The sequence below is a fragment of the Argiope bruennichi genome, chromosome X2 (assembly GCF_947563725.1).
Source record: "Argiope bruennichi chromosome X2, qqArgBrue1.1, whole genome shotgun sequence".
In the NCBI taxonomy this organism is placed as follows: Eukaryota; Metazoa; Arthropoda; class Arachnida; order Araneae; family Araneidae; genus Argiope; species Argiope bruennichi.
The window spans coordinates 15,712,470-16,000,827 of record NC_079163.1 but is presented as its reverse complement, the minus strand read 5'-3'; the positions used below and the strand labels follow the sequence as shown (position 1 = coordinate 16,000,827).

The 288,358-nt window shown below is 29.5% G+C and overlaps 3 protein-coding genes across 9 annotated transcripts; all 3 read left to right on the top strand.

Annotated features, from left to right (window-relative positions):
- Positions 1–75,121: 75,121 nt before the first annotated feature.
- Positions 75,122–109,509, top strand: LOC129960599 (2-acylglycerol O-acyltransferase 2-like). Of its 3 annotated transcripts, none has more exons than XM_056074103.1 (5): positions 75,122–75,206; positions 91,318–91,811; positions 95,553–95,727; positions 101,749–101,948; positions 108,051–109,509. In XM_056074103.1, the coding sequence occupies exons 2-5, from the start codon at positions 91,325–91,327 to the stop codon at positions 108,197–108,199; spliced, it is 1,011 nt and encodes a 336-aa protein (XP_055930078.1). In that variant the 5' UTR covers positions 75,122–75,206; positions 91,318–91,324; the 3' UTR covers positions 108,200–109,509. The 3 variants fall into 3 exon arrangements, with proteins under 3 accessions (XP_055930078.1, XP_055930077.1, XP_055930079.1); XM_056074102.1 differs by lacking the exon at positions 75,122–75,206 and adding an exon at positions 86,749–86,891; XM_056074104.1 differs by lacking the exon at positions 75,122–75,206 and adding an exon at positions 86,814–86,836.
- A 35,877-nt stretch (positions 109,510–145,386) lies between these two features.
- Positions 145,387–256,814, top strand: LOC129960852 (protein croquemort-like). 4 transcript variants are annotated; one of them, XM_056074548.1, is made up of 15 exons: positions 145,387–145,544; positions 174,937–175,063; positions 199,673–199,833; positions 213,048–213,189; positions 219,010–219,210; positions 221,212–221,303; positions 223,276–223,322; positions 225,043–225,112; positions 226,554–226,729; positions 237,587–237,705; positions 241,681–241,754; positions 247,500–247,554; positions 251,265–251,420; positions 253,958–254,029; positions 256,603–256,814. In XM_056074548.1, the coding sequence occupies exons 2-15, from the start codon at positions 174,944–174,946 to the stop codon at positions 256,639–256,641; spliced, it is 1,524 nt and encodes a 507-aa protein (XP_055930523.1). In that variant the 5' UTR covers positions 145,387–145,544; positions 174,937–174,943; the 3' UTR covers positions 256,642–256,814. The 4 variants fall into 4 exon arrangements, with proteins under 4 accessions (XP_055930523.1, XP_055930522.1, XP_055930524.1 ...); XM_056074547.1 differs by lacking the exon at positions 145,387–145,544 and adding an exon at positions 163,039–163,181; XM_056074549.1 differs by lacking the exon at positions 145,387–145,544 and adding an exon at positions 163,039–163,181 and having other exon boundaries at positions 253,958–254,036.
- An 18,784-nt stretch (positions 256,815–275,598) lies between these two features.
- Positions 275,599–282,358, top strand: LOC129960332 (cytoplasmic protein NCK1-like). 2 transcript variants are annotated; one of them, XM_056073704.1, is made up of 4 exons: positions 275,599–275,769; positions 278,531–278,634; positions 278,785–279,824; positions 281,858–282,358. In XM_056073704.1, exons 2-4 carry the CDS (start codon positions 278,622–278,624, stop codon positions 282,059–282,061), a joined length of 1,257 nt encoding a protein of 418 aa, XP_055929679.1. In that variant the 5' UTR covers positions 275,599–275,769; positions 278,531–278,621; the 3' UTR covers positions 282,062–282,358. The 2 variants fall into 2 exon arrangements, with proteins under 2 accessions (XP_055929679.1, XP_055929678.1); XM_056073703.1 differs by lacking the exon at positions 278,531–278,634.
- The last annotated feature ends 6,000 nt before the right edge of the window (positions 282,359–288,358 follow it).

The following is a 288,358-nucleotide window of genomic DNA, read 5'->3' as shown; positions in this document are numbered from 1 at the left end:
AGACATTTGTACCTCTTGTGGTCTGAATATTCCACCTTCTTCTTAACAATCTGTTTTGTTCGAGACAGAAGAGACTTCTTGTCAGTGGTGTAATACATACACAGTAAAACCTATTTTTGTGCGGTCCTTTTTTAAGCGATTTCATTTTTGTGCCATTTTTTATCCGGTATATGAATTTCAACGGCGTTTGAACCACTGTAATGTTTTCTACCAGTGTACATATACATGTACATGTACACTGATCATATATGCTACATAGATCATATATGCATATTTTCTATCACTGTACATATACATATATATGATAGAAAATACATATACATGATAGAAATACATATACATATAGATGGACACTTCAAGACGCTCTGTTCATTTGTTTTAAACAGTCTCCTGACAATGCACATTCAATTAACAATTCGACGCATTAGAAGCATACGCTTCGTATTCAGAGTTTAATCCATTATTCAAGTGATAAAGGATTCATTTTTATAGTGAGATTAAAGGTAAATAAATTACTTTTGTTTCTATTTGTATATAGTTTTTATGATGTTTATTTTATTTTTAGGCATAAGTAATCCCTTAAAAAAAAAGACAATTCCATTAGAAACAAAAATTAAGTTTTGTTCGACAGATGAGACTTCTTGTCAGTGGTGTAATACCTATTACAGTAAAACCTGCTTTTTTCTGCGGTCCCTTTTTATGCGATTTTACCTTTGAGCGATTTTTTTTATGCCGTATATGAATTTCAACGCCGTTGGCACCACTGTAATGTTTTATATCAGTGTACATATACAAGTACACTTCAAGACCCTCTGCTCATTTGTTTTAAACAGTCTCCCGACACATGCAATTATTTTCGCTCGACTCACTAGCAGCATACGCTACGTATTCCGAGTTTTATCCACGATTCACGCGATTAAGGAGGCATTTTATAGCGAGATTAAAGGTAAATAAATTACTTTTGTTTCTATTTGTATATAGTTTTTAAAATTTTTATTTTATTTTTAAACATAACTACTCCCTTAAAATGAATAATTGTAGCCAAAAAAAAAAAATGAAAAGAAAGACAATTCCATTAGAAAACAAAAATTCTAATATTAAATAGACTAGCAGACCATTTGCGTTTTGGATTACGACGAGTAGCAGTGAATTATGTAATGTGAATTTTGAAAATTTTTCCATGTGTACAGTGAGAAATTAAATGTTTTAAAAATGTTTCCATGTGTAATTTAATTATTTATTTTGTTTGTATGCACTTTCTCGTGTATTTCGTAAATAATTGACGTATTTTCTAAGAGGCACTTTTTATAGGCAATCCCCTTCTGCCGCAAAAAAAAAAAAAAAAAACATTTGTAGTATGGCTCACAAAATTATTTACTATATGTAAGTATTTATAAAATTTGCGAATATTTTTTTTGCGGTTTCTTTTATGCGGCTCCTATCTACCGCATAAAAGCAGGTTTTACTGTATATTTTTTCTTTTAATTTCCCCGCATATGAAAAAAGTGTATTATTATCATCGACAAAACATACGACTTCGAAATTTTGATGAATCCCCACATTTTACACATTTTGAGTCCAAAAAAAGCAGCTTTTAATTATATGATGAAAACGACATACAGTTAATACGCAGTAAGACAACTGGATGAAATTTTGCATGTGATCTTTACATTTAAACTGTATATTTGTATCAAATTTTATTCAAAATCTGTTCTCGGGGAATGTGTCTGTATTCCCATCCACGTGTATGTGAACTCAATAACCCCCAAAAGGACCAAATCTATAGAAGATTTGATTATATGTCGGTATGTTTATTCGTGTATTTATGAACACGAAAATGCAAAATGGCAATAAGCTACTTAAATGAAATTCGGCTTGCAGTCACGACATAAAATCTGCAGATATAAATAGTAATATTTAATTCATAGCATATTAATAATAATACAAAAGCGAAACAAAATGGATAAAGCTTTCATTTCAGCAATTTCATCAAAAATATTAATATGAAAATTCGCCAGTAAATTTGTCCAAAATTATTCTAAATGATTAAGTGTATAAAATACAGTTTTATATGTAAAAATTTGCTATCAAAAATTTAGCATTTATTTTTAATAGAGACTATTTCATATTTTTAATAATAATCCAATTATTTGTAGTGTCCAAGTATTTTTAGGGCATATGTGTAGGCTTGGTTAAACACAGTGAAAGTATTACATTTATTTTATATACGTTGCGATAAATGTAATAAATTTATAAATGTAGTAATTTACCATAATATACGCTTGTTTCTGATCTACAGGTGTTTGATGTTTGATGTAGGACTGGACTGGCCAACTTTAGGGAAGATACAGAGAACTCATGTCTGACTTCTGAATGCTACAAATTCTTAGCCGATTTTGAGCTTTTTCAACATATTCGCCTTAGGAAAATATACCCACAACCTATTAATTTATAATTTTTTATGTTTATATTTAATTTTATAACTTTAACGAGCAATTCTTGTATATATATATAAATTAATTCTTTCGTGTATCTCGGAAACGACTCTTAACGATTTGGATCAAATTCTATATTTCGATAAGGTTTTGTTTTTTAAGTTTATCTCTACAGGTGTTTTTCCCGAAGAACAGCGATTTTACACACATAACTTTTTTAAAACTAACTATTTTATTAAGTATATTCAGCTTCCGCTTCGAAGTGAGCAGTAAAGTGATTCGAGCAACATTAATAATGCGTATGTTGCGGGTCTGCGATTCGAGTCTCCTTTTTACTTTTTTTTTTTATTTATGTATTTAAATTGAATATTTTTTATTTTTAAGTTTATATATATAGGTGCCTTTCCTGAAAAAATGATTTTGCACACAGACACACAAAAAGCATTTTTTATAATTAACTATTAGAGCCTTTTTTTAACTGCTCTCATACCGACTATATCATATAGCGCCATCTCGGACCCGATTTCACCATGGTAAAATGGAGTGAAAGCTCGAAAATATAAATAATGATAGATAAACTGTAAAATGAATACTATAACATAGCAGATTGTTTCAAATAAAATGCTAAACTAAATGCATTCATGATTTTTTTTTATTTAAATGACCCGTGCATACGTATGTAAGATTGAAAAATGCTCATATGTAATCAGTATGTGATTCGTATTGTAATGATTCAGCTTCTTCCCTGGGTGACCACTGTGACATTCCTTTTTTCCACACTCGATAATTTACATTCCGGGCCATTCTTCATCAACGAAACTCCCACAGTGTTAAGTGCCTCCAGATTGCCAAATGGAAGACCCTCCTTTTAAGTACGGTCGTCTGGCCAATTAGTGCTAATCCAGATAAGGAACCACACGTGCGTTTCCCAGGGAAATAAATCGTGTCTTCGAAAGGCGAGAGTGTCAAACACTCCAGATGTCCAGATGTCCTTCATTTTTCCCATTGTGGAGGGTGGATCATCAATGGACATTTCCCACGGGTGACCAGAGACGATTCAGGTTGTTCTGAACGGTGATTGGGTAACAGGGAGTGGACAGGAAAGGTGGAGTCTGAGAGAAAGATAAAAGGTGAGATTTTTCGGAAGAAGAGGAGAGAGGAGCTTGGTATGAAGTGGACTTCAGAGAAAAATTCAACCCGAAGGAAATTCGGTGGATTCCTCGAGCTAACCCTGCAGTAGCCTGAGACGCCAACCGCCTGTTAGCTGTTCTTGTGAAGGCGTTTTCTCCGTTCTTGTGAAGGCGTTCGAGGAACTATTCTTGTTTAAATTTCGTGCTATAAATAGCATCATTCATTTAACCTAGATGAGAAAGAGTTGTTTTTATGTAATAAAGCTGTAAATAAAGAATTTGATCATAACGCTACCTGTTATTGGATCGAGACTTTACAGTATCTAAATATTTTCTCAGAAAAAACAGAATTTTACCAAAAAAAAAACTGTTTAGGGAAGCTTAGTTTTCCATATTAATACTTAACACATACAAAATACTAAGTGGTTCAACCTCATTGCTGATATAATTGAAAATAAATTTTCACCCATATTAAGTTTAAATCCATTTAGTAAAGTATTAGAAAAGTATTTTTATACAAACAACGGATGAAACTAGAAAATTTATGTATCTAAATATTTTCTCCGAAAAAACAAGATTTTACAAAAAAAAAAAAAAAAAATGCTGAGGGAAACTTAGTTTTCCATATTAATACTTAACACATACAAAATACTAAGTGGTTCAACCCCATTGCTGATATAAATGAGGATCAATTTTTACCCATATTAAGTCTAAATCCATTTAGTAAAGTATTAGAAAAGTATTTTAATAGAAACAACCAATGAAACTAGAAAATTTATATGCCAATGAATGCAAATGGATTGTAATGATGTAGTTTAAAATGATAAGCCAAGCAGTCGCTCACTAAATTTGGATTTAATATCCATTCAAACTGCAAAATCTTTCTTTGCCATCCTTCCAGATATCGAGAAATTCCAAGACAACCGATGATATATATTTGAAAGTGCATTTGAATGTTTTCCGAACGCAATGGGAATTTCGAACGAATGTCGGCCAAGATTCCAGTAAGTGTTCCGAAATGCCTTGACAGTCAAGTTGGCACTTTTTTCTCTGTGGCTAAAAGAAGTTCGATAAAATATGTGAAACGTAAAGTTGGAAGATTTATTGACAGTCGGCGCGTTGGATACGATTTCAGGAGCAAAGGAGAATGTATCTTGAGCCACATGCCTTTAAATTTTGTGGCTTTCTTTCTAACAAATGATCTTTTTTTCTTGCTCCCATTTTTCCCGCAATTCTTTTTTTTTTTTTCGTTCACCTAGAGTAATAAGCAAGACAGGGAGGTTTCTGCATAATGTTCTCGTAACTTTCTCGCAGTCGATAAAAATACTGGAGAGCAAACTAAGAATAAACTTCTTCTCGCAGCTTGTTATTTTAGATAACTCCACATGGGTGAGGGAGCGTGCCGAAAAACCTGTTGGCAGGAGGAATTTTCCTCTTTTTTTCCCCAAGAATTGAGAAGGCCATTTCGAGATTATTTCTCGCACTTGCAGGTTTTCGGAAAGGTTTTGTGAGAGAACTAAAAACTTTTCTTGGCTTCTTCTGGGCTGTCCAGAAACATTTCTAACGTCTTTTTCTGGACACGTTTCTTATTGAATAAAAGTAAGAAAAAAATAGAGATGGAATGGGACTTTTTTAACTAAAAATAACAAAATCAACCAGCTGTGCCTCAAGAATTCTAAGAAAACATGCATTTTTAGAAAGGAATGAGTAAATATGAGGAATTCCTACATGAAATAAAAATTTTCACAAGCGCATTCAGCTCCTGTAGACAATTTATTACACCAAAAAATTTAATTGAAACAGTTTTTAAAAACACGCTTTTATTAGTGTAGGTTTTTATTAGTTTTTCCCTTTAAATCTTTGAATTCATAATTCATTACATGGAATATTATGGAATCATAAACTAAATTTTTATCAAATTCATTGCCTCTAGTAGCACACCTATATTGTACAATATTATATCATACTAAACGATATTCGTTTCGTAATATTGTGTATATTACGAATATCGTAACAATATTCGTAATATTGTGAATATTAAATGATAAAATATAATGTCGCCAAATATTGTACAATATTGTGAAAGAGGATGTGTTACCAGGGCCCTGATGATGGTGGCAAACGTGCAGATCCAAACTTTAATTAAATTAATCGATTACTTGATAATCAAATTTTGAAATGATCAATATAAACTTTGACATAAAAAACTCTTAAGTGTACAAAATCTGAAAATTTTAGCATAAAAGGAAGTGCAGGAAAAATTGATTATAGAATTTGAAATTGCAAACACGAAACAAGTCGTGTAAAAGTGTGTAATCAAGTAAAAGAGTATAATAATGAAATACCCAAGGCATAAAAAAATTTAACAAATAAATACTTTTATTCACATAAACAAAGATTTTATGCCATCCAAATAAAATAAACATTTTTGCATATGTCAAATAGCGTTTGTGTGTGAAACATATTCTATGCAAGAAATTTTTCAAAAATAATTATTAATAAAGGAAGAATTTTTAAAAAAAATGCTTTCATTCAAGAAAAAGTTGAAAAATATTTATAGAAGGGTCGTTAATCTCAGTGTCGTTAAAATCATAAGTCGTTAGTGCTGAGAAAAATACTAAAATTGAATCTTAAATCCTAATCTGTTTTATAATACGTTTTAATTTCAGTTGTTTGCTTAGAAATTTTCTTTCTTATGGTATTCGTCGTGGTTGTCTTACTATTTTTAGTCTTCGGGCTTTTAGGGTCTTTTTCACCTCCAGTTTTCTGTAAAAATAGTTATTTTCTGCTTTCAAGTAGAATATTAAAAACAGATTTTTATAAAAAAAAATACTAAAAATTATTTTAACTTTTTAGTATTTAATAACTTTCCTAATTCATTATTATTACAGTTATTATATTCAAGGAAATCTATAATAAATTTATCCTCCTCTTATTTGGAACTCAAAGTCTAACAGTGCTGAAGTTTGGAGAATGGATTTCTGGCATAGGTGTTATATTTACGATTTGATCAATGTTAACTTTTCCAAGGTTCTTCCAGAAATAATGCTTTTATTCTTCCAAATTCGAGTGTTGAATTGCCTAATCTAAACTCAAATAGATTCTAAATCAAGGAAATTACTATAAACAAGAAAAAATGAAAGCATTTCAAATTTCAGATTAATAGGAATAAAGGCATTTATGTGGTGAGAAAATCTCGTGATAAAATTAACTGCATTTGCTATCTAATATCTATCTATAAGGTGTTTTATTTTTCACTGAGTTATGCCATTTCATCCTTTTTCAATTATAGGAAAGGGAATTGATACAAAGTACATGCGATGTGCCATGTGAACATAACTATGTATATTGTTAACTAAACAATTAAAATTACAATACATCAAAGATAACTATAGAGTGTCTAATAATTATATACTATAAAATGTAATATATTTTTTATGAAAGATTTTGCAACATTTATAGAAGACATCGTATAAATTTCAATAAAAAAAAGCTTATAAAAACACAGTTTTACTAATGCATTAAATTATAGAATTTTTTATTTTAATTATTTTCTACTTAATAAATAAATATCTATTATTTTTAAAACTCTGTACCAGTTACGCTACTATTTAATTCATTATAGATCCAAAATTTGATTTAATGAATGATCCACTCTTAATTAAATTCTAAGAATCTTAAAAACCATCGAGTGACACCATCGAGAATACACAAAGTGTTCAAAATGTGAGATCTCTATTATATGAGAAAGTGTATGAAATATTAATCGCAGAATTCCATTTTTACGGACATGAAACAACTCGAGTTAAATAAAAAGTGTTTAAAAATAATATCAAGCGTCTGAACAGCATCATAAAAATTGACGACCACTTCAAGGCAAAAAACAAGGTTTAAGGCACTTTATAAAAAAGTAACAAGGCAACTCAAATTACTAACTGGAAAGGAAACTTAATAAACTCTTCGTCCGCCAATCAAAAGTAAAAGTTCAGACGGAGATGAGCCTCGCTGTAGAGGTGGCTCCATTTTATTGACAGGGATGTCTCAGTCATCCTTCACCTTGGACTTCAATGGGAGTTGACTTGATTTGATTTGTTAGATTAACGTCCCGTTTTTGAATTTGCACTTAAGGTTTCTTAAACTTTTCTTTGACTGCCATTTTTCAACAAAGGGACAAAAGTCTTGACCCACTTTCGTCCGAAACATTTTTTTTTTCCGACATCAAATATACACGGGGATAAGAAAGGCAGGGAAAATGCAATTACAAATAAATTTTAAGAAAATTAATTCTTTAATTTCATAGATTCGAATGAAATTTTCGAATCCAATATAGTATTTATAATTGTTTTCATAAAGAAATATTTATGAATTTAACAGATGTTTAAAATGCTAAAAATTTAATGACAAGTTTTTAAACTGCATCAAAATTCAGTAGTTTGCTTGTGTTTACAGCTTAGTAATCTATGAAGTCTACTAGTCTATGAAGTAATCTATGAAGTCTAGTATATGAAGCCTACTAGTTTATGAAGTAATCTATGAAGTCTAGTATATGAAGTCTACTAGTCTATGAAGTAATCTATGAAGTTTAGCCTACGAAGTCTATTAGTCTATGGAGTAATCTATGAAGTCTAGTCTATGAAATCTACTAGTCTATGAAGTAATCTATGAAGTCTAGTCTATGTCATCTAGTCTGTAGCAAAAATATTTGCACTAAGTATATTTCTGTAAATTATGCAATAATACTGAGATGTTTATAAAAAGACCATCTTGATAAAGTAAATTTCTTCTCATTCATTTTTCTGTTTCGCCTTTCTATTTTTATACGAGATGTCATTAGAAAATAACCGGACTTATGACATATTTTTTTTTCCGATTATTACTTTCTCGTATACGTAATATAGAAATATAGAGAAAATATAGAAATGATCAACAAATTCGTCCGAGATTTTGACGTATCACCACATCTTAGACCACCCTGAGTTCAAAAAACATATTTTTAGAAAATGTCCGTCTGTCGGTTTCAAAGATAACTGAAAAACGACTTGAACTAGACGGTTGAAATTCGGTATGCGGTTTTTGCACCATATTGACAAATTTCTGTCAAATTTTGAGTAGAATCTTTTTAGAGGAGTCCGTCTGTCCGGTTATTCAAATATAAATTAACTACAAAATGAAGATAGATAGATAGATAGGATTCGGTACATAGATTTAATATTTATAGTGTAAGAGTTTTCAAATTTTGAGCCAAATTCAACTACGGGTAGCCTGTCTGTCGGACTGTACTTTCAGAAATAAGTAAACGCGATAATTCAAAAACGCAATGACTTAAACAATTTACAATAATGCAGTAACACGAAGAAATGAATAACAACATGCAGAGCGTGTATAGCTTCCGACGACAGGTTTTTCGAACACCTATTTCAAATACTTCAAAGGTCTGTTATTGATTCTACGCCTTACCTGCCTTTGTCGTACTGTCACGCTGCATTTGTTTTGTGTCGTTATATTATGGTGAATTTAAATTACGTTATATCTATTATCGTGTGTATCCTTTTCAATTCATTGACAAAGATCCTTTCTAGTGGATGTGATTTGCTTTTGAGATCGATTGTTTTATTGTAAAAACAGCACGTTTACGTATACTAGTCTATCCAAAAAGTTTGTAAAAGACATTTTGAGACACTATTTGAAGACAGGAGATGCATATTCTGCATGAATGCATTATTGTTCATTCCGTGATATATATATATATATATATATATATATATATATATATATATATATATATATATATATATATATATATATATATATATATATATATCGCATGCGATTCTATATATATATATATATAGAATCGCATGCAAATAATTATAACAATGCTTCAAGAACCGAAGGAACAGGAAGGCATTTCGGAAAATCTGATATCAAAAGCGTCAGAATAGTCGGAAATTTAATATATCTTTCTTGTCTAAAAAAATTTTGCCCTCATTTAATTACTCAAGGTTTTCTTGAATTTATTTATTTATTAGAGAAACTGAAAAGGTCCTTAGTTATGAACAGTTTTATATTACTTATTTCCGATGCATATTAAAGAACCGAGTTAAGATTTAAAAGGAAATCGGAGAAAACGGCATGTATCGGATGCACTGAAATACCAAATTAAACCAAATCTTGCAATTTTTAAATATGCAGTCAATTTTCAAGAAAATAATTAATAAGATGTTCGACTGCTTTAATCCGAAGAAATGAATCATATTAAGTATAATAGTATATTGGGGATATACACTCATTACTTTTGCATTGAGGTTTAGCATGGCTCTGAATATTTTCCGGAATAATCAAGTTTTCATTACTAACATTCACCGGAGTTTTAGTATTAGCATCATTTATTGAAGCACTTTATTAAAAAAAAAATCGCAGATGAAAGAATAAAGCTCTGTAACTCGAATAAGGCCGCGGCGGCCTGGTGGTAAGGTCTCGGCTTTGAAACCAGAGGGCTTCAGTTTCGAGACTCTGCTCCGCCGTAGAACCGTCGTGTAAGCGGGCCCGGTGAGCGCTGAATCCGTCAGGATCAAAAGTCTTCCCACTGGTGGAAGCTTGGAGAGGGAGGATGACAGCTCAGGTGTCATCTTCGTCACCTGACAGTGGTTCAAAATTACGAGGTCGGTCCCAAAACAGCCCTATTGTTGCTTTATAAACGGGACTCTAATATAACAAAACTAAACCAGACTTTTAGTATTAGCATCATTTATTGAAGCACTTGATTAAAAAAAATTAACGAATTAAGCTCTGTAGCATTAATAAATAATGGAGGAGCTTTGTCTTATATGAAGACATCAACATTTTTTTTGAAGGAAATATTTCAGTGGTTAAATTCAACGCAACAGAAACAGTGAAAGATTCATCTATTTTATTTTCCCTTACTGCAAATACAATAATCTATACTTATATAAAGTTCAATGTGTGTGTGTGTGTATTGGCGCTCTACAGGCCAGACCATTTGACCTACAGCTGCCAAATTTGGTACATGTATACCTTGGAGGTCGGGAATGTGCACCTGGGGTTCCTTTTTTTTTGAATTTTTAATTAGAATTTTAATTATTAATTAAAAACTAACTTTCCCGCCAAAAAAAATCTTTTCATTTTCCCCACCGCCAAATGAGTCAGGCTTCAGTTTTTTCCCCCCAACAGTAATGAGGTTAGGCTTAACATTTTTCGACGGATTATTTCAAATGATTCTGTTTATTTTCTTAATGTTTGATGCATTTAAAATTAAAGATTGTTAATTAATCGATCTTCCAGATTCATTCTGAAGTACTTTTGAATTAAAATAAAACAGAATAAAGGAAATAAAAAAATTTATAATCTGCATAGCGTTACCCCAACTGATGTAGAAAAATTCACGCATTTGCGTTACCATAACTGGCGTTGAAAATTCACACATACGCATTGTGTTCTGATTGTTTGCATCTATTTTCAACGGATGCAATCAATAAATTATTTTTAGGTTAGTTGTTTGCTTTTAAATTGTATTATTCAATTAAATTGTATTTATGTTAGTTATATATATATTATTTTGTATATGCTTATAGTTTTAAGTATATCGAATTTTAAGTAGTTTTTTTTTTAGCCTGTTTTCGACCGATTATTTCAAACGATTCTGTTTATTTTTTTAGTGTTTGATGCATTTAAAACTAAACATTGTTAATTAATCGATCTGTTCATGATGAATCTGAGAAAATTTTGTTGAAAACTTCTTGAGATATTATATAAATTAAGAAAGATATTCTTTAGTGCCCATAAAGTTTAAACGCTCAGTGACTCTGTTTTCAGTAATCATATGAAAAAAAAATTCCTTGTTTCAGTAAAATATATTATTATATTAATTGCAGATTCATCCTTTCCACTTTAATTTAAAGCATAAATTCTACGGGAGCTAACAGAAAACTAGAGAGAACATATTACGTTATGACTGAAGGCCTTTATAATATTATGAGTAAATTATATGACTATCAAAATTTGAAGTTTTAAAATATTTTGATAAAGAAGCAATTAAAGTAGAAATTGCATAAAATATTTAATTATTAAAATTTTAACAAACATTAAAATTGGCGAACCGAGCTGGTCGCCAAAGGCGACTAGTATTTAATAAATAATAACACAGAATCCATGTATGTGCTCAACTTATAAGAAGTAAAAGTTTCTACAGAAAATAATTCGTGCATTGTCCTATCTGATGACATCAACATTTTTTTTTTTTTTGAAGGAAATATTTCAGTGGTTAAATTTAACTCAACTGCAGCAGTGAAACATTCATCTGTTTTATTTTTTCTTACTGCAAACACAATAATATTTAGTAAATAATAGAACAGAATCCTTCGGATGTATTCAGCTTATAAGAAGTAAAAGTTTCTAATGAAAATAATTCCATTTGCAAATAGCTAGTTCCCTAAGTATAATGTGCATAGCATCGTCAGGAAACTAACGGGGTTTATATTACATTCTTCCCCTACTATAAACCTGACCGAGTATCTGCATACTGATTCCTTGTGCAACGAACAATTCAAAGAATGTCTGTTGCCAGTGGATTTTAAGCAAGTTTAACTTCAACAAACGAAATTATGGACTTCCCATTGGAATATCTGACCTTTAAGCGTAAACCAAAGGCTATAAAGGTACACATTTTCATTTGTATTGTTTTCATACACATCGCTATCAGATTTATGTTCATTAATGTTCAAATCAGATTCTAATTAAAATTTAACCATTCTAATTAAAATTTAACCTTCGAAATATCCATATTCTCTGCACGTTAAGTGTTAATTACAGAAATGACATTATATACCCATTCAGAAGTAATTTATAATTAAGTATTTAGTGTTATTTTCAGAAGTAAAATAAAATTCATTTTGAGTTCTAGCTTAAACATTTTTGTACTTTTATTTAATTTTATTTCTTTCATGCTTTAAAGGAATGCTGGAAACTTGTAATTAGGGGTTTTTCCCCCATTTCTTGATGGGCCAGGATTTTGAAATTTTGTGCATGCATATGTTACCGATGGCAATATACTATTTTAATATATTCAGAAATTAACTATTAGTTACTCGGCTAATTTAATTGAATGCTAATTTCATACGAGTGACACTATCTGATAGCGATTTTAAGAAAATATGATTTCAATATTCCATAAAATTCATAATTATGGATTACTAATTTAAAATTAAGAAATAGGAAATAATTATAATATTCTGCTTTTTAATACAGGAATGAAAACTGGTTTTTAACAACTTTTTACGTTTATTTTAAACATATTTTGATTTATGTACTGAAAAGTTCATTTATTTTATTATTTTCTTCTTTTTAGTTATTAATCTATGTTCTTTATTCACTGCCAAAATTCTTACTGAATTCTGTAATCAATAGTTTTTCTAATTCGTCTGAAAAGGCCATCTCCAATTCGGAAACTATATTCCCTTAAATTATTTTTATTAACTGATAATTAAATTCTGAAGAGTTAGAAACAGTGTATTTTTATCAAGAATGCACAAGTAAACAGAATTTGAAAGCTGTTGTGCTCCAGGAAGTGAATGAAAAATCGAAATTCTATCAAGCAAACATGAATCAAATCAAGTTGAATAAAAGTATATGAAAAGCATTGCAAATTTTATATATATTTAGTTTGCTATTATCTGATATAAAAAGGAATTTTAAAATGTGGGATATATCTATCATTTATTATAAAGCTAAATAAGGAAAATCTCAACCCCTCTTCCTAATTTCATGGCGATTATTTAGCTGTAGTGTTATCCCGGTTTAATGTAACGCTAGGGCTAGTTTGAGGTCGGTCTCGTACTTTTTAACCCTGTCCTGATGACGAGGATGGCGTCTGAGCTGGTACCTTCTTCTCCAAGCTTCCGCACTAAACCAACGAAAGGGCGTTTCGCTGCCATGGACTTTGCGTGATGCGGAGCCGCTTATTCGGTAGAATACAGTCTTGAACCTGGAACTGTATGACTCCAAAGCCGAGACCTTTCCAATAGGATACCTCTGCTTCTAATGTTATAGTGAATAATATAGTAATTGAAGGAAAATACAATACCTTTACGAGTTCTTGTATTTTAATCCTTTCTAGAGCCGTGGGAAGTATGCTTCCCACCAAATTTATCAATCTTTGTATGAAATTATATAGGTTGGCATAAGTTCTGACAAATTTTTTTAGTAAGTCAGAAACTTAGATGCTTCAGTTCTTTATCTCAGACAAAATGACGTGTCTTGATTTGCTACTTAATTATTAATTAACCAAATTAATTAATTAATCAAATTAAATTTATCTAATAAGCTAAATGAATCCCTTTTCTTATTCTAATTTCAAGCCTAAAAATATTTTAACATAATATGACTAGAAAAAAGGAAAATTTTCATTTTATAATATTAAAGTGAACTCTGTACAAAATGGCACTTCTATAACATTTTTTTCGTTGAGACACTGTTAAAGAATAGGGAAAAATCATCGATCAGCCTACATCCTGAACACTGTTTCTCATGCCCTTTTACTCTTTCATGGCATCTCCGAAAACCCTCATCTTAGCTAGAAAGACTTTGATACAAAACAGTCCTTAATAACTCATCTTCCAAAAAAAAAAGAATCATAAACATGATTAAAATCCTAATTGATCCTGGAAAATTATTGCAATTAGATTAACCCTATCAATTTATCCGTGAATTATTTAATACTCCTCACAATTTATTCTTAATATATCCATAAGCCACCTCAAATACCTAATTTTATAATTGTTTTATTCTTTCACTCATACTGGATATTATCACGCTTATTCATCGAGTTTTGATCGTCGAGATCATCGAGAACTCCAAATATTTTTCATTCTAGTTATGGTATATGTTTTCATATTTTGTCATTTGTATGTTTCTTTCTAATTGATTACAATGTAATTTTCTTTTATTTTTTTTCCTTTAAATAAAGTAAACTTACATCTATCCCAAATCAGAAAGGGGCCACATGAACTCTAGAAATGGAGGTGTGGTGTTGTGTGGTGTTAAGTTTTAAGGAACACTGTTTCACTGAAACGTGGTTCGAGAATATGAAATTCCAAACAATTCTCTGAATCTAAAAATTCTTAAGATTAATATGTATAGCTATGGCGATGTAAAATTATACCCGAGCAGCATAGAACATAATAAGAGATTTCAAAAATACATATATATTATTTTAAAAGTTAGAAAATCTCTGAATAGCGTGCGATGAAGTAATCTTTTTTCTCATACCATATTCTATATGTGTTATGCAGTGTTTGTATTTAAAAGAATGTATGCGTGCGATGAATGAATGTTTGTATTTAATTGTATCAACTATAAAATAAGAATCTGAAATGAAAGTTTGTTGATGAAATATTAAGTATACAACACGAAGTAATATCGCAAAAAAATTATACCATGAAGATTTTTGTTTTAAGAAATATCTTCAGTTAATGAAGCTTCTAGAAATGACAAAAAAAAAATCATTCTTTCATACCTATTAATGTGATACACTTTTGGCAAAAACTTGCTTGACAAGGATGTTTCTCTGAATTATAAAATTATATTTTTCTTAATTTTTTTGGCACTTTTTTTTTCATACTTCTTCTTTGTAGGAGCCAAAGAACCTTGTTTTACGGTGGTTACTATACTGAAATTCCTAGTACTTAATCGAATTGTTTGAATTTTCTGAACTATAGTTTAATTCTTATTTTTAATTTTTCAAAAGAACAAAATATGCTTTTAAATATCTTCGCAGTTATATCAAATTATCGCCTACAAAGAAATCAAACTTACATCACATAAAACTTTTTACCGTAACAGCTGCAGCCACTAGCAACACATGATACTTTGTTTTGATCTGTGACTGGAGTTCCGCCAGCTGATCACATGCAACAATTTGATAGAAAATATAAGTTACCTATATCTTTTACCTCATTTTTTTGTTACTAAATTTGACATACGGCATTTTGATGTTACAGTGACGATATAACAAAAGTTGCATCTGATTTATTACTTTTTCCTCATACATTTTTTTACGTTGTTTCATTATTTATTATGATATAATCGCAAAATTATAATAATTCTGATATATGAAATTATTCTAGAAAATCTGTTTTTAACGGAAAAATTGATCATTTACATCAGCAACTATATTAAATGGGACAATTGATCTGAATTTTTACTTAAAAAGAAAAATAAATTTCAATATGTTTAGAAGTTTGAAAAACTGTTAACCTTGAGTAATAATTCCTTGAATTATAACTTCTTTATTCCTTCTAAAAAATTGAAACAATTCATGTTTAAAATTTACAAAAAAATAAAACCAATAATTCAATCCTTTAAAGAAACAGACTTTGATGTCAAATGTTAAACCACTCCACAAGGTAATGTATTCTTTCCAAGGTTACGGTAATGTATTCTTTATTCTTTCCAAGAGATTGAAACAATTCATACTGAATATTTACAAAAAAATAAAGTCGAAAATTCAATCCTTTATATTAACAGAATTTGATTACCAAATGTTACACCCCTCTACAAAACGATGCTTTTTTTTAAAGAACAAATAAAAGTGTTTAAACGAGAAAAAAATTTATCTAAATTATTAAAGCGTAAAAAAAGGCCCATACACTTCTGCCTTATCAATTCACATTTTGACAATCACAAGGAGAAAAGATGTTGCTCCAAAGCTTTTAACGGTGTATAAAAACATTTTATGTCTTAGTTATGCCTCAATATATCATCCATTTAAGTTTCCTCAAACCTTGTTCACATGAGTAATTAATCGGATTCTCTACTCTGCTTTTTAAATATACGCTCGTATAATTCGATTTCCAAGCCTGTTAGTAGACTTGAGTAATTTAATTTTTAAAGCTGCTTTCAGCCTGATGAGGTGTATTCCTTGCTACGCCTCATCCCCGCTTTCCCAGCATAAACTTAAGTGGGAGGGGGAAAAATTGCTATTCCAATAACAGCGCTTCTGTTTCAAGCGACTTGTCATTTTGAGTAGCTGTTCGATTTCGTGACATTTCGCGAAAAGGAAAGTTGTAGCGACATCTGGTGAGTGTAATGTTAACTTTTTGCTCCGTCTCTTGTTAATGTTAGGTAATGGCGTAGCTGTGAATTCTTTAAGTCGGACTCATAGTAAAATTTGATTGTTTCTTTACAACCAAAAGGGACTGGCCAGTATGACTTATTCTAGCTCCAGAATAAAAATTTTAAACTATGTACAGCGAAAAATTTTTATATATATATATATATATATATATATATATATATATATTCTTTTGCAGTTTGAAAGAATAGGAATAAAGTCAAGACCTGTATTTGAAATATAGAGCAGGTCCTGCCTTAGTGGTGCTGGACACATTTGAATTTCTGTAGAATCATAAAAATACTAAATAAATTTGATAAAAGCAGTTTTTGAAAACACAGTTTTATTAGCGTCTTAAAAAGTAGAATTTTTCATCATTTTAATGATTCAATAGAAAAGAGTTAAAGTTCATTTTTTTCAGACACTTCAAATTGCTATAATTAAAAAAAATTATAAACTCGATTTTCAAAAAAAAAAAAAAAAATTACTTTGAGATTCAACTGAAGCCGAAATTTTGTTGATTATTATGCCCGTGACATTTAAGACGAAAAAAATATTCATATTTCTGTTTCAACATTTGTAGAATATATATATATATATATATATTATTTCCGCTTAAACATCCATTGGAGTATTTATATTTATTTGTACATATCTGTGGAACTTTCTTAGATCTATTAAAACGAATAATGTTTTTATAAGGTAACGATTAATGCAACAAATGCAATTTAAAGTGATGAAAATCAGTGGAATTTGGCTTAGATGAGTCACTGTAAGATTCGATTTATCCAAAAATTTGAATTTAGAAAAACATTATTTAAAAGTGAATACCGAAACAGTAAGAAATTAATTTTAAACTAAAAAAAAAATGCAAAAAAAAAATTTCATCCTAAATATTTAAGAGTTTTAATAAATATTTCATGTAGAATAAATAAAAATTCTGAAGTTTAAATAAAATGATTGTATGTACCATTAAAATTTTTAATAATTTTTCAAAATACTTTTAATAAACGTACTTATTTAATAATTAAAATTAAATTTAGAAAAATTTCCGAAAAATGAGAAAATTTTCATTATTTTTTTTATCAAATTCATTATACAGCAGTTAAACTTTTGAGTAAATTAAGAGAATTATAAAGTTATTTTTTCGTGATAATCGAATACACATTTTATGGATGGATTTAAATAGTGAAAGCAATACATAAATATATAAAAACAAATTCCAATTTCTATTTGTAAATTCTAACCAATCAAAACAAATACGAAGTACAAAAGATTTTCAACATATTTTAATGTTAATATTAAATGCAAGGGATCACGGGAAAAAAATCAAATTTCAAATGAATTTAACCAATTTAAAAATTACCGATTAACTACGACCAATTTAAACATTTTTGAATTAGCTAAGTTTCATTATAATAATGAAAATTTATCTCACAAGTTCAAAGGAGATTTAATGTAAAAATCGCAAAAATAAAAAAAAATAGCAGAAATACACTACAAAATCTCTTTGACTAGCATTTCAAGGGACGAATACAAAATGATATGCTACCGAGAATGACTTGTTGTCGTATCTTAGATCAAAATGCTATAAACTAATTAAATGAGTCGCAGTGTTACAAATATATATTTTAAAGCTATTTTATAATAACTTCAGTATATTATAATATTTTTACTTTAGTCAATGTTTATAAATTTTAAAACATTTTTAAAATTTCAACTTAATTAAATAACATGCGAAGATAATTATAGCAGTATTAATATAATTTCGCTTCATAATTTATTTATATATACACTAGTTGATACATCCAGTATTGCTAGAGATTAAAATCCTTTCATGTGCAATATTTTTAACATAAAAACTACTTTGTATAAAATATTGTAATATCCAAAACCCTTTTTACGACATGTGTATTGAAACAAAGAAGAAATTTTAAAATATTGTGGTAGAAAATTCAGTCTTTTCTTTGCCTAGCAAAAGAATAACTATAAATTTTCTTATTTCAAAATCATCTGTGCTAAATTTTCTGGAGAATTAAGAATAGTTGAAAAAAATTGCACAAAAAGGAATTTAGTATCGTTGAAAAGGATAAATTTTTAATTTTAAAATGGTGCATTTTTTTTTTCCTTTTTTTTAAGCATAATCTCCTCCGAAGTTTCTGTGGAAAAAAGGCTAAACATTAGTTAATTTCCCATAGCCTGAAGCCGCTACTGTCTTTGAACATCTGCTTCATTTGCTCACAAAAGATTTACTTTTCTTGCCTCCGTTTCAGCTATTGTCTTATGCTTGGTTTTAGGCATTATTTAATCGCTAATTTAAAACAACTGAAAGCATAGTGAAGAGATAAGTATAAAACTAAGACAAAAATTTAAGACAATAGTAGTATGGTTATTCAAAGTTAATATAAATTTTAGTGTGTTTTAATTTTTTAAAAATAATAATTGAAATAAATATTGTTCAGACATAAAATTGATGTCATTGTAATGATAAAATGTTGAATGTTAAGATGGTTTAAAAATATTCCTTCTAAAATAATTTTCCTTGATGTTATTGTAGAAAAAAAAAGGCAAAATTTTGGCTAATTTTCCAATTAATTGAATATTCAATTAGTTTTTGATTGAAGATTTGAAAAGTTGACAGTATTCGTTCTCTTATAATAAATAATAAGTGGTTAAATTCGGCCTACTTGTTTAGGAGGAAATGTAAAATATGCATACATATGTATATACATAACCAAAATGATTTTTATTTATATGATGATATATATGTTATTTATTTGGAGGTTGTTTCATCATTATATATTTTCTCCCGGGGAACTAAAATTTTCTAAATGACAAATATAAGTAAGCAGATTCTCGCTTCCCTGGAGGATCCCATAATGGCGTTGTTGTTTGGTTAACGGGCCCATCGTGATGACGAGACTTATCTTCTACGGAAGAGATCTCCGCGTAAGGTCCTACACCATAATGGAGGCTCTGTTGTCTGGTCATACCCGTATTAATCATTATCTGAGACGGCAGGTCATTCAGTAAACTCATATGCTGTTATTACATCCAATATCAAAATGTAATTTTCATTATTAAATGTTATCAATTTTGGGAGCAGTTTATTACAGCAAACAGAAATTAAAATGACCAGATCCAAGATAGTACTTCCTTTTAATTTCTTTTAGTTTTTGTTAGTTTTGATTATCATTACGTTTGATTTTGATCAATGGTGTCTTTATGACTTAAAATTTTTTCTCTTATTTTTAATGCGACGTGCTATTGAATGCCTGCGAGGTTATCAAGAATTTTTCTGACATTGAAATGGATAGGAAGGAATTTAGACCCAAGGCAAATCGACGTACTAACGAGTGCCGTATGTAGCGTGTAGTTGAATTCTTGCAAGTGGGAAAGAACTGATAATTACTTTCACAGTGGCTATCGCTCGTGAAGATGGGCTCTGGTTGACTAATGATCCAAAGTAGTTGGTGACGCACTTAATTCTTGTATTTTTTTAAATGCTTTCGAACTAAAATGGGCAATTGGAGTTAACTTCTCATTTCATTTCAGGACAAGAACTTTAACGTGCCGAAGAATTTTCAGCCGCGAAATTTCCCGAGTTAAACTCGGCCTTCTAAATACAAATGTTGAACTCATACTTTAAAAGTATAACTAATAATCCTGTAAATGGAGTGTTAATAAATGTTTTCTCTTGATTAACAAGGCCAAGCGCATTCTACATATACTTACCACGTTAAGTGAAAACACTACACGTAATAAAGAGAACACTACATGTAATAAAAAGAATTCTACTCGTAATAAAGAGAACACTACATGTAATAAAAAGAATTCTACACGTAATAAAGAGAACACTACATGTAATAAAAAGAATTCTACTCGTAATAAAGAGAACACTACATGTAATAAAAAGAATTCTACACGTAATAAAGAGAACACTACAAATAATTTCAAGAGATTTCCACAGAATTATTTCGAAATGCTCAGTCTCAGAAGCATAAAATTTTTATTAGAAGCTGAAAAAGTAGCGTGTTAAGTATTTGAAATGAATTCGTCAATTCAATCTCATTATAAAGTTAGCTGTATACTCGTATAATAAAATAGTTACCTTCCAATTAGCAACTGTTACTTTAAGTTAAAAAAATAAGTAAAAATAAGTTTGAAATTATTTTTCACATTCTAGTGTATTGGAAATATGTTGTAGATGTTCTTTTTAATTAATAACTCCCCGTAACACATGGAATATTTTAACCAAATCAAATGACTTATATGTTTCTTACAGAAGTATTTTCAATAAATACTGTTGGCTGTATTTTACATTATCATCATTTTTATCGGATTATTTCTCTAATGAAAAGATTCACATATTTTCACAAAAAAAATTTCACCTTTCATATATTCACAATCTAGAAAAAACAAGATTCACATTTTATATATTCACAATCTGTAAAAAACAATATTCACATATTATTGACATGTCTTTATTGATTGGAGGCAATGACCGTGACATCATTCTGACGCGATAAGCACAACCACTAACACTAACATTGTACTGCACTTTATCTTACGATTTACTGTGACTTCATTTCTTTCTGCCAAATGCAATATGGATTCCAAAATTAGATTAACGAGGCACATTTGATATGTATCTCATGAACATGAATTGAGTATGTTGATTGATATAGAAATTTTCGACAGGGAATTTGGACAAAGCCATTTAAAAGATACACGAAAAGGTTGAGCAGAATGAAGACTGGGAATGTCTTCCATGTGTATATTTATTTTTTTCTAAATTAAAGCTATATAATACAGAATCAGTATCATTCTAATTAGTGATTTTGTCTATCGAAACTTTTTCAGCGGATATTTGTTTATAAAGGAAGAAATACTAGAACAAGCAAATCTGATTTCTTCTAATCAAACCATATATCGTTCTTCTAATCAAACCATATAATTTATTGGCATAAAAGAATTATTTCATCGATTATACAGACCTTAATTGAAAATAGCCCTATCAGAAGAGGATCCAAATCTTGAAGAGGATTCTCTCTATTTCTCAAAACTATTCTTGCTAATTATCACAGTTCTATATTAAAAGAAGAGAGAATATCTCCAGAGTTGAAATAGCTTGACATAATTCTTACTTGCTGATAATTAGTGGTATGCTGCTAAGAGTATATATTATCTCCTGATTTCTAGAAGCATTCATAAAATCTATAGTTCGCTCTTACATATAATATATTATAGTATTTATCTATAATGTAATCTCTAGCAGAGAACTTCATAGATATATTTTCTGTGAGCCTTTTGAGATCGTATAGATATGTTTTAGATCGCCATCTTCTTTTAAATTTATCAGTAAAGGAAATAAAGAAAATAAAAATTAATTTAGAATTTACCATATAACCATTTTAAATTTAGATTTTTTTAATAATTTTTTTTCCTTTGAGGAAAGGGAAACGAATGAAGCTTTCTCTCGTCAAATACAGTTTTAGAAACTGAACTCTGGAATCATCTTCGAGAATTCTTAATTTTCTAAATATTATTTTGCTCCTTTTTATTTTTAAAACAAATTTGGTGTTTCGTGTTTGGATTAGAAAAGAAATTATGATAGTGATAGAATCTAATAAAAACAGTTAATAAAATCTCTAGCAGAGGAATTCGTAGATATATTTTCTATAAGCCCCTCGAGATCGTATGGACAAGTTTTAGAGCGCCATCTTTTTTTAGATTTCTCAGTAAAGAAAGTAAAAGAAATAAAAATTAGTTTAGAATTTGCCATATAACCATTTTAAGTTTAGCTTCTTTTAATGATTTTTTCTCCTTTCACGAAAACGAAATTATTAAAGAAGTTTTTCTCACCAAATACAGTTTCAGAAACTGAACTCTAGAATGAAAATTTATAATTATCTCAATATTATTTCATGCCTTGTAATTTTTTAAAACAAATTTTATGATTGGTGTTTGAATTATAAAAGAAATAATAACAGTGGTAGAATTTAATCAAAACAGTTTATAAAAACAAAATCTTATTAGTATACTAAAAAAGCAAAATTTGTCTTTTAAGTTGTAATAATTTTTCTTTTTTGTTTTGAATTTATAATTTAAAATTATAAACACATTTTTCAAAAATTTGAGGTATTTCTTAAATAGTTTACTATAATTAGCTGTTAACTTTTTTCCGACAGAACTTAAAATATAAATGTGTACTGCAATTACACAGTTACAAAGTAAGCCTTATTCAAACGAAATCAAATAAAAATAGACGGAATAATTAACGGAAATCACAACTCACACAAAAACGAAAGCAAATAAAATTTGGAGAGATTTTGATGCTAAATTAATTGTCTTTATGAGTCTAGAATCCCTTTGTTTTTAATGGAGAAAAGGAGTGATTAAGACAAAAAAAAAATCTTCACTGAAAAAAAACCCAGTTAATAATTAGAAGTAAAAAATTTTCCCTGTTGTATCCAAGTACAAAGAATTATACGGCTCCTTTTCATAGAGTTAATATAGGAATCGAATTAAATTATGTTTGTTAATTTTTGTATCAAGTTCTATGTTTGAATAATTAGATTTTAATATTAGTTACTGTTAGTGCGATTTTAAATATAGAACTGATATTTTGCATTTAATTTTATGCGGTAGCAAGTAATTCAGTATTTAATTCAATAATAATTATTTCATTTGAGAATGTACATGAAATAAATTATTAACTTTCTTTTAAGGTGAATTAAAGATTACAAATTTCTTTTCAGGAAATTTTCGGCACATCTCATGCAGTTTTGAGTAATTTGAAATTCAACGTATAAATCGTTAGAGGAAGTAGGAACTACAAAATAACATGAGAAAGTATGACTGGAAATATCAACCTGACAAGCTAGAGGGCCCACTGTAGTTGAGTTGAAGTACTAATCATTTAAAATTTCGATTGTGCGGGTAAAACATCCAACAAATTAAAAATGCTGAAATTTCGAAAATTCGGCCTTCTTTGTAAAAATCTCCAATCACTGAAACTGTTTATGGAATGCTGAAATAGTGAACATTCGGCCTTCTTTGTAAGAATTACCATCATCACTGAAAATGTTTATGGAATGTTGAAATGCCGAACATTCGGTCTTCTTTGTAAGAATCTCCAACATCAGTGCAAATGTTTATGAAATGTTGAACATTTTCTAAATTCATTCGCAGTGAAAGATTGGAGCAGTAAGTTGTTGTGCAACAGTTCAAGCGTAAATTATCGTCAAATGAAGGGTTTTTTCCGTTATTGGATTCTCATTCCAATATCTTCTTATATCTTTTAGCTCATTCGATTAGGCTTCCCCATGTGTTATTTTACTTTCAATCTCACCTAGCAGTTCTTATTTCAAAGATTGAATTATACTATAAAGAGTGTAAAAAATTATCCAAAGAGAATAGTAAATGTTTTGTATTTCTTTAACAAAATGCAAACATTCTTTTGGCCAAAAAATGTGCAACTATTAACTAAATGCTTTATTCTCTAATGATATTAAATTTTCTTTTAATGCAGACATTAGTACCACAAATAAAATCTTTTCATTTATAATATAAAGTTTCAATTTTATTCGAGACTTTTGATGTAAGGATTATATGTATATTGTTTATGCATAACTATAACTATATATGTATAACTATATTGTTTATTTTTTATTATAAAATATAATTGTTATAACTGAAAAAAACAATGAATAAACTTTACTGTATCATTTTTAAAATACTACTCTTGTTTATAGATATTAAATTAAAACTCACAATAAAAGTGTCTTTTTTTTTTATCAAATATCGCATGTCAAGTGATTGTAATCAAAATCCTCAACTTTCCGGACTCTAAAGAGAAACTCGAAAACATTAAATGTCGTGTGAGTGTTGCCAAACGTTTATGTAGATGAAAACTTAGGAATTTATTATTTAAGTACCTATTGTTATAAAATGCATTTAAATAGTTTTAATTAAAGTGGAAAATGTACTCAATGCATTAGCTTCCCAGACTGTTATAAAAAGTATTTTGTTGCCATTGAAATTTCAATTGAAAATCACGGCTAAATATGAAAGTGCCTTGCAGTCAAACAACATTATTGTAATCAAACTGAGGTCATAGCTCATCTAGGAAGTTCAGCGGTAGCAAATAAAATTCAATTTTAATTTTACATAGCAATAATTTTGTAATTTTAAATACAAAAAGTAACATATTTGCATAAAATTGCGTAAAAATTATACACTTAAAACAACAGACTTAAAATAACTTCGACAGTAATAAATACTAAAAAGATAGATTTATGGTTAAACTTTTCTTTCACTTCCAGTTTAATAGAGAATTAAAAAAAATGCTTTATAATCAGCATAACAACCAAATATTTTTTTTATTTATTGTCAAATTAAAGAATCATTGAACATTACAATAAAATAAATGAGAAAAAAAGACTAATTAGAAAAATGGTAATTAAAACGAAATCCCATTGTATGTAAATCTTATCAAATATGATCTGCCGATTATCTGTATACTGCATAAAAACAAAATCATACAAAATATTTGGCTCAGTTCAATATCAATACTTATACACAAGCAGTGTGATCGTTCTACATATCAAATTCTACATTTGTCCAAGGTCGTTGGCATACAAGCGATAAGAAATAGAAGGAAAGGTTCATTCAAAAAAAATTTTGTAATAAAAAAATAAGGAACGGAGAGTTGAGAATTTTTGTGTTTGTAATTCTATGTCCATAATAAAAAATTAATAGACAAAAAAATTGAATTTGTGTTTTATAGTATGATTCATTGTAAAAAAAGATAATGGTCACAAAATGGAATGTGTGTTTTATAGTATAATCCATTGTAAGAAAGTTAATGGATACAGAAATCATCCTTTTTGTTTTTTGTAGAATAATCTACGACTAGAAGATAATGGAAATAGAGTTCAGCATTTTTGTCTTTGAAGGCATAATCTGTGAAGGGAAAGATAAAGTATTTTGTAATCAGCACTTTTGTTATTTATAGTATAATCTCTGACGAAAAAGATAATGGATTTAGAGTTCAGTATTTTGATGTTTTATAGTATAATCCCAATGCTTTATCTGCTATGCACACGAGAAACTTCTACCACAAGTTGAGAAGCCCTCGAGTTATCATTTAAATTAAGAATAAAATCAATAAATAAGGAAAGTAAATTCTACAAATAAATTAAAATCGAATATTTTAACTTTCTTCAATGACTGAAATTAACAAAAAGTAATTAACAACTTTCCGGGACATTTTTTCTTCAAAAAAAGCTTGGATCATTCTGCTCTTAAAAAAAGGTTCCACGTGTTCACTCCTAAAAGCTCGCTACTTTCTCTTGATAAATTAGGCTATGAGTAATTGAATCAGCCAATGACTGAAATGAATAAAGAGAAATGAAAACACGCCGCAAACTGTTTCAAATCAGTTTGGAATTTTTTTTTTAGATAGTTTCATTGATTAATGATATGAACCTCTGTCTGCTTTTTTATGAGAGATGCGCCGTATGCTCTTTGAGAATTCAGAATATGTTCTCTGCTAAGCTCCAGTCTTCTTCCTTTGAGTAAATTGAGCAAAGCGTTATTGAATTAACCATGAAAAATAAGGAATGGCATGGGTTAGTACATAAAAGCTCTCAAGCCGGATGTTTCGAGCAGTGTGTCATTGGTTGCTAATAGCAAAACTTCTCTTTACATTACTCATTTTTTATTTTTATTTTTATTTACATTTTCTTTCTCAGCGAGATATTTTATAAGGATAATTTCTTTTTAATAGGAGAAGTCTTAATACCCATTCCAAGGTCCTATCAAGTTCAGAATTTTTGCTTCATATAATTAATTGCTTTGCATTTGTAATAAATTAATTGCACTAAATGTTCCTTTTTTTCAATGACATTAATCTTTTTCAACTTAAAGAATGCATAAGAAAGCTTAGTAAAATCGGTGATATGATTTTGGTTTTATTGTCGACTGTTAGATCAGCGGTGTTAAGAAATAATTATTAAAAACAGAAAGAGTAAAAAATATATATAAACCGATTATGAATTCTTATATGAAAAGAAATGGATGATTCATTTATGGATGCTAATTCCCATTTTTCATTTATAAGGTTATTCAGTCCAATAATCAGCAGTGATTAATGTTAAAATTATTCTTTATATCAGTTACATAAATACTCAGTCGAATCATGTAATTGTAGCCATTTCTTATTTTCAACGCGAAAATAGCCAAGCCATTGTTCAAAGGCACCGGTGATAAACAACATTAATGCTTATAAAGCGTGGCTGTAGGCATTAGAAAAACAATGCACAGCCGCTGTCTACAATAATTGGAACGCTTCTACGAATTAGATGTGATGATAATTGACTTCTTGATCAAGGTTTACAGTTGTTCGTGAACTGTGCATATGTGCTGCCGTTATACAAGCGCATCGAGTGCAGAAAAATAATACCATTATGAATAAGTGATGTGGAAAGTAAAGAGAACGACGAATCATAGATTAGAAAGATGAGAAGCTGTTGCTACTATATGATCGGGCCGAATGACTCGCTGCATAGGAGCACCTGATAATCAAAGGACTACCGGACGGTGTCCTGGCGTAGAGGTAGCGCGTTTTCCCCGTGAACTGAGCACCTTGGGTTCGACTCCTGGTTCGGGTATGAATGTTCTACCTCTATGTTCTATCTGTGAGATGTGTGAAAATGACCCCAGTGTAAAAAAGGGTTGTGCAAGCGAATGTGTGTGGCATCTTCATATCAGCTAGAAGTCAGGCTTTTGCCCCAAGGTACTCAGGGGTCTTTACCCTCAGAAGCTACTGCAGCCGCCTTTCCACTGTAAAGCTGACACTACATCATCATCTTCATAGGACAACCAGGTAAGTGCCAAAAATAGAATTTCCTTGATCAAATTCTGGAACAGACGACTACCATAACTCTTATATTAAATACCATTCAACATTGAGGCAGTTGCTGGTAGCAGCATAACACTAGCAGTAGATTTTTGATTATTACCAGTAGATAGCTATTTATGATGAATCATGTATTCTGCTCAATCAGGCAGTGGTGTAACAAATAAAGAAACATTGAAAAAAACACGTTGCAACTATCAGTGGACAACTGCATATTGTGAAGACCACTGTCTGATCTAGGGAATATTTTCGTGGCATACTCTGAGTGAACTCATTACGGTAATGACACTACGAACCAATTTAATTGTGCATCAATTCTTAAAAACCAGCTATGCTTGCATGTAGATGTTTTATTCTTGTACTATGGTATCTTCCAGTAAGACAATGTGATGTGAAACAATTAAAATTGTGCATAAGACATTGGAAGAACGTAATGGCGACTTCACGCTTCCTGATTCCTTTGACTTAAACCCATTTGATAATCAGCATAACCACCTCGACGTATTGCTCACTCTCTAAATTACTCATCGCATGCTTTCCAGTTTCATCCTGACTACATCTTAGTTTCCTATGAACATATTCCAGCAACTTATTAAATCCCTTCTGGCTAGAAGCTCAGCTGAGAATTATCATGGGTGATAGCTGGTGGTCACATTAATGTGAGTCGGTTATATATTTCGATATGTTACCTCTAAATTTAAAATTAGAAGCAGTTGACTTTTTTTTTTGGCAGAAAGTGAGTTTTTTATGCAAAATGTAATATTTTTTTTTTGTAAATGCTCGTGATGTAAATTTAAAAAATACAATAAAATATTTCAATGTTTTTACATTTCAATTTTCATGTTTTAAAATTAAATGTATTATATGTTCCATTCAGTGCTCCTTAGTTTTTAAGCATTGTAATCTCTTGCAATTTTTTCATCACTTAGTATTAAAATAAGAACTGAAGAATAATGCAATTACTGATGGTGAAATTTGCTTTATGATGTTTTGCTTCACAGAACTTTAAAATAATACTTTTCTCATGTTGGTAGATATTTCAAGCATTAATAACTCTAAGATTCCAAGTTTTAGCTCGATACAATGGTGTGGCGTTGACAAATGGGAAACAATATATTTTTTAAACCCTCGGTCACCTTTGGTTTAATTTAATATAACTTTAATAATTATTAAAATTATTTTTATGGAGTCTCACCAACATAGGCTAAAGAGAATCAGTATCCCATGGCTTATCTTACTGAACCACTGGTTTGTTATTACTTCTGAAATTCCTAATCTCATCCAAACATTTCAGAACAATCTAATGAGTAAAAGGATTCGATATTAGTATCTTTGTTTGTTAAGTTTCCAGCATCTAAGTATAAAAAAGAAAAATAGTTCATGCTAATGAGATTTTTATGTATACTACACTCCAGGTTAATCAGTTAAAGATATAATTTTTAGTACTAAAACATTCAATCCTCTTTGGAAAATAAAGTTATCAAATGAGTCAGGATTATAAATATAACCATCACAAATTGAGAAAAAGTTATCATCGTTTATTTCAATTAAGTTTAAGCTGCGCCTTTTTTGTGACGTCTTCATCCAAAAAAAAATGTATCCAATAATTACGCCAAATTTAAATGCTCCAGCAAAATATCCCAAAATTAAGCACTTAAATAATATACCTATTTCAAACTAAGCACTTGCTTAAATGGCAAAACTTAATGCTCGATTTGCTTTTCCAGTTCCAGGAAAAAAGAAAGAAAAAAAAAAAAACAGCCTATTCCATTCCATCAGCAAAAAGAAAACGAGTAATTTAATGCGTTTTTCTTTCTTTTTTATGGCAAACTTTAAATCTACGATAATACGTTTCGATTAAAGGTAAAAAGTTGTAACTTCTTTCAAAACATTTCGGGGATGAATCATCCACTTCTCAATTTCTTCCCTAAACATCCCGCAGATTGCCACCACGTGCAATAACACCAGAAGATACATTCATTTTCGACGCTAGGAGAAAGGACAGGCAGAGATACATGACAGTGTTTTTTGGCCGATAGAAAACAGCATGTGTGCTCCTATTTTAAATACTCCCCCGAACTATTTTGGCGGCCTGCCCTATCTGCCTTATTTTAGTGTCTCCCGAAGGAAGGGTATAAAAATAGTTCTGCACCCAAACACTTGGAGGGAGAGGGGCGGAAAAACGAGTGTCTTTCCTGACAGCGGTCCAAGATTTTAATTTTACTTTAAAGGAAATTTAATAAGCCATCGAGAGAGCGGTGAGTTTTTCAGTGTTTTAAAATGTATAACAATATCACTCATGATTTCAGTATCGCTTTCCTTTTTGGCTAGATGTTGAATGGATTGAGTCGGATGCTGTTGCTTTTTCGGCGACATTACCCTTCGCTGACTTTTGATTCTTCGACACTTGATGGATTCTGCCTTTGTCTGAAGAGTTTGACTCGCTGTGTTGGAGAACAGTTTGACCTATTTTTAAAAGAAAAATGATTGTTGAATTAAAACATTAAGTAAATATAAAACATTTCACTCATAAAGCTTTACCCCTATATTGCTCAGTACTTCCTATTTGTTCCTCTCACATATTTTTTTAAAATTTAATTTAGAAAAATTTACGAATTTATTAATAAAATTATTTGCTTAATGCATTTTTACACGTTTTGATTTAACTTGATTTGTTTTATGTTTGTAAAAATGGATTGTGTAATCGGTATTCCACTCGCTTCTTGATGTGTTGGAATTTTTATACTTAATATAATTTCATTCTCTATAACAATACGCTTTTTAATTTTTTCAGAACTTAATAATTATTAATCGATTAATTTACTTAAACTTTAATTGCATACATTGAACATTACTTGGTGGGGAATTTGAAAAAAGAAATAGTATTTCAAGATTACTTAACATTTATAATTATGAAATAAAAAATAGTTTAACATGTATGATCATGAATTAAAAAGTAACTTAACATTTATAGTTAAGAATTAAAAAAGTAAAGTTTGAAAAGAAAAAGTGATTAAAATTAACTATTATGATTAACTATTTTTAGCAAACTAATGAAATGGTTTTTTAAAAATAATTTTCATTTAAATTATTTAGTTGGAAAAAAATTATTTTATTTTAAAAAATATATTATTTTCCTTATCCGTTTCATACATTCATTTAAATAAATTAAAACAACTATTGATGTTAAATTAAAAAGATTGCAGCATAGTGTTTAAAAATTGACTGAATTTTCATTATTTGTCCAAGTTATATTTTTACAAATTCTGTTTAGTACCTAATATATTTTTTTAATTTCACTTGAATTTTGTTCGGTTATCACATGCAAGAAAACGAATTCAATTTCAATAAATAAAAATTTAAAAAATAACTACTTTTTTGTTTTATTCAATGCGTTTCTTTTATAAGCAAAAGATTTTTATTTATAAATTCACCACAAAGAATTAATTTAAACATGCACTCAATTTAAACTAAAGTTGATGAAAAACAAAACAATTCTTCTGAGAAAAGCTATTTAAAAAATCATATAATATTATAAAGTAGCTAGTATTTTTTTTAAGTTTATAATTGTTATATTCTGCAAACCATAATTTGCATAAAGAAAGATGCAATGCAATCCATTCATTTTGATTGCTGCTAGAATTTTTATTATGAAGATTTTAAACTCTTTTTTACAGTTTAAAAACAGTATATTTTAATTCCCTCTTTACCATTAAATCTAAGTGAGACAAAAAAACTGGAAAAAAGACTGGAAATGAAACTACTGTTTCAGCAAAATAAGTTTCATGTTATTTAATAAATTAAAAGAAAACAACTAGCAAATTAAATCTGTCCCTAAAGGATAATCTTGGAATCTTCATTAATCTTCTTCGGATTAAAATTTATGCTCTCTCTTTCTAAATATTTTCATTACAAAAAAAAAATAATAAGTAACAACCGAAACACCAAAAATTTTAAAAATTATACTCGCATATAAAAAAGGGAAAAACACATAAAATTTTACTGTTCTTAGAAATGAATAAAAAAGGCTTCAGAAAGGAAATGCATTTAATTTTAAGAAAATCAATGACGAAAATGAAATGTATAATGCAAAATAATATTAACTGTTTTTCTTCTAAAAAAACAAAAAAAATTATTAAAACTGTCATAATGAATACGCATTCGATAAAAGAACTGAAAACTGAAATTAACTATTCATTATGAGAAAATATTATCAACTTATTCTTTAAGAACTTGTAAAAGGATACTAAGCTAGTTTCAAGATTCAATAAATTCTTGTTTGTTTCTTATGGCACTTGCCACTGACAAGCCCACTGTTACGAAGACAGCGATTTAAGCCTGAGGGGGACGTCTCTTATTTTTTATAGCAGCGCCAACTAGGGCCAAGAGTACGACTTTGCCACTCACGCATCACTCATTCGCTTGCACAACCCCTTTTTACAGGAGGGCACATTCACACATCTCACAGATAGAACAACAGAAGAACAACCATGCCCAAACCGGGACTCGAACCCGGGACGCCCAGATCACGGGGAAGACGCGCTATCCCTATGCCAGGACGCCGGCCAATAAATTCTTCGTGGATCTTACATTTACAAAATAAAAAGTTCAGTATACGTACTTCATCATTTGGTTATAAATCTCTGGCAAACTAGAGTGATGAGAGCGGCAAAAGGCACAATTTCAACCGGGCATATAATAACAAGAGCGTGATCCGTAGTAGTACTAAATTACATTGTATGGTAAAAGCTGGAAATTATGTGATTTAGCTTACTTTATTAGTCCAGCTTGACTAGAGATAGTTGCAACTTCGGGACAGAGTTCCGTGGTTGGAAGACTAATTCTACCAGAAATCAATCATGGATGTGAGCTCGGTACATGTTTAATCGTTCGAGGAATGTCAAGCGTCCTTATATTGGTTTTGATTTGGAGTTTTCGACGAATGCGGTAGAATTTCAGGTATCTATATCCCTAGCCCCAATTTCTTGTTACACCATTGTCTGCAGGTTACTTTACTTTCAACTTTATAAATTCTCCAAAGTTTGAAACTTTGTTCTCACCCAAGTCATTTCTTTCATGTTAAATCAATCATATTTCTGTAAAAGTAGGTAAGATATGATTCGCCGAAATTCTAACATTTTCCTCCTTTCTGTCCGGAACAATGCAGTAAATTACATTAATGTCATGCGATTATTGTAAGTTAAATGAGATAAGACTTTTCGTGAGATGAATGTAGTCACTAGTCTTCTTTTAACTGTTAATAGTTACTTGTGTGCTTTCTAAGCAATTCCTATAATTAACTTATGTATCTAGCCCATATTAGTTAAAATAAGTAATCAATCTTATTTTTTTATGGGAATAGAAAATATATACCTACCTTTGTTTTATTTGTTTCTATTTTATAACACCGCATTCAATTTTGCAATTTTTGTTGTCGCTGCACCATTCGATGATAAACTTTTCTGTCAAACATTTGTTCAAATGGAAATTGATAAAGTCCTATTATAACATCATACAGGGCGATTCAAAATTCAACATGTAATCTTTTAGAACATATATAAAAAAAAAATGCAAAATCCCATAGGAAAGAGTGACCGGAAACGTCAATGTAAAAACTCGAAGCTGATTGATGAGCTCCTGATTTATTTACTATGGATTTCCTATTGTAGAGAAGAATCAAAGCCTTTACATACAAAACACTTAACAAACAACTGCTTTTCAAGTCTCCATCATCGTTGCAAACGTCTGCCAAATGTGAGGTATTTTCGAAAGAGTTCGCCAGTCCATGCATGCCACTGAGAAGCGTGAGCAATTGCTGAGCATATACGTACAGTCCAAGTGTATAGTAAAGCTGAAAAAAGTATAGATGAATATAGTATAGCTGAAATTTATTACCTTACTGACTTGTCATTCCAGTAACTTCATATAATCTCAAGTTCTTCCAGATGGTATTAATGGTCGTGCATTCTTATGTGAGACTAGCTTATTTATGTACGTTTTACTTCACCTGTTTGTTCTTGAGTTTTTAATCACCCTGTTGTGAAGTTAAAAACCAGCATCATGAAAACTCTAACATTACGGGTTTTCATTTTTCGCTCTGATATTCCTGATGATCTCATGTCTTATATATCTGGAGCAAACAATTTTATGCTTTTTTATGTCATTTATAATATGCAAACAGATCATCATGAGAAATTCTTTTAATGTAACAAAATGAACCAAAACACTGAAAACTCCGTATCATTTTGAAATCTACAACCTTAGGAAGTTATATGGCTATCCCTGAACTGTTGAAAAGCTAACAGATCGCATACCACTTCAACCAACCATTCAGTGAAATAAATCCGACTTTTAACTGCCGTTTACCCTCCTCTTTCTGGTAAGGATTAAATTTCCTCTCCAGTTTGATACAGATTCTGTGTAACACTTCAAAACTGGAAACCAAATAAAGTATATGAATTCCACCTTTTTCCAGGTTCGTATTTATCCCACCAAGACTTTTTCTTCTTATTTATTTAGTTTCGATTTGTTCGTCAGGGAGGCTTTTCTACGTGATACCTCAGATTCCTGGAGGATTTATTTCAAGTGGAATTTGTCTCTGGGATTGTTTGTTCAAGGTCGCCAGAAGTAATGTGTAAGGGGAGGGGGCAGCTTGAAATACACCCCCCCTCGCTGGATCCTCAGCTACTTTGAGCAACAACTAGGCTGTAAGGGTTTGCCTCTTGATCTCTCAGATAGACTTTTCTTCGGTCTCTTCTTCCATGCTCTTTTTTTATAAAGCTGTAAATAACTTTTAACTTTTTTGTAAACGAAGTGTATAAAAAGAAAATATTGCAATCGTTAAAAACAACCTGCCACAATTTGGTGATGAATCTCCGCGTTTTATATCCTCCGGGAAAAATATTTTAATAATTATATGTGTATATTAATGAACATTATAATTCCAAAGTTTAGTTACATTAACGTCTCGTTTTAAAGCAACAATAGGTCTAATTTGGGACGGACCTCGTCATTTTGAACCACGGTCAGATGACAAGGACGACACCTGAGCATTTCTTAAATGGAGGAATAGTGAGTATGTTTGAAATGTTGCCTAACATTGAAAATAACCTTTACTGAAACATTTTAAAAGTCGATTTTACCATTCCCAGTGTTATGATTAATAAAGAACTTTCAAATCGATTAGAATAGTCAATGGTGGATTTAGATATTTTGCGGAGCATTGCACATTATGAGGTCTTTCTTTTAACAAATGGATCCATTTGTTTTACATTTGAAAACATTTATAACATGTTAAAGATTAATATTTTATATTTCATTATTTTTGTGAAAATGTTTTTGTTTTGTTGTCTGAAAATGTTGTCTGCTATGGCTCCAGACTGACTGGTACTCACGTGTTTTTTTTGTTTTTTTTATCATATTAATGAAACAGATTCGGTGCTTGTAAATATTCTGCTAACAAAGTGAACGTGAAATATACAAGAACATGACCAGTTATATTTGATAAAGTATTAATTATGATCCTAATTTTTTATGATTTACAGAATTTGTATTTTTTGTAAATTCATTTATTTGTCAACTGGGAAAGTAACGTTTATCAAGTGACCTATTGTGGTCTCCTCTAAACCCGGCAGCCCTAGGCAGTTGCCTACTTGGAAATCCACCATTCAGAACAATCGCCAAAGATGAAAGAAATCTCGGCTCTCTTCTTCCCATAACGATCATTTTCCCCGTGAGGAATGGGCTCAAATTTGCTCAAATCATTGTTTAACATGTAGGCTGCTGCCGACACCATTTGACTAGAGCTAATGATTCACACCAACTAATTAATGAATCGATTCTTTCTCTACAACAGTTAAGATGTAGCAGAGAAAAGATCATTTAATTAGACAAGCAATGGCGTAACAAGGATAAGTGACCCAAGGGGCGCAATCTCACCTCTTCACCCTGAGTCGTCGTCAAAGAGGTCGGTGCTACTACGTTCAGTGGTGGCGGGGAGGTCGGTTGTACACAAGAAGAAGTCATCGTCAAAGGCCAAGCAAGCGTGAATATCGGGCATGGCGTAGTTTTATTTTTTCTTACATATAGGCTTTAAAAAGTGACATAATCTCACTAAGATTTGCCAGGTCTCAAGGCATGAATATCCCCTGAAAATATCTGTGTTCTTCAAGTTCATAAAAGAACTGTTTCGCGTCAGTACTTCACCAGTTTAAGTAAGCAAAACTTATTTTTCGCGAAAGTGTCCGTCATCAGTAGCCTTTCAGAATTTTACATGATTGAAAAAAAAATCATTGCTATGGTTATCGATGTAGTTAGTCTTTATCGATTGCGAATTTATTTCATTGATGTTATAACCGATGTAATAAATTGTGATAGAGTGCAATGTTTCTTTGAAACTGCAAATTAGTGGTTAATGCGAAAATTTAGTGCGAAAAGCTTGGAAAGAGAGACTCTAACTCACGTGCTGTCCTCCTCATGTGACCGCAGTTCAAAATTATGAGGTTCACTATAAAATCGAGCCAATGCTATTTGAAAACGATATGTTAATGCAGTTAAACTAAACTAAACACAATTTTTTTTCCAGTTCATTCAAGATTGAGGTTTGCCAGATTGTACACCTTGTAAACTTTGAATGGATATTTCCCCCTTTTTTTCAATTTTTTTATTGAATAATAAAGACGGTTAAATCTATGGATGTTTTTATTTCAAGCTTCAAAACTAATGTTGGTAAATAAAAATCATAATACATTGACCTTCAGTTTGACCAACTATCTTCAGTGTAGGAACTGGATGCTGTTCGTAAGTCAATTTTTTCAATTTATTTACATTTTTTAAAAAACACTTACGTTAACAGTTAAAATATATTCATTTATGTAAAGCAAAAATGCTTACATTATGAGATTTCCTTCCAAACAAATAAACAGAAAAAGAATTATATTCTTCTTCTACGTTATCAGGCAGAAGATTCCTTTTTAACAGCTTTTAAAACTTCTTTGTTAAACCACATGATAATTGACTCAGATATAACAGTGACGTAGAAAATGAGACGGATGTCGTGAGAAAGCATTCAGAGCTTATATAGTTTCGAGAAAAGGGTATTGCCGAAGTATAGCTGAGTTTTAAATGCGTGATTTTTACGTAATATTGCAATTTAAAGTTGGATACTTAAAGTAACAGAAATTAGATTTTGAGAAGCGCTGGAAAGCTAGATGACAGTGTAAAGCCAAAGTTAAAGCGCATTTTTAAGTTCGATTTTAAGGGGTTAGAAAGGAATTAATTTACAGAAATCCAATAATTTGAAATTATTACATATACGCACAAAAAAGCTGTTTACAATTGATAACATTCGTGCACATCGTCGTAAGTTTTAAATTCACAACATAAGTAAACATGAAGATTATTTCGAGCACTTTTTAATACAAAAGCTTGTTGAGAGTAAAAATCCTTTATCTATCTATTGACACGATGAACATATTCAAATGTGATGTCTTTTTTTGGTAGTCGATGAGAAAGAAGGGTCATTTAAACAAACAGGTGAAGTGAACGAATCTGATGCGTTTTTTCTTCTGAAAGCGATCTCTCAAGGTAATTTTGCATGTAGTAATTTTACAGCAAAGAAAGTGCCTTTTATCACTCCATATTCTAACACCATGTTCAAACTATTTCAAAAGTATTTTTTTTATTATTATTTTCTAACGACAGTATTAGAGCTCGAATTTTTTTTTCTAGAAGTACTCTAAGTATCCTTTTACGAGCTTCTAAAGTAAATTCTTAAGTATCAATGTGACACATTGTCAAATCTCAATAGACAATGTTCCAATATAAAAAATATACCAAATCTATTTCGTCAAGGGATGAAAATAAGCAACATCCCACATGTCTTCGCACATTTAAACTATTGTTCGAAAGGGAATACATTAATTTCCTTAAAATCCCCTCCTTCCAAAAAATGCAATTCAAACAAAAAAAAAACATATCTCGATAGACTGGTTGATCCACACTAACAAGATAATAACAAAAGCCAAAATGAATAATTTGTACAGATATCCCTCATATATAGTTAAATGGATTACTTTATAAATCAGATAATCAAACAATCGTAGAGTCCCCCCCCCTTTTTTTTTATTAAAAAAAAGAAAATTGGTGAAAGTTGATGATGTATAAGTGAATTTAATTCAAAAATAAAAAGAAAAAAACGTGATTGAATCAAACTAAATAATTATTTATTTAAAAACGGGAATTTTATTTGAAAATTATCAAACCATCCATTGCATGTGCATCAACTTTAAAATGAATGTGAAATATATAAATCAAAAGAACTATTCATCGTTCCTCAAATTCAGGTTTATACGTAGTTGCACATATACGAGCAAGTAAAACAAACTTGGTCCAGAGTGAAAACTAAAATGCTTTGCGATAAGATTGAAACTTATCTTTACAATGAAGCTGTAAAAAAAAAAAAAAAAAAAAAAAAAAAAAACCATCTTTGACCTTAATTAAAAATTAATAAAACTGACATTCCATTCTTCTATGACTAAAACTGACAGTGTTATGAAGATTTGAATAGAATTATTTTAGGCAATATTAAAACAATTTAATGGTTGCATCGAGAAAGATTCACAGATCAATGAACATGAGTGTGCGAGCGGCCATAGATTGTCTTTGAATTATTGAAATGTGCATGGAGCATATATCTACATAAACTGGTACATTTTTCGGCAGTTATAAATGCTTGCGCTACCATAATAACTCGTAATGGAAGAGAATATCATTCAGAAAATTGAAGCGGGACTGGCGATTGATTGTTGAAGAGATCGTTTTAACTCTAACTAAAAAGTATTTTAAGTGAGGAGAAAAAAAAAGGCAGATATAAATTTTACTAAGAAGTAAAAATTCTCGTGAAGCAAGGGGGTATCTCGAATACTTATTATTTATATTACATTGTTTCTTGCAAAAGAAACTAGTCATTAACTTTAATCAGCAGTTGATAGTCACCGTTATTGACATGATACGACGAGTCTTAAGTGTGTTGTTGAGGGTGTATACATTGTAGACACACGCAACAACACACCAAAGAGTCGCAAAAAAAAACCAAGGACTTGCAACAACACGCCTGGACCAAAGTTCGCATTTTAGTCATCCTGTGGCGGCAACTTCATAAGCCAGATAACAACCTCCGGAGAGGAATGTGCACTTTTGTCTAGTGGCTTTGTTACTCGGCTATGAACCCTAACGTTGCGAGTTTGAACTTGAAACTTCACATTGGTGACCCTGGTTCTGGTTCCTCCATCTACCGGTAGCAACCACTCTCATAAGCTCGTCGTCGAACGCTATAACGCTTGGCGCGATAATTACGTTCGGCGCTATCCATAAGTTGTCGATAAACTCCACTGACTCACTCGTGGGGTACTATTGTGGCGGTAACTTCATAAGCCAGATAACAAACTCCGGAAAGGAGTGTACACCTTTGTCTAGGTTTTTTTGTTGGCTTTGTTACTAGGCTATGAACCCTAATGTTGCGAGTTCGAACCTCAAACTTGCACAATCCTATTGAGTCCGAAATTTAATACAAATAAACAGTTTGGATGTTAAGGTAACAGATCATCTTGCAATTTGCGTTTTGAGTTAATTGTTGAATTGCCATGTTCCATATTAAGTTACCATGTTAATTGTTGAGTTACCATACCAAGTGAATAGACAAACAACACAAATACATGGAATTCGTTTAAACTTTGAAACAGCTATGATGATAAAAACCATTTGTTCAAATTTAATCCATCTAACCTTTAGCATATTTTAATTAAAATGCTCGCAGACATACGACAGTGCAGACAAACGTACTTTTAAGTTGAGGATTCTTTTAATACTTGATTGAAATCTGTAGCTTTGATGAAATGAGCATAAATCAAATTTCAGCCTTCTAGCTCTTCTGCATATTTTTAGTTATCACGCTTATAGATAGACAGGCAGGCATATTTTTCAAACTCAGGAACGGCGAAAATGTGGAGGTTCATTGAAATCTAGAGATCGTATTTTTTCGACAAGCACAAAAATTAACTTTGAATAATTTCTTTCTTTAGTTTTCTTAACTCTATTTCCACTATACCTGTTCGTATGAAATCAAATTTCGCACACATGATAAACCAAACGCCAAAACTTAATGGTCGAATCCATTGCACAACTTGAAAAAAGGAAAAAAATGAGACGTCACAGCAGAGTGTAAAATAATATAGTGTTAAATATTAAATGACACGAACAGCTAAGTTTGACATATGACAGCAACGACACATGAATCAATTCCTTTAACACTATTCTTAAATTAATTATATAACATTATTTTGATCTTAAATTATTCATATTTCATGCTGAGAGAAATTATTTACCTTTGTACAGACAGCTTCATGTAATTTTGCATAATCCTTTTTCCTTGAACGTGATTGATGTGTACCTGCTAAATAATGCAATATCAGATTAGCTTTTCCTTGTTCATTAATATGCATTAGGAAATCATTGTTGTTACGATATAAAGGCTGAATTTAGGATTATCAGAAAATTTGACGGTTTTGGGACTTTCTAATTCCACTTATTTTGAATTAATGAGCAAAGATGACACTGCTTTCAAACTGGTTCAAGAGTTTCAATCCGATTAAGAATTACAATTTTTTCGATCGTTGAAATCAATAAAAATTTGCTGAAAATCTATTAAAAAATCTATAAAAAATTCTTTCAATGTATGAATTCAAAATAACAATCTCAGTTTTTTTTTTTAACTCTTCGAAAAAACTCTTTGAGAAAATCTTTTATGAAGTTGTACATCTTTTTAAAGTAGTTAAAATTCTGCCAAAATCTGTCAACAAAAGCTTATTTCTTAAAATTCAATGACTGTTCTACTCAGAAAACTACTTACTACTTAACAAATGTTTATTTGCATCAAAGATGGTTATATCAAAAAACACCTAGACACTAACACTGTTTTTTCTGTGTTCAACTGTCATTTTTAACAGGAAACGTACTACCATTTGAATTGCACAGATTTTTCTAACAGTTTTGAAAATAGACATTTCATGAATTAACCATATTTGCCAAAGTATCATGAAATCAAGTTTCATAGAAATGTTAGGAAGAACTATGTGCCCTGGTTACAGCTAGGAAAATATGGCATATGCTGTCAGCAGGGAACAAGATAGCATCTGTAGCAGTTTTCCTATACTCGAGCATCAATTTGAGAGACCAATCTGTCTGATAACGTACTCAAATTTTCTAGCTGACTGAGTTCTATGACATCTAATTCATGGATATAATTCATCTTTGGATCAATTTTGAACGCATCTGGCACAATTAACAGTAAAATTGTCCGATTCGCGAATGCCGCTGAGGTAAAAATCTGATAAACACAATGAGATGCATTTCCTGTCACAGACAACTCTTTCAAATAAATAAATGTTGTCGAAAATTAATCTGCAGCATCAAATGTTTCCTGTTTTTGAAAAAATTGTTAGTGGTTTAGATTTTTATATGTTGATAATTCGATTGGGATAGAAATGCCTTTAGTAAGCATAGAATATCCGGGAACTGGGAATTGCATGTTCCTTATAGACGTCATATCGTATAATCTATATTTACGACAGGTGTCATGAAATCCAAGAATGCTGCCTAAAGTTCATGTTTCTAATCAAAATTTGTGGGTTTTTTTTTTTTCTTTTTTTTTTCCCCGAATTGAACTAAATTGAACCAAATTTCTAAAAAATTATCTCGTATTGGCGTTCTCTCCCGGTTAAAGTACACGCCGTTTATTCAATGAATTACTCTTTTTCTTTCAATATGATGCATGTGTCTCTTATATAATAATCATTAACAAACAGATATGTATTCTCGTTAAAAGACAGAGTACTGTGATGCATGCACTCTTTGTGCAATACGTTTCCATTTGAACCACAGGCTATTTGCGACTGTTGGAATCGTGTCTGTCTTTTAACATGGTAAGACAATTATTTTACTATACATCTTCTTAGAATTTTGTTTTCCTGTGAACAAGATAACTGAACAAAAAACTATACAATTGACACTTGTTTATGTGTGACTGCGACATTAAGACGAGCTTTCTCCCCTCGATATTCTTGGATGCTTAAACAATATAGCAACTACTTTTTAGTTTTTATTGTAAGAATATGCATTAAAAGAATATATCGGGAGAAGAGGAGAACAAGGAGACAAAACCTCGAAGGTCAGGACAAAATCCGTTAGCGGAAATGTCTCCCCTACCCCGATCATGGTATGTGACATACATAATATAGCGTGTTTTGTGTTTCAAAATATGTTGAATAAAGTCGAGTACAAAGTATGGGTATCTTCCTTTCCATCGATTGGTTGAAAAATTCTAATACAAATTTACAATTTCGGTCGCAAAACCACATACGAAATTTCATTCATCCAAGTAGTTCCATTATAAGTTAATTACAAATGATCCAATCTGAAAATAAATTGGTTTTAGATAATTTTCAAGACGAATTAAAATCTCCTTTCTTATGATAAAGCACAGAAGATTAATTGTTGGGGATATTTATCACCAAGAACTAGGCGAAAAATTTGCACAAATGCTGCCTTTATGTATATATTCTCAAATAGAGTTAAAAATAGAGATTCTTTCAAAATTATTTCCTTTTTCGTTTGTAATATAAGCCCCGAGAAATTTGCCGCTTTGTTTTCATCTGACCATCAAGAAATTTGGTGAATTTCTCTAGATATTTTGAAATGTCCTCTTCCAGTACTTCTTAAGATAACACAATGCTATGTCCGAAAGATTTGCTAAGAAAAAAATACCGCCTGTTTTAATTTCATGCTAACTTCCAGAGAACATTTGCTACACAAACTCCTCGTATCTTAGTGCAACCTGCTTGAGAAACACTTTTTTTGCCTGCCCCAACTAATGTTGAGTAGACTGCATGGAAAAACTTGATGTATCCGCTCAAGGACCACTTTTTATGGCTTCTTGTAAAACAATCAATATTGGTTATAAAGAAGCCACAGTGGGAATGATAGTCCAATTAATTTATGCTACTTTACAGATACTATTGGTTGGTTGGTTTGCCGTATTTTAATGATACTAGAACCAAACAAGACTACATTGCACCAGTACAGATACTTCAAAGGATCAACCTAGAAAAAGTGGTCTATTATATCAATGACGGTTCAGCAGCTCCTTAAAAAAATTGAATATAAACTTTCAAAGGTCTGGGCTTAAATGGAATTCTACCTCAAAACTGAAGTCAATTGCAATTGCTACAAATATGACAACTGCTGGATGACCTGTGCCATCCCAACGCTTCTAGCACGTTTTGCCTCTATATCCATCATAAGGATCAAAGTGGCCTAGTGGTAAGGTTTACGCTTCGAGATCCGATAATTCCAGGCTCAAGACCTAATTCTTCCGAACAATCTCAGTGTAAGCGGATCTTGTTGCACATTAAATCGGTCGGAATCTTACGTCTTCCCATTGGAACGATTCGGTAAGTTTGAGGAGGGGATGCCTTGTCATCTGACCACAACTCAGAAACATGAGGTTCGTCCCAAGCTAGCCCTCTTGTTGCTTTGAAACCGGGCGTAATCATTACTAAACAAAACAAAACGATTATAACACGATGAATGATTTCAAGCATACGGAATCATCATCTCAATGCGTCATAGAATTTTGACCTAGATTGAAAACTGATGATTGAAACTATGACAAATAAATATTTTAAACTTAGACTGAAAAGTAAGATGTCAAAGAAATAAAGAATGTTATTTTAAACCTAAAAGTTTACACCTTAAATTTGTCCACTCTTTTAACTAATAAACTTGAAATTATTACTTTAATTTAGAATTAATTTTCTGTTTGACAGAATATGGTTCCTTTAGATAATTAAAGCAATTATAAACAACATCCTTTGAAACAGGATGTATAGCTCAAAGTGTTTTCGCCTGCTGTTTGGTGGCTATAAAAGTCTGCGAGTAAGAAAAGCGAGCTATTCGACGATAGCAGGGAGTTTATGCATCAAATGTTTCTCAGACAAACAACAAAATATGTAGAACAGTAATTTTTATTGAGCTTTTGTTTAAGAACTTAGATTCTATGTTATCTCAAGGAGTGATTAAAAACACAAAATAGCTAGAATCCTTGATGGGGAGACAAGCAACATAAAACATGTTCTGGAATTTAAATTGTGAAGGAAAAAAAAAAGATTTATGCAAATTAAAAAAAAAAGTATTTTTCCTCTTGTTATCCTTAGATTTAAAGCCATGGTAATAAAATGTAAATAAAAGTTGTGTTTTTGAAAACTTTTTGACTCCATTTTAATAACACATGTGTGCAACTAATAATCCGGTATGCTCTACTGGAAAAGGAAGTCATATCACTTACTCTCCGATCCGCCTTGAAGGCACACAGAAAAAAAACTGAATGACCGGACCGCCGCTACAGCAACACTGGAGGGAACTGTGGTTGAGTCCTAAGGTCTATCCCAGACCAAGGTATAATCCTTCCCTAATTAAGTACATTCCGTCATCGATGGGAGGAGCCAGACCCTCACCTTTTCGTGCACCCTCCAGGGTGGCGAGAACCACTCACCATGCCGGAAGTTTCTCATCCTCATTTCGAGGTGTCCCCCGGAGGCACTACGAGAAAAGGAAATCAGTTTTTCGGGATCAGTTTTTTAACATTCTTATAATGTTGGTTAATATTTGAACAAAATGATTCGTGTTATTCAGACTGATGCTTGCAAATACTTTATTTATCTACATGATTTTATGCATGCTTTGTTTATATGCATGATTTTCTTTAAAATCATTTTCCACCCTAGAAATTCTCTTACCAATTTTAACAAATACTTCACAGAATGTTTTCTATTTAATTTTGTATGCAAATGTTTTATTTGAAGTGGTGCAAGCAAATATTTATTTCACTCATCTTTTGGAGAACCAAAATGCATGAGCTCGCTTAAGAGTTGTTTTTTTACTTTTGAATCTTTTTGCTATGGTTCACATAATTATAAACCTTCATATAATCTTGGTTTTTACTCCTGCTAGTGCAAATCTGATCATTTATTACACTGAGAAAGAATTTAAAATATTATATCAAATAATCATGCTGAAATTCCAGCGCCTAAAAACTTAAATTAGCTGAAAAGGATTACTCTCAAAATCATTGATTCTAGTAAGTAATAGAGTTAATAAAGCATTCCGTTTGAACTTGAATATATATCTCTTTACAAGCCCGAAGGTATTTCACCCATTCTATTATAGTAACCTCTCTTCAATACTAATTTAATTCCATCAGAAAATTATATAAGACAGGCTTAGTCTATTTCCAAATTGGGCAACTCGTAATTAAACAGAATGAGGCATGAGAGTATCCGCCTCTAATTAGTAAATAGTAAAGGTGAACTGATGAATCAGAACAGCCTATTCTATTAGAAACTTTTTAAACTATGTCAGCTCGTGAAATCTTTTCTGTTAAAAGAATACATGTTTGATTCAGGATAAAATGAACAAAGTTAGATAATTTGTTTATCAAAAATGAAAAGAATAGTTATTGTACACTTTTATTTAAATTAATTTGCATCATGATAATAAAGATAGAATTCTGTTAACGACTTTTTCTTCGCTGTACACTAGAATTTTGCACTAGAATGCTTAAAGCAATTGTACAATTCCATTCTCAGCAAAAGAGTCCATGTAGTAATGAGATTGAGGTAATATGTAGAGATGGAAATGAGATGAAGCTAGTTGATATTTAGAACAATGAAATATACATTAAACATTAAAAAGAACGTTAATAAAACATGTATTTAAAAGCGATTTTTACTAAATTTACTTAATGCAATTATTTAAAATAGAAGATGTTTAGAATTAAAGCTCCCCTGTTCAGAGAACTGAACAAGAAAAATACCTTACGATTATAAAAAATTTCACATCTCAGTGGTATGCCATTCAGAACATGAAAATTATTAATATTTGAGGGAATTGAATGAAAAACGCTTCATATTTAACCATACTGTACCAAATAATTGCTTTGAAAGTTTGAAGGAAAAAATGACGCAAGAAAAGAAGAAAAACATAAACAGAAAAGAAACGTGATAAAAAATGCAACTTTTAACCTTTGGACTTTTCATCTTATGTTTATCAATATTACTGAATTTTGAATGTTTACTATTTATTCAGAATATCTTGCATAATTAATCATTTTTAATATCAAATCAATAGGAACTGCTACTATATATTTTTGATGTTTATGCCAAGGAACTATCACTATCATATATTTGCTTAATTTGTTTCTGTATTATTAAATGTATACGTCTGATATTTTATATTCTAATAAAGGCTAATTTTTTTTTCTATGCTGTGCTTTGAATAGAGATATTTTGATTCTAACCACCTGATATTTTAAGAATTCCTTAAAATATCAGCAATAATCAAGGAATAAAAACAGTTTTAACGATCATTTCTGTTTCCTGCTATTGAAATACTCCAATGGAAGTATCTGGTATTAAAATTAAATTTTCGCGATCCTACAATTAAATAACATATCTTCGTATTGGGTAGCGACTTATAATCTAAACAGTTTTGCTCTACTGAATTCCCGCAGTTATTTCCTATTCATAACAAACTTTTTTAGTAATCATTATTAATTAATTAATCTAACAGCAGTATCTAAAAGTGTATCGTAAGTTAGTTGAAAAATGCAGGAATTTATAAAAACCATCGTCGCTTTGTAATATGCCGTATTAGAAACTATCAGGAGCATCGTCGCTTTACAATATGCCGCTTTAGAAACTATAAGGTGCATTGTTAAATAACTACGCTCTGTGCAATAAGCCGAATTTTTCAGCTACATAATGGCATTAATATTGATTTTATATTATTCATCTTTATAAATGACTACAAAAATTTTCTAATTATAATTATAAGGGGAACTAAGGGAAATGAAATTTAATTTCTAAGTTTTCAACATCGAATTTATCATTATTCGGTAAACAGAATTTAATCACAAGATAAAATTAATACACATTTTATAAACATAATTATAAAATGTCGGGGAGCAAATAATGTGAGAAACGCTCTTATATTTCATTTTCAGAAGGTCATATAAGAGTTTCGGAAAGATGTTATTGAGATTCTATTTATTCACAACATATTTTCGAACCGAATAATATACTCAAGAATTCTTAACAGACTTCATGCAATTGAAAGCGAATACAACCCTTTTCTAACTAAACATGAATCGTGAAGTATGATATTTTGATTAATAGCTCGAGAAATTAGAGATAAGTCGTTTAAAATGCCACAAAGTATAGTTACGAAAGACGCTAAGACTAGTTCCCTATTCATTTGCTCATTATTTCAATGTATTCATTATTCAAAAGGTATTTCCATCGAATTCTGAGATTAAATGTTCTTAACTTTATCCCTTTCATAACATGCATATCAAGTTCTTTATGAGGAGCTAAAATAGTTTGATATTGATAAAGCATGCACATTTTCAAAGGAAAGTATTTCGAAATAATTTCTGAAATATGTAAATTAAGTAAATATTTGCTTCCAGTTTTAGTTATAAATCGGTTTTTGATATATAAAGAGCTGAAAGAATTCAGTCACTTCTGAAATACGAATTACACAAATAAAATGGTAATTTTAATTATTTTATCAAAAGTTTTTCCTGCATTAGTTAGTTTTTAAAGTTTATCCTAAATTTTATACGCAGAATCCCATAATTAATCGTCCATTCATTTTCATATTAAAAATTTTTATTCCTTATTGACGAAAATGAATTATTTTTTTATAAATTAAATGCAGTGGAACCTCGCTTAGCAGACATAATTCGTTCCTGAATCTAACCTGTGATGCGAAACATTACACGTTACATAGAAATGCATATAGAATGAGAAAGTGCGTCACATTATGAAAAATACACTCAAACAAATTTAAAATAATGTAATTCAGTATTTATGATGCATACTTTTTTATAAGAAAGTTATCTAAAAACATTTGTTTTTGGCTAAATTTCAAAATGCGGCGAAAATGAGATATAGCATTACCGTCAAATGAATTTATAGCGAGCATAGCTTCTACCCTATATTTGTGGATGCTTTTCAACGTACGATGCACTCATTTCCCATGCTTTCAATATCTGCCTCTTTCACTGCAATGTTATTGTTCTGTTGAGTTTATCATTTCCTCCTCCGCAGCTTTCTGCTGTGACGCAGAATGCAGCTCCATAAGTTTTTCGGTAGTTCTGGCTGTACTCTTCCACCAACTTGTCGATATCGTTACTATATATCCCTTGTCGCATAATCTTGGTCAGAGGCACAATCTCGTCGATTAAGGCTTCCACAGGCATTTTCTCAAATCCCTCGGAGTAGCGTTCGGCAGCGCTATCCGGTTGAAGCTTCATCCATGTAGAAATAATGGTTATCGTGAAACAATACTGATACAGGTTGATCCAGCATACTACGTCATGCTGTCTCCTCGGCCCTCGTTCTGAGAAATATCGTTAAACAATCGTTAAAAATCGTTAAACAATCACTTTTTTATATTTTGTTTTGCAAGTTATGCGAATTACTTGTTATAGGTGGTTCTCATAAATGAAAGTAACGTTAGTCAAACCTCGTAAGCGATGTTTGACTAAATTTTCTTCTCGTATTACAATGTGAAGAAATAACACTTACCAAAGTGCCTTGTTTTTTTTTTTTTTTTTTTTTTTTTTTTTTTTTTGACGAATGTTTTACAGTTTTTACTTTGATCACTAAAGTATAAATAAACGGAGTTGTGGTTTCTTTTTTTTTTAAAACGACTCCAAATTCAGTCAAATTCTACCGCATAAAAGCAATTTATATAAACTTATGTGAATATTTGTTAATAATCAAATACAAGTTAACCTAATAACAAGATCTCGTAATTGCCACAAAAGAAGTTAATTAAATCTTTTGTGTTTTGAAAAAAACTAATCCTAAAATTCACCGAAAAATTTCACCCAAAAAATTCCATAAGCAGTGAATTAAAAATTAAATAATAAGAAGCTCAAAAAATATTTATATCATACTGCGATTAACGACAGAGAGAGCATTACAACAGCATGAATCTGGGTATAAAAATCATATTATCATGAATAATTGAAACGAATGTTCAAAATATTTAATGAGAAACTTTTCACTGTAGGCCAGGATAGCCTGGTTGGTAGGGCTTTGGATTCGTATCCCTCGGATTGCGAGTTCAAACCTCGCCCGCCAAAGACTCTCCGCGCGGGCGCGAGTGTGGTGGCTGGCGCACGTATAAGTCTGTCGTGGTTACAAAGTCCTCCATGACGCGAGTAATACCACTGGGTGTAATGGATGAGAGGTGATCGGTCTCTGATTAAGGTCTAAATTACGATCTGAGGCTCGGCTTCTAAAGTCAATGACAAGGGCCGTTAGAAACAGCAACATTTTTTCTATAGAAAAAAAATGAAATTTCTCTTAAAATTTATTGATTTTTCTTATAGATAAAAAAACATTTCTTCAGTGTTCTGCACACCATTATATTAGATAATATTTATATTATATTTTCTAAATGCTAAGGAACTCAGAACTTCTTTTAATAAACTTCATTGCCCAAAGTTCAAAGAAACGAAAAGAAATGCTAGCTTCTTAAGAATACTAACTACAGAATAAGATTAATTTTATTACATGTATATATGTTAGGTGTGCTTTTTCGTATGAGCAACAAAAAAGCTGATTTGAACAAGTATCATCTCTTGGCTTCTTCATTACTGCTGTTAATTGAAATAAGTTTTTAAAAATTTTAATTTAAATATTTAGAGATCATACAACTTTCTTATATATTTATTTCACTGTTCTTCATATAATTAAAAAAATTAAAAAGCACATAAAAGGAGAAATAAAGCGTTTCGTGTAGAAATGTGTTTATACAGCCTCTTTCATCAAACAAAGGGAGTTTTCTCCCCTCCGTATTTTCATATATGAGAGTAAGCCATTTTGTATTGGTTATCTTTGTCCTAATCGCTTGCAGGTTGACTCTATGGCTTTATGTACTCGTTTGCTGCTAGATGGTCCCCTGTTCTTCGTTTACGGCTGTTTCAACAACCTCAGTTTGTTTTGCACTATTGTGAAGTAATCGCCATTCTCTATTTGCACTAAAGAAGATTTGTATTGCGTGTCTTGCAACTTGTATGTACAAGACACGGAATAGAAGCTAAAATCCATTGAAGACTTTCAGCACACTAAGAAGATATTGTTTTATTACAACGAAGTGTTTATCAGTGGGTTAAACGGTTCAAGAGCAATGAACAAGCATAAAAGACGAGAAAAGAGAAAGATATGAGCATGTCCATGCCCTGATTGTCAATAACTGACGGCTGACTATGGTTGAAGTGGCAAACTATGAGCACACAGGTGATGAATATTGTGAAATTAAAATTATGAGTAACAAATTCAATTTCTATAAAGTCTGTGAGCAATGAGATCTCAATAAAAAAAATCAGTCTTGCGACAATTTGTCAGCACCTAAAGTGAAGTTAGTTTGAAATGAATCATGACTGGAGAGGTATCATGGATTCATCAATTCGCATTGAATGGAAACACCCTGAATATTCAGTCAAAAAGAAATTCAAGAGCCAAGCCACTGCAAGAAAAGTGATGATAGCAGCTTTCTGGGATTCACAAGGAGTAATTCTCGTACATTACTTAGAAAAGGGGTTAATATTAAACAGTGATATATTGTGCACGAAGTTGAAACCAACAATTCTAAGCAAAGGCTAAGATCAATCATCGGAAGGCACTCATTCAAAATGCTTTTATTCAACTTCGAGTATTTCATATCTGTAAGAATGGAGTTTTGCAATCGTTTTTTCACTCACTTTCTCAGGTGCTGGAGTTTTGAAATTCTACACAGTCACTGGTTCTCAATGATAATAGAACATTTTATAATTCTAAAGCTCCTAATTACCAATTAATATATTTATTTAACTAAAAATTTATTTTGTAGATGTGGCGATATCTAGTAATTAATTTGAGAAAGATTGATTTCTAGATTTCATGGTATTTGTATTCTGAAATATATTAAAAACTGTAAAATAGAAAATAAAAAATATTTTGAATGGCTTTTTATTAGTGTAGTAAAAATTAGGAATTTTTTTTTCTTTTATAAAGAATCAATCAGATTTATAAAAAAAAATAGATGCGAGACAATGGTCAGAAAGAAATTCTTAGATATTCATTGAATATAAATGTGACTGAAATTTCAATTTATTTAGAATTTTTTATCATAAATTTTGCGCTTTACTATTGTTGACAAATAATATATTTTTTTTCCTTTTCAATGCACAGATAAAAGCATTTTTTTAAAAAAGTTTCTATAGATTTTTCTTAATGCGACAAATGTCTGCATATTATTATACACACTGTTCGAATTCTTCAAAATCTGCATTTCAAGTTGATAGGGCATCTTGCATCAATTCCCAATCTAGTTCCGGTCATATTACCATCTGTCTGTTTTACTTGAAGTGACTTCGATTTGGGCCGGGGTCAGTAGGTAAAGACGACTGTCTAAACATGGCTTGCTGTTCAATCGAAAACTATTTTTCATAAAATATAAGAAGGCTTGTCCCATATTGGATCCAGTGCATTGAAAATCAGAATGACTGTATGAAAAAAGCATGTCATTGAAGATTTTGTGCAGTTGTTGTAATAATGAGTTATAAAAATTGAGTACAGATATTTGTCGACTTACTTTTGTACTAAGACAATATGGTAAGTTTAATGCTTAGTGGTACAATGCAGAAAATTGGATCTACTTTTCGTGGTGAAAGTTTTGCTTTGGTTTCATTCTGAATTATCGTGTTCGCATGGGCATGGATGAACGAACAGAGTAACAACACAGACGGATTGTGTCCGAAATTCAATAGAACCTTGTGATTTTGCTGTAACGGCAACATACAAAATTCACACTTCTAGCTACACTCATGTCCAAAATTAAGGTCACAAGAATGTTTTTCAAAGTAATTCTAAATGGCTACCAGTAAAATTTAAACAAATTATATTTTGTATATTGTGAAGGACCGCTAACACGATATTAACCTTGTTTGTGGGAAAAAATGTTGTTTAGCATTTGTTTTGGGGGAACTACTGAAATTAGACCGCTTAGGCATCTGGGATTTTTGCCTGCAATTTTGTGAATATTGCATTAAAACAAAAAATTTAACCTGTTTCCAGTGAGAATGAGTTCTCATAATCGTTTGGACGATGTCTTGAGATGAAGAACCGTTGGTAGGCTTGAAGCTGGACAGCTCAAGACGTAGGTGGCTCGATGGTTACAAGTGGCACCGAAAGTGGTATCCAGGTTGTGGAATCAATTCCAAACAAGTGGTACTGTAACCAGGAAGGCCGGCCAAGGCCATCACAGAGCAAAGACGCCTGCACAGGATCGCTATTTGACATTAAGCGCGCGACGGCATAGGCTGACAACGGTTCCTCGACTTGCTCGTGACCTTGCTGCTGCGTCTGGAATAAGAATTTCCAGACAAAAAGTATACAGACGTCTAGCAGAGAGGGCTCTTTATGCCCGGCGACCAGTTGAGTGTGTTCCTTTGACTGCATCCAACAGAAAAGCACGACTGTCGTGGTGCCTAACATAGCAGTCTTGGGCACAAAAGAATGGGGGCGTGTTCTTTTCAACAATGAGTTTAGATTTACCCCACAGAGAGACACTCGTCGAATCTTCATCTGGAGAGAGCGAGGAGCTCACTATCATCCCTCCTACGTAAAAGAAATCCACAGATTTGGTGGCAGAGGAATCCTTATCTGGGATGACACAATGTTGGGCAGTCGTACAACACTGCACGTCTTCAATGCGGGTACTGTCAAGGCACATCGCTATGGGGATGATATTCTTGAAGCCTATGTAAGGTTGTTCCGGGGTGCTTTTGGCCCAAACTTCATGTTTATGGATGAAAACGCGCTTCCACACAGAGCCCATATCGTTGATGATTTTCTTGAGGAAGAGGATATTCGACGTATGGACTGGCCCTCGAGGATTCCGGATCATAATCTTATTGAACATGTTTGGGATGGTCTCGGAAGAGCCATTGCACAGCGTAACCCCTCTCCTAATACCCTCAAAGAGTTAAAAGCCGCCCTTTTGGAAGAAGGGGCTTTGTTGCTCCAAGCATTTATTGACACCCTCATAAACAGTATGAAAGCTCGTTGTGAAGCCAGTATAGCAGTGCACGGTGGTCACATTCCATATTAGATAAGTTTTTCCGAGATAAATGCTTTATCTCTGATTCATAATGTAACACTTTTTGATATATCCTGTTTCTTAATTCCCAATTAAAATCTTTTCCATGTTGTTATGTGTCTATGTTCTTTCTTCCATTGTAGTGTACCTCTGTGCCAAATTTCATGGCAACACAATGGATAGTTTTTCATTTTTCGCAGATTTTATGTTTGTGACCTTAATTTTGGACATGAGTGTAGTTGCACTTTTGAGTTACTGTATTTACATGGGCAAGGATGGATGAATAGACTGACTTAATGGTGACGGATTATGTCCAAAATTCAATAGAATTCTGTGATTTTGGTGTTAATGCCACATACTAAGTTCATATTATTGGCTAGTTGCGTTTTCGAGTTACCGTATTTACATGGGCAAGTATGGAGGAATATGAACTTACTTAATGGTGAAGGATTATGTCTAAAATTCAATAGAACTCTGTGATTTTGGAGTAAAGGCCACATACTAAATTCATACTTCTAACTAGTTGCACTTTTGAGTTACCGTATTCACATGGCCAAGGATGGAAGAATAGACGGACTTAACGCGGATGGATTATGTCCCAAACTCAATAGAATTCTGTGATTTTGGTGTTAATGCCACATGCTAAGTTTACTTCTGGCTAGTTGCGTTTTTGAGATACCGTATTTACATGGGCAAAGATGGATGAATAGACTGACTTAACTGTGACGGATTATGTCCAAAATTCAATAGAAACTCTGTGATTTTGGACTAAAGGCCACATACTAAATTCATACTTCTAACTAGTTGCAACTTTGAATTATCGTGTTCACACACAGATAGACATTATTCCAAAATAGTATTATTTTAGACTCGGGAGTTTGATCTGATCTTAATTATGCAGTTCATCAAAATTTCGAAATGGGATTTTTTAACGATTACAATGTTTTCTCACTTATTACATCATGCTTCGTATTTGAGAAAGTTGGTAAAAAAAAAGTTAAATATTTTTTAAATCTTAACCTTTTAAATCTGATTAAACAAGAAATCATTCCAGCTAAAAATATTAACAGCAATATTATATCCCTTTCTTCCTATTTTGTCCAAAAACTATTTTTTGTAAAGAACAATATATCCACAAATCCATGTAATCCCTTTATACTAAAGGACATACTATAACAGCAAAATATGATTTTACTTATCTACAAGTAACAAAAACAAAAAATATTCGTTCATTTTTAGAAACCTTTTAGCGCTATAAGAGAATGTTTTTGGATTGTTTATTATACCAGGTAATCCACGTGTTTACATTAGTTGAAAGAAGAAATGACTGTTTTCTTCTAGGTGACATGCATTTGCTCTCGCAACAAATACCATTGTTTGAACACTATAAATGCCTTACTTATTTAAAGACATTTAAGCCTTTCCTGCAAGAAAAAAAAATTACCGCCACGAATGAATGAAAAGAAAATACCGAGTGAGAAAAATACGATTTTCTGTTTTGTCGTCTTGTAAATAATGACTAGCTTTGAGAGAGAAAGTTGCTAGTCCCATTCTAGCCTTTTGTATCAGGTTTGGTTATAAACGACTGGACGCATTAACCAAGCTGGCTCTTTTCATCGCCATTCTGATATGCTTTATTTATTTATATATTATCTTTACTAGGCATTGCGAAATCTAAGCGCATTCAAGAAGGAATGTTTTTTTCTTATAAGAAAGATATCAGGTTTTTGAAATTCTTGTGGATCAGAAATTGTTTTAGAAACCATTTTTTATTTTCTGAGGAGTACTTATTATTTTAACAGCAAAAACTAAAAATCTTGTTTCAGGAATATTTAGAGAAATTTTTACATATTTAAATAATTCTTACCATATTTTGTCCTTTTCTGAAATGCTTGTGAATCAGAAATTGTTTTAGAGACCATTTTTTACTTTTCTGAAAAACACTTGAAACTAAAAAGCTTATTTCAAGAATGAAGTATAACAAAAGTTTTACATATTTAAATAATTCTTACCATATTTCGTCAGAGTTCTTACCATATTTCGTCAGAGTTCTTACGATATTTCATCAGAGTCTGAAAATTTTCTGAAATGCTTACAAGCATTTTCAGAATCATCATGACTTTTCAGCATCAGAAAATGTTTTAGAAACCATTTCTTACCTTTCTGAAAAACACTTAAAATATTTTAACTGCAAAAACTAAAAATATTATTTCAGAAATTAAATTTAACAAAAGTTTTACATATTTAAATAAGTCTTACCATATTTCGTCAGAGTATGAAAATTTTCTCAAATACTTGTGGATCAGAAATGGTTTTAGAAACCATTTCTTACTTTTCTGAAGAGCATTTAAAATATTTTAAGTGCAATAATTAAAAATATTATTTCAGGAATTAAGGTGAATTAAAGTTCTACGTATTTAAATAATTTTAACCATATTTTGTAAGAGTCTGAACATTTTTAACAGTGAGATATTTAAATCTTTTATTCTACAATTAGAGCAACCGAAATCATCATTTTAGCAATTTCATATCTTGATGAAATTTTTAAAAGCTATTAAAGTGTTTTAGTCGTATTTTTATTAATTTTTTAAAGTGGATTACACAGACCTACTCATTAGTTAATGACTACATTTGTTTTGAGATTCTGATTATGAAATACCGACATAAGTCAAAACTCTTCAATAGAAGAATTAATATAATTAAAAATTAATCCATAAGAAAAAAGTATTTTTGAATCTAATGGATCATAATTCTAATTCATACATCTTCTGATAGCCGCAAGACATAACACATTGTTTAATGTAATAAAGTTAGAATTAGCATTGTTTGTAGTAGTTGTAAAAAATGTGTTTGTATAAAATGATCCCGTGCTCGGTTTGGTTATATTAACGTCCCGTTTGAAGCAACACTAGGGCTATTTTGGGACGAACCTCGTAATCTTGAACCGCGGTCAGATGACGAGGACGACACCTGAGCTGGCAGCCCCCTCTCCACACCACACCAGCGGGAGGACGTTTGGTCATGACGGATTTATCGTGCAACAGACCCCCTTACACGAAGGTTCTTCGTTGGAATGGGGTCACGAACCTGAAACCCTCCGGTTCCGACACCGAGACCTTACCACCAGGCCACCGCAGCCCTGTGATCCCGTCCAGTTTTTGTATGAAATATTGTGATTAGCTTATCGATCGAAATAACGAAAAAAAAGTAAACAACTTATGACCTTAAGTTATTATTATTATTTATTTGCAGTACTAAAACAATTCTTTTTATTTTCTGACAAATATTTTTTTTTATGTTTAATGAAAGGTTGATTTAGTTTTCAAGTGATATCAGATTTCTTTAAAATTGACTTAATTCCTATTTTCTTGATAATAAACGATTAATATTCTTTTATGATCATTAATTTCTTTCTAATGAAACCTGGTTCATGTAATTAAAAAGAGATACTTATTACGTAAGGTAACCATTCTTATTGCGGTGAAATTGCTAATTTTTAAACTATTAAAGACAGACATTTAATTCCTGCTGGAAAAATACTTTAAATTATGAAAGGAATTGGATTTTAGATTGTTTGAGTTAAAAAATGTATTTCTATAAAAGTTAAGAATTCTGACTTATTATATAGTCATATTTTGGGGGAAAAACCCTTCGTTGTTCTATGACTAAAACTAACCGAATTAGAGCTATTTAATCTAAACAAGATTCGCATGCAAGTTTGTTTAAAGAAACAGTTTGAAAACGCAAAATGTTTGGATGCAATTAAAAGTGTCATCTTTATTTTTTATTAGTTTATATATTCAGTAGAAAAGGATGAAATATGCTATAAATATGTTATTTATACAAATAGAAATATAATACTAGCGAAACCCAGTTACATCAATACGATTTTCATAAAAGATTTCATTGAGAAACTAAAGGAAAGCTAGAAAAACGAAGAAAAAGGTCGCTTCACGTTAAGACTTTACCTGGAAAAATGCAGAAGTATTGATAATAAATATCTCTCACTAGTTATCATCAACCGGGGGCTCCATACTATCTGTGAAGGTTTAGCCTTCGAAATTGTAATTGCCGTAAAGGATATCAAAAGATTGTATTATTCATTTTACGAGTATTTATTTTAAGCTTGCTCTTACCTCATCCGAAGAGAAGGATGAAGATAATCTAAATCTCGCGAAGTAATCATATCGAAAAGAAGTTCAGCAGCCAGCGATTACCAGGAATCAAGTCTACTTCAACCTATCAGAAATATTTGAATCCAATAACTACATACAGTACACTCCCGATTATCCGCGGAATTGGGTGGCGTGGCCGCCGCGGATAACAAAAATCGCGGATTATCCGAAAAAAACTAAAAACGGGTATAGCAAAAAAAGAAAACAGTCATTCCAACTTTGAAAAAATCGTTTTATGTACAATAAAACGTAAAATAAACAGCAGTATGTTTAACTAACGCTTAATATTTTAGTATATCACTCAAAACTAACCTAAATTGCATTTTGTTAATGAAAACAGAAAAGTGCTTTGCACTTACGACAGGCGTCAAGGATACACAGAAAAATTAATACATATGTACTGTTTTAATACTGTAATGTATTATGTAATTACAAAAGCATAACTGTAAAACTGCACCTTTTTGAAAAAATCAGTAAAAGAAAAAAAAACTTTGTGCGGCAGGCGCGGATAATCCGCACCGCGAATAACCCGCCGCGAGTCTACTGTATTTGTTTCTCCCTTCAGGACAATATAACCTTTTTGTGTTGAATATTTAGTTTCACTTTCAGATTCTCCAAGTATCATAAAAGTATGCTTCAAAATTCTTCATTTCTAGCCTAGAATATGTCTTCCATTTCAGAACTAAAAAAATTGAATTTTTTTTTATCCCTTTAAAGTGTGCTGTATAACAAAAAATTTGTTCATATTTATATATACATATACATATATATAATGTAAAACACATATTTTAAGCAGTTTCGTGGCCGAAGAGAGAAAACACTTTGAAAATTTTAAAAACTTCGCTTTTATTCCATCCCAGGTGGCATAATTTATGTGCAAGAAGCGAGGACAAACTGACGTCCGTTCACAAGCGATACAAGATCAGAAGAGAGCGAAAAGATAATAATATTTATCCCGATTATTTTATACTATGAGATTCTGATAGGGATTCTTTTAACGTGTGTTTCAGGTAAGGGGGAAATAGGTATATTTTAAAAGAATTCGCTTAGCTTGACAGATTTTTATCCCGTCACTCGGAGCATAAAAACAGCTGATTTAAGCATTTTTGCAGAGCTCAGTATAGTATTAATTAAATAAAAAAGATGGAATTGGATCAGGAAATAACAGAACATTTTAGAGTGAAGGTAATATGGGCTAAATTAACATAAAAATTAAGAAATTAATTAGGATTTAGTTTAGATTTAGAGATATCATTACATATATATCCTTTACGTTCTCATGTTTCTGTATCCAGCTCAGATTATTATTTTGTGCCTTGCTCAACGCTAGATGTTTTGTATGCATTTTTTTTTTCTTTTTTTTTTTACATTTGCAACTTTTTCTGTATTTATCCAAAAACTGTTAATTATTGTTTATTGTTCTATCTGTAAGGATCCAATTCAGTTGTACTATAGTTTTGATTTTTTACATATGTTTTCATTTAGATATCGAGTCAGATTAATTATTTATCGCTCCCTTTTTTTATATGTCATGTTTTTTCTGTATATTTTCAAAATAATTTATTTCTATTTGTATGCAAACATCCAGATAGATTTTATTATGGTCTTAGTGTACATTAGTATCTATTTTTCTCTTTTTTTTACATTTAGCACTTCCCTTCTTCTTCAGCCTTCTCGTGTTCAGACCACTTATGTCGACCCTTTGGTTCAACTGGATACCAGCATTAATTGGAAAACCTTTTCCAGATTCTCAAATTGGCCTTAAAAGGTGTAAGGCCTTTTGTGGAACACACCCATCAACTTTATAATTTCACTATTTAAGTAAAAATATCACCCATTTCAAATCCTTAATAACTTTTTGTAACAACTATCTTACAAAAAAATATCAAGAAATTATTTGTATCTTTTATTCCTTATTCGTTTATGAGATGAGAAACCATATTTATCTGTTATTTGTATCCTTTATTCTTTATTCGTTCAAGAGATGACGAAAGAAGGATCATTAATAATACAGTCAAAATGCATACTTTCCTATATATCAATTAAATTAAATTTATTTTTAAAAATTTAAGACGCGATAATCATTTCTTGAAAAGGCAAATGTATGGCAAATCTTTACAAAAAGAAAAAAAAAAAAAAAAAGAAAAAAAAAAGAAGAAGAAGAAAAAAAAAGAAAGGTACAAATCTTCCATTTTTATCTATCCATTTTTACAAATTCAAGATTACTTATCAAAATTAATACCTTTCTATTAATACTCTAACTGATATATCATTTCTCTTTCAGATATAAAGAGATAGTATGACAGCTGCATCGATTGAAAGAGTTTTAGAAACTAGCATCTAAAATATCACTTTTTAAAATTACCTTGCATGTCTTTGATATTTTATACTTGAACAGCAAATTCATTATTCGTTGAACGAATTATTGCTATCAAAAATGGTGCTGCAATTTTGTTGCCTGTCATAATTTAAAATAATCTTTTTCTACCGATTAATTTGTTAGCCTTCTTTAACCCTAGAGGACTACATTAATACTGCCTTAATATTGAAAAATTGAGATATTTTTTTGAAATCTGTGGTACACTGTACCGAAATTATCATCGCTTATTATAAACCAGATTTATTTGTTTTTAAACCGAAGAATTGCCATATAACATTATTTGGAACATTTTACGTAGAATCATATTCTATGAAATACAACACGTAATCACTGTAAGTTGCTGCATTTTACTGGAATCTCATGCACGTAAATGCAGCTGCGTTTCAGAAAAAAGTCTAAAATGCGATAAAAACACAGCGCACAGAAAGATTTTCTCCATAAAAAAGACAGAAGTTGAGAAAAAAGTTTTGAAAGACACGAACCTACCGTCTCTATCTCTCCCCGTCCACGAATTCAAAATTATTACTAAAAGTTATGCTTTGCCTCTAATGCTGCAGCTGATGTGTCATTCCTCCTTCGCAAATAAAGAAACTGTATGACGGCTGTGAAGATGAAACGCTCACGGCGCTATTTAAAGTGCTGACTGCCGAAGGGGGGGGGGCGACTTTCTTTCGGAAAAAGAAGAAGACACGCACCATAACGAGATGGTTAATGTCAAGAAGTAGTGTTAGCATCGAGAGTGACACTTCCTTCCCTAACTGTTTCGAGCTGCCTTCTTTTTTTTATTTGGAGGCAGCGCTTTTTATAATGGCGGAGGCCTGCAGTTGGATATGTGGGAATGTTAAACGACTCCGGCGAGCGATTAATCTTACGAGAAAGCTCAAACAATGGAGGGAACTTTCGTTTTAAAAGAAAATCTTCTCCCCCCCCCCTTTGAGTTTGCAAAAGCGGTAGAAGGAAGTTTTCTTGGGTTATCTATAAAATCTCGTTTTCTAAAACCATTTTCTTTACTCGTGATTGTATCCATCATCATCCATTTATCAAATTTACGGAATGAATTCTCAATAAAATGGCACTTTAGAAATATCGTGACGGGAAAGGTTTCGGAAACTATTTCTTAGCAAAGGGTGAAAGGAAATGCGCTAGATATAGCAGAAAAGAAATGCGCTATATATAGCTGCCCGGAATGAATGATTGAAAGATGTCTAATTTTCTCTTTGAGTTTTAAAGATTCGCTGGAGTTAAAACTGATTTGGTATGATTCTAACCTTTAAAGCTGTTAGATCATTATTTGAGTATTTAATAAAAGAAGATTTTAGCTGGTTTTGGGGGGAGGGGAGGGTAGATTCGATATGATTTTGTTGATTGGAGATTTTTTGAGGGCTATCATTCTTTGAATGGTTGAAAGAATTATGTCCAAAGCTGCAGAGGCCATTATCATGCAACTCATTCAAAAATAGATAGTAAGCCTTGAGCTCTCGTTTCGAAGGCCGATGAAACACATTTTCGCAAAATGATGTACATTCATTTTGAGCTCGAGGACCAAGCGCCCTTCTGCTGAAGTGGATAGAAGAGAAGAGAGGAGACAGACTTAACCATTATCTTCGTCATCTGACCATGATTCAAAATTATGAAACCCATCCCAAAATAGCCCATGTGATACTTCCAAAAAGAATGCTAATATAATCATACTCAACTTTGAGTATTTGATCAACATCACTTATCAAAACTACACAACTCATTTCTAGGGGCAGATCTCGAGTGAAACAACATACATCAAAAGTACCCCCACCCCATAAAGCATATGGACAACCTCGAGCAGGACAGATTTCACAACAAGATTAGGCCACTGCTTAGAGCTAAGAGGCTGAGAGGGGGTTACTTGCAGGTCGATTAATACATTTTATTTTCCTTCTTGGTAAATACATTAGTTGGTAAAAAATAAAGAATTATGTTAATGATAAAATATAAGGATAATAATAAAATTTTATCAAGAACAATTAGTCAGTCTTTTATATGTTTCGTTATATTATTGTAGACTTTAAAAAAATAATAAAACCAAAAGTCTGCTTCAGTAAAATTGTGTAGAAACGTGCATACTATTCAGTTTGGATTCAAAATAGATAATTAAAAAAATAATTCTTGTTACATGGTAAATAAAATAAAATAATTTACCTAAATTAAATTATTAAGATGTTACACTGAATATGAACTAAATGGACTATCTTATTAAACCAGCGGGAGTGCCTCACCGGCACTTTCTCGCATACTTTCCAAAAAATATCTTATCCTTTTTGTTTATCCAATCTTATCCTTTATCCTTTTATAAAAATATCTTATCCTTAAATTTGTTGAACTTGGGTAAGTCCGCTAATGCCTTGCATTGCATTCGAAATATAGAAATTTGACTTGAATCTAACATTTTTACTGAATCTGTCGTATGAACATGTATTTTAGGCGCCATTTTTCAAGCCTATTGACACCAAAATTTGTCACGGAACTATAATTATACTCACAAGATTACATACCGAATTTCATTGAATGAAGTCATAGCATTTGTAAGTTAATGCGTTTATACGCAGGCAAAATTGCAGACTGACAGATGGTCAACCTTTTGATGGATTTGTTTCAAAATTTGATAAGAATCTACATTTAAATGCTGAATTTGCGTATCAAATTTTATCAGTCTAACTTTTTCCAATTTGTAGTTATCAAATTCAAGTGTAATCGAACAGCCAGACCGAACACACTTCTTTGAACGGATTTCGATTAAAATTTGATGGAAATCTCCAAATTGGATCTAAATTCCATATACCAAATTTCATCCATCTTGTTCAAAGCATTTGTGTTCACATCACACGAAATACCAAAAATGTGTTTTTTGAACCTCGAGTTTGCAACTCTTTCTCTATACTTCACATACGAGAAAGTAAAAAGGAGATTCATAGTGTGAACTACCTAATACAAAAAACCACAAAATACCTAAATCTGCTCCTGTTCTCGAAAGAGATAATACTTTGCAATCCAAATTCATATTTCATATCAGCGAGATAATGTTCGAACCTCGGCAGACGTTGAGAATGTTTCCCCTGTGATTATAACTAAATTGCAGATTGAAAATTGAAATTCAGGCTTTCAATATTCCGGCTTAGAAACCCATATACAGCCGCGGGACTCTATGATAACCTTGTATAATAGTATTGCTGTCAAACCAACTACGAATATTCTGTACAACTCTTAATTATTTATTATAATGAGATGTCAAATAATCCACTCTTAGGGCTGAAATACCACACTGCACCATTGTCTTGATATTTGTTTTCCCAGTAGATTTAAGGTCTACAAGACAACCGATATTTTCCGACTTTTCCTATGGTAGCTCGAAGTGAAATATTTCGTCTTTGTGACAAGAATATAGAAAGTTATTTTAAAAAATTTTTATCTGGTTGAAAGAAAATAATTTGCACTCAGAAATGAACTGATAAATACAGGAAATATTTTAAGGAAACTAAATTTGAAGAAGATTAATAGATTTTAATGAAATCTGTAAGGATCAGACAAGACTAATCAATAGAAATCTCTGTTCAAATAAAGCCAGAACTTTAATGGCGATTTGCTCTCTACGGGACAATAAAATTATTGTAACCATTTATTGTAATATTCAGTGAATATTTGAAATGAATTTTTCGAAACACATTCTAATGCTATCACAAGTCATCTCGTCAACTCAAAATTCAATTTTTCTTATTTCCTTAACTGTGTGTTCTATAAAATTTTCAAAGAAAAAATGACGGAAAATGAAATATGAAAAATATTTCATCATTCAACTAAAAAAGAAAGAATTAAGTACTAAGCAAATACGTTAGAAATATCTTTGTATCAATCATATTATATAACACCTGGCTTTATCAGGATCAATTACTTTTGTTATTACTGCGTGTTTTAATATATTATTCATAGGTATATATTAATGCAAGAGGAAATGATCAATCAAAAGCAAATAAAACAAAGGTAGTTCAGTTTATTGAAATAAAAATACAATCTAATTAGTCAGTAAAATAATTTTATATCTAATTAATTAGATAAATGTGTATGACTTTTTTTTATTTGCTGACTAATGATATAATTTTTTACCCGTTTCAGATCGTCTCTAGAGTTATGTCCAGAATCTTTTTTTATCAACATCAAGCATTTCTCAAAATGGCAATCCAATGTGTGTTATGGTATTACGAATGATCTTAAAATATTGTTGCCTTCCTTTTTTTATATGTTCATATAAAAAAAATATAACATATTTTCGTTTTGTATAATTTTAAATGTTTAATTTATTTTAGAAAAAAAACCGAGTGAAATAATGCATTCTACTATCTTTAAGTTCTTTTTTTTTTTTTTTTTTTTTTTTTACAGTTTGTATGGTAGCAATGAAATGTTTGTATGGTAGAAAAATGATAGCAATATAGTATAAGAAAATATCCCAAATGGCACACAATATGATAAAATTTGCAAAATTAATATGCCAAAACATGTTTTACAATGTTGAGGTATTGATTTTCAGTATTATTTCATAATATTTTATAATATTGCACAATTTTTATAGAACGGTAAAACACTGTACAATATTCTTAGATTATTGACAAAAATGATATAAAATTAAAAAATTGATCCAAATAAATCTCCGAAAGTCTGTTAACCTTCTAAAAAACTCTTTCCAAGGAATTAATTAAATTTATTAACAAATCCTTAGTTGGAGTATGGAACACTGTTCAAATTTTCTCTTAGGTTGTAATCTAATGAAACATAGCAGCTCTGTGTAAGTTTTAACTGTTAAGTGGCTTACCAACTCTTAAATTTTGTATTTGCTTTCACCAAGTGAAAGTTTATTGAAGCAGATGTGCAGGTAAAGTAAAATTAATGTTTTCCAACAAAGTACAACATACCCAGGTTTTGAAAATCACAGTTGCAGAAATAGAACCAGTTATTATAGGAAATGATCACTTGCCTCGTTTCTAGTATGGCATTATACAGAGACAGCTATTTGCCTGCTAAGACAACTATTTGCCAGCGAAAGACGATTATATTTCATATTAAGTCTTTCTAGGTTCGAAGTCGAATGTGCGCGATGCAGATAAACACTTCTCTTTGTGATTGTTTCTTTATTCCTCAGAGTTAATAATAAACAGAGTAGTCAGAAAAATTCCTCAATGGAATAAATATTTCTGAGAAAAAAAATATCGTCAAGATTCTGTTTTTTAGATGTTGCGTCAATTAGGTCTGTCTTTTAGTCGATTTGACCAAATGCTCTCAGCTGGGCTTATTTACTCTCCAGTAGTGGTTTTTGCCACAGGGAAAGTGGCGATCGCCTCTTGTCACAAAACCTTGGATGGGGGGGCGGGTTCAAAATCTTGTCGACGTACATTGTTGTAAGGATGATGAATATTTGGGCAATTATTATTCTGTACGCAGTATCATAAAGTGATGAATGAGATGCTTACTGATAGAGATGATTGATGGGTGTAATTCAATTATCCATATGAACTTAACGGCGGATTGGATCAGAAATTCAATCCATAAAAAATCCTAATCGATCTGTGCAATCCGGTTAATGTCGTGAACAGGAACCCATAGTTACTTGGAGATTCAACACACAGCCTGTGTTTATATACTTTTCAAGAGGAACCGTTCACGTTGTCTGTACACAATCCAAATGCAACAAAATCTCCACCCTCAGTCCGAAGCGAAAAAGGGATAATACACTAGTGACCTAGTGACATAGGAGCATAACACTAGTCTCAGAGGACAAAATGAAGATTAGTACATTTATACCATTTTTCAAAACCATATATGATGAAAGGGTAAAAAATTAATACCATGTACGGACGCTATTAAGACTTACTGTACAACTCATGAGGACAAGATAAGAAAATATTACCTTATACCCCAGGCACCACTTACTCTCGCTACGCCATTGTAACAGATACTCTTCGGAACACGATTAGAAAGAGAGGTGGCCCTAGGTCACGGAAATAAAATATTTAAAATAGGGAGAAAGGAATTTCACTCTGTAAATCAGTCCGTTGGGGAATTATGAATTCCGTTAGTGAGGAGAAATGTTAAAGAAACGGGTATTCATTTTCCTCTTCGAATCATGATGTCTCTGTAATCATTCGAAACCGCAGATTAATGTAATTCGCATTATAGCTTGGAAAAGGTTCCAAGTAAACGATGGTTGGAAGTATCGAGTTGTATCTATGATACTCGATTTTTATATTCATGGTTTCTAATACCGTGACTTTCTATAAAAGAAAGTTTTACTACAGGCTCCATCTGTCGATAGGATATAAAACTAAAAGCGCAATTTTTAAAGAAAGTATTAAAAAAATAAAATAAAAATATTTTCTATTTAAACATTTCCTGTACATTCAATAATTTTTTTTCAAAATTTTTTTTAAAAAAAAGAGAATGAAATAACAGTTATTTGAACCAGATACTTAAAAAAGCGACAATAAGAATATTTACACAAAAATTCATGCATTATGCATGCCTGCTAAGCTGGAGACGAATTTTCGACAATGGATAGAGGAAGCATTTCAAAACAAATTTATGCCTCTGTTCTTATATTGTCTAAATGTGCCACTTCTACTCTCGGTTCAATTCAGTAGCGTAATTCGGAAGAGGCACGTATGTCGAATGCAGCAGGACCATTAACAGAGGAAACAAAATTGAGTTTAAAAATGCAAGATTCTTTCTTGTATAAGAAATATAATGAGAACGTTTTACAGATCAAAAGAATTTAGCCTGGAGGTTAAATAAAGGTCAAAGGTCGAAAAACCGATTTCTAGAGATATGTAGGTTTGCAGGCTCAATGAACGCAATAACTCGAAAACGCAACATTAGGGAATGGAATTTGGTTTATAACTGCAACACTGAAACTGCAAACTTTTGGAGGAAGTTTGGCAATAGAAAAGCATTTCTTCTTCCGTGTGAATGTAAGCAACATCAAAATGCAAAGGGTTGCATGCATGATTAAATTTGACTTACGATTTAATCATCAGAATTGTAGATCTATATCTGATTTTAGTTCAAACCCATAAAAGGTTTATTGTCTCTCGAATCTGTTCAGGTCTATATAAACTCTATAACTCAAAAATGCAACAAGTAAGATAAATCAAATTTCATTTGTAGTCTTCTCATCAAAATTGTGAATCTGCATCAAATTTTATTTTTAATTATAAGAAAGGCTAACTGTCCAAAATGCTATAGTTGCTTTCTAGTTGATGACATTATAAGGTAAAAAATATGTAACAAAGTGTCAGTAACCACAACCACAAATTGGCTACTCCGACCAACCGGAAGGCACACGGAAAAATCTGAATAACCGGACCGCCGCAACAGCAACACTGGTGGGAATTGTGGTTGAGTCCTAAGGGCCATCACCGGCACGGTACAATCCTTCCTAAGGAAGTACATCCCATCATCGATGAGAGGAGACAGACCCCTACATTTTTGTGTGCCCACCAGGTGGCGAGAACCATCCACCATGCCGGAAGTTTCTCAGCCTCAATTACGAGCCCCCCCCCCTTGGGACCAAGGTGTCAATATACATGAGATACGAGAGTAGAACACTTTCTGACCTTTTTTCCCCTCTCTAAATCCTTAAAATCTTATATAAGGCTCTGATGCCCACCAAATTGTCTCAAATTAAGAGATGTCCCGCCAATTCTGGCAACAGAGAGAGATCAATGATCGATTCTGTTAGATTTACAGATGAAAAATCACTCCATTAATAGATGTATATAAAGTTATTGAAATTACAAACATAGAAAAGAATCTGTTGCTGTTGTGCAAAATTTTATACCACGATTATCAAATCAAGAAAACAGTATTAATCTTGTATTATAGTCAAGTGAATTGATCAACTAAAATCAACTAGTTTAACCAGAATAATGGATTAGACTCTGAAGAGATGTTTATTGCCTGTCAGATTGAAAATCTGGCGAGAAGGGCTTGCCTTGGTAAAGGAATTCAATTTCTTAAGTATAAAAAAAAAAAATTGGTGACCAAAATTGTTATCACATTTCCTAAAGGTGGTGCTGAGGTCAAATAAATAGTGTATCATTTTGTTCTTAATTATGCATAAATATTCGGAACATCATTTGCAGAAATGTATATTATTTTCGACAAATTGCCTCTTACTGTTATTTCCCGTTCATTCCAATTTATGTAGCATCTGTAGTAATCGTATACGTTAAAATAATTCTTAGTATTTGATTTTTCAAAATGCTTACAAAATATTTAAATTTTTCCATATTGCTCAGAAAAATATTTTTTAAACTTTCAGTTATTTGACAAAACAATTTCTTCTAATAGCATGAATTTAGCTTATAATGGAAAATATGACTATCCTAAAAATGACAGAACCTCTCAAACCCCTCTAAAAAATTGCTGTGAAATGTATCAGAAAACTAACTAGATGACACTGACAATTTTTCCCTAACTCGTACAGCCGTTGATGCAGAAGCTTTTGGTTCGTACTGCCATCTAGGGGAAATATTAGAAACTAACAAGCCCTTAATTTTCTAATAGATGAAATCACATTGCTTGCTTTCTACTTAGCTCTGTCCCTAATCGAGTTTAGATCTCATTTGAATAAAAATGTTTTAAAAATTGTTAAAAAAAATATTTTTAAAAAATCTAATTCTAAAGAAATAAAAACAAACATCACTCTATCGCTTTCAGATAATATACAAAAGTTATAAAAAATACAATATTATTCCTTATTTCTACATTCTCGTCTTTAAATTTTATAGTCGTGTATAATCCTTTTTGTTAATTTTCTCTAATTAAATTTAGGAATAGTTAATTTAAATGGTTTTTATTGATTTATGCATTCTCTCAGTTTATACCACTATTCCTCTGGTTCCTCGAAATGTACAAAATAAAAATAATATAATGAAAAACTGCTTAATACAGACGAGACGCAAATTAAAATTCTAAAACAGTACACTTGGAAAAAAGAAAATCATATTTTAAGTAACTTATCGAGAGCTAATATAATTTAAACTTATTATAATCAGGACTTCAAAAAATCCTAATATAACAGATTTCAAACTGTTTTAAAAACATTCGATAGATAATATCATTAAAGCAAATTAAATTGAAATAATGGAAATAGTGAACTCTAGTTATTTAAAAGGTGGTTAAGGTATTCGAATAGCCATATCCATTAATAAAAGTCATAAATTTCATTGTTAAGCTTTAGGAAAAGTTTCTGCAGTACCGAAAATATCGGATTCGTTCAAGCATTTGCTTTCTTCGTAAAATACATTCAAAAAATAAGTAAAAACAATTATAGACAATGACATGCAGGGTTCTTAACTAGATTTTTTTTCTGTTGTTGTTGAATTGCTTGCTTTTATTTTGTCTTTTCTCTCTTAACAGATAATACCGAACTGAAACATCAAAAATATACATATTCAATATATTATTGCTTCTTCAATAGTATTTGCGAAATATCCATTAAACAACTTCCCAATAAAACTAAAAATTTCATCACTGATTAATAAAATAATTAGAATATATATATAAAAAAACTTATAACAATGAAAAAAGAAACAGTTTTCAGGAAAATTCAATAAATCATAATTCTTTTTTTTTTTTTCTGAATGCAATATAAATTACAGAATCTCATTTTGGCTCTTTTCTTAACATCATTTGGTTGTTCTTAAACCATAAAATCATTTCTTCCAAAGCAACAAATGTTACAGAAACTAGTACAATTTCAGAGACCAAAAATATTTAATCAATTTTAAAGAAATTTCCTTTGTGTTTTCAAATCGCCGTTTTCTTTACAAGATAAATTTGTAAAACTTTGATGCAACTAATTCCTTCTTGCTAATTTCTTAATCCAAAAATATGAATTCTATCTACTTTTAGAAAATATGCCTTTTTTTTTCTTTTGAGGTTGGCAGAACGGAAATGTATCGGACTGTGATATACAATATGACAAGTTACATAATTGACCCGGGCATTCACACAGAGCATATGATAAGGAATCGATAAACTAACAAACAAATAACAGCAGCAGATAAGGTCATCTTATATGACATTATATTTTTTTCTCCCTCTGAAAATGCTTGAAAGACTGCGGTATTTTGCGGTACCTCTTATCAGTCATTTTAAGGTAAGACAAACATTTTAATTGTAAAATTTCATTTTGAAATGCTACAGATCATAATTATATTAGCTTAAAGAGCATAAGAAGAAATTGATTATAATTTGAAAGCATCTGGCAACTCTTATATTATCTGCATACAGGGTGATTCTAAAATTTTGACCCAAATTTTAAGAGAAAGGCAGGCTGAAAGTTGAATAATGATATGATAGACTCAACTTTGTCGAAAAGACTACTAATGTTCATTTTTAAAAAGAAAAACAAAGATGTTTAAAATTCTCTTATTTAAGCCAAGGAACAAATGCTGATGAATTATTATCCTCCAAAAATAGGACATTATTGGAACCAAATTGAAAGGCCAAAACCAAATGAATTGATGATGCCTGCTTTTTGCGCCAATAAGTTCTTTTCAATCATGCTTATCTCCTTCCCTTATTAGAGGTAAAATTCCTCTTAAAAATAATTTTTAAAAAAACCTGGTTAGATTTTAAATAATACTAATAGCTTTAGCAAGGATGAATTTTCTACTCCAGCTGAAAGGCTTACGTCCAATTTAATAACTAATACTGAAACAACTGAAATCATCTAATATAATGAAAATTTATCTGATGAATACTAATGATGAGGGAGACACTTTTCTATCTTCCAAGCAAAAACATTCATCTTAAAAGCTAAAGAAAACGGATAGTAACAGTCTTGATTTAAAACTCATAAATGAAAAATTCGATGAAATAAAAGCCAAAATTGAAAGATTTCACATTAAGCCTTTATTTACCGATGGTACTTAAAAATACCATTTAAATCTGTCTGATATCTCTGCAGCGTGCCTATTTTTTCTCATGGTATTCATAAAATCAAGAAGAATGCAGCTTAAATAGCAAACATTAGATATAAGCTAAGGTGAGAAATAAAAAAAATATTTAATTATTATTCTTAAATTAATTGTTAGTTTAATTAATAAATTTTTTCCCTCTTTTCTAGTCACATTCTACTCCAAGATTTAACTAACTGTGAAAAAATAAAGAGGAAAAATTGATGGTAAGCTAATTCGGTAAATAAAAGGTTAAGTTATTGACAGATTCTTATGAATCTCTCCAAAGTCTCATGCAGTTTTTTATCAAATAATTAATTAATTAAATCATTGAGCATTTCGTCATTATTCCTAAAACTTTTGTTGGTAAGCTTTCTGAGGCCATGGTGACTTGATGCTTAGGTCTCGGCTTCGGGGACGGAGGGATTCAGGTTCGACACCCAATTCCGCCGAAGAACCGTCGTGCCAACGGGTCTGGTGCATCTTAAATCTGTCCGGGTCAAACGTCCTTCTGCCGATGTGGTATGGGAGTTTGGAGAGGGGGTGCCAGCTGAGGGGTCATCTTCTTCAAAATTGCTAGCTCCGTCCCAAATTAGCCCTAGTATTGCTTTAAAACGGGACGTTAATATACCTAAACTAAAAGCTAGGATTTTCTTTGAGACAGTTTTCGAAGAAAATTTAATTTGTAAAAAAATTCTTGTTGGGAAAGTCATCCAACTCATATAATTTAGGATTAAGTGCTCTCTTTTTCTATTCCAGATAGCGTTACGAAGAAACAAGCAAAGTAAAAAAAAAAGAAAAAAAAACCCCACTCAATAATTGTTATTTCTAATGCTCAAAACTTAAAGATTCCAATGTCGAATTGAAAGAATTATTTTCTCAGTTTCGACTTATGAGGCAATAGTTCGGGATATATATCTTCTTTATAACAAATCGGTGTTTAAAATGTGCAGGTGAACACAGTTAAACAGAATACTCAGCCATCTCAGAAATTGCTGAACCAATATTTCTTATAAAAAAATAAAACCAGTCACCTTGCTTTTCTTCGAAAGACGTTTGAGAAATTTCCTTCAGTTAATCCGTGTATTTGCCATAACTTGGAAATTTATAATCCGTTACTTAAAGAAATTAATTCAGCAGCTGCTGATTTTATGAGACAAAGGACTTAATGATGACAAATGATTTTATGAAAGCTCAAATGACTTAATATTCATAATGTTAGAATTTAATAATATTGTATCACTTATTAGAATCCTCTGTCATTATTGACACAATGACTATATTTTTTATTGTACTTTGGCACCAAAAAAAAATCTAACTAAATTAAATAATGATCGTCAAAAAATGGACAACTGACATGTTAAACTAATTTAGTTTGCCCATAAAGCACTGGGAGCAAAGTACCAGACTTACAACAGTCCGATCTGAATTTCGACTTTCACTGTGCATCCTTTGCCCGTCCCACTTCAACGAAGCACACACAAGTTAAGCAACAAGGACTACATTAGTGGCGCCATCCACGATGGACTAGAATTTTGGATTCTGATCTACATATTTGGTCCGTAGTTGTTTGTATCTAAATGACAAACGAACGGAGTTCATGACTTTTCATGAAACGTGCGACGCCTCTCCTGTTACACAAGCGGAGAGAAATTTCTCATCTCTTTATACGTATTAGGTGCTCGCATGTATTTTAATCAGTGACATCTATTGGTAAACATGCGAAGTATCTATATAAACAACAATGTCTATATAAACGTTTTGGGTTTTGCCAACTTACTATTACTTTATTGTTATCATTTTGAAAGTTTTCCATTTAGTATTATTGAGTTATTCAGAGTAGAAAGACCTCAATCATGGAACGCTCTAAATTGCATTTCTGACATATGTTGCTTTTGTTTGTTTGTTTGATTTGAAGAAATCTGCTTCCGAAGCCCATCAGACACTTTTAGAAACTTATGGTAATGCTGCTCCGTTATATCCCAATTGTCGACTTTGGTTTCAACGATTTAAGAGAGATTTCGATGTCACTGACAAAGAATGGCCTGGAGGACCAAAAAAATTCAAAGAATCAATTGCAAGACTTAGCGGACAAAAAACGGAAAAAGTTGTAGAACATTATGGAAAATATTTTTATTGATATATATTGTACCCATTTTTCTCAATAAATGCCTTTTTAAAGTGGAAAAAATGATCAAATTACATGCAAGCACCTAATAAAATTAAAACTCTATTTCCTTTACTTTAAACTCTTTTTTTAACTTTATTATGAATTTAAATCTTGTTTTTCTATTTCTTTTATTCAAAAAGAAAATTCCTGATAATAATTTCTACTTATTTCCTGAAAAAAAGCAGGTATGTTTTGTTAATTGGGTTGGTTAACTGAGATTGCGTGGTTAATTATATAACTGAGAGTCAAATTCAGTTTTTCGTTGTGAAAGACAATCCTGCTACCATAAATGAAACATCGCCCAGTTCGAATACATGCAGGAAACTGAATATCTGGACTATCATATACAGCCCTACAAGTTCTGACGTAAGAATCATTCAAAATAGACGCCATTACAAGCGTCATCATTGGACGCTGACTTCAGTACAAACGTCTCATCAGTCCAATCACAAGGAAGTTCGACTTATCCTCAGTGACAGAGCTTTTAGAAAGCCATTATTATCCCACAAAAAGAATAAGGAATTTTCTTATTTAGACAGCAGCTTCTCATAATCTTGATCGAAAAGCCGTCTTGTGAAAAAGAAAAACCGGGTAAGTAATGTTTGTGTGTAAAGTTTCTGCATGTAGGTATATTTCTCATCCTTCTGATTGATTCAGTCGCAAATTTAATTCAGGGCTAAGATTTTGATACGAGAACCACATACAAAATTTCTTCTATCCAGCCCTCTGAATTTTTGAGTTATCATGTAGGGTTTATACAAAAACAGACTTTTTTGGAAAGCAGGTTATCAAGTTCAATATTTCTAAAAAACCGGTTTTAGCCGGTTTTCGAATTTTTGTCAAAAAAAAAAAAATAGAATAGAGGAAAATATTTTATTTAATTTATATAAAATAACAAAAAACGAAATCAATGTAAAAGTCAGAATATATTTTTAAAAATTAAGAATTACATATACATATTACTTACACAAATTAATGAAAATTGAAACAAAAATTTCAAATAATATTCATATTATTTTCATTAATTTTAATTTCTCCTAAGAAAATAGGATTTTAAAAAACATAAAATATCCACTGAACGGTGGCTAAGTCTTGTTCTTATTTTGGACATAACATTGCCTGAAATTGAAAATACTCGTTCACTAGCTATTAAGCTTGGTTTTATAGTTTTCAGGGAATCAAACAACAAATCTAATTTTTTTGTTCTTTTATTCGTCTATTCGTTTTTTGTTCTTTTATTCGTTTTATTTTTTTTATTCAAGCTAAGTTTTTTGACTCAAATAATGAAAATTCAGCTTTCAGTGTCTTTGGATTTTTAAGTTTTTCTTCAGGATCTTCAAGAAATTTTTGAATTGATTTATTTTTCCATGGCTTCTTTTAAAACAGCATTACTCTGATGAGTAGTTTCTTCGATTTGCTCTTCATCATACTGGTTTCTACACAAGAATTCGGAAATATTCTAGACAGTATCTTTCCAGATAACTCAATAATTTCGGTTTTTAAAGCTAAAAAATGTACACTAGATTTCTTCACTGAACTGGAAATGTGCAAATACAGCAGAAGAGTTGCTAATTCTACTTCTTTCTTGAATTCGTTTTCCTAAAGCATATAATAATTTCAAACTTATTTCAGTGTTTAAATTTTTTTTAGTTCATTTGACAGAAATTCAGATATACTTTTTCTTGTTAATAAATTAGTGTCTCGTCGCCTGAGCCTTCAGTTGTTAGACAAATCGGTCCCAACCGATAAAATTCAGAATATTTGTTTGTTTAATATTATTATTATTATTGTTATGAAGAGGGAGAGAAATATCCTGATGTTCAGAAAAAACCCGTTTTCTTAATTTAAAAACCTATTTTCAAATGTGACAAATTTACTTTAAAAAACCGGTTTTTTAAAACCGGGTTTGAAAAACCGTCAAACCCTATTATCATGGTCATGTATACGCACATTGTTCTAAGAATGTGTTTTTTCCTTCGTTTTAATGATCTAATAAATCGGTATTTATTAAAATCCATAAATCGAATTTTTAGCCAGATGCATTACTTTATCTCTCTCTCTCTCTCTCTCTCTCCCTCTCTCTCTCTCTCTCTCTCTCTCTCTCTATATATATATATATATATATATATATATATATATATATATGAAAGAATAGGGATAGAAAAATTGAAAATTGTACATTACATGAAACTTTCCAATGTTTTTGTTATTGGTCAAAATATTTTTGTATTATTTTGTTACTGATCAAATATATTTTTGTTATTGCTTATTATTGCTTTGTTATTGGTTATTAGTTATAAGTTAAATGTACGAAAAAGGAAAAAAAATTATCTAAAAACGCTTTGCTTGCTTCGTGCCTTTTGGGAATTTAACTAACCGTCACTTCTTTAGCAAAGATTGTGAGAAATTTGCGTTGGTCATTATCTAATATTTAGTATTTGAAATAAATAGTTCCTTTCTCAGAATAAGGAATTTCCGATAAGCAAGACCTTTGTCCACTTTTTATCTGCTTTTATCCATTTAAGTTATTTATATAGTTCTTATGCTAGTTCTTTTGCTCTGCGTGGCTTGAAAATTTCTTTGTTAAAATTCTTCTATATTTTAAATAGTCTAAGTTGGTAAGTAATTTTTTTCTTTTATGATTCACATTCATACAAATTTATACGCCGATTTATTACTTTGTATTATTTTATATAACTATTGAATGCATTTAAACGATGATCAAACGAAGAAAAAATTGTCGTGGTGTTCGATAAATACTCAATATCGAAAAATCTTCAACTAAAATATTCAGAATCAGTCTTGACTCCATGTAGTCAAACAAAGCAACAAGCAAGTTAAAACAGCCGATAAACAAAAATATTCTGTAATTACAATTATATTTTTTAATTCAAATGATTGCATCGATTTTTTAAGTCGTACATTTTCTACATGTATCGCATATTTTTAGACAGCTAGATGAAGAATTATTTTAAACTCTCAAAAAATTTTCTATAATATCCTAAATTGTTTTCTTATTTTAATTGTTTAATTTAATTTTCCTTGATTTGATTTGCTTATTATTTGACTTTACTTTGGTTTTTATTAAATATTTGAGATATCGAACCTATATCCCTTCTCGAAAAAATTTCATCCATGGTTCTTACCAACTGCAAAACGATCTGCGCCTGTATAAATAATATTTAGCCGATTAAAAAAAATGAGAGTTTTCGTCGCAAAGTAATCCATTATGTTAACATCTCTGTCTTTTTTGTTTAAAAAGCTTTGAATCTTAAGAGAAACAAAAATGTATTTGTGGCAGATTTCATGACGATTGAGCATTAGATAAAGAAGTTTTCAGATAGTACACATCTGTTTTTGGATGGCCTGAAGTTATAATATTTGTTGTAAATCAAATTATATAATATTCATAGGATGCTGTTCACCTAATTTATTAAATATCTGTGTAGATGGAGTCAAACCTTTTTTATGATTCCGCTTTTAAATGAAACTAGCATTTCTAAATAGTTTCTCTATTTAAAGACTAATAGTCGGAAAAGTATTCCAGTTTTTCACTTAAGAACCTGATGCATATTTTTCTTTCCTCATCTATCTCATGTAGTAAATGAGTGCTTATGACATTACCGTTCTTGGGCAAGAATGCTATAGCACTCATTTTTATTGCGATACAAAACAGCATGAATGTTATTCAATCAATTTTTTTTTATTAATTTCAACGTAAAAATAAATAGCCCGTCTATTTTTTTCAACTCATCAAAACGTTTGCTGTTAGTGAACGTGGTAATGTTTATTCAGATGAATGATTGTTCCATGAAGAAATCGATTTTGGCATTGCTGTAACTGATAAAAATTTTATACATTATAACAACAATTTTTTCCTTACTTTTTAATTTGACCATCTTGTTTTCTGTATGTTCTCTTTAACCCTCAGCTCATATCAATATTTTTAAAGTAAAATTGTTAAAAAGTGTTTATATATGTCTAGAAGATATGAATAAAATATATCAAAAATATATCAAAAAAATATATCATTTGTATTTTGAGTAGGAAAAGAATATATTTAAAATGGACTCGGGGAAAAAAATACAAATAGTCACAGAAGAATAAAATTTGCCACCGATTCTTTAAAATGCTGGTTTTCACGGGCAATGAAGTTTCCGGAGATTTTCTGCCCTAAAAAAGTTAAATAAATATTCACACTGAGCACACCCGCTGAATTTGGCTAATGAAGTTTTTGCGTGAGTGACGAAGTTTTAAAAGAAAATATCTAAAATTTCTAATTTTCCGAGATGATTTAAATAATGTAGTTTTTTTTAAATAAATAATCAAGAATGCTTCTTCATTTCCTCATTTATACCATTAAAGAGAATAAAATCACTTCCTCATCATAACAAATACTTTAATCTTAAAAATTTCCTAATTTTATGCAAGCATTTAAAGAAAAATTATTTTTGGCAGTGAAATTACCCCATAAATACGAGGTAATACACAAAATTATCCCGCACTTACGTTTCCTCTTTGACATTTTCTCGTCGTTCATAACATTTTTCGTTACTACTTACAAATTTCATAGAACATTTATACCTATATAAATATTTATTTTTTCCTCCCTCTGGTGTGCACAATTACTCCTCTGGTCTCATGAAAATATAGAGAAGTAACACTGTAGTTTTAAAGTAAATAATAATTCTAATTAAGTTTAAAGTGAATAATAATTCTAATTAAGTTTAAAGTTAATAATAATTCTAACTTTTTTTCCCGACATTCTTTGAAAACATAAGGAACTAGATTGCATAGTGTATTTGTTGATTGAAGATTATGAAAATTATTTTCTTTCATTTAAATATGTCTTTAAATTGTATCAGATGAACAAATTTCACATTTATCAACGTTTCACCTAAATGTAAGACATTCTTTGCCAAGATATTTAATAAAATTATTAAAGATACATTTCATTAAATAGAATCTTTTTTACTTGTTCGATTGATATCTATTATCATTTCCAAAATTGACAGATTATATCAAAAAATGCTACTGTTTGATATACTTGACACGTTCTCTCTTATCTAAAGGTTGCTGAATTATTTTAGCTGCTTGAAGATAAAAGCATAAGTGCTGATAACGCATAAATAAAGCTGGTCCTTGAATTGCTACCTATAAATTTTATCTTAAAAGGATAATAACAAACATTCCTTCGAAGAGAATTGAAGACTATAAGTGGCAAACATTGGAAATAAAGGCGAAAATATTGGGGAATCACAAAAACAACTCACTCGTTATGGAAACGTTCACAGTGCCTTCTGAACTAATCAGAGGACTACTGGCATTTTTCACATTTACCATATTGTAAGTCAATTGTCACGTGAAAAACAATGTTTAGTGTCTCCTTTCCCTTCTTTCATTTCTTGTACTCCGTTGTAATCACATAATGTTAGTGACAAAACCATCACAATTCTGTCAACCTTGTTTCATAAAGCCTGCATATTTATAAAACTTTGGAGGCGTTTTATAAACACAGAATGAAATAACCTACGTAAATTTTTGAGAAATCTTGCTTAGAAAAAACATAAAACCAAACACAGTTCTACATCCGGGCTCATAGATTGAGATTTCTGATCAGTTAAATAGGTATGAAATGGAAGAAGAAAATACAAAAAAGTTATTGAATTTAAATACAAATATATCTAAGAGTAGAATACAAGCATACAATATCAAAAATACTAATGTGAAGAGAAATATCTAGATATAATGCAAAAACAAAGTATCAAAAGAATCTGTTCGAAAACACACAAAAAATACAACAACTTAAAAAGAATATATGCGCAAAATACAAAAAAAATAATAATTTAAAAATAGCTTATAAAGGATATATGCTCAGGAAACAAAAGAATGTCAAAGGCAAACAAAATGAGAATTCATGACATATTAAATAAAAAAAAAATAAATAAAAAAACCCATGAGAAATTGCTTTTCAGTTAAAAATAAATCTTGTACTTAAATGCATTTAACTTGAAGTCTATAATAAAAAAAAAAGATAGATGCAGATAGTATCTAAAACGTATAGTATCTATTTCTTATCCTTTAAAGTTTTGATTGCACTGCATAAGCTTTGTGAATATAACTCGCACCCTATTTGTATAAATAAAATGAATCTGTTCATAATAATAAACCGATAATCAAAAAAAAATTAAGAATGCTTCAGATATTCGCATTAACATAATGAATAAAGAGGCTGTATAATTCAACACACAAACTTGAGTGCTTGTTTTTTCTACTTAATGATGGAATGAAAATGATCTTAAATGAAAATGATTGAACAAAAATGTTTGGAAATTCTCCATTTCATACAATAAATCGGAAATGTTTTTATTGCTTCTGTATTGAACATCCAGCAAGCATTTCATTCGAACTGATGATCATTTAATTTATCCTGATATAAAAATTCAGTTTGATTTTTTTTTAGTTTCGATTTGATTATTCAAATATTTAGAAAAAAAGCAAAAATTTATTCATGAGTAACAACATCGAAAGAAACGATGGCCCATAAGCAACAGATATTAAGGAAAGTATTTTTATTAGAATTTGAAGCAGAAGTTGATTTTGATTTAATAAATAATGAAAATTTACAAAGAAATTTAATCTAAATATTTTTATTTTAATTAATTTAATTGCGTTGAATTGTATATGGAAGTGTGCAGTATAAAACCAGATAGAATGAGTAATATAAGTAAAAATACTTTAAATTTCACTTATTCTTCCTGAAAGAGGAAAATAGACTTCTCTATGATATCTGATCATCTATTTTTATGGCATTACTAGTTTATAACTAGTAATGCCATAAAACTAGAATGTACTCGTATGTAAATTAAAAAAAATCATATTAAAAATATGTATCATTTAATAAATATGTATCATTTAAAATTATATTAAACAGAATTATCTGTAAACTATTTATAAACTTCCACATAGATCTGAAATTGTCTTCTCAGGTATCGTATCAAAACTGCATTTATGCAAACTGAAGAAATCACTCTAGTAGTAGCTCACGTATCTGATGTCACGTATCAATTGACATATGTTCAAAATGGATAAGAAATCTCACACAAGTAAGTATAAAAGAAACCTGGACCGTAACAGCAAAACTGAAGTCAATTTCTGAAATTGGAGCTTCATTAAAATGGTTGAAACTTGAAATTAATCAATTCTTGGTTCATGATAAAAACTTGCAAAAGAAATCTTTTTCACAGAGGTAGCGATTGTCCAATTCCGCAGTAGCCCAGGCATCAGAAACTTGGCTTAAATTGCGAGTCATTTTCTTTCTAGAATTATAAATACTGACGGAAGACAAATATTAAAAAAAATTCATAGAAGAATTGGAATACGTGAAAAACCCTTAGATGTCTTGGATATCATATTTGAGACCATGTCATAAAGAAGCACAATTGCAGTGGACACCAAACAGCACATGTGAATTGGTGATAATAAGTTGAATGTCACGTTCAGCGCTGAAAAAAAAATGAATTTGAGCATTCTTTATGGATATGTATGCTTTGGATATGACCTTAGATAAGAATAAAAAAGTGTGGTCAATAAGCAAAATGGTAATGCATTACTAATTGTATGGAAGTGATTTGTCTCAATGGTCAGCCATTCTAGCCTTTATGTTTGATCAGAGAATTCTGAAAATTACAAAGAAATACTTATCGATCATTAGTTTTATTTTAGTGATATTTTAGGTGAAAAAATATTGAACTTTCTAACACGGTAAAACTTTAATACATTTTTGAAATCAACATTAAAAGGGCTTAGGTTTATCATGGTGCCAGTTTCTCTTAGCCAGCGCGAAATCTTGATTCTAACACTATGAAAAACGAGTGGGGCTGGCATCCTGATACATTCAATTTATTAAAATGGTACAGCAGTATTCTTCAGTTTAAGAATTGAAATCGACCACTGAGGATGCATGGTTTGAATTAAAGCCAAAAATAATACAGATCTTAATGTTATCTATAGAAATAATGTGCATTTTAAAAAATTCAATATAATGGGACAGTAATCAATTTATTGCTTATTACTTTTACATGGTAGTAAAAAAAATTCAATATAATGGGACAGTAATCAATTTATTGCTTATTACTTTTACATGGCAGTAAAAAAAATAAATGTCTCATGTGCTTGAGCTTTTGATAAATCTGTTTTTTTATGCTTTTGTAAAATTGGATGGTTAAAAATAACTGCAATAATTGCATAATAAGCATAATTATATCAAATATAATTTCAAAGCTATAGTTTTTATATGGAGATATGAACAATGATTGAAAATACGGTGAATATTTAAAATTTTATTTTAAAATTATTTTTGGAACTAAGTTTTTGACACGCATTTTATGCTTTTGAATATGTTTTATTATTGACTGAGTATTACCAAAATCTCTTACAGTATATAATATAACTAATTTTTCATATCTGAAACAATTTCAACCGAAAATTAGGTTTTCTTATTAATTCTACTCGAGTTTTACTCCGGATTTTACGACAGCGCTGTATTTTCTGCCTTGTTCAGTTTTCTTGATTATCAATAAATCTACAAATATTTCAGCACTTGAAAATTCGTTATTCATGGTAAATTAATCTTTAGCTTACAGGTCAACAACGAAGAAAGTAGCAAATTTAATCCAACTCCAAGCTTTTAGTTCTTCATTAATCCAGCAAAATTATACTCTATTATCTTTGAAGGCATTTTTCAAGTATTTTCAAAAATTCCTAACGACCCGTCATCAGTATTATTAATCTTAAGAACCGTGTGCTTGCTGAGTCGCTTTCAGGGTTCCATTTCTTCACAAAGGCTTTTGTTAAATGATCCATAAAGACACTAATTGTGCCGTACTTCAACAAAATAATCTACAATTCCTTCTTAATTTCATCGATAGTTTGCTTGTTAAATAATTCTATATCTATACATTTAGAAATATACCTCAAATACCTAGATGAATAATATTTCTAATATTCAGAATTTAAATATCTGTCTCTAAGGAATTTGTTATACTTAGGGGGGGGGACTCAAAAAATAAAGTTATAAGTCATATGAGAGATCATATTTATTCACGAAAGGAAAGAGATAGACAAAGCTTTGAAACGCATTGGTACATATTACTTTTCTATATTATCACCACGGTTGTTGAACATTTGTGCCGTTGGTAAATCAATATATCTAAATTTTGATATAAGAAATCCCAGTCATTACAATTTGGGGACATTGTACCCTCCTTTTTCTCACAGAATTCTTCAATAAGCAATTGTTGACTCCACAAAAAAGCAAAATATTGAATTTTCTAAATTTTTGTTTAAGGCAGTAGAGAAAGAAGTGCAGAAATTTTGATAGTTCATTTAAAAGATTAAAAAAAAAGAGCTATTGTACCTACGTGTTTTGATATTGAATGAAATACTAGTCTCAGTTGTTAGATTTATAATTAACATATTTGTCACGTAATAGATTGAGACAAGCATTCAAAAATATTTTAAATGACACAATGTATTGGTTTCATATAATATTTGAATAACTCTCTTTCAATGTTATATATCAAAGTAAAAGAAAATCAAGTATCTCTAAATTAAATCTCTAAAAGTTCTTATGCATCTACCCAATGCTTTTATGGCAATCAAAAAATTATTATTATATTGGAAATCTGAAAAGAAACACATTTCGGGATTCCTTTTTATTCAAGATTGATAAAACTGCATTATTCAAGATATACATCAAAACATATCATTTTTTTCACAAGTTACAGGTTCGAGTTACATTTTTAAAAATTTGCTTCAACTTCTTTCCCTGGCATTTTCCATCTTTTGAATGGAGAGAATAGGACTCAAAATCCATGGCGTTCAGAAGATTTTGTTCTCGAAGACTCCTTATAAGCTATACTCTTCTAGAAACTCAAGAAAGGAGAGATATATCATCACGATACTCCATCTCAGGATTCTGCACCTCCTTAAAACCTTCAATAGAGTCGGGAACTTTCTCAGTACCAGTGACATGTCAATGAATATCTTCAATATCAACTACAGGTTTGTAGGGATGACGAATATTTTACGAGCGGTTATTACGTAACCAATATCAAAAAGTCACAAATACAGGTGATCAATACTTTTCAAAGAGGGGTGTGATTCAAATCCTTGATACGATCTTACTGGTGATATTTCGATTACAGGTTTTGGATCACGATAGAAACTAACAATCGATACGATATCACTGAAATTTACCGGAGCGGTGACTTCACTGGAAAGTAACAATCGATACGATCTGTCCAATGGAAGCTCTCGAACATAACAGAAAAGGAGAAATCTGTGAACGGATTGAAGAGTGAACGGACCGGTTATTGGAATCATCGTATCACTGAATTGCATATCACTGAAATTTATCGGAGCGATGACTTCACTGGAAAGTGTGAAGTCGCCGCTCCACTTCATGAGAGTAACGGGTCTTACTGGTATTCGTATGTGTTGATGAACTGTTCCATACAAATCGTTCTTAATTGCTTGTGATTTGACTTTGCATATATTCCATTTACTGCTGGCGCCATCTATTGGTAGAATATAGAACTAAAGTAAACAATTTAAAGAAATGACATTTATATTTATTTCAAATTTTTCAGAAAATGATTTACTCCAATACAGAAATTAAATAAATAGTTTTGAAAAAATCAAATTTAAGAAGTAAGCTGAAATAGATAAATTAATTCAATCACACGTTACTTAAATTAGTAAATTAAGTATTAATTACAATTAATAAATTTTATATTTAATATTAAATAATAATTTTAAATTAATAATATGATTGAAATAACAGATATTTGGAACAAATATTTAAAAATAACAATAGCAAAATTATTTGTTATTCAAAAAATAGTGGATTATGCATCTCTACAGGTTTGGTAACATTTGGAATCTGCAAAATAGAATCCATAGAAATGATTGAATGAATTTCTGAGTTATAGAAACTTTTGAATTGATCACATAAAAGCACTACAGTATCAATTGGTCTCCTTATCAATTTCAGTGTTTGTACTTCACTATCTTTATCAAATAATAGTTCTAACATTTTGGCATCAGACCATCCAAAGAATACTATATCACCTTAATGAACAAGAGCTCTTTGTTTGGATTCCATTCCTTTTTTTGTATTAACTGGTGACGACATTCTTGTTGAAAGCATTTTTTCAATTACATTAAGTTTTATTCGATATGTTATTTTTCGACAGAAACACTTGGCATCAGTTAGGTCAATGCCAGAATCTCCTGATATGGCTGTATCAGGAACAAATTAGGCTGGGATAAGAGAACTAAAGGGCCGGTTGAAAAATAGAATTCGAAATGAGATTTAGTATAATGGTAGGATACCTTGAGAAAGTTCACTCATTAAAATATCCAGCCAATTCCGAGAAAATGGCCTTCAAACTTTTGTCATAACTTATGTATAAATAATTTAGTTCCCATTTTCAGTTGCCCACCGGCCTGGTCGTCAGGGTAATCATTTTGTAAGCGGGTGGTCGGGGTTTAATTTTGAATTGGTTTTTTTTTTCCTCTTTAATTTTTTCAAACTTATTCAAATTAAACTAATTATTTACAAATAAGTTTATTTCACTCATTTTTTATGAAAAATAAACATTCATTCATCAAATAGTTGAATTATAATGTTTTATTTGTAAACATAAAAATAATTATAATTTAAACGATGATAATTATTAATTAAAATTCCTCATATCATAAAAATTGTCCATTATTTATAAAAATTTATTTCACATTTATTGATTTTCAATTATATATAACAACCCGAGTGGTAATTATAATGAAATACATCTTGAATTCTTGTTCAATTGATGATTTTTCACAAGAGCAACGTTTTTTAATGGATTTATTAAAAATCACAATTCCTTTGCATTAAAAAATATTTATTTTTCATTAGAAAATCGGGCAGCATATCAAACATACCGTATCATTTTATTAAAAATTTGGAACCTTTCGCCTACGCATTCAATAACTTAAAATTTATTTCTACAATTTTTTTCAATTATTAATAAAGGGAACATTTGTTTGCTTATTTAATAAATTATCAGCTACTTCCTTTAATTTCCGATTTTTAAAAAAAGACTTAAAACAAATAATTTTACATCATTAAAAAATTTTAAAAATTATCATTTTTGTAATTGTTTTATGATGATAATAATAAATCAAATTATTTATAATAATTAAAATAACATTTATAATTATTTCCTTTTCAAATATTAAAATAACCCGATTACCCTGACGATACGCCCATGGACTGCGAGAAAAAGAAAACAAATTACTAGTGCATAAGCTATGCCAAAAGTTTGTGGGCTATTTTCTCGGAATTTGTTCTTTTCTGTTTATTTTTATTATTTTCTGATTAGAACTTTTAATATCTTGTGACTATTTTATTTTGAGCCCAAAATAAATTTGATTCATATTAAAGGTTTTGCTATTTTTACTATTAACTATTTATTATAAATATCAATATAACGATTTGTAAATTCAGAGTGGAAAACTATCAATTTGTAGAAAAATCTTCATTATTATTCATCTTTTCTAAAAGGGCAACCTAAATGCACCTCTCTGAAATTCCATTATCCTTCTCTATTTAAATTCTATTGAACTGGAATATTTTTTTAAAAATAAGTTGTTCTATTTAACAAGTTTCGCAATACTGAAAGAAAAAATATGTACTATTTCGCAGTTCACTTCTACAAAACCTTTCTCAGATACACAATTATAAAATATGAATTTGTAAGAAGTTAATTATTAAAATTAGGTTATAATTGAGTAGAGGTTAATAAATATAATTATTTTTTAAAAATGGCGGTTAAATAGGAATGGAAACAATGTAATTGTAAAATACGAAAGCAATATAAAATTATCAAGCAAAGTTGAAAGATCTGCAAACAAATTAAGGAAATTGCCAATATTCTGAATGAAATATTTACATTTGTAATAAATTACTATAGAAACAATATGGAAATAAAAAAAAATGAAATTTAGATATAAAATGCAAGAATTCAGCTTTTCATTTTCACTTCCTTGCCTCGTTGCAGTCAGAGGAAATATGTTTAGAACGCTCCAAGCATATATATTTCTGAAAAATCTGGAAGATAAACCTTGCATTTTGGCAGATTTACATTATTTTTTTTAAATCTGATAACTGATCATTTACTTCTTCAAAACCTAGTTCTGCTTTTCTTCTCGCCACTTTCAGTTTTAGTTCACTTTATAAAGAGGTAGGTTCTTCACTCAACAAATTCTTTCATTTTGCCAAAAATATTAGGTATTTCCTTTTTTTTCCCTTTATTGTTTTTAGAATGAATAATGCAGCTGTTGGTTACTGCTACATTATTTTTTAAAACAATGAAGATATATCAAATACTTACCACCATAATCATGAGTATGTTCTCTTAAGTACAAATATCAAATTTGGTGAGTTCTATTAATCCCTCGTATTTCAAATTTTGACTAAAAGTTCGTAGAATGTAGCTGCAAGAATAGCCAAAGAAAGACTTTTGTAGCACCCTGTATTAAAAAGATCTAAACGAAATTCTTCGCCTGTGTATCTCTTATATACACGCCCACTGGAAGATTAAAAATTATTCATCAAAAATTTTCATATTTCGTCGAGATTTTAAAATATTTATTTTGAATTCTAGTGCGATGCTTCTTTGGCATATTGTCATGTATTCTGAAATTTCATATAATTTGCTTTAAAAATCTACATGGTGGTGTAACAAAAAACAAACAGAAAAATTTGGGATTTTAATAAAAACGCTCAGTTTTTTTGAATAGGCATAGTTTTTTTCTTTGCAAAATTAAATTAAGTACTGCTTTAAAAAAAAACCCCATTGATATAAATTCCAAACAATTATCAGTATTTCATAAAATAGACAGCGCCTAAACTGCTTTCACACACACTAACACACACAATTGTGTGTGTGTGTTTAAAAAAGATCTTTCTTGATGATAATTTAGCAAAGAATAAATGTTTCAATCAATTTTGGAAATTTGATTTATTTTTGTTCAATTTTCTTATTTTGATCTAGCAATTCAAGAACAAACTGATCTGAAGAGAAGACTGTTTAGAATTGGCTCGTTATTACGAGTACGATTTGAATCCTTGTTTTTAATCTTTTTATTGTTATCTATGTTTTCAATCCACCCAGTCTGTAATATTTCGCGTAATTCGGAGGTAAATAGATATACTACAAAGTAAAAGTCATTTCATTTAGTTTCACCTATTAAAAGTAAATATTTTTATGATTTTTTCATTATATTATTTATGTAAGGTTCAATATTGTAAATCTTGTTTTAAACAATTAAATTAAATTTAAAGATGATTGTTTTATTTTTCTTTCGATTTTACAAATATCCTGAAAATTATAGAAAGGTGGTTTCGAGTATTAAAATACATAGCATTTATCGTGTCTTTAATAACAATTTTATGAAGTTTTTTTTATATTCAATTTTTAAAAATTTTAATTTACATAAATATTTCTTAAAAAATTTTTCTTGGATATTTTAGACGATTTTTTAAAAATGTTTTACTTCTAAACCAAAGACTAAGATAAATTTGATTCAAAGCCCATCAAAGTAAAAATGAATTACATTAATAAAATTCATTACATTAATAAATGAACTACATTAATAAAATTCAACTCAAAATAATGTTGATAACTGAATAGTTTAATTTTTGATTTATTCCAAAGTGAACTCCTTTTGTATAAAAATACAATGCTTGATGAAGATAATTTTCCTTTAACGTGAAAAATAAGCTTTTGTTGATTTTAGGAATTATGTAGAATGGACCTTTATTAATACAGAATGATGTAGAAAATAGCTGTTTATTCGAAATTAGTTTCCTTATTTTAAAAAAAATTATGTATTGTCTGTTTGTTCAGCTCCTTATATGTGCATATGATAGATGAGCGTGTAATGAGAGAAAAGATATAAAAATGCTTCACTTTATAATAAAGTTAATATAATATCTGTTTTAGTTTAAAAACTGAATGTTGATTTTTGTGATTTTATTTAATTGTTTTTTTAAACTAATTCCAGTTAGATAAGCTAATAATGTACATGTTTAAGTACAAATCATTTTTATTCAATGAATAATTAATAAATTCAAACTGAAATTAAAATAACTTAATTCTGAGATATCAGTTGTAAAATGTTTCTTATATTAAGAACTGAGAAATGTCAAATTCTCTATTATAAAATATAATTTTTCCCTAAAACATGAAGCAGTGCCATTCATGAAGAAATGTTCTCCTTGTTCTTTGACTGTAATTGAAATATAAATCTGTTGAAAGAATTGATTTTAGGTCAATGTAAATGACTTTTATCATCTTGAAAGATAAATTACCTTATTTCTAATTAATATTTACAGATATTAAAAAGAGATGCTTGTAATAACTTATTCAAATTTATGCAGAAAATTTCTGCTTGATAGTTACTGATAAAACTAATCTCTTGTAATTAAATTTTAATCTTTGTGATAAATTAAAAATAATATAGTGGATGTTGCATAATATGATTGTAGTTTATGTTATCATTTGTGTTATTTTATTATACTGGTTCTGAACCACCATATTCAAATGAACTCAAAAATATTGATTTTGTGTGACCACTGTATTGTTTAATACTATCAGGTTTGAAGTACAGAATTAACTGATCCTTTGTTTTCAACCAGCAGTAGCATTTGATGTTCATGGAATATCATGTTCTACATGTAAGGAAACATATGGGAGTTATTTTTCCTATGAGATGGAGTTCATGCTCTTTTGTTTGGACAAAAATGGCCTGGATTATTATAGACAGTTCTACTGCCAGGTCTGGCTAAAAATCTGCCTTAAAACACTGTTGCCTGTAATTGAATTATGAAAGTAAAATAAATAAGAAAGAATTTATTTGAGTGTTGAAGACAAAGCTGAAATTTTGAGCAGGTGTAAAAGTTTTCCTAAAATGAATCCATGTATTGCTGTCATGTAGTTGAAAATTTCATAGCTTCTTTGTAGAATTTAGAAAAATCATGAGATATTTGTGAGCAAAAATGAGCAACAAACATTGTTGATTTTAGGAAGTTGAATGTGCTGAAAAAAACTCTAGCAAGGGCCAAAATGGGTTAATATTCAATAATTTAAAAGACAAAACAATAAAAGTATGAATAATATATAAATGAACTGTTTAGGAATTATTGTTGATAAGCAACAATCAAGGATTTTTTTAAATTGTTGTTTTTGAAATAAATTATAAAAAGTCCTTAGATAAGTGGGATTTACCCCTCCTTGATGTGATAAAAATATATTCGATTTTACCCAATTTAGCTGCTGTTATTAATTTATCAGTAAAATCAAATTCTTGTCTAGATATGATCGCATTGAGTGAAAGTTATTGTAGTTCAATGTTTTATACTTTTCAGTTTTAATTAACTTATAACTCAGAACTGAAATAACTTTATTTCAGTTATTGCAAAAAATATTATACACTTTTTTAAATTGGAAAGAAAATGTAATGGATAATATTTTCAAAGTGAAAATTCCCAGCTGTAACTTCTTTTTGGTACAACCTACTCTAAAAGTTTTTCAATTTCAATTCAGATATTTATTTTTTATATTTGAAAATGAGTTGGTTATTGCTTTTTTGTATTTAATAATTTTTTTTAAAATCTTCTTTTAAACTAAATCTACTTTATGACTCTTAAAATAGAAATCAAATGGATTAATGTTTGATGAATTAGGTGACCAATGTAATGCAGTTTGCATTTGGGTACTATTATTTCAAATTCTCTGTGAATAGTAGTAAAAGCATTGTCTGTTCTGGACAAATTGAAGGCAACTTCCAAAGAGATTGTATTGGATTTTCAATGTATAAATACCAAATTTAAATTATATAAATAAAATCTTTAATTGACTATGATAATTTGGAGGAGATTTAAAAAAAAAGTGAAATTAAATTAAAGTCCTTTTATGCCCTCAATTATATAAAAAAAATAGTGAGGCCCTGGAATGTCATTTCAATTTGAAATTATAGGGTTAATAAACTTGCACTATACATTTAAAAATATCAAAAATTTCATATGACAAACAACCTACGATTTTTCAAATTAGCTCTGATTTTATCATTGCAAGGTTGTGAACCAAATATAAGTGACCTAACTATTGAAATAAAATAAATAACTCTACATTTGTTTTCCAAAATTTTTTGACATGTGATGATATGTTACTGAAAATATTTCTTTTTTCATATTAGTTTTTTGCTTTACCTATTAGATTAATAAATCCCTGGAGTTTAAAAGTTTCCTATATTTCAAAGATATTTGATACTATATTTTTATGAAAATAATAGGTACACTAAGATGCAAGAAGATAATCTCAGATAAATTTAAACCTTCTTTTATTTTTCTGTTAATTAATAAGAAATTTTAAAAATAGTTAGTATTTGTTACTGTATTAAAAACTTTTTAATGCATTTTTTAAAATCAAAACTAATTTGTTTTTTTGTTTTTATTACACTTTAAATTAAAAAGTTTTATCTTACTGATATCAGAAGCAAATTGTCTGATATTAAGAAATTTATTTTTGACCAACTGAAATAGATGCTATTATTAAAATTTAATGGATTTTGGACTAGCAGAAGTGTTCTAATCTTGACTGTTATATGCCCCTTCATAAAAATATATTGTTTATGTAGTAGAGGCTTTTACAATGACAAATGCTATAGTAACTGCATTTTGGTTCAGTAAATAACAATTAAATTATATTTTTGAAGTGTTATTAAATGCCTTTATAAAGAACAGAACATGCACATTGCGAGTTACAAGTAAGCAACATATCAAAAGCAACAATGAATTGGAAGTAAGCAAATTTTCCTATTCTGAACAATATATTGATTCCTTCTATAATTTCAGATTCTTGGAGGGCCATTTGATCTAATAAAGTTGTGGGTTTTGATTGGTATGCATGTTACTTGTTGCTGTTTTCAGTTATGTGTTCAGCTACACTCAGATATAATTTTCATATTGATTGATTTAAGCCAAGATTAGATAAATCCATATCTGCAAAGTTAAAGTCATTTGCATGCCAAATTTCATCTATCTTGCTTTTTGCATTTGTATGCTCAGAGACAGACTAATCCTTTTTTTTAAACCTAGTTTTAGGGAGATCTAAAACTTTGAGACTTATCAGAATCTTAATATCAATTTTTTTTTAAAGATTTTAATACTCTTCATATGCTTTAGATATGAAAAAGAAAGAAAAAATGTATTCAATCAATATTTCTATGTTCCATAACTTTTTAAACTGTGATGTAATCTGAGAATTTATTAATTTATGTATTTATTTTGAATTGTTTGAATGGGATTGCTGACTGTGTCATTATTCCTTGATTTGATTTGCATTTTAAATGATGTCAACACCTGTCAGTCTTTATATTCTGTGCATTTTTTTTAAAGTTATGTTTTTTTTTTGTGTGTGTGTGTGAAATTTGTTTGTAATCTTATCTTTTCAAAAATAAAATATGTATTTGATATTTATGAGAAGGTGAAGAATTTTGTAATTTATATATGTTAATTTTGAAATTTGTATTTCTCTGATAGAAAAATTATTGAATTTCATTCATATAAGCTTCAACCTTTATTAAAGCAGATTAATATTATTTCATATTTGATTACAGATCAGCCATGAATATATTGGGTATTCAATTTGCACCACTGTCTATCCCACTGGAAAGAAGACTACAGACTGCAGCAGTGTTTTATTATTGTACCAGCTTTGTATTTTTTGGCACAGCTGCTATTGGATTATTTATATACTTCCTTTTTACTAAATTCTTTTTCATACCTCTGTTGTATTTTGCATGGTTTGTGTATGATCATAAAAAATGCTGCCAAGGTGGAAGACGAATTGACTTATGTCGACGATCGAAATTGTGGAGATACTTTGCAGATTATTTCCCTGTTACTATGATAAAAACTGCAGAGTTGGATCCTAATAAGAATTATATTTTTGGATATCATCCTCATGGTATCATGTGCTATGGAGCTTTCAGCTGTTTTGGCACAGAAGCAAGGGATTTTAGTAAAGTTTTTCCTGGTATTACTCCTCGTTTATTGACACTGGAAGGACAATTTTGGTTCCCTTTGCACAGAGAGCATATTATGAGTGCAGGTAAAACTTGCTTGCACTTAATTTATCAAAGTATCTAAAATAGTAATATGTAATGTTGGAATATATTTCCACATATATATTTGATATATTTCCCTTATTCATTGTTGAAAATAGTGGTGAAGAAAGATAAACATTTTGTCATAAATTTATTAACTCATAATTTAAGCTTTAGTATTATTGTCCTTGCATGATTCAGATATATTTTTAATGAACAAATCAATGTTAATAATGAACGAATCAATCAAATTTTTAAATTCTGCTTAAAAGTTTTTTTTATCTTGTTTATTAATTATGAATTTTCTTCAGCCATCTTAAAACAGCTTAACAACAAAATGCAAATTAAACTTTAACCTTAAAATGTTGGTTAGAACTGATTAATAGATTTTTCAATTGTTTTTTCTACTATCTCATTAGATGAAACCTTCTGTTTTGAGATTGTGTAGTTTTAATTCAATTAAGAATCCAGAGAATGTTTGAAACGTTTATAGGTTTCTACTTTTTTTTTTTTATATTGAATTATTACATATCTGAATGACTTAATTTTATTATAAAAGTTTAAAAATAGGTCAAATCAAAGTAGCTGTGAGATACTGGCAAATCAATTAAATGGTTAATAATTTAGATTAGGATTGTAGCAATAATTATGGGGGATAAAATCTCGCATAAATTCTCCAAATTGAATTTATATAGTTATTAAAAGTTTGAGTAGCTTCAGGATTTTTAATATTCTATTTAAAATATGTACATAAAAAAAAAGGCGCCACAAGTCTTGCAATTCCTCTGTTTTTTGTAATCTAAACCTAAAAGCATTAGTTGTTAATTTGTTACAAAGCAATCTTTTGCAACTAACATAATAGTTGTAAAATTGAAGATGAAGAAAGATAAACATTTTGTCATAAATTTATTAACTCATAATTTAAACTTTAGTAATTCATCAACATACTTCCTATGACATTTTCAATTAGTATGTGTATTACAAATTAATATTTACTATGAGAAGTAAATGACATAAATGTTATACTCGTATTCAATTGATATTATTGTCAGATTGAGGCATGATGGATTGAGCATATATTTTTGCCTGCTTCAATTTTAAAAAACATGTTTATGAGCTTACTACTGATAGTGAATTTCAAGACATTATTTTTGAAGCAGTATTGACAAATTATGTTTGCAGAGGTCCACATACAAATGAAATTATTTAATATTAGTAAGCCCTTCAATGTTATTGAGTTTCTAGGAGGTTGCCTAGAATTGCTTAATATATTCAAATCTGATTATAGTCTTTCAGTTAATAATTTTGAAACAGTCACATCTCACTTGTGAAACATTTTTAACATTCCTCTTGTTCTCAGTACGTTCCTTGATAAAATGAAATGAAAAATTTGTTGTGGTTTCTTTTGGTTCTATGACTGTCTCCCTGAAATTTTATTTTGCTTTTTTATTCATTACTGCAGTTTTAAATTTTATGCTCATTTGAATATAGACTTGTGGCTTCATTTTTATAAAGTGATTTTATCTTAAATTTTGTCACATCATGGCTACAATTGATTCCTAAATTATAGAAATGCAAGCCAATCCACTTTGGAAAACATTTTTGAAAATGTTTAATGTATTTACTAATATGCTAAAAACAATTTTAACTATTAATCACCTCGAAAAAATGCATTTCCTTCAAGCTTCTGGAAACCTTTCTTTTGAAGAAACTGAACATTCTTTTTAAAACTTATTACCTAAAATAAAATACACAAATATGGAATTTTAATCCAACCTTGTGAAGTATTGATCTAAATTGTTTTTTCAAGATAAATATATATGTGATTGATGGATTATATTGAAGAAGATTCATGTTTTAAATGTACACGTTTAGCATTAATTTTTTAATTTTGTTTTAGAAGTGAAACTATTATGCCTTTATTGTGTTACGGATTTTCTTCCTCGTCCGTAGGGGTTCTTTTAAGATTTGATGATCGATGCTGAAAGAAACAGTCCTTTAATAGAAAACAACGACGACGTTTATTTAACACAAAGACACAGACGGCGAATACAAAGACGACAACAATATACAGCCGAAATGCGCACGCAGGACAGCACACTACAGCTAACAATAGCACACAAGTAGTAATCGACCACAGCACACAAAGCGGCCAGACAAAATCCAGCAGGAGAGGGGATTCCCGGAGCTTCGCGCTACGGCCTCTCCAAACGGCTGAAGTTCTCACTGTTTTCTCGCTTTAGCTGTATCCAATTGCCGACTCACTACCACACGACTGGCTACTTCACACACAACTTGATACTGCTTCTACAATAGACAACAGGATTCGGCACACAACCCAGTTCAGCAATAGCGTGGGCTCCACACGACGCTGGATCTCCGCCGTTGTTTCGCTATCTTCTCGAAGACTCGTTACTTGTCTACGACTCCGACTATGATTTAATTCACGACTCCTCGCAGCTTGAGACGGCCGGTCTTTTATAGTTCCCGGGAGGCGTATATCAGTTCTTATTGGATGGATCGTTAAAGTTCTCGAAGTTTCCTGCATTATCTATTTTGTCACCAAATGATCGCCAAGCTCTTGGATCACTGGATCGGTACCCGAGCAGCATCCAATACAGATCATTGTTAACCAGTCTTTCCGGTGATAGAACTAACCGTGCTGGGAAGCAACTTTACAGGCTTGTAACAATTGGTTATTTACAGTGTGTTGAATACACTGTAGAATCTCTTAAAATTATAGGTAGGAATAAGTTAGTCATTTTGTGTTGATTCAATTTTTTTATAAGCTTGTAGCGAATTGAGATGCGCGAGGATAGAACCTGGGACCTTGTGGTTCGCAGCCCAGTAACATGACTATGATACAAAAGCAATTGCTCGTGCAGCGTAGTTGTTAACTGGCTTATAAGCTTTCACCACAGACTCTCCCTCCAGTGAGTCGGAGGTGAGACGAACGATATGGCTGTTGAGTGGTGATGTATTAGCTGTTGATTCTAATGCGCCTGTACCCATTTGAGTAGCACCAAGCGTTATGGCGAGCATTTGGGTTAGTGGTTGCTGATGCTTTTTGCTGCGTCAAATGAATCTGGCGATTTTGGTTTGCTGTGGGTAGATGGCGCCACAACAGCAGTACGTAAGGTTGAAGGTTCATCGTCCGAGGTCACCAATGTAGTCGATTGATATGCGCGAGGATAGAACCTGGGACCTTGTGGTTCGCAGCCCAGTAACATGACCATGATGCAAAAGCAATTGCTCGTGCAGCGTAGTTGTTAACTGGGTTATAAGCTTTCACCACAAGCTTTTATGATCAAATCCATGAATATAGCTCTTTGATTTTTCTACGGTGTCTAAACTATATTATCATATTTCACGATTTGCAATTCTTAATTTGTTTACTAAAATAAATATTTGTGCATGTTATTGTTGGATTTAATAAAAGTACCCTTTTCTTTTGCTGATATGAAATACATTCTATTCTTTGGTGATTTTTTTCCCCCTAATGAATTTGTGAACTTGGATTAGCTGCTTAGGAAAATGCTTTCAGACTAAGTCAGTTCATTGTTGTATCACATCTGTTATATGATACTGAAAATGTACTCACCATATTTAATAAAATTTTTAATCTTGATAACATGTACACCAGTAAAAAGAAACCCCTTTTTTAGTTTTAAACAGACATCTGGTTTCTAGTGATACATTTCATTTTTTTTATAATTTCAAGTTTATTAAAATGATTTCCCACTTAGGTTGCTGTGCTGCTACAAGAGAAAGCATTGACTGGCTTTTAACAAAAGAAGGGAAAGGAAATGCTCTTGTTCTTGTAATTGGTGGAGCAGCTGAAGCTTTAGATGCTCATCCTGGAGATGTTAATTTAACACTAAAGAGGAGAAGAGGGTTTGTTAGACTTGCTTTAAAACATGGGTAAGTAATTAAAGTTTCTTCACTTCAAATTAAATTTTATTTCATATTTTTGAATATGTTTTTTTAAATTTATCTTTATATATATATATATATATATATATATATATATATATATATATATATATATATATATATATATATATATATATATATATATATATATATATATATATATATATATATATATATAATTTTAAATCACTAATGTAATTATTAGATTATGCTTTTTATTTTTCTCAAAACTTTTTATCAATCTCTATAGAGAGGTTTGTTGGCTCATTATATCATGCTTATTATAACAATGGCCTTGGTGAATAAGATTTACAGTTTTTAATCTGATATGGGGGAGTTTTACTGATTTAAAAAAAATTGGTCATTTTTCTTTTCTTGAAATAATTTTTTTCATTTACTATCAAATTCATAAAAGCTAAGATGTAGACTTTCCTGAAAAATTCTGTAAAATCTGTAAGTATTTTAATTCAGCGCTTGCAAAGAAATTTCAGGAGTGAAGTTAATTGTGACACCAAAATATAAATTTTGGTGTCACAATTAACTTCACTATCTATAAATTTTAATAATTTTCTTCTACATTTGCAACATAACTTGCATTTAAGTAGGCCTTTGTTTTATTCTTGTGATACATTGTGTAAATGTGTTTCCTCTATTAGTTTTACTTCTTATAGTTGTATTGAAGTTAGGATTTTTAAATTTGCAAGGAACTTAAGGATAATATGCATTTATTCAATTCTCATTGATATTCTACAAATTTAATGCCAGATATATGCAAAACTTTAATTCTGTTGATTTTGTCAAAATGCAAAATGCAAAAAAAAAAAAAAAAAAAAAAAATGTTTATACCAGTTATTTTTGAATCAAAAAGCCCCAAGATTTTCTTAATTATTTTTGGCATTGGAAATGAAATATTCTTTTGTCCTGTGTTTTTTTCTGAATAAGGCGATTGTGATAACTTTTGTTTCTTTTTGCATTTTTGTTACTTTTCACAACGTTTTTATAAACACAAAATGTTTATTCTGGGAAATTTCTGTAATTTGAAACTGCTTTAAATGAGAGGAAATAAATTCTTGTGAGAAAATAGTGTTTTCACATTCCTTGATAATTGGTTCAATTACAATCATGCTGTTCTTTCTTCTGTATTAAATATGAATTAGTGAGATTCTAATGAAGAGCATTTAGATTTTCACTATATGCCTTTTATCTTTAACCATATGATTGGCACAACATGGCCAAATATGACTCTTGTGCCACAAAGGCATATTATGGCAGTAATTCATCAATATCTATTCTTCTTGGATATATGCACTTCTTTATATTTATTGATATATCTATGTAGAGAGAATTTAAAATAAAGTTAATAGGAAATATATATATATCAAGAACATTATTTCTAATCAAACCATAATCAATGTTTTATTTTTCATCCTTTAATTTTCCAGTATGATAATTCTTTTTCTTTTTGGAATTCATAATACTGGCACTCACTCATTAGATTACATCTCCCATGGTAAGCAGATACATTCGTTATTTCTTTTTTCTCTGGTGTTGGTATTGGGTTCATATGGAATGCATGCTCTTCTTCCAATTGTATTTAAATTTTATTGAAGTATTTTGAAACAGTGCTTGAATAAAAAGAGAATAAAAATGAAAATTCTGAATTTTCTTATGTTTGTTTTATTTAATATGAATTTGAAATGATTTATATATTTTATGACCATTAATGTTCAGAAAATACAATAATTGTGATGCATGCGAAATTGTTCATCACTTTCCAAATTTGTTTTCTATAAGTGTTTTTCCAATTTTCTTAGTATATATAAAAGTCTGAAGATGAAATTCATGTTACTGTATTCTTGCTGCACTATTTTGAGTTTTTATGAAGTATGAACTTGTTCAGTATTCTAGAGAATCAAAAAAGAATCTTTTTGTTTTCTGTTATTATCATTGCAAAATTTCAAACAAACCTTCTCAAAAGTAATAAAAACAAAAGAATGAAAGGTAAGAAATGTTAAACAAACCAGGATTTATGATGGCCTTGTTTTTTATAAGTTGACAAGGATAAAGAATACATTTAATCATACTTATGCAAAAGGTGTGTGTGTATGTATGCACACGTGTGAATAAGTAAAATCTTAATTGTAACAGAAAATGGAATTGCCAATTGTCATTTTTTAGATTCATATTTTTATTTTTGATTTTTCAACAAAGTAACAAATTTATACATATATAACATTAATAAAATATTATGTAACTTGACTAATTCGAATTCATCAATAATTTGAATATGTCTAATCCTTTCAGTTTCCTATTAGCATATGTATATTTCATTGATTCGAAATTTTAAAAAGATCCTATTTATTTTTTCATTAAATTGTGTCCAAAATATTCATTTGTGGGTTAATTTTTAAAGTCCTTAATATACATGACTTTTCTTTGCAGATTGTATTTAATCAAAAACTGCCATAAAAAATTTCATTCCCTTAAAGGATATGAATTAAGCTGCATATTTTGAAGTTTTATTTGTTATGCAATTATTGCATGTAAAGAGCTGTAGAGTTTTTATTAAAATTATTTGTTTAATGAAATTATTTTATATTATTTTTATTATTCCTTAATTTATTGATATTGCCGACTGTTTATTAGTAAAATTGTTAAAAATTAAATTTAAACTGCTATTTTTAATTTTAAAGTTTTTTTTCTCTTATTGTATTCATTTTTAATTCCTATTTTCCCCTTTATTTGAATTTTTGGATAATCTGAATTTTTATTGTGGTGCTAGCAATTTCGAATGAATTGAGCTCCACTACATTTATAATTTTGCAGTTTGATAAAATTGTGAAGATTGATCCTTATTTGAAAAAAAAAAAAAAAAAAAAAAAAAAAAGATTTCTTGTTATTTAGAAACATTTTATTAAAGATTAAGAAACTGTTTTTTAAACATTCACATTTTTCTTTGCAATGTTTAATGGCAATAAATTGATTCCACTATTTTCTATTATCTTGTTTAAAGTATGTTATTTTAGCAAAATACTTCTGCTATTTTTTGTAAATCATGCGATTTTATATGTGTGTTTATATTAGTAAATATCTTTGTTTTGTTATTAATGTATTAGAAATCCTCTTATGATAACTTTATGACCCTGATATTAAGATTTAGGAAATCAACTACAAGGTAATTAATCTTTGAGGAAATTACAGAAAAAAAAAAGGATTAAAATTCCAAAATTAAAACATAATGGATACAAAATAAAAATGTATAAAGATTTTATGCGTATTTAGATTTAAACATTTCTTTTTAACATATATATATATGATATGGAGGTGTGATGGCCAAGCTATAACAAGTTCGAGTTTGTATTTTAGAATTTAATGAATGACAATAAAATTAGGTTAATGACGAACAAATGATGATGGCTAATTTACAGGATGGAGTGGATAATCAAGTTCGGCGTTACCATGCAAGTTCGTCTTTTAACAATACGTTGTAATATTTCGTCTTTTTAAACACGTCTTAATCACCTCGCCTCGTCTAGGCGTAAACTGCACGTCGCTCTTGTTTCCTCCACCAGAGGCCCTGCCTAGTGGCGGAAAGTGAGATACCTGGCACCACACATATATATACACTATGTACCAATAAGTATTTGGATATCCATGCAAATGAGAATATTTACCGTCCTGATCTACGTCACGTCTTCTGTACTTAAATATCGTCTAGGAAAAAGCATTGGCATTAGTCGCATGCAAGATATCGCGAAATTGAGAGCTGCCTGACTTCGAGAAAGGCGTAATTATTGGATATTATAGAAATGGCCGATCCTTAATGGACATATCTAGTGAGTTAAACATTCCAAAATCGACAATGGCTTTCGTCATTAAAAAATGGAAGGTGAGTGGTGATTGTCGGAATGTGCGTCGACCGGCAGACCCACGAAACAAAGCGTAGAGACCGACGAGTACTGTCCAAAGAAATTCGAAAAAACCGCACCAAATCGATATTCTACATACTACAAGAGTTCCAAAAAAGAATCCTAAATTGTTGTTTCGATAAATACCATCCGCAAGGAAGCACATTTGCTTGGTTTCCATAATCGTGCTGCCACTCATAAGCCTTTGATTATAAAATCCAACCTCGCTGCTCGGATGATATGGTGCAAGGCGCATTGAAATTGGACCGTAGATTAGTGGAAACAGATTCTCTGAAGTGATGAATCAAAGTTCAATCTCTGCCAGTCAGACGGCAGAGTCTGGGTTAGGTGTATGCATTGAGAACGTCTTTTACTAGAATGTATTGTCCCTACGATAAAGTTTGGTGGAGATGGAATTATGGTTTGGGATGTTTCTCGTGGTATGGACAGGGACCTCCCAATTCATGGTAATTTCAACGTCGATTGCTACTCCACTATTCTAGACAACAATGTATTTCCCTCGCTATGGCAGTTTGACGAGCTGGATCGTTGTTATTTCCAGGATGATAACGTCACTTGTCATGTTGTGAGGTCTACAATGGATTCATATGATGATAATGGAGTGAATTGCCTGGACTAGCCGGCTCAGAATCCGGACTTAAATCCTATAAAAAACCTCTGGAATGGGTTTGATCGCCGAATTAAGGGGTGCAGCAACCGTCCAAAATCAGTGAAAGAACTTATATGTCTTCTCCAAGGCGAGTGGAAGAAAATATTACTGTCCATCAACCAAACACTTGTGGAAAGCATGCCCTAAAGGGTAAGACTGCAATTATCTAAAGTGTGGGGCTCTACCACTATTGGATATGAATAAATTGTATTTATATCTTTTATCATAGGTGTCCAATTACTTATTGGCAGATAGTATGTATATATATATATATATATATATATATATATATATATATATATATATATATATATATATATATATATATATATATATAATGTACAAAGAGTTTGATTATATAATATTGAAATGTTATCCAATTGTTCCATATATATTGCAAAACACTTTGAATTCATAAATTTTAATACTCATATTAATAGCATGTGGGTAAATCTGATGCTTGCTAGTTCTTTGTTATTGTATTGTGAGTTATTTAATCTTCACAATCACTTTGGAACATTCTATCCTGACTTACCTCTATTGCAATAATGACAGAATATTTATTTTATTAATTCCAACTTATGAATCTACACAATAAAAGTCAGAAAAATAGGTATCCTGGGTAGCATCTTCACCAGTAGTATTTCAATTGTTTGAAATCAAAATTAGAGTTCTTTCTTTTAATAAAATCTATCAAGATCAATACAAAAGCACTTAAAATAATGTGTTACGAAGTGCATAGTAATTTGATTAAATAAAAAAAATGCATTATGAATGAAGAATTATTTTTTAAAAAAATTATTTGAGGTAAACGAATGTGGAATGTGTTTAGTAGATAATTCACTTCTGTGTTTTCCTTAACTTTGACTTTCGGTTTTCATTCGATCATCTAATTTAATGGTATTACTGTAGCATATAACAATATTTTCTCTTACTTTATGATAAAGATGTGGAAAGTGCTAAGATCAATTTCATCTATAAAATGTTTTTGAAAATAATCGAAAGATTCTTGCGTGCTAGCATTTAGGTAACGATTATTGGCATTAGAAATTTGTAAAATACTAGAGAAATATGAGATTTTAAGTATAAATATATTTTAGGATGTAACATAACTGCCTTATTAGGTGAACCTTATTAATTAGTTCAAATAGATTAATTGATATCATGTTTGCATTAATAAAAAAAGATCTTTCTTTGTTGTATTCCTTCTTGATTTTAATTTTTCCTGATATTTTCCTTTATATTTTATTATTTATGTTATCCTGTTTATTAGTAACGATTGCAAAAAGGAATATTTATTAAGTTCTTCCATTGCCCACTTATGTGCTTTTTTTGTTGCATAATGTGACGTTTTTTTGTGTATCCTATTTATTTTATTATTTTAAATTTTACTTTATAGTGAAGTTTAAAATAACGGATGTTATTTTTTAGTGCATCTCTGGTGCCAGTATTCGCATTTGGTGAGAATGACATATTTCAACAGGTGGAAAATCCAAAAGGCTCACCGTTGCGCCAGTTTCAAGACAAGTTAAAGTCATTTTTAGGTTTTTCTGCTCCTCTTTTTCGAGGACGTGGCATGTTCCAGTATAATTATGGCCTCTTACCTTACAGAAAGCCTATTACTGTAATCAGTACGTATAAAGGGTTTTATTTTATTTCACATAATGTCTTGGTAATATTCAATTACAGTGAAGAAATCTATAAATAATGGAAATAGTTTGGTGCAATTTCATTATTTACGGAAATTTTTTAATTAAACACAATGCATTAAAATTCAGGGAATGTCTTGTGTGTGCAAAGATTACTAAAAACATGGGTAAAAAAAAAGAAAAAAAGAAAAGGATGCGAAAGTTTTCTTATATGTATAACAGGTATTTAAACTGTTTATTTTCAAACTCTGGTCGTTTTTTAAATCTGTATATTCTTTTATGATTAGGTTTCGGCGGTGATCGAACTTTATCAATGTAATATATTCATACAAACAAATCGATATATCATTAATTATTTATTTAATCATAAAGTATTAAACAATCTCTTTTAACATGCCGATTAATCATAACGTCTCCAAATAAAAGGAATTTTTAGTTTATCTTGCTGAATTTTCATTTCATATAATAAAAATATTTATGCATTTCCTTCCAATAAAGTAATTAAAAATATGGTTGTTAATATCTCTTAAATAGAGTAATGAAGTGGTATTTCGCTTAAGCAGTTCTGAATTTCACAATGCATTATAATACTCATTTCTTCAATGTGGTGTGATTTTAAAAATTTAACCTTCTTTGCTTTAAAAATGCCATTCTACTTTACTTTGCAAAAGAAATGCGCCTTAATGCTCTTCATAGCTAAATTTAAGTAGTTTTGATAAACCCAGATTCCAAAATCTAAAGATCTTGTGGAAAAACAATTCCATATGTAAATAATATTAATTTTTCATTTTGTTTTAAAAATATTAAAGGCAGATTTAATTTAAACATGCAATTAAAATTTTAACTCAATTTTTAGATTAGACGTTTACAGTTTAAAGTGACTGCCTATATTGAAAATGGCATTTTTCGATGCAAAAATATTTTGATTCAAATAATTTTTTTTCCAAAATCATTTTTCATTTCTTGTCCTCCGGAAGGCAAGATATAGGTAATTAAAAAATTGCACCTTTCTGTTAAGTTAAACTTATTTCTCAGCCTACAACCGGAAATCGCTGCAAGATGCAGTTTCTAACATATTTTTCTTAATTTCAATCCACAAATAATATTTTTATAATATTACTAATTCACAGCCATAAATTTTTGAACCTATTTTCTTAATTTCGGGATATTGACAACATCTTCAATCTCTGAAACATTTGTTCATATTGTATATTTCAATTCGATTTCACATGAATTTCCTTTCGAAAGTTAAAAATAAATCAAATAAGGAACTGGAAGGAAAAGACAATTTCATCAATAAATCACAAATTTATGATGGGACTGCAATTCGTAGCATTAAAAGTATGCGATTTTTATCAACTGTTGCAACTTTTTATCACTGTTGTTCACGCACTAAACATTTTATGCATGGGCAATGTCCTACAGTAGTCAACAACTGGGACAAATATAACAGGCAAGGTACAGGGGGAAACATTTATTGGAAAAGCTATTGGAATTATTCAAAATATTATGCAACCGATATACACGAAACAGATATACATTAGGTCAAATATTGTTAAAGAATCCTCTTCATAAAATGACACAAAATGTCAAGTGTAAACATGGCATTTTGACATGACACAAAATGTTCTGTCAATTTACTTTGAATTTGCCAATTAAAACGAATTTGGTTTTACAGATTTTTTTAAACATTTTTATATACTATTTAATTAGAAAATACTTAATAAAACGTTAGAAATAACTTTTAAAAATGGCCACGAACGTACGGAGTCACATTTAGGAGTTTGAATGTAATTTTCATTTTCAAAATTCATAAGGAGATTAAAAAAAATATTTATTTCAAAATGTGCAAAGCATGCACAACAAATATTTTTAATTATAAGCAGATTTATGGTAGAGTTATATAATACATAGCTCATAATACATCGTAAAAGTTTTAGAAAAGATCTTCCAATTTTCAGACAAATAAGAAACATGGACTGTAACATCTTGGTGATATTGATCATTAAATTTGTCCCAGTCAATGACTAAATGTGATTGATACACATCATCTTTTATTTACATTCTCTTGAGTAAGGTAATATTGGGTATGTGAATTCAGTTATTTTCAGCAAAGAAGTTCCAAATAAACTATCGTTTTTCTGAAACCCTTCTTTGTTCTCGACCCTAATGTTCTGTTGTCATCCTTCATCTCTCTCCTTACACCAGTTCCCCACATCCCTCTACCCCTTATTATTCACTGAAAGTCTTACATTGAGGGGAATGGCAGAAACTTCGTTAGTCTCATTTGCTGTCAGAGGATGCCTCAGTTCCTCTCCTCTCAAAGAATTTTTTTTTCTTGAAGTAGTTCAACTGGGGGGAAAACGTTAGTTCAAGCAACATAAGGAGGTATAATAGTGCTAAGGTTGAAAGATAATTGTAGTGGCGCAGCTAAAAATCTACTAATTAAAAAAAGCCTTTGTGCTTCAGCAACATGTAAGAAACACATGGATAATTAGAAATGAATATTTAAGTTCACCATGCACTAACTGTGATTAGCTTATCAGCTCTAATATCAATTTTTAAATATATTTAAAAAAAGAATTTGAACTTGATTTAAATATGCTCACTCTTACTGTTATTTTTGGCATAAAATTTTCCTAGTTTAATAATGATAAAATACAAAAAAGAAAAAAAAATCATAATTATACACTTTTTTTCTTTATTCACATAATACGAAATAATAAAAAAAATTTAAGATATTCTAAAATACTTTTAAAAATTTAGGATATTCTAAAATAATTCACATTTTTTTAAAAAGTTCAAAATAGATAAACATAAATTTCTGATACTTGTAAAAATTGCACAAATTTTACTCATAACAACACTTTTATAGCTATTAGAATCGAAATAATTTCTGCATAAAAGAAAAGAATGAAATGGAAAGATATTAAATCTTTTAATTAAAAAATGTTAAACAATATAATAAAATCAAAGAATATATTGAAATCTCATCGATGAGCACCTAAAATGCAAATATAATAATATTAGTAATGACATTTAAAATTACTTTAATCAAATCTACAAATTCATGTTACTCGAAAGACTCCCGCAAGTTCTAAGAAAGCTCAGATTTCCTTCTTAATTATTAGAACAGGGAAATCTCGAATACCTTTTGTCTTCATTTCTCCAGGAGTTCTATTACCTTGCACAACTACATGCCCCAAATATTCAGCATAGTAAATTTGCCTTTGGAAGATTTTAAACTCAAATTCTCTTGGATGCGTCGCATTGTCCAATTAGTATGCTTTAGATGTTCTTGTTACGTATTCAAAACTGTGGCCACATTATCAAAGTGTGGAATTGTGGATTCTTCGCTACCATTCTACAATTCGACATCATGTTTCTGAAAAAATATGAGGCATTCAGAGTGGTCTATAACTTCCAAAATGAATCACAAAAGTTGATAGCCTTTGAGCTCTCGTGGTTAATGGGATTTGCCAATATCCCTTTGACAGATCCAATAAGGTGATGTTTTTTGAGACAGACACAAACTGTTTGCTCAACATTGGGCAATGAAAAATAATCAGTTCTTATGAAACTCTTCTTTTGACGATAGTCGAGACATTCTCGTGGGTGTTGGTCAGATACTTCAACTAATGTCATAAGGGATGTGTAATCCGATTCTCCAGTTTCTATCACTTTATAGCTTAGCATATTATGTAGCTTCGCTTTTAAGATCTCATTTTGCCTAAGAGAAAGTTTATATGATTTGGCAATAACAATATTGCCGATTGCTAATACAATATCGTATTTAACTAAATGAGTACACCCTGAATCATTGGAAAATACTTTATCATATTTTCGAAGAAGGATTTGTGGTTGTTGAAACTGCTCAACTGTAGCCAATCATTAATTTCCCGTCGATCACCATTTCATTGAAATCAAACATATTTGGAACGGTGATAACTACTCGATATCATCTTTAAGCAGAGCACTATAATTCTCGGAAATGAGAAACTTGACTAGTTCAGGGCTCTGTTAGTATAGTTTCAACATATTAATATCATATATCCGAGAATTCTGTTTCTTTCCTATAAGAGACACAATATAATTAATATTTGAAATTTTTTCCCCTCTGATGCTAGGATTTGTCTATTGATCTGCAAGTTTATTAGCAATTGCAGTGGTCAGTGGTTAATCTCCTTACTTAAACTCTCTTTTGAGAGAATTTTTATCCTACCAAATTTTTCTTTTTAACTATATTGCTTTCTTTTTTGATCTGCCAATTCTTGACGGGTTTTTAATCGACTAAGCATTGAAAAAACATTGTACAATGGACTCTCTTCTTTCTCAGTTTTCGCCCATTTCTCATAGAGAAAAGTCTCTGAAGCCATCACATTCTTTCCATGCACTAATTCAGCTAGACTAAAAACTGTCCTCTCTTATATCACGATACATACGGTAAATAAAGCAGGATGGTTACTTTTTCCCCAATTTGTGGCTGCTTCCAGGCACAGCATTTCGAGGATACGTTTCAAGTTAGGGTTATTCGAAAAGTAAGATCTGCTTCCTTACAAAGCATAAACCATCACAGATTTTCAAAACTTTTTTTGATTTAATTCCTAACATGATTCTCTATTATTCTACCTAGTTCCCATATTTGGTTAAACATTTGCCATAAAGGTCTACAAACTTTTGTAAGCATAAATCATAAAAGACTGCCGCCTGAGAAGGTAAGCAGTCTTTAACTGCTTCTTTTATCTCGTCATTTATGACGAAGCGCTTGCCGCTGAGAAACTCCTTTAGGTAACAAAACAAATGAAAATCGCTTCTCACCAAGTCTGGACTGTAAGGTGAGCGGTCAATCTGTTCCCATTCAAACTATCTGATCAGATGAATGGTGTCTGACATTGTCGTACAGCAACAAAATTCCATACTTCAGAAAGCCGAGTTGCTTATTCTATATTGCACGTTGAAGTTTAGTCAAGGTAGCGCTATAAGTGGTTGGTTGAAAGTAAACTCAAATGCAAGTCTTATTTTCATTTTGTTTCCACGCTACTATTTGATACTTATATAGCAATTATAATATTTGACAAAATAATTTAAATTCCTGCAAAATGTATCTTGTCTAAAACGTTTTTCTATTCATCTGAAAGTTTCCGAATCTTAATTCTGTCTTTAATGCATAAATGCATCTGTCATTTCGAAGGAAGATGGGGGAGGCAAACACAGTCTCCTTTTTTTACTACTTTCTTTAGCATGCCTTGTTCTGAGTTTCTCAAGAGCATCTCTTATCAGTTCTTAGTGCAATTAGCTCTTTATCTCCTGAACATGGACAGAAATATGTAGCAGAATCTTAATGAGATTTTATTTTTAAAGCTGATTTGGGTTGTTTTTATCGTTTTTATTCCCTTGTTATTACTTTCATATTCAATCTCTTCAACATAACTTTGGTTATATGTCGAAATGATTTACTATAATATTATTCCGTTTGATATATTGATTGAAAATGAATCCATAGATTATTATGGATTCATTTTTCACTTGTGAAAGAAGGTGCAAATATTGACGCAGGTTCCTTGTATTAAAATAATCGAATTTACAGTTAAAAATGGAATTTGCTTAAAAATATGTAACTCAAAATTCAATCGCAATAGAACACGAACTCTATAATCCAACTAGTTTTAGATATCGCAGAGCTCATTGGGCTTCGCCTCGTTCAATGGAATGGCGAATTTAAACTTCAGCAGTTGCCCACAATTTATTTTTCTAGCAAAAAAAGGTAATAAATTTTCTAAAATATTCCCAGTATCTCTGGAATCAAGCTTCGTGACTTGGCATTTAACAAACAATCATTTAGCATTAAAATTGGCGACCAAAAATATCACAAAGTCAAAATCAGCAAATTGATATAAACATTTCAGATTTGAAATTCTAATTATTTTAGACGATAAGAATATTTTTATTTTTTGTAATTAGTATCTTGCATTTGCTTGTTCTTAAAAAGTATTTAATATTTTTTACATTGTTAATTATTTTCTCTTTATAGTTGGTAAAAAGTATTTAATATATTTTACATTGTAAATTATTTTCTCTTTATAGTTGGAAAGCCCATTGATGTTGAAAAAATATCTGAACCAACGGAAGAAGATGTTAAAACTCTGCATCAAAAATACATCGATGATTTAACTTCTTTATTTGAAGAACATAAGAAAAAATATGCACCTGATCTGAAATTAATGTTAAGTTGAAAGCTGTTTATTCCGAAATATTCTTCTGGAATTGCTGATATCCATAGTTTCCGTAAATTATACAGTCGTTCTGTTTGTATATATTCGAATCTATTTATGTGTTACTTGTGATGTAGCTTATAAATATATTTTCGAACAAATTCACGAAAAGTTTTATATAGATTATACTAAAAAAATTTTAATTCTTATATTTATAAATATTATATAAACAGTGATTATTCCATTACAATATTCTCAGTAATTCTCAGGGCTAAAGATATGATGCATTCTCGAATATTTTTAAGCTGAAAATTATAATATTGCTAATTTCTGTGCTCGAATTTTTGCATTTTCAGTATTGTTTTGCTTAAATACTATACCTTCTTAATATTTCCTAAGAATGAAACAAAAGGTGTTTTTGTATATCTTATGTATTATATTTTATTCTAGTCATTCTTAAATGTTGCATGTGCCATGGTATTGCTTGCAACCAAAAAAAATGACTTGATTATTTAAAATAAAATTGAAAACCATCTTTATTTACCATATATTTGTAATTAAATATTTAACATGAAATAACTTTTTGAACTGCTGTTAATTTTAATATTAAAAGTAATTTTCCTTTTACTTATCATAATTACATATTGTGTAATTATGAATTAATTACATAGTGTAATTACACTATGTAATTAATTATATATTGTGTAGTTATGAATCACTCTAATACTAATTTGGAGAATTCAAAGATAATTATTATATTTAAAAAAAATTGTATTTGAATATGGTTACAAGATAAGTAGTTATAGGCAATTTTTAAATGTGTGTGATATCTAATTTGAAGAATATATAATAAATATTCTCCAAACACGCTTACTTTTAAAGCTTTTTATATTACTTGATATTTTTTAATTCCATTGTAGCTTAGCTTTTTAAAAAAATTTCTTTGTTATTTCAAAAAAAAAAAAAAAATAGTTAGCTTTTTCTAACCTAGCGACTCATCTCTCAAATAAAAATAAATGATAAAATCCTTCCACTTATGATGATTATTTTTATCTTACAAGTGATACATTTGCACTAGAAGATTGAAATGAATACATCAATATAACTGGATAAGAAATTAGTATCATTATCTTCTTAATAGAATTTGTAAACTAATTTGTTTCATATTTAATATAATTTTTGTTCTAACTTTTACTTTTGGCATTAATTAGAAATGTTTATATGTTTTGGAAATATTTATTATGTAATAGTGTGCAAATTTGGTTAATAATGCTGACTTTCATATGTTTTAATGAAACTGATATGTCATAAAAAATATTTTGTTCTTGTCATTTCACTGTATTTATTATGCTCAATATAAGACAAGAGAAAAATTTTAATTTAAATTTTTATTAATAATATTAAATATAATATTATAAATCTCTGAATTGTTTCAGAGTATGTTGATTGTGATATTGAAAATAAAAGATTTAGTTTTCTATGAATGATGTTTATTGTAAGAAATGTATACAATAAATGGTAAATTTTCTTTCAGTACATTATTATGCCTATTAAAGTAGAAAAAAAAACATATAATTTTATCTACAGTTTATTTATTTAATTAAATTATATAATCGTGCATTATAATCACAACATTTAAATATTTAGGTTGAAATAAAATTTGTATAAAAGATTATTATTTTTAGTGTCAAAATAGTTTTCAGTTAACATACAAAATTATGTTTGAATTTTATTAATTGAGTAATGCCTCGAAATTTTTTAAATGGATAGGATATATGTTATGCCCTTTTTAAAGAATTTAAAATGCTTGATTATACAATACTATAATCATTTCTTTTCATGAACTATATTGTTTTTTTTAAATAGATAATGATGAATTTTCCCGTAAATTATTTTGATGTTGGAAATGCCATCTATAATGGTTTGCCAGTTGTATTATTCGCTTCTTATGAAGTGAAATTTTTAGTTCAAGTTTGAAGGATTTTTTTAGCTATTCCCCCACCCAAAGAGCTTAAGTTCTTTGGAAAGTGAAAAGTAATATCCTTTTCTCTGTGAATGTGTACAAATATTCATATACATGACAGGTATGTTTCACGACTTAGAGTGAATGATATCTTAAATGTTTTCAAATTAATAGATTCAGTATTAACTATTGATGATAATTTTTTACTTTTAATTTTAACGATTCTTATCTATCCTTATCTCAGTTTATTTCAATGCTATCTCCGCCTTTTCTAATAAATAGTAAACCTAAAGGTTAAAATATCTATAAAATCTTGGAAAGGAACATTCATATCTCAAATTAAAAAGTTGAAGCTCTAAGTACATAATATTGTATTTAGATGCATTGTCTGCGAGTCCAAATAAATAAATTGTTACTTAATCATGTTATTGAAATGCATTGCATACAGACTTCCTTCTAAGCGTTTTGTGACTTCGTGAGTTTTGGACATGGTGATCAAAGCAATTCACTTTTTATGTATTCGAATCTAATCATTAATGTGCACAAGATGTCTTTTCTTACAAAGTCAATTGCATTTGACTTGTTTTCCGTATCTTCTAGAATTTTCAAAATAAAAATGAAAACTGCAAACTTTGCTTTTGAATGGCACTGTTTATAGCCTAATTGTCTAGCGCTTAACCATTTAATGCACTTAGATACCGCTTTTATAAATGTATCCATCACTGTTCTGAAGTCAAAAAGTGGAACTTTTCTGAATGTCGTGCATATATTTCAAATTTTGCGTTTCATTACATAAATATTTGAATTACACATGTACATTTTACATACAAGATTATTACATTTTTTTTTCATACAAAGAAAAAGGAACTAATAGTATTGATGTTTAAAAACTGATAACAGTGATTTATATTTGTTATAATATTAGCTACTAATGGTTGCTTCACAATAATTTTATTGCTCACCTTACTAATCATAATTCAAAGTTGCATTATAAATCTAACATGCTAGTTTCTTTTCCATTTTTATCATATTGTCTTTTAATTATCTTCGTCGTCTTTTATCTTTCGGTCTACTACTGTTTTCAGTTTTCATTAAGTCATTTTTTTAATATTTTACATAAAATAAAAATTAAAGAAAGTAATATTATTGAATTTCATTCAAAAAGGAAAATACTACTCTCAAATATTATCGATTATCATAATCATATCTATGGAAAGTTAAACAAAAGAAATATGAATTTATCACCCTCTTGCATTGAAATACAATGCTTATGTTACATTTGCTTTTCTAAAGAAATGTAAAATATTATTTTTCCTATTTGTTTATTTCGTGAAGAGCTTAACGAAACTTCTGTAAACCTTTATAGGTTTCAAAAGGGTTTATGTATTTTCTAACTTGCTGTAGTCAGTATACTAGCCAGCTTGCCTAATGGCAAGTGGGTCCTTTACACATACGAAAATGCGGGCCTTAAGATGTGTGTGCGAAAGAGATAGAGGAAGGCAAATTTCTTGTGCTTTTTTTTCAAACAAATAAAGTTGGAAATAGTTTTTATTAAAGACACCAACTTCTGCGTGAGATCAGGACTGCCACAAGCACTTAGCATGTTATGCCTTTCAGAAGCCTTGTCAAGGTAGTATGATATCCTTCTTTGCATAGATATTGCATTCTTTACAGAAAAAAAAATGTTTTGTAATTGGGCTCTGACTTTTTAAAAATTTTTGCTGCAGCATTTTACTGTCAGACAAAAAAATGGATTAATTCTCGTTTAAAAAAAAAAAAAAAAACGTGGAACGAAGGAATTATGTAATATTGGAATTAAAAGCAAAAGCTGTTGAAATGGAAACTCTCGTACTCGGGCCTTTTCTTTCATTTATGCATTTCGAAGAATTCATTTCGTCATGGTTAAATAGTTGTAGAAGAGTAAGGCAATCATTTAACTCTTGACTCGAAAATTCTCTTAACAGCACATTTCAGTATTAATTTTGCAGCAATGTGAAGAATGCAGATCAAAATTAAAATCTTCAAAGACAATTTGTCTTTCATACGAGTTTTAAAATGTGTTACAATCAAACCCAAATTTGTGGTTGATACAGATGTCAAATATTATGATTTTGAGTTCAAAACCATGACAATCTCAATTGACTGAAAGTGCATTCTGAATGTTTAGGGAAAGAAATGATATACCATTTTTATGAGGTTGCCACCGAATGTGGTTAAGTTTTAAAAATTTCTATCCTTTATTCTTTCATCAAAGGTATTTGTAAACAATGTATAAGTCAGAAATTCAATGAATGTTAGGTACATTCTTCCCCCTATAAACGTGTGAGGAACTACATAGGGTGAACAAATATATGGAAACACTGTTTAAAAAGGCACGATTCCTTCACTAATACGGTGTAGGAAAACCTTAGGCATTCAAAACAACTAGTAGTCTTCTCGGAATGGATAAATACAGGTCCTGTTTGCTTGCCAAGGGAATGTTGTACCATTCTTCCTGCAAAACAATGGCAAGTTTAGATAACGACGATGATAGTGGTGGATAACGATCACGCACTATGCTCTTCAATGTAGATTACAAAGGCTCAATAATATTGATGTCTGTTGATTGTTGTATCCACGGAAGATGTGACAAATCATCCTCGCATTCAAAAGCCCATTCCTGGAAGATGTGAGCAAGGGTTTTATCGATTGGAAGGCAGCATCACCATTAAGGAACAAAGTTTGTGCCATGGAATGAACATGATTGTTCAAAATGTTCACATAATCCTTGTGTTCATGCAGAGTGATCATGGAGCCCACAGAAATCCACGATATGATTGATCAAACTATCAAAGAACTCCTGTCACATTTCACTCTATTCTTTGAAACAAATAGTCTGCATTACAAATCTGGAATGGCGTCCGCCAGACATAAACTCGGTCAGCCTTGGGAAACAGTGTGAAAGAAGGCTCATCCGACCAAATTACTGTTTCTCATTGCTCCATAATCCAGGTTGTATGACTTAAACGTCACTTATTCCTGTTACGGCTGTAGCATTACTGATGAATGGTTTTTGAATTTGCCAGAATTACCCTGCTTATGGAGCCTCCTTTCTATTGTTTTTGTGCTTATAGGGTTTGTGAGCTAGACATTACTTTAAGTAGTAATTTTTGTAGCTTTGATCTTCTTACTGTTCGTCATAATCCTCCTCATTAATGGGTTGTCACGATCACTCAGCACACACTTTCATCTGCGCTATGATTTAGCGAATAATATTTTTCTTCTTTTCAAATATGGGAAATAATCTTCGATACAATATTTTTTGAAACACTTTGGCTACCTTGCTTGCGCGAAAAATTCACTAAACAAGTTCCAATATTTGACATATATACAACTGCACTTTTGAATTATTAATCTTTTACTAAGAATTATTTTTTAAATATATCTAAAGAAACCCTTTGATAATTTCCACTTTCTTTTCAATTCGGTAAAAATTCTCAAAATAACAGTATACCATATATCCTCAAAACGTATTGAAAATTCGATCATAAAATCTGTACCTATTTGGCATTTCTTACTTCCTACAATATGTATAATTCGTATATACTGTAAACATTTATACACATAAACATTTTTAGATCAGGAATAGATTATATTAAGCTTGACTAATGATTTTATTTGTAATATTACTTACTGGTTGATACACTCGACAGTGCATGGAATGAAAATATTTTGAAGTTTTTTCTATCTCTACTACTAATAAAAGAGAACTTGTGTCTGTGGTTTGTTGGCGTTCTACTTAACCGATCCTTCGAGTAAAGCCATAACATTTTGTATATATGTAATGTTATCTCTTAATTTGTACAAAAATGTTTATGCGATAAATGTCAATAATTCTTGGTGCAAATATGTAACTATCATTATCATCACACACACACATGTAAGGATATTTCTTAAATTAATTTAAATTTTAATTAATTTTCTAATTTTTATCTTACATTCGCCCATGTTACTTTATTCTAAAATTTTCTTGTTTTCTGATCCAAATCCCGCTTTTTTACTTAATTATTTCTAACACGCGCTCTACAAAATTGCTAACTCTTTTGTTTCTCACACCTAGAGCGAAGGGATACAAATTCCTAACACCTACGTATTTCTTATTAAATCCACGGCGCCCTTCCTCATGTGTCATTCTCGTAATCTCGTAAAGAATGAAAGCTAACTTAATCAACAATTCAGTCAAAATTTGAATTATATCTCTTTCAGTGCTACCTTTGATATTTGAAGGCAAGTTTTATGAGATCCAAATATTACTTTCTCTCGTAATCTTTTAGCTCATGGGAAAAAAATTTACTGCAATGGTAAAATATTTTTTTCATGTTTTATATAGTACTTTTTAATGAAAATACTTTATCAGATAAATTAATAAAATTCCATATCTCAAACGCATTTATTCCACTCAATATATATATATGCGTATATATACGAAACAAAATTTAGCAGATGCGTGGCCAAAAGGAAGACAAGTTTAGAATTAAATTCAATTTATTTTACCACTGGAAGCATGATTTATATACTGAATGGATAAATAATACTGATCTGTTTACATCGAATCAGAAAAGCAAAGGCTAGAAAAAAAATTTATTTGTTGATTTTACTACGAAATTCTTTTTGGGATTTTTTTTTTTTTTTTTTTTTCTTTTTGCCACGTGTCGATTTAGGAGAGGAAGTCTTTGGTATCTTTGAAAGGAATGTGCAGGTGTTAGGGTTTTTATTTTTTCGCTCGGAATATGGGAAACAAAACCATCAGCACTTTCTTAGAGCGCGTTTTAAAAATAATTCAATAAGGAAAGTGGGAGGTGGATCAGAAAATAAGAGAGAATTTTTATACATAGACAACAGATACAACAGATTGTTACAACAGATATTGTTTGATCACTGATAATTTCTTTATGGTATTAAAATATTTTTAGTTGCTGTCCGTCATATTCTGAAACATGATCATGGTTTTTAGAGTAATATCCACTTATCTTCGGATATTATTCATGACTTTTTTATTCCTAAAATGTATTATAAATAAGAAATCATTGTCTGAGAGTTGTACAAACTTTCTATTGAAGAATATCCAATTCTAAATAAAAATAAACCCTTTATAACTTATTGTAGTTTGATGTAAACCATAATCTATTTTTGAAGATGTTTACATAAAGCTACTGTTCGTTGTTTATTAATTAAAGATTTTTGTATTTGTACCTCAGTATTAAATACTTTCATTTAAAGCGTCTTATTTGAGGTTTGTAAAGATGGAATTTTGCGATCAATTGTTCAATTATTTATAGATATGATGGAGTGTTTAAATTTATTACATTGGTATATTCTTGATGAAGGTACAATTTATTAATATTTTCAGAACTTAATAATCAATAAATAGGTTAATTTATGTTTATTTTAATTAAATTTGGGTTCCTAAAAATAAGATTGCCTGGCCGTGAATTTGAAAAACAATTGGTTAGATTCCATAGTTCTAAAAATGAATTTTAATTAAAATTAACCACGGGAAAAAATTAAAATTAAAAAAATACTCTTTTGTAAATGAATAAAAGTGTATTTTCAGAAATGTTTAATATAAAGTTTATTTTGGGGCATATGATATTACTATCCGCCTTTCGAATGATTTTTAATCCATACAGTTTTGTTTCTAGAATTTTATAGGAAACCATTTAGAAATTCTAGACTAATTACTTCTAGATGCCAGGAATAATTAATATAAGGAGGAAACGAGAAGTAATTCATATTTTTGGGAAATAATACTTTATAAGAATATTAAATTAATGGAGAAAAACCTCTAAAGTAACAAAAAGTTTTGTTTCATGAACTAATTCATATTTTTGGGAAATAATACTTTATAAGAATATTAAATTAATGGAGAAAAACCTCTAAAGTAACAAAAAGTTTTGTTTCATGAACTAATTCCTACGAAGATTTGCTACTGTTATCAACGAAGATATGCTACTGTTATTGTTAAATGGAACGTGTTGACTCTTTTTACAATATTTGATGAAAACCATCGAAATTAACTATCCACAATTTAATGAGAAACTTTATTTAACTCATTAGGCATTCTTATTCACACTTTTCTATTTCTTTAAAAATTTCACTAGTTAATAAATTGCAAGTTAGCTAACATTATTTAACAAATGTCATTTTTCCAAGCCTTAACCAGATCTTGAAATATAAATCAAATTCAAATGATTTATGTAATTATTTAAGTTATCAAACTTGTGTGGGTTTGATGATCCAAACGTGCAGGATTATTTGTTCTTGTTTTACTTTCAGTGACACCGAAAGAATATTCACCTTTAATTAAAGTCTTGGAAGTTATACGCGTTCTGTTCTGAATTCCAAATATTCTTCACCTTGAGTCAAAAGCCTGCCTTACCTACATTCGGGAATACCGTAACTTATGTAACTGAAAATTAAAACAGTATTCTCCCTGCCGTTCATCCTTGGAAACGTGCAATTGTTTGAATTATGTACTTGTCTCGAAACATTTTTTTCTTGCAGAAACCATGTGATTTATATAACGAATGAATTAAAATAAATTACTGTTTTAAATATGCATTTTAAATAAGATGTCTTGCTGTCTTCATTGCTGTAAATCAAAATGGTCACTAAACAATTAAAATATTAATCTAAATATTATTATTTTTTTAACACAAATGGCAAATTTTACTACAAAAAATCCGCCCTAATTTTTCTACATTTCATCTAATTCCATTTCTCTATGTTTTATCTAAGATTTCTCTACATTCCATCCAAGAGTTTTTAAAATCTTATTTTGAAATGTAGACTAAGAAATCATTCATAACATTAGATTAAAATGTGGGTTAAGAAACCGCGCAGTTATGCGAGAAGGAAAAAATTGGGGAAAAAAGGAGTGAAAATTATGCAAGCAAATTCATGCCAAATTTGAATAAATATTTTTTTATCAGTGGTAATTAATTAATAATTAGCTAGTATTAGGCGTGTTTTGTAAATTAATTACAGGGTGTGACAGAAAAACTCGGACAAACAGCTTTTAATTCAGCTTGATTAAAAATAAATTAATTAACAAAATATAACAAATAATAATAAGAGTGGACTTTTACTAATAAATAAATTGAATTTGTTTCAAAGTGACCGCCTTTTGCAGTGATGCAGAGGTACAAACGCTTATTAAAATTTTTAGCAATGGGCCACAAGTCTTCTACCTTTTATCTCTCCTATTTCCACCGAAGCCATTGCTCTAGAAAGTTCAAACTTCTGTGTTGTTTAGTGCAAGCCATAGGATCCACAATGAACCATACACTTTAATCATGGGATTAGAATTCTGTGAGTATTGTGCCCACTCTTTGGATGATATCACATCTGGAAAATGAGCCTTGTATCACTCTTCTGTCTTTTTAGCCGTGTGAACTGGTGCGGAGTCTTGTTGAAACTCCCACTTTACATTGCCGAAGTGCGTTTTGGCCCACGGAAATACAACAGCTTCTAGAATATACCGTTGGTACACTTTTTGATTTATTTTAACGCTCTCATCCTCAAAAACCGAAGATGTTTTGCCGCTTGCGCAAATTACCCCCCAGACTTTGGATTTTTGCGATGTTTAACAATTGCTGATGTGCTTGGAGCGTCTACAGACTACATCCTATAGTTCTCGGAGTTGTGAGCTTTTGGATGGTAAAGAGTTTCTCATTTGTGTAAAGGAATCTCTCTCAGAGTTGACTTGCGGCCTGTTTCAGAAGTTTTCGGCGTCTTTGGAGTCGCACGAGTTTTTTTCTTCAGTGAGAAGCTGAACTTTTTGGGACTTGTAAAGCTTCAATCCAAGCTTTGTTTTTGCCATTTGTTGTACTGGTCGGTCCCTTATTCCCACTTCACGAGCGATCTTTCCCATGAAACCCCTCGAATTTCATTGAGCTAGCTTTTTGATTACGGCTATTGAAAGCGTTCACCATACGTTTTTGTTCACTTCCTGGACTTTGATCATTATTGCCAAGCTCTTTGAATCGATAAATTGCATAAAACACTGTTTGCCGGAGCATATTAAGCAAACGAACGAATTCATACCATTGTTTTTCTTGCTTAAACAACCCTAAAATAGCAGATATTTTGTTTGCCATCGTAAAAAAGTGTAAAAAGACAAAAAACAATACGTAAACTAAAAGATACATTATAAAATATGTGGTAATTGAAGTGGTAGACAAAAAGAAATGAACAAAAATTAAAAAGAATTCAATAATTTTTTTTCTATGATGTAATAAGTTTGTCCAAGTTTTTTTTAATTTTTTTTTATGCACCCTGTAGGAAGCAGCATTTAATACCTGAATCATAGTTCTAATTGCTAATGTGAACTATTCATTTACTGTACAGATAATATCATCAAAAAAACCTTCCCAATGCCGTTCGTTATGCAATCTGTACTAATACAGATTGGAAACAAGTCCTAGACTCAATCCTTTACTGCATCATGATTTTCAAAAGAACTAAGAAGCACTTTGAGAATGACAAAATAACTCTTGGTGCTAAGTAATAGTTTTATGGAAAATATTTCTTTGCGTTATGCACCATTTCAAGCAATTTATTATCTTTGACAACTGACAGTTAAAATTTTTGGCATTCATAATTCAGGGATTGGAAAAATGATATGTACCACGAAAATGGTATGCTGTCTCAAGAAATAAGTTCAATGATTTAGTGAAAAATTCAAATTAAAAATGATATTGAAAAATGGCTTACTCTCAGGGGTTGCTATTCCAGATAAAGCAAAAACAATATTTTAATTCGGTGCTTGACGAAAAGTGAAATTCTAATTCTTATTCTTACTAATAATTTTATGGAAAAGTTTAATTCGGTGCTGTTGAAAAGGAAAAGGTAAGCAATAGTTTCAATAGGAGATGTCTAATAGTAGGGATAACTGAAGCTAAATTCAAAAAATAGGAAAGTTACTATACTATTAACAATGCTTCTTCTTCTTATGTACAGCCGACCACCCCACCACCACTGAACGAAGCAGTATCGACAGGATTTGTTGTGGCTGACTGCTGTCTTTAACATAACCTGTCTATAACACTGGCCGATTCACCGAACTGGCATCCTCTTCGTGGAGTTTAGCTCCCACTTTTAATAAGGCTGTTAGCAGATTTTTTCACAGATTTTACTTCTTAGTGATCTAAATACTAAAACAAAACTTGCCTGAGTAATAATTTTTATGTTCCAAGAAACTAAGAAAGGATTTTTACCATTTCTCAATATCATGATTTTTCACTGTTTCATTGTAAAGTAAAATACATCAATATTAATGACCATACATCTTAATTCTTCCGTTTCAAGGATATCAAAATGTATCAAAAAATTCCTATAAACATGCATATTAATCAAAAATTTCCATTTATTCAATGAAAATGGGCGATCTGAATAGAAAATTTTGATATACATCCAGGATGATGCAAAGAAACTCTGGCCAACATTATCAACTTGTTCTCGACAAGTACTGAGTACTTTTACTTTTCATTTTAACAATTACAGAGACTCTTTATTACATTTTCACAATCCTTTCAGCATAAAATTTAGTTTTTACTGCTAAACGAACCTTTTAATCGCATCTTTATTTAATAAAAACATACATTTACAGCAAAAATGGAATATGTCTAACACACAAAAACATTTTTTAAAAGAGGATGGCGATGCTTTTAAATTAAAAATGCATGTGAAATGTACTCGAAGATAACGGAAAAGTTTTTTGAGAATTTAAATAAAATGTTGTCTTATGGGAAATGAAAAAAAAAAAAAATTCTCGCGACTTCCGATAATTTATTATTCTGTATTTCATTCTCTTTCTGTAGTTTGTAATTCACTTATCTTTTTGGGTAATTATGTGAGAGACTTGGAAATTTCTATATTAAAACTTTTGGCATCTTATCTCTAATAATGTATTGGAGATAAGTTGAAAGGACTTCCACAGGACAGAAAAGAGAATTTCAGATGTGATCAGAGAAATGTGAAACGACCAGATACCTATTTGAATCTATATCGTCTACCAAATCAGATTTTCAGCGCTGCATGAAATAATTTTCTTCTTTCTTTATTTTATAATTGTTAGATTTTGATTTTAACTATGAGATGATTCTAAACATCGAGTTTTGAATACGTAATTCTTAAACAGAAAGCATTAGAAACGTTTTTGCACATTTTTTATTTAACTTGAATTATTTCATTGTTTGTAATAGAATTTTGCAATGGATGTTTCACTTACTTCCTAATGATATTGAAAATTGAAATTTTTAACAATTTTGTATTCTAGAAAAAAAAATTGGAAATTTTAATATTTTCAGAATTTAATTATAACTCAATCACTTAATTAAAAAAATTTGATTCCGCACCAGTTATATGACCTGGTAATAAATTATAGAAAAAAATTGATTTTATGAAACATTAATAATTATTATAATGGATTATAAATTAAAGACTGAAAAATAGAAGATAAAATAACACTGTTAAAATTCATTTTATTGCCAATAATATTTCATTGATTTTAGGGCAATTTCGCATTGCTGATTTCAAACGTAGAATTATTTTGATTGCAATATTGATTATACTTTTCAACATACAAAGAAAATTAAATTTCAATTATAATATGATGCAGTACTCATAGGATATTAAAACTGCCTTAAATATGAATAGTTAATAAAATAAAACCAATGCAATGAATCATTTTAATCTTAACGAGTAATCAATATTTGAAGGAGAAAATAAATCAGTACAGAAATCACACGAAGCCTGTGTCTAATATAAGCTAAATTTCAAAACAATATTATTGAATGAAATAAAGAAATAAATTTTAGCAAATCAATATAGATAATTATTAGAGGCGTGCTAAAATAGTAGTAATGCCTTAAAGATATTGCATTAAATCAAAAAAAAAAAAAAAAAAAAACTAAACACTTTGGTTGATTAATTCATTGAGAAATACTTCTTATATGATTTTCTTTTATGAGCAATGAAGGTTTCGCATCGTAGGCTCCAGCAGTTATCAGCTAACACATATGTGTTCCATCTACTTTGATATCTTTGCTCCATGAGTTTGATAAATAAGTGGAACATCTTTTCTTAAAATGATTTAAAAAATTTGGAAATTTGTCCCATAGGCGATGTTGAGCAATACTTGAAGCATCTGACAGATTAGTACGCAATTTGTCATACATACTACGGTAGCTTCAACCCTGGAATATTGTGTATTGTGGCTAAAAGAAAGCATTTTCAACAACAACAACAAAAAAAAAACTTATAATAAGTGAATGTTCCTTTTTTACGTCCTTTGTTTCGTCAGCAGTTGTGGAAATTCTGCCGACGCAAAGTGGTTTTCGAAAGTTCTCTTAGTACGAATGTGCACAATGTATCGTTTTGCAATAAATCGATTCCTTCTCTCACAACATTTCAATAAAAAAACTCCAATTTCTAATTTTGCCACTAGGTAGTGCTGTAACCGATCTCATCGCATAGCTCAGGAATTGAAAGCTTACCACTTTTTTCTAAATTGTAAATAATACGCGTTTAACAAAATAACATAGTAAATTTAAGTGTAGAAAAAATCTTAATGAAAATTGTTTATGCAAGCTCCTTTTCGTGTTTAGTTTTAAATCTTCCTTTTGCTGAAAACAATCAATTGATTTCCAAAATCCGAACTGGGGAAAACGCGTTCACGCTTTGGCAACAGAAGCTTCACCAGAAGTTATATATTGTTCACGTTTTATAAAGCTTCTTTTCTATTTTATTATTCATAGAAGTTAAATACTTTATATAATATTGAGATTCTAGCATACTTTTTGACGAAGGTAAAAAATAATTTATATGAAAGAATGTTTAAAATCTCTTATTTTTTTCCTTTAATGAACACATTTTATAATTATAATTGTTGGTTGTTGTAATACTGATAGAAAATAGTTGAGTTGCAGTGTATTTTACTACAATTATCTTTATGAAAAGTCAACATTAACTCATTTTCAAAATAAATAAATAAATAAAATAAGATAAAACACAGCATGAAGTATATGCACCAAAATGCATAGTTCATAATTCATGCTACTGATTAGTAAAAATTATTATGGTAAATATAATTCTAAAAGTGCCTCTTTACGGAAAAAAAAATTGCCCGACTCTGGCTTAACATTCAATCACTTAACTATACCTAGACAACAGTTTTATGACAATAGCTGTTGAACAATGGATTTAAAGAATCCAGAATTAATTGGTACCCTGTAATATGCAAATGCACAGGGTTAATTTAAGTATTTGAAGAAGGATCGTCTTTTAAACTGTTAAATAGCTGAACTTGAAATATAATTAACATTTTTTAGAAGTATTTATTCAGTTAATATATAATTTTAGTTAAAAATTATTTAAATGGTTGTTTAAAGAATTCAGATTTTTAAAAAAATGCTAATATATTTTTTCTGCAAAAAAACTACAGTAATTATTCATTATTCTTAAAAGTGCTAAATATTGTTTTAGTTACTTTAATTAAAATTTTAGTATTATATATTAAACTGAATAAAATTTTTTGCTCCTCGGACTTCAAGCCTAATGCAGGAAGGTTTCGACTCCTGTCGTTTTCACTTTCCCTTTTTTTTAGATGCCAGTAACATAAAATATTTCAATAAACTAAAAGTAAGATGGTAAAAAAAAGTCAATTCTGATATTTGAGTTTTTCTGACTAACAGACTGATAAAATGTTAGACGCTGAGATTAATATTGAGTTGGCAACTATGCTCGGATTATTTTTTATAAAAGTTTATTCTTTAATAGAAATTAATAATTGAATAAGTAAATAAAAATAAATAATAAATAATAGGTAAATACTTTTTAATTTTTCTTTGTAACATTACATATGTAACATATTTTAGAGTGCAACTAACTAACTATTATCTAAGAATTATAATCAAAAATAAAATTTTTAAGTGTAATATATGAAATTATCTATGAAATTTTGGAATTTACTTCAACAATATTTACATTAAACAATCACAAATCCACTTCTAGAGCATCAAATCCATAGTTCATTACATTCTGCATAACATAACGAGAACTAATTATAAATTCTTCCATTACCTTGGTTATTTCTTGATACTCGTGCAGTAAAATTATGAAAAAACTCGTTTTTCAGAAAATGCTTTAAAAGTTTTTTAATGCTTATAAATAAGTATCACTTACATGTCAATAGTTTGCATTACCTTGGCTTATAATTGACATAGAAAAAAATAAATAACTCACTGAAAACATAGACATATCTATTTTTTTGAAACTGCAAATGAATAAATAAATAAATAAATGAAATAAAAAAAATGCGAATTTTCATCCAAATTTATGTTTTTAACCTAGTCGGATACCTTAAAACAGGCGGAACCCATGCTTCACATTCTGAACCTTTTCCATTGAGTGAAGATGCTACTCTATAGCAGTGAGGAGACATTCCATTTTCTTTGCCAGTTCCCTTGTTCATTTGACGAGAATTTTCGTGCAAAGGTTGATTTAGTCGCCTTTCATCAAACTCAACTGGACGGCTAGAAGGAGGTTCATCTTTGAGGTCAAAATTTCCATTTTTGAACTTGGCATACTAATCACGGGCGGTTTTATTAGCTATGACACCTCCTCCATACACAGCACAAATGTCGAGAGCAGATCTTTGATTAAAACTTTGATAAAAAGCAAAAAGAAGAAGGTGTCGAAAATGCTCATTTTTCTCAACTTGTTATTTTATTTTCATGATGTGATAATTAAATCGAGCGAAGAAAGATATAGATTCCGGAAGAAAAAAACATCCTCTTTCGAATTATTAAAAAAAAATTTAATGACGTGCGAAATATTAAAATTTCAAAAAAAGGTAGGAACTTAGTTGCCAAACCAATATCTCAAAATAACCATCCCTGAAACTTGAAACGAAATACCGTTTAAAAAAAATAAAATTTAACAATTATTTCTAGTAGAATGAGTTGAACTAGCTTATTATGAACTAACATATGCAAAAAGTTTATAAAAATATATAATTCCAAATTTTTAAGAAAATTTAATGCTAAATGACGGATCCAGATGATGCTCTAAATATTATTTATTTTATTTAAGTACCAGCGCTTCCAATTCATGTAAATTGTTAGCTGATAAGCATTTTCAAATTAGTATTATCATTTTAGTCCGAAGATACATCTATTTCCATAAATAATACCAAAATATCATCATTTATAAGCGATATTTTGAAGTCAAAACAAAATTCTAACGAAAACAGATTTAACGAGGAAAAATTGATCTTTAAAAAACGATAAATCCTTAATGATATTATCTCATCACAACTACGTCCTTAGATTATTAAATTCAATTGCAGTGCTTTTATTTAAATACCAAGAATAAATGCTAATTTATTTGCATCACATCAAACTAATAATAAAATTATGATAACAATAAGTTCCATGAAAAAAATTTAATAAAAATAGATTATAAAAAGATATTTTTATTAATGTACTAAAGAGAATAATTTTCTTATTTCAAGGTCCTCTGCTTTTTAGTCTTTAATGTGTGATACATAATTCATATAAATACTATGGACGATTGAAATCTTTTATTCACAAATAATAATTAAAAAAATCAGGTGGTGTCATTGATATGGAATCATAATTTATTTTATTGAATTATTAACTGATAAATTAAGTTTGAAAATATTGAAATAGTATGTTGTCAATGAGAATACATATGTGTACCATATTTCAATACTTGTAGACGAGAAAGTAAGTGAAAACTGGATTAAAAAATTCCACCTTTACAAATAGAAATTTTGTTAAATTAAATGAATGAAATACCTGTAATAAATAAATTCGTTGTTTAAAATGAATGAAAAACTGGAATAAAAATCAATGCGTTGGCTAAAACTGGATGCCGTCAAAACATGAATTTTTGTGAAATCATGGCTTTATTTGCTAAAAGAAAGCAAGTAATTGTTCTATTCCGACGGAAATTGCTTTAAATGTCTTTAAAAATTAACTTTTAATGACCGACAGAGTAATTTTAATTCCTCTTCCCTGTATTTAAGTTTTTGGGGCATACATATATTTTTCCTGTTGTCTATTAACAACACTCTCAGTTTGTCGAAGGAGTACATGATCTGTCTCTGTATTAATTCACACTCTAAATGTGCAGATATAAGGTGAGTGGAATTAGGCAATCATGATTAGTGCAGATGTACGATGAGTGGAATTAGGCAATCATGACTAGCCGTTGTAGCTGTTGTTTATGTGAAATTCTTCGTTTGAGTAAAGTCATAAATACTTTAATGTACCGTAGTTGGTTTTAAAGACGATTTGCTTTCCTTGCTATGATAGCTTTCCTTTCCTTTCCTTTTCTTTGTTGATATGCAATGTTATCTTTGCAATGTATATCGAGCTTCTGTGATACCATATCGCTTCCGAGAGTGTTATCTCATTAAAGGTGATTATGGAAACAATGCATTCCTATTTGGAAAGTGAAAAATACTTGTAAGGTAGAGATAAAAGACATAAAGTAACACATAAATAATAATAATAATAAAGAAAAAATATGATTTAATATTAATAACATCATTTACTCTTTAAGGTGGACATATTTTTGAAGGTTTCTTACAGGAACTGGGGCATTCTTGATAGCGTCGATACTTCAGTAGTAAATATTGGTGTTTTCTTCTTTCCTTTAATAAAAATTCTGTCTAATATAAATTATAATATGTATAGCAAGAAAGTGAAATTTTCATTATAAAACAGGATAAAATATTTGTTTCTTAAATATTTTATCCTTTGCATTTGTATTTTAACAAACAATCGAAATTTCATTGTGAAGCGATAATCTTCAAGTTTATAACCATAAATGAGTTCAACAAAGACAATTTTGAATAAAATCACCAGCAATATAGGTTCAATAATTACAGTTTTGAACTTTTATTACTGTAAAATTATTTCTATTTTAAAAAACTTAAACAATTTTTTTTTAAATATTGAACATCATATAACTTGAGGATCTAAAAGATGCATGAAATTTTTCATTATAAAAAGCATCTTAAATTGTAAAAATGTATTATTACGAAGAAAAAAGGAAATATAATTTTAACAGACGCATGGAATTTATAAATATTATAAAAATAACTTCATGTGTGAGTATACAAATTTTAAAAAGTATGTTATTATCAAAAATACAAAGAAATGGAATATTTTTATTCTGTGGTTTTCCATAGTTTACATTTTTGAAATTTAGTTCATGATTCCCAAATTATATGAATCGATGAAATGCTCCTTATTTTATGAAGCCAAAGTTGAAAATTCGATTTTGTTCCATAACTGTTGGCTATTTGATCACCTCCAAATTAGTTGCGTTTCGTATTTAGCATCATAATATAATGAGGAGAATCACATCATTCTCATTTGCCAAGTGGAAATAATATTTCATAGATATCTACTATTTTGATGTTAAGGTCATATACTAAAATTCATTAATTAATTTGAGATCTTATATTAATTTTTTTTTCTTTTTCAATTAACATCACCGTCGACTCTACGTACCCAGTTGGGTGTAAGACACATAGTGGATCAGTGAGGTAATCAATGCAAAATCATATACACATCACCCAAAAACATTGATGTACATTCATGACCCAAAAAAGGGTGATTAATAAAATAAAAAAAATTGCAATTATACATTATTCACATAAGGATGAAAAATACAAATACTCTTACGAATTTCCAAGAGTAAATATTTAGAAGTATAAAAAGAACAGATTGAAAACAAGAGTCAAGAAACATCAACTAAACAGAAAGTACATAATTGATAATAAGTAATTTTTAAAGAAATATTTGTAAAAAATTAACGAAAGTACCACGATGGTAGGTTTAGACATACACAACCAAACTTATACATATTTAAAAACATAGACAACAGTAAAAGTTATAATATTGTTAGAAAATATTTCAAATTATTTTATCATTTTAAAATTACAACCATTAAAAACGACCCATTAAAAACTACAATCCAGAAATTGAAAACCACGATATTCCCAAACCCAACCACTTCTTGTGTACAGCCGACCAACCCGCCACAGCTGAACGAAGCAATACCGACAGGATTTGTTGTGGCCGACTGCTGTCCTTATAATAATTCATCCATATTATTGGCAAATTCACCGAACTGGCATCGTCTTCGAGGCAGTTGGCCCTTAGCAAAAGGTGGTCAATCTCTGACCTCTTGCCTCATCTTCCCCTACACTTGTCATTCTGTTTTACAAGCAGCAGCAAAATCTTTTCAAAATTTTCTATATTCCTTTAAATGTGCGTCCCACAACAGAAGAAAGGCAGACACTTTTAAGCTTTTAAATAGTTGGCAAAAACTTGTCAAATTTCAACATCATGTCTTTCAGTTTTTTACAACTTTCTGGCACCATTAGTACTGAGGTTAAGTCATTATTTTCAACTTTTAGATTCTTTCTTAGTTCTGAGACTTCTATGCATTCGTTAAAATATTGGTAAACAGTAACGATTCCACCACAGATGCAATTATTTTCACGCATTCTTCCAAATCTTTGGAAATATGAGGGAAATTTCCCATGTCCTGATATAATTTGGATTATCAGCGTATGGTATATTTTTATTTTTATTTCTGGCTTAGGAATAAAGTCACAAGTTACCCTTCCTTTTTTGGACATATACCATTTGTCAAACCATTGTAACTTTATTTTTTCTCTTAATTTCCACTTTGAAACACTGTTTGATTTGGGGACAATTATATCAACAATCTCTTTCTGTGCCGCCAACTTAGCCATTGATCTGCTTTTTCATTACCATGAAACCTCAACTACTAACAGCCGGAAGAACATGAGAAGATCATGAAAACTGCAGTCCATGAGACACACAAGCAGTTTTGGCAGAGAAACTGATTTCGTGGACTTAATAATCTTTATTTTTATAATAGAATATATAGTTTAAAATTTATAGAATGTTAAATTATCTATAAATTTTACATTCTATACTGGCATGCAACCGAAAAACAAACCGACAGACGGTCAAATGCTGACAAATTTGGACTAATATTTGATTGCTGGTGATAAAACCATATGCCAAATTTAATCCATTTAACTTATTTCATTTTTGACGCAATAAACTTATAGGATAGACAGACAGAGAAATTTAACAAGACTGATTTCGTCCAAAATTTAATATACATCTACAATTTTGGTTTCAATATCAAATACTAAATTTCAGTCAAATAGTACCTTGTGGAATGATCCCGTTGGTATACAAACAAATGTGATTCCAAAACCACGGTTTTTAGCAATCCCTGAAAGTAATCCAATTTTTCGATACCATTTTTATTTTGAATTTAATACTAATTTTCGTGGTACATGTTATTTTTCCATTCCCTAGGTTATGAATGCCAAAAATTTTAATTGTCAGCTGTCGAAAATAATAAATAGCTTGAAATGGTGTGTAACGCAAAGGAACATTTTCCATAAAATTAATATTTATCAAGCATTAATTAACAATACTCACCAAGAGTTATTGAATTTTCCCCCGGATTGAGAGACTTTTGATGAGCGCGGATTCATTAAATTCCGGATTTCGAATTTTTTGATGATCGAAAAAAAATTCTTTACTAATATGAGAAAGTAAAAATCGGAAACATTATTAACAGACCACAAAATAAGCCTGCAATATTTTTTATTTTCTCACATCCGAAGAGAAAGTATTGCAATCGTCAAGAAATTCAACCTCGATATTTTGTTAAAACTTCTTCACTTTACAATTTTCCAAGTCTAACAAATGCAATTTTGGAATTATATCTGTGTGCATATCTCCGAGTGTGCCTGTCTGAGTGCATATGAATACGGCAACTGAAATTTGGAAAGAGCCAAATTTTTGAAATACAGGCTTTTGTCTTTACATATTGCAGCTATTTATCACATTTTGAATAAGATCAGTTAACTGAAAGACTGTTTGTTCCTACGCATACATGTGAAAATGATTACCTAAAAAGCAAGGAGTTCAGCCAATGAATTTGGATACGTAGTCTTCTCATCAAAGTTGTAGATTTGTATCAAATTTTGTACTAGCTGTAGATCTGTATAAAATTTTGTATTAGTTGTAGATCTGTATCAAATTTTGTACTAGCGGTAGATCTATATAAAATTTTGTATTAGTTGTAGATCTGTATCAAATTTTGTACTAGCGGTAGATCTGTAAAATTTTGTACTAGCTGTAGATCTGTATCAAATTTTGTATTAGCTGTAGATCTGTATCAAATTTTGTACTAGCTGTAGATTTGTATCAAATTTTGTACTAGCTGTAGATTTGTATCAAATTTTGTACTAGCTGTAGATTTGTATCAAATTTTGTACTAGCTGTAGATATGCTTATCCTTTAATTATCATATTCTCATGAATATGGTAATTAAAAAAAGGCAGCGAGCTGCTCAACTGAAATTTGATATGTGGTCTTTCATCAATATTTCAGATCTGTGCCTAATTTTGGATTTTTTTTATTCTAGAAATCATTTTATTGGACTTTATATTGTTTCAAAATACATATTCTCCTGACTATACTGTGGAACTAAATCCAAACACACATATTCTGTTCTCCTGACTGTATGTTGGAGCTAGTAAATCGGAAATACACCAAATTTTAGAAGGAGGCAGTAGCAGTCAACTCCCCCTCTCTATCTTTTGTATGAATTATTGCCACGAATTTTGGTTTAGATTTCACTTTAACATAATCGTTATATTTTTAATACATCAAGATACCTTGTCATAGATACTTTAAATCTATTGATTCGCAAAATGTTATGATATGTCATAAAGTATTAAGTTTTGCTTCGCTTTTTAGATAAAAAAGAAAATGAACAATATTATAAAAATCTCGCATTATGTTATGCCACCTGCATTTCTAATCTAAGAGTACATAGTTCCTTTCTCGTTTGGATGGAATTTATTCTTTTTAGTTTAGTTTAATCGTATTACAATCCCTTTGGAAGCAACATGAGAGCTATTTTGAAACGAACCTCCTACTTTTGAACTCCCATCAGATGGCGAGGACAGCACCTAAGCTGGCACCTCCCTTTTCAAGTTTCCTCACTACACCAACGAGAGGATGTCATCCATGTTTGTTACTTCCATGACGTCCGACTTAGCTTGTACCAGGCCCCTATATACGACGGATCTTTAAATGGGAAAGGGTCAGAAAGGACAATAACAGAAATGTCACGAACATGACACTTAAGAATATATTATCATATATCTCGATTAAAGAACCTTATTTTCCTAGTTGCTAAATAAATGAGATTTTAAAAAATACAAATTCTATGATTGTTAAAATATGAAAATAATATAACACTTTATCAAATATAATCGGTCAGATTCATTAACACTTGATAAAATATAATAAATCATATTTGCTATATATTTAAATTCACTTAATCATAATATTCACAAAACCGAACATCTGTTTCAATTATACAATGAATAATACTTAATAAAAATATTCCAATAATGATTAAATCATTCACAATTATTTCACATTTTTTTTCTTATTTAAAAGTATTTCCACTCCATATATGTGTTCACCGCAATTGTGGATTTCCAACTAGGTTGTAGCCAATAGCAGATACAGAGAGGTGCCGAAAGCAGGCCAGTTGATAAACTTTATTTTTTTTAGAGAACAAATAAATAAGATTGTAAAAAAAATACAAATTCCGTGATTTTTAAAATATTAGTATAATATTAATCCTTTATCAAGTATAATCTGTCAGATTCATTAACACTTTATAAAGTATAATAGATCAGATTTATTAACACTTTATAAAGTATAATAGATCAGATTCATTAACACTTTATCAAGTATAATAGGTCGGATTCATTAACACTCGATCAAGTATAATAGGTCAGATTCATTAACGCTTTATCAAATATAATAGACCTCATTCCTAGATATTTCATTACGTTCATTTACTTATAATATTTATAAAATAAACCTCTGTTCCTGTAATACTAAGTACAAATGGAAGTACCAGGCAGTATGGAGTAATAATAGATTAATAAAAACAAATAGGTAGTAAAAAGTTATGAAATAAAAAACAATATTAGCATAAAATAAATAATGAACATGTAAAACTTTACTGAAATGCGAAACTAAATTGACCATCTTATCAAAAGAGATGCCTCATAATCAAAATTACATAAGGCTGTAAAATACCTAAAATTCACACTGGCTCGGGGATTTCAAAGACTTAAGGAGGGTTTTAACATATAAGACCAACGTTTTTATTTTTTACGGTTTCTTTATTTTATTTGTGGCATTCTTAAAGCACCAAGATACCAAATTTTTTATATTAAGCAAGACTATTTAAAATAAATTCATCAATTAAACGTGAACTATGCGCTGTAAAGGGAAACAAAATGTTCTAATCTTAACGACGTCTTTTCAGTATTTCTAAAATGCAGCGGAAAAGAATTAGCGGGAAATATCGCGTAAATATTTTCTGATAAAGTTTTTTTTTTTTTCTTTAAAAAAAAGGTGTGGTTTGGATGAAAAAGAATATAATTTTTCAGATTTATAAAAATTAAAATGCATTTATATATTCACAAAGCGTATGTTTCCAGACACTTCACATATTTAAACCTCTGACGGAATATTTAATGAAGGTAAGAAATTATTTCGGTAAATTGAAGTATAATTTAATTATTCGAAAAATTGCATGATCATTCCATTTCCAGAAAAAAAAGGGGGGGGGGAATGACCTTGGTTTTTTAAAAAATATATGAGCATGATTTATCTAACACAATTTCACATTCCTAAAATAGATATAATGTAATTATCCCTTTAACCATCTAAATTTAAATATTATTAAAGTCTGTTATGAAATAGTTAGAAAAATAGGTAATTTATTATGGAAAAAATTCCCGTTTTCCTTGAAAACGGCAGTTATGTTACGTCACGTTTTCAAATTTCAAAAAGTTTCAATGGAAGATTTAGAAAGATAAGTATTTATTCAGAAAAAAAAACAACCGTTTCTATGAATAGAATTAAAATTTCATAAGTATACTTTTAGATGTGAGAACAATATATAATGCAGTTACCATAAAATTTGCAATGCATTTTTCATCTGATCTAAAGTTAATCCTGGGGTTCAAAAGAAAATTAAGTTAATTAAAAATCAGTTTTACATATCAAGAATTAAAAAAAAACTGTTTAAAAAAGCCTTTGAAATTCACCGCATTATCAGTCTTTTATCAGTAAGCTCTATAATTTTCAAGGACCGTGTTGTTCTGCGATGGCTTGGTCCTTGCAAAATTTAACTTGTTTAGGGGAAGACCACGATAACAGCATCTTAAGTAATATTTTAGAATTCACACATGTGTAAAAATTTATATTATTAAAACTTATCCATATTAATAGCATTGGGCAAATATACATGGTACAGCAGCTATTCTAAAACCATTTATTACACCATAAAATGCTTTGAAGTGACGGAAATCATGTTGAAAGAATATAAATTAGATTCAACAACAATGGAAAATATCTCCTGGTCAGACGACTCATCATTCACATTGTTCTAAACAAATCGATATGTTTTACGTTTGGAAAACGCCAGTAGAAGTAGAAGCTTGTCATGTAGACTGTCTACATTCTACTGTTAAGCATGGTAGGGGACTCACTAATGATATAATGCTCGATGTCGCGTTGCAGTTCCAGCCCACTAGTCCTGCATGAACAGGTTACATGATAGGGAACCCGTCCACTAATTTCATCCAATGATGCGAATTGTGCTCACCTGTGCACCAAGACGATGATGCATCCATTAATACTCCTAGCATTATTCATGTCCAGTTTAATGAATACGATGACGGAATGAAATAAATCATGTGGCCCCCATAATTCTTTGTTTTAAATATAAATGAAATAGGTTATTTTGAATGGCAAATTGCACAAAATTACCTCCACTTGCACTTTCTAAATTCGTATCCTTTTTCACAGAAGGAATGGGTACGTTACTTGTGTTTGTCCATTCCACATCGGATGCGAGTTTAAATATACAAAAGAAAAGGTAGACCGGAGCACTTTCATTAACCAATAATGCATACACAAATGAAGATTAAAAGATGCCGTTTTCATAGAAACAATGGGGATGAAATCGATAAATCTTAATTTATTGGTCGCATAGTATAAAATTTAATCCACCAGTTGGTTCTGCAGCTGTTAGAGCGACGCTTTGTTATAGGATAAGATAATGACGAACCGAATTTTCAATTAAAAAGAATTACATCTTTACAGCATTAAGCACCATTTTTGATGATATGACATAAATGTACAATAGAAATATTATTTACAGTTTAATCGGCACAGTTAATATTTACTTCCCAATATTGTAACTCGTATAGGCAAATATTTTTTTCAAATCTTCAGAAATCCATTTGGTAATTATTACTTTAATAAGTACTCCATGATGAATGTCGGTAATTCGTAATTTACCAGAAACTTACCTGTGTGAAAATAATTTATCATTCTGATGAGTTCTTCCAAATATGGAAATAATTTCATTTTCAGATTTCCAAATACTTTTATGTAAAACTAAATTTTTATAAAAAAAAATAACTGAAATATTTTAAAATCGACAGATTAAACTTTTACAGAAAAACTGGGTTGTTGGCCACAAAAAGCTCCTGCTTCGTTTATATGTGAAAAACAATTATAAAATAGTGGGAATTTTTAGTAACATTAAGCCATCTGATAATTTAAATAAATGTTTCTCTCAATTTTTTCAGTTCAACTCAAGTGGGAAGATCCCGTCCATTTTCGAGTAGCAGACGTAATATGTTACTTCTAGCCTCTCATTCGCTTATTTAAAGCATAATTCAGTAACTACTCTAATCTCAATACAAGCTCTTGGCTTCAGCATCGGAGGTACAGTTTCGATTACATCGAAGTTCAGATATGCCTGGCCCTTGATGTAAATCCGGCCAGCTCAAACGCTTTCTAGAGGGTGTGTTCAACACTGCCGGACTTCCTACGTGGCGTATCCAGAAAATAACTTTCCCTTTGTCCACAGTACATAATTTCATTAAAACAATACAGTAAGCGTCAAATGCTGAATTAGGAACCGAACCACTGGACATATAATCGAATCAGTTTTGTATTCATGTATCATAGAAGTTAATTATAATACCCTACAGAAACCAATGAATCACGTTCTCACAAAGGAAATCAAAACCACTGGACCCAGACGGATGCTACAGATTTCTGATTCCACAATGTTTGTTTATATGTTTATACATGTCATATAGATGTTTACAATGCTATTTATTAAATTTTTCTCTTTCCTTTTTAATTGTTGTTGTTTCTTATGGCACTTGCCACAGCGATTTAAGCCGGTGGGGGAGCGTCTCTTGTTTTTATAGTAGCGCCAACTAGGGCCAAGAGTACGACTTTGCTACTCACGCATCACTCATTCGCTTGCATAACCCCTTTTTACAGGAGGACACATTCACACATCTCACAAATAGAACAACGGACGAATAAAATTGCCCAAACCGGGACTCGAACCCAGGACACGGGGAAGACGCGCTACCCCTGTGCCAGCACGCCGGCTTTCTTTTTAATTAATAATCTCATTTCCCTGTAAGTTCAATCCATTGTTAACATTTGTTTTTAGGTATTCGCGTTCCCTTCATTTAGTTATTACTTCGCCAAAACATTAAATACAGCCTTGTAGAATTTGACACCGATGGGATTCTCTCTTGAGATCCCTGGATGGTTTGCTGTTTCTTTCTTTCCTTCCATTTTGTGCTCATCCAACTGGTTAGATAACTCAGTGTTATATGCACCGGGGGCACAGGATAACGTTATATTATGTTATGTGTCATAGAAGTCGGCCGTCTGGTATAAGAAAGAATAGGTGACTTATGAGTGTTCAGGTATCAGGTTCTTCAGCCTCCACCTTCCACGCTACTTTTAAAAGGAAAATTGTTTAGTAACATTTTTGAGTAACAAGAACCATCAAATAACCTCAGTCTTTCTTCTTCTTCTTTTTTTTTTTTTTTTTGAAAAGTACTGCTTTACTAGATCCTACCTACTTTTCATAAATATGAGGTAACTCGTGGTATTACATATATCAAGAAGGTCTTTTTGGCCACTTTGGGGAAACTAACTGCACCAACTGCTTGCTCGTGACTCCTGGTTCAAAAGACTTATGGATAGACCTATCTTCGCAGCTGGCGGTAAAATGCCAAAGGAAAGACATTTCCAACGCAGCAGTACTATTAATTCGACTGATCACAAAGTTCTAACTGTCACAAAAAAAGAAAAAATAGTCATGTCCTCTATCTTCCCAGCTCGCTCACTCGTCTTTCTTAATAAAGGACATAATATTTGATGGGGTTGTTGGACACTTTCTTACTGGATACTCATCGTACTTATAGAAACATTAGATTAGAACGTTTTGTGAGCTGGCATGGGGTGGAAGTTCAGAGAGGTTCTTCCGTATTAAGTTTTGCATTTGCCATTTGATCACTGCTCTAATTTACAAGATATATCCTGAAATAATTTACATAAAGCTACAAAACAGGATGTTGATTTAACTACGCGTAAGGTATATTTCTTTATTTGATAAAAATGTTGACGTAGTCTGAAATCTTTCATCTTCGCACAAAATATGCTTTAAAAAAACCATTTTGCAGTATCTACTCCATCCCTCACTTAACCATGCTTTTGTTAGTTTAAAAAAACTAGCGTAACTAGGAGATTTAATTAAATCTATGAATTTTTTTACTGGAAAGAAGGAAGTAAGGAAAGCTCAAAACCATTCCACTCAATGATTTAAAATCTTTTTTTTTTTTTCGCATTAACTATTTGAAAGGACGTTAAATTCTTCTCGTAATTGAATTTTTTTGAAAAATTATATTTTATAAAATGAAATTAAAAGAAGGCTTTCTTTTTTTAAATAAAAAAAAAGGAACCTCGAATTTCAATTTTTAATTTTCGGAATTCTTTTTGATAATATCTAGGAAATAAATTATTTATTTTTTATAGAAACTTTACTATCGCACTGATTTCTTTAACTGAATATTTTTATTTTAGTATTATGTATTAAATTAAGCTCGTATATTAAACTAGCATTTTTTTTAGAAATAAGAATTGCAGAAATGTTTCCTTCCATTTCTCTTTTTAATTTTCAATATTTTTGCTCGGGGGTCAATTAAATCAATGCAACATAAAGTAGGAATTTCTAAAGTGACAAAGAAATTACCAGAATACGGATGAAAGATATGAATGTAAATTCCAAAAAATATAGAGATTTATTCCAATTTGTTGAGATGATAACATATTTATATTTATCAGTTTAATTTAATCACTGTTACTGTCACTCAAAGCAATTGTTTTGAAAAAACAGGATACATGAAAGAAAAAAAAAGTGTATTTCAAATAGTAATATTCTGAAAACATGAAAATATATCATGAAATAATGTTCTTACTATAGTAGTAGTGCGAATAACTGAAATGAATGTAAGAATTATTTAGATTAAAAACATATACAATGCAGTGACGAAAAACTTCGAGGGAAAAAATGGACTAAACACATGCCTTAGATAGCGCAATCTATCTGTCTAGAAAATACTTTATTCATTGCAAAAACCACGTTTGCACTCCTAAACTAGATAAAACAAAAACAAATTTTTTTAAAGAATAAAAAAAAAACTTGTTTTCCGTGCAGTGGTATTATATACAAAATTAGAAAAACTGCGCAGTTCAGGATAAATAAGCGAAAAATAAATCGAATTTTTCATCCAGGTAAAAAAATATATGAAATATATTTTCGAGAAATATTTTGTTAAAAATTCAACTTATAACGAAATGAACTGAAAAAAATATATTCTGACAGTTTCAATTTTTTTTTTCAATATACGTGAAGAACAAAAATGACATTTAGAAACAAATTGCTGTTCATTCTTGCCAATTCGATTGGGACAAATAGGGTTAGCCTCAGGATATACAGAGACCAACCAGGAAGCAATTTCGGATAACCAGATTTATTTAACAATGTTAATAAAGAATACATAAAGAATAATTAATCAACATAATATTTAATAATATAATGCATAAAATAATAATATCTATTGTTAGAATTTTGAATAATTTTAAAATAATAATTTTAATTAGCTTTCTAAATACGTGATACTTAAATTATAAAAAAATTGAAAAAACTGAAAAACTTTATAGGTTTTGTTTTAATTAAAATGTATATACTAAACAAACACAATTTAGAAATAAAAAGCAAAAAAAAAAAAAAAAAAAAAAAATGCAATCTTTAGTCTTGATTTCTAACTAGGCAAAGAAAAAAAAAATCGAATCTTAAGACTATATTTTAACATAAGGTTAATAAGACATTCAAAGAGTAAGAAATTTTTTTTTGATTTACTAACGAATTCGAATTGAAAGGCTCAAATTAGACGAGTCCGAGATTTAACTACTTTTTTTTCAAATTAAGTTTAGTGTAAAAGTCACTATATAAATATTCTTTTTTAAGTGTCATATTTTTTTTTCTTGATTCAAAAAAGATTATTGCATTATTCCTTATTTCAGAAGCAGTTCTAAGATATTTCTTCAACTAAAATTTAGAAACTTCTATGCTGTAAATATTGTAATCCGAAGACCTCATCAAATTAATCCATATTCCAATTTAAAAATGTTTTCAGGTTAAGTAATGAAATGATATTACATAGTTGCTTCAGAAGTTTATTTTGAAATTTTTCAAATGTAGGAAAAACGTAGGATTTTGTGAGAGGGATGCTAAAATTAAAACAGTGACCTTAAAGTCTGAGCTAGATATAATTTTTAATTTTTAAGAATTAAACACACGCAATAATATATATATATATATATATTATTGTGTACTCGGCATAAATCGCTGACAAATAACTGTCAGCGGGCTTGTAACGTGCCGTAAGTCACACAACATATATATTCGCTTAGCTTGACAGTTTTATTTTTTATCTTTTCACTCGGAGAGTGAGAACAGCTGATTTAAGCATTTTTACAGAATTAATTAAATAAAAAAATTACATTAATTAAATAAAAAATAAGGTGGAACTGGATTAGGAAATAAAAGAACAACTTAGAATGAAGTTAATATGGGCTAAATTAAGATAAAAATTAGGAAATTAATTAGGATTTAATATATATATATATATATATATATATATATATATATATATATATATATATATATATATATATATATATATATATATATATATATATATATATATATATATATATATATATATATATATATATATATATATATATATATATATATATATATATATATATATAGGCAAGGGAGGGAATCATAGGTATCTCTGAAAGGCATGTGTTGGTATTAGGATTTTTATCCCTTCTCTCGGAGCATGAGAAAATACAATAGTCAGAAGTTTTCTAGAGCGTGTGTTAGATATAATTAAATTTAAAAAAAGTGACAATTGGATTATGAAATAAGAGAACACTTTAGAATGACGTTAACGTGGGTTAATTTAAGATAAAAATTAGGAAATAAATTAAGATTTAATTTAAACTTAAAATATCCTTACACAAGATTGAAAAATTAATCAAATTAGCCAAATTAGGGTCTCATTAAGAAGAATAACTTTTCTATTAAAAAATAGTCCATGCTTAGAAGCTAGGGGATAAAGAGGGATTTTCAGTCCCTAATTGTGATTATTTTTAACATCAATAATAATTTATGTTGTCAGTTTTGAAAAAATGAAATAAAATTTTTGCCTTTATTTCTATTATGTTGAAATTGCTAAATACACTTGGACTAAAATTTAAGAACTTAATAAAACCAATTAAATAAAAATAAAGCAGGAGAACGATTTAAGGGCAACATTATGTAAAAACGATAAACTTAAAAAATTTCCAGCAGCTTCACTTATTGTATGTATATATTTTATTATATTGAATATATTTTGTTGTATTGAATATATTTTATTATAATCTTTATCTTGGGAGCAAGAGATGAGTGTGTGTGTGTTTTTTTTAATTTCTCCAATAAAATAATTTCTCTCTAAGTAACAAAAAATTCCAGCTAAACCTATCGAAACTCCCCACCTATCTAATATAATAAGAAATTAAGAAAGAAAGGTTAACAAATTCAGTGACTTATCTTTTGAAATAGTTACAACTTGGTGCTATACGTAGCCATGTACCCGATTCTCCTGTATGGCCATTTCACCTTTTAAAATAAACTAAATTATTTATTAAAATTATATTTTCTTCGTGACAATATACATGTGATCGAAATATCACTTCCCCAATCACAGATGATGAGATATCTTTAACTATTAGAAATACATTTGAAATTTGTTAGGTGCTAATTTCTTGGGTAGTAGACTTCTCTCTTAAATATGATTAAATATAGTCGGAAAGATTTAATTCATATTTTGCTATCCAATGAAAATACTTATCATAAAATTGACTATTATATAGATCGACCAATTTATTAACCAGATGGCATTTATCTTGCCAAAGTGCGAAATAGATAATTGCTCAAATTTTGAACTATATTTCGCAATATAAATTATATGAAGAATAATTTTCTGTATAATTCTGTATATTTTGTGAAACAAGCATAAGTTTTAATATTTAGATATTTAATAATTTGACGGTCCCTTTCGTTTGATGCCGCCGTATGACTGAGAGTATACTGTATTGCTAAAAGACAATCATTATAACTTTAACCCAAGTATTATCCATATAATAGCGAATAAACACCAAAAAAGACAGCCAAAATGTTATGTTAGGCATCATGTTAGTCTATTGATTATGTTCGTCAGTGGTCTCGGTTAAGCCTAAATTTCTCTAATGGCATACGGTTAATACACAAATACCAAAGGTTTTTTTTTTTTTTTTTTTTTTTTTTTTTTGAGAAATTGATATTATACTCCTTTTACTCCAATTAATAATTTTAACTGAAATATTCGAAATCGCAACAGATTCCAATACATTTAAGAAAAGCAGATGAATTTTCCCTCCAATATAAATGAAAAATCAAATGATAAATTCTTATCTTTTATCATCACGTAAATAATTAAATTCTTTGAATTTAATTGAAAGAAGAATAATTGCAAACAATAAATACAATTCTTCAAATATATTTAAAAAGCAAAAATACCATTTTGGTTCTTGCAGACTGTTACAAACTTTTCGTAATTGCTTAAAAACTTTGCTTAACTTATCAATAATATAAACTTTGTAATAAGCCTATATTTGTATATTATTTTCATAATATTTGTTACTTTAATTATTTACTTGTTGTAAAGTAGCAGAATATTCAGCAAAATCACTTCCTAGTAAGTCTAAGCGCACATACAAGTCCAATGCTGATTTCATTCATGTTCTGTTTTCAGTGGTCATTTTCTAAAAACTTTCCAGAAAAAATAGTTCTTGTAGCTCAAACAGAAGCCAAAGCATAGCCCAAATCTGGTATCTCATGACAATTGTAAGGTATTACTAAAATAGTCCAAACAACAAAAAAGTGTTAGAACACTTATTTAATATATCAAGATCCATCATTCGAAATTCAAACAGCTATTATTTTATCATATAGGAATGTTGTTGGGAGCTCTTTTCACCCCAATCTTCTTTACGTACGATATATCTACAGAAAATGTGTCTTTGTCTGAAAAAAGAATACTGATTTCAGGGAAAAATTATATTCTTTGATCTGCAAAAAATTTATCCATTCATTTAAAAACTTGATAACGAAAAGCAATAAAAAAATCAAAAACTTGGTAGTATTCTGATGAAAAACAACGAAAATACAAATTAATTGCGAGTGAGCAGATGTTTTGTAAACATAAACAATGTTCCAAAAGCAGATATAATTGCCATTTTTTGCATAAAAACTGGTTAAAACATATTCAGCTTTACGTGGCTTGCTGACAGAGAATATTATAAAACAATTTATAATTCAGAGAAGCATGTATTTGATAGTGATGATGGAAAATATGAAACTTGTGATTGGTACTTCCGATTTCGTTTTCGCATCGTTTTCCTGTATCCGGTTTCGTATTTTATTAAAAAAAAAACTATATCTCGATTTCTTATTTATCTTAGAAGCGAAACAAACGTAGATTTAGAAACCCAAATAAATGGACTTTAAAACAAAACAGCAAAAAAAAAAAGTTATATTTATTTAAAAACCGACTTTTTAACATAGTAAGTCATTACATAATACCTTAAATAAAAGTGGTATATAAGGTATTATGTCAAGTATATTAAATACACCTTAAATAATGCATTAAATAAACAATTAAAAAGGAGACGAAATGCGATTGGTCAAATTCCATACTTTGATTACCGCACTGAATAATCTGCGATTTTCGCAGTTGAAAGGAAACGACTCTTTTTTCTTCTCATAGTTACAGTTATCTGAATTTCGAAAATTGTTCCTGAAATCTTAACGAGATCACAGTTCAGATGCAGTAATCTGATTTTTTTAATCTGAAAATTTGTCATGCGCCATGGGTAAAAGAGGGCCTACTTCCCACTCTGAGTGACAACAAAAAGATTACCTTATTTTTACTAAAATTATTCACTGGGATTAGACAGGTATGTCGAAAACAGAGATCAAAGATTAACTTATCAAGGGGAAGAGAAAAACATTTTAAACCGAGGGTCTGCCGTTACTCAGACTTCTTGATTCCTTAATCCGTAGCCTGTTATTTGTGAAAGATGGGAGGAATCCTAAAATATTTTTTGGAGTTCTTGTTTATTTTTAAATTTCAAGCCTGAGCTGGTAAATTTTGTCTTTGCACAAGAAGTTTACACTAATTAATAAAAAGAAAAATAAATTACAAAGACGTTTTTGTTAGTATATAAATTTTTTTTAAAAAAATCATAAAAAATCTGGAGGTGAAAACAAAAACAAAGCTTAATAAAAGCTTTTGGTGCTTATCACATAACTATTAGTAAATTGGAATTTAACCCCATTTATAATATTTTTTAATTTTTAAAGAATGTTTTTGGAAATTTGTTATGATATTCAAAATTCCTTTATTTTCTTATTGTATTACTTTCAGCAGCTCACGTTTTTTTTATTTGTGTTTTACCTCGAAATATTTGATAAAAAATGTTTTCTTCTATTTAGTTTTTTAATAAAATTGTATATTTAAAATATTTTTTTCTTCGTTAGTGATTATGTTCGACTTTTAATTATTAAATTCATAATTCTAAAGCATCAAGTAATAAGTGAAAATTAGATTACTAATATTCATCTTTTCAAATATGAAAGCAATTGAATAAAAGTATGTAAAGGGGTCGCTCAAAAGTTTCTAGTGATTTGCCGAAGTAATGTTCCTCTTTGAAGCTACGCAAACTATTAGAATGAAATTGCAATTTCGAATCGTGTTTAGATTACATGGAAAATAACGAAATTACACCTTAATGTCAAAACATCCTATAACAGCCATTGTGGATATGATCAAAAAAAGGCATTTTCCGAGTGCTTTATGCGAATGCATATAAAGTGGAAATACGATGAAGGTAGGATCCTTCTAAATAGTAGAAATGTTCTCTATGATGTAGCATTTTTTTTAATATTAGCCGAAGAAAGAATTTGGAAAAATAATTTTTGCCTGCGTGTTTCCTTCCCTCACTGTCTGATTTTTTTTTTTTTTTTTTTGCCCTGTGACATCACACTTTTGCACATTTTTATTTAACTTGACTTGTTTCGTGTTTGTAAAGATGGAATTTTGAAATCGATTTTGCTCTTACTTTCTAAAGTACTAGAGTTTTAAAATTGTGTAGGCATGCATGTTCTTGATGATAATACATTATTTTAATATTTTCAGACCATAATTATCGGTGAGTAGTTTCATATATTTGTTTTGATTCCAAAAGCGTGGTGACACTTAGTAGTGAATTTCAGAAAACAAAAAATGATTTTAAGAATCCATAATATTTATAATATTTACTAAAAAGAAAAAAAAAATTAAATTAAATAACTAATTTTTATTATATTAATAAATGCACTTCTTTAAAACGTATTTTCCTTACATTTATTATTTATTTGTTAATTATTATTATTATTCTCTGTGTCAGGAATAAAATATTTAGCTTCCTTATCAACGGAAATGAAAATGCTGCTAAGGAAGCTTAAGGAAGTTTTAAATTTTGTAATCGTCAAACGCTAATCTGGGAAAACCGTCCCATGCATTTTTAATCATCACGGAGGAGCTGTATTTCAGACATTTCTGGTAATAAAAATATAAATTAGTAATATCGTGTAAAATATATGAAATGAAGAAGTAAGATCAAAATGAAAATGTAATGAATGTCATGTTTTGGAACAACACGAGGGTTATTTCGGGAGGGATCCTAAAATTTTAAACCGTAGTCAAATGTCGATGGCATTAACAGAACCAACACCTATTGTCCGAGTCATCTTCAGGAGATTGTTTGACCCACTGCATCATATTTGGAAAGCTCATATGCACAACAGTATTCGGCTTTAAACCTGAAGCTATCCGGTCTTGAAGCCGAGGCCTTACCGGTAGGTCTACGCTGGAGTAGAAAGATTAACCTATTCACTGACATGTACGAGATATCTCGTAGGAAACTGCTGTAAAATTAGACGTCATCAAATTTCTCTAGCAGTTCATGGATTAACCCTTTAATCATCAGAACTTTGCAGATCTAGTAAATGATAAAAGTAGAAAGAATTTATCCGTTGTTATTTAATTGGCTTAATAGAAAATTATCTCTTAATCTTTTGCATTCAGCACATATACTTCCTCCCCCCCCACAAATATATAAGAGTAAAAGGACTCGATTTTTTGTTCCAATAGATCCAGAAATATTTTTAAAGTACTATCTACTATTTGTACATGAATGTCTAATGTACGCTGAGCATCGTTATCAGAAATCAAGGATATCGTTAAACGTCAGAACAAGTATTTCCGGATGATCCGATTTTCGGTTGGAATGAAACACCTACCAACTCGAGTTCATTTTTATAACAGAGCAGTGCCTTGTGAATTTTGGAGTTTTTAAGTAGAGTTTGATGGTAAAAGACTAAACATGCAACGAAAGCAATGATGAATGATAATAAGAAAAGAAAAAAAAATCATTCTAAGTAATTGCTTAAAAAACTATGAGCTGAACTCAAAACCGTTTTATTACATGCTCTTAATTTGATTATGAAATATAGAAATCAGAATGAATAAGGAAGGTGCCGGATTTCCAACTATGCAGCAGTTTAGGGCCTTTAGGTTGAAAAGGGGTCTCAGACAGATTGATTAAAAAACCTTATTTTTTCATTTATCAAAATAATAATAATAATATTTGTAATAAACACATATTCAGGGATTTATAAATTATTAAAATAATATTAAAACTTAATGAAGCATAATTGTTCAGATTACTATATGTTTATTATGTTCACTTAGTTAATGCAATATTTATAAACTTCAAATGTTCGATGAAATAATATTGTATATAAAAATAGAAGTTTTGAGTCATAATAATTTAATAAAAACAAATACATTTTCATAAAGTTAATAAAATAAAAAAATAACCAAAAATAAATGATTAATGCATTAATTAAGTTAATAATATGTTAAAATGTGAAATTAAATTGATCTTTTTATTAAATGAGGGGTCTCATAATGCGTTCTTCCTTATGCAGCACATTGCTTAAAATACACTATTGGATCAGGATTCGCTTTTAAGAAACCCTGTCCTAGAATATATTGAACCAAGATTTCATTTCTGTTGATAAATTTCTGTAAATAATGAAGTACCTTAAGCCATTATATTTTAATCATGTCGAAACTCAAAGATAACGAAAGATTGGATTCTGTAATGTGTTCTGTATCCGATTGAACATTTCCTGTTTATTTCCGAATGTTTTTTCATTCGAGCCTGAACTTGACTCCTCGATTCTTCCTTCCACAAAGCATGCATAATTCAAAAGCAGCTCCCATTTCCTGCGTCTCATACCCGCGGGGTTTATAATAGTCACCCTATATAAGAAGACCCCCCATCCCCTAATTGAATCTGATGTCCGAGCAACCCAACTTATGCGTCGTTCTTTACGTATCATGACGTCATCTGGAGCTGCCGAACAGTAATAAGTATCGGCTGCGGCCGAGGAATGAATCATGTGACCCTGGCGAACGATCTTCATAAAAGACGCCAAATTCAAAACTCCTCAGTACTTTGCTGCTCGCGCGACCATTCGGTTCATCTCATTTTAATCACTTGTTGATCGAAATTTTGCCTTATTTTGCTTTCTTCGAGCAAACTGTTTCTTTCTTTTTCACCGACTGATTATAAAATCGTAAGCATTGTTTTGATTTTTGTTTTCGTTTTTTTTTAATGATAATAAATTTGCTGCATTTTAAGTTTTAGTAAATTTTGCTAAATATGAGTGTATGTTTTGAAATTATATGTTTGAAGTTATATAAAATTATTTGTATCTAATGCCCTATTTTTTAAAAATTAAAATAAAATAGAAGTCGTGTCATTAAACCATGTATTTTAATAAAATAAAATAAAATAGGAGGCAAAGTGTTTTGTGTTAAAATGTCACACTGAGAGATATTAAAAAGTAAAATTTAAACATTTTGGCATTCCAAATTTTCTAAAAATAAAAATGGAGTGAAACATTATATATGATGAGACAGAAAATAATGTATAAAAAAAACAGTATTATGAAAGTTCTATATATGAGTACATATGAAATGATATTAATTCAAGTGACATTTTGCGGTTGCTTCTTTTTTTCTTTAAGATCTTTCAGATATCTTTATTCCAATATTAATTATTTTAAAACCTTGGAAATATATTACCTGATAATAAATTGTTTAATATTTTAATAATCAAATCTATTAACATTAAATCATTAACACTGCACTGAATGTCTTAATAAATTTGTGTATTGTGTTAGTTAGCTTGAAATAGAGTTAAAACCAAACTTGCTATAATTTTTCTCTCTTTAATTTCTATTTTTATTTATTTATTTATTTAAAGATTTTATTAATAGAAACAACTTGAATTTACTAGGATCTTAACAACTTTTTTGATTCTTAAAATATTTTTTTCTTAAGGTAGAGAGTTTAAAGATTGACACATTTCAATCGCAACCCTTTTTTTTGTCCTGTTTTTTTTTTTTTTTTTTTTTTTTTTTTTTTATCTTTAATGAGTACATTATAAAAACACAAGTTATATATTTTCATTATAATTTTGTTTTTTTATTAGAATATTCTTGAATACATAAAGGATTAATAAAAATATCATATGGATCATTTAATTATTTTCTCGGAATTTTTTCATAAATTACGAGTTTTGGGATTGTTGATGTAATTTTCTAAATGTATGGAGGAATTTTTATTTAGCAAATAAATTCTTTCCATTACTCAATGTTTCTTACTGGGAAAATGAATTTAGCTTATTTTTATTTATTTAATACTATTATTTTTACATTACCTTTTCAAGGTAAAAGTTTTCGCACATAAAGGAATATTTCTGGACTATTTATATGTATGATAAATATAATACAACATAATTTTAAAAAATTATACTTAGAAAGTGACAAGTGTTTGAAAAGAACGTAATGAATAAATAATATATGCAGATATTTTTTATTTCTTTATAAGGAAAAACACACCACAAATCTAGATAATCGAATAGCATTGATTGTGCAGGAAGTATTTAACTGTGTTTGTAACGGCTGATTACGTAATTGACATTTAAACGTATTTATAGATAACTATCATTGAAAAACTGCGACTGCCGATTTAATTAAAAGTGCATTTAATTTCAGTCAGAAACAAACCATTTCAGAAGAAAAACCAATGTTATAACAATCAATAGTGCGATTTTCTTTTGAATGTTATTTAAGAAACTTGGTCTATATATTTCCGACCCTGGAACCATTTTTGCATATCAAGTGAATTATTATAGCAAAAAAAAAAAAAAAAAAGAATTTTGTGAATGACTAGAAAAAAATTGCTTTTCAAGAATTATTTCTTCCTGATTCTTTAAAGCCATTAACCCATCTATAAAATCAGTTTTGTGTTTAATTTGCCCTTTTAAACATTTTAGTTGAGGAAATTATATGTTTGTGACTTACAATTTGGAAAGGCACAAATTGAGTTGAGTTTTTACAGTGTAAATATCCATGTTTCATTTATAAAATGTTTTATTTCATATGAATTATTTACATATAATATGAAGTAAATGCACACGTTCAAAAACTCACACATTTAAGAATATGCATTCAATTAAAAGAAAGTGTTACGAGGAGTAATTCACCTTTACAAGAAGTGTAGGGAAATTTATGCCCCAAAAAGGGTAAATTTAAAACACTGATAACAAAAAGTAAAATTAAATTTTTTTTAGTCTTTGTCACCACTTTTACTCTTTTGGGCATGGATGCTTTGAAAATTTTTTTTTCTCGTTTGTGCAAGATTGTTTACCATTCCTATGTTGTTGTTGTTTCCCGCCTTTTTTTTTTTTTGGCATATCCAACTTTTAAGATATACCCATAAATGTTCAGTGAGATTAGCCCTTTCAATACTAATCCAGCCCAAATCGTCTTTGAAAGTTTTATACTAATGAACGTTTGGGGGTCGATTTCTGTTTCAAAAGAAGGGTGTAGGTTGCAAATCAAACTATCACAAAGCATGACCTCTCTTTATATCATGAATTCATTATTTGAAAATGTTCTATAAATATAGAACTTGCACTGTAATATAGTGAGAGCGTTAATATTTGAAGACTGCAGAGGATACTCCAAAGTCTTAGGTGCCTTATACAAAACAATTCCTTCACAAATTTGTATGTTTGTTTGAGATCGTTATCATATTGGAAGATCCATAACAATCCCAATTTCTGGATGTTAGAAACAATACTCTTTTCAAAATAGTTAGACATTCCATTTTGTACTTTATAGACTCGTTAAATGATACATTTCCGATCCCTGCTGCCACCATATAATTCATTAACAGAACCCATCCCTTTCCATGAGTAATTATTTTAACTGTATAGTTATCGCTACATAATTATTATTCTTTTCACTGCTCCTCGCCAAAAAGTTGTGTAAAAATGGAATTTTTTCATCCACTAAATCGGATATTATTCCAAAAATTTCAATTCTTGTTATTGTATTTTCTGGTAAACTACAAACACTTATTCTGATTTGCTCCAAATAGGGATGGCTTTTCACATGAAACAATGTAATCAATGTTCAATAGGAGTTCTTACAATTTTTATTTTTAATTGCGTTTTCAGACAAATTCGTATGATTTATAACTGACTTTTCTTTCAATCTTTCATACTAGAATTCTAATACCAGATATTAGAACAAGGTTGGAAAAGACTTTCAGAATTTAATTTGTTTTAAAATTTCGTACAAAACGTTGTCGGTATCTGAAAAAGTACAAAAAGTTTGAAGGGAGAGCTTGTCATTACTTAATTTTTTGAGGCTTAAAGATGAATTTATCTTTTGTTTAAAGAAATAATTTCTTCTCGTAATTATCGTCTATTAAATATTTACAAGAAGCAAAACCATTTATTAATAATTACTTAATCATGTCGTGTTACTGGTCAAAGTGTATTTGAAAAAAAAAAGTTTCATTTATATAAAAAATGAGTATTTACTAGTGTTAGTATTTTTTGCTTTATTTAGTACCTAATTGTATTTTGTTATAATTTATTTATTTACTTAATTAGTGTTTTTACTGTCATTAAATTTTTTCTGTATATTTTATTTACATTGAATGCGTTTTATCTGATGGAAATACACTTGCTTTAAAATTTGATCCATAGTATCTTTCCGTTCGATAGGTAATATCTTTTTGCCAATTGTAAAGATTATTAATGCTAAATTATAAAATCTAATTTTTTAGAATTCTTTACCAAAAAGGGTAAATTTCTAAAAAGAGATGTGAAACATACAGTTTTTTACATTTATTTATCTTGACTTGTTTCATGCTTTTTTAAAATGAAATTTGGTAATCGAATTTTTTTATACATTTCCTGATGTAGTAGATATTTAAAATTTTATACACTTGTGCATCCTCGATGATAATATAGTATTTTATTATTTTCAAAATTTAATTGCATGTCAACCAGCTGTTTCAATTAAATTTTGATTATATATTATTGGCGCTATCTGGTCATGAGTTTGGGAAAAAACTGACCTTATAATCCTTTAATTTATATAATAATGATTTACAAATTAAGAGTTAAACAGTAGATAATAATTTAAATAAAAATTTTCCAGTTTTTTAAAACAGCAACACAAATTTAACCATAAAAACGTTTTTACAATTTATTATATAATAGCAATATTACAGAACTAAGAGAAAATCATCTTTGTGAAAAATTAATTTTCAATATGCCTTCATTTTTCAGTTTTACATGGTTTTTAGATATGCATATGTAACATTTACATCGAATTAAATCTCTTTGTATATGAAAGGAAATATGCATATCCAGTGCCGTTAGAAAAGTTTAAGAGAGAAATAAATTCAAGGATATTTGTCTCATTTTAATATTTTTCACATGCATGCCATCTAATTCTAATAATTTAATAATTAAGCAGTTTTAATTTAACTGCAAAAGTTTCGCATGTGAATATCAAATTATATTTTTGAATCTAAAATGGAAATGGATAGTTACTTCTAAGTGAGATTTATTTTTAACTTTTCAACTGAAAAATAGGTTTAGAAGGAAAAATAAAATTAAATTTAAACTTGACACTGATTAAAATATACGATTTAAAAATCAAAAATCTCTTAAATGTCATCCATTCTAATTATTTAACATCTACTCCATGCACATAAAAATGCAAGCGCGAGTGTTTACGAAACACGTCATATGGAACATTTTAACCCTTTAAAGGGCCATTTTTTCCTAGTCATATTATGTTAAAATATTTTTTAGGCTTGAAATTGGAATAAGAAAAGGAATTCATTTAGCTTATTAGATAAATTTAATTTGATTAATTAATTAATTTAGTTAATTAATAATTAAGTAACAAATCAAGACACATCATTTTGTGTGAAATAAAGAACTAAAGCATCTAAGTTTCTGTCTTTCTAAAAAAATGTGTCAGAACTTATGCCAACCTACATAAATTCATACAAAAATTGATAAATTTGGTGGGAAGCATACTTCCCACTGCCCTAGAGGGCCGCGGTGGCCTGGTGGTAAGGTCTCGGCTCTTGAGCCGTAGGGTTTCAGATTCGAGGCCCGATTCCACCGAAGAACCGTCGTGTAAGGGGGGTCTGTTGCACATTAAATCCGTCAAGACCAAACGTCCTCTCGCTGGTGTGGCGTGGTGTGGAAAGGGGGTGCCAGCTCAGATGTCGTCTTCGTCATCTGACCGCAGTTCAAAATTACGAAGTCCGTCCCAAAATAGCACTAGTGTTGCTTAAAACGGGACGTTAATATAACTGGCTAACTCACGGCCCTAGAAAGTGTTAAATTCTACATAAACGCATTTGATACCTTTAACTTTCTAAATGTGCTCAAATTTAATGTAATATTGTTGAGCCTCGAAAATTATATTGGGCTTTGAAATTATAAACTAAGCACCGAAATGGAAGTTATTATTTTCGTTTCCCTTTCTTATTAAATATTTTAAATAGATTTCACATAGGAACCTATTTTATAGGTGTGGCTTATTCTCATTTATTTTTGGTTTTAACTTAATTGTTTTGGATAAATAATCATGTTAATTATTTATATAATGGATCAAGATTTCATAAGTTCCCTAAATATTATCTTATATCGCAACCTTTCCTTATATTTACAAAAGGTCTTGACGTTTTTTTTAATTGATTTTCACATTTAATAATTGTAATTTTGTGAGCATGATAATAAAAGTAATTCTGATTGCATTTGAGCTTGTGAGTGATACGTTATAAGGGAATATGTAAAAAATTTTGTGGAATTTTAGAAATGATGGTAGGCTGAAATTTCTATTTTCTCATGATTCCCTTAAAATTGAGACATAAAATCGGTTCAAACTAGATGAATGATCATCGAATGATAACGTACAACTTTAGTATTGATGGTTTTTCGATCGGTCTATCAAAGTTATTGGCTTGAAAAGTCGTTTTCAACTTTAACTCCGAGTATTTTTTTTAAACAGTGACACCACGTTGAAAAGCTCTCCTCAGTTGCATTCTCTTCCCTGTATTTTCATCCTCGTAGCACCAACCCTTTTAAAATTAAATCAGGAAATAGGGGAGTGTGTGAACATTGTTTCCGCTAATATTTCCGGGGAAAAGGGATTTGCCGGCATAAGTTTTTTTTCTACATTTGTTGAGTTTGTCTATTACCAGAAATATATAAAATACTTCCTATTTTGCAGGCTTTTAAAAAAAATAAGGTCTATCTATCTAAATAATATCTTTTAGCAGTACATAATAATGCTAAGGTATCAGATAAGTTCGGAGACCATTTTGAGAAATATCATCAAAATCAAAATTAAAATTAAAATTTTTGATCATTATTGCATAAAAATTCACTTCAAGCAATAAAAAAACTTTTTTTCAGTTATCACATTTTTTTAAAAAAGATACATTTTAAAGTAAAAATTTAAAAATTTACAAAAATTTGTGACACTTTGAAATAAAGTTAAAGGGATTAAATTGGAAATAAAGAATATGGGGATACTTTATATTCATTTGTCTAAAGAATATAATAGAATCTAATAAAAATTCTCAAAAATAAGTTTTTATAAATTTTTAATGCGAATAATACTGAAATTTCTTAATTTTGCACAACTGAATAAAATTCAAAACTATGATGCAATTACGATAATCCATGTATTAAGGAGTCCCAAAGGTTTCCTTTTCACCGCTAAAAAGGACCCGTTTTTAAAGAGGCTTGTTACTGGAGACAAAACTTGGTTTTTATATGAAAATGTGCATAGAAAACGCACTTGGTGTAAGGACAATAGGGCTTCAATTGTCGCACAGCCGGGACTACATCCCCAAAAAGTTGTTTTGTCCATTTGGTAAGACTGGATTTTCAACGAATTCCTTCCTCAAGGCAAAACAATAAATTCTACGAAACACTATCATCAACTGGATCAATTGAAAGCTGCCATATATATATATATATATATATATATATATATATATATATATATATATATATATATATATATATATATATATATATATATATATATATATATATATATATATATATATATATATATAAGCCAGAATTAATGAACCGAAGAGGTGTTGTTTTTCATCATGACAATTCGAGACCACATGTAGCATAAATTGCAAGAGAGAAGCTCTTACAGTTTGAATGGGATGTTTTACCGCATCCTGCATACTCCCCAGATCTCGCTCTATCTGATTACTACTTCTTTCTGTCCTTAAAAAGTTATCTTTGCGATAAGCGTTTTAAATCCATCAGCGAAATAAAAACGCACTTCCAGGATTATTTTTTGTCCAAAACACAACAATTTTGGAAGAAGGCATAATAAGGTTTCCTGAGAGATGGAAGAAGATAATAGAGCAAAAGGGTTCTTATATAACAATATAAGTAATATCTTAAACAGTAAATATTGTGTATTCATTTCATATTAGAAATAGGAAAGAAACTTATGGGACACTCTAACATATTCTTTAGAAAATAGCATGTAAATCTATACGTATACCAAATTTGAAATTTATAGCACTAAAGGATTTTTAAAAAATCATGTTACAGGTAGTGGATTTTTTTTTTTTAATTATCAGTTTTAATAAAAACTCATCTTAAGTAAGAATTAAGTTCTGAGAAAAACGCAATTTTGTTATAAATGTGTGTAGTAATTTATTTAAAATTCACTATTTTTATATATTTCACTTTTTTTTCTCCTTTTGAGTGAATTTACTCTTTTTAATCCATTTATTATTAGTTTTTCCGAGCAATTTTATTACATGTAATGACACTTCCATTCATTCACTTGCTCCTGATCAAAGAATGTATAACTAATAGCAATTTTTTTTACTTACAGACATATTTAACTCTGGAAATAAAACTTTAAGCCAACTAAATCCTTTGTTAAATTGTATGACTACCATTTTTGTTTGTTTGTTTGGATTTTTATGGCGCAAGAGCCATGGTTTTGATTATGCTGCGCCAAACTTGGACCACCATTTTTACAGCCAAAGTCTGAATTTGCACTTTCACAACTGTTTCTATTGCAATATATTTCGAAATGAACTTCGATCCTTCGTTTGCATTTCCATCTAAATGTCGCTTTAGAATTTTACGATCAAATATATAGCTTGATATATGCAAGCTATACTATATTTACAATGACTTTCGGCAATTTTTGTATTTATCTTGGTTATTTTTTACCATTGAAAGTGTATGTTGATAATTGCGCCGTCAGTGCGTAACTGATATTTATTTGATCAAATATGAAAAACAGCTTATAAACAGAGCTTTACATTGAATCAGCAGAAAATTACATTGAATTGCTTCTTTTGACTATATCGAAGAAGTTTTGAAGTTCATCAATAAAATTGAATGACAGATATCTCTTTTTTCCTAAATTTTTGCACTTAATCTTTAAAAGGACCTATGAGGACCTTTAAAGGACCATTAAATAATAATCAAAATTCGTAAATAATTAAAAAGATTGTTCATTTATATGACTAAAAATACTAAAAATGATTTCCCATTCATTTCACTTTCGGTTTGTTTACAGAACTTCCGGTTTCGTTTTGAACTTTCGACTTTTACATAAAAGGTGTTAGCTATGTTCTTGTTTGTCGTAGAAATGAAATAAAAATAGTTTTGAAAATTCGGAAATATGGGCATTTAAATAAAATAATTTTAAAAAATCGTTTTTTAACGTAAGGGGATAACTAAATTTTGTTTGCAATTCTCTTACTTTTTGTTTAGTTTCAACTTATGATTAATTCTAAAATGAGTAAGCAATTTATATATTCAGCTGGAACAATCAGTTATGTTAAAACTTTCTGAGGAAAGCAGGAATCTATAGCAATATACATCACATTGTCTTTCCTTCTACAAAAAATATAATAATTTTATTATTTGAAGAGAAATCGAGAACTAAATGTTGAAAATTCCGAAAACGAAAAAATTGGGAATCGTAAGAAACCGTTCAAAGTAGCAACTACTTTGCACGTTCTTTTATTCTGTTTAGAGAATTATCAGCCAAATTTCACGTTTACCATATTATAAAACATTTGTCATTTAACGTGGAAAACGGTGTTTGAATTTTTTTAAGACCTGTATCATTTATCTCTTTCAGATTTTAATTACGAAATAAAAATTTAAAAAATAAAGAATAGTAGAAATTGATTTGTTTTCCCAAGGAAAAATTTTAATGGAAGCAACTTCCGCTTTCTGATAAGAAATGTCACTTGATTTCTTTTCTGTTCAGTTTAAAGAAAAATTTAGTGTTAAAGCAGTTCTTTCCAAAAACATAATTTTGCAGACGATTTCCTATCCATTTGGAAGAATGGAAATTGGGAAGAATGGAATTTATATAATATTTTACGCAAATGAAACATAATTCAGCTTCTATTCATTTATTGTATACAAAATAGATAAAAAATGCTTATCGCCAATATTCCTGTGATTGATTATAAGAACAACAGTCAGCGGATAAAAGCAATCGATAACAATTTCACCATAATTCAAAGGGCTTATGCTACTATTGAAGGATACTTATATAAAAAATATTTATAAAAAGTGTTTATATAAATTATTTATGCATTTATTTATAGAAGTTGAATCATATGCAAGAAAATGTTTTTAATGATTGTATTTTCGCTGTCCTGCTGATAAGCACTGATAACAATAAAGCAAAGACTGCGATCTGCCACAAAAAGATAAAAACGTTTTCTATTGATTATATAAGGGATCATACCCGATCACATTTAAAAAAAACATTAAAAAATGGAGACAAAATTCCACGAAAGCAATTTCAGTAGAATTGTTATTATCAGAAATGAGAAATGTTGAAATTTCAAGAAGAGTTTCAAAGTAGAACTTCAAATGAATACCTTCAAAAATTATCGACAGATTTAGAACATGTAGCGAAATCAGGAGTATCTGAAATTTTTGACAAAAAAATCAAATATTTTTATAAAAATTACGAATTCTAGAATATTTTACGAGGAACAGAATTATACGAATAGAATCGCTGTAATTATTTGTCTTTATGAATTATTTTCTTTTCTCTCTGTTAAATGACAAGGAAGACTGTTATCTAATAAACCTATTTAATTCGAAATATTTTTAGTGAAAAGAGAGAAAAATAGAAAATATTCTTCATTTCACAACAATAAGAAATATTTTATTTTTTCAATTACATTTAATATATATTATTAAAACATATTCCAGAGTCTCAACGTAATTGTTAATATTATGAAAGGAATACAGTAAGTAATTTAAGGGATAAGAAACATAGTTAAAGCATATTGTCTAGAATTACATCTACGTAAAGTTTCTTCTTGTAAATTAATAAAACAAACATCACCTCAGTCAAACTCATAATTTTATCCTGTATTTTAATTCTAATTTTTAACTAACTTTTATATTAAAATATGAAGAGGACTTTTCAGGTGTAAAAGGTGCACATTTGTGTCACAGCCATTCAGAACATCAAAAAAAGCAAATTACACCAAAATTAATTTTTTTGCACCAGTTTTTAAATGACGCAAAATAGGATTAGATTCTGATCCATGAATTTCTCCTTCTATTCTTGGCTATTTTATGTTAATGATTGTGAAAACTCTTTCAGTTGGTGCTTCCATAAAATTTTCAGCAGAAATTGTAACGTTTAAGAATGTAAAAGGGTAGTTGTAAAAGGGGTAGTTATTGTAAGATGCAAACGCCATTTTGTATGTTCGCGACTTTTCTGATTTACTCATCTGCCGTGCGTGCATCGATTTATTGCACTTTTACAACATTTAAATTATACATAAAATTCAATGCAAAAATAACCTGAAATACATAAATATCCCAAGAATTTAATGGATTTTTCATTTTCCTCAAAACAACAAAATATTCCCAAAACTAATGGTATCATCTAATAATGGAATACAGAAATAAGTGATGAAAGTATCACATGAGCAAAACTTTATTATGTAATAAACATGAAAATTAACTGGTAGTCTGATACGCAGTAAAAAAACAGCGTCTAAAAGGTATCTAACGTGAACACCAGTCTGATTTCTTTTTGAATTTCCAAATGTTTCCGATTTTTGGATTTTCGATGCTTACCATCTTTAGATCTCAATTATTTTGCTTTAGAACAATAATGTATTAAATATTATTCAAACATCATTATTATAAATCATCCTTATTATAAATCATAATTATTTGTAATCATCATTATTTTAAAACATCATAAAACTTGTTATTTGTGATGAAATAATGTTGCAATTCCTTATCTTAGTTTAATGCTTATTTGTGTCCGAATCGTCGATACATATTTATTCCTCAGAAAAGGAGTCACTACTAGTATAAAAAAAGTGGGAAAAGTCCCACTCTATCCGATAGGAACTCTACTTTGAAATCTTGGAACTAAGAAAGAATCTGAAAGTTGAAAGTGATGACTTAAGTACAATACTGATGGTACCAGATAATCTTAAAACTCTGAAGGACATGTTATTAAAAATTGTAAGTTTTTTACCAACTGCTTGAAAATTTGAAAGTGTTTGGATTTCTGTTGTGAAAAGAGAATTTGGAGGAATATTGAGAATTTCAAGGAGATTTTCTTTAAGTGATGGCCTGTTCCTCGTTTAATAGGAAGATAGGTGAACGGGAAGATGAGGAGGAAGGTCAGTGACTGACCACTTTGTGGCTAGAGACCAACTGCCTCGAAGAGGATATCAGCTTGGTGGATCGGTCAGTGTTATGCACGGACTGTGCTAAAGATAGCAGTCGGCCACAACAAATTCTATCGATACTGTTACTTTCAGTGGTGTCAGGGTGGTCGGCTGTACACAAGAAGAAGAAGGAACTCTACTTCCTCTTGAAATCGCCATGTCAGCGAACTCAATATTAATTTCTCATTATCTTTTCTGAAAGAGATAACCAATTCTTTAAATAAAACAGGAAGTGAAACGATACTTCCAAGCCAGAGAAAAATAGGGTCCAAATAGAACTCCATAATAATCTTTTAGTATTTATAACTTTATACCATTTTGTTAGATTAATCTCATATCAAAGATATTGATATATTAAGCAGCTGAAAAAGAATATTAATAATTTTTCTGTAACTGAACCAGCGGGAGTAGTCTTCCTGAGACTTTCTCGAATACTCTTCTCTCTTACCCCTCTCCTTACCCCCGCAAAAAATTGTGGAAATTTGGACAAGGCCTTCAGTGCAACAAATGCCCAGATTTTTATTTTCTGACTCCCGCATGTGAGCATTATATATTTCGAAATATTATAAAAAAGAAAACCGGTACTTCTACATTATTAACAGCATGCCGTTGGTGAACAATTCATATGAAAAAGACTATTAAAATGCAATCTCTGGCGATTATTTTTGGCGATTAATCTCAGGGATGCAACTAATATGAAAATAGCAGAAGTTTGAATATATATTATGTATTTCTTTTTTCTGATCTAAACCAAAATTTGAAGCAGAACTAAAATTGTTATCACAAGATCACATACCAAATTTCTTTTATTGAAATCATTGCTTTTTTTTATTTAGCGCATTTACATTCGTGCAAAAATGTAAGCAGACAGACAATCAACTCTTTGAGAATTGTTCAAAATTTGACAAAAATCTATATTTTAGATTCTAAAACTGTGAGTCAAATTTCATTTACGTAAGTTATTTTTTGAATTGTTGCATTCATATGCATACAAAAGCACACACCGACAGATGATCAATTCCTTGACGGATTAGATTCCAAATTTGATGTTAAATTCATATACCAAAATTCACCCATCTAGCTCAAATTGCTGTTGAGTTATCGTGTTCTTAACAGCATGTGTGTTTCGGTTTCGGAGAGTTATGAAACGTGGAAGATGAATCAAAATCTCGGGTTCAATTTTTTTGACAATTACATTACTTTCTCTACTCGGCATTCAAGTAAAAAGGTAACGCAACAAGCAGTTTGTGTTACCTACCACAATAATTATTGTTCATATAAAATTTTAATGCATATGTATTTAAGGAGCCTTCATACGCAATTTAATTTTAGGTTTCTTCCATTATTTACAGTTTTCTGTATTTTATGTTTGATATACTTAATTTCTTTAATAAGGTAAAAATTTTTCTGTCTGATGATTTTAAATTTAATTTCGGAACTTTTCCCCAGTCATCTGAATTTCTACCTAAATCGGATCGGTATCGTTTAATTTGGATAAATAGAATTGTATTGTATTTATAAAATTTGGCACGTTTTCTGATTCTTTAAGTTATAATACAGTATGGGAAAATATTAACACGTTCACTGCCACGACTCACGGCCATCTATCTAATTAGATTACCCCTTATTTACTATATCTTTAGTATAGTAGAGAAAGGGGTCATTTAATAAGATAGATGGTTCGATACAATTAGATAATAGGCGTGAATCACAGGTGAGTCACGCTCACTGAACGTGTTGAATAAAGCAGTGAATGCATTCTGGATATCTTTTCACTGACCAATTCAATCCAAATTTTGATGTAGATCTACAATCTTAATGACAACTTTACTTGTCAAATTTCAATAAACTGAATCGTTGAGATTTTGTGTTATTGCATTCGAACACTGTCAAATAAGCAGACAGGATATGGTGAACTTATTGTCAAACTTTGATATCGGTTTATAATGATTTTGATGGTAAAAGACAGCATTTAGTTTAATAGTGTTCAAATATACGGAAGGGCAGAGAGACTTCTACCGAACAGATTTAGTCTAAAATTTCACAAAACGCTAGTATATTAATATAAAGATCATATACAAAATTCCATCCATATAGCGCAGAGTTTTTATGAATTATCGTGTTCACAAACAGGTATACAGAATTTCAAAAATGATTTTTTAGATTTGAGGAAATTTAAAAAAAGAAAATTCGTGAAAATTTCCAGATCGAATTTTGGATGATTATAATATTTTCTCTTAGGATATTTCACAGCCAAAAAAGTAAACAGAAAAGAAAAAAACCTCAGTAGTTTAGCAGCAAAGTAAAATGTCCTCAAATATGGCACTTCTGGAAAGAATGTTGAAAGTATGTTTTACATTTACATTTTGTAAAAAAGAATAAAATTCATTTTGTAAAAAAGATACATTTGAAATACATTTTGTAAAAAAAGATACAAACGACTCATCGGTTTGTTGAGCTTGGATTGTGTGTTAAGTTGATTAAATCTCCTTTTGTCATAATACCTCACAGATAAGCAAACCATATCAGATTAATCTATTTTCTATTGTTTAATTCATCGTTAACTGAATTTTCTTACAAGATGTTTATTTATTGCTCAGTAGGACAAATTATAATAATTAGAAAGGAAAAATTATAAAAAGTCAATGAACATTGCATAGAATAGACATTCTTTATCCATGATACACGTTGTGATTATTTAAGAATAAAAATGATGACTAAAGAAGGCTTAAATAGGTTTTATGATATTAAATGAAATTTTTGAGAGCAATGAGATGCAGATTTACTTTAAACACATATATAAAAATATTTTTTTTTAAAAATTGGTTAACTTCTTGGTTACTGCTAAATCATCAATTCCTTAAATTTATTATTCATCTTTTCCATAGCTTCAAAATAGGATATCAACTTCCAGATATGAACATGTATTAAGTTTGATTTTCGTATCAGCTCAAATTTATTACCTCATATCGCACTTTAGTTTTTAACACGCAATCATTTATCAGATTTCAATCAACAAGATAACTACTATTTGTGTTTTGTTTGAATGTGTGTAGTTTACAAATTTTAGAATGTGGGGAGAATATTCAATTGAAAAGACAATTTTATCACAAAAATTTGTTTAAAAAATTTGTAAATTTTACTTTTATAACTTTAATCAAACTTTCTGTGAATAAAATAATTAATCATTGAGTATTTTATTGACGGAAAATTTCTTAGGTAGTATCCTCTTTTAGAAACAAAAAAGACAAGGTATTTCAGGGAGATACATCTCTTCGTATAATTTGTTGTAATCTTAAAGGTCAATTAGTTTTTAATAATATAAATGTGGGAGTCTCATTAATAAGAACTAAGAGATTGTTTTCAGATCAGCTGATTTTCAAATTATAAGAAATAGCCATAAAGAAACAATATTTTAAGGTATAGTCATAAAGCAACAATATGTTAGAAAATTGCCATAATGCGTATATGCTAAAAAATAACCAAAATGTATTTAAAATACCAGGAAAAAGTCATAACGCATATAAGATGATAAAAAATAACCATAACACAAAGTGTTACAGAGAGTATACATCCAAAGCAGCTAATCATGATTAATGGGATAATTTAGCTGATGATACATTTTATGATAGCTTTAGACGTACAAGATTCTGTGACAGAAAGTACTAGTCTTATTGGTTTGTGGGCTTTGAAATCAGTGATTTCTAGTTGCCAAATCCATTTTCATTATAAATAGTCTTTGTACGTGCACCCGATGCACGTTAAATCTGATGTCGTCAAGCACCAACTCTCTTACGCGGTGTGGTATTTAGAAAAAGGATGTTAACCTTATTTAGCCGCAGTTTAAATTGACGAAGTATATCCCAAAATAGCATTTCTTAAAGCAAATTAAACTACAATTTGAAGCGGTTTTCTTAAGAATGATTTTATTAATCTGGCTTTATTTCCTTTTTTAAATCCAGCTTTATATAATGTTTTAATATCATTTCATGAACCTAGCTTTAAACCGATTTCATATAAATCGATTTATATACACCCCATCTATAATGAGTATATTTTGCATTTGAAGTAAGACATCCTTTAAACAGGTCGAATCGAAAGATAATTTGGTGAATTAACGTCGGATGGTGAAATTGCAAAACAAGGCATTGGAAAAGACATGCGGAAATTTGAATTGAGATAATATGCGGTGAATTACCCGTCATCTGGGTTTTATTCTTCATCACAGTTAGTAAGATGCATTATCATGAATTCTCTCATTTATTCTGTATTGTTCGCTCTGCTAAAATTTGATGAAGACAAATTTTAACAGTGTAAACGATGTGTAAAATAAACTATTAGAATGCATTTGTTCCGATATTTGAAATGGTGGTTTGAAATGGTATCAAGTTTGTTGGAGTGTTTAAAAAATATTCCGACAAACTTCAAAATGTTTGTTTGGGTGAGAGGATTCTGCAGCTATTCAGCCTTGTACCCGAACCATCCTTGCATGCTCATTTACTAGGAATACTCCTCATAATAACTGTTATTCCAGAAAAACACGATTCAATTAAATGAGAAGGACAATACAGAATCTGAGCTGAGTAAAAGTTGTTTAAGCGATAATTATTATGCTTTATCGGTATTAACATTTCTTCGTCGTCTGGGAAAACTTGTTTGATTTAATAACCATGACACATATTTCGGTTAGAATGTTAACACTATCGTGAGATTCACTTAAAATGGAGCTGCCAGTTAATAGATTCTCTAAATAAACTAAACACCACAATCACCACCTGTGAAACGTTATGACTGTAACTGCCATCTAACCAACTTCAATTTATACCAAAAGAAGAACAGCATGGAAATATCAAGTACTAATGTCTCAATTTGAAATTCACTATGCTTTCATGAACTTTACTATGAACTTTGCCACTCACCATGTCTTGGTGAGTGGCAATATTCCACAGATTGTCACATACAGATATATTATTGCGTAAAATATAGTTTGTTAAATCTTGGATCTTCTGCTAATTTTTCCATTATTTCATGGAATTAAACCAATTGTGATCTCTATCAGAAAATCAAATAATTTATACAAATCCAGGTGAGTAAGCACAATCATTTAACCCTTTCTAGGGCCGTGGGAAGTATGTTTCCCACCAAATTTATCAATATTTGTTTGAAATTATGTAGGTTGGCATAAGTTCTGACAAATTTTTTTTTAGAAAGACAGTAACTTAGATGCTTCAGTTCTTTATTTCACACAAAATGATGTGCCTTGGTTTGTCACTTAATTATTAATTAATCAAATTAAATTTATCTAATAAGTTAAATGAATCCCTTTTCTTATTCTAATTTCAAGCCTAAAAATATTTTAACATAATATGACTAGAAAAAAATGGCCCTTTAAAGGGTTAATTAATAAAACAAATACGCAGGAAAAAGCTTCAAATTAAAAAATCAAAAACGTAAAAGGCATCTTGGAGATAATATATGTAGATAATATTTTATGAAAGTAAAGCTTATATAATTATATTTTTTTATTACATTACAATTTCTATATTGATATTATAAAATAATTTTTGAAATAAAACTGATTGGATTTACTTTCATCAGATTGAAGTGTAATATTGATCTACATTATAGTTAGTACACAAGAACATTTTTCCAGGAACAGTTAATCTGCCCTTTAAAAAAAATTAAGAAAAATAATGCAATGGACATTTTAAAAAATAAGGTATTTTATTTGTTAACCTATAAATAAACTGCATCGCTAATTTCTGACAAAGAAATGGAAATTGCGTTGATAAAAAGATGATAAACTATGATACGAGTGAAAGCTGATTTTTTTTCGGGCCAAAAATTACAATGTAAAAAAAAAAGAAATGCAAGCTGGTTTAAAAAAAAAATGGGGTAACACAACAAAGATAAGATAAATTGTGATTAAAAAGAAATGATGTTTCGAAATGATATTTCATACAATAAACTATAAATGGAATTACCGTCACTTGATTAAACTGTCCAGATATGCCCTAGTCACGATTCTGAAGTGGAGCGAAGTTTACTTTCATATAACATTCTCCTTCAACTGGTGCTATAGAATCATAGTATGTAATATTTTTTTTAATTTTCTTACAATTTTCAAATAAATTTTAGAAACTGAAGTTTATTAATATAATATTTCTCCTTCTATTTATTAATATAAAATTAAATTTACCCCGATAATATTTTTATTTTACCTTGAACGATCTATTTATACTATGTATGATAACATGCCAATGACATTTCATATTAAATTCTTTTGTACTTGATTCCTTGTATATATGATATTTGTCAGTGATATAAATGATAATTGATCTAATTGATTGATCTAAATGATATTAGAAACAATAAATTATAAATGGAATTAGCGTTACCTGACTAAACTGTCCAAATATGCCCTAGTTTTGATTTTGAAGTGGAACGAAGTTTACTTTCATGTAACATTCTCCTTCAACTGGTGTTATAGAATAATAGTATGTAATATATATATATATATATTTAATTTTCTTTCAGTTTTCAAAGAAATCTGAGAAATTGAGTTTTTATTAATATAATATTTCTCCTTCTATTTATCATTATAAAATAAAATTTGTCACGATAATATTTTTTATTTTACCTTGAGCGATCTAGCTGAGTATAACATGTCTACGATATTTCGTGCCGAATTCTTTTGTACTTGATTCTTTGTAAATATGATGTTTATGGTTGGTCTAAATTCATATTGTTTTAACCTTGTATTTACCAAATTATTTTGTCATCGGTTTTTCAAATCTATTTTTGAACCATTAGTTAAGTTTTGGTACAGAATAAAACTAACGAAGAAAAAAACCTTTTTTAATTATTCGAAATAACTTAATTAATTTAATAATTAAAAGATTTTCAATGTTGATTTTAGTTGATATCTACTGCTTTCCATTAGAAATACTTTCTTCGTATTCTTTTAAATGCTGTTAAAAAATAATCATATTACGCAGAAATCAAACAGATTTAAACGGTACTTTAAAGTACCGTCGGTAAATTATTGATACGGAGTTTTAAATGATTGATAAATTATTTTTCTTGTATGGCATATATTTAATTTGCAAATTTGACTGAATTAATTGATAAAATTAACTCTTCTGATAAATTTTACTAAAAAATCTTTATGTGAAGTTCTCTTATAGGGAAACTGGATAAGTTGACAAAGTTAACAATTGATCCTTATGAATAAATTTTGTTTTTGAGGTAAATTGATTTTCTTTGCACGCACTATTACAGCAGTCTTTTGTTACATTCACCTATTTGGGTAAATTTTTATTTTAATATAGTTACAATCATTTTGCTAACATAAAAAAAAATCTAATGCAAAATTGTCATTTTGATGAGGTACGGGAACAAGATGGCACTTACGCATTATGATTATTTTCAACCCGGGGACGCATCATGATTATTTTCAACCCAAGATAGGATAATAATTCTGACAAAAATAGAATTCTTTTTTTCTTGGAAAATATAAGAAAGTGCGTTGATTAATTAAATATTTCTTCTTGAATAATATGTAATAAAAGGGTTAAGGTTTTTAAAATGTTAGCTCATACTAAATAAATAGAATTCGAAATCAGTATTTTTCATAAACAAAAATTAGGAAAACATTTTCCTTTAAAGTCTGATGAACCCTCGCGTTACCATGCATGGCATTTCCAACACTATTCATTGCAATGCATTCAGATCTCATCGTCTGCAATATACTGCACTTGACTTTCTTCGGAAGTTTGAGCTGACATAAGGAGTGTAAGAAATTCGAACTTCTTAGGTTTTTACAGAATTGTAAATTCAGTTTCTTTGAAATATCATATTTTTTATCTCCGAGTTGCTTTAAACATTCTTGTCTATTCTTTGTCTAAACCAATCTTTCATAGATGAATTTACGAAATATTATTTTAAATCTTAAGACCTAAAGAAGTTCGGAGTAGTTTGTACGATTATGAAGATAAAGAAAAATCATGCAAAATTTTTTTTTTAAGAATGCATATAAATACCAAAGAATTTAAATAAATGGTAATTGGGGGGGAGGGGGGAGGGATTGGAATCATATTCAACTTGCCCCGATTAAAAATGTTATTTTTGATATAATTGATTTTTGTAAGATTAGTAGGAATAAGATAATTATAAATAGTAATTATGATAATTATTTTTATTTTTAAAATTACGACACATTAAATCATCATCTAACAAACAACAAAAAGTTGGCAGAGATTTTCTTGTACGAGGTTTTAGCGTCTAGCAAAATATAATGCAAGTTGTATTCGTTAGGGAATGAAAATTGAGTAATGTGAAACTAAACTTGTCCTCATCTTGTCCCACTAGTTCAATTTGCTCACTACATAACTTGTTATACAAGAATTCAAGTATTGTATTACAGCAAACAACTATGAATGACTTAGTTTTGAAAATACATATTCTATTAAGTTTACCAAGAGCCAAAAATGTTTAATTTAAAACTGAGATTCTTGCATTATCGTAATATTAGAAATTTATTGTATCTTCGAATTAAAATTTTGAGAATTCTAGTTCACCAAAATAAATCTATCATATTTCTTAAAACCAAAGACTTTATTTCTGAAAAAAAAAATATTTTACAGACAATAAAATCGCTTTGAGAAATTAATTTTATTATATTAAAATTTTTCTTCTGATAATTACAGAAATCGTATTTTCTGAAATATATGATCAGGATTGTGTTTTAGAACTCCGAGTTGAGTTTTATGACCAATATTAAAATGATTGACCAAACGATTATCATTCGGTTAGAAGTGTGAATTTGAGAAATTCGGAAGTGAATTTTCAAAAGTTAAGTTGGCTTCTTTTGAGAAATGAATGTGAAATGTCGAAAATTTTGTTTTTGCTTCGGATAGATTGTTCGAGTTTTACTGTATTATTTCCAATTTAGCAAATATAATTAATTAAATATGAAGTTATAAATCGTAGCTTATTCTTGAGAAATTTAAGCAGGAAAAAGGCATCAGAATATAAAATCCTGTTATTAAATTCTCTGATCTATCACTTGAATTTTTGATGCCTCAAAATACATCATGCTTGAAATTATATAGTCTGAGGTATGAACTGAGAAAAACCATTCATACCACTGACTATCTGGAGAAAATCGAAATTTGACATCATTCATTTTTAATCTTACACCGTACATATATTAAAAAATTTTAGTTTAAAATGTGCAAATCTATGTAATGAGTATAAGAAAGGAAAGAAAAACAGTTTTAGAACTAAACTCTTAGTTTTAATTAAAATTTAAATCCATTAAAAATCTTCTACTTATTTTTTAGTTAAAGAATATGTAAAATATTAGAGAAAATATATCTAACCGTAGGATTGAGTTGTTCCTTCAGGTTCATGGGAAAAAAATCCTTATAATAATAAGTTAAGTTCGCATTCTTTTTCTTGGTTCAAATTATTGTTTTTAGGAACAAATATAATTTTACAGATTCGTAAGGAGAAATTGTTGCTTTGTTCATGGGTTTAAATTGGACAGAATTTTTTTTTCCTCTCTCGAAATATAAATTCAAGAAATTTTACACGTTTTGTAAGTATTCAAAGAATTTTTTTTTTAGATTTCTAATTTTGGCTATGTATTTTTGTGTAAGTTTTTGGGATCTTCATTTTTATTCTTGGGTAAAAGTCGGATTTTCTCACTCCTTAATCTTGGATAAAATTTAATATTTTTATTCTTTCTCGAAGTTTTTCTTTCTTTTGGGCGCACTGCCGAGAACTATTATATTCAATGCTTAGGTTAGAGTCCAAATATTGTTACTCTAATATTTGCAGTAATATATACTACATTTTTCCTTATTTATATTCTTTTTTCTTTCAAATAAAATCACACGCATTTTTACTCATTCTTCTGGCAAACTTCCAAATATCTGATGCTTGTTCTCGACTAATCTTTCTTGAAAAGAAATGCTAGGTTGCAATTTCAAACTTTTATTCTTTCTGAATTCTTGGCTTACATAGAAATGTATTTAAACACACTATTAGGTCAGCCAATTTACCAAATGTTTATCTTGTTCTTAGATGAACTTTCTGACCGGAAATATTTTGATGAAATTGCGAAACATACATTTTTTCAATGCAAATATTTACTTAATATAGAAAGGAGACATTTCCTATTCTTTAGAATTTTTTTATTTAAATTTTATAAAATATTAAGAATTCTTAGCACGCATTTCCTCTCCAAATAGTTTAATTTACTATTTTTTCAAGGGCAAACTTGGTGGTTCCTTAGAAAGCGGATAGAAAAATTTATATTATCATCCGGCATAAAATCTGTAAAAAGAAACCTTTCCGGTCAATAAATCCGAATATTACCAACGTGTGGCACAAAAGTGAGTTGTCAGCGAAAAGGCCTCCCAAACATGTCTGATTAGAGCTTGTCAGAAAGGAAAAACCACGCATTTCCTGACGTCTCTAATCACGAGCTCAAAAGGAACGTGATATATCAGTTATCGAATTACCCCATGGGCAATCTTTGTCTCAATTCAGTTTTCACCTGCCCTTTTTTTTTTCCACTCCTCCACATCGCTAGAGAATGTTTTCATTTCTTCCAAAGGTTATCGGGTTTTCCAGCTGTTCGCTCAAATTTCTACTATTTCCTATTTGTCTTCAAATGAAAATCAAAACTGGGGGTCGGAGAAAGGGCTTGCCCGAGGACTGACCTGGCGTGTACAGCTTCATTAAGAATGTAATTTTTTTTCTTCAGTTTATAAATGCACTTAACTTAAACATGACGTGGAATGTTTTTCACTTTTATCTTAAATAATACCAGTTCTCGCCTATTAATGCTCTTATCGCTTTTCCTTTTAAAAATTTATATAAAGGTAGACATAGCTAAAATAACAATGTTATTTTTTTTTTATGTTATACTAAATTCTGATTTTCTCCCTCAAATAAATAGGTTCCTTTTAAAACTTTACCATTTAATAGCATAAAGAAAAAAAAAATTCATATTTGCAATTCCAAAAAGAACCTAGTGTTTTTTCGTATTAAGGTATCCATTTGGTTTAAAATCGCCTCTTTCGATGAAATTGTCGAAATTTTTTCGTCTCTTTATTAGTCTGTCGAAATTTTTTAGTCTGAGCAGCTGTTTTATTACCGAGTTCACAAGCCTTATTTCGTGTACTATTGAAACCTTAAATGCAATAAATGATATTTTTGAAGAAAATGGAAACAATGATTTTCCAAAAAGGTATTGAAATATTGATATGAAATCATACGAGATTTTCTCTGAATTTTTTGGTAGATTCCTTATAGGAAGACTACCTATTGCAATGGTTCTCATGACAAGACTTTGAGAAAATTTCTGCAGATATTCACCGATCATGGTCCCTAGAAGTCAAAATCACCCTTCATTCAAAAATTTATATATTATACAATATGCGCATAACATTTTGCCTATTTGCCTTCTTAGAAAGATAACTAAAGTAATTTTGTTTGGATTTCAACTGGCTTGGAATATGTTGTCAGAAATGTAAAAACCTCGGATGAGTTCGTAAATAGGCTATATCTCTCAAAGGGGAGTAGAAATGGTGGACAGTTGAAATTTTCATTACCTTATAATTTCCTTAATATTTATAATAGAAATAATAGATAAAAAGAGATAGAAAAAATAAATCGAATTAGCGTCTAATTAAGACGACCAAATCTGTTTTTGAAATTTTTCCGTAGCTGCAATTGTTTAGAAGTTAGGGGTCAAACGGTGATTTTCGAGCCCTAATTTTGATAATTTCTAACATCAGCAATTTATGTTGCTAGTTTTGAAAAAAAATCCTACTTTATTTCATTTCCATACTTTGAAATTGTTCAAATGCACTTGGATTGAAGATAAAAAAATTTAAATAAAATTAATCAAGTAAAAAAAGTAAAGAGAAAGATTTAGTGGCAACATTATGTAAAAGAGATCAGTTTAAAAATTTCCAGAGGCTGCTTTTTTGAAATTCTTTTAAATATGTTTATTATTTTTTTAAAATTTAGCTTGGAATTGTACATTAGCATATAACCCGGTCTTATGTATGGCCATTTCTTTTTTTAAAATAATTTTCTAAAATAATTTTTTCTTATTGATTATATTCATAAGTCCAACGTGCAATTAATACACAAATACCGAAATAAAAACTTTTAAATGCTGATTTTTTATTAACTTCTTTTTATTCCAATTAATAGTTGTAATTGAAACATTCAAAACCGCAATGAAGTGTGATTTTGATTCCAACATTAATTAAAACAACATTAATTTTTTCTCCAATATAAATATAATTTCTGCTTTCTATCATAAAACGGTATTCTCTGGACTTAATTGAAAGAAAAATAATTGAAAACGATTTTGAGTTTCTTTAAATATGTTTAAAATAGAGAGATAAACTTTTAATATTTTTTAACTGATACAAAACTTATGGATTTTCTTAAACTCAAAGCATATTAATAATATAAACTTCATAACAAACCTGTATTTTCATACTATTTTTTATATTATTTATTTTGCAATAAATACTGAATGTTCGATACAATAAATTCATTAGAATGGTTGCTTCATATTTTAATATTTTATAGTTTTTATCTAAAGATTGAAGGGAATTTGAAAACAAAAACTTAGATGAAAAGGAATCTACCTTTGCCTTCTAGCTTCCCAAGAAGAATTTTTTTAATGTTTTCCTCTAAAAACAGTCAATATTGAATATAAGTGGTATTTTTTTATGAAAAATTAACAATTTAGTAACTTTTTTCAGTTTTATCTCTATTTTTGAAATAAGAAAGGTTTTAGAAAACTTTCATAAAATGTAATCCTGCAAAAATGTATGTATGTTTAGAATATGATTTTGTCTAACTGTTAGGAGGAGGCTAATTTACTTTTTGTCAAATTTTTCAAATTTATTAAAAATATTTTGAAGGTTTACTTTTCAATATTTTCAGAGTTTTGATAATAACTTTAAGAACAATTGAAAAATAGCATTTAAGAAAATATATAAATTATTTTTTTAAATTGTCTCCTATTACAGTCGGATATCTCAAAAAGAAAAAAATTTCAACAGATAAAAAACTAACATTTGCTTGCTTTTTGATGTTTTTAATATCGAATTATAGAAATTTTATATCGGAAAATTATAGAAATTAAGAAATATTTCTCCTCTGAGAAAATCTTGTGATATTTTAGAAAAAGTTTTCTGAAAGAACAACTTAAAATTTTTTTTTTATTTCTCGTCAAAAAAAAAAAAAAAAATTGTGACAAGTAAAACATTATTGATTCGATTTCATAGATTTAATAATATATATAAAACTAAGATCTAATGGCAGTCCCTGAGTGAAAGTACCAAAACATACGTGTCTAATAAAACTCCAGAAAATGACTAATACATGTTTAGTGACTTGTTCAGTTTAAACACAAAGAAATTGAAAATCGGTAGCCCAGACGAATGACCTCATTTTCTCTGTGGTGTTGAATGTGGTCATAAAGCTATAATGTGTGTTTGTCTATTAGGTGGAGATGAGTAAGAGAGGTTTAGTTTCAATTAAGGAATACATTTTGTCCTTGTCAATAGAACAATTTGTTTCTTAGACGAAGATGTATCTTATAAGAGTAATTCATATCCTTTTTTTCTTCATTTAAAATGAAAGATCCAATCGCACTGTCTTTTAATCAATTTAAAGTTTATAATTTTTTTCGCTTTTCTTTTACTTTTAAAGATAATTCTTATAAATAATGTCCCAAAATCAATACATTTAATTTAATCTTTCCTTTAAAGGAATACGGGAATTCAAAAATCGAAATATTCATACTAAGCAATTACTGATTTTAATCTTAAAAAGTTATTAGAGAAACTAATATACTAAGTAACATATATTTGTGATTTTTGAAGAAAGAAGTAACATGAAGAAATCTTCACCAATATTCATTGTTATCTTTCCGTGAACTAAACCAAGAAAAAGGATATCTTTAAAGACATTGAGTCTGCCAAAAAAGTATTGGGGTACTTGGCATGCATAATATGTAAAGTTATTTTTAAAAATATTAATATTAAAGCAAAAATAAAATTAATCAAGAAATTCTTTATAGTTTGATATACAGTTTGTAAGAAAAATTTTCTTGCTACTTTGGAATAAAAATTTGATCTAGTCTTTAAATGTAACTTATAAGTAAACAATCGGTAAATAAAATATTGGGGTAAAAAAGTATTTTTCAAATGAAAATTTTAAGAAATACATTGCGTATCAATAAAACTTAATTTGCAGACACTTTTTTAGATTATAATTTCTGACAAAGTATTAGCAGAAAAGGCTCCGTATAGAACAGTGGTAGAACAATATTTTGATATACGAAATCGTGATAAATAATTTTAAAAAGTTAAAAATTGTGTAGTATATTAAGTTTTTTGTATAGGATTAATCTTGAACCTCAATAAATCTAAAAAATCGCGTTAACTAATTTAAAAAAATATTGTTAATTAATTTTTGGTGTGGAATCGATAAAATTTTTTTTAAATAGTGTAATTGTTATAGATAAGTGCTACATATGTAAGCAAATTGCGGTCTGTTACATTTCCTTCCTCTTTTCTTTAATAAATTTAAAATTAATTATCAGTTTCATAAACCGTTTATTTCAATCGATCCCTTTAACAAATTAGTAAAAGAAATGCAAGTAAATATAGTGATTTTTACAAATTTATTTTAGAAATATTTGTTATATCAGAAACGTACGTTACATATATATTTTAGAAACATGCGTTACAGTGTTATATTTTTCTGAAATTTTTCTTTTTGAATAAAATTCGACTTATCTAACAGACTTTATTTCCATGTTAATCATGACCGAAATGTCTTTTAATTTGAATAAAATTGATAGCGATAGTAACTTCCTCTCATTATAATTATCTTTATTCATCTCACTGAAAATGTGTAAACTTTAAATACTGAATTCAATTTAACGTTTAATTCTTTGTTTTATCGGTTAATGTATTTAAAGTGTAATTACGTAACTTTTTTTGTATGTTTGTTTGAATGATGCAATCTGGTGAAATCTACTTGATGTGTGATATAATTACCTGGATTTTGCTATAATGTATCCAATTCCAGACAACGCTATGTGATAAAACTTTGATAACGTTTGAACAATAGCTTAAATTTAGAGAGTGTCACTTTCAAACATCTAAACAAAGCACATTTTTATCGCAGAACAAAATATTTTAGAACAGAATGGGATTTCAACTTTTCCCAATGAAGAAAATACTTCGGTTTCAAAAAATAAGAATTGTAAAAGCTAAAAACTTTTAAAATCTTTTTTCTGAGTTTGTTGTAACAATTTATTTCAACTTCACTTCATTTTAGGTTGAACTATTTCATTTTACAGAATAGACAATCGATGATTGGTCACTTGAATAGAATGCGTTAGTAGCTGGATACTTAAGCGAATAAAAATTCATTTATCATATAGGCTTAACCTATTGATGCTCACTTTGAAATCGGCGATGGACGATAAAAACTTCTTTTGTTTAGTTTGTTCTTGAGCAGTTCGATTAAGATTTCTACTTATAGGATAAAATTATATTTTCTAACAGATTATCCTAAGCAATGATGATCGTCTATGTTTTTAATAGCTCTGATATACAAAAGACGGTTACAGATGTTTTGATTGAATGTATAAACTGCATCGATATTTTCTGAAAATAATAAAATGGAAAAAATATATTTAAAAAAATAACTTTATTTTACATATTTAATTAATTATATTTATTTATAATAATTAGTAGTATAATAATTTATATAGTTTAGTTATAATAATTAGTTATATTTATTTAATTTGAAAAGCAAATATCGTCACTTTTACAGTAATCTTCCCGCTGCAACTTTGTTCTCCATGACGGTCCATAATGTCAAAAAATATTGTACTCCAAAATACAGAGACGGGATAGGGAAAAATAGCAAATTTTATAAAAATTTCCTGCAATAATTTCAAACAAAATTTCTAATATTTCCACAGTCGCACTATAAAAGAGACTGAAATGCATGAAATTTGTGCGCCCGTGCACGTCGTTCAATTTTACGAGCACGCTTGTGCAGATATTTTTCAATTCTCTGAATAATTGAAATAAAATAATTTGTAAAACTTAATCATAAAATATTCCATCATTCATTCTTGGGTGAAAATTAGAAGCCTTTAGAAGTGAATGTTTTTAATACTGATATACTTTTTAATTATTTATGTACAATACTAACAATATAGGACAACCACTGCCTTCATTTGCATTTACGTCCACAAACACTAGATGGTTATTGATGACATTTACGTCAACGGATTAAATTAGATTCTGCATTGCTATGTATTGTTATATGAACATTTTCTGCATAGAAATAATTTAATTAAATCTTCTGACATATCAGTTATTCAATGCCATGATTGCATCCTGTAACTGTATCGATATTTTAGTATGGTACAGCCATTGGTGCAAAAAAAAAAAAAGTCTTCTGCACGAAGCAAATTCTTTCAATTTGAATATTAATTTATCTATGATAAATGCAAATATAGTTGTTTGAAAGATATGTATTTTTCTGTAAACAAAAGACAAAATACGTCTTTGAAATGATTAAATGACCATCTCTAAAATGGGTGACATCAGAGTCGCAAAATACTATTTCCATCAAATGCCTCTCTGTCACCATCGTACACTTATATAATATTTGTATGACGCTGTGAAAGACCGAAAATATAGAACGTCAATATTCTATGGTGAATGAACACATACCAAACAAGTCGATGGAAAATCGAAAAATTGGTTGTATTCTTGTACTAATGTCGACGTAGATCGACAAGCACAAATAAGCTCTGGTGAGAGGCGAAATAAGAAGCCGAAAAGATACGGGCTGAGAAGCGAACAGAAAAGTTGATACAATAATGAAAATTGTATAACGTTAATCGCATTATTTTTGTGTAAATTTATAATTGGCATTATTCTTTCTCATTCAGAAGGAACTATCCGTTTGAAGTATAGCATTTTATTTCAACTTTTACTTAAGCTTTGTCTTATTTCAATTAATATCAAAATATTTAATAATATAGTATGATTTTAAAAATTGCAGATTTTTGTCTTAACGTAACAAAAAGTTTTAATTAACGTTCACCATTAATGCATTTTGAATGTCTACATTTACCGGTATAAGTGAGAAATAATGATATTTAACTAATATTTCGGATATGCATCAAGCCACTATGAGAATGCTCATATTTATCTGAGAATAACGGCATTTTCTTGAAACCGGTCTTTCACTGTAACGTATACATATGTAAATTGTGTTAGAACAAGGTCCAGCATCATTCTAGGCCACGGTAGTCTTGTGATAAGGCCTAGTCTCCAGAATCGGGGGGTTCCAGATTCGGGGCTCGTTTCTTAACAAAAATCCATGCAGCATCAAATGCTCGCTGGAATGGCAGAAATGCAATTACCGATTTAGACCAAGGTTCAAAATTAAAAGTTCTTCTGCGTGTCTCAGAATGAGATATTAACCCCTTCGCAGACAATGACGAGTTTGAGAAACATATAGAAATTAAAGTAATTAATGTTCCAAATAGGATGCCATCTAATTAAGAAGTTAAAATCGTAAGTCAAGGGTTAATGCAATAAAAGTATACTAAAAAAGCCTTGCTTTAATTAATTGGAAGATGCTAGATGGAATGTTGATTTTATGTTGGATGGATTTCATTGCTAGATTGAATGTTGATTTTATGTTTTCCGTACCTTTTTTATCAAACCCATTCCTGTTGCTAAATTTATCCTTTTATTGCAGAGTGAAAATGATATGCACACTTACAAGGAAAATCTCTGTGTTGGTAGTATCGGGGCTGTTAATTGCTGTGATAGGTCTAGTTATGTACTGTACTTTCCCCATATTTATGGAAAATGAAATTAAAAAGGTAAGAGTCTTTAGTAAGAAGTATTTCTAAATTGCATGTGCTTTCATTTTCTTCATGAAATATATTCTGTTTTTGAATGCCAGGGTTTGGTATATTCTTCGTCAATACTGATTAATTTTAAATTTCTTCTATTGTGGAAAAACACTTTTAAAATATCCTGTCATTTGAAAGGTAACAATGTACACATTTCTACAGTCAAGCGAAAATGCGCCCATAATATTTTTAACAATTTAGAATTTATTCAACGTTTTATAAATATTAACATGGATCCAAACGTAATAGGTTTGGGAAAAAAAACGATCCATATTATATTATGTAAGTCATATTTCCTTGCGATTTCAATTGTATAATTTTCATTTAATCTTCAAAATTTTCAAAAACGGGCTGTTTTTTTGTGTATTTTTTTTTAACTATTTCATGCAAGGGAAATAAAAGTGTTTTTTTTTTTTCAATAATGATGGGGGGGGATTATTTCATGTCATACAGGGAAACTTTCATGCCTTTTTCTTAATAGAACAAAAATATGCATAAAACACTAAAGGATGAGGAGGGTAATACTTGGTCTTGGTCTGCCCCACGACAACTCACCTACCTGAAAGGGTGTAAGACTTTGAAGGTCGCTGAGGAGAAAACCGTTATTTATTTATTGAAAAGCTTACAGTCATCTCCAGAATATGGAAAGTAATTAAGGGTATACATTATAGTTCATTTGACTAAAAAAAATATTCAAATTAAATAGTTAACAAACCAATTCTGGATTCAAGAGACTAAATTGAAAAGTACACAGAGAAAGCAATATAAAATATAAAAATAATATCACTATGTGCAAAAGGATGGAAGATATAGTATACTGTACAGCAATGTCAAATGTCGTACCAATATCTAAAACATCAAGTGAACCCATTATATAAAGTGAGTAATAAGTGAATGGCACAAATACAAGGTGAAAATACAAAGATCTAGAATGAAAAAATCATTAAAAAAAATCACCACTGGAAGGAAAATCAAGAATATGAAGAAACGTACGAAACTAATACGAGTAGAAAGTTTTTAATAGCTATAATTTTGCATAAAAAAAACCTAAAAGCTGTGCCAGAATAATTACATAAATAAAGCATCAATTAAAACAATGGAATAGTTAGATACAAATATATATTTAAACTTCTATCCACTCAACTGATCTGATATGCACACTTCTTATGGTACACATCGATCTAATAAGCACACCACACATGAAGTTAAATAGTGTGGCATGAACAAGCTTAAAACAAATGTGTAAAGATGGATATTTACATATCTCATATCATTTGCAGAATATTCAAAGTTTTATTTTCTTTACATGTAATGACATATGATATACCTAGTTCTCGTCGATTTCTAGTTACACTAACTTGCTTTAGAGCTGCTTAATTCTTTTTTATGAAATAACCTGCTTAACTTATAATATGGTTCTTCCTGCGACAAAAAAAAAGTGAGTCATTTAAAATGAACTGCAAAGACGGTCGAATATTCAGACTCAAACAAGAAACATAATATGACTGGAAAGATAGAGGGTACTCAAAATGCAGAGATGACAAGCGAATGCTAGTTAAAATACGTTCTCACTTCCAGCTTCCACAAAGCTTTATCATTCATAATACAGCGGTTCACAGCGGATAAGCCAGATCTTTCGAAAATATTTGCATCGGCGATAAGGTAGGTAGCTTAGTCAGCGGGTAGTTTTCAAACAATGGGCTTGTGGTTCCCTCGCAAAAAGAAGGCCAGGGTGGATAAATTGAGCGCTATCAAAAGGTTTCCTGAGCATTCTTTTAGCCCATCTGGGTGGTGTTTCCGGTCTTTGTCTAAGTGATTTTGGCTTATTTTTATGTTTTATACTACAATTAATAGTTCGTATACAGAATTTTAAATCTAAATATAGAATGAAAACAGTGCACAGATTTTTAGAGATATAGGTTGCTCAAGTACTTATCGGAATCATTTGGCAAAAAAGATCGGAAATGTAAATCTTATATGCTTGTACACAGGGATAATGAGAAATTCATTCCTATAGGTTTGTATTGTGCATTCAATGAATAACAGTATGAATGAAAGAAATGAATAAAAAATCTCGGGAAGTATTTAAATTTACAACTAACCACAATCGTCCGATACCGATTAATCTCGTGAAATTTTGGAATATTCTGTGCGAAAGTTGTGGAAATGCGTGAAGAGAAATAGAAAGTGTAGTCCATGGCATGTCATAAAACAAATTTTTCTGGTGACGCTTATATAAATAACGAAGACTGGATGGATCAAACTATCGTATCGGCCACCACGGATAGGACCACTCAGTCTTTCCCATCGTTGTTCCGTGTTCATCAGTGTTAAAGTGTGATGTTATGGCCGAATGACTACATGAGGCAGCCACATTTCGCGGTGCACCGACAAATAAGTTTGTTGCTTAGCCAAAAATTCCGACAAGAAATTTTCGAAAAACATTCAGTAATTCTTTTTCAACTAGTGGCGCAGTTTAGCCAAAGTTGGCTGTTACGCCACTAAAACTCGCATCCATCCATCCTTTTAACTAGGCATCAAAGCTTTAAGTTTATTAAACGGCACCGACGCATTTTCTCTAAATATTTGTATATAGCCGCTGTTCTTCAATGCCATCTATTGCGCGATAATGACGCTTTCGACCCTGCTTTGTTGTAAAATTCAGAATCACTTTTAAATCTTACACATATCACTAAAAGCTGCACTAAATTCCTCTATGGCTTAACCCCTTCGCATATAATGACGAGTCTGACTCGGCGATCGAATTACTGAATTTTTAATTTTAAATATGCAGTTAACTGAAAATATCAAGTAATTTAAAATGTAAAAGTCACTCAGAAAGGCTTCAGTATCTCAAATGCTCATTATATTATTATATTAAAATAACAATAAATATCCCAGATAGAATGACATCCATTTAAGTTAAGTAAATTTGGATGTCAAGGGGTTAAGGGCGACTTAAAATATTTTTAAAATAAAAGAAAACCTATTCAGGAATTAATATCGCCTATTTCAGAAATCGTACTTTATATATAATATTTGTCTTTAATTTGCAATTTATGTTCCAATTATTCATCGAACCATTTATATATGAATGTTTTAGTAATAAACTTATATCTGTAATATAATTATGTGTAATTATATTTCATTTATCTACCAAGAATACATAATTCATCATTACTGTCTTAACAGTCTTGCTATACTGTGTTTATAATAATAATTTTAAAAAAAAGAACCATTAAGACTAAAAAATTTTAATGAAAATTAAATTTTAAACCCTCACTAATATGTTAAAATTTTGTTTTTCTGTTATTATCTTGTATCGATAAAGAAAAAACATTTCTAACGCTAAAAATGTTGAAGTGGGATATTTGACTGCAATGCGCATATTAGTAAATAATTCCTTAAATGAATCCTAAAATAAGTTTTTTTTCATTAAAATTTAACGCAAAGAAACTTTAGTCATCAGATTTAATATCAAAATTAACTTGCGATTTACACATTTAAAACATTTCTTCTACTCGAACCAAAGGCGATCTCTGTCGTGTTCACCGACTAAGAAGTAAATTAAGAACTCCCTAGACAATGATCAGCTCATCATCTCAGGAGAGATTAGCCTTAATTACGTCGTCCAGCTTACCCTCAGGGGAAGAAGACGTTCTAAACAGGAAATTAACGTTCGTTTCTTTGCTCCATTAAACCACCATTTACGACCGACGAAAGAACACGTAAGATATTTCCAATGAAATCGAATTTCACTTCAGGGGAAAGTCGAGGCGAATAGTAGTGATTAAAGTTAAATGCATTTTTTTAACTATATTTACTTGCTTTTTTTACTATATTTTTATTTTTGCGGATTTGGTGTTGGTGGGAAGTTGCCCGTTCCGAAGGACTCAAGATAGCCTTGGATGTCAGAATCCAGTGGCTATTATTGATTGTAATATAATTCGTGTTTGGAACCTTGGATTTTTTTTCCTTGAGAACGAAGAATACAAAAAGAGAACATTGTAATCATCGTATAATTTAGTCTCGAGATTTTGATAGATTCCGCTTTTAGACCTCCATGAGTCCTAAAAATAATTTTTATTCTGTCCCTCCGTCTGCCCCAGTGACACAATAAATCAGAAATGGAATGAAAACAATGAATGAAATTTGGTATGTGGTCATAACTTAAAATTCCTAAATATGTTACTGATTTCAGGACTAAACCGTCAAATGGAAGTCAGTTTTTCTATCCATATTATATGAACACAATGCACAGGAAGAGGTAGTTAATTAAATTGTGCATGTGTTATTCACACAAAAACTGCACGTCTATATCAAATTTTGAGAGAAGTAAATGTATAATGTATAGAGAAAAAAGGTATATCATTACGCATGCTTAATTCTCTGTGATATAAGGAAGCTAAATGCAAAACGATACATATTGGTAATCAGCTGGAAGGGTCACCCCAAAATTTTCTCGCATACGCTCTAATAAACTTGTCATGCCAGAGAATGCCTTACTGGCGCACAATAGTTACAAATATTTACCGTTGTCGTGAATTTTACTGAACCTTATTGTGCCATCCTTGGCGAGTTAACCCTTTGATTGTGCAATTTTTTAAAAATCACTATTTAGATGTGATGTTTGCAAATAAGTTCAAATATTTTTCAAACAAAGTTAATAATTATTATATGTTACATAATAATATGATATAATTAAACTCGGTAAACGTAAAAATAAGCACTCTAAACTGCGAAAAACGCGGGATGCAATAGAAAATGGCCTGATTGCCAACCAGTGGAAATCACGGTATAAGCAAATGGGGGGGGGGTAACAGTAACCAAAAGTCGAATTAGCATTTTAAAATTGTTTTTCTCAACCGATTGAAATAATGATTTGACACAAAACTGCATTGTAATCACAAAATCCCATACCAAATTTGATATATTTATGTCACTGAGTTTTTGAATTATCGCGTTTATATGTTTCTGAAAATGCAGACAGGCAGACAAGGAAAAATATTTGGATTTGTCTCAAAATTTGACAGGTGTCTATGCTATAAATATTAAATCTGTGTACCGAATTTTATTTATTTAGCTCTCTTCGTTTGGTAATTACCGTGTTAACTTATATTCAAATAACCGGAATGACGGACTTCTTCACAAACGATTTTACTCAAAATTTGATAGAAATCTGATTATATAGAAGCAGATGGATTGCTTTGTTCATTATTTTTGCTTATTAATTATGAAACATCTTGATGAAATGTGCTGTATCAATGTTATCGCCATCGTAAGTTATTCCTATTGGAATTATTTATTTTTCCTTTCGCGTGAAATTGAGTTGATACGTATAAATTCATTTTTATCAAAATAGGGCATTTCTTTTTCATTTTTTTTTATCTGCAATCATTTCTTGTTGTCATAATCTATTTTCTTTTTGAAGGATATTAGAGATAATAAAATTAACAATCATCGTATTTAAAAAGAAACATTTGAAAACCCTAAATTATCTTATGTAATGAGTTATCTAATTTTATGTAAGAGTATTGTTATACAATCTTTCTAAATCTTTGAGATCAAAACCGTGAGAATTGAATCTCAAACTCATGCCATAAGTTTGATATTGTCTCATATCTTCTAAAACAATCAATTATTAGTCTAGAGTAGGTCACTTCGCTTTCGTATCTTCCGAAAATATTCGATGTCTTGAAAAATGTCTTATAAATAACAACACTTGATCACTCGATTATTCTACGTATTCATAAGAACAAATCATGTAAAATTCCAGTTAGTTTTAGGCAAAAAGAAAAATTAATCTGCTCTTTATATTCACGGACAGTTTTATTCAAAAAGGGAATAAAAACGTTTCTTCAGAATTAATGAAGTTGGTTTTCCTTCAACTCAACAAAATTAGTAAAAAGATGAAAAGGAAGGTTATCTTGTAAATGTAGTCAAACTTGATTTTTTTTCCATGGAAAGCGATTCATCGTCGTTATAAGTAGTTGGTATTAAAAATTTAACTAAACGAATGATTTTTTATACATTAAATCTTAAATAATTAATATTAAACCAGTATTACTCTGTAATTAATCATTTGATTCATGGGCTAAAAATTATAAACATGTATATTTTCATATTACTTTTATTTCCTTGAGAAAAATGAGTGTAACATAAGAAAAAAAATATTATTTTAATTGAAAATATTAATTCAAATTATATTAATTACTTTAATTAAGAAAACGTATACAACCGTGTCTGAGATTTAAATTTTCTCTCCACAAATAGCAATGCTGCAATAGTTGCATAAGTGTTTTGCCATACTGCTGTTCTTAGATGAATATCAACAATACCAGAAGATAAACCAAATACTTGTTCACTTTAATCAGAAAGGATATGAAAATCTTCTTCTCTGAGGATTAATTGTACTTCATCTTGCTTCTCAACTGTTTCATCATCGAAATCAAAAATATTTTCTCTTGGATTTTTCTTGAATCCACATACCATAAAAGAATCGCCTGAATTGCTGAAAACATGGGTAATCGTAAAAATACTTGCATTGATCGACGATGTTATTTACGCATATTTATGCACATTATCACTAACCTTTGAGCTTTTTGGTGATGATTATAGCAAGCCAGAAAATTAACAAATACCATCGTACAATCACCGTCATGACATTGGGCATAAAGACTCTTTACGTTGGTGTTACGGGAGTATTTCGAATTTTGAAAACTTGGAAGCGATGGTGGTTCATAAACGAAAGTTGGTTATCTAGGGTGAAAAAAACAGGATACTAATGTCATGGAAAGAATCGGTTTCATCTATATATCGTATTTTTAAATAAATTGCATTTAAATAAACTTGAAAGTCTCTATATAAAAAATCGGCTTAAAAAATAATGTAACATTTCATTGGAAAAAAATAACGAATAAGAATAGCATTATAACATAATAACGAGTAAGTGAAATCAGATATAAAGGTGCTAGAGAATTTTGAACGTTGCAATAGAATAGAAGAATGTAAAAAATAGAAAGGTTTTCTGTGTCTATTTTTTATATCTCTAGATATGAAATATAGGGCCATGAAATAGATTCATCGAGCACTTATGTTCTGTAGTCATTTGTTTTTCATTCGAAGATGCGACAGCCAATAAAGCTAATGGGCCAATAAAGCTTTCTTAAAGCCTTGAGAAGTATGCTTCTTACCATACTAATAAGTTCTTAATTTAAAAAAAAAAATATTCATAATAAACTTTCGAACCATTTTGGATATTTTCTACCGATTACTTCATATACATCACAAAATAACCATAGACTGTAAAGCAATTCGATTTTAAAATTAAATCTAACATTGGATAAATGGAATTCAATAGCAGAAAAAATTTCTCCTGTGTTTACATTCCTTCATGTTATTTCATTTTGTTTATAATTATGAAACAATAAAATAGAATTTAAATGTCTTACAACTAATCAAATCTTTCATTTGGGAATATTCTTTCAATTTAATTTCATCCAATTTAACGTGGAAATTTAATCAATGATTCAGCGTTTATCCCCACATTGGTGAAATCAGATTTAATTTTAATATATGTTTGTTGCAGAAGTATATTTACAATTCAAATGCCTTTTCTGTAGAAATGCTTAAATAACACGGTACATATACGGAATAAGAATTCGTTGAATGACGTTTTGCACCTCCTCAGAGATGGTTATAAAAATCTTAAAACCTTAAACAAAGATTCGTTTCAACGTCCCTTTTACCGTCCCTTAAATGCATTAGCTAATAATTATCTCCCAATAAAATTGGGAAAATTACAGTTAAAGTGCCGCTTATTGAATAATTTTTATAAAGACACGTTATTTGCTTTATTTACATCGAAATTTAAAAACGCATTTATAAAAAATAAAAAAAAGGCTCTGGCGCAAAAATTAAATTTTATTTAATTTGCGTTGCAGGCAGTTATTACGTTATATTATAACGGTGAATAATAAAAACTGCATAAACTGCCTTTGCTATAGAAGCTTGTAATGAGGTAATTATTAGTAGCAATGTTTCTGAGAATAAGAAAAAGTTTGCTTTGAAAAGGGGTTTGATTGAGACATATGTTGTTAAATAAATAATAATATAGACGAAACGCAATACAAAGTAGCACATATTATATAAATTTTCAGATAAAAACTACTTATGTAATATATGAATGTAGACTTTCCAGTTGCTACACTTATATCAGTGATAAGAGAAAATTCAGGATTCCTGCTGAATTAAAATCAGGGAAAACTCGGGTAAATGCTCTTATGGTATGCCGATCTACCATAAACTACAAAGTTCTGACGCTTATATTCAAATTTCCGTAATGTTTAATCAGTTTGTTCTAGATTATTTTTGTAATTTTCATGAAGTATTTCTTGAAGAGTCTGAATCATCTAGTGAAATTAAGTTTTTAATTAGTTTGGTTTCTTCAAAAAGCTATCTTGCTTTATTAAACGAAAGTATTTCCCAAGGCTTTGACTGTTTTGTTTTCATTCTTCTTTAGATGCATTAATTTAATTAAACAAAACACTAAATTCTACTTGATATTATTTGATTAAATCGAGTTTCTAACGAGTTTCAAACTGCATCCAACACTGCAAAATAAAACATAACTTGAATTCTTCTTCTTTTTTTAATTTTGGTTTTTTTTTTCCTTTTATGTAGTCAAAATTGGTTTTGGATTACGTTTCTTTTTCTTACATTCATATTTGAATTCATCCAAGATATCTAATTTTTCTGTAAAATATTGTTTGTTTGCAATTTCATGTGCCTTTCTAACATGAACATTCTTGTCTCTTTAACATTTCTGCCTTTCTCATGTGCCTTTCTAACATTTCTTGTCTCTTTAACAAATTTTATGAGACAAGAAATCTATCGGAGATTTGATATTTTCCGTTGCACTTTGCAGCATTTTGTTCAAATTGCTTATACAACTTATAGCTTTATTTCATGTGACAAATACAAATAAATATTTGATTTTGTTAAATTTTAAAATTAAATCACTTAAAAAAAAATTAGTTTTATTTTCAAGTTAAGGCTGTTTGGTGGTGTTAGATAAAATATCAAAAATGTTTTTCGTGATTTATTAATAGGAGGAAGGAGGACATAACTCTTGTCAAACTTTAAGTGTCATTTGATTTTGAATTTCATCGCTATTTTCTGAATAACGACAATATGGAAACCATATAAAATTGTAGACATTTTTAGATAGGATTTGTTTTTTTCTCTTCGCGGTGACATAGAAACTTCGCTTCAATAATTTAACATACACAGAAAATGACTAATAGACATTTTATTTAACGCACGGTTTTTGTTTTTCAACAAGCTTGATATTTTCGAAAAAATAAATCCGACTTAAAAGAAAAGATTTCGACTTTAAAGAAAACCCCATATGCAATTTTGCCAGATAACCTTCCAATACGTTTGTGGAGCTGCAGAAATTTTACTCAAATTTTTGTTTTAAAAAATCAGCGTTTACATTGCTTTGTAATTTGCTTCTTGCATAGTTCAGTTATATAAGCATTCGAAAGTTTGAGTTTTTAATACCGTTATTTTCTTATGTAATTTTTTTTCTTTTATTTAAATGCGTAAAAAAGATGCTTCACCCCCTCCCTCCCACCACTTAATCCTATATCCGTGTGCATGATATAATGGCACCTTTTGGATAGCTTACTTAACAACATAAAACAATAAGAATGTTGTCGTGCTTTTTCCATTTCTGATCCGATATATTTCTTTAAATTCTTTACATCATTTACTGTGGTTTCAAAAAATTTTGAAACTATTTCCTAAATTTTTCATCTCCTTGTTTTATAATTTTCTTTTCTGTGTCACATCCGTTTCATTTTCTTGGGGCTATTCTAAAAATTATTAATAATTATGATACAAATAAATGAAGTATAATAACGAAAAAATAATTATTTTTTGTTAAAATACGATTATGTGCATTAAGTTCACTGCTTAAAAATAATTAAACAGGTTTTCTTATTGTTAGATTTAATGTTCAAATTCTTAAATGAACAGTTATAAATAACATAAATAAATAATTTAATTTATCGAACCTTGCGTAAAAGTGTAAAAAGATATTGTTCACAACTCGCATTTGGCCTCTCATATGAAGGTTCTGAGCTTGTAACAGACGGAATGACGTTTCACAGCAAATCATTTGATTCTCCGGCAGCTCACTAGTTTATTTAAAGCCAATCATTAACTATCACGTCAACGAAGGGGTGACATTTCAAGTCATTCCAGTTTTTCGCCCATGGACGGAATGAAATTTTACAGCAAATCATTGGATTTCCCGAAAGCTTGCTAGTTTATTTAAAGACAATCATTAACCATTCGTTTACGAAGCAGTGATAGTTCACATCATTCCATTTTTGCACCCATCCATTCTGACCGGTCATTCACAATCACTTCACGCCAGTTCACTCGGACATCATCACTGAACAACTCTCCAAAGAACAGCACAAGCACATCCTCCATGCACTCCGATCTCTATCTATCCATCCGTATTGAGTGAGCGCCGAATGCAAATAGTGAGAAAAAAAAATTACTGCCCTTGAACAAAACATAATTCGTTCGACAAGAATAATGCTTCAATCATCAATTTTTTAAAAAGTGGGCTGTAACAGAACCTATAATTGATACGTTTTAAACATCTGTCGCTATATTATACGACCATGAAGCAATTTACGGATGAGAATAAATTTGAGGTCGTATTTTGAAGTACTAAAACGTAAGCAATCAATTAAGATACCAAAAATAGTAAAACAGCTTAATATTTTAAACTGAGATCCGACGAATATTTTTTCATTAGAATATCAAAAATCGATTCCTTGTTGTTTAATAATTCAAAACGTTTAATGCATACGAAGTAAAATTGGGTGCCTCGCCTGCAAATTAAATTAGCAATACACATCTATTTGATTTCATGTCTTCGATTAAAGATAAGAAATTTACTTAATTGGGCTCTTTTCAAGGATTATATTCAAATCTTTAAACAGTATATTTTTGTCCTGTGGAGATAGAATCAACACTAATTTTAGCAAGCGAGTCAATATTAATCTTAGTAAGGGAATTAACTCAAGGGCAAACAGAATAGCCGTTTAATCCTTTCGTTTCTGAAGGGGATCTGAATCCGAGGACTGTAAAGAAGAGGAATTCCTAACAGACGAAATGATTAATCGCATACATGTATTATTTATTATAGATCAAGAACACGCTTTGAAACACTAATATGAAGAGAGGAATGAATTTGCAATAAATTTGCATTTATTGCCCGATCGCTGGTGTTAATGATAGGTTTGTTATTTAGTGAAATATCATTACTTCAAGGACATTTAAAATGAGAATGGCCGGTTTATTCTTAAACTTTCCTGAATGGGTGAGGAATGATTTTTTTTTTTATCAGATTAAGGAAAATGAAAATGGTTTATATAAACGACAGGAAACTGAATACGCTTTTAATCCATTAACTGGATCAAATAAAAAGATAAACATTTTTAAAGGTGCGCAAATGACACAATAAAATTTTAATTTGACATCTGTTTCAAAATGTTTCTCTCATCGAAGTTTATTATGGAATTAATGGTTATTTAGTGACAAAATAAGTGACTTAATAAATAGTAAATTTACTGACAAAGTAGAATCACACAGGGCAGCAAAATTTTTTGATGTTTGGTTCCTGGAATTTTTAATTGGTTTTGACTAAATTTGGTGTACTGATTTCATGTATGAAAGCTGTTTTTTTCGACCAGTTCTATGTTTTGAATTAGCGTAGAGTAGTTATATTATATGTATAGTTTGAAAGAGCAAGTTAATCTTCGAATAGAAGAATTACATGAAAAAGGTAGAAAAAAGGATATTAGTATTTGTTCTCACGCAGAAATTTCTGTTCATGAGTTAAAAAAAGTGATGCCACAACTTCAGTCATAGAACGGATAAAATTTATGAACATCAAAGAGAACCTTGTGTGGACTTAGAAATGTTAAATATCCTCTTATTAAGCTCGATGACCACGTGAAATATTCTTGTTTCTTTTGTCTATGGGATAAAAGAATTAAGCAAAACCACCAGATTTAAAAATAATTGGAGTAGTCTAACTTTCTCGCATACTTTCTAATAAAGATAATGAGCCTTGGGAAGACAGGGAACGCCTTGCATAATATTAGCGTACCATTGTTAAGGAATATTGACCGTTGATGTGAATTTAGCATTTTTACTGGATCTATCGTGTGATCCTTGGCGAGTTTTTTTGGCGATTAATCCCTGTCATATGGTTAATAAAATCCAAAAATCGAATTTATTTTTGTCGCGTTTTTCCTACCGATTGAAACCACAATATGGCACAGAATTAAAATTTTAGTTACAAAATTGCATACCAAATCTGATATATATGTCTATGTGTTTTTGAATTATCTCGATGACATGCTTCTAAAAGTACAGACCGACGGACGGTCAACCCTTAGCTCAAAATTGGATAAGTGTCTACAATATAGATGTTTACGAATCTCATCCATCTCACTCTTCGTTTTACAATTATCGTGTTAATTTATAGTCGGACAGACGGACTGCCTCTGAACAAATTTTACTCACAATTTGACGAAAATCTTACAAATTCGATGTTAAGACAAATTACCGTATTTTCATTCATCTAGATCAAAGCGATTTCGTGTTATTTTTGTCACAGACAGATATATTCCAAAAATGTGTTTTTCGAGCTCAAGGAGGTCTAAAAAGTATTGATTTATCAAACTCTAGAGTTCAAATTTTTGGACAATTTTACAATACTTTCTGTATATTTTGTATAAGAGAAAGTAAAAAAGGACCTATCAAAGAGAACACTGACGATGGAAAAAGGCATGCCATTCATGAACCCTCAGTCATATGAGGTAGAATTATGTTGTCTTCATTATATTATATAAATCTAGACTAAAAGAAATAAGCTCATAAAAGTTCTTGCTTATAAAGGGCATAAAATTGTTTGTAATAAGTAGAAAACTTTAAAAAAGGTTATGTTATGACGGCCAAATCAAACAGCTCATAAATTATTACGGCGAATTCATGAATGAGAAAGAGGGAAAAGCGTGGATCTAGTTTGTCCTTGAGTCTTCTCGGGCATTTATTAGGTTGAAAATTATTGTAATATAGTCAAACAGCAAACTTAATATCTTCAGAAACTTTGTATAAGCATATTCATTATTCTCGCAGCCATTTAGATAGCTTTCCTAACACTCTTGTAGGTACTAATGAACGCTCATTAACGAAAGAAGCCAAATGATTTCACCATAACATAAATACAATGGAGAACCAATGCTATGGAAGATGAGATACTCTTATGATGACATATTATTTTTGAAATTTGCGAAAAGTTAGTGTAAACAATATTCACACAAGAATGTCAAACAAAAGAAAGTTGCTTTATTTTATTCTTATTTCCGTTTTTTTATTAATCTATTAAAAGTTCACAGGAGTATTGTTGCGTTTTTCCTCAATTAACTGAAATATCTGTATACACATATATATGCAATGATATCTCTTAATCTAATTAAAGCCCCAATTAATTTTCCAAATTTCAATCTTAATTTAGCCTATATTAACTTCATTCTAAAATGTTTCCATATTTATTGATCCAATTTCCGTTCTTTCATTTAATTAATTATGCACGCGCTCTGTAAAAGTTCTGAATTCAGCTGGTCCTTCTTCAATTAAATAATTTTATATAACTTATTAAGAACGTTTTTAAATGTAATTCCTGTACTCTAAGTTTAATTTTATGCGGTAAGTCAAATAACTTAACTGTCATAAATTACAAAATAAAGCTTCTGGGCAAAAACTAAAATCATATTTGTTTTCGGCACATGAAACACAATTAAAATCAGCTAAAAAAATCTCAAGCATCAAAATATGTGCTGACCTGTGTTACTCAACAGACAATTCAAATAAAATTGGCCATTTAATCATGACGACGATAAATGTATAGATTATTAAAATGGATCTTTTTTGAAATTTCACAGCTGTCGGAATAAAATTTCCGCTTGATTTCTGCAACAATGTTTTGATCATCGGAATTATTTAACGGATCATCGGAATTCCATAAAATTTGGAACTATTTAACGAGTGTTAAAAAAAAAAAGCGATGTCATATCTTATAAAACAAAGCTGCTGGCATAAACTAAAATCATATTTGCTTTCAGCACATGAAATACAATTATCAGCTAAAAAATCTCGGAATAAAATTTTCTTTTGATTTATGCAACAAAATATTTTGATCATAAAAGGTCATCCTAAAAATTTGGAACTATTTGACGAAAGTACATAAAAAAAATATTCGTTTAACAATTCAAGTGAATATGACCATTTTCTTTTCACAGAAAAAACAAATTTGGACAATATGAATACAAACTTGGTTCTTTGAAAGTAATTCTTGTAAACACAAAAGAAAAAACTCCTTTGATTCAATAAAATTAATGAAAACAAAATGGAAATAAATAGATCGGATCTATACACATTCTTTAAATTTGGTTAAATATTTTTTTTTTAGAAAATCAGCACCACAAATTTTGAAATGAAATTTTCATTCAAATACGACAAAATGTGACGATCATTGAAGATCATTATAATGTTTGTCATTATTTAGTGTGTAAACCCTCCACAAAATATTCATAAGAAAATTCAAATGAAAATGGTTATTTTATTTTCACAGGAAAAAATTGGCAAATAAAATAATTATAATTATATAACTAATTGGAAAATAAAAACAGTTTAATTATGCTCTCCTGAAAGTAAATCTTGTTAATACATAAAATAAAACAATTGTCATTATTAAAATAAAACTTACTATTAGCGTAACATTTTTATTTACAAAATAAATAAAGGAAATAATGGTACCGGTTGTTTACTAACCGCTGTTTTGCATTCGGAAACGAATTCATCAGATCAACCTTGTCCGAATTCTTGCAGTGAAAATATACCTTGAAAGAAATAGGCAAAAAGCAAGCAAAGATATATAAATAGTCTTATTATTTAAATTAACTCATAAGATATAAATACTGTTTTATAATAAACTGTGCTTAAGAATTTAAAAATAAATCAAAAGTAATCGGGAAATCTAAATTCTCGAAACCTATAACTTATTTCTTTCTGTGAAGAAACTTTTAATTACAGCTTCGAACAAATTTCAAGTACACTACCCCGAATTTTTTTTCTCTTGTGAAATAGAAGCTTTCTGAGCTAGGAGTTAAATTTAGACCAGTCTTCCTTGAAATGGCCTTCGTAATATTCTCCCTCTTTTGCGGAAACAACGAATTTGCTATAGAATGCTCCCGTTATTTATATTCATTGTTTCATTTTCTTTGAGGACTTAGGGTTCATAAATAATACACCGAAACGTCTTGTAGATTCTGGATATCAACGCAAATCTTGCTACATAACCTGCGGCAGTGATTTCCCCAAATCTTTCTTGCATACTGTCTCATAAAGGTGTTATCTTTAAAAAACGCCTTGTATGCCATTGACCTACAATTATTATGAAATGTTAACTTTCGGCGTGGATTTAGCATTTTTAATGAATCTATCGTGTGATCCTTGGCGAGGTTTTTTTTTTTTGTGGTGGTGGTGGTGGTGGGGAGGGTTAATAGCAATCGAAAATCGAATTTGCATTTTAAATGCGTTTTTCCCAACCGACTGAAATAAAAACATTTGACAAATTTGATATATTTCAGTCATTGCGTTTTTAAATCGCGTCTATATGTTTCTGAAAGAACAGACCGACAGACGTTCAATCCTTTTGCATTTAGATCAAAATTTGATATGTATCTAACTATAGATGTTTAATATCTGTGTATACCGAATTTTATACATTTAACCCTCTTCATTTTGAAGTTATCGTGTTAACTTATATTCGAACAACCGGACAGACAGTCTTCCTCTGAACGGAGTTTGCTCAAAATTGATCAGAAGTCAACAAATCTGGTATAAAGACCGTATACCCAATTTCATCCATCTAGCTTATCTTTGCCACTGACAGACGGGAATTTTTTAAATATGTCTTCTGAACTCGGGTAGGTCTAAAACACGGAGGTTCGTCAAACTCTCGAGTTCGAATTTTTTGACGATTACAATACTTTTTGTATATTTCGTATATGAAAAAGTAAAAAAAAAAAAAAAAAAAAAAAAACGTGATGTAATGATGTGATAGGTAACTTACAGTTAGATATTGGATGACATCTGCAGCTATTTTAGTCAGATTATTATGTCGTCACTTAAATTGTCTCCATTGAAATAATTTCATTTTCTTTGATAGTTATATCCATTATTTTTCTTTTTAATTACATCTTAGTTATGATACTTGATAAAATGTTGGACCAATCGGCATTGAATATATTCCCATTTCAATCCTTCACCGCCTTTTTGATTGAACATTTCCTATTGTTTCTTAATTCAATCGACATTTTTAGTAAATTACAAAAGTAACGTTCATATCTAAAGATTTTTAATATCTTACACTTTTTTTCCATTCCTAAATATTCTGCAGATTCTATTTCATTGGTACGCTTTGTAGCAGAGAGATATTTTTACAATGACCACAAATTGTGCTAACTCTATAGTCGAGGCAATAATCTATTTACAACGTTTAACGTGCGTCGGAAAATATATACATTGGAATGTTTGATAAATTATATACATATAAACATAATTGCATTGTTATAATGTATTAATATATCATTATATTAATCCGTCTTGTTGATAGGTTCTGGCGCATATTGGTGTCTCATTCACTGATTTTCAAAATCAATATAGTCAGTTGCAAATAAATAGCCATGTATAATCATAATTTCATTTGGGAAAAAATGAATATAAAGACTAAGCAATCTATTTTAATTTTTTTTATAATTTTCCTGAAGATAACTGAAGTCCATCATAATGATTAGTGTTAACCCATTCACTCCCAGCGAAATTTATAAAGGCTGAATTTTACGAGATATCTGTAAACGGCAATGAATGGGTTAATCTTCAATTAACTTTAAGTAATAATTTTGAACAGAATAGCCGTGCTGCAACTTAAATAGCAATCAAACGTAATGTATGAAATAAAATTTAGTAGTATATTAAATATGTAGGCGTTATTCATGTGACGTGGATTAGGGCCATCATAAGGATAAAAGTGTTAAAATGCTTACTGAACGCCAAGATATAAATGAGCTAGGGAATATTGTATGTATTATGTTCAAATTACTCCATTCTTTCTAAGGGCGTAGGAAGCATACTTACCCAATTCATTAACTTCTAAACGCTTATAAAAAGTTATTTTACCACCTCCGCTTGGAACAACTATCTCTTAATAACTTCAGAAACCATAATAAATATTAATAAACATTTTTACTATATAATAATCAAGTTGAGCATCAATTTATTGTTTTTATTTTTTCGAAAGAGTCATTGCCTAACGCTGAAGAGAAAATTATCGTTTAAGTTCTTGCAAAAACTTTCATTGAAATTAAAACATTGATGTTTCGAATCATTTGAAACCGAAATAAAGTATTTAGTTTTTTGATTAATTATTAATTAATCAAATTTTTTTTTCTTTTAAGCTAAATCAACCTCAATGCCAATGATATTTTAATATAAAATTATTAGAAAAATGGCTTTTTTAAAGGGTTGAATTTTGATAAAGAAATTTACTCTCGTATTTTTATCTAAGCATGAATGGAAATTGCAAGAGGGGTTTCTCGAAGTCAAGACTTTATTTTTAGGATTTCGTTTTAAATAACTTCTAGAACCTTTAAATTGCATCCATTTTGGTTCGTGTGGGAATAAATTTCTCGATTAGAAGATCGGGCTTTCGATCTGTCAAAATTAATTGCTGCATCTATTAGAATCTATTCACAAGATCAAAATTAATTATTGTAATCACATATACTCTCCTCAATAGTCTTCACGTAGCTATTAAAACCTCTGATTTATATGATTAGTTAATTAACCTATACAATCATAATTGAGTTGCAAATAGCTTCAAGAAAATATAGTTAATCGTGCTATCAATTTCAAATTCTTCTAAGAAACAATCTAAAAAGCATAAAAGAAAACTAAAAAGAATTTCACTAAATTTATCTTTAAGTATTTTCATAAACAGTCTTCCTTAATTTATCATCAGATAGGATATAATACTTTTTACCGTAGTTTTCAAATTCAAAAATCTCACAAAACATATTTAAAAAACATAAAATGTTTTATGACTGAATTTTACAACGTCTAGTATTACTGGTTCTTATCAATTACCTAATTTATGAATTTTAAAATCATCGCATAATAAACTTAGACATTCTATTTCCACTAATTGAACTAAAAGTTTGATAAAGTGCAAATTATGGATAAAAATGTTTTCGTTTTTCAAAAGCTATTTTCTTTTTTCCATTGTTCTCATATTTTTTTTCTAATTTCGGATTTTCCTTTTTCTCTTTCTTTTTTGAATTGCAAATATTGCATTAATAAACTGATTGTTAAAAATTAGTTTTACAAATGCGAAGCAAACTATATTGTTGATAACAAAATTAAATGTTAATACATACTCACACGCAACAAATTTATCATAAAAATATAATTATAATGCGATTTGTTTTTGAAGAAGTTCATAATTATGAAATGAACATGGGACAAATTATAGCTTTCGCAAATTTGTCTTTAATGCACAAGCTATATAATAATGAATAAATGGAATAATTTATATTTAATACCCAAGCTATTTAATAATACATAAATGGAGGAATATTTACCTCTAATCAAACATATTGTATGTGTGTTGTTCCTTTAATCCCCCTTTTTCGTTATTTACTGAAGTAAAACAGTAACACTAGCAAAAGCAAAACAATGTCAAGTTAACAAACTTTCGGATGTTTTTCAGTAATGGCTTTATAACTGGAAAAATGTTTTACAACTGAATTACGACTCAGGGTAATTTTATCCTTTCTGTATTTGGATAGGAATCAGAACAATAAACAATTAATATTGCAAAAAATATACGCAAAAAATAATTATTTCTTTATTATTACTTTCCATTTTTTCGTATGCTAAGTATGCAGAGAAAAGGTATTCTAACTATCAAAAATTTTCATGGTATAAATTAATGTTTTCGTTTTAGCCTCTCTTTATCCGGAAAAAACATGTAGATTTGGAATTATGCTCATCTGTTTCTCAGTACTAAAACAAAAACAGAACGAGCTAGAAAAATAAAATTTGATTTCAGGTTTTTACACTAAAATTGAAAATACGCATCAATGCTTAAATACTTATTTTGTTAATTTTTTATATCCCATTATGAGCTCAATTGTACTTAATTACATCCATAGAAGATTTGCTTGGACGGCAAATTCTCACACGGCAGCGATTGTAGCGACATTGCTTTGTGACTTTGCTGGGCTATTATTCTAATAATTGTATTATAAAGATGTGTTTTTTTTTGCATATCACATGTACTATATATTTCACTAAAAAATATAGGATGCCAATGAGTAGCAAAAAGTTGAATTATGGTACCATGAAAAACGATGAAATCATGCTAATTTATAGTCCTAAGCAATATATTATGCAAATAAAATTTGAAAACGGAATAAAATTTACATAATGGTTAAAAGTAAATAGGATTGAGAAATAAATTATGTTGTCCCAAAAATGCAAAAAAAATGTAAATAGAAAGGAAAAATAAATACATTACGTGTTGTCCCAAAATGTAAGCACACGTTGAAATAATTAATCCGTAGCATTAAATAATATTTATCGAAGTTTCATAACACGGATTAATTTAACTATTTAAAAGGCCATTTTTTTTCTATTCATGGTATATTAAAATATTTTATGGTCTAGATCCTGATTAAGAAAAGTGATTCCTTTAATTTATTAAATAAATTTTATTAATTAAATCAACAAATCAAGAAACTCATTTTGTATGAGATAAGGAACTAAATCATCTAAGTTTTTTCTGTCTTATAGAAAAATTTGTCAGAACTTATGCCAGCCTACATAATTTCATACACAGATTGATAAATTTGATGGAAACCATACTTCTCATGGCGCCAGAAAGAGTTAAATAAATGTAAAAATTGTTAGAAATCGAAATGTTGAGCTATTTATTAACCAGGCGTTGCAGCTAAAATTGCTTGTTGGAATTGGAACTTCAAACGGTGCGAATCATATCATTTGGAGCATCTCTTTCATTGGATTTCCACAACTAGTTGAGTGTAGTAATGTTCAACTAGAAACATTGTTTTATATATTCGCACAAAATAAAATTAATTGGGCTAAGAGCATGATCATAGAAAGAGTTACCCATCACCTACCCCACATTTCTGTCCTAACTTTCCAAACGTCATCAAGATAGGTTTTCGTGTCGCGATTGTGATGAAGAAGCCCTCTCTTACTGAAAATTCTTTATTCTCAAATATATCTTCAACATGAACATGGGACGCAATACATTCCCGTTGACATTTCGAGTTAACGACATCAATCATGCCGATCTCAATGTAAAAAAGATCCATTTAATCCACGCGCAGCAGAATTGCCTTATACAGTAACCAGTTCATGTATAATTTCATGGTCAAAAGACGATTATCAAGTGCTAAAGAGCTGAAATCATATCAAATGGCGGAACCTTTATTCATGAATAAGTAATAAATTATTTTAATGATAAAATATTTAAATAGTAAAGAGGAAAAACTGTTTAATTCGGATCTTAATTAATTAACAAATTAATTCGAATCCTAAAATTTTCCTATTACAACATGTGATTTGCGTTCATTAATATGAAGGATGAATCATTTATACGTTGACAATTGCGTATGTATAGTAATTGAAAGGGTGGTTACGTCTCTTGGATATTTGTACTTATTTCTCATCACCGTTGGGATCAACAGTGTGGGTTTTAGGAAAACAAAAAAGTAAAACATTAATTTAATCAATGTGTTTATTAATTTTTACAAATGATTTAATTCAGAGTTTTGACTAATAAAATCGATATTGCTGTTTCGTGAAATCAGGGGCTTTTTGGGGTTTGATATTTAGACTATCTCAGCCACTTAACATTGACATTATCATATATTATAATAATGCCATTCGGTTAACTTCAATTAATTATCAAAATTGATCATGATAATCGACGGACAGTATTTCTATTCTCACATCTGTGGCTAATTTATACTGCAATATCATTTAATTACATACACGAGAAAAAACCTGACATATGATACATTGGAAAAATTCGAAACCAGTGAAAATAATTATACGACTTGTTATTTGCATTATGTAGATAAATTTTGACCTTCAGAATTAAGTATTTTATCACGGAAACAATTAATTAACTCATTAATAATTCTAAGTGGAAGATCATTTATTCAGTTATGCAAAATAAGCATCTTGTCGGTATTTGTTTTATCTGCATTATCTTTTTATTAAAGAAGTTCTACAAAAACTAATTAAGTGAATTCTAAAGAACATAAATATTTAGAAGATGCCGCTGAAATATATTAATAAATTTTCTTTACGAATTTAATTGAGCATTTATACATTGTTGGTAGATTATAGACGGGTGGCTGGTTGAATATATTAATTATTTTAGCAGATACTTATTTTACTGATCAAAAATCTTTAAAAAGTCAACTATTATTTAATTTTGCGAATTGCTTAAAAATAAAAAAAAATCCTTAAATTTTACTTTTTAGAGAAATAGAAGTTGTTAAAATTTTGTAAAATTTACAATTTTGTCGAATTTTATGGCATAAAATTTCCATACGTCGTCTCTGATATATCAAAATATATTGTGTCAAATTTGTGACATTCTATTGATGACGATCTTTAGAACGTCAAATTTGAATAGAATCAAGTTAATATCGTTCCGCATAAATAAATAATTATACTTTAATGATTTTAATATTTCGTTGTGAACTCGCACTGTAGTCCTAACATTTTATAATTGAGAAAACTTGCATTTTTTTACAAATTTATGTGATAACTAGGCAATTATTACCTTATAAAAGAAGCACTTGCGCCCCTTCCCACAGCAGCCATAAGCAGTTGCCTTAGTCTGCCTCTTCGAAAATCCGCCACTGAATATGTTTTGAACTGTTTATTACACGTTCATGAACTATTTAGTATATTACATATAATCTTCAAAAGCTATAACTCTATATTTCATTAGCTAAAGCAATCCTCCTTGCTTTAAGTATTAAAATACCTGACGTTATAATTTTATATTATTCATTTTTGCGCTATATCTAGAATGAATATGTAACTTTTAATAATGTAATTATTGCAATACACATTTGTATCAAATTAAAGAAACATTATATATATCAAACGTAATTTTTTTCGTCAAAAATTTTACCTTTTAAGATATTTTACAGATCACAGGATCTACTATCCTTCCTCTGTTGCTACTTTTTTCATTATAAGTAAATAATAATTTTTATTTACTCAATTCTTTTTATAACTTGTTTAAATATCTACTTTATAATGAAGTAATTAATGTGAACTATTAAAATTAAGTTCCTAATAGCTCAAACAAAAAATATTAATTAAATTTTATATTTTAAAAAAAATCATTTAGTCTAATGGGTTTTTTTAACAGTTAAACGCAAGAACCTATTGCACTTTACCAGCTGCAGAACATCCGGTGCATTTTCATTTTGTCTGTGCATCAAAATTCAGTTCAAATAGTAATACTTTTGTGTGCATTTTTTTACTTCAACATTTTTCAATTTTTCTTGGTTGTTTGGGGCAATTAAGGCTTTAGGCCTGCCAAAACTTAATTAAGCTCAAAAGATAAATAAAGTTGATTGATGAAGGAAATTGAATCAATTCGGAAAATACAATCAGTTCAGAAATATTTTATACATTATTTAGGTTTAATTGCAATACTATTAAAATTTAATTGCTATAAGGATTCACAGGAACTGAAAAATTATGAGAATTTCAGTTAAAAATAAAAAGATGGGAAGCTGTTTCAGTAAGGTTTATACAAAAACCGACTTTTTGAAAAACCGGTTCTCGAATTCAATATTTCCAAAAAACCAGTTTTAACCGGTTTTCGAATTTTTGTCTTAATATATTTTTGCCTATTCTATTTTTATCTCATTTATATAAAATAACAAAAAACGAAATCAATATCAAAGTCAAAATATAAAAAAAATAATTAAGGATTACATATACATATTACTTACACAAAATAACGAAAACTCAAACAAAAATTTCAAATAATATTTATATTATTTTCGTTAATTTTAATGTCTCCTAAGAAAATAGAATTTTAAAAAACATAAAATATTCACTGAACGGTGGCTAAGTCTTGTTCTTATTTTGGACATAATATTGCCTGAAATTGAAAATACTCGTTCACTAGCTATTAAGCTTGGTTTTATAGTTTTCAGGGCATGAAATAACAAATCTAAGTTTTTTGTTCTTTTATTTGTTGCCGCAAATAATGAAAATTCAGCTTTTAGTGTCTGGATTTGTAAGTTTTCCTCAGGATATTCAAGAAACTTATGAATTGATTTTTCTATGGCTTCTTTTAAAAAAGCATTACTCTGATGTAGTTTGTTCGGTTTGTTCTTCATCAGAATCGATTTCCACATAAGAATTTAGAAATATTCAAAACAATATCTTTCCAGATAACTTAATAATTTCGGTTTTTGAAACTCAAGAAAGTACATTAGATTTCTTTGCTGAACTATAAATATTTTGTGGATTTTGCAAATACAACAAAAGAGTTGGTAATTCTACTTGTCTTCTTTCTTGAATTCGTTCTTCTAAAGCATATAGAAATTTCTAACTTATTTCAGTGTTTAAATTTTTTAGTTCAATTAACAGAAATTCAAATATACCTTCACTTGTTTATAAATTGGCATCTCATCGCCCTAAATCTTCAGCTGCTAGGCGAATCGGTCTCAACCGATAAAATTTTTTGAAGACGAGGAATATCCAAGTGTTTCGGAAAACCGGTTTTATTAATTTAAAAACAGGTTTTCAAATGTGGCAAATTTACTTTAAAAAAACAGGGTTTGAAAAATCTACAAACCCTATGTTTCAGTATTTGCCATTTGCAGCATTTTACATAAGTAAGACCCTACATTTTTTTTCGCTGGCAAAAAATCCCCATGTTATTCCGTAAAATTCCGAGTCATCAAGTTTGACCTATCAAGACCTATCCTTTAAATTTGTCGTATGATTTTAGAATTCCACTGTAGTTCAAGACCTGGTAAAGGCCAATTTGACAGTATACATGAAAATATAAATACGGCGAAATGCCAAATGACTTATTTAAATCCATTTATAACTTCACCAATTAGTTTAATCTACAAAGCCTGGATAATAATGATGGGCAATTTAAACGCTTCCGATAACTCACAAAATTTCAAATTTTTAGTTATTAATTTATGTTATGAATCTTTCATGTATATTGTTAATTGTTTATACAGTAATTGTTATTAGTGTTGTTGCATTTTTTTTAGTTGTGAAATTAAGCTTTCACAATTTTACATTCTTAATAGTTCCTTTTATCTTCAATTTCAGAGATTAGTACTTAAAGAAGGATCTCAGTCATACTCATACTGGAAGGATGTTCCTGTACCTATTTATATTCATTTCTACTTTTTCAACATAACAAATCCTGAAGAGATTTGGGCTTTAACAAACAAGCCAGTTTTAGAAGAACTTGGGCCTTACACATTTAGGTAAAGTATTTTTTAACATTTTCTTTTGATGAAAGGAGCAAATCGGAGAAAACATCGATATGTCTGTTATTTAAAAGTTTTAACGACACTATTAATAATTCTTTTCCGGGAAACAATGTATCTTCTAGAAATCAAAAAGTTAAGATTGCGATTTCTTTTGTGACTTCTGATTCAATGAGATTGCAAAATTTTTTGTTCGAGACAGAGATAATTAAACGACAAGATCAGAATGAGTATCTACGGCTAAATCTTCAAGAAAAGCTGTTGAGAAGATATAAATTTAACTAATGGCGGTTTGCCGCAAGGCCGTTAGAGGCTGTCGCCCCAACCCTGAAGGCCCTAGGGAGCCTTAAAATCTATTCCATGTGCACAGCATTTCTAAGCCGACAATGAATTTATGACATCGCTAAATGAATCAAGTTATGAAATGTTGAAAATCACTATTTTATCACTATTTTACAATTAAATTCGCAACCTTGATGGAAATCTTAAGGGATCGTTTTCAAATTGGAATTACGCATTGTTGCTATTTTTACAAACTGTTCCTTAAAATAATTTGTAAACAACCACTATTTGGTAAAAAACTGTAATAAAGTCGGTTTTAGTTATAAAACTATGCGTTTTTTAATCGTCTGTTTAAGAGAATTAGCAAAAGAAAAATCAAGTTTCAGCGAGTTTGTAGCATATCATTCGTTGGAAATCATTATGGAGAGATTCCAAATTTGTCGACTGAAAAAAAAAAGTGTTTGGAAGGTCATTTTTTTTATATATATTATGTATATCGCCCTCTGTAGGTAAGTAACACCTACCCTTCTTTTACACGGGAAAAGGAATTATTGAGATGCCATTTTGTGGTTTTAGTTCGAAAATGGATTATTCGTAAGCAAGAAACTGATTTTCAACATTAATCTAATTTGAAGGCAAAATTCACTGAAATCGGGCGCCTGCCTTTTTCAAATATTTACTAGTCAGATTTGAAACACTCTAGAGTTTGTATATTATTTTTTTATATTTGGAAGCAGTTATCACTAGCAAGTCATTATCTCTAGTTTTGAAAGAAAAAAAAGTTTGTATGACCCAGAATCGACGATGTTTGCTTAGTTTCGGGTATAGAAATAAATACATACAGCATTCCCGCTGAGGAAAACTGGTAACAAAAAAAAACAAAAAAAAAACACCGTTGTCTTTTTATTTTTATATTTTTATTTATTTGGGGATAGAGTACTTTGAAAGAAAAATATCTTACTCTACTTCAGCTTCTCCCTTCCTGAAAATCAGCTTTTAAATTCGACTTGTCCTGCTTAAGATGACCTAATACTTGAAAAATTGCAGGGTTTTTTTCATAAGTTTAATGATGAGATGAATTATAATGAAATAACCGCTTTTGGCCACCAGCCTGTTCACCCAGGTTGACTTTTTAGACTGCTAAAAGATCAATATAGGATTGCTTTTTTTTAAATTCCACTTTATTTAATATGACATAAAAATAGGAATTTAATTGAATCAATATGAACTTTTTTTGGGCTCAAATTAAAAGTGTATATACTGTGAAATAAGAACTTCTTTCCCCTGACTGGATGAAATATTTGACTCAGCTAGCAGCATTTATTACAATATTTTGCAGATGCGTTAATTTTATCGAAGTGCAGCTATGAAATTGGTGAATGAAACAGACTGAAATGTTCATATATCGATATGTTTCCATTCGACTGTCGCGATTCCGTTTTAAATAATAAAAGCTATTTCTGTGCAACGTACGTTAGCTTTTTCTATTTGTAGATTTATGAAATAATTATTAAAAATGAAGCCAATACTACTTGTACGATAACTGAATTATGAATTGTTGTCTTGTCTAAAAATAAACTCAAGGACATTCTATTATGTAATGACACTTCTTTTCCTGTAATAAATACCTTATTTTCTTAATATTCTAACGAAATTTTAGATGTGTAAATACGTGGAATAATCAAGTTTTCATTTTGAATGGTAAAATTAATTTTGGATCACAGGAATTCGTATCTGAAATTCCATCAAATGCATAAAATTCCACGTGCAGAATCGAACTATTCTGCACGTGGAATTTTATGCATTTACTTGCCATGACAAATATTTTAGAAATCTAATCACAGACTTTAATTTCTTTAATTTTGATAATGAGAATGATAAACTTTTTATTTTGAAAGTAGGATTATTTTTAGATTCAACTTACTCCCATCTTGCAAAGACATCCAAGGTCATTTCATTTTATTCTTGGATGCGGTAGTTTCCCAAAATAAATTTTTATTTTAAGAAACTGATGCTCCAAAATAGTCCTTATTAAGCATTCCACCTGGGTTTCAAAGTTCTTTAAAGCCTTTAGTGATAAATGCTTTTAGAATATGCTAACATATTTTTTTATAACTTTGAATAAAAATCAAATTTTCGATACGGTGCACGTTTTTCCTTTTAAAAAAATTATCTGCACATCATCAGTAACATTTTGCAAAAAAATTACATCCATTTTCGTACTATTTTTTCAATATTAAGAAGTCATTCAGATTAAAATAAATTATTACCATTTACAATATCTAACTCGCGTATCCGTTAAAAGATTCTGACATATACACATCTTTATGGTGTCATTGAAAAAATGATCACAAATGTGGAATGCATGTTGTTAAAAATACTACTTAGTTTAGGTTGCTATGCGGTTTACTTCGTGTAGCAACATTCATAATGCATAGATAATTGCTGGTTGTAATTCAATAAATAAATAATAAATTATTCATTAACGTTTTGATAAAAAAAAAATCGGGAAAGATCTGTTATCTTATTTTTTATGGATTTCTTTAATTACTAGCGAAAGTCTAAAGCTCACGGTCGTCCAACCATACTATTCATAACAAATTTTTAACAAAAATTCTAATTTTAAATTTTAAAACTTCGAACAATGCATGCTTTTTAAAAAGAACATCAACAGCATGCGCCATTTATTTTGCGTTCTTCAGCTTTATCCATAAATACAATAGAAATACCACATCGTATGCAAAAAATAATCGAGATCAGATGCTGTCCAGATATGAAGGCAAAATTCTTAGAATCTGAGATGGCTAAATTTTATAAATATTTACCAGTCGGATTCGAAAACACTTTAAAATTAGCTTATGAAATTATTTCCGAATATAGAATAGCTTTTCAGTGTGAAGTATTATTTTCTTTTTTGAAAAGAAATAAGTTTTCTGCCAAATCCATGATTACTGACAGCTATTGCTACTGCTTGGGAGATTGCCTTTTTACATTGAGATTTTGTTTCTATAAAACTTTGCTGTTGTTTTTGAGGCCCATTTAGACTTTGCTTATTTGGCCCATGCTCTCATTTAGGTTTGACACTGTTAGATAATCGACATCAGTGACTTTTCCTTTTAATGGTAAAATAGCATTGGATTACGAAACCCCATTCCGCACTATTGCACTTTGAATCATTGATTCATTTGGCGTTTGTATTGAAACAGACTTTCCTTTTTATTAGCTTTAGAGACTTATAAGATCTGGCACAAAAGCCTAAAAAAATATTAATAACGAAGTGCGTTAATGTAAACACTTAGAGTATTATACATGTTACACATTACTTACTGAATTTTCTAAATTATGCTCTTATTTACTAAACAACTGGTTATGCATGAAATAGGTATTAAAGATACCTATGAATATTATTGCCTTCTATTCAAATTTTGTCTAGTATAAACAGTTCTTACCTGAAAATAGTCCACTAATATATGGACTATTGAAAACTTAAATATCAGTAAAATGTTCTCATTTCAGAAAAAACACTCAGTTTGATTTCAGATTCCAGGGATAGATGCATGATAAAATGCTATTTATTAGACTCGGAGATTGAATGATCTAGGGATAGAGAAAAGAATTTTAAGAATTTCAAAGACGTGAAGAGAATATTAAATATTCCTTTTATTACAGTCGTCAATAAAATTGCTACATTTTAGTATATATTTTATGAAGCAGCATACTTTGAAGACTGTAAAGCCTTTAACGGGCCAGTAGAAAATAAATACCTTGACTCAGACACCGTAATTTTCATTTTGTTGAATAGATGTTGGTTCTGCTTTGAGATACGAGAATTGATGCACAGCCTGTCTACGGTCCGCCACTGATCCGTTTGTTTTACACCTGCTGTAATTACACATATCGCATCTGCTGTAGTTTACTTTAACTTAAAGTAGAACTAAACTTCAAATGTCTGTTTTTAGAAAAGCTAGTGGCCAAAATTAATATCTCGTAGGTTAAATTACCTTTTATATATCATCACTTAACGAATAACACCATCTCACTTGCCAAATTTTTCAATAGGGAGAAATAAATTGAATTTTTTTGCAACCAAAAAAGAAAAATTCTAAGCATTTTTGCATGTGGTATGAACATGAGACCTTATATTGAGGAAGCGCAGCTTCTTATTCTTTCTACAGCATTTTGAGAATTATATATTGTCACTTAACAAGTAACACCATCTATCCTATACAGATGGTATTGCTTGTTAAGAGGCGATATGTAAGAATGCATTCAACATCATGAATCAATTGATATGTAATATTGTATGATAAAAAAAAAAAGTTTAAAATGTCTGATGTAAATAACTGTTGATTGATAGCCGAAAGAGAAATGCCATTTATTTATGTTAACTGTTAATATTCGTAAATTCTGACTCTTGCTTAATAAAAAATTTTTTCAAGAAATAAAGTGGAACATAATTCCCAGCATTTTACAGTATCTACAACAGTATCAATTTACAATTGTTACCAAAGCGGGAGTGTCAACCCCCCCCCCCGACTTCCCTGTATACCTTTAAAATTTGACATGTTTTTGTTTTAATCGTATCGAATAGGCAAGAGGATATAGTACCATCTTGGTACTTTTTCTCGTAGGTACTCATTTTAATATAGATTTAGGTAGATTTCGACTCACAAGTACACAAGTTAAACACATGACAGGCAACCAAAACTTACATCAGCTCCAAATTTGATACAGATCTAAAAATCTGATTGTGCATTCATTCTAATTTCACTCTAAAATTGTAATGGTTGTGGTAAAGTTTAAAAAAAAAGCTAAAATCAAGTTGTTATTGGGGCCATTTATTCTTTCTAATTTTTAAAAGAATTCCTACTTTATCTTTTGTCTTATTCTTGCGAACTGAAAATTTTGCACGATACTTTTTTGAAGATAATATGGACAGTGAAGGTAATTCGGTCACTTATCTACTTTTCTGAATAAATTTATTTTAAACTGAGTTTTATTTCAATATATAAGAAACAATTTTATTACTTTTAATAACACAGTTGATATATCTCTACTAGAATCAATTCAATCGAGAATAAAAAGAATTCTGTAAAATGGAAGAAGAAAAAAACATTCCATAATGTTGGAAAAAATTCAAACGAATAAACAATTCTAAATCGTCTGGATTTCAAAAATTCACTCAAAAGTATTACATAATTACATTAGGTTGTTCGAAAATCTCCGTCTTGTATAAAATGAGCTTTGTGTTGCTTCATAAGACCGTGGATATATTGTCCTCAAACCGAAAACATGCGCGTGACCAAAAAATCCCCCGTTTCACAAACTACTCGGAACCAGTTCTCTTTCGCCAAAATCTTGTTTTTCTTCTTATTTTGACTTCTGTCAAAAAAGATTTCTTTCAATTTTAATGATGATTTGCGAAAGCCTTGTTCTCCCCCCTCTACGGAACCATCCTCTGGTTTTTCCCTTTTGTATATACAATGTCAAACCAAGAACCCTTACTGCCAATATCTTCCAGAAGAATTGTTGGCGAAGATCGTTTTGATGTTATTTTCCGCATAACATCTAAAAACACTTTTTTTGATCAGACTTTATGTAATAGTATATCCAACGCCAACAAGTCAATTTCTTTTAATGCTTGTTGTATTTACACGCCCGCATATAGACATAATTCCCAAAATTTCTCCGATGTATCTAAAATCTAAAAATTCATCAAAACACCGTAAACGATTTTTTCATATTAACACGCACGATTACAGCACTTTCTCTTTATACATATTCCGCATATACGAGAGAGAATGAAGTAGTGCCAGGGAAACGGTTATAGGCAGAAATTCATTTTTTAATGTTTTAAGGGTGGCAAAGCACCTACAAATTGCGTGATGCGAAAGTAATTCCCTACAGAATGCATTGTTTCGTTGGACAAATAGTTACCAAGTTTGTCTTAGTTAATTGTAGTTATAGTTACAAGTAGTTACTTCGTTGTAATAGGTACTCGTTATGAAAAGATTTTTCAAAATTTTAATTACATGTTAAATTTAAATTTATCTATTCCATTTTTTTCATCTTCGGGTTCCATTATCGCACAAAAACCATTTTTGCAGCTTTACAAAATTCAGACAATTAACTTTTTAATGATTTTTACCAGTTTTATTATAGTGAATTTTTTTTATTTCATTTTTTTTTTCAAAATTAATTGTAAATACTTGTTGCAAATTGTTTAAATCTCTTATAATGAAATCAAGTCGACTTTCTTTCATCAAATCTTTCACTCGCGTGCTTCAGATTATGATAAAAAGTGCTCTCTTTCAATATTTATTTCAAAAACAGAATTTTTATTAGAAATTTTATTTATATGATGTATTTAATCAGTTAAGTACTTTCGAAGTGTATACACGTCAATCCAAATCATGCAGTGCAACATATTATTAAATCATAAGCATTTATCTTTCCATCATATATTCCTTTCACAATTCCATTTTACCAGCGTAGAACCATTTTCATTGTGATGCCGTCGAATTGAATTGAGAAATATTGCCAGAATGGATTCTCTGTACTCTTGCAAGTTCGATTGAGATTGAGTGCTCGATCAAATTAGACAAGCATCAAAATTTAAATAGTTATCAAATGTTCCTATGTGGACCGATCTAGTACTAAAAATAATCTTTTTCAAAATGCAAAGTATAATAAATGGATAAACAATCTATTATAAGATAGAAATGAAGCAATATTTTTAGAGATATAAAGCTGTGAAAAATTATATTTTTCAAAATATGTAGAAGCATATGAAATGAAAACTAAAAACGATAAACGTTTAAAAACATATTCCACTCATAAACAATTTGATAGATCTTTGTTATTCGGATTTACTTCAATCAACCTATATGCCTCTTCCCGAAGCGATTTTCCAGAATCCAATCGGAAGATATTACCAAACTTATTCTTAGTGGCATGATCAGTATCGAAATTTCCATCAAGCTTAATCAGCATTAAAACTTAGTGATCGGATAATGGGTGAACAGATGATCCGGTAAAATTAATCTTTATCATAAATAAATAACATAATTTAATGAATAATATATTGGGAAATAAAAATGGAGCAATATTTTTAAAGATATTTTTGGTATATGTATTTTTTGAGAATTTGAAACCATATATTGTAGAAAAGAAAAGGAAATAAGAGAGAAAAATCTTATAACTTAAAAAAAAAAAAAAAAAAAAAAAAAAAAAAAAACTCTTTGTCCCTTAAAAATCTTAAAAATTCAGAGTTGATTTCGAAATTTCGAAGATGAAATTTATGAAATTTGATCTGCCTCGAAAGTTTAAATAAAACTAAAATTTATTCATCAAATCGCGAGTAAATTTGCAATTTTAATTTTTCAGATTTTTATTCCTCAATATTTTTCTATTTTTGTTGCCTTCATGTTTTTTTTTCGTTTAAAAAAAATCAAATTATTTACTGAAAAGTTCTGAAAAATTATTTCAAACAATAGAAATAATACAATTAAAATTTTATACTTTTAACACATGAGCATTATAATTTGAATGATATTATAAATATTTTTAAAAAATGAAATCGATATATATGTATATAGCCCAAATATGAATAACGAAATTTTCTGATATGTTTTAAACTCATTCTGTAATAATTATATGCATTACATTTAAAATTTAATATTTAAATTATCTTTAATTTTTAAATTTAAAAATTTAAATTAATTTAATTAATAAAATATTTAAATTAATTTAATTAATAAAATATTTAAATTTAACAATTTTAATTATACTATAACCAGAATTTTTGATTCAAATAATCTTATATTAATTTCATGTTTAGTTTTAAATTTATAAATGTCGATTTAAGTAAATTATACGGAATTTTACAATAAAGAACCAGCCAGAAATTTATTGAATTTTGGTTTTATTAGCGAAAAATGTACGATGGTACATTTGGTACAAAACTAATGTAATGTACAAAATTCTTTCGCAATAGAACCAACTTTATATAAAATTCACTTGTTACATGTATTTATTTTTTGATTCAAATACAACTTTTGGCCATATAATATCGTTTTATTGCATGTTTATATGTCAAAACATATAATTTCGGATTGATTTCTTAAAGATTAACTAAATAAAGATTTTAAAAAGGCAATGCAACCTATACAATTGTAAAAAATTTTCAAATATACCAATGATAAAAGAATGAGTAAATACCTCTTAAATACTGAAAATGAAAATTAGCTCTGAACATTGACCTATTAAATCACGGTTCATCATGGGCTATGATTAATCGTCATGATATCGATAAATTGATCTTTTTTGAAAAAGTGTTACCAAAAAAAATCGATTTTTTTTTTTCGATGTATTGAAAATCCGTCAGTAGATGTCAATTTCTGAGTGCTTTTTCATCAAAATTAATTAATGATTCGTCAACAATAAACAGTTTTCTAGTAATCAGTAAGTAAATCGATTACCTATACGTACGACTATCCTTAATCGTTATGTAACCCATTATTTCATATAAAGTGTTAGTACACTAAAGAAAAAATAAATTACTCTACTCAATGTTACGCAACTTTTTAAGGCCGTGTAACTCTTTTTTTACGTAACTTATATTATGTAACTGTTAATTACCAAAGCCTACGCATATTGTATAATTTCATTTCTTATTGATATGCTAAATGATGATTATCATCCCTGCATATCAATTTAGTCTATATATTATCAACTCTCATAAGTTTAATTCTCAAATTCAACAAGTTCTCTCTTTGTTACATAATTCTGGAAAAAAAATTTGAATTTTGTCCTGAACATCTCATGTCGGGAAGGAAGGAATGAATGTCTCAATGAACTGTCTCATTATATTAGCAATTCTAATTTTATAAGAAATTCGTGATTTTCATTAATTTATTTTTTTCTCGATTTTGTTTTTTATATTTGGGGTCAAACTTTTGCATAGCAGTTTTTATTCGCAAGTCTTAATGGATTTTAATTTTGTTCTCTTTCCAGTGAATATCAAAATATGTTTTATGTCACTTGTAAGAATTCACATAGCTTAAAGACTAATGATTTATTTTGTTTTAATAGATTATTTTCTTATTTGGATTTTAATAAATTCATCATTTTTTTTTCCTTTTGTATTTTGTGATTTTGATGAATCTTCACCTTTTGTACTTCCCTGAATTCGAAGAAACTACTTTTAGAATTTTGTAAACTTGTGAACAGAATAATAACTCGAAATATGGAACAAAAATAAGCAGTGATGAAACTTTTTAAGAACTGTACAAAAGAAAAAAAAAAGTCAAATATATTTTTATTAAACTTAAAAAAACTTTTTTGGAATTAATTCTAATTCTCTAAAGCTGTTAATGCATTAATAAAAGCTATATTTTGGTGTAAATATAGTTTTTAAAATCTATAAAATTACTACTATATTATTTTAAAATCTGTGGCATCCTGGATAAAATTTCAGAACTGCTTTTGTCAAGCATTTTCATAGTATGTCGATGACTGAGGTAGATATATGTTATGGGAATGTAGTCTTCAGACATAAGCTGTAGGTATTGGATGAAATCCGTATTGTATGTATCCAATTTTGGCTGAAATCCAAATTTGAAATCCGTAACAAGAAAAACTGTCTGACCATCCAAGGAAATATGAACACAATGACTTTAAAGCAAAGTGAGCTTTGCAAATAACATGCGGCACTGTAAATCAAAAGTCGACAAGCTTATTGTTTGTCTATCTGCCTGTTCGTGTATACATTAACGAAATAACTCAAAACTGCAACTAACTAGAAAATTTCTGTATAGGCCTTCACGACAAATCTGTATCAAATTCTGAGCATTACTGGTCAACGCGAAAGAGCCCAAAATATTTTCTTTATTTTCTTCGCAACAAGATGCAGCTAAACACAGAACGGGTTTTATATGGTTAAGATATATAAGAAAGTCTAAAGATGAACAGTTCTCCAAAGCCGGTTATATTTATTTTAATTGAATGTACCTTGTTTTGCTTTTAACATTCGCCTCTTTTCCTCTTCTGGTATTTCGTGACTATAGATGAAGGTGACATTAATCTAGAAATATTTTCTGAAGACAAAAAATTTAATCTTTTCAAACACACCATTACTATCAATACGAAGTAATTTTATTTTTATATAACTTGATGCTCAAAGAATAGGACACTACTTAAAACTAGAAACTTGCGAAACTAGGTTGTGTCAAGGTAGATTGGCCTGAATTCGACCTTTGGATAAAACTTTTCTCATTCCTTCTAGTGGCTTCTGGCTTAGAAAGGAGCTGGGTAGAAAATGTTTCATATTTTGGAATAGAAGGTTCGAGATTGGAAGATGAATCAACTTATAAGATCTTAGGAAAACTGAACAATCACTTTCCAAAGTTTTATTTAAATTCAATGCATTACTTTCAAAAAGAAATAAAAGAAAGGAAAGGGAAAAAAATATTGCATTTAAAATAATTCTTTAACATAAATTGGGCTGTCTAGAAAAATATTTTGAACTCTAACTGTGAAAAAAGACTTATCGAGCTCAATTTTAGTAATTGGGGCATTTTGAGCTTTTGCTTAGAATCTTTATTATCCCGAAGATCTTTCGTTTTAATGCTTCTACATAATTAATGTCTTAAATATCCATTATATATGCTAAGTACATTGTATCAGTAAACACATTAAATGATATTTGTGTCCACATGACTATAAAATTAATACAATTTGATATGGTGGCACTCATACTGTAAATAACGTGTCTGCGATTTTTTTTAACAGAACTCCTGTGAAATTAAAATTGTTTCTCACCTTTTCGATGTAGACAATGTTTTAGATACTTCATTTCTCACTTGATTGTGAAAGAAAGCCTCATTGCTGATTTTCATCGTAAAGACTCGATATCATGTCGAAAATTAATGTGTCTATTTGTCTGGCGAGCATTAAATCTCTTGAGGGTCAAAAGCCATCCAATTAGAAAGTTTGGACAGATTTAAAATAACGAGGTCTATCTCAAAATAGCCCATCTATCTCTAAGTAACCCTGTTTCCGTGTTTTAAAACTGAAGATTTTACATTTTCATGAGTTTAAGATTTATCTGAATTTGTTTAATTAATTCACATTCATTGCTACGGGTGAGATAACTCTTCCAAGAATGTTCATTGTGTGCTGAAATTTGACTTGCTTAACAATTTATATAAGTTTGAGACGTTATTAGATATCTGAAGAGTCCATTAGCTTTTCCTTTTAGATATATGAATTAAATATTAAATGATATGAATTAAATATTAAATGATATGAATGAATGATTAGGTATATGAATTAAATATATATAATAATAATTCTATTTTTAATCTATCTCTTGTGAAATAATGCATGAACTAAGGATTAGGAAAAAGTGTTTAGCTAGAATACCGTGTTTGCTTTCACATCACGCCAATGCAGAAACATGCATTGGAATTCATACATTAATCTATTGGTGCAGACAGTTTTTAGTGATTTTTTTTTATATTCACATTTATGTAAACAATGCAAATTGCTGCTTTAAAACTTGTATTAGTCACAGAGATTGGGAGAAAATCATTCGCCCGAGCCTAGTTGAGGGCATGGCAGTTTTAAAATATGGTAAAACTGGTTATTGTGATTTTGAATATTAGTGCCTTAGTTAAAAGTTTTATTTTGATCACATTAATACCCCTTTATTAAGAAGCATAAGAACTATTTTCAGGTGGATCTCTACTTTTTGAGCATCTTTCTTTCCAAGCAGCCGCAGATTTAACATTAAAAGTAGGTCCACTTACACTGCGGATCATGTGAAGAGTCGAGTTTGGGACCTAAAACCTTGAAGCCTGAAAATTACCGTCAAGCCACCGCAGTTGTCTTCCTTTTGAAAATTTGTGTTCAGTCTGACTATCTGTGCAGAGATTTTGTAAGCCTTTAACACTAGAACTACCAAGACCGTCATTTTGACAGTCTTCTAAGTTTATGCTTAAAAGTTTTGATATAATTTATGTATTGTTCTAGAACTTTATGGCGACTTTTAATGAAATATAAAAACAATTACATATTCCATTCAGCCATTTTAACTTCCATAATCAGTAGGGACCAAGACCCGTCAAACCGCCGACTTCAGCAATTTCAAAGTTAACAGTATTTTATGGATCATCTATGCAATGATGGGCGTCAATACGTTTTTACATTCATTTATACGTCACTTTCAGACATTTCTTCGAAAAATTTGAATAATACTTTTCATATGAAATTATATTAATTGATTCAAAAAGTGTTCGGCATCCGTCATAATGGGATCTAATTTATTCAGATTATAAGGAGGTTTAGAACTAAAAACATCTAACTGGTAAATGTAATCAGGACGCATTCATTATCAAACTGCTTTTCTTGCGTTTTTTATTAATAATTAATGAATTATTATATTAAATGCTATTTATGTTAAATTATGTTCTTTTATTTACATAAACTAAGTCAAAAAGTAACAATAAAAGCCATGATGATCAAAAACCCGTCAATTTGACGAGTGTGGTAAAACTAGGTACTTATTTAACATCGGTAGTTCTAGTGTTTGTTAAACGAATGGAACACAAATTTGAGAACCAACCATTATTTTTGCCTGCTCGCTTGCTAAATTTACGCATTAAAATAATGTTGCGGCGTTAGAATGGAGCAAGATCTCTTTTTTAAAAAGACTGTAAAAGGAACTTGAAAAACTAGTGAACTCATGAAAGATATAAATAACAAAAAAATTTATTTACAGAATTTAAATTTTGCATGAATTTAAAGAACAAAATGAAAATTTAAAGAAAATGAATGAATTTAAAGAAATTACTTTAGAAAGCTTTTTCGACTATTGAAAATATATAATTCCGTACTGTAATTATATACAAAATATTTTCCTTTTATAGAGAATCCCGAGAAAAAGTCAACATAACGTGGAACGAGAATGGCACTGTAAGTTACAGACAAATTCGCAGATGGTATTATCAGTATGATAAAACAAATGGAACGTTGGATGATGTTGTTACTACCCTCAATGTTCCTATGGTGGTGAGTAATTTCTTTCGCATGAAGCACTCAATTTTCATTTTCTTTTATAAATCTTAGGTGAAATATTTTAAGCTTAATCATGACTTATCTTTGCCTTTTTAATGCAGAAAGTTTAATACCTTATCGCAAACCATCAGTTTGATAAATTTTATTAACAAAAAAAAACCCTGTCAAATGATGCGGTCAAAAAATTTGTTCTGTTCTTTTTTTATCATATGAGATCATACAATAATGATAGTGAAGGTACGACATGCATTTGTTAAACAGAAGGCCAATTAAGTAGTAGCTGTTCTTCGCTATTTAGTTAGTGAAGATTCTTATACTATACTTTAGTACAAGTGTCAGTTAATTGTTCAAAATATCTAAACCTATATTATCTTGGCCAGAGATTCGTAAAGTTTCGGAGGTTAATAAAACATCGAAAAAGTACTGTACCTTTGTTGAAGATATGCGTTGAAGTCCTTTGATATTTATTCACTCTGTTGGAAATCAAATTTTGTGTTGCAGACTCGTCGGATCTGTCAAGGATAAAAGCAGAGTCTTATTTCAAAATGCAGACGTTATTTGTTGTCAAGTTGTGTCTACAACTCCGGTGTAAACGCAGCTTGAAAATTTAAATGTTTTGCCCATATGTAATGCGTGCTTCGATTTATACGTTTTTGCACTTTTAAACAATAACTGTGCCTTTCATAAATGTTATAATTTGATGCAAAAATTACTTTAAATACATAAATATCTCAAGTATTTTAAGAATTCTAATTTGAGTCAAACAACCCAATATTTCTAAAATAGTAGATATCATCCAGTTAGATAGTAGAGAAACCAGATAATTAGTTAAACTTTAAAAAGCAAGAATCTTAACTCGTTTTTCCTCAAAAAAAGTGATCCTAAAACATAAGATTTCTTCTCAAAACCCATTTCAATTAAATATCCGCTCTACAAGATGGGAATAAATCCCCCAAGGAATTACAAACTTATTTTCATGTATTGTGGAAATTAAGAGTTTGGTGTGCAGATTCTGTCATTATCGTCATAGAACTATTCGAAAACGCGAAATCTACCTCCATTATTCTTATACTGCTTTCAAATCAGATTTTAATTTAATTCTTAAATAAAACTATTAATTTCACAACTTAAAACCCTGCTCTTAGAGAAACAAAAGAGTTTAAAAGGCTTTTTTAAAATGAGTTTTAAAAAGCGCTGTGCATAGTTTTGATCCATTAATCAAATTTACTTCGTTTCTTCTTTTTTCAAACATAGTAAAAGTAAAAAGGATACCATATTATGTAAGTAAAGAAAACATAGCATTTTATCTCTAGATTTTTCATTATAAGCATGAAAATGCAAAAGCAATTATTTATTATAAATTGAGCGCAAATATGTGCAGTAATATAAAAAATATATTTACACTACGCTTTACTAGTTGATAGGACAAAAAAAAGTAATTTACATTTTAAAACTTCTAATTAAACAGCTGAATATATTTAATTATTTTCTATTTTATAATTTCAAGATCTATTGTTTCTCAAGAGACGCTATTAGTGTGGGAGAAATTATCATTTTTTGATAGTTAATTCATGAAAGTATCAAAGCAGAAAACTGTCTTCGAAAGTACTCAAGTGAGCAAACTTTCGACCATCAGGAAGTGGCTGAAAAATGTATTAACTTTCTTCTACGCAAATGTGACACATGTCAAGTTAAATAAAAGTTTAACACCACTAGAATGTTCTCATTATATCTGTTTGAATTTCAGATTCCAAATTCCCTTCCATTTATCTTCCTTTAAACTTTAAAAATAAAATGTTTTTCTTTCTGTTAATACTTTTGCATACAAAGCTAGCAGCTTTCTTTTCAAAAAAAAAAAAATGAAATCTTCTTTGCATAATAAATGCATGAGTAATAATTCTTAATGAGACCATTACAGAAACGTGACCAAATTAATGCGTAGAAAACTTATCAACAGCGGCTAGTAAAGATCATGATGACTTACGATTCATTAAAGCAGCATTTTTAAATTTAAAAAAGCCCCATTATAAATCCTTTTTAAATTTCATATTAAGTGTTAAAGACATGCAGAATTCGTGATTTCAATGTTAACTGTAGCGACTGTTGATGTCATGTGCTAGGAACTGAAAAGAATGTCCGAATTAAAATAATGAATTTGAATAGCATGCAATTTTTTATTTCCTTACATTTACGCGTCAAGGACATTAATGAATAAACTCGTCTTTGTATGCAAGGATTCCTCTTTTTCAAAAATTGCCATGAATTAAATGTTGGTAAATAGTTCAGCTATTCTTCTTTGTCTTCGGAAATAATGAAGTACACAAAAACATGTCTAGACAAAATAATGCATTTTCTTTTAGAGATTATTCTAAGCAATAAGTATTCATATTAAATGATAATTTTTATTAATTTTTGTTTGAAACCTGTTATTTTTCTTATGTAAAAGGCACCATGTCACAAAAGTGAAATTTTATTGAATAACATATAAAAGCCGTGGGGGAAGGAGAGGGAGTATTTGACATTGTGACATTTTATAAATTGAAGGAAATATGGTGCTTTTTTATAATTAGATAAATATTAGTTTTATACCTTTGCACAGTATAACAAAAGTATAGCAAAATAATAACGTTATTCAATTATTGAAAAAAACGGACATTCATCTCCGGAACTCAGATATTTATGTACAGTGACTCGAATAATTAAGGATACACTTCGCTTCTGCGCACTTTGTACGGTGAATATTGCTCAAAAAAAAATATAATTATAACAAAATGTTGTAGAGGCATTAAACTAATTGAATTTTACTTTGTATATGCACACAAAAAATAATTCATTAAAAATCATATTGTTTATATAGTTTTAAAATTTTATTTGGCAAATTTGCAGTAAAAAAAACTGAGAATGCGTGTATGATAAATATGTTTAATTACCACTAAATAGTTTCTTCTTGGCTGCTATTTTAATCTATCTAATTTTGAGTAATCTTAAACTTTTATTTTGCGTGTGGTGAAGTTTGTTAGATGAACTTAAAGCCAAACATTTAAATGGAAAGTGGTTCCTCGGAGAGAAACCAGTATTGATGTAATGAAACTAGTATTAAGATTTTTTTTTTTAAAAAAAAAAAGGAAAATCTTAATCGTGAAATAATTAGAATTGTTGGTAGAAACTACACGTGTGTCCAGACAGAAGTTGAACATTAAGAATATCTAAAAAAAAGTAGAGAAATACCAAATAAGGAAAAAAATCATTTGCTCTTGTTACTGCGTGCATTAAACTTTCCTAAAGAGTAACATATTTTAGTCACAAGAAACGTCATGAAATACTGGTGATTTATTCACTGGGATCCTAGTAACATCCGTGGAGGGGGGGGGGGAGCACCTCGGAATGAGGATGAAATGCTTCCGTTTTAGTGGTTGGATCTCGCCACCCTGGAGGGTACACGAAAATGTGGGGGTCTAGCTCATCCCATCCATGACGGAACGTATTATCTTAGAGAAGGGTTGTACCGTTACCGGTGATGATTACCTTAGGACTCAACCACACTTCCTGCCAGTGTTGCTGCTGCGGCGGTTCGGTTATTCAGTATTATTATCCGTTTGCCTTCGAGCGGATCGGAGAGTCAGTGATATGACTATGTAATTCTAGTGCTGATCCAACTGCAAAAGAATATCATTGCCGTTTTCCGAATTCTCCGCTGTGTTTAGGAAAGGTAATTGCAGAACAGTTCAGAGATCACAAACTACAGGATCCTTAATTCCCCAGGAAAAAAAATGGGATGGATGAAGTGTTATACTAGCGATAGAGAAACTGGCATTTTGGTTTATTTTTCAAGTTACCAAAATAGCATATGAACAATCAATTCAAAACTCAGCACTCTAAAAAATGACAGTACAGAGAATACTTCAATGTAATAACTGGCCTCTATACAACTTTCTAGTACGACGCAACAGACGGTTAAAATAAGATTGACCAATATCAAGAGTTTTGTAAAGGGGTTTTACTTCCAGTTTAACCAAATCCTTCTTTCTTGTAAAACGTAAATTGAAATGACGAATGCGGTTTTAATCGAGGTGAAAGCAACATTTGTCAAAATGATTACTTTTGTAATAATGAAAATACCTTTCTTGTACAAAAGGTTCATCAACAGTGACAATTTTTGCTAAATGTTTAGTGTGCGAATTTCAAAATTGCATTGGTCGGTCCTATTTTATATCGTGATATGTTGAATGTGACCAGTTAGTTTTGAGTGGCATTCAATAGTACTAATGGTTGGATAGCGTTTCAACAATATTTCCAGACGTATGAAATACTGTTGAAACTGATTGATGCTCCTCCTCACCACAAATCAATCGATTGTTGAATGCAGAATTCTTAGTTTGCAAGGATTGCAGCTGTATTAATGCAGAATTCTTAGTTTGCAGCTGTATTAGTTTGCAAGGATTTATTGATTTTTCCTTTTTAAATGCCCTGACTTGACGCCTTTTGATTTTTATTTATGAGCTCGCTTACTTTCTTTCTGTGTGTATATTTGCAAAGATCTGCTACAGATCTTTGCCGACGAATTGAAGAAGTTTGTCTTCATACTACAAGTGATTACCTGGAGTGCGTGCACGTACAAAAGAATGCAATTTTGTATGGATGTCAGAGGTGCTAATTTTGAATAAATTTTGCAACACTTCTATTTAGGCTTTGTTTGGCGATTTTTTTAAGAATTTGAGAGTTTATAGGTGCATTCTTGTTTTGATTCCGCCCTTTTAATAATCAATAGTGATGTCTGCGAAATATACATCGAAAGACTCTCGCAGAAACACCAATCTGAAGAGTGAAAAAAATGTCTTAGGTCAATAAATTTGCCTTTTTTAATGTCTCAAAAAATTGTACCAACAGAAATATGAAATTGTGTACTTGCAAATGAATGTAAACAGAGAAAAAAACCTTTTGTTTATTGGCTCTATTTCAATGCATGAATCGCACAAAGTTTTAATATTTATAACTTTTTATTATCAACCTCTAGAAAAATCGAAGAGTTTTTATTATATTATCTATCTTATTTATTGATTTTTTTCCGTTCAAAGTTTAAGCTTAGATGTTATATTTAAGGAAATGGTTTTTTCTTCTTTTTCGCAGCACCTTGTATAATTGCGCAAACGCGTTATGATTATAATTATCGAATTCACATGTTTTTGGCTTATATTTTCATTTCTTTCTTTCCGTTTGTGTGTGTATGGAGGGATAAAGACTGTGAAGACAAATTGAAATTGCAATCGTGCACCTGAGACCTGAATCGATTGACGATTCAGATCATATGATCGTCCTGTGGGATCTATTATATCGTCCTCAGGTTAATAGGGTCTAGAAGCTCGAAGGTGCGAGGCTAGTTTGGTCCTTGACCATGTCATCTGAAAGAAAGATATCGAATCCATCCCAAATAGAAACTTTTGTTATTCCTGAAGAAAACTCATAATATTCCAAATTAACTCTCTTATGTCCATCTTATTTGAAATAATCTTAGATGAAAAGATGCCATGAGCTTCTGTGCAAAAGTTGGTGTTGTCACAATTGAAGAAAAATAAAATCAGAATATATTACAAAAAAATGTAAATTTCCAAAATTTTAGTTTTTCTCTAGTTGAACACGTATAAAAAAATGAAAAAACCTAAGCTATTCGTTTTATATAATGCTGAAATTAAATAATTTAGAATAAAATGGAGTCATTATTTCGTTACATGAAATAATACAATCATTTGAATCAAAACACTCCTGTGAATAAAATGTGTAGTGTAAAGCTCTTTTACTCATACAGTTTATTTTAAGGCTGCCGCCATGAGAGGTAAACAGATGAATGAAGATATGGTCTTCTTTGCACTCGAGGAGATATTTTCGCAACTTAACTGTTCGTGGTTCGTCCGGAAGCCAGTGAGGGAACTATTATTTGAAGGTTACGATGACAAGTTGATGAAGATTGCTAAAACTTTTATGAATCTACCATATGATAAATTTGGTTGGTTTTATAAAGTAAGTTGCATTTTCTGTGTTGTAATCTCTAAGATAGATAAAATATTTAAGATATGTCTTTGTTCAGATAAGATTTTAATTTATACTCAACTACTACTATGTCTTTTTAATCCTTAAATGCATATAATGACCAGAAATTTAATAGCTAATTCTATTTATTTATATTTATCTCATGAAATTTTCATGTTTTTGTCCAGTCTATTTGTTTTTACAAAATACATACGTTAAAACAGAAATAAGAATCATTATTTTTTTCCCCGTAATCTAGCTCTAAATTAAAATCATCTATTTCACATAATATAAAAAATCATTAATTTAAAAACTTAAATTTGTATTTATTTAACTCATAATGATCAGTAAAGTTAAATTTATAAACTGTTAATTAATAAATATTTTCTACTCGCGATTCATTTTTCGGGTGATACATCCCATTATCCCAATTGTTAGTTAACCATATAATCTTGGGATATAAAAGATAAATGGTAATTCAGTTTAATTTTTTAACCAGAAAAAAATTAATGAAATATATCAAATAAAATTTTGGCCATCCCATTTGGGGCCATTATTTTTAGTTCAAAGCATCTTAAATGAATCTTATGCGAAAATAAGGAATCCAAAAGAATTGAAACTCGTTTGTTTTACGTATTTTATTCTATTTTTCAGAATTATTTCATTAGAGATCGTTATAATATTGTCCCCCTTTCTAAATCAACACAAAATAAAACATCCTAATGTCGAAAACCGCTAAACTCGTTATAACATATCTGTGACTGAATCATTTCCAATGATTCAATCACAGATACGTTCTACGATAATTTCTAGAAATAATATTCATAAATGCAACAAATGGAGTCTTCGACAGCCATTTTCATTTAAGGTTGATATTATTTCTCGTGGATTCTCAGTTAACTATGTAAGTACTAACCTGGTTTTATCCATTTTATGAGGTAGTTAATTGTATTGCCTCTTTTTTAGAAATAATAGTGTTCGTGGATTAGAACCTTTAGGCTCACAAATTTTGTTAAAATTCTTGCACATAGGTAACGAACATTTTCTTGAAGCAGAATTTTGATACAATAAAAATTGAATATTTGTTGGCTAATATTCCTCACCAGAAGTTTAAATCACTGTTAATTTACTTTTTGGAATTAACCTCAGCTCTCATATTGGCGGGTAACACACTTTGACAAAATATAAGGCTATACAGCTCGTAAGATAACTTCCCCATCAATCGACTTTAACATGTCCATTGCTACATGTCTCACCTGCTGTGCCAAACCACCTATCTAATTTGATGACCCGGTCTCTTCTATAGTTAAGTGATACCAAAGAAATCATCTAATTAGAAAGCTGGTCCTAATATCAGGCTTGAGCAGTGGCAGTGATCCTGTTAATGTGCCGTGTTTATGGGATAATCTCTCTAATTCTTAGATCTGAAAATATGTTATGAATATTCTTTAAATTTGGCATAGAAATATTCTTCCTTTTTTCATGATTTACTATTTAGGATGGGTTGTAAAGCTGAGTATTATTAAGACATAACAGTACTTTAGAAATATTATGCTATGCCTAAATCCTGAGCAAATAATTATTGAAAAGATAGCTATGTTTTAAATAAAACGATGATTTGTATATTTCATCAAAAGCATTAAAAAAATGTGTGTCAATAGGTTGTATAATCGTCTCTTAGTATCTGTAATTCTCACATTAATTCTCGCAGACTCTTACGACAAGTCTATTCACCTTCAGCAGAATTTGAATCAGAATTCATTGAAGAGATTTGAGAATAATATTTTATTTGCGAATTCATGATTTAAACAACTGTTCCTTTCAAATCATGAAGACACTTATGAATTTGTAGTCCAAAATACTTTATAAAAGATTTTACAATTTTTAAGCGAAAATTTCTCCCAAAAATGCCCATTAAAATGCCTGTAAAATACCAGAAATAATTTATAATCGTAAAGAATTAATTGTTGGAATTTCTGAATGTTTTTACAGCGCAATGGCACTGATGATGGTGAGTTTAGCGCATTCACTGGAGCAATTGATCTCCAGAAAGTGGACGAAGTAGACACGTGGAATGGTGAGCGGTAAGTAATAATAATTTTTGTTTTATCGACTTCAATTCATATTTCCTTTCCGGTTTACTGGAAAAGATTAAAAGGCTTGCAACTGAACCACTTTTTCAAAAAGGCAATGTCCTTTTTTTTTTTTAATTCTTATAATCAAGATTACTTAGCGGAATCTACATGAATCGAAATGGATAAATGTTTCACTGTCTGAAATGTATGCAAGAGAATTGCAGGAACCAAAAATATTTATCCCCGAAACTTTTAATTAGAAAATTTTGACTGCTTCTCATGATTGCTTAGTCATGAGACTACATGACTGATTAATCACAATGTACCACATATTTCTATCAGATGATTGCATGCATTCGTGCCCGTTCCATTCATAAACTTCAAACTAAAAAAAGTCAAATAATATAACTTTATTAATAAAGAATATTATCTATATTATCTCCATTATTCTGTATGACAGATATGACAGATTTCCCTCGATCTGCAAATGTGGCAAATAAAATTTTGTGGAACGAATCTCGAGTTTCTTTGAAAAAAAGTCGTGAGGTGAATTTGTACATCTTTCTACGATTCAAAATTTTTGCCACTTACAAACTATTCTGCAAACACCAAAGCAAGTAATAATTAGATACAATGATAACAATATAATAATGTGGGTGTTCAAAAATTTCCCATTTCAATTCCTGAAAGTTTGTTGTGCAACATGTGATTTGGCATTGCCGTATAAGAAAATTATATTTTTTCTGTTTGCCCAGGCAGGATGTTTTTCTCGAATGGCTGGCTGCAGCAGAATTTGAAGTAATTGTCTGACATGATCGTTTCACCAAATTAGTCCAGCTCTTACGATAGATTCTGCACTTTTACTCTCTATTTCCTACATTTTGTGCTGTACATCTATAAATATTTTTTTTCTCATCCTCTATAACCGCACAATCCAAAAAAAATTGTCTTTATTGTAAGGAGCAAGCAAAGAAATGGTAATTTTCATGCGATTCAACTTATTCTTTTCTGTCAAGAGATATGCTCCCCAGGTATTGAAATTGGAATCGTATCAAAGTTCTCAATGTTTAGGTTCTCTGCAATTTCTTCAGGTCATCAAACAGGATAACACTATGAAGTAAAGCAACCTTCGCCCTGCCATGATGATCTGGTGACAAAAGTATTATCTTTGATGTCAGTGGTTTGCGGATTCGAGGCCCGATTATATTCATTAATTCCCAAAATTCTTATCTTGTTGGTGGAGGAAAAGGATCAACGTTTTCATGATTGGTGTGCCAGGAATTGCTGGATAATTGGTGTGCCAATGCGGAATTGCGAATTCTCTCTCAAACAACTGTTTTGTAGCTTCAAAATAGCGAATTTAAAATATCAAATCGGATCACATCGGACCCTCTTATACTGAACTTATTCTTTAATATTATAAACGCTGTAAAGAATTTCAGCTTTTTCAAATGACTTGATAAACACGTTGGTTGAAATGAGGTCACTAGTTATGTCACTTGAGGTACTTTCCCGTTTCATTCATTCAAGAATGCGAAAATGAGAAGCCGGAAAAGTAAGCAAGTTCTCGCTTCCTAAAAAGTGCAGTGATGTTGGTGTAACTGATTCTGGTGATGGCCTTTTTATAATTGACCATAGAACATTTATTACTGTCACGGTGACAAGGTCATTTAGGACGCGAAAGCCTAGACAGGACGAAAAGTATTTATGATTTATGACTCTGCAAGGTGCCATGAAATCACCAGCTGCCTCGTTGCCTTTCTTATTTTGACAACAGTATTGATTTCAAATAAAATAAAAACTAAACTTAATATATAAAGTGATATCTTCATCAAACCGTCTCTTACTATGTAAAATATAATTTTAAGTATTTTAAAATTTCCGAAACCTAGAACATAACTAAAATAATATTCATCAACAGCAATCGAATAATTTTATACTGTAGTAATGCACTGATTTAATGTTTGTTTGTTTTTTTCAGAAATGTTACTTCTTTTGACCCGCCTTGCAATATAATAAAGGGATCAGGTAATACAATACGCTTATGTACTAGGGGCGTTCAAAAATTAAGTTACACTCAAATAATTAGGTCATAAATACTTTATTGACAAGTCTGCTACAATGCAATATGACACACATACTAGCACACTATTTCTTAACATAATCTCCCAGTCTCTGGAGACATTTGTCGGAACGTAGCACTAATCGTTCGATGCCATGTAGAAAATCGCTCCTTGGTCCAGGAGCCAGCTTAGAACAGCTGTATGGACCTGGTCATAGTTGGAAAATTGGCTTCCATCTAAATCCTATGCAATGTGTGCGATTGCTAAGAATAATGTCTTCCACCCGCTGCACCATGTCTGATGTGCTCACCGTTGTTGGCCTTCCTTGCCTTTCCACATCGGTTAAGTCTGAGATCTCTTCGAACTGCTGGCACCATTTTACAATGACTGGACGTGACATTGCATGTGTCCCATACACTCCCAATATTTCACAATGAATCTCCGTACTCGTTAAACGCTTTGTCCACAAAAAACGTACTGTTCCGTATACTTCAACGTTGGAGTAAATTTCCATCAGTCGCGCCATTTTTTTCTCGTACTACGCAGCAACGGTTTTCACTATCCGAATGAAATTGCTAGCGTTGTAAGTCGTGGAACTCGGTTGTCGTCTGCGCAAGCTTAGCTCTTGTTTCGTCATGATGCCATCTGTGGGGAAACAAGTGTAATTTACTTTTTGAACGCCCTTTGTAGTTATAATTTTAGTTATTTTTATATCAATAGTTCCTTTTGTTTTGGAGTATTAAATGTGATTTGATCATAAATGATCCAAATTTAATTATGAATATATGATTTTATAAACTGAATATAACTGTATTAATTTTAAAATCTTCGTGATCTACATGGAATCATTACTCGAACGAACCTTACTCAGACTCGCACTGATACTTAAAGTATTACTTTGAAAATACGAAACAGTTCCCAGAACGCCGATAGAGTGTGCTATAAACACTCAAATGTTCCACCGTAGAATTTGAAATAAGCAATTTTATTGCTTGCCTATTGTCAGTAAATTCACTTGTAGACATCATAAAATTACATGTAAAAATGTTTTATGGGAATTCTTCAAAAATCCGTATATATTTAAAATAAGGATCTTGCTACTTTACATGCTTTCCTTATTATTATTTAAAAGATATTTGTATAACTTAGAATGATGCACTGCAAATTTTATTTATTATTCATCTTGGAAAATGATCTACTTAAACTAACGAGCAGATCAGATTCTTTTCTATAGTTGAAGCTCTAAGGCCAATGCTATAAGTAGCTACTACCGAGTAGGTTAAGAATAACTTTTAATTTATAATAATATCAGTCTTAATATAGTTATATATCTTATAGTAATAGTATAGTCTTATATATCGTATATTATTATATATTATAGTATATATCGTATAGTCAGTCTTAAGATACCGTATAGTAATATCAGTCTTAAACAAACATCATAATGATGATAATAATTTATTAAATGAATGTTCATTAATTTTTAATTCCTTTCATCGATCTAATTTTGAGATTCAAGTCATTAAATATTTGATAAACTTATAAGTTGATGTAAAATTTAATCCATGTTACATCTGAGTTTTTAAGAAATGATTGGAAATAGTTCGTTCAATAAAATACTATTTTATGAAAAACTCTGTTTACTCAGTGTTTACAGAGTATATTCTTTTTTTTTTCTCTTTTAGCTGGTGATATGTGGCCACCTAGTAAATCCCACCGTGATCATGTAACACTTTTCGTCACTGATATATGCAGGTAAATATCAACAATTCCTAATAAATATTTCATTAAGTTTTCCATCGTTTTAATTGAAAATGTAATTGGTTATAGGGCTTCTGATATTATAGTCGCTATTCTCAGCCCATTCAAGTCTACTTTATAATTTTACGATTTGTAAAGTACAGATTACATCTTAAAAATGAGTTTAAAGTTTCGAATGGAACGCATAAATCGTCTTGTACTTGTTCTAATAATGAGTTTTAAAAGGCTGAAAGCTCTTCCAGTATTAAAAACATTCGATGAAATTAACTGTTGAGGAATCCTGTGAAAACCTATCCCGAATTAATTTACCATCAACTTTAATTTTATACCAACAGACAAGTGTTGGTGCATGATAGCTCCAAGAAAGATGGAAAAGTTTTTGTGTTGGTGAGAATGGCTCCAGGAAAGATGGAAAAATTTTTAATTAGAATTATTTAAAAATCAAAGATCTGTTAATTTCTGATTCAACTATCATATGTTTGTTTGTTTTTTTTAAATTTTGAAATTACATTCTTCGTATTCTTTTTGGTGTAGTCAAGAAAAACAATCATATTGCTAGAATATGGGCATGATTAAAGCAATACTTTAAATATTGCCGGGATAAAAAAAAAGATTAAAGAAAATGTTAATTTGTAACAGCTGCTATTAAACTCGCATTTAATTAATTTGATATCCCTAAAAGAACTCTTAATAAACAGAATTAAGATTGACATCCTTATTATAGTGAATCGATTCATGGCTCCGAAACAAATTATAATTCTTCATTGGATTTATTCGAAATGACATCCCAAACGAATTTCTGTATTCATATTTATATTCGAAGAAAAACGTATAACACTATAACAGCTCAGCCCTAAATCTATCTTCTTAATTTTAAAAAAATCAGAAAGGCTAAATTTAATTAACTGTTTTCTCTGGTGAATGAATTTTTGTGTCGAATAAAATGTAAAATTGCTATTTAAAAATTGGCATAAAATTAAACAGTTGCTATTCAACATTTTATTACCGAACTGTTTCGAATAAGACAGGAAAAAAAAATTATGCTCTAAATCAGAGCTACCATTTTCCTTCCTTCTTAATATCGCTGAAAATTGATAGTGAGACTTACAAACTAAGCAAACCCAAATGACAACACAATGCAAAGTTACCACTAGAAAATAAGTGTTTGTGACAAATAATATGGTGACAATTGACTCTTTCAAAAACTTAAATCATATTAGCCCTTCAAAAGAAGGTTACATCTTATATAAGCAGCATTTGTTGGATCGAAAACAAAATGTCCATGATAAAATATAAAAGAAAGAAATGCAGTTTTAAAGTTACCTCTGCACGCGATATGATGCAGAATTCAAGGTTAAGCGAAACTAAATGAGAATAAATAATAGTTTGACCATATATCTTTCTTAACAGATTTTCTTTTTCTTTGCGATAATAGGTCATTATCTTTCACGTACTTGGCAACCACAGATGTGAATGGAATCACAGCTCACAGGTATTGGACAGACGATAAGCAACTGGATAATGGAAAGTATAATAAAGAAAATAAATGCTTTTGTCCAGAAGGGATCTGCCTGCCAGCGGGAGGTCTTAACGTTAGTTCCTGCAAATTCGGTACGAATTCTATCAGATATTTCTATCGGCACTTGTTTCAGTTACTTCGGTACAGTTATGTCAATTATTATTAAATCGTCAATAAAACATAATGAAGACGTTTCTAAATATGGAAATAGTGGCGGAAATGATGAAATTCCTTCTATAACAAGTGAGATTCTCATAGAAATGAGATGAAGAGAAACAATTTTGTCCGATTAAAATAAGAACGTATGAGTGTATTACATTGTTGAGTGTTACATTTGTACATGAGTGTGTACAAATTTGTTAGTTGGGTAATCTGATCTGAGAAAAGAAAGCCGGCTAATTCCAATATAACTTAACCCCTTCCAGTAAAATAACGAGTATAGCTTGTTATTGAATTTTCATGCTATACGCACGATGACGAGCTCTTCTCGTCATGAGACTAAAATTAATGTTGAATATGATAATAAATGTGATTTAAAATTTCTAGTGTATTGAATCCGGCAGCACTTTTGTCACTTATATTAATATCATTGATCACTATCAAGTATTGCTTACCGTTAGAATTTCTTGATATAAATCACGATTAAATTGTTGTTAGACGGTGGGATTTCATTCTTATAAACATTTAGTGTAAACATCGGTCAGGCCAATATATATTTTTACTAAAGGAAAAACGCGTGAAATAAACGCCGTAATGGATAGTGCAGACTATGAATATCAAGGTGATTGGAGAGATTCTGAAGAATTAAAAATAAAAGCAAATATTTACGCTGTACTGATAATGAAACTCATGATAGTGAAATATTACCAAGAAGACGGAAACATACTAGGCGCTAATAAGTGATTCTAGTGAATATTCTGGAATCGTAGACACATCATCACAAGAATGGAAAGAAATAGATAATGTGCCTGAAATAAAGAGCTGTAAGGGAGTTCCTGGTGTAAACGCTCTGGTGTTGGGAAAACTAGTTGCTCACTAGAGGTTTTTGACGAAGTATTGAATATGAACTTACGAATTGCAATTATATCCATATCGAGAATATAGTTTTAATCAACACTATGTAAGAATAATAAAATGAAATGGTTTTTGATATAAAAATTAAAATGGTAATTTTATGCACAATTTTTTTTTAATTAATTCTTGCTGGAAAGGCTTAAGAGATTCATATTTCTTCCTGATGCAAATTTTTGCCTTGAAATGGATATTCCCTATGTTAAGAAATGCGGGTTGTCCCCTTTAATCGTGGCTTAATATCTCATTTCTAAATTATTAGCTGCTAGTATAGATTTCGAATTGAAAAAATGCTTTTAATAAGGTAAAAAAAAATCTTTTTTGTTGTTTGAAGTAATAAAGGAATTACTAAACAAAGTTGTGATGTATAATGTCATTACATTATTTTGGGTGATTTTAGACCATTTCAAAGGCCGCTTCAAGGAAGCTCCGCCAATCAACGAATGTTCTTTACTCGAGGCTGCCGTTGCTTGGTCTAAAATAATGAAATTCAAAGCTCTATAACGCGATCAGTTTTGAGTTCACGGCTACCTCAAGTGACAGTTTGCAGAAGAACAGAATTAGTTTAGAATGTTAAAGTGTCGATCTTATTTGCTAAATATGATTAATAGAACCGGACTGTATAAAAATTCAGATCTCACAATTTTTTAGCAGAACATTTATTTACTCAAAGTGCCTAAAAATAATTCTTTATTCGATTCAAAGCATTCTTTCAACTGGATGTTTGTTTACTTCAGTTGTGGCACAATAATGAATTTCTAAACCATTAGAAATAAACATCCGGTATATTTATTCAGAACAAGATAGAAATAAATATAAGATAAATTAGAACTTTTTTAAGAAGAATACCAAAAATTTCTAAGTTATCTGAAACTTATCTTATTGAAGTAGGCTATATTGATTTAATTAAAAAAAATTATTTCGAGATTTGAGTAAACAGCATGATGCCATATCACAAAAAGATATTCGCGTAAAAATAGAATGAAAAGATCATTAATCCATTGTTTCTTATGCAATCAGCCTAAGATCTAAGTTTTATTAGGTGCTTGCATGTATTTTAATCAGCTATATCTATTGATAAACATGCGAAGTATCTATATAAACCACATTGGTTTTGAGTTTTACCAATTTATTATTACTTTATTGTTATGTTTTCCATTTAGTATTATTGAGTTTTTCAGTTTATAAAGAGATCAATCATGGAACGCTCCAAATTGTATTTTCAATATTCATAGCTTTTTTTGTTTGATTTGAAGAAATCTGATGCAGAAACCTATCGGACACTTTTAGAAACTTATGGTGATTCTGCTCCATCATATCCCCAATTGTCGGTTTTGGTTTCAACGATTTAAGAGTGGTGATTTCGATGTCAGTGACAAAAAACGGCCTGGAGGACAAAAAAAAAAAAAAAAAAAAAAAAAAAAAAAAAAAAAAAAAAAAATTCAAAGACATACAATTATAAGATTTATTGGACGAAATGGGGAAAAGTTGTAGAAAATGATGGAAAATATTTGGATTGATATATATTATACCAATTTTTTTCAAGAAATGCCTTTTTAAAGTGAAAAAAATGATCAAAATACATGCAAGCACCTAATAGCAATCCAGTAAAGTTTTTTTCTGTACAGAAACTCCTACATGATTTCGTATAAGTGCTGCCGCAGTTATATGGTGAAAATATACGCATCTAATTCGCGGAGCAGCATCACGAATCCTAACGAGTCATTTAATATCCCTGTCAGTGAAATGCGTTTTGCATTTCATTTAATAATTCAACTCTTAAAACGTTCGCTGCAATGATTTATGCCAGTGATGGGACTATTATACAACAAAATGCATACTTTGTTCTCTCTTAATTGTAGTAGAAAGAGAATATCTAATTAGACTATAAATAGAATCATAAGTCAGAACAACATGTTAAAACAAGGAAATATAAACTAAATATAGAAGCACATGTAATTCTATTCACGTGTAATTCGATTCTGAATGAGAACTTTTATTGTTATTCGAATATGAGTGACATGGTAGTCAACGTGTTAAACGAAACTCGTCGTGTTTTCATTTTATATATATATCCTTGAATCTGTGTTGCCATATATGAATTAAAACCTCAGTGCATAGGGATTGCAATTAAGCTTCAAATTCAAAAATAGCAAAACAGCGTGATTTCTTATATAAGAGTGCGTAAGACAAGCAGTGCGGACAAATTGCTTAATTTCTTTTATCTTCAAACTCGTTATTCCATACACGAAAAAGAAATCAAAATAACATCTGGCTTTCAGAACTTTGAGAGAATAAAATATGAATTAACAATCGAGGGAAATATGAATTAAGACTGAGACTGGGCAAGGACGTAAATCTAATATATAAAAATGAATTTTTGTTCGTTCATATTTTATGCGCTGCCGTACCGTTCATCCGATTGCGATCAACATTGGCCAACTAATTGCTTGCACTTGCCCAAAGCTTATATTCATAGTATAATTATTAGCATTTATTTTGAACACAATAAAATTTACAAACAAATCGTTTCATAAGTTTCTATGAGTCAGCATTATTTTAAAATTTACAATTGACAAAAGAGGAAGAGTTAACGACAAACGGCACATGTCATTCTGAGTTAATCGCATATATATCAAGCAAAATAAAATTATCATCGATGCCAATCAATGTAATTGAAATGAAATCAGAAATATTTAGTGCAAGCGCTATTTTTTTTTTTTTTTTCGCTAATGAATAGTCATCTACACAAGATAGTCATTCAGCGAGCACAATATTTTGGCTGCGGCGAAACGCACATATTATTCAGAGTTTATCTCACACATACAAAATAGAATGAATTATTACCGATCATATTTTTCATATGTCCAGTTGTATGTTGCATGCTTGCAATTCGGACGGCCAAGAAATTTATTTATTTTGCTGAAGACCGGAAAACAAAAGATATTGTGTGCCTTAAAGCACTTGATTAATAAAGTAATAAAAATAGAATAAATATTATACTTTATAAATATTATTTATTCTTCTCCTTTATATATTATATTTCAATGAATGTATTCACTGTCGATAAGAAAATAAATATCATTCATTCTATCTTTTCTAATTAAATAAGATAGCTATTTCAAATTTCAAACGGTATTTCCAAAATTATTTCTTCTGCGGCAGCAACACGCCAGGTATCAGCTAATTTTATTTTTTTTTAAATTGTACAACTACTGATCTTATAAGTAAATGAAAATCGTCAAAGAGTTTGCTGCTATTATTGAACCTTAGAAAATTGAATGAAATACAAAAATACAAAGCACTTATTGGCTTTTCTTTCTTTGGCTTATTTGTATTTTTTCAGGCGTATTAAATACTCGATTAGCAAAAATTAAGACTTTTTTAAAATTCCGTGTTACCTCTTTATAATAATATAGAAATTAAAAAATATAATACGAAAAATGTTGGTTTTCTACTTTTCTCATACCCTTTCATTCTGTGAGCATTCTTTAAGTTTAATTACATGTTGCCTGAAAGGAAAATGTTTCTAATTGAGCGGTAAAATTAGAAAAATATTCCTTTTATTATTGTGTTTTCTTGTGAGAAGACTTCTTTGCTGTTGATTCCTCATTTGCGTTGAAAAATCGTAAAAAACCAATCCATAGCCACAGACAGTCATGAAGATTTAAAGTATAGTGAAAACAGTATTGAAAAGTATTTTAAAAAAGTAAAACTAAACGGGTATTAATACAAAAGGCTGTTCAGCTTTAAAACTAAGAGGAGAATTGCAGCTAAGTTCTTGCAGTTATTGCGAAAGGCTGGACTAGAAGTTTTGAAAGTTCGAAATTTAAGTCAGCATTCTTTAAGAGACGTAAAAAAAAATTCTGTTTTCATTACGTTTTAAAAGATTTCTTATCGTGAGACAACAGCCTAATCAATAAAGTGACCAGATTTTTGGAACTTTGATCTTGAATATTTCTAGAACCAGAAACATTTTGGAGTAAGTTTTGAAGAAAATTCTAGAAAAAAAATTATACAATAAACAAAATATAGAGACTCGGGTATTGTAATAGTTATTTTTTTTTTAAAATTCCAAAGGAGCTGAAAAAGATTATCACAAAAATCACTTGTAAATTGGCCATATTCTTTTCCTTCTCATCGTTCACTATAAATATAAACTTCGTGAATTATTCAGTGACAAATATTAATTGTGAGAATCAAAGACAGTTACCTCAATTCTGGAACTTATGTTAAAACTGGAAACTCGAGTCTGTTTTAACTAATATGGAAAGCTTGCTTGGCAAGTTAATTTTTCTTCAGTTTCACTATTTAATTCGAGTCACCCTCACTTTCTGCCTGTATACGCGTTTAGATTTCCGATCATGACTTTCTCTTCTTTGACTCACAAATTAAAGTCATGGATTGAAAAATTCATTACGGAAAATGAGATTTATTTTATTGATAATATACTTTTGAGGTTCAATTCTTTAAAATATAAAACGTAATAGCCAGCCATTTCGAGAAAATAATATCAAAACTTTTGCTTATGCACAAATAACCTATCATTGTTGCTTGCGACGAAGCAATATCGAGGTAATGTACTCGAGTACAGACGGAGTTCGATACTGGATGCAAGTTTATTTTTTTCCCAAGTTATTTGAAATTAAATTAATATTTTACAAATATTTTAATCGATATATTACTCACCTCGTGTTTATTTGAGAAAATAAATTAGTGCTCATTAATATGCTTAAGCTAAAAAAATAAATATTCTTGGATATGATATTTGAATTACAATTAGTTTCATTTTGAAATGTTAAAATAACTATAAATATAACTTCAACGGGGTTAAATAATAAATATAATTACTCTCATCATAAAAAAATTATTTATTAATTTTATAATTTATTAAATTTTAATTGCATAAGAGTTGGCATGGTCATTATCATAAAAATTGGGGAAAAAATGTATTTTGACTTCTTGCTCAATTATTAAATGCGAGCAGTTCATAAAGGCAACGTTTATTTTGGAGATCTACAAAAAACAAATTTCATTCAGAATCTAAAATATATCTTTCATCAGAAAATTGGGCAATGTTCCAAGTGAATAGGATCATCTTATTAAAAATTAGCGATGGCTGTTGAGTATAAATGATTCCGATAATTTACTGCTTAATCATGTTAGATAAGCAGAATTCTATGTACACTCAATAAGAATTTGTCTATCTATAAGAATAAACATCACAAAGTTAATTAAGGTCAACTATTTAACATCTTCGCTCTATTATTTCTTTCCTATCACTAAAATCGGTACCATCTACTTATGCATTTAATAAATTATCAGTTGCTCCCTATAATTTCTAAAAATAAAACGATTTTAAAAAATTATAGCGAAGAATTTGTTAGTATTAAAACCCGATATTTTTTATTAAATATTTTTTTATTTTTTTATTAAAGTTGCATTTAATAATGTTTAGCAGTTTCAAAACTACTTAAATATAAAACTAAAAATTAAATTTTAACTATAATTCAAATATTATATGAACGAATATTTACATGAAATTCGATGCATGAAAAAGAATGACATGTTAATTAAAATATTTGTATAGTGTTAATTAAATTTGAAATGCCTCTAAGATTGAACCCAAACCACCCGTTCAATAGCCGAGAACGCTACTCCCATGTTGTTTAGCCACTGACAAATAGCAATACTTAATCGTATCGCTGAAAGTATATTAGCTAAGCCGAACGTTTTTCGACTTTTTATAGGCTAGCTATTACGGTTTAATGGCTTATTGAATAAATATCCAAAAGTTATACTTCCAATACACCAAATCTCAACTTGAACCACTTCCTTCCCTTTATCAGATAAGTTTGTCAAAAAAATTAATTATTCCTTAAGGAGTTAAGTTTAGTTACCCGTTCAAAAAAGAGGTTTTTTTTCACCATCATACAGCTTCAGTGGGATAAAATTTAAGAAAGACTTCTGGATTTAATTAAAATAACCGTAAATGTTTTAGATGAATATGAGCGATGCAATGTACAAATGCACTTCTTAACCTAGCATTTTATAAAGTTTTTGTTGTTGATGTTTCTCACTATATTAAACCCCATGTGCAAATCTTATAGCATATACTGCAATAGATACTCTCCAAGAAACGCCGAATTATTTTCTCATTTCTAGTTTCAGTGTTTTAATTGATAACTGATCAACTGATCAAATTTTAGCTCATATACTTATTCTCAGTCAGTTCCAGAATTTAGTCCTGTAAATATGTATTAATACTATTATCAATTATTTTATTACATCATGTGTCCTTCAAATGACCTAGAAATGTTTTTTTTTTTATTCTTTCTGATATAATATAAAGTTTGTCTCTCTGTTTTATAACCTCTACGTTATATATTTCTGTATCGGTATCCGTGCATATGGTATTGTTAATTTGAATCCTGTTCCATTATCCTCTATATGAATTTGTTCTGATTTTTGTATGTAAAATGTTTTAAAAAATATAATAATTCACACTATGCTTTATCTGTACTGTCAAATGTGTACTCTAAGAAATTCAGTTTAATGATGACAGCTGTTCGACAATTGTTTGGTTTTAACAAGCGTATTCTCTTGCTACAATAGAATTTATTCCTGTAACAGTGCTAGCATACTTCAATGCTCTAAACCTTTAAATGCCCTAAGTTTCAAATTTGATACCGTACTTTTAAATCGAATTCTAAACTTGCATTTGGTTTGTTTCTAATATTTGGCTGTATATTTGTTACCCCTGCATAGTGTTCTTTTGAACAAAAGTTTAAAAAATAAACGCCAGCAACCAAAACTGTTCTAATAGTATGACATTTTGTTTTCCCACCGTATTGAACAAGTGACATACTTTTAGTAAAGGTTTAGCGGAAAAATTCTTTGATGCATTTCATTTTTCCGAATAATAAAAATACTTTTGAGGTAGGTAAATATCTTATTTTTAGTATAATACAATTATTTTTAGCAAGGGCCTATTTCGCTCGAAGAAATTCTTGCTATTTTTGTATCAATTTTGATACTTCAGGCTAAAATATACTAAAATGGCATTGTGATTTTTTTTATTTCCCCCCTTTATTTATATGGCTATGCAATATGACTATTGCAATGAACACGTTGATATCTTTTTAAATTTAATTTGGAAAATCGGGCTTCGAAGAGTTAATGGCATTCTGCTGACATGTGCTTTCAAAATAATCAAGCGGCATATAAATCTTATTTTTCTTAAAATTTAATTTTGCCTCATAATCTATTTTATAACACTTTTGTCCTCTCACTAATATTTCTACAAATGTTTCTATAATATTCAAGAATTTATTTCAGAGTATTTAGTAATTTAGATTCATTTTTTTACATCTTCATTTAGTTATTAGATGCATTTTAAATTCTTTTTCTAATGACTGTGTTTTAGTCAATTCAATTTCGAATCCTATACTGTAATTCTATGCTAAGTAAGCTAGTATTCACCTATCCTATGTATCACAATTCTTTAATTTAATAAAAGTAGTTTATATTACCATTGCTTATTACACCACCACACGTTTAGTACTCTACAATCTCTAAATCTAGTATCAAAGTTCTTAGACCTTGTAGACAAGCCTTTTCATCTTCGCCTGCCCTTAGGCCATGTTATCAAGACTTGTCTTTTTATTGCTTGCCTTTAGGTCTGCAAATTTATATTCAGTGCTCGATTGTAGCTTTATAATTTTTAGTCTCGAGTCTTACAGCATCTTTGCTTCGCTCATATGTCCCTGAGGAATATGGAATCTTCTTTTTATCACCAACTCCAATACAAGGTGGCAAATCGATTCCTTGCATTGTTCTAATAACACTGGAAAAAAACAAGGGCAAATTGGTCTATTGACATCAAAGTTTACTTATTAACCTGTAAGCTTAATGCCTATTAAAATAGATCTTTTTATATTGATAAACAAGAGGAAAATTAAAATAACATCGGGAAGAGGGAGTTACAAGATTGCATCAGTTCATCGAAATGACGAATCTCTGACTAGGCTAACTTGATAGGCTGGATAGCTACCCAAGGCAGTTGAGCTGAGGGAGTTGGGGGGGGGGTAAAGGGTGAACAGGCAGATCAATTAAAAAAATATGAGCTTAGATATCATACAAATTTGTAAAACATTTTATTTATTAACCTGTAAACTTAATACCTAATAAAATAGATCATTTTATGTTGATAAATATAAGAAAAATAAAATAACATCGGGAAGGGGGGGGGATTATAGGATTGCAGCAATACAGAGAAATAACGAATCTCCGATTAGGCTAACTTGATAGGCTGGATAGCTGCCCAAGGTCTCTAGGCTGAGGGAGTGGGGGGGGGGGGGGTAAGGGGTGGACAGGCAGATAAATTAAAAAAATTATGAACTTGGATATCAAACAAATTTGCAAAATCTACAAATTTTATTAATAATATAATGTAAGTAAATTGCTTGTTTATACTGAGCTATTAAAATCTTTATTAAATAAATTAGCATATTTATTAACTTATTTAGCATACTAGCTGGTACCCGATACTTTGCTGCTTGCTGCATACGAAATAATTTGGGAAGTATCGTCTGAACTCTGAAATAGCTATCTTGTTTAAATTATGACTGATAGTAAGAATGATATTTATTTTCTTGTCGACAATGAATACATTCAATGATTCAATTCATTTTTTTTTACTTTATTATTCAAGTATACTTTAGGGTAAACAATATTTTTTGTCTTTCCGCCTTCAGCAAAAACAAATTTCGTGGTTGTCCGACTCGTGTTCGTCCAACATACAACTGGCCATGTGAAAAACATGGATTTTTTAGGTTCAAAGTAGTTTGTTGGCAAAGTTTTATCGCCATCGCATAAAATACGAGCAAACACAAATTCATTTTTATATATTGGATATAATAACTGTACAATGCCTATACCTTCGCGCAAGTGCAAGCAATAAATTGGCAAAATTTTATCGCAATCGGATTGTATAGTACGGCAGCGCATAAAATACGAACAATCAAAAATTCATATTTATATCTTAGATTAGACTATTCATTTAACTGAAAATTTTATATTTCATTTAACAGAACCTGTCAAATAATTTAAAGGCCAATATTTGTTTGAAATTCATTATTTCCTTATAATTTATTAAATAAATAAGTACTTTTATTTATAAGTAAGGCAATCATTAACTAATAATTACGACTAATTTTTCGAGACTTTTAATATTTTAATCATTCTTTTCCATAATATACATATTAAAAAATAAATAAAACCATATATATTTTTACAAAATTACGAAAAATTGAAAAAATAAAAAAAATCATTAACATGCTAATAAGTTTTTAAAAAGAATAGTTCTGAAATAGGAAACTTAATAATTCTGTTATTAAAAAAAGGGCCCTCGCGATGTTCACCGATTTGTACCGGAAAAAGCCAGAATATATCACTGGTAATTGTATCTGATTTCTTAAATTAGGCAAATAAAACTATTCATATCGCTTGATTTGTGCTGCAAACCATTAAATTATCCGTTCAAACCCGTTGCAAATTTTCGTATGATAAAAGTGGGCCCATACGGCACAGAGAAGTCGCAAGAAGCTTTGGCACAAGGAATTTTTTTAACCCTTTGTACTCTTCTCCAGGCATGAATATGACTAATCACTTTCATATATATCACATATTATAAAAATTCGTTCAGAGAAGTAAAAGTTATAAAATCAGTCCTTGAAATTCGTGCAATGGCATGTTTCTACACTCATACATTTACTCATTTATCAGTTACACAAATGAGCAGTATTTTTAGAGAAAATTATTAAGATTCACTCGATTTAAGGTTAAAGAACTAAACTGATATTTTCCCCATATTTCAGATGCTCCAGCAGTGGTTTCATACCCACATTTCTTATTTGCCGATTCAGTTTACAGTCAAGGTGTCATAGGAATGAAACCAAATCCTCAGGAGCATAGAATGTACTTAGATATTGTACCTGTAAGTAGAAAACTCTTATTGCCTATCGAAATATTTTCTGAATTTTTCTTTTAAAATTGTCCATACATTTGCATTTAACTTCCTTCCTGCATTTATGGTAATTGCTTCATACCATACATATTATAGGGTATTTGGTTATGTATAAACTTCTATGCTTCCAATGTATTTCTTTCAGTTTAATAATTCATTTCCTATTAACTATAATCATCTAAGATTTACCTTAACCTTTCCCTCCTCCTACTGGAGGGCACCCCAAAATTAGGGGTGAGAAGCTTCCTGTGTGGAGGTTGGTTCTCGCTTCACTGACGACTAAAGTAATGGCTTGGAATAGTTTTCTCTTTTATGACGGAAACGTACCTTCTACTGAAAATACTGTAACATGACCGGTTCCCAGTTGACTCAAATTTTGGCTTCAAGGCAATCGTGACGATTGACATTGATTTTACTCAAACATAGTGGTTGGCAGGGGTAACTCCGTTGTTATCAACCTTTTTTCTTACGAGTGGTTCATCTATACATTTAGTGGAATTTTGCTATTTCTTACGGGCTATTTCGATTGCTGTACGAAATAGCAAAAATTATAAACGATTATGCATTTACGCCACTTTTCTCATTGCTATAATCTTTGTTCTAACCATTTGGCTAATCATTTTTTTTCCTATCCTATTCAACCATCCCATACGTGAAATGTTGATTGATTATTAGTGAAAGCAGGAACACAGCAGGCGACCGAAATCACGGAATTTACATTTCAATTCCCGAATTGATAAGAGGATGCATTTTTATCTTACACCCTGTTGTCCGAAGATCAATTTCTAAAATTGGATTTACATTTTTACGAAATCTCATTCTAGTAGATGAAAAACTAAGGTAGTTCAAATGTAAATCTTAAGAAGGGAAAAAAATGTCCAGAAATGAACAATTGCTTAGAAGAAAAATTTTAACACGGAAAATTGTTCTGCTGTACTGTTACTATCAATTGTAATCATATCTCAATTACGCTACAATTCTTCAAGTCCAGTTTGAAATATATAATTAAACTTATTCTTTCGGTGCTTGCGTTTTATGCAATATCCGTGAAAGTTAACTGAAGAAATCCTGTCATTCATCGCACGTACAATTGTTACATAATATAAACGTTTGTTTCTACTGGTTCTGCAAATTGTATTAAAAAAACACGCAACTCCGCCAGGGATAAAAACATCTTTTAACCATAGCGAGGTTTTCTTTTTCACGTATGCCTCATTGTTTTGATAAATAATTAGCGATTGGTAATCCTTTGTACCTCTAATTCCCCTTATGATATCGCAGGGAGCATTCAAAGGCAGCTGCTGTAATATATCAGAAGAATCATGGAGTATTCTACAATTCTACTCTAATCTAAACAGTGTTCACGGTGACTTATAGAATGCATCATGTTTTGAGCTTTAACCCATTAACTGCAAAACCCTTTTTTAAAAAAAATTTTTAGATATATATAGGCAAAAAAAGTTGTGTAACAGAATAATTATATTCAAATTATGTTTTGGTTTTAAAATATTTGATATTTAAAAAAGGGCATCGGTATAAAATGGTCAATAAATAAATAAAAGACTAAGTAATAAATAGTTACTCTAAATATAATCTCTAAATTGCATAGTTATATACGTTATTTCATTATAATATAAAAATCTAACTAAAAATATGATGCTTTAAATATGACCATTCTTCTCCGTTCAACTTAACAGATGAATTTAGATTTGTTTGCTTGTTGTAAAGAAACGAAGCACAGAATGTACACTTTCTGCAGCACACGTATCGACAGATATGTATAGAATAAAACTAAATTGTCAAGCCTACCAAATATATTTACGGCGCCGAGTGGTGTACATAAATCTCTAAAAACCCCAAATGACGATCGTGGCAGCTAATGGGTTAAAAGACTTCTTCCTACCTCTTAATCACAACAGAGAAAAAATCATCTTTTTAGATAAAAGGAGCGAATCACGAATTGAATAATGGAAGCAAAAGTGTTAAATAGAAATATAACTTTAATTCATTTTGTTTGCATTGATTAAAATTCATTTAATGATTTTTTTTCCTCCAAATTAATATAACGTCATCGGTTTAAATGAAATTTTTCGTTTCTATTCTAAGATTTAGTTCTAAAATTTAAATTCCTCTACAAAGAGTTAATTCAGTGTATCCGATTAACGTTTCGTATTAAAATGATTTGGGAACTACTAAATACGTGTTTAGGATGGACACTGGATAATAGGGCTGGTCGATGACGGAACTTCACCATCGCGATACATCGTCCAACACATTTCGATATATCGTGATATCATTACTTATTTATAGCAGTTATAAGTTATAAATAGCATGCCTTAACATATTGACTGATTAGAACGACTCGAAATAAAAGGAAGCTTCAATTCATGTAATAACAATATTTGTTTTCTTTTGAACAAAAATAGTTAGAAAATAACTTTGTTAAAACCCCTTTCATAAAATGTGTCAATGCCAAAGCAATGTCTGCATGTTACAATGTATAACATTGTGTTTAAAACAAGCATTTTTATATATTAGAATATGGCAGTATTTATAGAAATATTAACAAAAATTCTGTATGAAGGTCAATACGAATGAAGAGTAACAAAACTAAGCACTAACTGGTAACCAAAACGAAGTCGAAAACGCAAATTACAATAGCTGTGAATATCGATATATTGTATCGCGATTTTTCGTGAACTATTAATCATGATCGTGACTTCGATGAATCGATATTTTTTGAAAATTGGCATCGAAAAATAAGTTTTTCAGAAATATCTATTTTTTTCGATAAATCGAAAATCGGCGCAGCCCTACTGGATAGTATCTGGATCAGCATCCTACATCTATGCCATACCAATACGAAAACGGATAAATATTCCCAGAAAATGATAATGAGCACGCGAGATTAATTGTAAGTGGATTCCAGATTCGAAACCGCGATCTTTCGCACGTAAAGCTTGGATTCTGCCACTAGAAGTCAACAGCAGAATAATATATAAATCAAGATCTTTAAGAAACTGCGGCAAATATGTTTTGTATATTAATTTAAACTATGTATCTCTTACCCAATAACAAATCTGCTTTCACTAATTAAATTTACTCTTACAAGTACGTTTAACAACAACGTAAAATTCTCCTTTTTGTGTATGTTTTATCGAATAATGAAAAAAGCAAGAAAAGATTTTAAAACATTTGTAAAAGATATAATTGAATTTGCGTGTGAATATTTCAATAGCAATTTTCTTATTCGCAAGGCTAGACAGACACATAACTATTGGCAGTTTCGAATTCTATAAAAAAAATTCGCCTCCATTAAAATCGCTTGATTTGCATAAAACTAAACTAGCATAAAAGCTTGTAAAAGTCATATATACTATTAATGAGGAAAAACAAATATTAACCTTTTAATCGATATAGCCCTACGCCGTGCTTGCATCGATTTATCGGATTTTTGTTCTTTTAAAACCACAAAAATTATCAGCTATTTTACGAATAATCACTTCAATAAAAAATAATTACAAAATAGGTGTCATCTAATTAGATAGCAGAGGAAGTAAACCAGTTAAGGAGATATAAATCTTCCAATTCAAACGAAGGTAATTTATTCAATGGCTAAAGGAATGTGTCTTTTGCTTTCGACACTGATAAGAAATTTATTCATGTCTCTCAAAGAATTTTTTTAAAGAGCTAGAATTGCATGTTTTAAATGCTTTCCTTTCTCTTAAAGAATGAAAATATCTTTGAACATTTCAAAAATTTGTGTTAATGTTTACTGAAAGCAATTCAATTTTTCTCTTTCTCAGATTGATATGAATAAATTGTTTTGTGTACGTAGATGCAATTGTTTTGTGTGCATAGATATGTACAATACTATTACTTGCATTATTTTATTTTAAAATTGCGTCAATATTTGATACAAATTTCTAAATTTTTTATTTTTAGGAAATGGGTGTACCAGTCGGTGTTGCAGCAAGGATGCAAATTAACATTGTGTTTGAAGCTGTTCCTAACATAACGTAAGTTTTTGCTTGTTTGTCAAATTACTTTATGAGAATTTGTTAATTTATGGATACGAAGAACTCTGTTTGTCACGTGATACTTAATACATGTTGTAGGAGGAAAATAACGTAATATCAGGAAGTGTAGGTCAAATTACAATTCAGAAGACATGCACAATAAATTTCTGAGAATGACGTGACGTGAATTGAGTCTATAACTATTATTATAATAAACTTCCCATAAACTAGTTTAATTCGTTTTCTACCGTTATTTCCCTTTCACTAATCAGAAAGAGATACGAAAACTATTTTTGTAACACTATAATTAAAATTTTAAAGATTCTTTATAAAAATTTGTTGAATTTTGATAAAAACTGGTATTAAAGGAAAAATTTGAGAAAATTTATAATTCAGAAAAATATTTCCCATCTTTTTACTCTCATTGTCGAAATGTTTTGATAAGTGAATAACAAAACAATAAATATAAATGTTTCAGATTTTTTTACAATGATATTTCATAATCTTGTATCAACATCCATTTAATCAACATATTTTTTTTTTAAATCTGAAATAGTCTAATATATTTAATGATTCATTCGTAATTTTAAAATTTGGAAATGAAGAGAAGCTACAGAGGAGAATTCTTCGAAGCTTGACTAAAACGTGATGCAATTCGATTTTTTAAGTATTCATAATAATCAAAATATTACAAATGTATTGTAACAGAGAATGCAGAACAATTAAATATTAGAATGTAAAAGTTTAAAAAAATAATTTCAAAATAATAATGTTTTTTTTTTTTTCAAAACTCCCGAGAAATCTTTTAAAACATCCAAAAATAGAACAAGTATAACTTCATGGAGGTTTCGAATTTACACAATGGTATAAAATCACTGGACATGGTTCTTGCTTTTTAAAAACAAACCAAATTTAATTGGTAAAATACTTATTGGAAAAAGTTATGAATATTTGGAGATTCAAATCGCTACCAAACATCCTTGGCATCAATAATTCTTGCAATTCTATTTCTAAATAATGATTTCAAAGAATCCTCCAATTCCTTCCAAGATATTATGACAAAGCACATAACCATCATTAATTCGTACGAACGAATATATATATATATATAATATAAACTCTTTGCTTATGTTATCTGGATAACAGGATTACTAGAGTAATTTTGTTTGGATTTTAACTGGTTTGGAATATATTGTTAAAAATGTAAAAATTTGGACGCGTACGTAATTGGTCCATCTAGCTCAAAGGGGGTGGAAATGGAAGAAGGTTGAAATTTTCATTTCGTTATAACTTTCTTAATACTGAAGATAGAAAAACGAATCCAATTAGCCAAATTAGCACCTCAAGACGAACAACTTTTGTATTTTAAGTTTTGTAACTGCAATATCTTAGAAGTTAGGGGCTGAAAAGTGAGTTTAACGTTCTAATTTTGACTCTTTCTAACTTCAACAATTTCTGCTGACCGGTAGTAACTCGGATGTAAAGGAATCTACCTTTGACTTCCAGCTTGTTGAGAGGAGTTTTTTCGAAATCTTTTAGTTCAGCAGGTTTTTATTCCTTCAAATTCTTTTACGAACTTCGTAATTTTTTTTTCACTGCCCTGTTTTTTTTTTTTTTTCCTGAAAACTTCGTCCTTATCTTCTTACGGAAGAATAAGTAAGAAAATTAATTGATAATAAATATAAAATATTCAAATAATTATGCAACAAACTTTTTATTGCCGCGTTGTAATAAGGAAGTTGTTTTTGCTTATTAATATTTAAGAAGTGTAAAAGTGTTATGAAAACTTTTTTGATTTTTTTTTCCCCTTTTCTACATAGATTCCTGATCTTGATAAACACATTTACCCGTCTTGTATAACAGTGTTATTTCTTTCCGTATTGTATCGAAACCGTGCAGTAGGACTGTTTACTTTTAGGGTTTTCTCCCTCTCGCAGAAGGCATCTCTAGCTTGAACACTTGTAATAAAAAATGTGGCATTTTTTTCCGCCATTTAATATGGAAATATCTGCTTTTGTGACAGGTTTCAGAAAAATAGCTGTCTTTTGCACACTGTAGTACACAAGTTTTCTTTTCTGGAAGTCTTATTATCAGAATGCCGTTTTTTCAAAGGATTTATGCAGTATTTTTATCTTGGAGAAACTTTAAAAAATGTCAGGAAAAAGTTAATAACAAAATAAGTAAAATTTAATTATAAAATGTCGTCTATTACAAAGCTTCAAATTCGAATTACAAAACTACAAACAACATTCCTAAAAAAAATTTTATATGTCCCGCCCTTATAGAAGGATTTTTATTTTTGGTCGTATCTTATATATATTGTCTTATCAGTTCTCCCACATTCATATAATGGTCCGTTATCTAAAAATTGCTCAAAATATTCCAGTATTTTTTCTTAGAAATTATTTTTAAAGCCAATCTTTAAAAATATTCAAAGTTGAAAAATCTCAACTATGGATCCAAAGTTGAAAAATCCTTCGATCAATTTGGTAAAAAATTAGATATGAAAATTAAGTTTTGGTATCCAAGAAAAGATAAACATTGAAATTATTACTAGCAATACTAGAGGAATAATAGAACAATTTAAATTATATAACATGAACCGACTTGGGAGAAAATATTGACGTTCGCGGAATAGATCATTATAGTCAACACAACATATAACTTAGTATTTAAGGCTCCATTTAAACAATGATCTCAAAAATAACTTTAAAGAGCCCTGTTAAGGTTTCTACAAGTAGCACTTATATAAGAACTCCATTCGAAGGCCAATGGAAAATATAGATGTCGATCTGCCATTCACTTTCCATATAAAAAGTGGAAATCATAATAATAGGGTGTACCGGTAATAATTGGGAAATGCCGGTAAGTGTTTACCAAATAAAACTCTAGAAAGGTCGCTGTCTATTTAAGAAATGTTTTTACTTTTGCCTCGGAAGCAAATCTTAACATGTCAAGGACATCCATCAAAGAATTGTCTTTGTGTTTTTTGAAAGCGTTTAAATAAGTTTGAAGGTTATTATCTACAAACTCTATTGGGCTGTGGAAAATGGATTTCTAATGATTACATATGCTATTCTTCATACTATTTACATAATATAATTCTAACAATTTTATACAAAATATTAAAATTAAAATCTGTAATTATATATCAAGAACGATTATTTAGTTTATGAATCAACAAGGAATGTGGTGAGATTTTAGTACTGTTTATTTTTTAATTACAGCAATTTTTATTAGCAGGCATATTTGGTAATTATGAAAGAAGCTTCTGAAGTAGTTTTTGTAAAGTTTGAGGAAGAAATGAAGGATGAAATAAGCCAATAATTTTAAAAATCGTAGCAATTATTTAGCAAAAAGTATCTGTATTGCACATCACTCACATAGGTTATTTTTTAAATTTCTGTAGAAAGATAGAATATTCCTTTTTTATAATGAATTTACAGTACACTATCCTTATATTTTTCCAGAAATTTTTTTTAAAGAAAATCTCATCTATATGCGAGTACGATGACTCAAAACTACAACGAATTAAATAGATGAAATTATGGATGTGGTTTTATTACTGACAATCTAGATCTGTATAAAATTTTAGACCCAATATGTGGAGAAATCGACCATTCATCTATATATAAACGCGATAACTCATAATCGCAACAAGCTAGATGAATTAAAATCTGTGATTATATATCAAGAAAGATTATTTAGTTTATGAATCAACAAGGAATGTGGTGAGATTTTACTACTGTTTATTTTATAATTACAGCAATTTTTATTAGCAGGCATATTTGGTAATTATGAAAGAAGCTTCTGAAGTAGTTTTTGTAAAGTTTGAGGAAGAAATGAAGGATGAAATAAGCAATAATTTTAAAAATCGTAGTAATTATTTAGCAAAAAGTATCTGTATTGCACATCACTCACATAGGTTATTTTTTAAATTTCTGTAGAAAGATAGAATATTTCTTTTTTTTTATAATAAATTTACCGTACACTATCACTATTTTTCCAGAAATTTTTTTAAAAGAAAATCTCATCTATATGCGAGTACGATGACTCAAAACTACAACGAATTAAATAGATGAAATTATGGATGTGGTTTTATTACTGACAATCTAGATCTGTATAAAATTTTAGACCCAATATGTGGAGAAATCGACTATTCATCTGTATATAAACGCGATAACTCATAATCGCAACAAGCTAGATGAATGAATTTTAGTATGTGGTATTTATTCTAGAATTATAGATACATTTCTAATGCTTTACTATATCCCCCAATTTAGCGGACTGCCCGTGAGTACATGACTATATTAACACCAAAACACTAAGCATAATAAATTAATTTTAATTAGTGGTTTTGACATCAAAACTGTAAATTTTGAATCCAATATGATGAAAAGTCCAAAATGCATATTCGATTCTCGCTAGTATATAAAGTTAAGTACGTAAAGTTAAAGTTTATTAGATTGTTTAAATATTCGAAAGAGTTGAAGGGAGAACAATCCTCTTTTTGAGCATATAATGTACTTTACCATTGAGGGAGTTTGGATCTTTGCTGGATTTTGAGTTTGATTTGTCAGTAAAGCAAACGATAAAAAAAAAAAAAAACTAAAGGCCTTTCGCCCATAATATAAATGAAAAATCATTTAATATTCTTATTTCTGACTAAATAAGAATTTATGGTTTTCCACTTGTTGCAATTTTCCAATTTTTAATACTTAATTTCAGTAAACAGAAAGCAAGGTAATCCAAGATCATCCAGAATTTCTTTTTTGATAACTAATCTGATGAAAAATACATAAAATGAACGGTTAAACGCAATTGTAATTTTTAATTTATCAAGTGTTTGCAAAAGCCAATTATTCATCGGAAATAAAAACAGTACACATTGAGAATTTCTAAATAAACAATTGTTGTTGTTTCTAATGGCACTTGTCATAGACAAGCCCACTGACTTTAGAAGTCAGAAATTTTGAGCCAAGGGTGCGTCTTATTTTTTCAGTAACGCCATCTAGGGCCAAGAATTCGACTTAACTACACAGATGTCACAACCTTTTTTACGGGGCGAATTTCATTCATGCATTGCGCTCACTCATCCACAGATTGTAATTTAGACCTGAATCACAAAACGATCACCCCTGATTCAGTACTCCCTGTGGTATTACTCTCGACATGGAGGACTTTGTGACCAAGAAAAATTTATACGCGCTCCACCCACCACACATACACACTCACACACACGGAGAATATTCGGCCGGCGGGGTTCGAACTCGCAACCCAAGGAAAGCGAATCCAACTCCCTATCAAACAGGCTATTCCAGCCCTTATCATAAAACGTAAATATTTGAGATTTGCAATTGGTGACCTTGAGTTGTGAAAGTATACACACTTCGATCGATTAGAATCAGCGAGGAACGTTTCTACAGATAAACGTAAACAAATTAAGTGACGTATAGAACTGAGGCAAATTGTTTAATGCAATTCTTTTTTCGTTCCATGATTCTCATAATGATAAGATGAAGAACGCCATCTTAAGATATTATCTTTTACAAGAAGAATCTGAATCTAAATATTTACTATCTTTTAATAAATAGTTTTAGAATTATTTTTATATATTTCTGTTTGATAATTCTTAAATTTAAAATGAAATATCTCTTTTAAGGAAATCTATCCCGTTTTATTTTCGGTTTTTGTTTGATAGCTTCTTAAAAATTATATTTATCGTGAGTATCTTTTATTTTTCAGACAATTTGAAAACATAACCAAAAGAATATATTTTCCAATTCTGTGGTTCAGCGAGGTAAGAATTTTTTCTTATGACATTTTTGGCATAATCAAAAGCATTTTTTAATACCTTATCATTAACTCATAATGTTATACACATTGTCGGAAATAGGCCTTTGCCTAATGGAATCTTGACCTAATTACCTAATGCATATTATTATGAGGCCCTTCTTTTAATAGTTGGTGAATTCAGTTTTATATTTCAGAACACTTTTACCTTATATCAAGATGTTAATAAATTATTTTAGTTATTTTTAATTTTATAATTACATTTTAATTCATATCTGTTTTAATTTTATTTCATGGAAAAAAATAACTAAAGTAATAAAATTCTTGAAAAGTTAACCATTATTATTAGTCAACGCTTTACTTATATACAGTTATAAGCATTTAAGTAACATGAAAGATTATAAAGAAATAATAATTTTCTAACAAATGTATTTAACATCGGCAATTAATATTTTACAAAACCTATCAAGTGGAAATAACATAACTAGTTATTGAAAATGAATAATCCAATGTAGTGTAAAAGATAATTACTTATACTTTAATTACGAATTTTATAATTCAATATGTACACACATTGTAATCCTAATTTTTATAATTCAAAACATTCTTATTTCAAGCAAATTAATTGACAAGTAGGCTACTAAAATGTTTTAATCGACCTGCTGCACTAGTTATAATAACTGTGATTATAGAGATATTTTACAGAAAATTACTAGTAATTATTTTAGTATCTCTTTCCAAACCAAATAGAAGATGTCGTCACTGTTGTTTTAAAATATCGTATGTTCAATAAACTGAAACATTTTATGGAATGGGGGCAAATTATTTATATAGTTTAGCTATATCTGGTCTTAAATTGTTATATGTGATTGTTGTATGTTGTCACAACATGACAAATGTCACTAGTGATTCCTGTTGTTACATCAAAATCTCGTGTGCCATTATTGCCAATTATGTACCACTTTTGACATGCAACATTTTGATAAAATAGGGATGATATTATATATTTCTATTTCACAATTTTCAAACTAGCAATGAAAGCTGAACTGAAATGCACACACAAAATATCAATTCAGAAACTAATATTTTTTTAGTACAACAAATCTGGAAGTTCGCAAATATTCGCTATCGGTGATGGATTTTCTATTAGAGCGTTAAGGTCCCTGGACTGAAAGGGGTGGGGAGGGGGTAGACAGAAGACATATCGGTGAGGAAGATGTTAATACTCTAGTTACTAAATTAATACATTTGTAAAAGAAAATACAAATTCAATGAATTATAACATTTTTAGGTTAGTATTAATATTTTTGCCAAGCATAAATGATAAGAATATCTGCTCATTTAGTTATTTCAACATTTATAAGCTCTGAACATCTGCTTAGATAATAATTTTACAAACATGGATACCTCGCTGTATGAGTCACGATAAACAAATAAAAACATATACATTCTCTCGAAATTATCAAAATAAAAAATTAACCTGCAATAAATTATTAAGTTATGTTAAAAATGTGTTAAAAAGTGAAATTAAATTGATCAGTTCATTGACAAAAGGGATTCATTGCTTAAAGTCGTAAAATGCCGACATCCGCCACGGTAGTAAATGCAATTTGCCACTCAAAAAGAATTCACTCCAAAGGAAATGTATGTAGATGTGGAAAGGAAATTGAGATGTGAATAAAAATAAGTGCATTTGAATTAGTTACTCTCTGTTTTTAGATTACGCTTGTTTTAGATAACCCGTGATAATTTTTTCGTAAATGGGTTGAAATAAAACCTGTAGTGAGAAACTCCAATGGTTTCGATTCCTGTCGGCTTAATTAAACAAAATTTATCTTGAATGAGCAAGCGAAGAATTGAAATCATGGCTTTATTCTTCTTCATGGTTAAGCAAAATGTTCAGCTTTTTAATAAATTTATTTAAAAAATCTGGATTTAATATCTAGGTTAAATCTAGGATCAGGAAATGACATTATCTCAACAGCAAAGCAGAAAACTCAGAGATTGCGAGATAACATTCAGAACTTATATAAATTCAAATGGTAATTTTACCAAAATTTAACGGAGGAAACAGTCATTTTAAAGGCGTGATTTTCGTGGGATACTATAGCTAAATGTTGAACGATTAAAAATATAAAATTAATTTCTGAGAGGCCTGGGGAAGCCACATAACTATGTAACTCAGGAGAGCTTTAAGTTTTAATGTAAGTGGTGAGAAAGGGAATTGGTTTTTAAAACGCTAATAATTTAAATTTTTTTATATATATCTGGATTAAAAAGCCATTTTTTTTTAAAAGAATAACTTTGTGAATTCGTTTTCAGATATTTTTGATGGCTTTTAGTACTTTTTAATATAATGAAATAGAAAAAATTATATATACGTTTCTCTTGTTTTTATAACTGCTACTCTGTAGCTACAACTTTAAAAGAACTCAAAAATTAAGACTAGGATATATTAATCACGTCTCCGTCAAAATAGTCATCGAATTTTTCTAAAAGGTTGATCAGTTCCATTAAAAATAACTACTTAACTGCGATAAAAACTGTTAATAATGATTAATTTAATGGTTAATTAATTAAATTAATTAATCATTAAATTTATCTGAAAAGCTAAATGAATAGCATTTCTTAAGCCAATCTCAATCCTAAAAATATTTTAGTACACCATAATTAGAAAAAATAGCCTGTTAAAGGATTGAAGAAAATTCTTTTAATATTTCGAACTCTTTTGGAACTAACTTTTTAACATAAATACTTGAACCTTACAAGAATCTTTCTTAGTAGACATACAAGAATTTTTATATCATAAACACCACATCTGGGCTATCCCCACCCCACAAAAAAAATAACAGCCTTTGGCAATCATGCACTTAGTATCTACTCTAAAAGTAATCGATGTTTAATAATATATAAAGGGTGTCCCAAGATATGAATTGCCACCATTCGTCCAGTAAAGTGTTGGCAACCCTATTAAAAACCATTTGACAGCTGATAGAATAAGGAAATGAAACGTTACACGATAAAACGTGTTTTCATTGTTGAATAATATTTCAAAAATAATGAAAGTCTGGCTGCCACAGTTCGAAAAGTTGAGAATAAACCCCCTAGATCGTTTGATTTAGCACCATTGGATTTATTTTTATGGTGTTATTTGAAGTCAAGGTCTAAGCTAACAAGCTCACAAGCACGCGTACATTGAAAGAGGAAATTTAACGCTGCAATAACGAAATTCAGCCACATTTATGCAAAATGGTCATGGAAAATTTCGACAAAAGAGAGCGTATGTGCTAGCAAAGCCGTGGAAGTTATTTGCCATATGTTTTATTCCATACATAACCCTATGCTGCGTACTTTACGATTCAATAAAAATATAACAATTTAAAGAGAAGACTGGGTTTTTTATTTGATTCAAATCTTGAGTTAACACGTTGTTCAATCGTGTAACGCTTCATTTTTGCAAAACCTAAACTATCAGCTGTCAAATGGGTTTTTTAATAGTGTTGCCAACACTTCACTGCACGAATAGTGGCAAATTCAAATATTGCGTAAATTTCTGGATACCCTTAAATTTAGATAAATATCGCCGTTCTGATTGCAGTGGATATTTTTGCGAGCCATGATGCATATTTTTAATTTCTCCCCAAAATTCTCTTAAAGCTTTAAATTATCAAGCCTAAAAAAAAAATAAAGTAAATGAAATTCAATTTTCTTTTTCAGACTGCAGAAGCTGGAGAAGACATCGTATCGCAGCTGAAACTCGTGCTCACTACAATTCCTCTTGTAACAAACATTATTTCATTTTTCATGGTTTCAGTTGGAGGTTTCTTAATATTATCGGCATTCGTACTAGCCATTCTATTTGCTCTTGGAAAGGCAAGTATTTACATTATTTGGTTCTACTTTTCTATTCATATCTTTTTCTAAAGCAAAGAGTTAACCTTCAGGTATCTGAAAATAAAGTCCACACTTCGTAGATTCTAAAAAGACTTGTATAACTTGAAAAGTTTTTAATACGTGAAAGATAGAACTATAGATACCGTAGTTTCAATAACACACAACAAATATAAATGAAATCGGAAACAGTGGTATTTTTAACCGAAAATTTGATTTATTTTATTTTTACCGTAAAATTCTCTAAAATATTTTATACGTTTATATTAACTCTCTACCTATTCAGCAGTAGTTTGCTAATTTTTGGCATTTCTGTTAAAAAAGCGTGAGAACTACATTTGTTTCCAGCGCATTTGGATGAACTAATTTGCAAATAGAATATCTAAACGCATTTTCTGAATGAATATTTCACTGTGATTGATTCACGGAAAACATGATACCTTAAAATCAATTCAATAATATTTAATGAAATTTGGTAAGCATGTATCCAAAACCTTTGAAGGTATGATGAACCTATGAAGGTAGCTTCATTTAGACGTGTTTCACAGAGGTTTTAAATTCAAAACATAGACAAATTTTGATAAAAAAAAAGCATTAACGGAACTTCAAATTCTCATAAAATTTTTATTTATTAAAATAATTTTTATCTTGGGGTCTGTAACATTTTTTATATATAGTTGAATAGATGGGAATAGGGCTATATATAGGCGAAATAAAAATTAAATATTTCTATTATTTTTTAACTTACTGTTTATCCTAGCATTGAAAATTTTGCAAAATTTTCATTAAAAAAGCAGTGTTTTTTTTTTTTTTTTCAAAAACTAAAGGCAATGAGTGTGTGTTTTTTTTAAAAATTCTAATCATGACGTCCAAATTTGGTTTAGCTATTTGGTACAACATAAAATGTTTATGTATCTTTTTTTTTTATTCGTCTTCGAACCTAGTCGGATACCTTAACTCTTTAGTTAAATTTTAAAATAAGTTAGGGAGTTCACAGGATTCAATCACTATTTCTGCCAATATTCTTTCTGAATACAGATGAAATATTTCATTTTAATAATTATAAAGAATTGTAAATAAAAGCCTAAAGCTGTAAGTATTGTAAATATTAAAAATGAATATAAAGGGAAATCGAAAAAAACTATTCATACCAGACATAAGGCCGTTCATACGTTGTTTTGAACAACTTGGTGAACTATCAGGCACTTTTCACGTTTACCATGTTATAAAGCATTGTTCATTTGACTTTAACGTAGGAAACAGTATTTATTTTTTTAACCATTTACAACGCTTACCACTTTTTATTTTCAATTACAGCATAACTGTTTATTGGGTAAATGCTTCTATATTTCCTGTTGGTTGCAAATTTCAAAAGTGAAATCTGTTTAAAAATAAATGAGAGGCGAACATTTTAAACGACAATTTATGCAAAATAAATCAGACCCTCTTATAAGTGAGCAGTTCTAACACTATGGAAGTATGCATAGCTATTCATTTTTTCTACCTTAAGGATTTTGATTTTAGTGCCATACATCATGGGATTCTTTATTAAATAAACATTCAGACAGAACTCTTGAGTGTAGAATTATCAATATGCTTTATAATTGAAACATTTTTAACAATAAATTTATGGTTATTATTCTATTGCAGAAAAGGTGGCATTGACTGTAAAGATTCTACAAAACTTTCATGGATATAAAATTTAAACTGTTTTGTTGTGGTTTATTCCAGTTTCATATTTCTGTATTTGATCCATACGAAAAATTTAACCTAATTGCGAGTTCCTTTTTGTTGTTTGTCATACACCAATTAATTGTCCCATTGGGGGGGGGCACCTCGTAATTGAGGATGAGAAGCTTCCGGTATAGTGGTAGATTCTCGCCACCTTTATAGGTACACAAAAAGAGGGGGGTGGGTCTGGATCCTTCCATCGATGACGGGACGTACTTCTTTAGGGAAGGGTTGTACCGTGGAGGGTGATAGCCCTTAGAACTCAATTACAGTTCCCGACAGTATTGCTGTTGCGACGGTCCGGTCATTCAAACTTTCCCGCGTGCCTCCTGGTGGCTTGGAGTAAACAGTTTGTGGTTATACTAATTAATGGGTTGGATTTCTTTATCTTAGGTATATTAATTTTTAAAAAATCCAACATTTTGCAATAAGTTGTGCTTTAACCTGTTATACGTGACTCAAAATAACAGTATTTATTGCAACGAGGCGGATTAGTCAATAAGTCTAAAACGTATATATCGACTCTGTTATTTAATATGCATAGGGATATGGAATTAGAATAAATTTTAACTATATAAATGATTTGGTTATTATATTTTGTTTAGAATTGTCTTCCAATCTGTTAAAAATGTTTGGAGATTTTTTTTTTTTTAAATCATGCTTTCACAATTTTGCTTGTATAATATTTATGAAATTTTCTTATAATCTAAACACTTTTTCTTTGTTAAATTAAAAGCGATCATAAAATATTCCTTCCTTTATAAAACATTCATTGATATTGATTTTAGATCAGCGACCAACGCAGGATTTTAAGCTCCTTGTCTCTGATTGGAGACAAAAAAGTGCTTACTGAGAAGGAGGTAACATGTATGTGTTGCAATGATTATTTTAAAATAATAATCGTCAGCTTTCTTCCTTCCCTTAGTTATTTTGACGTGAAGTTCAGTGTCCCTTATAAACCGTTTTTGTGCCCCTTTGCCATTTTTGTTAACCCATAACAGTATGTGCTACTTATGAGTATGCCTAACTGACGTGACTTTTCGTTTCGTTACAGTGTCTTAGAATGTTCAATGTGTTACTTTAGATGAATGTTCAATGTGTTACTTTAGATGAATGTTCAATGTGTTACTTTAGATGAATGTTCAATGTGTTACTTTAGATGAATGTTCAATGTATTACTTTAGATGAATGTTCAATGTATTACTTTCTATTAAAAGTTACAAGAAATGTCTGTTTGCCTGCAGTGGCAATCTGCATTGTTTCGTTTACGTCTTAGTCCTATTTTTGTTGATTTTGTTTTATGATTATGAACTGTTGCTATACATTTTGTTTGTGTTTCTCTCAGTCTTCTTTATTGTTTCTAGATATGTGACTATATGTGTGCTTTTTTCAACATGTTTGCTATTTTCATGTCAGTTTGATTTTGTCATTGAAATGTTTTTGTTTAAAATTGTAAGCATAGATATGTAATGTTCATTATTTCATTCGGTTAATGCATAATTATGTTTTATCTTTTGATATAAAATATAATTTATTTAAAAATAGCAGTAAAAGAAAATTACTTTTCTAGTGTCTACTCAAAATTAAATTAATGAATTTTTTAAAATCTTTTGTTGATTATATTTTGAATTTCTCAAATATTTATCAAAAGAATCCGACAAACAATTCAATACTTTTTTAATTAAAATGCTTTCTTCCACGTCGACACTATTTAAATTTTACAGTGTTTTAATCGTTTCCAAAGTGTTTTTTTATTATTTTCTTTATCAATTTTATGGAAAAAGACTTCATTTTCAGTGGAATTATATTGTTTGATCGCCGTAGTTATGACAAGGACCAAACTCCATTCTTCACTCTTTTAGCAAAGAATTCCGAATACCAGAATATTAGAAAATCCTTAAAGCTTCTATCAATCTATCTACCTATTATCTACCTATCCACTAATTGTCTTATTAATGATGTACCAAGTGATTATAAAAAAAAAAAACTATCCCAATATATGAGACCGTAACTATCATACCGTTCACATGAACGGAATAAATTTTTAGTTCAAGATATTTTGAAGTATGCGCTCAAGACTCATATGAAAAATAACAGTTAACTCTAACAGTCATAGTTACAGTGACTAAATTTCGAAATTTTCAAATGGTACCCCCAACTTTTTTTTTTATTGGAATGTGTTCTCCAAAGCAAAAAACTGTACATAGCTTTGGAACGGTATCTGTAATACGAAAATCATGAGCGGAAGAAGGATTAGAAAGAAGAGAAATCACCAGTGGTCTAAGAAGAAAAGAGAAAACAACCAATAATAGTCGAAAAGAAACAGAAATCAAAACATTTTATTGTGTTTCACAAATTTTCCACTTGATCTACTTCAGCCACGATAACACTTTGCCTCCGGCAGATGGTATCTAGAACCAACGCACGGACCATGCCGAAAAGAATCTGTTTTCACTCTGGCAGGCACACCACAGTTGTTTTCTCCTATCTTCTTAGTCCGTTCCAGCGGTGGCGGTTTTCGTGCTACAGGTACCGTTCCAGCGTTGTTTGTTTTTTGCTATTGAGAACACATTCCAATTTTTTAAAAAAAAACTTGGTGTTTCCATTTGAAAATTTGTCACTGCGACCGTAAATGTTAGTTTAACTGATGTTTTTCAAATGATTCTTGAACGCATACTTCACAATACCTTGAACCAAAATTTTATTTCGTTCTTGTGAATGCTATGATAATTACGGTCTCATGTAGCGGGATAGTTTTTTTTATACTCACCCGGTGTAACGAAACCAGTGGAATATTTTTGTTTTTCTAGAAAAAGCAAACATTTTTCCAATATATCATTTGTGATATCATTCAAATTTTCTTTGCTTGTACTACAATGGAGATTTTCCACTCTCAGTATGTAAAAATTATTAAAGAAACATTTTCAACAAATGGTAATGGTTCTTAGCTGGATCCTTCTTGTAGTATATCTAGCCTAGACCTTGAGTCAAGAACTCATTATACAGCAGAAATGTGACATCTTCTGCTGATTAGATTGCGTTTGAAACATCTAGATAGCATTTAAAGAAGACGGCAACAGTTCACGGTGAAGTATCAAACGTAGAAAAAGCAAGTTGCAACGCGTGAACAGCTTTTGAATTTCAAACCTTCTTTTTTGCTGCTCGGGCAGATTTACTGCGGTTCATAATGCTAACAGATCCGGAATTTTTATTTCAGACAGTGAAATCTACGGTAATTAAATTTTGAGACTTGAGAAAAAAATTAATTTTCACGAAACTCATAAAATAAAGTATTTGTATATTTGAAATTAAGTGATATATAAATTATTTAAAAGGCGAGAACAAATTGAATTTTTCACAAATATAAAACTACTATTGCTATTTAATAATTAACTTTAAAAGTGTAATGTTAATCTCTTGTGTCTTCCTTTAGAGCGAGCCTTCATATACAGCAGTTTCATCAGTGAAGTGAAAGAATATTCCTCAGAGATATGTGTATAAATGTACAAATTTTGGACTTAATGAACGTTTCTTTATATCAGTCTTGTTATGGTTATTTTATATTGTGTAAAGAACTTTATTTTATGAGCATGCATATGTAATACATTTTATATACATGTCTTTAATAAATGATTTTCAGATCTACATTTGTACTGTTTTGATTTATAACCACATAGATTTAACTCTTTGACTGCTATGAGCGCATATATGCGTTTAGAGAAAGCTTTGTCTGTTTACTGTTGTTTAGGGCTCTACCAATTTTCGATTTATCGAAAAAAATTGGTATTTTTTGATGCCAGTTTTCGAAAAATATCGATCTATCAAAATCATGATTATGAATAATAGTTCACGATGAATCGCGATACAATAAATCGATATTCACAATTTGCGTTTTCGATTTCGTTTTGGTTATCGGTAAATGTTCAATTTTGTTGCTCTTCATTCTTATCGACCTTTATGCAAAATTTTGGTTAATATTTCTATGAATACTGTCATATTCTAATATATAAAAATAATTGTTTTAAACATGTCATTTTGGAACAGAGTGTCTTCCGTTCCCTAACTGAATGATACCATTATGGGAAAAATAATTACGGTCATCAAAAGGTTGTGGACTGTCCTTTGTTTAATCGCTAAATATTCATCTTCAGAAATAAAAGCAAAAAGGATTAATTCAGATTAAATCCACAATTTTATTCACAGCTCGCATTTTCACACATAAAAGTACTCACATAAAATAAAAAGCTCTAATTAGTTTTTCAAGAAACTAAAATTAATTGTTCAAAACATCAGATTTTGAATTCATGATTTATTAAAACTACTTAATTTTACTTGTTAAAGGTATTATTGCGTCGTTTTCCTTTTTTTTTTAATGAAGAATGAAAGAAACTGAAGTTTTTTAAGTCAGCAGTAAAAAGAGAAAAATTTTGAAAATATTTATATTGAAAAAGCACTGTGTTATAAATTGTAACATGCAAGGTTTGCTTTGGCACTAACACACTCTATTAAAGAGGTTTTAACGTAATTATTTACAACTGTTTTTATTCAAAAGAAAGCGAATATTTTTATTATATAAATTGAAACTTCCTTTTATTTGGTGTTGCATTGATCAGTCAATCTGTTAAGAGATGCTATTTGTAACGTATAATAGCTATAAATAAATAATGGTATCAGGATATACCGAATAATATCGATATGTTTCAAGATATATCACGATGATGAAGTTCGGTCATCTCCCTGCACTACTGTTGTTTGATATGTATGTCCGGAAATTATTTCTTTCGTATATGTACAACAATCGCAGGAACCTTTATACCTTGTTCAGTAACGAGAAAAAAACGAAATCTCGTTTATTTGGTCACTTTGGTTTGGCCTACCATTTCGTTTGGCGAATACAGTTCCTTTCGAAAATGTTACTTTACAGGAATATTGAGAAGAAAGTGTGTTTGTTGTTTGCAGGAAGCATTAAAGAAGTAGGGATACACTATACGAGTGTACAGAATGCGACGTCGGATTATGTGTCGATGCTTTTTTTGAGATTTACCATACAAAACTGAACTACTAATTTTCTTATTGTTTTTCTTTCTTCAGTGAAAGGGTTTTATATACAGAGTATTTATGTTACTTGCTATTTGTTCAATTTTCAATGTTGAAATACATAAATTATAATTAGCAAATTAGAGCGTTTTAAAACTCTACCATTGGTGAATAAACAATATATATTGAAAATAAAAAATGTTCGAATCCATTTTGAAGTGGACAAAGTAATAGTAAATGGATTGTGTACTGTATTATAATGTATTTTTACGCCGACGACAAGATCCGTTTTGCGCGATAAAGTGTTCAATCCCCAGCGATCGCTCCTGCAGGCTGCTCACACGAAGCGCTTGAACCAAGAACAGTTAGCAATCAAAGGATTATATAATATCAAGTAAAGTTTTACAACATGCAGATTATTCTGCAAATTAATTCATCATTTCGAGCACTTAGCTATATTATTGAAAAAAATTGCAAGAATTAATCTCAAGTTTCTTGCATATCTTTAGGATCATGAAAACTAAAATGCAGAGTTTTTAGCGATAATTTTTGGTTGTAATTTTTGACGATAGCTAATGAATGGGAAGGAGGAGTAATAGGTTACGTATTATCACTACGTATGAAAGTTGGCGCAGATTCCTCCAAACGTACGCCAGTTTGGCAATAATTTTCCGAAAATGGTCGATGTGTTATGAATAGGCGGAGAATTTGTTTTTCATTTCCAAAAATTGCTATTACTGAAAGAAGGGGCGTTGCAAATGCTGTTACTTAAGAAACTTGAGAGTAGGATAGGAAAGTATGCCAAATAAATTGCCAAAATTATGCGCATCAATTAGATGAGATTTGCGCCAAGCTTCACTGTGAAGGGGATAATCAGTATCTCCCTCAGTTGCTTTACTTTCTACTTAATTAGATGACGCTTTCCTTTTTAGGACGTGTTGTATTGATCCACGTTCAAATAACAATCTAATGTTTACAGATTCCCTTTGATAAGTTTTTAAATGCAATAGTTCAATGAAAGTACAACGCACATGTGCACTGAAGTTTTAAAATTTATATTTCATCTATATTTCAGAAAACTTCTGCATAATTTTCCTTCGAAAAAATGTACGCTTTAAAAAAATAACCCAGAAGGAATGGTTAAAGCCCAGAAATGTGTGCAGAGAACCAAATAAAATTTTCATATCTATTAAAAAAACTAAACGCTCTTTCCTAAAACACATCCACTTCATCGTTAGCACAACATATGTTTCCATATTATACGATGCTATGTAATATTATAAAGTATTATTAATAATGTTCAATACGATATAATAATGTACGGTATCTTTTTCCTTTAAGGTTTTAGCTCACACTGCAACTTCCTCAGTGGAATCATAAAATTTTCTAATGCAGTCATAAAACACTCATGAATAATTAATCATTGACAGAATTTTTTTACAATAGAAACTGCATTTTTTGATAATTAATCACTTGTTTAATATAAAAACTAGATACTTTACTGTACTTTTTACTATACTAGATACTTTACTGTATATTCTTAATGTAGAATTTTTTTTTTTCCTTTATATATTCTTTGGTGTTTTTTTCAGTCAATTATAAGAGCACGTCATGAATCTGCTTTAGATTCCACCAGAGGCTTCTTGTAGAAACTTTCATCTTTTAAAGAGTAAAGTTATTATATTTCGTTTTTTAAACATTATTGTAAATGCACAATATTTAAATAAGTTATTGAAATGTATTTATAGCTGATACGAATGGCTACTGCAAAATTAAAGCCATAGAAAATATTGTATCATTTTAAGAACAAGACAATATCAGTAAATCAATTGCCAAAGTATTATTAGGTCAAAGTTTATACAATCAAATAATTAGTAAATTTAGCCTTTTCCTTGCTCTGCAAAAATAATATTTATTAGTCAACAAATCACAGATGTTTTCCAAACTCGTTTTGAAATATTTTTCAATCTATAATAAATTTAATGAAAGCAATCGTTTAAAACACACTTTTATATATATATTAAGAGGTAAAAGTTTTTTTAATTACTTTTTACTGTTGTTTATTATTTTAAATTTTATAATAATATGAAATCAGTTATTTTTCAAATTCACAATCAGGTAGCTCCGTACTGAAACAAAGGTTATTAAATTAATTTATTTATAATTAATTTCAGAATAAAATGATATAATATATATTTAAATAATATATATAAAATATGTACATTTTATATGAGCAAAATTCCTGAATATATATTATCAGAATGAACATTTAGACTAAATTCAAGGCAGGAAATGAGCGATTACAAAGACCCAGCAATGTGGTAAGTACAGTTTAATGAAAGTTTGTAAAAAGAACGAACAGTCATATATTTTTCAGAGTAATTTAATTATGTGCTTTGATTAAATCTATAAAAGTCGAGTACTTGAACTTTTTGTAACTTTTGTAAATGTTTGAAGTAACATTTTTGTACATTATTCTAAAAATATTCCTAATTATTTTCTTTTCGCAAGTTCATATTCCCTAATTTTATAATTCTAAAAATATGTGCTGCATTTTAATTTAATAAATAAGGATGGTATAATAATTAAATAGTATTTATAACGTGTTAAAAAGCTATGTCGAGTTTTTTTTTTAAATATTATTATTATTGTTCCTTAATTTTGATTTTTATGAGCGAGGCATTGAAACCAACACTCGAAGATTATCCGAAACTAAACATTGTATTTTATTTTTCCAAAATTTATTGCTTACAACTGTTTAATTAGAGATTAAAATTGAAACCTATAAAAATAAGTTTCGTTTGACAAATTCGAGAAGGGTAAAAGAGGGCCTCAATACTTATATTGTCTAAGGGCTTCTAGGTTTTTGTAGATTGGAAATGTCGCTTTCTGAATGTACAATTAGACTAACTTAAAATGTTGGTGATTATATGCTGTCGTTAGAATTATTTTTTTTTTAAGAAAGTGGAAAAGAAAGCTAATTCTACCATTTCCCTGGTATTGAGTTGTAAAATTTATTGCTTTGCACAACAGATGGCAGCACGGTGGAAAGCTTTTACCAGGCTATTATTTTTCAGCATACAACTTAAAAATTCAATTGAATTGCCATAAAAAGTAAATAAAATATGAGAAAAAAACACAAAATAGTATTTTATTTATTCAAGTTGTTGAGTTGGCTATCCAAAATATACCTCTAAAATATGCATATAAAATAAGCCATTGAATGTTGTAAAAATTTAATAACCCAAGAAAGAAATTTAAAAAATCAAATGTAAAAAAAATATTATTTATTTATTAATTCAGCGAAATTTTTGAAATTTGACAAGTTATTTAGAAAGGAAAAATTGGTAAAAATTTCAGACTTATATCTGCATTATTTTTGAAAAAGTCGATTTAGTTGAAAAAAAAGGGGGAAAGGGTAATCAAAAAAAAGGCCTGAAAGTACTTTTTTATGCATCAGAATTCGCGGACGTAAAAAACACTTGTATTCTAAAAGGCCGGAAAGTACTTTTCTATGCATTAGAATTCGCAGACTGAAAAACACTCCTATTACTAAACGGTTGTTCTTCGATTTCAACTGATATCATTAAGGTCTATTTTGGGGAAAACAGAGAGGCGGTGAAAATTAAATTTGAAACGGAAAAAAAATCTCTGTAGTAGCTGGCTCTCGAGAAATATTGAACGAAAGTGTTCGCAGCATTAAAATCGTAGGGGAATGCCTTAAGCTTAGTAAATGAGACAAAATATTAAATTGTAGTTCGATTTTTAACGGGTTTTTCAGAAAATCGGTCATTATATCACTATTTCGAATAAAATAAAAATTTTTTAAAAAAAAGGATTATTTTTTCGGTACGTGAATTCTGATAGATAAAAAAGTGCTCATTGGAATTTTTGGAAAACCTTTTTATTTATTTTTTTTATCAACGTAGAATTTTTCAAAAAAACAATGCAGATATCGATCTTAAATTTTTACCAGTTATTCCCATCTCTGTAATATGTATTTACATCGAAATCTGAAATTTCTCTGTAATTAAAAACAAAGGAAAAATATTTTTTTATTTATTCCTACGGTAATAAGCTATTATAATGTTCAATGGCTCATTTTATGGGTCTCTTTAATACCTACTAATTTTTAATTTAAATTTTCCTCTCAAATTAAAACTTATCTAAATATAAAAGCGGGTGTTTCATCTTCCGCCTGCTCCCCCCTTATCGGGTAACATATTTGGATTCAAATTTAGAAGCCGGTTTTGGGTAGCCAACTCGGTATTTTAAACAATAAAATTACTGTTATGTATTATTTTTTTTAATCCAAAGTGATCCGATTGGACTATTAAATAAAGTAACAGTACGTTCAAACTCGTATGGATGGAGAGAATTACCAGATTTTTTTAAACCAACTATCGCCTTTAAATGTAAAAGAAAAATAAATTAAACTGAGAATCTAAGCGATACCATATTGCATCGAAACGGAGAGAAATCTTTGTCAGAAATAAGATGTGATAGAAAATTAGCCAAACTTTTTTTCTCAGCAGTACATTATGGTGCACGATGTTATTCGGTATTCATAATATCGAACAACATTCTGATGGCATTATAAATATCCTTGTATTATAGACCATACACAGTGCCGGACTGGCCATTATGTCAGCTTCCCTGATGGCAAGAGGCACCTTTGTATATGGTATTATTTGCATTGAAAATGTGAAACATCATTTGCATTTCAGCGAATGCCTATTAGCATTATTCTTCAGATAAAAAAGGGGATTCTACAACAGATTAGTTACCTCTCTGCATGTCATGCCTATGTTGCAAGAATGACAGATACTGGTAAAATTGTGCTACCGTAGCAGAATTCCGTCTTATGAAGCGGATACGAAGTCAGTGTCTCCATTTACCCCATAACAGGTGATACAGAAATTTGAAACAACTGGGAAACTTGGCCTTTTTCTAGACAAAGGACGAAAGCAAACGCCGTCTTCTAGCGTCGGAAATGTGGCTACCGCGGTCTTTGAAACCAGCAGTTAGTCACCGCATGGTAATGGGAACGTGCCAGTAATTTCTCGTGTATTGGACATACCGTATTCCTCTGTACGAAAAATCTTACGGAGTATTTTGTATTTTCATCCCTTCAAAATCAAATCTGTCCACCCATTGCAGGAAAGGGTCTCTGAAGCTTGAAAAATTTCTGCAACTCAATTTCTTGCTGGAACAGTAATTGACGTCCCTTGGCTATGAAACATTCTGTTGAGTAATGAAGCCCACATTTACCTCAATGGGCAAGTTAAAACTACAGTTATCGAATCTGAGCAGAGGCTCTCACACTATTCAGAAAATGCCCTTGTATCCTGAAAAAGTGACAGTATGGTGTGGTTTTGCGGTTACCATTATCACTGGATAGTATTTTTGGAAGACATAACTGCAGACGGAATCCACACGTTTTTGATCACAAGACAACGGTACTGTTATAAGCGGAGGGGTTTTGTAATCCCCCAATTTCAACAGCATAGATGTCTTCAGGACATCATTTTCATGCAGGATGACACACCTCCTCACATTGATCGTCATCTAAACCAATTGATAAAACAGCATTTCACACATTCATAGGTGATCAGCAGGCATTTTCCAATAGCATGGCCTCCTCGTTCGCAGTATATTACACCCTGCGTCTTTTGGTTCTAGATTCACCTGAAGGGCAATATCTATAGTCAAAGTTCAGTATCTGCACCAGATCTGAAGGACAGTATTCAGCGCCACGTTCTTAATATTCTGGCAGATACTTCGGTCATCTGTGGAAAATATGGTTCTCCGATTAGAGCATGTAGTGAATGTCAATCAAATTAAAAATGCGAATTATCTTCAAATGCAGGTTGAGCCTCAGCTGAATGTAACGTAATCAGGATGCGTTGTTATCCCATTCAGGTATTTAGACTCGGGATGTATTTTCTCACACTTTCTTTCCTTTCGCTCCTAACCGTGTGCGTGTACGTACTCAGCCGAGATTGAAGACCTTAATTTGTTATATTTTAATATTTTAAATAAATTTGTGCTTTAATCCGGCCCTGTGACTGGAAAGTAATCTTCATCATCAAACACCTTAACACAGAAACTATTCCACAACTAGTACTTTGTTGAACTCGAAAGGGGGATATGTTGAGCAAATCTAATGCTACTTTTCTATATTATGTAACATTTATAAAGCACACTAGATGTTTCTATATGTATTACAGCTCCACATATCAGTGGAGCTTCGTGCAAACGTTTTTATTTAATAAATGGCAAACGCATCATTTGAATAATCTGTAGTTTAAATTTTATTTCATTTTAATCGTTAGAAAGCATTCTAGAAGTGGGAAACTTATTCCTCTATTTTAGTGTTGAAATGAAATTCAAATTTCTTTCATTGTTTCATCAAACCAGATTTTCTTCCATCGTTGAAAACTAATGAAGAAAGAATTTGTTTATTATTTGCATCAAGCAATTTTAAATCCCATAGCATATTAGAAGAACTATTGAAAAAACCAAACAATTTTTAAAAACTGCCGAAGGCCAGTTTTTCCAGAAGTTATTGATAATACAAAATTTAACTCAGTATTGCGAATAGCATCTCATAAGCAAATAAGTAAAACTTGCCGCTTTTGATAACCAGTTTGTCCGGCCAGAGTATTGACTTTTTAACTATTAAGAATTGAAATGAATTAGTGCACGGCCAATTAAAAAGTGTACATATTAGGAAATAAAAACGGAAGTGAAAATCTCATTACGGAGTTAAAGATATGAAAAGTATGATTGAATGCTTTAACGGATGAGTTGGAATTCCATCATAATATTTAAAAACATTATAAAAGATAGTATATCAAAAAGAAATTTAAAATATTATTAAAATTAAAGGAGAAATTGTAGGAAATGGAATCGACATCATTATAAAACAAATATTGAGTCTTAAGGTAATAAAATAAAGTATTTTTAAACTAAACTCAGTGGCGCGGCAACCCATGTGGGCCTAGGCCTACAGAGTGCCCATATCTGCTTTTTCCACCGAGGGCCCTGGGGTGCAAGGCATATATTCCGGTTAGGTGGTCAACCTAACGCGGAATCCCCAGTGTTTAGTTCCCAAGCATGCTTGGTCCTCAGTTTATCGATCCACTGAAGGGATGAAAAGCTGAGTCGACCTTGCCCAACCCGAGGATTGAACCTCGGGAGCGTTGAGAGCGAGTAGTTATAATTTTATAGGGTGATTTTATAATTGCTTTTAAGGATAGTTTTATCAGATAATTATTTTATAATATATGAACATAATCTTCGTAGGCAAGTAATAGCGATCCCCCATCAGGTGATGGTCAAGCCTACTTTTGCTCTCGATTAAACTTTCTTTTTGGTGCGTATTTCTTGTTTTCTATTATATATTTTTTTTCCTCTGATTGAATAGACTTTTTGGTGACATAAAGAACACTTTTGAAAATATTTCTAATAATATTTTGCACTCTGTTCGAAGCTTTAAATTCAATTGCCTTAAAACCATTCAATGGAACAGTCTGGAATTCGTACAATGTCTTTTTTTTCTTTTTTTTTTTTAATTTTACTGTTGCCATTGGAAAATAAGTAATAAGAGAGATTTCTGTGTGACGTACATTGGCATTTTTTGCGTATAGAATAGATGTTTGAAAAATTGACAATATTTTCATTAAACTGGGATGATCGAGCTAAAGATAAATTAATCTATTTTATTATGAAAATATATTTTAATTAATAAAAAAAATTAACGGCTTCATTTATTGTCCCTAAATAGTTACTAAAAAACCTTCATTATGTTTCATAATATTTGAGAGCAAGTTTTGAGGGAAATCTATTCAATTGTTTGCGTTTCTAAAGCTTGTAAAGTATTTATTAATTTCACTATTATTTATATGGTAACATTTTAAATTTGCATGTTATCGCCAAAATTATATTAGAACTTTTTTGTTTTATCGCATGTATTTTTATTTTTATTTTTTTTTGAAATTTTGTATGTTCTTTTTCTGCATTTATAAAAATTGAATGATAGCAGTATGGATGTGCGGGTGCCCCATTGCTTGCTGGCAATATTTTGTCTCCGTCCGCCACTGGGTATGTACTTAGTAATCATTTACACGTGTACACTCTTGGCGGAAAGCGTTAAATGTCTTTATGCATTTTTGTACAATAATATTGTTGATAATATACTTCATGTAGATATTCTTTTCTAGATAAATAACGATATTCATAAACTGGGAAACTTAAATTGAAGCTAGCTTTCCTTTTCGAAGCAAGTTCGCTTTGTATTAAAAATTAAACACAATTTTCATTTAACGTGGAATTACGTTCATTAAAACGTGTTTATAATACGTGGTGTCCTGAATAATGTAAGCACATTTTGAATAATTGTTGCATGAATAATTAAAAAATTACCACTCAAATTAATTAATATAGCTATAGAGTTTTTATTATCACTGGTAGTGGCCAAAATATTGGCCGTCATTGATCGAGAACTGCTGATGACCCCGACCGATGAGATCGCAAATTTAAGAATATGAATTTCCTTAAGTTCTTTGGAACAGCAGCTCTAAATATTTTTAATGTATAAATTTGATCAACAATTTATACAAATTTGCACATGATATTAAAATTATCAATTATCTAATACAAATTGTATTTGATAATTGACTGCAATTTACCTCATATTTCACAAAAAGGACTTTTTGAAAGACTGAAATTTTCCTCATTTCTGTTTTACTTCTGCTGAGCAATTTACTTCTGCAGTAGCAATTTCCTTTTTAATTTTTCTCTCATGCACGTGATTTGAAGAGAATGACTTTAGAACAGCGTAGCCCCAAATGTTTTAGGAAAGAGATTTCAAACCTTTACACGCAAAAAATTTTTTAGGAAGCAAAAATTTGAAAATAAAAATAAAATAATATTTAATAGTGGATATAAAAGTAATTAAAAATATTGCATTATAAAAAATTTCTTATAAATAAATGGAATAAGAATTTCTTTGAAGGTATATTTATTTTAACCTTACAATGCATCAATGCGATATGTAGTACTGAAAAAATACCCTTATAGTTAAAATATTTGAAACGCTTATGGTTATTTAGTAAATCTCTTAGCATTTCGATTCGTTTTCTTTCAATGGTTAATCTAAACAACTCGTTTGTGCAAATTTGTATTGAGATATTATACAGTCTTGAAACCAAACATATCTGAAATTCCATACCAAGAGGAGACACTGACGTGGAAACAAAATTTAATTAAATAATAATAATCACGTTCTCAAAATATATTAAAATAAATTGTTAACGAATGCACACAAGTGTACGAAAGTACAGAACTCCTACACATTAGAAAGTGAGTGAAAAAAAGATATTCTAAAATTCTCTCTTTACAATCATAAAACAATTCACATTGAATAAAAGTGTTTAATATAAGTTTCTTTGAATTCAATTCCTTTGTATGAAAATTTCCTTTACGATACAAGATTTCCAAATACTAAATTGACCTGATTGATTCTCTTTACTATAAATTTTAGCTGATTTTTCTCCTTTCTCACTAAATTTTACAGAGTTTCGGCCGTGTAATATTCATTATAGTGTTGCTATGTTATGATTAGCTTTGAATTCTGAACTACATTTTGTATTTTTGGTTAACGATATATCGACTGGAATAATTTGATAGCCAATTGAATTTTGATTACACGCAAATATACCTGCGTACATGAATTTTTAATTCATGGAAGGATGAATGAGATCCAAATTTTACCGTACTCCCACAATTTTTATTTCTTTCACCTGAAATTTCCGAATTTATGAAATGAAAATTCCTTAATTTCTTAAATTTTATTTTAGAGGAAACGTATTATCCAGAAATAGATTATATTGTTATAAGAATGTTTTGGGACAGATTGTAGAGCATTTTTGAACATTGGTATGCTAAATCCGGTCTGTAAATATTGTTTAAATTTATTAAAAAATATGTGTGAAAGTTTTGGGCCTGAAAATTCCTCTCAAGACCTTATTGATAAAGAATTTAACTATAAATTTTTAAATCACAGTGGAGTTTATCAAATTCTTTACATTTCATTAATCAGTTTCTTTTTATTGACATCACTTAATATGCTTAATTCAGATTCTAATCTAATACTTGAAGATTTAAATGATAAATATAATCCACATTAAAACATCTCGGTGGCCATATTAAACTTTCACTTGTTAGAATTAAAAATAAAATTTAAATAAGAGTAGAAAAATAAATAAGCAAAAGTAAAATATAAGCAAAGCATTTCTCAGAACTTACCTTCTCTGTTCAAAAAATAAGACTGCAAGAGACAGCTTAACTTAGACAATATTTTTTAAATAACATTTAATAACAAGAGAAAAGTTACTTTGTTATATGATGTAGTACAAAATAAATAGATTTTTAATAAATTTTTAATAATATTTTTTTGCTTCGCTAACGAAATTCTTTGAAAACATGTCTATATGAATAGGGTGTCCACAGTTAAGCTATTCAGAGTTATATATCTAAGTAACTATTCATCTAAAAATTATTAAAAAATGACAAATTCTTAATGAAGATACGTAAAAGATAGTTAGCTAAAAACTTTAGGTGCAAAATTCACACCAGTAGGTATTTTATAATAAAACTTCAATATGCATGCAATTTCAAAGAACTCTTGGCTCACGCACAATGAAAAGATTGCTAAATAAGAATAGGCAGTGAATCTTTCATCAGTGCCATGCTTTTTTCATAGTAAATATCCTGCAACTTACAAAACTGCGTTTTATCGGTGAAACTTTTTTTTTTTATCAAAATGGTGGTTCTACACCAGAATTTGAGGTGTTTTTCAAAAACATTCAAGGAGGTAAAATTCTGCAATCGAGTCACAAAAAATGATTAGAAAATTCGAAAGACAATGATCTTTAAGTATTCATCATACAAGGGGAAGAATGCCCGTTTCTACGGAGATCACCGAAGATGTTGCACACACGGTGGAAGAGGACAGGTGTTTAAACTTCATGCGCGACACGAATGTTCACCACGTTACAACCGCATTGAAACAGCCTAGTGCTTTTCATGAGATTTTTCTGAAATAATGCAATATTGTTCTTGTAAATTTATACATTTTAGAAATTTTTATCAATTGACTATCCTGTACATCCAACATTCAGAATGAAATTTCTTGCTGACTTGGATTGATCTTGGAATATTGTATGGACAAATGAAGTACATTTTCATCTGAATGACTCAGGGAATGCACACACCTGCCACATCTGGAGTGAGATTAATTTCCCTTAGTTACATTAAGAAGGTTCCCTCAGAAGGTTATGGTTTAATGTAGATTCCTTACAACATTTATGGTCAATCCTTTTTTTCTTCCAAAAATCAACGCCTAGATATCTGGTGACATGCTCCATAACTGAAGAGCTTTATGCATTATTGATAGAAAATAATAATATCCGGTCCTTGCAACCTCTTGAGTGCCCTAACAGAACCATTTTCAATCAGGACAGAGTTCTTCCACACATTGAACGCGTTAGATATTTGTAAATTGTACCTTGAAGGAATTTTATAGAAGAACGTGTAATCAAATGTTATTTTCATGATATCTGACTTAATAAGATCCCCAGATTAGAATCCTTGTGGATTTTTAGCTCCGATATTTCTTTAAAAATTGTTGTTTCCCTGTGATATTTCAAAATACATGGTGATCAAAATGAAAACACCCCTACTCTGATCTCTCTATACAGCGAACTACTCAGTGTAAAGGCTCAAAAATCGGTGAAAGTACTATTCAAGACATGGGAAGACGGATTGCACAAAAAGAAAGTTCCAGAAACACCGACAGATGGCACTGTACAATAGAAAACATGCTAAACAGATACAAATAATGTAGTAATTTGAGAGACTAAAGCGGTTCAGGTTTTTTTTTTTTTTTTTGGATTGTTGATCGTAAAGCGAGCTCTGTAGTTTACGTCTTGTGCTTTTACTGTTTGCTGTTTAGCGATTTGCTGCCTGTTTGTGTAATGTTAATTTATTCAAGTATTGTTAATTTTATACCTTTCATTTGTCCCTTTTGTATATTTCAACTGTGTTTTTATTAACTGTGCTTTGTGATTTCTCATGGAAAAAGAGTCGTTTTCCATGATCCAACCTATCGGATTTCTTCCACCATAGACCCCTTGAGGATTTCCATAAAAACATTGTAAAATTTTCAAATATAATATTTTATAGCATTACCTCTAATAATGAAATAGTGTAAAATGAAAAATTTTTACTATACTGTGTTTTAATTATTTTCATTATATTGTAAAAATTTATACAATATCTACATATATATACGAAACGCTTACATGGAACACAAAATCAGGCCGAATATGTTAATCATCATTTAGCAACAGCTCGCACGTTTAGATTGCTTACATAATTACTACAACGGAAAAATCTAAGACAACACTTTTTTTTTTTTTAAGTTGGGTAATATGAAACAAAATGAGTACAAATTAAATAGTTGCGATTAAAAATTGAAATCGTCGAAAATTAGATGTTAGGACAAATGAAACTTTGAAAAATCATATATGGGAAGACCCAAACTGTATGAAAAATACTTAAAGGTATATATGTTTTGCTTTACAGGACGAAGTTTCCAAAATAAAGGAATTTCGCCAATTAATTTCACCCCCATTTTAAATATTTCTAACCATGTAGAATGTTCTATCATTATAACTTAAGTATAATAAAAAATAATATGATAAAAATAATTTGATATCTTTTCTTGATATGATATATTCATCAAAGTTGATTGACTTGACTAAATTAATTTTATTGATATTCCCATCCTTGAAAATTATTTCAATGCTATTAATATTATATTGAATGATTTTGGTGTACCATCTTATCAAAACAGGAAAAAAGAAGTAAATTCAATTTTTATTTTTAAACATCTTAGAATTATTAATTTTTACCTTCTAACATTTTCATATATATCTCTCTGTTATCAGAAAATTTTAATTGAAGAAACTGATGATATAGCCTTTAGTAATTGGAGAAAAATAAATGTTGGCAGTCCATGCATTTTTGAAATAATTTAAATTTACTTTTAGTAACGAATGTATTCAACGTGCATAACTATGCATAATCGAATGCATAATTCAATGTGCTTAACCGAAATGCATAACTATATGGCAAGCGAACAAAGGGAGTTGGGATCATGAAAAAATCACAAGGTGATTCTTCGGAGTTGGTAAAGTGGAGTGAGCAGGAATTCTAATCCCATAGTTGTATAATATTCTTCAATACTATATAATACTATACAGTATTGAAAGTATGAAAAACTGCTAGTTAAGTTTATGGGTAAAACGTTTAGTATTTGTGTATATTATCAAAATTTTGTTTTTGTTGTTGTTTTTCGTTTCTCTTGTTAATTATTTAACGTAAAATAAGCTTCGAAACATGTATCTTTTGGCTAGAAATGTCAGCTTTTTCTCATCAAACAAGCTGGGCGGTGAATGGTGGTGGCAGAACTCATATATAATTAATAAGGTCAAAGATTAATTTCATTTTTATTTTATTTTTAAACTTTGAATTACGCTCTGAGAACTTTTCATTGAATTTTCAGAAAATGATTTCCTTTTTTTGAATAATTTAATTTTTTTATTCCCATTCCAGTGCAACACAAGACGCTTTTAACATTTTAAATAGTTTTGAAATTTTTAATCTCTTGGATATATTTTCACGTAGTATTCAGTGTTGCTGATACGGTATCCGGCATTCCTCAGTATTCACAATACAGAATATTGTCGTGCAAATATTTTACAATATTTCAGTTCTATCACGGATTCAAATAATGTGTTAATTTAATAATAATGCATGATATAAATGTATTAATTATCTATTTTCATTGAACCAATATCTGGAAAAAGCATAAAGAAGCTGTCTGAAATTATGAAGAAAATGGTTAAAATATAGTATCATTGTTTACATATAGAAGAAAATTCAACATATTCCTAGCTTGGGTTATTCTCTCACTTCATCACATATTTGTCACTAATTAATAAAATCTTATACAGAAAATGTGGAAAGCTTCATTGCCATGTCTTAAAAAATAAGTATGCACAAAGCTAACAATCTAATCCTCTCATTAAATCATCAGCACAACCCTATTAACACAAGACATTATAATATATCTTATCGTTGTTGTTCGATATTCTGTATGCTGTACGATATAATGCTGACATTGTAGCAATGCTGTTGGACATTTTGTACTTTTAAGGAAATCTGGCTGCCTCATTTGCAAGAAAACATTGTTACTTTGATGCACCAAAGCGCTATACACAAGGCCGGATAAATCATTCTAGATGCCTTTATACATTACAAATATAGACCCTGTCTCTCTTTCCTCTCTAAAATTTCAAAACTAAACATTTTTTATCAACTTTTTAATCTATATATAAGTAGCTTTAAGTAGTAAATTTTAACAAAATTAAATTGCAAAATACTAAATTTTAGATCACTTCCTATAAAGTTGATTTCAGTATATCCCTTCTAAAAAATACACAACTGACTGAAAAGTATTTTTTAAAAAAAATTAAATTGAAATAATATTTAATAATATGATGGGATATTTTTTAATTATAAGATAACCACATTTGCTTAGAATTATAAAATAACACAATATAAGACTTGCAAATGGTAATTAATTAAGACTATTATTAGATAATGCTCCAAAAGTAAACTTGATTCTAATTTGAAAAAGAACAAGTTCGATTGAACAGCCTTAATAAATTAATGAAAACATAAAATTAAGTAACTTTCAAACTACCGTAAAAATGGCCATGGCTCGGGGCTCCTTAAAGTTGTGGGGGCCCAAAAGCAATTGCTTACTTTATTTAATCATCCAGTAATGCCAGTACAGTATCTTCGTGTGAGTTAGATATCTGAATCAGAATATCAAATTTATTTGTAGCTATGTATTAGTCCCTCGTGGGACACCTCGTAATTGAGAAATAAGAAGCTTCTGGTATTTTGGTTGGTTTTCACCACCCTTGCGGGTATACAAAAATGTGGGGGTGGCTACCTTCCATCGATAACGGGACGGTCTTCCTTAGGGAAGGGTTGTACCTTGACCGGTGATGACCCTTAGGATTCAACCACAGTTCCCACCAGTTTTGCTGTTGCGGCTATCCAGTCTTTCGAGTTTTTCTGTGTGCCTTCTGGTGGGTAGGAGTAGTCAGTCTATGATGATGATGTGCCTATGCATTATGAATTAATTTAATTTAAGAATAAGTAGCACAAAAAAGGAAAAAGTTATTTCCTTATGATGTTTGCTTTTCCTGATTATAAATCTTCTATGGTTTACTTCCATAGTTGACTATTGTATTGCATAAAATTGTAAAATTTAAAGAAATTAATATATAATTTTGGTTGACAATGCCAAAATAGTGTAAAATATAAGACTTATTTTATAATCTTCAATATTGCGTTTCATTACTATCCGATTTTATATTATGTAGTTTCCCGGTATTGTACAATTTAATTACCAATTTTAAATCTAACTGCTAATATGGCAAAAAGTCAATTTTTTTTCTTTCTTCAAGAATAAGCATGTATCTCTTGATAATTCTTTAATCAGTATTTATTATTTTTCTCATTATATTATCATTTCTCTTATTATCTTTCTTGTAGCTCATCTTGGAATTTTAATTTGAGACCTTCTGGTACTTAGCTAGCTCCTTAGTTTTAGGATTAAGATGACTTTTTTCAATAGCGCGAGTAGATAGAAGCTGGTTATCTGTTAATTAGTTCGCCTGGATATGGAGTAGAATGCATCTCTATATCTAATTTTGAATATTTTTTTAATAAAATATATTTTAGTAGTATCAAGGCAAGAATATGATTTGATATTAAATAGAAAGCTGCTTCTTCGTCACTGATATTTAATATTGAAGTAAATTGTAGAAGTTAGGTTCGAGAGTAATTGCTATGAAAAATATAAAACATTAAAAAGTTATTATTTTTTCCAAACTATTTACCACTTTTTTGTTTTAACTTCATTTCATGAATATTAAAATTTTAACAATAAGATAAAGAGGAGATAGAGTTCTCTCTGAAACGCGAGTTACTCATCGTGGATCTCTATAATTTGCTTATAATAATTTTAACCTGTTCTATACACATGATAACAGTCCAGAGATAATTTCTTTAAAGGACTCGTGTTTATAACTATGTCTAATTAGTTTTTCAAATTAACATTAAAATATCTTACTTTTGATTTAAAAATGGAGGACAATCTGAGAAATTTTGCTAATAACCGGTTAACTTTAAAAAAAAAAGAAACAGAAAGAATCAAAACCAGTGTATGTACATGCATATATTTGTTTACTTGCTTCAAGTAAAACGCATAAGAACATGAATAAAATGCTGTATCATACTGTTAAATACGGAATTTACAATATTTTTTTCACAACTTCGATCATCGTTGTTTTTTATAGAGTACCCAATATCTATTTATAATTTTGGTCAGCACTATTCTATGGAGGATTTGGAATAGTGTGCGCAGTGTTGCAAAATGTTATACAGCTTTCGGTTTTGAATTGAAAAACTGTTCCAATGAATTTTTTTAAATAAAATCTCAAATAAAATGAATTAAAAATTACAGTCTCTCTTGTATAAAATTAAATACTGAAAATATTCTTTTTACTTCATTTGGTATTTTTTGGCATTCACAATATCATTCAATATTGCCCGAAATATTTTACAAAATTTTGCCACTCGATTTAGTCATGTCTGCTTATAAAAAATGGAATGAATTATTGATTAAACAGCGTACTACATAAAGAAGTCGAGAAATTTTGAAATAATGTGGCATACTTTAGTGCTTTATTGGCTCTTAATCATTACTTTAAAGATCCATTGCCTATCATTTACATCCACTACCTCATGAGATGGTAATTAATTAAATTACTGACATGGCTATTTTCTCTTTTATTTATGAAAAATTTCAGCAGCTATTCAATTACTAAATAATTTAATACATGTGTATAAAAAATCAAAACGGTGTTACCAAAATGGTCCAGTTTGAATCGAATGAAGAAAAGAGCTCCATCTAACGATTGAAATAAAAAACGTTTTAACAGTTTCGAAGTCAAAAGTAATAAAATTAGAGAAAGATAAAGTTTTATTGTTAATTTATTGCTATATAACTGCCTAAAAATTAAATACCTGTAAACAGATGTTTACTGATTATTTTTGATTCATAGCAAACAAAAAATTTATTTGATCTTACTTGACGATCAAGCGACTTCATAAAAGGAAAAGTGAAAACCTCCCACAGTGTCTCTTTTTAAGCACTGTAACTTCAATTATTAAGAGACTAAAGCGATGGTGGAGGTTCAAGAAATCGCATTTTTAAGCGAAATCTAAGCGTTTTTGTTTATTACGTGCACTTGGCGACTGACATTTAGCATCTGATAACTATTTCTTCATCTTATTATTAAATTAATGTTTTCATAACGATCCCGAACTTTCAATATGTCAAATGTGAAAGGGGGTAAGTGCTTTGAATGACAGATCAAATTATAGAATTTATCTTATTTCTTTTGTGTGAAATCATACAATTAACATCTAACATGTCCATATCTAAGAGTTATTTTAGCTTTCTCAATTCTTTCACTGGCTTGTTTTTTGTTTGTTAATTCTAAATTCAGTAATTTGGCTTTGTTTGTCTGGAACCCGGTTGTCGTTTCTAATTCACAATCACATTATTTGAAATGTGTATGATTCTTATATCAGTCGGTGTAATTTATATATACAATATTGGAAGCATTTCCTAGCGGACAAAATGCTTTGTTTATCAATGTAAATTTTGTTGTCGCTTGTCATTTTTATAACCGATTCAGAGTGATCGGTTATTTTCCAGTCAAAAGAACAATGTATTATTTGATAATTACTCATTTTAAAATCTAATTGATGTAGTAGGTTTAAATTGTTCATCTTCAACTCTAGATGAAGATGGTATGTTTTGTATTTAAATAGCCTTTAATATTTTTTATAAATAAATGGTGCAGTTTCAGAAGCAAAAAATGTATATGTACAATGAAATATTATTCAATATCAAAATTGTCGTAGTATTAATTAATAATATTATGATATTTTACTATAAAACTGTTTAATATAATTCTACTGTTTTAATATTATTTTGGCTTATTAGTACTAGTATTCTTTTTAAATATCAGTTAAATTTTACCAATGATTGAATGTGCCATCAATAACATAATTTTTAAATTGTATTAAGAATTGCATTTCATGTAAAAATACAATTTTCATTTTTATGTCAATTTCTAATTAATGATTCAAGGTAATGCAAAAAAAGCATATACTTGCAGTTTCAAAATTTTTTTAAAAATCCTACCAATGAACAGATTTTGTATGCTATGGAATAGTATCCATCTATATTTGTTTTTTTTATTGCAAATGTAATATTAAGAAATCCTTTTTCAAACAAAGTATTTTTTATAATTGCAACAGAATTCTAGTCTTCCATTATCTATAATACATAAGATTATCATAACTATGAGAATTCAGAGATTTACTTTACTTCTACTAATTTACCTTGAAATATGGCTTTTAGAATTATTACTTGTGAGATTCTTATAATAACATTATCAAAAATATGGTTCTTTAAAGTAAACAATATTACTTGATATTATTCTATACCTTCTAATTTTTCTTAGTTTTATATTTTAAAAAATTATAATTTTCATAAATGTCTGATTGGTGGTTATCATTAGAGAACTCTTGCTTTGTTACATATTTATGCAGAAACTTATGTAATTTGTTAAATAAACTATGCTATGTGAGTATAAAGGTCCCTCCCATCACAATTTGATTGTAATTTCTAAATAATTGAACATTTTAAATATCTTAGATTTAAGCAAGGGTACAGTAAATATTTGTCATTTTAAGTTTAGAAAATTGAAATCCATTTGCATTGATACTGTTGTGTCATGACAGAATTCTTGTATAATGAATAAGCTATATTTCACCAGTGGATTGTTCACTAATTACACTATTTACTATGGCTTTTCTTGATAAATAAATCTTATCTACTGATGTTCCTTATTTGCTGATACTATCTCATAATAACTGTTACAACAGTGAAAGTTCATGTAGCAGGTTTTCCCACATTGCTCTTTGTATTATACATATTATTGTATTCTACAAAAAGTTGCATTGACCCAGAAATATCAGTAATACAGTAAAGTGTGATAATTGACTTTTATTTAATTTTTCATTATATTCTACTTTTATTTCTTTCTAAGGGGATAAATTGAGAGTAAAATAATTTTAATCAACATTTATTTTATATTTGTTATTAATCTCTTATAGTTTTTAAGCTTGAGTATATTCTTAAAGTTGTTTTGGCTGATAAAATAAAATAAGACTATAAATAATTTGTTTTAAAAATTGCTCTAAATTATAAATACAGTTTTTATTCTAAGATTTATAAATAATGCAATGTTTAAAAATTGCTCTAAATTATAAGTAATAGATTTCATTAAAAATTAAAACTCTTTAGCATGAAAAATATCTTGCTTCTATAGCTTACATGAGTTTCTGTAAGTTTAATGTGGATTTATTCAATTAACTGTATTTTTTATTTTAATACTGTAAAATGAAAGATTAAAATTGATTTAATAGCCTTATAAAAAATAAACTTTCAGTGCATTTTATTATAGAGAAAATTGAAACATAAGTTTTGTTTAACTTCTTTAATTTCAAATCAGACATAAAAATATGATTGAATATTGTGGCTTAATTGTATCCATTGTTGCGTGTTTTCTTAATTTTTCTTTTCTTTTATAATTTCTTATATTTTCTTTTATTATTTTTTTTAATAATATTTTTGAATGATAAAAAAAAATTAATATGCATGTGAATTAAAGCTTCATCTTAAGCCATCACCTACATTTCAAAGCATTTTGCGTTACTAAAAAATAATGATGGATTCTTAAAATAATTGATTTAGTAAGTAATTATTTGATCTGTTACAGCATTTATTTGTTATAATTTTTGGGTTAGGTACTTTGTAATTGAGTATTATATTAATTTTTTTTAAAAAAAATAAGCATTTAAATATCTTTTTCTTTTTTAGAAATTTGTTTTTTCATTATTAAATCATTTTGAAAATAGCTAATCAAAATTTTATATGGGTTGGGATTATTAAATAAAAACTTTCATTAAATAATTGAACTCTTTAATGATTTAGTGTGCATGAGAATGAATATGATTCTTTTAGTTTTCTGTTTTAGCTTTCTGTTCTCTTATGTTTTGTTTCCTGAAGCCATATTAAGAGTTGCATTTCAGCATTTATCTGGAAATTTTTCACAAGAAATCTGTGAAATGAGTTGTTTGGGTAATTGTAAAAGAATTTTTGCTTCATATTGGTAATGAAAATTATTATCAATAAGTTTTTATAAGATTTTGAAATTTTTGTGCGAAATTAATACTTAAATTTACTTTATATGTTTTTTTCAATAATGAATGGCATAATATTTCTTTGTAGGTAAGTCTGTAGAAGAAGTATATGTGGTTGCCAAATATGATTATGAGGCACAAGGTAGTCAAGAACTAGATATAAAGAAAAACGAGCGACTTATACTACTTGATGACAGTAAACATTGGTGGAAAGTTCAAAATTCCAGAAATCAAGCAGGGTTTGTTCCTTCTAATTATGTGAAAAGGGAGAAACCTTCCATATTTGACAGCATACGTAAGCGTGTTCGTAAAAAAAGTGAACCTAAGGTTTCCTCCCCATCTTCTCGAGTAGCTTCGAAAGAAAATGATTTGAAAGGTGTATCCCCTCGTGTAACTACTCCAGCCAATAAAATTTGTTTGAATACAACAGCTGTGGTAAAATATAATTATGAAGCCCAACAAGCAGATGAAATTTCACTTGTCAAAGGGACAAGAGTTGTAGTAATGGAAAAATCTAGTGATGGTTGGTGGAAAGGTGAAAGTAATAACCAAATTGGTTGGTTTCCTTCTAACTATGTTCAAGAAGAGCCCAAAGATGTGCCAGAGATATCATGTAATTTACCCCAAGAAGAAGAGCCAGTCACTGTGACATATCAGAATGTTCTTCAAGGAAATGATGTAGTTGTTGCCCTCTATACATTTAATTCTCAGAGCGATGAAGAACTCAGTTTTCAGAAAGGAGAGCAGCTAGAAGTTGTAGAACGTCCATTGAATGATCCTGATTGGTGGAGGGCAAGGAATAATATAGGACAAATTGGTTTGGTACCAAAAAATTATCTGCAGATTGTTTCACCTGGTCGATCAGTAACTGATTCTAGTGATTCTGATGCTGTTCCATCAAAATCAGATGAGAGTCCAGGTGTTGGTATTGCTGTCAATGGTGCCCAACATGAACATTCAAAATCTCCTTTAGGGGCCAGTGGAGGCTCTCCTATAGTAAAACAACGGAACAAAGGTAGTTGTGATAGACCCTGGTACATAGGAAGTATTACTCGCAGCGACTGTGACAGGATGCTCAATGAATTTGCTGAAGATGGTGATTTTGTGATTCGAGATAGTGAAACAAATGTGAGTTGACTTTTTAGTACTTGTATGAAACAATTTTTTACAAGTCTCTTTATTAAAAGTTGTTAAATTTTAAGCACTTAGGTTTTTAATCCTTGCATTATCTTTTATCAAGCTTATTATTGCACATGTATATACAAATATCCTTTGCTTTTCAAGTAAATACTTTACATTACTTAAAACATTTATAAATTGTGCGATGTCAGGTCAATGCTGTGCTATTCAGAACATTAAATATAATTAATGAATCTACACTGTTGGATAGAATTTCGATATTTAAAAGTAAAAATTAAATATATATTGACCTATGTTAAATTTTATTAACATGTTAAATAACATAAATTTTTGTTTCCCATTTCCATGCTGGTTTATCTTATTTCTGTTGTTAATTTAATTTCTTGTTTTCAAATTCAGCTAATTTTTCTGAATTGGTATGCTGAGGAGAATATATTTTTCTGTCACCCTCCAAATATTTTACAAATTCCAAATAAAGCATTCTAACCTCAAAAATGCTAATTTATTACTTTCTCCCCACCTGCACTCTAATCAGAATATTGCTGTAGCTAAAGGTGACTGTATCAATATGTGCACAATAATGTTATGCATATAAAATAATGTTGTTTTTTTTTAATTAAATAATTATTTTATATTCAGAATTTTTTTATTTTCTTAAAAATATGCTTCATCAAAAAGTGATTGTCACATGAAAAACTACTGTGTTTGTTTGATAAATCAATTTTATGAAAGTATCTTGCTTATTAAAACTAGTCTTTACTGATGTATACTTAAGTATTAAGCTGATGATCTAAAATTATTAATTTCAAAGTAGAAGAGCTTTTTGTCTTCTAGTGAATTGACAAATAGTAAACCTGGTACCAAAATGAAACTACCTTGAATATGTGTAATGATGGTTATTTTTTACTTTTATTGGTTTCCTACTTTAGAAATAATTTCAACTCCATTACTAAAGACAAATGTTCCCAGACTTTTAATTTTATCTTTTGATATGTTGCATTACATAATTCTAACTAGCTTGTTTTATTTTGCTTTTTCATTTTAATTTACTAAAAAAGTAATATTTTCAATAAAAATTTATACTATTGCAAATAAAATGTTCAGTAATATACAGTTATTATTATTTTTTATGGCTGCTTCTTTTATTTGAGCCATTTTCTTAACTTCAGTTAAAGAGAGACCTGCCACTCTTTACATACCAAATTTTAACCCTGAATAGGAGATCTAAAATTTTAAAATATTATAATTCAGTTTCACCACAGTAGTAAAAATTTACACTGCAATATATAAAATGCATTATATTGCTGTTGTGTAGAAATTGTCCTATGATATATTTTTCATAATCATTATTCTTAAGGCTACTTTTTTCCCCCTTGACTATTAAAATAAACTTTGATTTGTACTTTAATTTAATCTATAAAAACTAAAATGTTTTTTTCTTTAAATTTAACTGTATTTGTACTTGTTGAAATTTGCATATAAACTGTTTTTTTTATTTAATTTTTTTTTAAAAAAAGAAAACATTAAATATTTTGTTGAAGAAATGTTATAAATTTAATTTTAATTCTTTGGAAAGAATGTTTATAAGAGAAAGTCTTAATTTTACAATAGCAAAAGTGTTATATCAGATTGCCACTTTATTATAAATGTTGAGATTATATTTGAAATAGAATTATTATTGGAGAATATTTGAGGCTTGGCATTGTTAGAAATGAGAATTATTTAAGAAAGCCACAGTTCTAAATCAGCAGAACATGCATTTTTTCATGTTTATTATTTGTTGATTTATTTATCCAACAGACTTTCTTTAAATGTTTTATTATATGAATTCTTATTCAGTTTTGTTTTTTGAATTTCTTATTAAATTTGTCTTTAGATGTTTAATTGTGTTTCAAGTTTTAGGCAAGTTTAGTAGTTGCTTATTTATACATAAACTATTACATAATTTTTTTTCTGTTTTATACTTAAATATGTGTTGGTACTTATCAAAATCTAAAATGCCTTTTTATTTTGTATTGTAGGCTGGGGATTTCTCGGTTTCTCTTAAAGCACCTACAAGAAATAAACACTTCAGAGTCCATATGGAGGATGGTGTTTACTGTATTGGCCAGCGACGGTTTAATTCATTAGATGAACTTGTAGAGCACTACAAAAGAGCTCCTATATATACTGGCCCTGATGGGGAAAAATTATACCTTATTAAACCTTTTAGAAAAGTCCTTTGAAAGGATATCATATGGTAGATTGATTAATTACATGTTCCAAATGTTTCTACCACCTTGGCTTTCTGAATCATTGTATTTTTCATTCTTTGAATTTGCAAAAAGAAAAATGCCACTGCTAACATTTACTCGAGGCAACTTTTTTGTTGGTTTTTAATTATTTTTCTGTTTTATATAGCTTTATTTTTTCATATTTTATTTAAAATCATCTTATATGTGAAATTATTTTATTATTTGTGTGGTATTGACTAAAATATGTCTGAAATCTATTATTATTAACAAAAAGGCATTTGGAATCGAATGGGACAATTTTAGAAATCTTTTTGAAACTCTTCATTGTGATTGATTTTTTTTTTTTTTTTTTTTTTTTTTGTGCTTTACTTCCAGTATTTTGGTGTGTTAAATTTAAAGAAAAGTTTTAAATTTCTCTTAGTATTGATTTGCAAATGAAGTATTGTACTTTTATGTCTTGCTTTTATTTGTGAGATGCAATTGAATGTTCCAAAAGAGGTTATTTTCTTGTATTTTATATTCACGACTTTGCATTTCTAAATATTATTTTAATTGCATACTGAAATCACAATTTTCTTTGCTTAATTTAATTCAATATTTTCCATACAGATTAATTGCATACACATTTGCTGTTAAAATGTTGTGGGGAACATGTCTTTTAAAATATATTTATACTATGAACTATGTATAAAGTAAAGTAGTAGTAAAAGCTGTAAAATATGTCTTTGATCCTTATAAATGTATTGTAGCAAAGCAAAGTGGGAAAAATGAATTAATTTATTGAAAATTCCTTCATTTCAAGAATCAGTCTTGATTGTTTTTTTAAGTCTGGCTTTGATGCTTACTATGCAATTTTTGACTTTGCAATAAAAAATATATTGAATGAATGAAATTTGAGTGATCCCTTGAAAACAGCATTTAAACACTTTTGGGTGCTCTCTCATGAAGTGTTTTACAGTAAGATGTAAGAATGCCCTACTTTGTTACTGCAGGCATCATACAAGTCTTCCAAAATACTTAATTTTTATTGCTCACTGAATTATTACTGTGAATGTAGTTCCAAAGGCAATACATCAGTGCATTAATTATGCATTATAAATTATTTAAGTTATTGATATGAAGTAGTTAAAATTCGTTCACTTTTTGAAAGAAAGTTGTAAATCCAAGAAAGTTATGAAAAAAATATTGATTACTTTCAAGAATTACTCTTGCTTGATATGTAAATCTCATGTCTTAGAATAACTAGTAGCAATATGAATGCCCAAATAATATGCAAGTTTTTATACTCTTTTTTCATTCTTGCCAGTGATTGTTTTGACTATGTGCAGTGCATAAATGTCTTTGTGTAAGAAGTTATCTTCTGTGTAAAACTTCTGGAAATGCTTGAGGGGTGAGATTTAATACTTATAATTTTTTTTCATTTTCAATCCAAATATTTATATGCAAGCAATAAGCAAAATTGCAGCCTTCTTCAAATGCATTCCGATGCCTTTCACTGTTAAAAATTCTTCCAAAATTACTAAGAAACTACCAAGCTTACAATTTTATTTCATATAGCTACAAACTGTAGCAAGCAGCTCAATACTGAATATCTTTCAAATATTTTGTAAAGATTGTAACTGTGCATATTCATGTAATATTTGTGGCTCATTAAATAAATGAATCTATCGCCTCTCATTTTTGAAAACTAGGAAGTAATGGCTCATTGTATTGAAATTTTTAAAGCTATTCTTTATATAATGTGTTCACTTCTCGATTTTGGCAGCATTTATGTTTTTATTAAAAGTAGCATGTTTAAATTGTTTTTCAAGAATAAAGGTTACTGAGCTTTCCAGGGTACTAAACGTCTCTAAATTCTAAGTTTAGATAACATGATACTTTTTATTAAATGACTATATAAAATTAATTTTGCTAGACTAGTTGATTTCACCAAAGTTTGATATGGATAATTATAAAAAAAAGAATTTTATTCATAGATATGCTTTATTGGCAAGTGCTTATAGATATACTTGTCTATTAAATCATGTTTTATCCTCATATCATTTATCATTAATGGGTGTTTTTTATCTTGCATGTTATTTATGTGATAATATTTTTTATGCATTGCTTTCAATTATTCTTCGATACTTACTAATGTGCAGAGTAAAAGATAATCCCAACTACACAAATTAAATACTCTAATTTTATACATGTATTATGTTGAATCAGTATTTTCCATATATACTCTTAAGGAAGTTCTTGTCAAAAGAAGCCATGGGAATGCAATGCATTTTAATTATTATGTATTGCATCTTGGTATGAATCTGATGCTACTCAATGCAGCATCAAGTATAGGTTTTTTTTTTATATTAATTAAAATTTGAAATTTCTGAATGCAAATATATTTCTCAACCATGAAATTAGTCTTTCAATGTAGAGTTTTATGATTTTAATGCTATTTGAAAACAGTTTTATTTTTGCTTTAATTGAATACATTTAAAGCATATTTTGTGTATTTATTTTTTTAAATCATGGATTTGTTAGCTGTAAAGTCCAATTAACTTTTAATATTGTAATTTATTTTTACATTTGTTTTATCTCGGTGTTTCTTGTTACGAAGGCAATGCTCTCTGTTATCTAAGATTTGCATTTCACTGTGTTCTTATTTTAGCTTTTTGAAGAACGACTGACATTTTCTGACTTCTACTTGAATTCTGAAGTAATTAGTGTTTCATCATATTTTAATTTTATGCTAAATTTATGCACAGGAGCAGGCTATTTTGTTCTGGAAAAATTTGCTAAATCCATATTACATTTTCTCTCAAAAATTGCCTGGAATTTCTTCTGTTGATAAAAACTATTTTTCTATCCAAAATATTAGCATAATGAAAAGTAAAATTTGAATTTTGTGTAAGGTTCCAAACTAATAGAAAGCTTGTGTTTCAGTTCATTATTTTACCCTATTTGTACATAATATGCAATATCAATAATTTATCTATGAAATTTAGAATTGGAATTATTCTGCAAACAAATAAGATGTATGTGAAATTAAATTAAAAATCTCCCCCCCCCTTTTTTTTTCTTTATTTGTTCCCTTTATTTTTATTTTTTTAGATGATTATTTTTTCCCTGTAAGTCTTAGAAAATTCTGTGATATATTCTTTTAAGTCTCATGTTTTTAAAGAAAAAGCTGCATATTCTTTATCTCAAGAGAGAAGCAAATTAGGAAAACAACTGCTGTTATCTTTCTTTCTATACACATGGAGAAAGAATAATCATTATAAAATTTAGAAAATGAAACTACTGCATATTAAAAACTTTTTATCATTTCATTGTGCATCTTTGCATTTTCATATAAAGAACTTTTTTGTGTGTTTGGATATCATCTTTTGCTCATATTTTCCTCTCTTTATAAAAAGATTTTTAATGCATTTAGTGTGTAAAATAAAATATTTGCCTTTGTTTTTAAATCTGCATCAAAATAATGCAATTCTATGTATGAATCTTTTAGAGTTGTATATTTTAAGATTAATTACAAAAGTAAGAGTATTTTACATATTGGGAGAATTTTGATTAATGTGACTTGCCTTTTTATGTATTTCTCTTCATTTATATTTATTGTAAATTGTAGTGTTTTACATATGCTTGTTAAAAATATCTAAATTAAAACATTTTGGTCTATGTATTTTTCTAAGAATTTATTACAAATTATTTTAAATAAACTTTTAAAGCCAAATTTTATTATAGTGATCATTTAAAGAGGGAAAAGAATATGTATGAAATAAATAAGTACTTAAGTAATTGAGAATTATTAGAAGATTAACAAATCAAAATTATAAGTGCAGCTAAATTTTTAAATTAGGTTTTAAATATAAAATGAGTAATCTTTTTATGCTTAAATACTTTCATTTGTTTTTTATTTGATGCTGGATTTTTTTTATGACACAGTATTTGTTGACATTGTACTAATTGGTGTTTCTATTTAAAATAATTGATTTTGTATTACACAAAGCATGATTTGCTTTGAAAATTTAGCACATATGTAATGTTTCATAAGAATTTTATGAATACATTAAATGCTGAAAGTTTTGTGATATTCAGGGAATTTAAAAGCAGATGCTATAAGACTTCAAGTAGGAGGCTGTTTTGCTTTTCTGAAAATAAGCTTAGGACTTGCATAAAAGTTCCTCTAACTGTATTGCCATGAAGTCTGTTAACATGGATGATGCATTATGGCAAATCTTATGATTTAAGTGGCAGCTCTTTTTATCCATTTTCGCCTGTAGTTTGAGATTATGAATGGAAATGCAGCTCTTTCGATTTTAATTTTAAACATGGATTGTTTTCATTTTTGTTAGAACTATTTACAGTAATTAGAAAATTCTCAATAATATGTTGAAGCTGATTTTTCAGCACTCCTGAATGGATACTCAAGTGACAAAATATATTGTTTTATAGAAATATAGTTTTATGTTGATTTTATTACTTCTAAAACACTTGAAATGTGTTTTAAAACATGCAGTATGAATATTAAAAATTAGAAATGTTTCTTTTTTATATCTTTTTAGATATTTATTGTTGACTGTGAATATGATTATCATAATTTTGTACCATCCATTTTGTTTAATATATTTGTTGTAGTTTGATTGTAGAAAACACTTGAAAAATCAAGGAAATTATTACAGTTCAATTTTTACTCTATCAAACATTTTAGTTTTCCTTAAAACTAATACACTTAAGGATTCATCATGCTATATTGTTCTTGTAATAATTACTAGTTTGTTTTAAGATTGCAACTAAATTTTTTTTGTATGTTATTTTTTAGTGAAAAATTTCTTTATGCTAAACAAATTAAGTAGCAACTGAAGATTTCTTCTAATATTAACAATAACATGAGTTTTGAACGGAGCTTATGTTTATTCAATTAGGCAAATTTTTTCAATGTATTTTGTTGAAAATGTATTTATCAAGCATTATTTAAGTAACTATTAATTATTAAGTAATCATTTTAAAAATTGCTTTTAGTCTATTTTTTTTTCTCAGGTGAGAACAACCTTGTTGAATAATTTTTTGAAAAAAAAATTAATTAACTTTATATAACGTTTATTGAGTCCAACAACTCTTTAAATAGCAATCCTGAAATGCATAATATGCAGCCTTAATTCTGAAAGGATCAAGTAAAAAATGCTCTAAGAATATATAATTATTCTTACTTGCTTTATTTTGTATAGTGCTAGATGTCATAATTTTACTGTTTGCTTGCTAGTCAGGATTTATCTGTAATTATATTAATTACTATATATGCAATTATATATTACTTCTTTATACATTAGTCAATCTTTTGTCCAACAAAATGCTGTCAGCTTTACTAAACAATGAAAAGTATATGTTCAGCAAGTCATTGTATATTCAAAATGTATGTGTTCTCATTAAACTCATATTTCTAAAATAATAAAAAAAAAAGTCTTGTATGCTTTTTATTTCAATGTTTTTTTTTTTTTTTTTTTTTTTTTTAAAGATAGTATTTCTGTTTATACAAAACTATTATAAAACAAAAAAAAATCTTCAAAAACAAAAACTCATTTTGTTATATATTTTTATGAGGTTATTGTAATCATCAAATTAAAATTTTCTTGATACTGGCAGATTTTTCAATCGGGAATTGATAATCTTATTGGTTGACTTTCTTTGAATTCATCACTTGTATTTTCTCCAATGCATGAAGTAAAAAAAAAAAAAAAAAAAACTTATAAAAGTCATGATTTTAAATTATGGAAATTATTTAAAGTATGGAAATTTACTTTTATTCTCTTAATGTCCATCAACTAGTTTAAATTACTACTTAAAAAACTTTTAGAAATGATTGAATTTGGTTTCTTAGGATTCTTTATTATTATTTGTTCTTTTTTTTTGTTGTTTTTGTTTGAAGGTCACAAAAAGGTGCATCGGTGATTTTCTAAAATACAATTCAAAGAATTGCAGTTAAAAAACTATGGGTTGCTCAGAGGTTCCTGATTAATTTAAATTTGCATATATTATTTAAATCCATCAAGAATCTAAAGCAATTTTTCTCTAAAGAGTTTTATCTTCATTGGAAACGCAGGAAAAATCATATGCCTTCTTTCAGAGAAAAAGTAAACTTGTGGAGCATAGTCCAATTCTGATTTTCTTTTGCTATGCATGAACAGTAATGCATCAACTTAAGATAAGTTTCTTCTGCCTTAACTTTTCAATCACGTAGTTTATATTGAAGAGTGCAATAACAATGATGTTAGAAGAGGAATTCGAAAAGTTTTCCAACACGGAAAT

Coding starts and splice junctions, on each gene's coding strand:
- LOC129960852 (XM_056074548.1), top strand. CDS start 174,944: ATGATATGCACACTTACAAGGAAAATCTCTGTGTTGGTAGTATCGGGG. Junction 221,304..223,275: donor GACACGTGGAATGGTGAGCG/GTAAGTAATAAT, acceptor TGTTTTTTTCAG/AAATGTTACTTCTTTTGACC. Junction 247,555..251,264: donor CAATTCTGTGGTTCAGCGAG/GTAAGAATTTTT, acceptor TTTCTTTTTCAG/ACTGCAGAAGCTGGAGAAGA.
- LOC129960332 (XM_056073703.1), top strand. Junction 279,825..281,857: donor TTCGAGATAGTGAAACAAAT/GTGAGTTGACTT, acceptor TTTGTATTGTAG/GCTGGGGATTTCTCGGTTTC.
- LOC129960599 (XM_056074103.1), top strand. CDS start 91,325: ATGAATATATTGGGTATTCAATTTGCACCACTGTCTATCCCACTGGAA. Junction 95,728..101,748: donor AGACTTGCTTTAAAACATGG/GTAAGTAATTAA, acceptor GTTATTTTTTAG/TGCATCTCTGGTGCCAGTAT. Junction 101,949..108,050: donor AAAGCCTATTACTGTAATCA/GTACGTATAAAG, acceptor TTCTCTTTATAG/TTGGAAAGCCCATTGATGTT.